Here is a 239,175-nt window from a genome sequence, read left to right as displayed (position 1 = left end):
AAGGCACAAAATGAGACATGACGTGGGCCATGCTGCCAAGAACAATACTTCCCATTGGTGGCTCGGAACGACTTACTTAGCAATGGCATGATGACAACATCAGGAAAATTCACTAGTTTGTGCCTATGCCCCCACACTTTCCCCCATCAGAATCTTATCTTATATAATACAGACGTTACTTAAACAAAGGATGACTAAGTTAAGTTCTACGAAAACCGTTAAGGTAGCAACTGTGTGTTAATTCTACGAAATTTCAATGCCAGAGTAAGATCAGATCACACTTCCTGGCCAGACTGCTTTTTGGAATCGGGAAGATGAATGCGGAACGCCAATGACTGCTCGAATTCTGCACGTAGGCTTACTATAGGAAGCTATGCATTCTGCATTACTAAAACATACATCAAAGGAAGAAAGAAAAAGTTCCCCTTTCAGACCTTGCGATATATAGAGCAGATGATGTTAAGGTCACTTTTTCTTTGGCCAACGGTTAACGAGCAGCGTGTCATGTGGCAAGCACAACGACCAACTAACACTTACTTCTGGACAAAATCACAGCCTTGCGTCTCATGGAAACACAGTAGCTCTGTACATTGACACCAATTTAACATGATACTGACGTGGCTACCAAAGGGCGGACTGTGATACTGATCACAAATTAGAATGCTATTAATATATGTATTAATACTGATTTTTGCCCACGTTGATCCACACGTCACAGGGAAAAAGAAAAACCAAGCCATATAACACCAAGCTCAGCCAATCCTGATCTTCGCAACAAAGTCACAAACGAATTGGAGGAAGCTTTTAAAAACTTCTCAGTAACTGATGTAGATAAAAAGCTAGATGTTTATTCGCGGTGCAATGTACCAAACATCACTAAAAATGCTGCAGAGTTTGTGAACGCAGATGTGTAGGCCTATCTAAGATTGGTCTCTTGTGTTGCAAAAGAAGTTGCAAATAGAAACTATCATATTTCGCGACGTAAAACGATGCATATTGTTGTAACCCTGTCTTGCACCAGTGCTTGAGGTGCGCACTAGTGAACGTAAACAGGAAGACACTAGATAGAGACAATAACAGTACATCAGGGATTGTGAAGAGTCTGAATGTTTGGAAACTAAGTAGCCAGCTTTTGTGCTGCCTGAATTTTTAAGGTTGTAGAAGGGACCTGGAGCGAAGCAGGGAAGGCTGTCGTTGGTCCACATTCGGGTTGCTGTCTAAAGGACTGGTAAATTAGTTGCAAGACTCTAAGGAAGCTGAAGGATGTTATGTGTTTGTCCTAGTGAATAAACACCTGTCTTTATTTCCTGTTAAACTGTGTTGAGTTGTCTGCCTTTACGTTGAGTGCATAGACATAAATAAATAGAGACTGGCCGATAATAGAGTTTTATGAAACGAAAATTTGTGACTTGCGTTTCTGTGTAATTTATTTATGTCTAAGAGTTTTGTTTAATCTCTAAGACTGAAGATCATGCAATTTTTCAAAATTCGGAAATCCGAATACAATAGATATACATGTTTTAAAGTTACATGAAGTTATTTCCTTTTTCCAGTCTATATTTATTTACGTCTATGGTTGAATGCCTACCCTAGAGTTACAACAATATTGTTGTAACCCTATTGGCGGCGCGACAGGGTTAACTATGTACTATCAGCTGACACATGTGAAACATGCTTATATTAAGAAGTTTACCGTGCTATGTCGATGGACAAGGAATAGTACTTGTATGAAATTTGCACGTAAATATGACCCGTGTTATGGTCACGTTGGAGAAGCCTTTGGCGGACCAGAGACAGAGTGTGTAAGGCAGGCAGTTCAGAACAGGACAGCGAGGAAACAAGGACTGTAAGTCGTCCATGAAGTCGGTCGTGGTGGAGCCCTCAAGTGAAACGTACGAGTCCAGGAAGAGATAAGAGTAGAGTTTAGTACATATGTAGTAGCTTATTGTGTTGCCAATTGTGTCAAATTGGCTGTTTTATTTACTCATTATTAAAGTACCAGATTATTTGTAACTCCTGTTGTCAAGTTCTTGATGTGTTGTTTTGAGCAGTGTTTACAGAAGTGCTGATTAGAATAGAGAGAATCGTAACAATATGATACATATGTGCAGTGGCGTAGCAAGGTACCCGTGGGCCCGGGTTCAATAATTTCTTGGTGGGCCCCCCTTCACAAATGAAAGGAATTTGTGGTAGTGTGTGACAAACAATTGAGTAATCAGAAAGTATCGGCACATTTACAAAAAGACATTCCAGTGCAAGTAGTGTACCTTTTTATAAGTAATAATGTCATATCGTTTGATTCCATCAGGACAACAAGTAGGCTCTAATAGTGTCTTAAAAGTCAATGTTTGTACAACGTTTTAACAGAATTAAACGACTTCATTTTTAGCGGCCCCCGAAAGGGAAAAGACGCTATTAGTTTTTTGTGGAATGTCTGTACGTCCGTCCGTCCGTCCCGTTTATATCTCGTAAACTAGAAGAGATAGTCAAAATCCGACATCACAATATTTTAGACCATTCAAAGTTCTGATGCAACGGCTACTTTTTTCTTTTCTGAAGGCGAAAAATCTAATTTTTAAAATCACTTATGCAAGCAGTTGTTTTTTTTTCATAAAAATAGACCATTTTTACAATTATTTACTATTAATAGTAACAAAAATAGGAGGCTCTTTAGTAGGGGAGAAGACTACTTACAATAATTGAAATACATTTATGCAAATAGTTTTAGATTTTTTTGTCAATTTTTTTCTACAAGTGTATTGCTAGGTTAAGTAAGATCTGTCATACTAACTACTACATTTACACAAAAAATGTTTACTTTTTTTTTTTAATAGAAAAAATCTATTTAGTATAGCATGCATATACGTTGAACATAATCTAAAACAACAATTGATGAGTAGTTTTTCATATTATCGCGTGAACTTTAAGTACTTTCAACAGTATAAATGTATATTTTTGTATATTAATAAACTATTACTAATTAAAAGTTATAAGAAATATACACATAAACACAGTGTGAACTATTACTAACTACTTCAGGAGAGAAAACACGGGTCCACAACCAAAAGGGACGATATACAGCCAAACTCTGCAATACCTTGCTTATGCCTATGACATTGCCTTATTGGGTAAAGAAACCTCTGACATTGCTAGAGCCTTCAAACAACTAGAAGAAGCATCTCGACCAGCAGGACTTGAGGACAATGACAGTAAAACCAAGTACATCGTAATGACAAGAGACAATCAAACAGAAGGACAATATATCAAAATCAAACGTCAAAACTTTCAAATATCTAGGAAGTACAATTGATTTCAAAAATGACATACTAACAGAAATAAAGGAAAGAATAGCAAAAGGCAACAGAGCATTTTATAGCACCCATCATTTACTTAAGAGCAAAACAATTTCAAGGAAAACCAAGAAAATAATATACAAAACCTTAATAAGACCAGCAGCAATGTATGCAAGTGAGACTTCGACATTAAGACATCAGACAATTTACTTATTACTTGGAAACGAAAAATTGTTAGGAAAATCTATGGTGCCATACAGGATGAAACAGGGTGGAGGACACGCACTAACCATGAGATAGGCTTATATCATTTCTTCTTATCTTATCTTATATAATACATTTATATGAAGACCCACCAATAGTGACCGAAATAAAAAAAAAAAAAAAAAAAAAAATAAATGGGCTGGATGGATGGATTACTAATTAAAATGATACAACAGCTTCAAACAGGATTCCCGTTCACACTGGTTTGAACTGCTTCAGGTCACAACGGCCTGAAACGGCTTCAAACGGGTTTCAACGGGATTCCTGCTCACACTGGATCCGGTCACAACTGCAACAGCTTACAATTTAACGGCTTCAAACGGGATTCCTGCTCACATACTGGTTCAAACTGCAACAGACCTCCACCCACCCCAGCTCAACTCTTTTTTTTTTCTACTTCATTATTTAAAAATGCATATTTTATATATCTAATGATTTATAGTATTCGCTTATTTTGTGTAAGTCCCACTTTAAAAAAAAAAAACCTAGTATATGGGCAATGTGTGCGGGTATTTGTAAATACTACTTTTTAAAATATATTTATGTGTTTTTCTTAACCTAGTCAAAAATGCGTTTCGTGTGAGTGAGAGCGTTTTTTTTTTTTTTTTTGTACGTCTAACTACCAGGACTTCCCACCACCTAAAGAAACACTCGGTTTAAGTTTATAAATCAAATATCTGCGCCAACCTCACAGAGATCATATTATTATCATATTATTATTTGTGCGAAAAACTTTGGGGAAAAGGCGAAAATATAAAACTTCGTTATCTTTGTTGTTTTTTTAAACAAAAAACTTTAAATAGATTTTAGATCGGAAAAGAAAAACATAGTATGTCTTTGCTATTAAATAATATTTGTATTACTATAATTATAAATTTAAGTTAATCACTTTTCAATTGTTTATGATTTAATACTTGTGAATTATGAGAACTTACAAATAAATAAATATATATATATATATATATATATATATATATATATATATATATATATATATATATATATATATATATATATATATATATATTATATATAAAGCCCACAAAAGAGGCAAGAGGATAATAATTAAAAGAGGCAAAGAAAAGAGGCCTAAGGCCCAAGGATTCCTATGATGATAAAGCTAAAATTGAATAGCGCAAATTCTGAGGTTTCCTAAAAAAAAAAATCCATATGTTTCTCGAAGTTTCTTGTGTGAAGATTATAATAACTTTGGTCTCTTAAAAAAACATTAATGGGTTAGAGATCTACCTTTAAATTTCATTTTCATGGTGTACAACCTAAACTCAGACGAAAGACAAAATGTGGGCATGTTAAAAAATATTAAAAGGAAATTCAGATGGTTTTTGGCCATTTTTGATTTAATTTAAGATAAGGAATACAATATTTTTTTTCAATTTTTGAGACCAAAAGAAAATCTGCTGACGAGGACAGTCGTAGACGGCGAAAAGAAAATCCAAGTCGATCACTGTCGGCATTGGTTATGCCTGTGCTACAGTGCTAGATGTAGCAAATATGTAAGCCGCAGCTGGGGCTGCGTAGCCACGGGAAATAGGCCTACTGCATTCCTCATTAATCTTCGGACTCAAAGACAAACCTTTTTGTTCTTATCACGTAATTTTTCTGCGCACCCAAAACGGTCAGATTTTAACCGGGGTTCTATGTGACGTCAAAATAATCTATTGTGTAGCATACACATAGGCCCTATATCTGAACAGGTTAAGTCGGATTCCCAGCATATTGTTATAACTCTGCAATGCGCACCGCCATCCAGACTAGTGCTAGAAGGTGCGCACTGTGATTGACTAGACCTAAAAGGATGTCAACATTAGAAAGAGAACGATTTCCGCCCAAGTAGAGAGCCAGTATGGAGATTCGAGACTGTGCTAAGAGAAGATGTTGTTTTGTGTAACTGTGATGTCCTGTAAATAAGCATTCCCCCCCCTCCCAGAATTAGTTATTATAATGCTTTATTGAGATCTAAATGATGTAGACCTAGATCCCAGTTGTAGCGACTAGTAAGCTATTATACTTTTCGAAATCACTTATCTATGAAGGATGTGTGTTACTAACATAAATAACAATAAAAAAAAGTATTGATATAAGTTTATTTTTGCCCCCTTTTAGTAAAATCGTCAGAAAAGTGTCTACCTTCAATTTTTTTTTTTAATTTGTGGACTAACTGTATAACGGAAAACCATATTGTAAGGGAGGCAACTCAACGAGACATTAATGTTTATTTACACGGAGACATGACAAACACATAGGACATCTGCCTTGAGCACAGCATCTTCATTTCGGCTCTAGACTTGGGCGGAAATCGTTCCCTTTCTTCCCTAATGTCAACATCCTTCCTAGTCTAATAATAATAATAATAATAATAATCTTTATTATCCGTAAGGAAATTCGTCTTACAATTTGTGCATTACACCAAACAAAAAACATTATAACTATAAGAAATCAAAGTGTACATTCACACCAGACTCACTCATAATTTACATGTGACAAAGTTTATACCAGATTGTTCTTATTTAATGATTTGATTGCCAGGGGAACAAAAGAGTGTTTGTGTCTGTTTGTCTTTGCTATCGGTGTCTTGTATCTCTTGGTAAAATCACAAAATCCTGACACAAAGGGTGATTCTTTATAACAAATTTGTACAAATACTCCTTCTTCCCTAGTGCTATTAGAGCATGGAATATATATGGGTTGCCTGAGCTAGCCAGGAAAACCAGTGACTTGGCAGAATTTAAGTCATTGGTTAATATGCATGACGCGTAGGACGTAATCATCTTCTTTTTTGAAGTAACGTCTGTATTATATAAGATAAGACAAGATAGTGCGCACCTTCTGCACTATCTTTGATGGCGGTGTGCATGGCACATATGACTTCGATATTTTTTTTATTTTTTTTTTTACAAAGCCCTATAGAAAACATTCTAAATTATCAACTCCGACTATTTAGAATTGCACAACGAAATAGAGTGTCATTGAATATACACCAAATAAACAGTCGCTTGTTTAAGGAACATTTAATGTTCAGCAAAAGGTTGCTTAATGGGCTTGAGCGAATTTCAAATCTGCTGACGCATCATAAAATTAATTTAATATTCCCCTTATGATTTCACTTGTACTAAAAGATTCGAATTTTATCTTATGGGGTAAATTGGAAAAATCATTTTACAAAACATGTTTGCGGGCATGTCCTTCTACAGAATGATCTACGCATACCAAGAGTTGCAATGACATGGGGGCCAATATATATGAGGAAAGCGCAAACAGGGACGTCCTCGTATAGCTTAGCGCCACACTTATCTTATATAATACAGACGTTACTTCAAAAAGGAAGATGATTACGTCCTATGCGTCAAGCATCTATTCATGCATGAATGACGTATTCAGCCATGTCACTGGTTTTCCTGGCTGGCTCAGGCAGCCCATTCCATGCTCTAATAGCATAAGGGAAAAAGGAGCATACATTTCATGGAGGACCTCAGAGCAGTGGACACCTGGTGGGAAGAGACCTAAGACATTGCCAGCGACAGATCTTTATGGAGACAGCTTGTCGCCCATTGTGCGCGAGAGGATCTAAGTTAGATCTAGTCGCGGAATCGAAGACATTACCAATATTATTATAGGTATCTGAGGATAGATTTATATGCATCGAAGCAGTAATTTAGAGATACGGTCACGTGATCAAGCCAGATCATGTGACAGAGCCTAGTTAAGTTTGTTGTCATTTTAATTTTAGTAATGTGGGTTTTAAATGTTTTTTGTACAATAAACATGACAAAAAACTTCCTGAAATATAGATCTAACTCTAATGCTGGTAATACTACCTTTATTACTATAACTAGATTATATATCCATTATGATTTTAGGTATTACATCTAAAATCTAGATCATCTTCGTCTATTTATTAACCTAGCCGATTTCGACCTACTTGCTACTAGATCTAGCAGTAGTTGAGTAGTGAGTAGTACTAGTAACTAGGCGCCGCCTAGGCCCTAGACCTAGCAGGACAGTAGGATTCTAGTTACTTAGGTTACTTAGAGTTAGAGTACCAGTTAGATCTAGACTGGTCACTGGTAGATGTAGTACTCAGATCTAGTTACATTTTGTAGGCCTACTATTTTACATTTTTTACTAGAATACTAAAACTAAAGAAAAACTATTGCTAGTATTAGTTACATTAAGTAATGGGTCATTAGTATTAACTATTATTAAAAATTATTCTATTTCTAGATATAGACTTAGATCTAGACGTGTATATTGACAATATAAACTATATTCAGTGGCGTAGCTAGGGTGGGTGGAGGAGTGAAAATCCCACCGGGCCCCCAAATGAGTGTTTTTTACATTAAAAATTAATTATTACGCAAAATGCTGGGGCCCCCAAAGAGGTCAAGCCCCACCGGGCCTCCAAACGATGGAAAATTCCTAGCTACGCCCCTGACTATATTCTAGATCTAGAAAGTTAAAGTAAAACGTTTAATTTAAAAAGTAACAAGATACTTGGATTTGGAATCAAGTTTCTAAAACTAAAGTAATAGTCACATAGTGACTATATATATATATATAGACTATAATTCTAAGAATTGGTATTTAAAAATAAAAGATTTTAAATTGTTTTACATTTACATGTTTCGATGTTCCTTTAATTTTAATAAATAGATATATCACCGAATGCATTTGTCACCATAGCAAAGAACATGAATCATGATAATGGTCAGTGTGGATGCTTAGAGAGACAATCCTTCCTTAATTAAATCTACTTCCCTGCTAAACTTAGACTTTTTTTTTTCATATAGACTTAATATGTAAAAATTATAATTTAATTTATATTATATATCACTGTTACACATAGTGTAGGCACAAAAAGTTAACATTATTAAAATACTGATTACCAGATTAGTTTAGTTAATCCTGTGCACTCCCAGGGCCGCAACCACACCTCTCCACCGAACTTAGTTCTGAGCAGCTTTCTTCATCTGCTCCCATGTCACCAGATAAGTAGTGCCACATAAGAATTTTGATCTTAAAAAAAATATTTAAATATCAAATATTTACCCTATTCCTGTAAAGCGTTAATTTTAAATGTTCAGGACGCACTCTTTCAAAAATATACCAACAAGTAATAGTGCCTTGTAGCAGGAAGAAAGAAAGATAAAAAGAAAAGATGGATGAGTCACATCGAGGAGTGAACCATATCATTAGACCAAACTGTTTCTTTAACTGAACACTTTGTACAATTAGAGAATTTAGCAGAACATTTGGCTTATTTTCTAGGCTGGATTATTTCCTATTTGTATAGTATTATCAACTTTCACTCATGATTTATGAGCATGTTATTTATGAGTTTTTATTTTTAGTTTCAGAAAACATTAAAATAATCTGAAAGAAATTAGAATATTAACTTTTTCAATGTTCTTATAAGTATGCACAATACATAATTTGTTTTAGAATGACTAAATGATGGCCAACAATGTGTCAGAAGAAGCAGACTTAAGAACACCTCTTTTAGGAAGTCGAGTAGGTTCTGTACATTACAATGAAATCCCCTACAGACCTGGAAGGTAAGGTTAGCTCCATAGGCTAGATAATTTGGACATTATTATATATTGACAGTTATTGTTTATATCATGTTTATTTACAAATCCTTTTCCGAAAATATAACTGTTTAATTTTTTTTTTTAGTGCTATTGGTGTTCCCAGCACAGTTGTTGAACCACCCAACGAGTACAGAAGCCGTTGGCGATCCATTCGTGTCATGTACCTCACTATGTTCCTTGGGTCTGTCACTTTTACTATCACAATGTCATCACTCTGGCCCTTCTTGCTAGTGGTATACATTTCAATTTTAATTTGATTGTATTCAAATACTTTTTAATTTGTTTGTATTCAAATACTTTTTAATTTGTTTGTATTCAAATACATTTTAATTTGTTTGCTTTGCATGTTTTGGACGTTCCTTTACAATTGAGGATTATTACATCATAGCCTTTACCTCCTGCTGGAAGGCGGGGGAATGGTGGCAGTGGGGTTCAAACCCACAAATATTCAGATAACAGTTCAGAAAGTATGTTACATGACCAGGCAGCCATGATAGCATTCAAATACATTTTAATTTCATTGCCGTTAATATATGTTTTAATTTGATCGTTTCAAATGCATTTTTATTTAATTGTAATAAAACATTTTAACTTTTCACAAAGTTGTCACTACAAACTTATTCAATCATACGCAAATATTGCAACATTCAATTGGTCTGTCTTATGTTACACTTTAAACTGCATCGAAACCCTTACATGGCATTGGGTTTGCATATTTTCTGGTGAAGATAAAGTAGGCTTGCTGGTTGCGAAGTTTGGCCTTTGCATTGCCAATTAAGAATGTAATCTCGAAACCTTTGAAGTTGTTTCCTAAAGAAAATTTAAACTATGAATTTCTGCAGTGTCTATAAAGTGGGGTGCTAGAGGAAAGGTTTAGAGAAAACTCCAATCTTAATAAAATAGATTTAGAAATCTATCCTAAATGAAATGACGGTGGTGTGTTGTTTGGCTTCTTAGGCTAATATCTGATACTTGTGATGCATAATAATGAAACATTGCCCTACTTGGAATTATATCCTTGAAAATATCATATTATTTTGTCTAAGTATTTAAATTTATAAAAATGATAACTTAAATAGATATATACTAGTTCTTTCCCCTTCCCCCAACAAAAAATATAATTAATGAAAACATAAATAGATATATACTAGTTCTATTCCCTCCCACCCAACAAAAAATATAATTTAAATATTCCTAGAACATGTCCAGATCTCTATATTCCCACATAGAAAGATTTAATGTCACTCATCTGTTCAACTATAGACACTGTTTCAACCCATATGAAAGTGTAAATCTTTTCATTTTTTTAGGGTGTACAAATTAAAAGTTCTGTGATGCTTTTTTATTTCAGCTTAACCCTTCAACGTCGGCAAGTTTCTTAGGATGGGTCGTAGCGTCATACAGCTTAGGTCAGCTTGCGGCCTCACCATTCTTTGGTGGTTGGTCCAATTTTCGCAGCTCAAGCAGAGAACCACTTACTGTCAGCTTGTTGCTGACAACATTTTCAAACATATTCTACATGTACCTCCAGTCATTGCCTTCTCACAATGATTATTACATGATACTTGCGCGGGGACTTATTGGATTTAGTGCAGGTAACTTAAATTCTTCTTCCTCGTTCTCATTATTATGTTGGAGCGTTCAGATGACTAGACCAATATACTAGATGAACTGTTCAGTGGTTTCCTAATCAGAGAGCTCTCCATATAGTTTTCTTTCTATAGGAGTGTTTTGGGGCCAGTGTTTTGTTCAGGATTCTTGATAAAGAATACAGCTTTGAAGCACATGGTAAGCATTGTCTGGTGACACTCCACTTGGACCTATTTCACTAGTTCCAATTTTGAGCTTCAGGAACATATGTTGTCTCATTATGTTCTGTCCAGTTCTGAGTCCAAAGATTAGACGTTGTTCTTGTCAGGATAGCCTATAATAGGCATAGTCTTTCTTGTGATTCAGATAAGAGCTTGTAACTGTTCTTTTTTTCATAGCTGTCATTTCAAATGATTATTTTAAAGCATACAATGAGTGTAACCTAAATATGATGTTTGACCAATAAGAATTAAGGAAAAAGTTCAATAAAAAATTTGTGGTACCTCAATGTTTTATCTAACAAGAGGTAAGGTGAATTAAAGCATAGTAATCATTCAACTGTGTAGCAATAAAATAATAATAATAATCTTTATTATCCATGCGAAAATTTGTCTATTTGTGCATTAAAAATACATAACTATAAAAACAAAATATAGGCCTACATTCACACTAACATGCAACATGTGAAATGTTTATATCAGATAGATCAATTCTATTCAAAGATTTGATTGCCAGGGAAACAATGGAGTTTTTGTGTGTTTGTTTTTGCAATGACAGTTAAATAAAAGAGAATTAGACTGAAGAGCTAAAAGCCCCAAACGTGAATGCTGATTGCCTTCAGTCATAAGAAGACTATGTCTCATCTCATTGAACTTTGGACAAGATGACTGCACTTTGACCTGAAACCCCCCCCCCTCTCCACGCAGCTGTTGGGTCCAAAGGAAAAGCAAATGCCTTTAGTGGATATGCAGACGCTCCTGCTTGCATGTATCTTATGTATAATTGACATATGAATGAGAGATAAGTTTATTGCATTGAACATAGAAGCATTAAAATTGTGACCTTTTGATTAATTTCTTCAAAAACTTATTAGGATACACAGCCAGCCGCATCACTTAACACCTGAATAGAACATAAACAATAATTGTATTTGATCTGTTTATGTAATGCTTATTTCTGCAGGTAATGTTGCTGTAGTGAGATCCTATATATCTGGAGCTACCACTGTTAAAGAAAGAACAAGTACCATGGCCAACTTAAGTATCTTTCAAGCTATGGGCTTCATACTGGGACCTGGTGAGTCACAGATAATTAAAAGGAAAACAAACCTGATCTTTAAACAAATATTTTTTAAAAGATCTTTTTCAAATGTTAAGTTAAAAAAAGTCTTATAAGTTGATTTGGAGATCCATTTATGTCAGTTTATAAAAATTATTTACTATTGCATCAAACTGTTTGGCTAAATTTGCATTACCTTCATAACTGTGAATTAGTCTGATAAGGACTATCAATTGGTTAAAATTAAAATGGGTTTTATTTTATTTTCTTGCTGGTAAAGTTTTTTTAAGTTTGATCATTGTGGTTTGTTTGTTCATTTTTTTTCCATTAAAATCAAGTGAGTATTGACAGAGTTGCGACATTTTTTATGAATCCATATTGTTCATAATTTTTTATTTTTTTTATCTTCCATTACTGCTTTTATAATTTAGAAAAGTAAATGCAATCAAATTTTGGAGGGCAATCCAGTACAGTGCTAGCCGTTCAAATTTCTCTTTTTTGGTTGTAAATGTGTTTCCTGCTGTTTTTGTAAGAGTTCTCCAGCTGTCTCTTTCAGAAGTCGCTTGCTTCTAGGGGGTCTTCTCTATGCCTGTAAGGGCAAGCTGGTTCCATGGGGCATCATCATACTTTTTACTTACCAAAGAAGATCTCCTTTGGCATACCATTTTCCCCTGTATGAGATGGGTGCTCTGCCCAGCACAGTATGCAGTACCTTATAGTATTTTTTATGTAGTGTTATGACCATATGTTTTTAACTGAGTGCAAGCATCTTTGACAAAAATGTTTTAGAAGCCTTAGTTGCTTTTCTAAATATAGCACTCTTCTCAGAGCCACGCAGAAAAGTTGTGAGAACAACTTCTTAGTAGACATGAATTGACAGCAAATTTAATGAGCTATTTGAACATTATTTGTGGCTGTCACTATTGAATGCAATTAGATATCCATGCAATAATAATGAAATCATTCTGCCCTCCTGTGAATTGATTTTGGGTTTAACCATTGTGTTGTGGAAATCATTATATTTTGCAAAAGACGTGGCTTATGAACTAGCTGTCTTTTAACCATTTGTAAAGAACCAATTTCAAACCAGATGTCTGTAAAATAGTTTTCCAGACCACACCTAGTTGTATTTCTTCTTTCATAAAGCTTTTATCAGACTCTGTCTGTCTTGGAGGATTCTTTTACACGTTCTTTCTCCCACTTCCCATTCTCGGATCAAGTTGAAATTTTGCACAATTATTGACAATACATGCAACAATAAAAAAAATAAAAAAATCAACCAATTAGTTAATAAATTAGTGGTAATTAATTAATTTAATATAGAAAGGGCAGAGATAAACTTTGTAGTATTGAGAGATATGGCAATGATTGTAAGGGTATTTCTGTAATATCAGCTTTGTTTTTAAGTATTTATTATTTGTTTTATTTTGCTTGGTTTTAAACTATTATTCATTACCTTCCCTTGTTTCAGTCTTTTCAAAGAAGCAAGCAAGTTTTTGTTTTCTTCACGTTTCTATTTTAGGAGCCAGCCATTAAATGTTTTGTTGCATGTAAAAGATGCTCTATGAAATATTGTTCTTTCAGTAATTCAGTCTGCTCTTGTTCCCGTGGGTTACCCTGGACCAGTGGAGTCAGCCGGCTTTCACTTCAACATGTACACTGCTCCAGCTTTCTTTGCCGTTGTTGTGGCTGTCATCAACCTGCTGCTGCTCATATTTGTCTTCAGGGAGCACAGGGTGTATAATGGGGACATGACTGCCAATATCCAAGGCAGAGAAGGTGATGATGATACCCAGATTTCAAGTAAGTCCTAGAAAAAACAAAGCATAACATGTGCAGTCACTATTTGTGTATGGCTATATGTATGTGAATGTGTTTTTGATTTAAGTTGTTTCTTATTTCATGAAATATTTTATGACTTGCGCAATAAGGGTGGCTGGTTGGTTATGTGGTATGTGCTCTGGACTTGATGGTCCTGGGTTTGAACCCCGCCTACTATCATACCCACTGTTGGGAGGCTTAGGTCAGGATGTAATAATCTTCAATTCAGAAAGCACACCCGAAACATGTAAACAAAACAAATACAATAAATATAAAAACATTAGAACTTAAAAACATTAAAACGCAATTGAAAAAAATAGATAAATGATATACAATAAGCCAAACTTGAATCAATTGGTATTTTAGATAATGTAAATGAGAGTAATTTTTCTGAGGCTTGTGATGATAGTTAAAATATAAAAATATGCAATTTAAACACAAACATTGAAATGAATCTAACTATTAGTGTACTGGTAGTTAAAATTAAAAATAGCACTTTAAACAACTAAAATCCATTTCTCTTTATGTTGTCAGATAAAGCTACACCATTTAACCCCAAAAAATTTTAAAGAAAGATTGTTTGTTTACTTTCTGAATGAAAATGAGATCATCTTTTAACAAAAAAGAGGAACTTATACTCGCTATTTCTAACAGAAATGCTGAAAATGAGCAGTTGAAAAACAGTATTACTTAAAGAGACCTAGTTCTATTGAAATGAACTTATAAAAAGTTTCCTAAAGAAACAATCTAATTTAACCCTATTTATTTTCCTCAATATTGTCATAATCATCATCATTATTATTATTACTTTTCTAGAATTTGTCTCTTATGCTCTTAAAGCATTTTCAATGTGCTCTGGTTCAATCTCTCTTGTGGGCGTATGGGGGAGGGGTATCTGGGAGAAATTTTCTGCGGTGCCTTTAGTCGCTCATCGAGCACAACTCAGCTCAAGTCAAATCTTGATATTAAAAATTCCAGGTCCATTAGGATTCAAACTCAAGCCCCCTTTTATTAGGTACCATTTATTTTATACCACTCAGCCACACATTTAAACCTAGATGCACTTAACAAATCTTTAATAAAAAATATCTGGCACCAGGGCCTTTTTTATTATTATAGCTTTTATATAGCGCTACTTTCATGCTTATAGCATGCTCAGAGCGCTTTTGGTCCAATCTCATTTGTGGACCAGTGGGGGGGGGGGGTATCTAGGAGTTGGTTTTCCGTGCTGCCTTTAGGCGCTCAGTAAACACAACTCTGCCCAAGTCGGGTGTCGAACCTTGAGCCCCCTTCTAGGTAGCCAAGCCAAGTTCAAGCGCACTTGGCCTCTCGACCACGCTTCCCACCGCCTTCAGCCATTTGATGCTCTAGCACCCTGCCTTTATGCTCCATACTGTCATTAACCTTTTTTTTTTGTCAACTTAATGTTGTCTTCATCATGTTTCAGAATCAACAGATTCAGTTCAAACTTTGGACTACAAACCTGATTACATTGCGGTCATCTCAACGATATTTTTGTTTTTCATTGTGCTCTTCATTTTCACAGTTTTTGAAACGTGAGTCATGAGATAAAATTATACATTCACAAACCTTACTCTGTCAAACTTCCCCTTAATGAACTATAGTATTGTCACGGCCGAGATATTAGTATAGGCCTGGACGGTCTTGAATTAGTCTGCCTCTGTGTTTTGTAGATACCTCTTCTGGTACTACTGTAATGTTCTTTGTCCTCTTAACTAAATACTTTCTCACACGCACTAGATTTGCTGGTGCGTAACAACTAGGGGTGCACCGGATAGTCCCTCCGGCTCCGGCTTCTGACGAATATCCGGCATTTTTTACTATCCGGTGCTATTCGGCTCCGGTCGGATATCACTACCGGATAGTAAACCGGATAGTAAAAAGTACATAATTTAATATGCATAAAGTGGACCTAGTTCCATTACTGTCTGTTATAGACTGTATTAATGTTTATATGAAAACAAAATAATGTGCTTAAAAATAGAGCCATTATGAATATGCACCAAACATCGTTTATTATAAAGACAAGGCGTGGTAATAACTTAATATAAATTGAGATGAAACTTTACATCATAAATGCGCTTTACATACAGAGCAGCAATGGCTGGCACTTTTTTCAATTTGTCTTGACCTTTGAGTAAGTTAGTTAACATGTTAAAATGCTACATTCCTTGACTACGTCATGCTGACCAGACGTCTGTCTAGCTGTGCGGGTATATCTCCAGAGGTAGAGATGAACAACTCCCACCCCCTTTTATTTGTTTAGTCCATCACATTGATTTTTTTATGGGTGGGGTAACCACAAGTTAAATACGATGGACGTAGGTTTAATGTCAGCGTATTGACACTCTCTAGTGGTCACACCTTTCGAGGGGACTGAGTTTGTTTACTTAGTAGTTAATCTTTATTAGGGGGGGGGGGGGGGCTGGACTACAAGAGCCACACCTCTAAGGTAACCAGGTATATTTCTAGATGAACAACTCCCTCCCCCTTTTATTTGTTTAGCCCATCACATTGAGTTCATTGATTGACAGGTGACCCCAAGTCAGATACGATGGACGTAAGCACTCTCTAGAGGTCACACGAGGGAACTAGGTTTGTTATTGGGGGGGGGGGGGTTGGAGTAGACTTTACATTATAAATTCGTATTACATACGTAGCAGCGATGTCTGACACATTTTAAAAGATTGTCTTGATCTTTGAGTGGTCTTGTAAACACGTAATATTCCTTAACTATGTCACGCTGGTAATCTGTCTAGATGTGCGAGTATATCTCCAGAGGTAGAGATGAGCAACCCCACCTCCTTTTGTTTGTTTCGTCCATAACATTGAGTTCACGGATAGGCAGCTGACCACATTAAGCCAGATGTCAACGTGTTGACACTTTCTAGAGGTCACATCTTATGAGGGAACTGAGTTTGTTTACTTGGAGTAGAATTTTTATTAGGGGCGGGACTACAAGCCAAATCTCTATAAGGTTAATCTGGTATGAGTTTGTTTATTATGAGATAGGTTGTCAATCAAGGGTCTGGACCACAAACCAAATTGTTAAGACATATTGGCACTGTCTAGAGGTCACTAGATGATGACACTAAGTTTGTTTACTTGAAGAGAAATGTAAATTAGAGCGCTGAACTATTATTATTATTATATTAAATTAGCATTATGTATTCTTTTGTAAATAAATAAATAAATATTACTGTTGAATTACTTTTTCTAACGTGTTAACTTTAAATCTTACTCTTGTGTTATGCGTGTCTTGATTGAATCACAATATTCTTAATAATAATTTAAGAGTGTTAAGTAACTCCTCGTTATTACTGTAATTACTTAAGATATTTACTAAGCCATTATCTGTATTAGATACAAACCAGAAGCGGTTTGTGGCCTTTAAAACACGAGCCTAATGACAAGTTGATGGTGTCAAATACATGAACACAAACATCTACCCACTATACAACTTAGATTGTACTTAAGAAAGATTTACGCTATAAAACCAAGAGTGAACTTTACCTTTGAAAGATTTACATTAGTTACATATATGTTTATATATTCTGCATGAGTTATCCCACATTCTACTTTACAATACATACGCACACACCATCTCATGTTACAAAGATTAGTTTATGATAAGCATATCTGTAAAAAAAAATGCTGTTGATTTTAATTTATCAATCAGTGATAGAGTTTAAAGTAAGAAAGTAAATAACAAAATAATATGAATATAGGTATGTTATATAGAAGATTTGCAAAAACTTCAGTAAAACGAGCTGTTTGAGTCATGTAGGTATCCGGCTTCGGCCGAATATCTAATTTTACTATCCGGTTATATCCGGCTCCGGCCGGATATCAAAAAGTACTATCCGGTGCACCCCTAGTAACAACACTAACATACTGAGCTCTCCGACCACAACATTTAGAATCATTAATATACACTATGGTAGCAGACATGGATTTTATTCACATTAAATAATTCACAAAAATATAGGCGACTTCAGCCATCACAAATTATACGTCCAAAGAAATATATTCTGAATACAAATCAATTATAATAACTTCAATACTTATACATTACTCTACTGTAAAAGATATCCATAACACTCCTCTCTCTACAAGAGTCCAAGATCAACTGTCGTGTTCACCTCGTGGTCAGTCCCCGACCAAGAAAATCTCGTGCTAACTGCACGGAATAGTTAAGTGATTACTAGTCACCAAATGTTGCAGGGGCTCTAAAACTGGTATATTACAATTATCTATACTGTATATTGAACCTATGCACTCATAGTATCTCAAATCAGATCAAAACAACTGTATTGAAAGCCAGCAATACTAATTCAATCTTGCTCTTCATTAATTACAAATTAAATTGGTGCGCTTTGGCTTTAGACCTAAGTGTAAGCTTACATATGTTGGTCTATGTCAATGAGCAGTTAAGAACAAGTTTAATGTTTAATAGTAAGATTGACAGTAGGTTAATATTTTATGATTTAACTGTTGAAATTTGGAAATAGATGAAGGGTGTACTCCCTGATAGTATACTTTTTAAAAATGTATTTTTAATATTATAAAGTGCATTTTTCATGCTTACAGCATGCTCAGTGCCCTATCGTCCAATCTCTTTTGTGGAACAATGGGTATATGGGAGAAGGTATCTGTGCTGCCTCTAGGTGCTCAGCAAACACAACTCTGCATGAGTTGGGAATCGAATTCAAACCGCCTTGTTAGGTAGCCAAGCAGTATTAGCTTCTCAGCCACACATCCCAAACTTTTTATAGTAATAGTCTTTTTTTGATGGAACCTCTTTAAGAAGATAATTTTAGTGCTTAACTCTTTCTCTCCTAACTGACGATACCAGCGTTGATTCCACAAGAATGTGGTAAATAATTACGGAGAGAAAGAGTTAATTAAGATGGTATTTCACTGATTGATGCTAAAGTACATTGAGGCCTGAAGCTTCATGACACTTTATGTGTCTGTACATCTGCTGTTTCAAATAAATATGACAAGTTGAGAATGAGTTGATTGATTTAGATTGACCATGAACATTGACATTATGAAATTTTTCAGGGTCATATGATGTAAAGGTCATCTTTTTAGGTGGCTCACAGTCATGTCAGGTTTCCTTTAGATTCAGTATGCCCTAAAAATCCCGAAATTCAAAATCCCAATCTTCTTTTACCTATCACTTAGTCTGTTGGACCGTTGGGGCACCATGCAAGATTCGTTGACCGTCTTTCTCCATTCATCTGTCTTTTGCCAGTCTTCACCGGGATTCAAACCTGAGATCCTTCAGTTCATAAGCCTAGATCTTTACCACTCAGCCACGGCACCAACTAAGTTTCAGATAATTGAATGAAAAGTCAATGCATGATCACAGAACTCCTCCAAGACTAGAGAAAAACTTTTAAAAAATCAGAACTTTAATAGAATCATACTTAATATACTGAGGTTTGACTGTGTCTATATTTCTAAAGCATTAAGCCCTTCAAAACAATGTACCCTAAACATTAACTTTATTGGCTAAAATATAAATAATATTCAAATTAGCTGGAAGTGTTATAAAAAAAATATTTCCTAAACATTTCAGTTAACAGAATACAAAAATTTAATGCTAAATAAGACTAACCAAACGGACATTTTTTAAATGCTTTTCTCATATTTATTTGATATTCTAAGTTTTCTAATGCATTTTGTACAGGATTGGAACTCCATTAACCATGCACATGTATGCCTGGACAAAGGCGAAGGCAACTCTGTATCAAGGCATTACTCTGGGTGTTGCTGGAGCATTATCTATTGTAGTATTTGTTGTCACTAAAATGGTTGTTCAAAGGTAACTCTACAGCATCAATACAAAAATTATTTATCTAATAAATGTTTGTAAAATGTTTTACATGTTTCGGATGTTCCTTCAGAGTTGAAGATAATTACTTCCTAGTCCAAACCTCCCGCAGGACGGCGGGGGATGGGAGCGGGGAGGGTTTGAGCCCTGGACCATCGATAAATCTGAACGACAGTCCAGCGCGCAAACCGCATGACCTGGCAGCCATCCTAATAAATAAAATATTATCTTCCAGTTTGAAATCTTTAAATATTTGTTTTGATATAAGAGTCAATTAAGATGCTCAATTTTTATACCTTTTTATGACATATTTTGTTTAAATTTCTACTTTTTCATTTGGATATATTTTCATCTATCTGTAATTATTCACAATATTCAAATAATAGCTTCATACCAATTATTTCTTTGTTTTGCAATAAGCAAAATTATTCTTCACTAAGATTTATTTTTTCACAACCATAATTTTTGTTTATATTTAAAAGTTTAAAAATGTTTATCAATCATAGGTTTTTATAACTAAAATTCTGTTTTAACTTATATGAATAAAATCTATCTTGTTACTTTTATTTAAATATTTTTGTAACAGAGTCTCAGAGCGCTATCTGCTGTTCTTTGGATTTTGTTTTTGTCTTGGTGGAATGTTTGTGTTGATTCCTTGGGGACATGTGCTCCCACCTAGAGGACTTGCACGTAATTATGAAATAATTTTTTCTCTTGATGCTCAATTTAATAGAAAAAATTTCTATTCACTTTTTTTAACACGTCTTTATCATAGAATCACTCATTTAAATTATGCTTCACCTTATATGTGAACATTTTTGTTTAATTTTTTTACAGCAATAAATCCTCAAAATAGTTCTGAAACTTACAGTGGAATGTATGCATTGGTAGAGGCTTTGACTGCTACTGACTCGCCAACGATCTATGCTCCCGAAAACTTGAATAGTGAGGTGGGCATACAGACAGATGTAACAATTACCGCTATTCCGTTGGGCAATACAACAACTGTCTACTCACCACAGGGCTGCCCTTGGAATTATGATTGGTGCAATTATGTTCCAGTGATTCACATAGCCCAATATTTTGGGGCAACTGTGTTGATAAGTATTGGCTATCCCATGTGTAACTTACTAAGCTACACAATCTACTCTAAAGTGCTGGGGCCAAAACCACAGGTAATACTTTTAAGCAGTATTATCAAATTCAATTTGTTCTTTCTTTGTCTTTCTCATCAGTCATAGTACAATTTTGTAATTATGTTTTTGTTGATAAAAAAAAAATTAAAGTTACGCATGTTATCTTATAAAATTCAGACGTTACTTCAAAAAAGAAGATAATTACATCCTATGCGTGTTCTAAGGTCAATCTAATCATGCATGCTAGCTGACTCAGGCAACCCTGTGCATGCTCCAATAGCACTAGAGAAGAAGGAGCATTTGTTCAAATTTCTCCTAGCATATGGAACAAGGAATGTGCCTTTATCTTTGTGTCTTTCTGAGTATTTTATAAGTTTTTTTTTTGTATTTGAAGAAAATGGTTCAATATTTTATATATGATTGCTACTTTACTTTTAAGTCTTCTATCATGAAGGGTTTCTAAATTTAGTGATTTTAACTGAAGGTGTTACCTTAATCAAATTTGAATATTTTTTTGTTATGAATCTCACTGCTCTATTTTGTGTTTGTTCCAGTTTCTTAATGTTTTCTTGAGTTGAGGGGGTAGTAGTACCATATCACCTTGCTAATCCTAACATTTCATAATGGGAAAAGAGGACATAATACAAACAATGTAATAAATTATAATCAATTATTATGTCCAAAGATTTAAGACGATTGCAGTATTTCATGTGACTAAGCAGGATCAGTTGCAGCCTGCATATTTTGCCATATCTGATGTGGATAGAGTTGGGATCTATTTAAGAGAAATTAATTTAATAAAATAAATGCTCTTACAATCTTAGGATTAAAGAAGATGGTAAATTTCCAGATGGCTATAAAGACAAAAAAAAAAAAAGAAAAATTTACTTTGCCTCTAGGGATTAGTTGATGTAAGTATGAATCTTTGGGATAGTGGATGTAAAAGTCACATTTTTGTGACCAATAGACCAGTGGTTTTTGAGAATGTTCTGTGGTCAATCATTGACTTAACAATAAAAAATGTTAGTTACTCAATATAACTGTATATAATAACTGTATACAATATACAATATAACTGGAACATACACAAAATAGAGCAGTGAGATTCATAACAAATGAATATTCACATTTTACTAGAGTAACACCCTTAGTAAAATCACTAAATTTAAGACAGAAGACTCAAAAGTAAAGTAGCAATTATACATAAAACACTGAACCATAATCTTCAAAAACAAAATTTAATAAAATACTCTGAAAGACACAAAGATAAAGGCACATTCCTCGTCCCATATGCTAGGACAAATTTGTACAAATACTCCTTCTTCCCTAGTGCTATTACAGAGCATGGAATGGGTTGCCTGAGCTAGCCAGGAAAACCAGTGACTTGGCTGAATTTAAGTCATTGGTTAATATGCATGACTGAATGCATGACGCGTAGGAAGTAATCATCTTTTTTGATGTAACATCTGTTTTATATAAGATAAGAATAGATAATTAGGTCTACATTGATGACTTGGCTCAATTTGACTCTGCCTTGTAGTGTTAACATCAAGAGAAGGAAGCTGCATCAACACTACAGTTGCATGCTCATTGTGCCAGCATTCTTCTTGGTCTTTGTAAACTTACTCCCAAACATAACATTGAACTCTCTTTTTCTTGGGTCAAAAATCTTACAAATAGAGGATGTTTTGTTGAAACATTATTATAGTAGCATTATAAAATTGAGTTCAACAATAAAGCCTTCATTTTTTGTAAGCTTATTGCTATTTTCATTTTATTTCTTTAATTATTATAGGGATTGTGGATGGGCTGGCTGACAGCGTCTGGAAGTTTGGCTCGCACAGTTGGCCCAATTTATGTCTCTCAAGTCTACGACTTGTTTGGCCCTCAGGTAACCTTTGGCAGCTGTTGTGGAATAGTTTTCCTGACACTTTGTTTTTATCTCATCGTCTGCAAACGATTAGTGCCCTTCTCATTCAAAGACACTTCATTGCCACGCTTTGGAGGAAGTGAACAGCACAGAGATGCTTAGTGGGAGCTATCTAAAAAGCACTACTCTACCGTATGTTTGATTAAGCTACTAGAAGTATTAATTTATTACAGTATTCAAAAAGTATATTTGAATACGAAAATTTTGCTAGATACAATGAATACATTCCTAAGTAACAGACACTACTACTCTGTTATGATTAAAGAATATATATCTGATGTTTTTCAATGATATTATGACATTGTTTAAGACTACTGCTGAAATCTAAACCCTGATTGTTTTTAATTACATTTTCTCATGTAGAATAATTATTTTCTCATTTACATAATTATTTTCTCATTTACATAATTATTTTCTTACATAATTATTTTCTCATTTACATAATTATTTTCTCATTTACATAATTATTTTCTCATTTATATAATTATTTTCTCATTTACATAATTATTTTCTCATGCACATATATATTTTCTCATTCACATAATTATTTTCTTGTTTACATATTTTTATCACAACTGCATTCCTAAAAAAAATATATTTCACAATATTGTCCAAAAAATATTTTTTTAATTCTTCAAACTAATCAATCAATAGGTTTAATTTTGCACTTTGCATTGTTTTTTTTTGGTTTTAAACTAATAAAATTATATTTTTTCCTAATGTTAAATTGCATTATTTTTTGAGTACATATTCTTTTTTCAACAATCTAAATTCTTTATACCAAATTTTTAAGTCTGTGTTGTCAATATTATTTGAGACACGCCCCACAGTCATTCCATTTTTTTTTCGTGCTATGTGCATTTTGTACATCCATTTAAAAAAAAATAAAAATAAAAAAATAGTAATAGTAATAAATCTTGTCTTTGAAGTCCAAAGATTAAGTTCAGTATTTCATGTTACTATGCCAATATTCAGAAGAAAAAATGAATCCTTTTTCGTAAGCTACCTAAAGGTTTAGTTTTTATTTGTGCACTCAAAGAGCTTCAACTCATATGACCTTCATTTCATCCATAAACCTAAACAAATTCAAAGAATGTAAACCACATTTGTTTAAAGCCATAATATGTTCACAAATGATCTCTGTCTTTTTTTTTATCATTTGTATTTGATATAGAAAAACTCTAATTTCTAAAAGAAAATTGGTCCAAAGGCTGTAATTAATTATTCTGGATTTCCTGTTGAAGCATCTAACAAAAAAATATATTTACAAAATATTTATCTTAAGGGTCAAATATCAAAATGTTTAAGTTATACAGAAACCTAATATTTGTGTTATATCTTTAATATGCAAAAAAACATAAACAAGCCAGTTCTTCAAAATATAAAGCTATATAGGAACTTCATTTTTCTGTTGTGTTGTTTTTTTTTTATGTCTTGAACCATAATGGCAACCAGCTAAACATTGAGGTTAGTGATATTTTGAAAATGGCATGTTGAATTAGAGGTTTCATTTTATGTCATAACACATTTCTTTTTAAACTTTTGATAATCTATTTCTTTTTCTTTTTTAAATTCAAGCTTATAATGATTATATATCTCATTTGTTTTATTTAATCTAAAGTTGTTTGTTTATCTGTAAATGTATTTAAATTATTGAATGTTTTTTTTAGTATTTAATCTGTAAATGTATTTAAATTATTCAATGTTTTTTGTAGATGTGTAGAGTAAGTAGTTGTTTTGATAGCATAATGTACTAACACAAGTATATTATTATTATTTATGATCCCTAATATTGTGACACCCTGCGCATTAACCATTGGCCAAAGAAACAGATGACCTAAACATCATCTGCCCTACAGACCGCATGGTCGGGAAGGGGAACAAGTTTGGGGATGGGGGGGGGGAGGGGTTTGTCGTTGGCAAATGATGTTTATGTTTGTGTGTTTTTATCTGATTCAGATAAATTGAACTTTTTATGTCTGTCAGTGAACAGCTTTCCTCCACTACATCCATACTTAATGACATCCAGTTGGTCTACTGTATGTGAAGAAGAACTGTATGTTACAAGAAGTCCTTGTATAGAATACCTCAAATAACTTTAGCTGGCATTTAATTTTTATGGATAAATTGTACAGTTTTTAAGTGGTATAGCACTTGTCATCTGAACTGGGAATCCCAGGCTTGAATACTAGTGAAGACTTCGGATGCCTATGAGTCCACCAGCTCTAGTTAGTTTGGAAAAGTAAAGGCGGTTGGTCCTTGTGCTGGCCACATGATACCCTCATGAACCGTGGGCCACAGAAACAGATGGCCTTTACATCATATAGACCGCAAGGTCTGAAAGGGGAACTTTACTTTTTAACCTGTGTAGGCCTACCTTGTAACCGATTCACACTCTACAAACCAGTGCAGTTGACATACAATGAAAGAAACATTATATGAACCTGATGTTGAGGCAAAACTCCATTAGCTAAGAATATTACATTGTCCTATACCAGCAGCTGACTAAATGTTTCCATATATAATCTATTCTAATCTATATGATATAAGATATATATCAGTTTCTGTGGTTTGAAGTTCTGAGTTCATAAGCCTGGCATTCCAAGAGTCCATCAGACCAGTTCTTCATTTTTAGCTCACCACTCAACCAAGGGGAGGCGCGGTGGCTGAGCGGTAAAGCGCTTGGCTTCCGAACCGGGGAACGGGATTCGAATCCTGGTGAAGACTGGGATTTTTAATTTCGGTATCCTCTGAGTCCACCCAGCTCTAATGGGTACCTGACATTAGTTAGGGAAAAGTAAAGGCGGTTGGTCGTTGTGCTGGCCACATGACACCCTTGTTAATCGTAGGCCACAGAAACAGATGACCTTTATATCATCTGCCCTATAGACCACAAGGTCTGAAAGGTGAACTTTACTGTTTTTTTTAACTCAACCAAGGAAGAGTTTCTCTTGCTGTACAAACTGTTGTTATTATATCAGGCTCTAATTTTTATATTTTGTACGTATGTTGTGTATACATGCCATAGACCAGCGGTTCTCAACCTTTTAAGCTCAGCGACCCCTTTTTTACAATCCCCCACTCTGACGCGACCCCCCCCCCCCCCACATACACACACAGCAATAGAAGAGTAGACAAAAACAATCCATTTTTTCAATGGTCTTTGGCGACCCCTGGCAAATTGACAATCGACCCCCAAGGGGGTCGCGACCCACAGGTTGAGAACCCCTTCCATAGACAAAATAAAACAAGGCCTTTAGACTTTAGGCTTAAGAATTGTTTTCCCCGGCACTCTGTTAATCTCACAGTGTATTGAGGTAAAATGGTAAGAAATATAACATGTGAAGAATGTAATTATAAATGCAAAATGGACATACATTATATTAAGTTTGCTTTATATCAAACCTTACCTAGTAATTTAATTGTTTCACACACAAAAAATTAAAAAGTTATTAATTTCTGTTCTGTTCATTGTTGAGTAGTCCTATGTGAAGCCAAATGTATATATGAATATTTAAGTTACTTGGCATTGTCTTTGAATCCTTGACACGAACTTGTGTATATGGTCACTGCAATCTACTCATGCAGAATGAATATACTGAATAAATAATTTATTAAACTTTTATAAAAAAAAAAAATAACTTGCATCTTTATTTGATTATATAGGTTAGAGTGATTTTTTCCCCATATGTTAAATCAATCATAAATGTGTGAGTGTTTATATTTAGCTATGTAATTTATTGAAGCTTCCAATGTCAGCCTACAGACCAACTTGGCTTAAATTGTGTTTAAAACATTTTAACTTGTGAAATATTAGGTCTTTACTTGAACGAAGATGATTACGTCCTACGCCTGTTCTTAGGTCAATCTAGTCATGCATGTTAATCAATGACTTAAATTCTGCCATTTTTTGTGTGAATCATTTATAGTGAAACAATTGTCGGTGAACCGGTTGTTGGTGAACCATTGGTCTGTGAACTAGTCATCGGCGAACGATTTGTCATGTGAATGATTTGTTCTGGAACCCACAAATGGCCACCTCTCTCCATTACTAAATCTATTTGTTTTGTTGCCATTTACAAGGAACTGAAAATATACAAATTTGTCTGTGAACAATTTTAATAGACCCTCATTTTATTAATTATAAGCTGCCTTTATAATATATGCGTGAAGTAATCTCTAAGTAAATGCAGAAAAAAAAAAGATTCCTTGTAACAAAATAAATTCTATTAACATCAATATGAACTGAACTGACCTAGATTCTGACTCTTATTTAAAACAGAGATATAAAAAAAAACAAAAAAAAACATTAAATGATTTCTGGTCAAGTTTTTCTGAAGAGTTCCACAATATTTCAAAACAAGCTGCGCTCGTTAGTTTAATTTTATTTCCTTGTATACTATTAATGCGACATGGAGGCTAATACGAGGAAAGCGCGAACAGGGACGTCCTCGTATAACTTGACGCCACACCTTCACGGAGGACCTCAGAACAGTGGACACCAGGTGGGAGGAGGCTTCGGACATTGCCAGTGACAGATCTTTGTGGAGACAGCTTGCCGCCCAATGCGCCGAACGGCGCGGGAGCACCTTCAGTCTAATTAATGCGAAGCAGGATGTTCTATATTTATATTATGTTGCAACTAAATCAAATTATAGAAACTGGCTTGACGCCACGCTAGATATTATAATTAAGCTTACCAATAGCGTGCTTGATATGCTTTTCAGGGATACAATGCAATTACAGTCATTTTTTTAATCAATATAATATATCATCTACAATTTTTTTTTTAAGTTTTAAAAAGAAGCTTTATTTAGAATATGGATTAAATGCAGCCTTAAAAATAATCAAAATGTTTTGCTAAATTCTCCAAATAAGCGAAGTGTTCCTTTAAGGATAAGAGTTTGGGAAACACTACTTAAAGAGAATGCGTTTGAGCATCTTAAAATGCAAGACAATTTAACGCTTGGCGGCGGAAAAGCTTAGGTCTACAGTGCTCTCAGGGACCCCCTTAGATATGTAGTTTTTTAAAGGCATAATAAAATGAACTTTAGAACATATTTTACATGTCTAAAGCATTTTGCGTCATATGCCCAGCGCCGAAACGGTCACAGCGCCAAAATGTCCCTGCTCCAAGACGAAATTGTCAAGAAAAATGTTTGTAAAATGTTTTACATGTTTCGGATGTTCCTTCAGGGTTGAAGATAGTTTACTTCCTAGCCCAAACCTCCCGCAGGACGACGGGGGATGGGAGCGGGCAAGGTTTGAACCCTCGACCGTCGATAAATCCGAACGACAGTCCAGCGCACAAACCGCACGACCAGGCAGCCATCAATCAACAACTTGCACAGTTGCGAGTGCTAAAAAGCAATTAATAGGCCTAATAATATTAATTTTATTTATAAAGCGCTGTTAACAAACAAAATGTAGGCTCAAGGCGCTGCGATAACATTACAAACACAAACACGAGAGTTAAAATGACAAACTAATCTAAAAAAAGTTTTAAACACGTACGAAGGTCTTAGGTAATGTTCTTCTTGAAAGTAGTGTAGCGGGGAGTGAGTTCCAAAGTTTACAGACTCTATAATCGATCTAGAAACTGTCGTTGGATATAAGCCGACCTACTTGTTATTGTGTTACTCCTTACAAAATTGAAATATGATCCGACTCAACGTGAATAATAGGCCTACTGTATTATATTAGGCTATCAATGTGGCAGTGCAAGCGTTCCAATCAGTAGAATCAAATTGAAAGATGTGAGTGCATGACGTTTCAAACAGTTTTGCCATTGTAGTCTTAATTACTAAATCTCTTCTTAATTTTTAGATATAGGCCTTATACCCTACAGCTAGGCCTACGTTAACACCATGGTTAACACATATCACATATATGATATATATGCCATATGGTTATTATATATTCACAGCACGTAAAAGTTTTTGAAAGGAAAGTTTGTAATTTATAAGATAATAACCTTTTTTTTTTTTAAATGGAGGTATTTCAAAACCAAAAAAAAAAAAGCAAAATGGGTGGTGGGTGAACATGGTTCTCGAAAAAGGCTCTAACGATTTTTCTAGAAAACAATTACTGACTATAACTGATCACACTGGGAAAACTCTGTATCGTATAATATATATAGGCCTATCATAAGAATTTTTATATAGGCTACTCTTGAGTATATTTATATACATTCGCTTTTTTTTTTTTTTTTTTTTTGTAAAAAAGGGGGGGATTATTGGGACGGGTGTAATTTTTGCTGAAATCTATAATTTATTAGTTATTTAAGAGTAAAATATATTCGCTCGTACGAAACATTGACCAGCGTGTCTTCTTTTTTTTTTTTTTTTTACCAGTAAGCCTATATTAGCCTATAGCCTACTTGTTAACAACAATATTAATTAGGTCAGTCGAGTCGCAGACTCGCACTATCCGAATCGAAGTGCTGTGCATTATTATTAGATAAAGATCTAGATCTAGATCCAGTGTTAGACATAAGAAAAATAGAAATTATATTAAATGTAACCTACAAATGATCTAATATATCTTTTCTTATTTTATAAGTCTAAGATCTTTTTCATTCTAGTCTACATAAAGCTCCTCCAGTCTAGCCGGAGCATCCACTTGTAGTTTTACATACGCTTGAACATCGCTGTTTTTTTTTTATTATTAATATATTTTTTAAAATTACTTTTTAGCTGCACCCCCCCCCTTTTTTTTTTTCCATTTAAATAATACGTTTTGAGATCGATAAACGGAATCAACTTTGTAATTTATAAGATAGGATTGTTTTGTGCTTAGGACAATAAATATAACGGTCGACGATAATAAGTGACGTACCTTTTCCAACCTTGCACCTATTCACTTTAACTAATATCTACTTATTTGGCGAAAACGGCGACTGCGAGCCCTTTACAGAGAAGCTTCTTTCATTATTGAAAAGGTATTAGAATTTCAGAAACGCGAATGAACATTTTGATACGCCAATCGTTAACGACGACCTACATTTTTAACGCGGTTTCTATTTGACAACAGAGCATTTGACCACGCCCACTCTTTCTTTTCTTTCTGTTTTTTTTTTTCTTTTTCTTTTAACTATTTTTCATGCACGTTAATAATAAAACATAATAATAAATAACCATAATTTAAAACAATTCAAATTGATTAAAAAAATAGTGAAAACTTAAAAACTTTAAATTTCATTAAAACAAAATACATTTTTAACAAAACGATGTAGGCTAGACCTATATATCCACTGAAAATACTGTTTACTAGTGACACTAGTGTATACTCGTTAATCTTCGGACTCGAAGAAAAACCTTATTTTATTCTTATGTCGAAAAAAGAGAGTTTAAATAGTTTAGCTTATCGAATAACTAGACAAATAGCTATTATACAAATACATGGGCTTATGTTGCCAGATATCTAGAATTTACAATAATCTAGACCTTATAGAGACAGGCTAAACTTTTGGCTTAGTCGTAATAATAATACATTTCAATAAAATAGGCCTACATATAAGGTCTACAGAGATATAGAGTGAAATCGATGTATAAGCTACATAATACATCAAAGTTAAGCTAGATCTTTCAGCATTACTTTTGGAAAAAAAAGGCTTTATATGCATCAAATGACCTAGCCCCCTTCACTTCCACAGCACACCCTGTTCATTTTTATTTTATTATTTTTAATTTGCATTTAAAAGTGAACATTAGATGAAATCTTAGCTAAAGCATATAACTACTTACAAGACTGGAGCGAGACACCAAAATATATAGGCCTAGTCTAAATTATGAAAGCTTAGGGTTAATTTTTATGTGTAGATAATATATATTATAAAGCAATATTATATTATGAGTATAACACTTTTTCTGCTTTCTTTTTGTTTGTGTGCGAGTCTACACAATAACAGGGTTTAGATGATTTTTTTTCAATAGTAGTAACCACATTTTGTGCATAGGCCTAAGGTAGGCCTCAAATAACTACATGTTATACCACATATATCGGAATAGTGTAGTCAGTGTAGAGGCCTATATACGAACCTTGTCGCTGTGTGAAGTATTTTGGTATTCATTGTCTGAGTAATATATTGAAAAAAAAATTATGGCAATGTTATTTGATTAACGGCTGCATAAACAATACTGAAATTAAAAGGAGAATAAAAAAAAATATTAGATACACCTAATTATGGTTTATATTGAACAGGAAGATTTTGCTTGTCGAGTAATAAGTGTTAGCCAAAAACTGTAGACGAATATATTTAGATCTATATGTCAGCATGTATGCAGTACTATTGCACACATTACATTAACATTCAGAATATTAAAAAAAAATAATAACAATATGTTTTATTATTTTTAGTTATAGATTTCTGACTGTAAATCGTGCATATATTTTTTCTATTTGTAGCAACATATTCATATAGTTTGTTTACAAGCTCTTACTTAATAGCACATTTAAAAAATATAATGAGATTAAATATAAATAATTTATCTATTAGATCTAAATCAAAATTTTATGTTTTAAATGCTTTACAAGATCTATGCGTGTCACAAACTTAAAAGTAGATAGACTAGCGTTTTTGATCCTGCCGTAAACATGTTCTAATTCTTGATCATCCTGGCAAGCCGCTTCACTTGTTACTTCTCTTTGATATCTTTATTTAGATCTAACTAGGCTAGGTCTAGCTAGATGTGATGTACCAGTAAATTGTAACAATGGCTCCAAAGCGCCGTAAATTGTCTTTAGAGGATGGTGATGCTAGCATACAGGACGTTAAAAGGTCAGGCTGGTTATAAACTAGATCTATTATAGATCTACTTATAGAATTACTTTGAAATGATTGATGTTCTATTTTTTTTTTGTTCGCCATTGCTTTTTTTTGTGCTTGTCTAGTCTTTGTAGCCTTGTTGATATTCTACGTGTTGTTTAATGGCAATTTATTTGTTACTGTATTACTGCTAATAAATATATATTACATGGTACAACTAAAGTATGTATTATTTGTCTTTAAGAACGTAATCTGCGTAGATTGTTATAAACATATTATATACGCTTAGCAAACTGTGCCAGCAATTAGTAAAATAAAGCAGCCATCTTGATATTTAGAGGTCTAGTATTATAGTAGTATGGAGTTCTAGTAGAAGATCTTGATCAAGAATTATATTATATGTATATTATTAGATATCTTAACTAAATCTAGATTTAGTCTGATATTTAATTGATTGGATGCATATTTAGAAACTTGAACATATTCAATCATTCACACATTATTTTCTATTGACTATTAAACTAAAAAAAAATAATTTTATATAATATAATATTAATTTTATACATAGGAATTTATGATCTTACTTCTAGAGTCTAGAAAGATACCATATTGTAACCATATTAAAGTATTAGATGATAGATCTATAGATCTATATATAATTCTATATCTATATATCTATAATTCTATATTATAAATATAAATAAATTTAGACCTGATTAAATTATACAAATTTCAAATATATGACTGCCTCAAAGTCAAATGGCAAAAAGGTTTTTTAAATTTAATATAATTTGTGTGTGAGTGTGTAATGGTCACTGGTGACCGAGTCACACTGAGTGTCTAGTAGACTATAGAACTAGATAGACTAGATAGGCCTATTACTTCAAAGTTTTAACAGATTCAGATTCGACATCATCTCACTGGATGAATCACAAAGCATATAAAATAACTATATATAGTAAGAAAAAGTCATTGGTTAATATGCATGATGTAGGATGTAATCATCATCTTTTTTGAAGTAACGTCTGTATTATATAAGATAAGAGAAGTAGAACATCATTCCCAATTAATCTTGATAATCGACAATCTTCTACACATTAATGTTGGAATAAAAAAATACATTTGAAAAATATCAAGCACTTCAAAATAACAATAGCCACTAAGGCGACTAAGCTACTTTAAAGCATCTTTTTCTGTTTAAATAGATCAGAGAACACTTCATTGCGGACAGTTGTAAAGCAATCTAGTAATTCTGTAGAAGAACAGAAACCAGCCAATGCCAATGATAAAACATATCTCGCCAAGGTTGAATCATCTTCAGATCTTAAAGCAAAAGAAGAATGCCCAAAGCCATTGAGAATAAGTGAGAGGCTCAGTATCAAACGTAATCGAATAGGTGATTTAGAAGAAATCGAGGGTCATTTGCAAGCTAAATCACAGACAACGCCCAAGAAACAAAATGCAGGTGAGATGTTTTACATCTAAGTGAAGCTAGTAATATTTTTAGTTATGGTCAGGACACATTCAATGTTTTAGTGGTCTATATATATATATTTATATATAATATGTAATATTTATGTCACTTTAGATACCCCACCCCCCCAACATATTGTTACCAAAATGTCAGGGGAAGTAATAACAATAATAGGAGAAATTATTGGAAAAGTACTATCATTGACTACTGATGTTTATAATTTTAAATCTTTTTCACCAGTTGTTGGTAAAGTTTGCTGTCTTTTGACATGGAAGATTGTGGCTGGGGTACAACACTGGGCTGGTTAAGCCCTTTGAGTGGCTGGGGTTTGCAGTGGGTTGTGGCACTGGGCAAATCAAGCCTCAAATGATGTAGGATTAGCTGGCCACAATAATTTTACATTGGTCTTGATAACTGCTCCAGTTGGATAGGTATATTGTGTGACTTTAGTTTTAAGCAAAAATTTATTTAAAGACGTCTGTAACCAGTGGCTTAAGAATATAGATGAAGATACTGTTGAGAACAGGAACTACAACTGCCTAGTCTTAACAGTGGTGAAAGGAAAGTGACAGGAGTCAGTATATGCAGGAGACTTTAAAGACCTAAGAATCGTTTTGTGCACAGTGTGTGAGTTTTTGTTTTCATTTGTGAACTACAGCTCAAATATTTGATAACTTGCCCACTCTTTAACCACATATGCAAAACATTAGTGATGTTTTGTAAAAAATGTTTGTAAAATGTTTTACATGTTTCGGATGTTCCTTCAGAGTTGAAGATAGTTTACTTCCTAGTCCAAACCTCCCGCAGGACGACGGGGGATGGGAGCGGGCAGGGTTTGAACCCTCGACCGTCGATAAATCCGAACGACAGTCCAGCACGCTAACCGCACGACCAGGCAGCCATCCAGCCATGATGGGCTAGAGAACGGAACTTAGATCTAGTTAACAGATGCTGATGGTGTTGTGACAGTGGGGCTAGAGAAAGGAACTTAGATCTAGTAAACAGATGCTGATGGAGTTGTGAAAGTGGATAAGTGACAGTGGGGCTAGAGAAAGGAACTTAGATCTAGTAAACAGATGCTGATGGAGTTGTGACAGTGGGGCTAGAGAAAGGAACTTAGATCTAGTAAACAGATGCTGATGGAGTTGTGACAGTGGGGCTAGAGAAAGGAACTTAGATCTAGTAAACAGATGCTGATGGAGTTGTGAAAGTGGATAAGTGACAGTGGGGCTAGAGGGACCCATGTTAAAATCAATTAGTCACGATGTAAGAAAATACCATCACTTGTATTGGTTTTATATCCTGAAGTGCTGAAATGATAAAAATTCAGTTGGCTTGGAGAGAAAATACTACAAACTCCAACTGTAAAACCAGGCTTTAAATACAAGCTTCTCTCAATGTAGCCTACTGGGGAAATCTAAATCTTTTGCCAAACAATTCCTTTGCTTGTACATTTTCTACACAACTACTTTTGTTCTTGTTACAGCCAAGCAGCCAACTAAGAAAGACAGCAAGAAGAAGCCAGTTACCGCCAAACTACAGAGATCCTGGAATAAACAAAGAAGTCAGTGGGGTGTTCAGGATAAAAAATATTTTTTCATTGGTTTGGGAGAGGTAGGTTGATTGTGATTTCTTCCATTCTGTGAAAAGGAAACTGAACAAAAGCAGGAAATAACCTTAAAGGTTGTGTCCAAATGCTAAATATAAATATATTTTCCTTGGTGTTATGGGGTGTGTATCTGATGTAGATTTTAGTAAGATTGATGCATGACTGTACAAAATAGCAGGAAACTGAAGAGAAAAGAGAAAGGCAATAGAGATTCATGTTTGTTTATTGAATTGTGAAAAAAATAAATTTTAAGTAAGTTGTTAGATATTTTTTAAGCAGTCCATAACTTTTCAATAAGTATTCTTATTTTTGCAGTATGGTAAAAATTTTGAAGCGATTTGTAACAGGATATCCCATGCTGCCAGGTTATGTGGATTTCCTGTGAAAGATAAGATGCAAGTTCGTTATTTCTATTATAGAACTTGGGCTAAAATTTCCAAATTTGTTAATATGAAAGATAGTGGTAAGTGTTTGTGTTTCTTTCCATAAATTCTGTTTAAGTTTAATGTGTTGTTTTTATATGAGAAAAGAGTCCTTGTAATCACATCAAATTTCCATAAGGATCAATAAAGCAGTCTTAGTCTTAGTCTTAGTCTCGAGTGTAAACATTTGCATGTCCCCAGGTGTGAAGATGAAGACACAAGAGCTTTACGGACTCATTAATTATGGGGTGTTGAGGAATTATGTCAAAGGTAAAAAGACTTTTTCTGATAATTCAAAAAATTTATGATAATTTCTTAATATTATATAATCTTTTCATTATTAAAAAGTATATAAATACATATATGTGTTTCTAATTACAGAAAATGATCCCCAGTTTGAAAGATGTTTGAATGAATTAATCTTCTTGGGGTGAGTTCAAAGTTAGTGTATTGATAACGTACTGGAACAGGTTAATGACTAGATTACAAATTCTGTTGTTTGCTAGAATACTAAGCCTATTGTATTGCCTAGATTACAAATTCTGTTGTTTGCTAAAATACTAAGCCTATTGTATTGCCTAGATTACAAATTCTGTTGTTTGCTAGAATACTAAGCCTATTGTATTGCCTAGATTAAAAATTCTGTTGTTTGCTAGAATACTAAGCCTATTGTATTGCCTAGATTACAAATTCTGTTGTTTGCTAGAATACTAAGCCTATTGTATTGCCTAGATTACAAATTCTGTTGTTTGCTAGAATACTAAGCCTATTGTATTGCCTAGATTACAAATTCTGTTGTTTGCTAGAATACTAAGCCTATTGTATTGCCTAGATTACAAATTCTGTTGTTTGCTAGAATACTAAACCTATTGTATTGCCTAGATTACAAATTCTGTTGTTTGCTAGAATACTAAGCCTTAGATTGTATTGCCTAGATTACAAATTCTGTTGTTTGCTAGAATACTAAGCCTATTGTATTGCCTAGATTACAAATTCTGTTGTTTGCTAGAATACTAAGCCTATTGTATTGCCTAGATTACAAATTCTGTTGTTTGCTAGAATACTAAGCCTATTGTATTGCCTAGATTACAAATTCTGTTGTTTGCTAAAATACTAAGCCTATTGTATTGCCTAGATTACAAATTCTGTTGTTTGCTAGAATACTAAGCCTATTGTATTGCCTAGATTACAAATTCTGTTGTTTGCTAGAATACTAAGCCTATTGTATTGCCTAGATTACAAATTCTGTTGTTTGCTAGAATACTAAGCCTATTGTATTGCCTAGATTACAAATTCTGTTGTTTGCTAGAATACTAAGCCTATTGTATTGCCTAGATTACATAGTATGTATAATTACTAAGCTGAAGATGTTTGTAAAAATAGTCACCTTTGACAATGTCTATATCTCCATTCACAGTGAAACAAAATTTATTTCCAGAGGCAAAAAACAAAAGTAAGTAGTTTGCATTTTCTTTATGAAGATTTATAGTTTGGTTTCATCTTTAAAGTTACAGACAAAAATATTTTTATTATGTCCTCTGTGTATTCTTTGTTAGCAAACTTGTGCTTGTTTAATAGAGACTTGTCTACAAAGTCATTGGTTTTCCTGGCTGATTCAAGTTATCCATTCCATGCCTTAATGGCATTGGGGTAGAAATCTAGCATATGGAATAAGAAAAATCTTTTTTTTTGTATCTTTCTGAGCCTTTTATTAGGTTTTGTTTTTTGTATTTGTCAGTTATAGTTTAGTGTTTTATGTATTAGTGCTAGTTTACTTTTTTATTCTTCTGTCTTGGAGTATCTATATTTATGTTTAGTAATTTAAACATGATACTATTCTGTCAAATGTGAATATTCTTTTGGAGATAGTAATTTTCTTGTTTTTTGTTTAAGAAGTAATTTTTGGCAGCTGAATGTTTGGTCTATGATACAGATTTGGATCAGAAGATAATTAGGTTTTAGATTTGATTCTATGCTAACCTTGTCCAGGCACTATCAAAATCTAGATCAACTGAAGAGTAAAATCTTGTTTTAAAGATGTACAACTCAATAATCAATATTTTATTATTAATATTATTATTTTTTTGCAAATGTTGATCTATCTTGTGCAAACAATGCTTAGTCTAAATATTGAAAATACGTCTTAATTAAGAAAATAATTATATAACAATTAGATCTATATTATTGTTGGTCCTCATCTGGTGCAAATTAGGTATAGTTATCTTGATATTAGTAAAAGTGACTTAATTAAATAAAGTAACTTCTGAAAAATAATACTTACATCAAATCAATGAAATGTAATTTAGACCTGATAGGATAATACATCATGATAAAAAAAATAAGGTTATTTTATAAACATTTCAAAATCACTTTATATCTACAGATTTGGTAAAGTTCGCACTCCTATCTGTACCTGCTTGAAAAAGCTAAATAGGATTGAAGGTAAGCATGTATCTTTTTTTTTTTATTTAAAAAAAAAAAAGCTTTAAGAATAATGTATTATTTTTATACTGCCAAGAAACATTAACATAAAATCTATTTTTATCTAAATACTTTGTATTTTATTTGCAGCTTCAACTTCATCCACCACAAATAAATTGCCAAGCCACATAACACTAGAACTTACTCCGAAAAATTCCAAATCGTGGGCAAAAGTTCAAGCCTTGTCACAGAATCCTAGAGTTCGTCTGAAAGTAACATGTAACAGGACTCTTGAATCTGTTTTTAAATACTTTGAGAAGAAGTGGAAACCCCTTAAACTCAGGCTTGTATCCTTTTAGAATACAAACTTAAAATGTTTAGATGTCTAGTATGCTAGACCTTAAACACAGGCTTGTATCCTTTTAGATGTGTAGATCTCTATCATGCTAGACCTTAAAATCAGGCTTGTATCCTTTAAGAATAGAAACTTACATGTGTAGATGTCTAGCATGTCAGACATTTAACAGGAATATATGACTGAGAATCGGTGAAAAAGAAGGTGCTAGGCTATTTGATAAATGTGTTTTTAACAAGAAAACATTAAAAGAAGATTATCTATTTATCAATGTTTTAGTAATGTCTTTAAGTGATAACATTGTAAGTTAGTAGTGAAAATTAATGTCGTCGAAAAAGAAGAAACTAAGCAGATGAACATGTTTTTTTAATAACATAGACATTAATTAAAAGAAATTGATCAATTTAGCTGTGTCTGTTACAGTGATAACATTCTAAGTTAGTAGTGATATTTAATGATATAATGATATATAATCTGCGAAAAAGAAGTAACTAGGCTGATGAACATGTGTTTTAATAACATAGACATTAATAAAAGAAATTGATCAATTTAGCTGTGTCTGTTACAGTGATAACATTCTAAGTTAGTAGTGATATTTAATGATATAATGATATATAATCTGCGAAAAAGAAGTAACTAGGCTGATGAACATGTGTTTTAATAACATAGACATTAATAAAAGAAGTTGATCAATTTAGCTGTGTCTGTTACAGTGATAACATTCTAAGTTAGTGATATTTAATGATATAATGATATATAATCTGCGAAAAAGAAGTAACTAGGCTGATGAACATGTGTTTTAATAACATAGACATTAATAAAAGAAGTTGATTAATTTAGCTGTGTCTGTTACAAGTGATAACATTGTAAGTTAGTAGTGATATTTGTTGTCCTTAAATAAAATAACAGAAAGAAGGTTTGGGAGGCTCGGAAGCTCAAAACGAAGAGCTTGTATTTTTTCTTCATCCAAGTTGCAAATTAAAACCTGTGACATTGATACCTCAAGAACAGCCAAGAATTGATGTGACATTCAGAAATTACAGAGAGAAAATACTTCGTTAGTACTAATATTATGATTTTCAATTTGATTCATTGAGTTAAATTGCATTTTAAAAATTTGTTAAAATAAAAAAATTCAACTTAAAATAAAAAACATTAACTACCAAGCAATAGTATGTTATTTGAACAGTTTAGGTATAAATAATATGTGTATACAATTATTTTCTTTTACCAGAGATACACATTTTTGCTAATCAGTAGATAAGGTATCTCTATTTTTATGTTAAAATTGTAATGAAATTGGTTCAATAATTGATAGAATTGATAAAATTGGATTCATTTAATGGGGTCACTATTAGGGTACAAAAAAATTGCATGCCGGTTGTTTGTAATGAAATCAATTGAAATAAAATACAATTTTGTTCTTTGACAGCTCAACTGTTGATCAAAAAGAAACAGAGAAGTAGTAAAGAGTCAGAGAGATTGCCAGAGGAGAAAGACAAACTTCCTGACAATATCCCCATAGATCCTGGTGGAAGTGTCAAGGCTGAACAGCAGTCCTCCAAGAGTAACTCCGACCCTGCTTTTGACACCAGCAAGGTTAAAAATGAACCTCCAGCATTTTCGTGCTTGCTTTCTCTAGCAACCGCACCTAACAACCCCACTATTACTCACAGCGTTTCTCAAAGTTCTCTGTCAGACACACACAGCAGTACACCAACCCCATCAGCGGTTCTAATGGAGGACGAGAACGCCATGTTTCCAGATGATGCCCCCTTTTCACCACCCCCTGTGCCACTTCCCCACGTTTTAAGCTCTCCTGTGATAATGTCATCCCCACCACCCGCTTCTGTGATATCCCCGACAACACAACTGAAAAAAAAGTCTGGCAAAACATCGAAGAAACACCTGCCGTTTGATGATCACCCGCCGCTCCCTTCTATCTGTGATAATCCTATTGGAAGTGATAATTCCTCCTCTCCAGTCAAAAATGAAGGCGCTTCCTCAGTGTCCGCTCAGGAGCTGAAAGAGGAGAGTGAGAAAGAAATAGTGCGCCTTAAAACTTTAGTAGCAGAAGGCTTTACTCTGAAGAACTCGAACAGTGTTATCCTTCTTCACTTAAGTATTCTGCTCGGCAGAGAGAGTGTCATTAAAATGGAATACGAATGGAAAGAGAAGAATCCTTCCAAACTTCATTTGCCACCTCTGCTGTGTCAAGCAACCAACCAAATGAGCAATGTCTTGAGACGCTTGTGCAATATTGCCACGTTGGAACTATCTGATTACAACACTGTAAGCGTAATATTTTAATGTAAATTTCAGAAAATTTAGCTTCTTATTAAAACTTCATTTCCAAAATTTAAACTTGTAAAACTTAACCGAAATCTTTAAAATAAGCTTAACCAATCTCCTAAGAATTACAATTTATATAAGCATATTAATGTTTGTAATTTACATAAAAGTTTGGCATCTTATTTTAATTCTAAAAAATTGTAATATTACTAAGTGTAATAAGGCTCATTAGGATATTATTGGGTTAACTTACCATTACTGAGTTTAACCTATTAATTAAGGCATATTTACTGAAGTTTATATATATTCACATGCAGACTACAGACCAAAGTAAGCCTATAAGTAAAAGTGTTCCCTGCAGTCATTGTGGATGGGACACATCTTGTAAGTCTCGATTAGGTCGTCGGCAAGTTGCAACCGAAAGGAAAGAGAGAATGCAAGATATTGCTACAATGACAGATCCTGTTGTTAGCACAATGAATCATATTCAAACATATCAAGCTTTACCAGGAATTGTAGCTGGAGCTCGAACTTACGTTGCAGCCCCTCCTTCTGGATCAATTCAAGTAAGCTATTTAATTTGCATTCTCTTACATATTTCAAGGATACCTTTGGATTTTTTTTTTTTTTTTACATTTTGTAGATTGGGCTATACTGTTAATGGATTTTGTATCAGTCTGGTAACATTTCTCTTTGTTCTATGACTTTCTCACTGATGATTGGTAATGTTGAATATCCTGAGTAGTTTAAATTTAATTCCAGTAAAAAAATGTAGTACACTTCACTTAGTCTGTTTTAATGGACATCATTCACCAAAACTAACGGTCACATGATAATATTGATAAAACTACAGAAAAAAAAATTGTTGATTAAAATTAGATAGTAATTTGTATAGAAGAGATAGAGAAGCACCTGACTCAATGTTGTTTGTTTACGATTGGTGAATGAGGTCCATTGTTGGGGCACCATACAAGATCTGTTGACCCTCTTTCCCTCTCTGTCATTAGCCTTGAATAGAATCTCTTTCAATAACAGGCCCATTCATTCCTTTTTTTTTTCTGTCTTCCCATTGCTTTCTCTGTCTGCCTCTTCTTTTTCCTGGTACTGTTCCCTGTTGGAAGGTTTTTGTAAGCTCTGAGGACCTTGTGATATGGCCATAATGTTTTAGTTTTGTGTTTTTTGATACAGCAGGTCATGACAGGGTCAGATTGGTGTTGTGTTTCTGTTTCTAATCTTATTGTGTGTCATTTGGTCTTTATAGGTGATACCTAAGATTCTTCTACAGCATCTTAATTCCATTCCTAGGATCCTATCTATAGTTCGTAGTGTATAATTTACGTACTAGAGTTTGACTGTACTATGCTCTAAGTTGCTAAAACTTGTTTTAAAACAAATATCATATATCCGTTCTTCTAGATTATTGGACCAGATCCAGTTTTTCGTGTTCCATTTGTACCCACTTATAAACCTGTATTGACTAAAGAGCAACAGAAGCAGCTAGAGGAACAGCAAAGAACAGCTAAAGAAATAATGGTGAGTATGTTCTATATCTCTAAAAAAGCTAACAAGATCCTCGAAATAAAGAATCACCCTTTGTGTCAGGATTTTGTGATTTTACCATCACAAAAGAGATTCAAGACACTGATAGCAAAGACAGAAACACTCTTTTGTTCCCCTGGCAATCAAATCATTAAATAGGAACAATCTGATATAAGGTTTGTCACATGTAAATTATGAGTGAGTCTGGTGTGAATGTACACTTTGGTTTCTTATAGTTATAATGTTTTTTATTTGGTGTAATGCACAAATTGTAAGACAAATTTCCATACGGACAATAAAGATTATTATTATTATTATTATGTCAGGAAACCTTTCAACAATTAAGTTTTTAGTTGTTACTTTAAACATGAACATGCCCGCAGCAGCCAGATGTAGTTATCTTGATTTCAAATGCATGTTTTAGTCTGATTTGATCTTTATCATAGTTTACTGTTTGCTTTTTATATTTTTATAGTACTTTATTCTTTGGCATTTTCAAATATGCCAAACAACTATGCCAATCTTTCAACATATAGTTTCAAATAATACTTAACACTGCTGTTGCTTTTCTTGCTGTAGCTACAAGGACCCAATCCTAGAAGATTGCTTAAAAAACGAACTATGTCAAGAAAAACCACTTCATCTGTACAAAGAGCATTGGTACCTAAAATAGATCCAGGAGGAATGAGCCCTTACTTACAGGTACAAATTAGTCTTGAGTTATAGTTTGTATAAAAAGTCAATAGGGCGTTATTTAGTTTTGATTGTTAATTTTTTTTTATCAAAGTATATACATTTAAACATTATTTCAATTTTAACTGTTACTTTCCATGACAGCAGCTTCCTAAATCTGTGGTAGTTAGGATGGGGCCAGAAGAGATGGTGAAATCAGCTCAAGCAGTCAACATCATCTGTTCATCAGCACCTCCTAAAGAACCAGTCACTGAGTTACCCAAAGGTTTGTTCATGAATGAATGTCATTCACTTGCCTGAAGCTTTGCTTATTCTTACTGAATTGCCTGAAGCTTTGCTGATTCTTATTGAGTTGCCTTAAGATTTTTCTATGTAGTTGTTATTGGTTATTTGAAAGTTGGTTTATATGTTCTATTTCTCTTTTGGTTAAGTTTATCAAGTCTTTTTAACTGACCTATGCTTTCATATTAATATCTTTCTTTTTTATTTTCTTGTAGTAGTAACTTTTCAAAAAGATATATTTCTCATTTTTGAATAGAAATTGCTATTTCTTAGGCTGAGGGGTCTTGGGTTCGATATGTTAGGAGAGTAAATGTGTTTGGTCATTATGCAGGCCACATAAGAGCCTTGTTAGCTGCCGACATCACCTACCCCATAGATGGCAAGGTCTGAAAGGGGTATTTTGACATACTTGTAATGAACATTAAAAAAATCATTACTGTAACAAATATTTTTTTTATCAGTGTTTGTCATTCTTTCTGCCTATATAATTTTCTTTTAGAATCCATTAATTACTCCAAGAAAATTCAAATGTATAGATGTATTACTGCTGGGTCACACTTTATTTTCTGATTCAATGGTCCAGTCCTAATTGATTTTCAGAGTTTCAGAACAATGGATGTCAGAATAGAGGCTTTCATATCCTCTCATCACTTGGACATATGTTCTGACATTGCTAGAATTTCAGTTTTTGTTGGGGTACATTGCTAGAATTTTGGTTTTTGTTGGGGTACATTGCTAGAATTTCAGTTTTTGTTGGGGTACATTGCTAGAATTTTGGTTTTTGTTGGGGTACATTGCTAGAATTTCAGTTTTTGTTGGGGTACATTGCTAGAATTTCAGTTTTTGTTGGGGTACATTGCTAGAATTTCAGTTTTTGTTGGGGTACATTGCTAGAATTTCAGTTTTTGTTGGGGTACATTGCTAGAATTTCAGTTTTTGTTGGGGTACATTGCTAGGATACAGTGTTTTTTTGTTTGGCTTTCTAGCAAAGTTTTGTTTTTATATAATAGGATTCATAAAGCTACAGATCTAAAAAAAAAAAAAAAGTCCCTTTATCTCTTCCTAATTTTTTGTTTTACTTTTAAGTAAATTTGGCTAAAGTGTTATATGTCATTGACCAATATTTAAAAAAAAAAGGCAAGGAAGTATGCTATCTTGCAAAATTATAGGATTTATTATGCACATTGGAAATGTCTTTTTTTTTTTGTTAGTTAGTACAAGTTCATATTTGGATTCTTTAATACACATTTCAACAACATAGTAATAGAGACTGCAACATTAGTTACATTGCAACTTCTTAAGTTAGACTGCAACATTAGTTACACTGCAACATTAGTTTCAAGTAGTGTTGGCATAGAAGAGCTTATCTAGTTTCCTAAATTTATTCCAAATCCTGATTACTTTCAGATGTGACAGAGTCGCAAGAAGTTCTTTTGTTATCAACTCTTCCAGCTCCAGATGTAAGTGAATGGTTGCATTTGTCTTGTAGCTTTTGCATTGTTTCAACTGTTTGAAACGTGCTAGGATAAAACCAACAAAAAAAGAGCATAACATTGGCGTTAAAATTCACTATATTGATGAAGTCTTGCAGAAAAAAAATGTTCAACATATTAGTAGCTGATAAAATGACCTAGATGGTTTTGATTTTAAAACAAAATCACATGTGTTCATCAAGTAAAGAGATTAAAATTATGAAATGAAAATAGAATACAAATATTTGACACGAATATTAAGTCACAAAGCCTGCTAACATTTTTGACATAACCTGTTTTTAGTTTAATGCTGATTTATTGATTTTAATTACATTTTAATTAATACCAACACAACGTACAAACAGCCTAGTTTTGAAAAAAATGTCAGTTTTTAAATCATTGGGTTCGGTTAGTTGGTCTTTATTAATTTATGCACATTGTACATCGTCATCATCCTTCCTCTGTTTTCCTCACGGAACAAAGGGCCTCGGTTAAAACATGCCATTCTCCGCTGTCTCTTGCTAGTTTTTTAATGGCTTACCAACTCCTTCCTGTCCTCTCGGCTTCATCTAGTACACTTTGTCACCACATTCTTTCGACTTTCTCTGCGTCTTGTGCCATGGGAGTTCCTCTCTAAGGCCTGTCTAGCTCTGTGGTTGGTATCTTTTCTATGGGTGCTAAATATACAAATATAGCTAAATTGATGCATTCAACTCATGCCAATAAAATATCTCTCTTTGCAGAAACCTCTGGACTGTTCATCTGTGTGTTCAATAAGTATTTCAGACCAAAACCTCACCAGAACCTCATCACCTATCCTGCCAATGTACACTCTCACTGTAGCCACAACTTCTGCCAACCTTTCTGGCACCTCCTCACCGAAAACATTAGCACCTCCTCTGACATCACAGGGCGACGTCAGCATTTCCGACTTTGGAGACATTTCCTTATCATCTGTATCTGACTGTAAGTACATGTTGACATATTAACTTTTTAATGTTTAACTTCTTTCACTACTATTCCAGTGCTTCCAAACATCTTGTGTAAAAAGTTACAAATTGCTGAACAACTGATGCGCTCCCTTGTCATGGCCACATTCTTATATGCTTGAAAATCTTGGACACTGACAACAGAACTAGAGAGGAGGATCCTAGCAATGGAATTGAGATGCTACAGAAAGATCCTAGGTATCACATACAAAGACCGGATTAAAAAAAAGATTAGAAACAGGATCAGTACAGCAATTGGACCTCATTATGACCTGCTAAATACTGTCAAAAAGTGCAAACTAAAACTCTATGGCAAGAGACAGACAGAGAAAGTGATTGAAAGACAACATAAAAGAATTGATGACCCTTTCATTGAAAGGCAAAAGACAGAGAGGAATGGACAAGGATGGTCGACAGAACTTGTCGAGGGCTATGCCTTTGTTTTTCCATATTGTTTTGATTTTTGCAAGTGCCGCTGTGGCCAGTAATTCAGGTTTGGTTCCTTCATCTGAGACAATATCTCCTAGGTACTTGAAACTACTGGCACTTGTCAGCTTTTCACCTCCAATACTGATGTCCCTTTTAAAGCCCTGTTGACAATTGGTCATAATTTGTGGGTTTTTTTTTGGCATTGATTAGAATGCCGTATGCTGCAAAAGTTTTTTTGTCTATGCACGTCACCAAGTCAGCCAACTCTTCTATGTCTGCGAGACCATCTTGGTTGTCCACAAAGTGCAAATTAGTAATTCTTCTTCCTCCAATACTTGCAGTACCTTCATAGTCTGCGAGAGCATTTTCCTTAATCCTTTCAAGGAAGATATTGAAAAGAGTTGGTGAATGTAGGAAGCCTTGTCTCACTCCGTGGTTGTTGTTGAAGTACACAGCACTAGTGGCCTGCTTGTAGAGGTTCTGAATTACTTTTAAGTTTTTATTTTATTGTACAATTAAGTTGTACAATTAATAATTATAGGCAGATGTAAATAATGAAATTAAACTAAAAGTTGTTTGTATACAAACATAAATCTATGTACACACATGAATAATGCTCTAAACCTCTGACACACATTTTCCAGTCTATTGTAAGTCTGATGAATTTAGTGAGTGTAGTTGTTGAATTATGAATTTAGTGAGTTTAGTTGTTGAATTATGAATTTAGTAAGTGTAGTTGTTGAATTATAAATTTAGTGAGTTTAGTTGTTGAATTATAAATTTAGTGAGTTTAGTTGTTGAATTATAAATTTAGTGAGTTTAGTTGTTGAATTACAATCTTTCTATTTGTTCCAGTGGGTCCAGATGCTGGGGATAAATTCCTAGAACTTGTTTTACCTAAATCTGTGCAAGGTTTTTCTGGTAAGTACAATTGAAGCTAGAGTTGAAAGCCATTCTATAATTGAAGTTAAGTTGAATTAAAAAACTGTTATCTTCTCAATACAAATATATTATTTTTTATTAACAGGATTGCTCTGTACTCCTACCAAACTGAAAAGTGATTCAGATGTGCCAGATATGAGTTTTGCCACCCCCGTCCTGCGTACCCCTACACACACTGGAATCTCATTAGCTAGCTTTCTCCAAACACCTATCCTGTTTCCATCTCCGTTAAAACTTGATGCTTCCAATCAGCAGTGGATAACCTCAGAAGTAAGATCTTAATTTAACAATCTCTTTCTGACCATTTGGTTAACCTCAGAAGTAAGACCTTAATATAACCATCTCTTTCTGACCATTTTTTAACCTGAGAAGTAAGATCTTAATTTAACCATCTCTTTCTAACCATTTGTTTAACCTCAGAAGTAAGAGCTTAATTTAACCATCTCTTTCTGACCGTTTGTTTAACCTGAGAAGTAAGATCTTAATTTAACAATTTCTTTCTGACCATTTGGTTAACCTCAGAAGTAAGACCTTAATATAACCATCTCTTTCTGACCATTTTTTAACCTGAGAAGTAAGATCTTAATTTAACCATCTCTTTCTAACCATTTGTTTAACCTCAGAAGTAAGAGCTTAATTTAACAATCTCTTTCTGACCGTTTGTTTAACCTGAGAAGTAAGATCTTAATTTAACAATTTCTTTCTGACCATTTGGTTAACCTCAGAAGTAAGACCTTAATATAACCATCTCTTTCTGACCATTTTTTAACCTGAGAAGTAAGATCTTAATTTAACCATCTCTTTCTAACCATTTGTTTAACCTCAGAAGTAAGAGCTTAATTTAACAATCTCTTTCTGACCGTTTGTTTAACCTGAGAAGTAAGATCTTAATTTAACAATCTCTTTCTGACCATTTGTTTAACCTCAGAAGTAAGTCCTTAATTTAACAATCTCTTTCCATTTTCTGACCATTCTTTAGATTAACATAAATTATGACTAGCCAATGTCATTGTTTTTATTATTTGTGTAAAAAAAAAAAAGCAACAACCAAACAACTTTTATGGTATAGTGCTAAAATAAAAAGGACATGAAAATAAAGAATTGGATATTTGTAAAACAAGCTAAACTTAAGCTAAACAGTGAAACATTTGCTGCCTCCATCTTGGGTCCATGAAAATATATTTCTTCTTGTTTAAAAATCTTTTCATTATTCCAGTTGTAGAATGTGTGGCTTAGTGGTAAAATTATCAAGGAGGGCTCTTATTTGAAAACTGACAAGTTGTGCTGTGTTTGTTGAGCATCTAAAAGCAAGACCTTTACCCCCTTCCCACATGGGTCCACAAAAGAAATTGGCCCATAACACACTGAGCATACTATGAGAATAAAAAAATGTGCTTTGCGAAAGTGATCACAACTATTGTTTAAAACTGTGCACAGCTTAAAGCTAATGACAAAAATACTTAGCAACTTGTTTAATAGCATTACTAGTGTCTTCACATTTATTTTCAGTCTGGAGAGATATCTCTTAGTGCCATCCTGGGGGAGTCCTCTTCCTTTAAGACTCAGTCGGATCCTGTGGCTATTACCAGCTCCAGTGAGACTAAGTCAACTCCCTCTAGTTTAAGCTATGCATTTTTTGAGGACTCTTCGGATGCTTCATTTTCTACTTCTTTGATGTTGAATAAACATTCAGAGGTAAAGTGTTTTTTTTTTCACTATTTTGAGTGTCTTGGTTATGAATTCCAACTTCATTTCTTTGTTATTCTTTCATTCATTTCTATTTGTCACATGATCTATCTGTCAAGGTTGCCACACAAATGTAAACAGGAAGTTTTTTTTTTTTTTTGCATTTTGTCTTTTAGTTTTCACTTTCTACATAGAAGAGAAATAATCTAAGGGGAAATAATTGGTTAATAAACTAGAAAATTAGAGAAATTACAATTTCTGAGTTTGGGAACCTTTAAATAGGGAGACAATCTTGTTTCATAATCTAAAATCAGTTTATTTAGTCAGTAGGGTCATTGACATTGAATTATAAAGTGTATTATTGCTTGATCTAGAGTGTGTGTTCAAATGATTTCTATTTGCTTTAATTCATAAAAAGGAATTTTTTTTAAAAACCTAAACAAGGACATACTTAGGGCTTTGGGTTGTCAGATTGAACTTGTGAAAATACCAAAAATGGATTCACCAACCAATTTTATTGTAACCATATTCATTTCTTGTCTATACTCTTTATCATTTGACCTATTTTTCACTTTGCTTAAATTAAAGCAGTCATTCCCAATATATATATATATATATAATCAGTTTTACAAAAGTAATTAGTTTGCTCATTTTTGGCCCAGGTGAATGACATCTCCTTGAGTTCTCTCTTAGGAGATCCTAGTTTTAAAAAGGAAGACTCTCAACAACGAACATCTCCAACTCTAGCCTCAGGACCTTTGAAGTCCATCAACCTATTCTCTGGAGCCCTGGATGTGGAGAGCAGCTCTCAGCTGTTTGGTGAAGCCTCTCAAGACTCCTTGGTTAAACTTGACGTACGTAACACCTGTAACTGTTGCCTGTTCTGGATAAATGAGTTTTTCTGTTTAGGAATGCAAGAGAAATTTTTTTTTATTACCATTCGTAAATTATCTATTTTTTGTGTGTGACTGTTCAGGAACATAGTTTATAGTTACTTGATAAGTTATAAAAACATTATCTTAACGGGAAATATAAAAAAAATAAATTTTGCATGTGTATTTATGTGTCACAGTTCCAATTGTGACCTTAATCAATTGTTTTAAGAGTGGCCATAATTGTTTATATAATGAAATATTTATTCCATACTTCCATTTTTTAAAAATTATTTCTACCACCCTTTAGTTAGGTCACAATTTGATCTGTGACACATGCATGAAGAAATATCTGACTTTTAGTTCTGTTAGTCCCTCTGCTTTTGTGCTGTTTTATGTTGACACTATTTTAAAGTCCCAGTTTTGGTTTCAAAGGTCACAACCGTGTCAATTGGTTCTTAATGCTTTGTGTCTGATAGGGTTAATTTTGAGTGATAACATACATTTAGCAATTGACATCTGCTAGATCACTTGCTGGTGTTTGTGGTGGTTTCATCAAGTTTTCACAGCTCAGAACATTAAGTTCTATCAGAAGAGGAAGAAAAAATGTTTCCTTGTAAAACCAAAAACTAAGTGGATGTCATGTTTCTGTACTTAATGAAAGCATCATCACATATAAGTTCCCCCAACAAATACCCAGTGTATCTGGCTAGATTAAATGGCATATATTAAAGATTTAAATCTTAGCCTTTCATTGGTATTGAAAGTTCTGAAACCTAGTCCCTGACCATTGTTCACATCACCTTGTTGAGGAAAATGAATCACCTTAATGGCATGCTACATCTCCAGGTTGATGGCTTTGTGAATGATGGCAGTTTAGATTTTGTCAGCAAGTTTGAATCCATGGCAGCACAAATTGCAGAGAAACATCATCAAGGGACAAACATAACTGACAAACCAGACAAATTGTTAATCAATGTGGAACATGGGATGGAGACTTGAAAGCTAACTTGTCTTTACTTGTTTAGATCAGCCTAGAACATGGACTGGTGACTGCTGGAACTGAGAGCTAATTCATTTCTTAACCTTAGTGTAGATCAGTTTAGAACATAAGCAGCTGACTGCTGGAACTGAGAGCCAGCTCATGACTTCATGATACTTTTAGAGCCAAGGGAATTGTGCAAATTAATCCAGAACATACATTTGTGTATATTTGATTGTTTTTTTAAAATGTGCAATGTTAATATTAAACTGTAAATAATAAATATCAAGTATTATTGCAATATCAGCTGTTTGTTGAAATCCTTGAAGAAATAAGACTAATACTTTATATATTTCTACATTTATTTGAATGAACACAAAGCATCATAATCCTTACCAGGAGACACACATACAAAAAAACAACAACTAGTATTTCTATTTGCTAAGAATCATGAGATTATTAATAAAACAAACACTGTATTGAATATAAAGTCCAACCTTAAAATGCTACTTCTTTATGTACATATGCACAAAAGGGCATGAACTATTTACATTAACAAGGGGGAAAAAAAATGCTACAACACTAAGAACATAGGTTTTGAACACAAAATTTCAGTCAAGAGCACTTGCTTAATGAATTCAATTTCTACATTTTTAATGCTTAGCTTTAAAAGTCAATTTTACTTTTTGCGGCTCCCTAGAGCGGTGTTTCCCAAACTGTGTTCTGCGGAACACTTAAGCCTGAATAGGTGTTCCATAAACTTGTGGAATAATGAACTAGTAGGTCAAAAAGTGCTCTGCTACACACTCAGAATGTGTGAAGTAGTCCTTTTAGAAACAAGTTTGGGCAACACTATATATACACACAAATAAATCCATTCTATTTTCTAAACTAGTCATTGTCAAAGCTTATAAGTTTATGAAAATTAAAAAAAATTTTTTTTGGGCTAGACCAGGACTCTCAGGTTGAGGGTAAACTATAAAACTAAATGTTTAATGGGATACCAAGGCACTTAGGGTGTATACAATGTCAACTGAAGACCACAAACTATGTTACATTGTGAAAATTCCTATTTACAGACTCCTAACTTAAAACAGTGAAGCTGATTATAAGGAACACAGGGGGACTCATTTCTACACTACTTAATACACACAACTTTAACTTTGCACATTAAGAATGGATTGATTAACTTGACGCTCAACACACTATGGATTAACCTGACACTAAACATTCTCATACCATATGAGCGTCTAGGCACTGGATTTAGCAGCTAATGGTAAGATAAACAAGATAATAGATTATGCTAGGGCCAAGGCGAACTGTCTAATGTATGAAAAAAATAAAACAACCCAGGAAACATTTCCTTTAAAGAGTGAAGATATTGAACAAAGACAACTAAACATCATCGATATTGAACAAAGACAACTAAACATCATCGATATTGAACAAAGACAACTAAACATCATCGATATTGAACAAAGACAACTAAACATCATCGATATTGAACAAAGACAACTAAACATCATCACCTGCAAGATGATAAAGAGATAAAGTTTATATTTTTTTTATCTGTTATAAATATATAAACAAAATAGAGGTAAGTGCTGTTAATATATTGTAACTAGAGCTAAAGTTTTAGCAATCTTTTAATATCCTGATTTACATTGTCATTCATGACTGACTATTTAAGAATAAAAAAAAAACAGAACCCATTCATAATAAAATAATTTTTTACCCCATTAAAAAGGAGAACTCTGAATGCCCAAAATAAAATTCCAACAACCTAGACAGCCATAAAGAAGTAAATAATTTTAGAAAACCCAATTCTCACTGCTGGGAAAGAAAAATACTTAAATAGATCAACAGCCAAATATGTAAAAACCAAAAAAAAAACAACAACCCAAAATATAAGAATATGAAATAGATTAAAAAGCAAAGGATTCTAAATTCTCAAGGGCTGGGAAGTAAATTATTCATTTTGAAAGAGTGTGGTTTGAAGAAGTCTCACCCTTGGTTAGAGAGTAATGGGTACTTATCATTTTGGGAGTTGTTATATGTAAGACTGTTGGTCATTCTGGTGTCCACATAAAACTTTGACCACAGGTCTCATTAAAAACTTGTTTCTACTATTTGGTATAATTCAGTTAACAAATTGCACAAAACTATTAGCAATGATGACCCAAGGAGGAAAAAGAAAAAATAGACCAGTTTTTTAATTGGAGTGAAAAAAAAAAAAAAAAAAGGAACTCTATTATATAAAGTAGAAAGCTAGGCATATGTATGTATGTTACGAATAGAAATCAAAACTGTTTGACCAATCTTGATAAAACTTGGCAGAAATGTTCCTTGGGTACTAGCTTAGACCGTAGTGTAGCCCTAAAACAAACTTAAGACCCTCAAAAAAAAAAAAAAAGTTGACCAACTCTATGAAAGCATCATAACTTCATCGATCTAGGCTATGTTTACCATATTTACATGAAAAGATTGAAAGGATCTAGATCTAATTTTAGAAACTACACTTTGCGCAGATAGTTTTTTACTTTGACACATGAAAATACAAAATATAGTCTATTGATTTCCTTATTTAATAAAATTAAGCTTCAAATAAAGGTGTGTTTCAAATGCATTTTTACTTAAATTCGTTCCTTATATCTGCGAATTTAGAATTCCTGACGAAAATTCTTTCATTATACATTACGCGAAATGTTCCACATCTCTCTATTCCTAGGTCTAAAACTCTAATTCCACTCTAAGATGATACAGCTTCTCTTCGCAAAGATAGTTTTATAATTAAACACCTGAACATACTAATTATAGTCCATTAATTTCATATTTTAATCAAATTAACATTCAAATTTGTTTTTCTAAAGCATTTTTCATACATTCGTTCGCTAAAGCTGCGAAGCCGTGTTGAGATATGTTCATTCATGAATTGCGTACTAAAAAAGGTCACACATGCGCAGAGCAAAGCCTTCTCACAGCGCAGAATGAACTCTCCCAAGCCAATATTTAGCTCTAGATTAGTCTAGATCTAGATCTGTCTAACTCAAGATCTACTTTATACTTTAACACATGGACATACAAAATTAAGTCTATTCATTTCATATTTTAATCAAATATATGTAGGCCTACAAGCAAATGTTTTTACTTGAAAAAATGGAGTTAGGTCGATTAGCTATTTTGATAGCTTCATTCATACTATTTTTTACATTCACGCATTCACTTTACTTATAACATTATTATTTCGTTTAATTGATTACAAAACACTCTCAGTGACTGTCTGAATTTGCTTATTTGATATATCGACAGTGATACGCTAATTAAGACCCGCGGGCGATATATGTCTAGTATATATTAAATGCTCAATTATTTTCATCAAGGGGTTTCTCTAATTTAAAGAATGAGGGAAACATTTTATCATTACAATTTTATTTTAAGCTGCTAAGACTCGATGTAAAATTGCATCAAAGATCAATAGATTTTGAAATGAGATTGAACTATCTGAAAGGTCACAAAGAAAGCACTGACTACCTCACCCCCCCCCCCTCATGTGCAAACTTCAAAATCATTTTATGTACTACTGTAACATTTTAGCTATCACATCATGATAGAAATGGCTGTTATGTGGAGCACAAAAGACTTGAACTAAACCAAAGCCAATTGAACATGTTATAAAAGGAGTTAAGTGGCCAAATAACACCAACACATTCAAAGAGTATTTATACATTGGTACATTAAAATAACCAGCTACATAGACTGTATTGGTATTAAATGGCTAATCAATAAGTCAGTCTGGGTTTAAACTAACCTACTACTAAACTAGCAAACTACATTAATCTCCAGAGATTGTATTGGTATTAAATGGCAATAAGCCAGTCTGGGTTTAAACTAATCAACTACATTGATCTCCATACATTGTAATATTAATTATAATAAGTCTGTCTACGTTTAACTCATGTGCAAAGTTCTCTTGATATAAAAAAACAACAACACATTAGTGACTAGAAATAAAATAAAATAAACTTGCTTAGTTGCTTCATTTGATTACATAAATGTACATAAAACACATGCATTTATTTATTATAATGGCTTGCAGTTGCTAAAAAACAAAAATGTTTTGGATCAAGGGCGAACACTGTTAGCCTTGTATGTACATATATATTTACATATACATGTGTCTACATATTTATTTATTTAACATAACAGGTGCTTTTAAATTAGTTTAATTTATATATAATGCTATAAATGAACTATATTGATAGGCTAATATTATTTATATATGTATATATATAGGTCTAGTTGTAGGTGAGACAGTTCATTAATGTAATTTTTGGTTGGGTGGTTGATAGTAAGACTGTGTAGGCTTCCTCCTATCATTCTCATATCGTTTGACACCTCCTCTCGTAAATTCCATTGGGGGAACAAATGTTGTCGAGCCCTGGTAGCTGGAAGGATCGTGAAGAGAAGTTTCCACACCAGGCATCAATACTGGGGGGCCCATTTGGTACCCCTGGGAAAACAAACAACAAAAATAATCCATTACTAGGTTAGCCACACTTTCATATTGTTTGACCTATAGCTAATTTAAACTTATTATAATGTAAAGGTCATCTGTTTCAGTGGCCTACGGTTAACTAGGGTGTCATGTGGCCAGCAGAACGACCAACCGCCTTTGCTTTTCCCCAACAAATGTCAGGTACCGATGAAAGCTGGGTGGACTCTGAGGCGCTTGAAGATCCCAAAATTAAAAATCCCAGTCTTCACCAGGATTCGAACCCCGGACCCTGGTTCAGAAGCCAAACGCTTTACCCCTCATCCACTGCACCTCCAATATAAATTAGTAGACAACAATAAACTATTGCAATGAAATGGAAAAAAAAAAAAAGACTATCTTTGTATGAATTAACTGGAGTAAAATTGTATGAATTAACTGGAGTAACTTACCCAACCAGGTGGTTGCTGCAATGGTTGTAGATCTTTAATATAAACCTCTTCCTGGTTGCCAAACTCTAAGTAAGTAACAACTGCAGTTACTCCATTTGAAGAGATGGCATTGATGCTTGCTGGATAGTACTGAAACATTCAAACACAGTGCAGCAAGATTTGTTGATACAATAACTCAAAAATACTGAAACATTAAAATAGTTTAAGGGAAACAAGACTTGTTGAATATACAATAACTAAAGTAAAGACCTTGCGATTTATAGGGCAGATAAAGTAAAGGCAATGTTTATATGGTCAATGGCTAACATAGGTGTCATGTTGTCAGCACAACAACCAATCCCTTTACTTTCCCCAACTAATGTCAGGTACCCATTAAAGTTGGATGGACTCCGAAGCGCCCTAAAATCTTAAAATTAAAAGTATTAGTTTTCAATGTATGACTGTACACTTTTCTGTAAGACATGGCAACGAGCTATTGGTCTAAACTGCCCACAGGTTGTAACGCTGCAGATCAGTGTTGAGGCCTTTTATAAGGAATGGTCTCGGATGTTATTACTATTTCTTAAAACTGCAGTAATGAACTCAATTCAATGCACCCAGGCAATGATAAACAAGTGTATTTCAATGGTAACATGTTATTAGTGCACTAGGTCAGTATTAGCCTTGAGTACCGGTATAGAAAAAAATAAACAAGCGAATAGATGAATTTGCAACATCTTCTGAATCAAAGACAAAGTTATGTACAATAGCTTTACATAAAAGTTCTTGTACTTCTTGATATGTGATTTGATTACGATATTTTAAAACCTCCGACATTAACATGAAAATTAAAGGTATTGGTATATAAAACACTAAATGTGACACAGATGTAAAAGTAAGACATAGCTATGAAATGAGATTCTATAGATTTGTGTGACACAAAATGGTGTACTTACTTCATTATCTTCCCAGTACTTGGCCAGGCAATTATCTCCAACATTAGGCCAGTACCTGTCATTCATTGAGAACTGAAACACAAAAACATATGTGTGTGCACTTGTGTCTTATCAGAAGTTAACTTAGGAATAAGAAATTAGAATTTTGAATACATGTCATTGTGTAGAAGATGTCAGCCTGTTCTAAACAAACAACTCTTCAACCTACACTGCAGAAAAGAAACAGGAATTTGATAAAATAAGTTTCAGATCATTTCTTTTTTGTCTGTTGTGTTTTCATAGCCACTTGAGCCTACATTATGTTTGTTAAAAGCATTATGTAATATAAACTATAAGATAGAAAGTCCATGTTTTATTTTTTACTGGTTTGAATCTCCCCCTTCTCAATGATAGAAAAACCGCTGCTGACCTGGAAACGTAGAGGGATTTAGTTACATAAACGTTTCAAGCACCCCTATGACGCAAGTCAAGGGACAGATGAAATGAACGATAGAAATATTCATTTCAGAAAAACAAAACAATCTGGCGCCAGGAAAGCTTTATCACTTTTCACTTTTTAAAAAAATCCCAGTTCAATACTTAATTTTTTTTGTTTCGGATGTTCCTTTAGAATTGAAGATTATTGCATCCTAGCCCAAACCTCTGCAGGACAGTGGTGATGGCCGCCGGCAGGGTTCTAACTCAACCCTCAAGACGACAAAACAGAATGTAGACAAAATGACTGGCCAGCCATTCAAATGTTTGCAAAATTTCCATTAAAGTTTTATTTCTTAAACTAAACTATCAGAATTGTTTGGTAAAATCAGGAAGTGAAAAAACAAAACAAAAAGGATTGGGTATAATCAATACAAGTAAACTCAAATGAAATTCTAAAGAGTATACTCTAGACATCAACAGTAAATATGATCATGCTCCAAATTATAATTGAAATAACTTGAGTTACCTGTTGATTGTTGTAGCCTTGTTTCCCAGCTACTGGGGCAAACTGGTGCGGATAAGGTGCAGGCATTAACCCAGGCTGGGTTTTATTGAATGCTGGCTTATTATTTGATCCTCCCTTAAAGGGCTTCCCATAGCCCTCTTTGCTATCAGAAGTCTGATTTGCAGAGAAATCACTTTGTGATGAGTTTCTATCATAGCTCGACTGGCTGCTAAAATTATTTGAAGGATAATTGTTCTTGTGGTCACCATAATTATTTCGACCGTAGTCCCCTCCCTGGTTATAGGAACGTTTCTTGTATTCACTATTTCGTTGATCATTGTAACTTTTTTGTTCCCCCTGGGAGTTATTATATTTATTACCCTGTTGATAAGTTGATGACCTATTGTCATTTGAATAACCACGTGATCGACCTCTGTTGCTACTCTCTTGACGGTTCTCTTTATAAGAAGTCCTGCTTTGATTAGAGATAGCACCTGATTTGCTTTCAAAGGATCCATCCTCATAACTCCCAGAACCCTCACTTCTATCCTTTTGGTTGTCTCCTCTGCCCATCTTAGCAAAACGAGGTGCAACTTGCTGCTGGCTGCGACTCTCCTCACTCTGAGCGCCCCTGTTTCCGTAAGAATCTTGACTAGTTTGGCTATTTCCCTGGTACGAAGCCTTGGTGAAGGAATCTTGGTTACTTCCTTTGTATGAAGCTTTTGAACTGGAATCTTGAAACTTTATTTGCTGTCCAGTGTAGGCACCACTGTCTTTGCTGGACTTGGACTCGTTGGCTAGAGTAGAGCTTCCAGAAGAAGAAGTTTTATTTTCTGTAGCTCTTAATGGTTTCTTTCCCTCTGACGAAACGAAAGCAAAAAAGGTTTAAAAAAAACCCCATATTACTACAGGGAAAAATAGAAATACAATATGCTCAACATAAAACACAACAAACTTTAAAGATAAGCAATACTGAAGGTACCTAGAACTAACAGGAACGCCAAGTTTTTCAAGTATATTCTGAAAGTTAACCTTTTATTTTTTATGAATTCTAAAGACCAAAATGTTCAAACTTTGTACAAGCCCTAAAACTTAGCATGCCTAGGCTCAATAAAAGTGTTCAAGAAATGAGTGAACAGTCTAGTTTGCATATTTACTAATTTAAAACATTAAATGCTGTACTGATAATAATACAAATATGCTTCCGCAATATATATGATATATATTTTTTGCTTTATTTCTTTTATATAGCACAACTCTTTAGTGGACCAGTAGGGGCAGAGGGTATCTGGGAGGTTTCCATGCTGCCTGCAGGTGTTCAGCCAACACAACCCAGCAAGAGTTGGGATTTAAACTCGAGTCCCCCTGATAGGTAGCCTAGTGTTTTTTTGCCACTCCGCCACAGATCCACCCTTCTCATAGTATACATTTCAGAAGTAATTTGATATCTGTGATTTGAAGAAGTGCCCAGTGAAGATGAATTGGTTGATGGGCTTGAGCAACCTTTCCATATAAATGCCATTGACGGAACTTAAGTTGTAATAAAGTAAAGTTGTAATAAAGCAAGTGACTTGTGGGGCTTAAGTTGTAGATAATGTTGAGACCAGGTGGTAACGATGAATGATGAGACTTTTGGCGCATGAGCTGAATTAGTCATGCTGTTGGTACAGATGAACAGATTTGTTTTATAGTGTTTGCTATTGACTATAGCCATTTAAAATTTTTTTTTTTGTGTTTTGTGATGGTAAAGCCTTATCTTTAAAAGAGAAAACTAAAGAACTTTACAAATATTTTTTGAGAATCCAAATTAAGGTACCATAGAAGAAAGGTGCAGACAATGAAAAGATAAAAACCTCAGACCACAGCTTCGTCACAGCTGGACTGTGCTTTATCTTTGTCAAAAAGACAATGAAATGCCTAATAGCACTGAAAAGTTAATCTTTATTGCTTCACTATTTAGGTGTTTGATACTAAAGTAACAAATTATCTTGATGATTTAAATGATTTGAAAGAAGTAAACACGCTTAAATAATTATCTCCCCTTTCTTATTCAGCCAATTGATTGTTGCATCATTCAAAATAAAAAAAGATTGGCTATTTCTTAGATTAATTTAAGGTCTTACCTTCCTTAGTAGGAATTTTAGTTTCAAGAAAATCAAACAATGTTGCAGGGCCACTGGGCCGAGTATTTATAGGAACATCTGCATCCTCGTCATAATCTCTCCCTCGACCCCGTCTTCCATCTCCCCTTCCACCACGTCCTGAGATGAAAAAAAAAAAAAAAAGAGGGGCATAATAAATAAATTGTGATAATTTAATCGTAAGCTACCAAGACCAGCATGTTTCTAAAAATAGCTTACCTCCACGCATACCCCCTCTCTGATTTCTTGGTTTTCCAGAAAGTAAAGTATTTAAAGCATCCCCAAAATTTCCATTGGAAGCCCTCAAGGCCGTCGTTGCTTCCTCTGCCGAAAAGCCCATGTCTGCGATTTTAGCAACATCTTTGTCGTTGACCATCTAGTAAATACACAAAATTTGCTTAGAATGCCTATATATTCTAAGGATACAATTTTCCATTTTTTTCAACAAATAACATGAATATTTATACCCTGTTTCCTAAATGATAAAATTACATAGCTTATTTTGATTTAGAGTCCCAGACTAAAAAAATTGTCTATAGTTAAAAATGTGTTGATTATTTTCTACTGTTTATCATGATGATATTGTTTCAAAATTGTACAAGCTTCTCTAATCATCAGGCAATGCCTGATAAAAAAGCTATTAATTATATATACAGTAATTTATATTTAAAACATATTCAGTCTTTCAATAATGCAAGGCAATAAATAACCTTCCACATCGCTATGTCTTCTTGGTTACTCACCACTTTGCCCCCACCAAATGTTTTCACTCCACCGCTGGAAGACTTGGCCTGAAGCGCTTCATTTAATGCTGCCTGGCGCTGCTGCTCAAATTCACTCGTTTCTTCCGAGGTTTTCTTTTCTTTGGTGTTATTCAGTGACTTAAAATTATCTGGTGAACAAAAGGGAAGTGACAAGCGATATGACATGTGGAGTCACTTTTTATTCTTTTTAGTAGACCGCAGAAGAGCAATGACTAGAGTAGAGTTCCACTTGTGAGACGAATGCAATCTATAGGGCAGATAATGTAACGGTCATCTGTTTATGTGGCCCATGGTTAACGAGGGTGTCATGTGGTTAGCACAATGACCAACCTTTACTTTTACCCAACCATAAAAAAATGAAAAACTGTCATGGAATCCCCATATTGAAGAAGCTATCAAAAAATCAAACAAAGCATTAGGGTTTATTAAAAGAAATTTCTATAAATCAAATAAGAACTTAAAACTAAAATGTTATTTAACCTTGGTTAGGGCAATAATAAAGTTTACATTTTTTTTTTGGTCTTAATTTTTAGCTTAAAATGCCTCAAGTTCCATCACCCTCTTAATTTGACTCCAGCTTGGTCTGGGTTTGTAAAATTCCTCTGCACATGGAGAGATAAATTATTATGGATGAACATTAATTCACCTTGCAAGAAAAAATACCATGAACTGATTTGCAGATTTTCCAATTTGAAAGCTAGAGAATACATTTAATTTGTCGGAAAAGCAAATTCTCAGCCAATTTAAGTATTCATCATTAAGATTGCTACACTAAATATTTTGGGTTCACCATGGGCTAAAAAAAAAAAAAAAAAAAAGTCAAATTACACCAGTTTTATAGACTCCTTAGTAATGTCACATGATAAACATTTATTAAGGTCACACTTTTAAGCACAATTTTACAGTTGTTTTATAATTAACAATCAATAAATTTAGATATTTTGATTTTTTAGGCAGAAGCTTTACTTTAAGGACTGGTATCTAAGCAAATGGAATGCCAATGTTAAAAAGTCTTTACCTTTTTTGGAAGGAGGCAATGTGTCGTTCAGTATTTTTTTGCCAAAGGGTACAAAAGGTGGAGGCCCCCCTTCACCTCTAGCACTTGACCTAGTCAAAGACTGCTGAGCTAGAGACTGCAAGAGATGTTGAATGACAATTTTGTTATACACTGAAACACTTAGTTCACCAGTGAAAATTCTACTAATGTAAAAAGTTAAAACCAGTATATTCATATTGTATTGACCGAAAGGGTTAATGTGTGTGCGGCCTACTGATACACATGACTCAGGCCAATCACACAGGTCAATGGGTCAACGGCTGTCTGTAGACAAGGGACAGTACTGCTAATAACCGCAAGTATGACCTGTGTTGTGGTCATGTGATCAAGAGCCTTCACGGTCGAGAGACACAGTGTGTAACAATAGACAGTTGAGTCCAGAACAGCAAAGCAGTAAGGACTGTGTGGTACCTTTGAGTCTTCGAGAATGTAGCTGTACGAGCTAAAGAGACTTGTAATGTTAAGATAGGCAGTTCTATTGTGTTAAAGCATTTGAATTTGATGTAGCCAATTGTGTTGAATGGGCTGTTAATGTAATTGTCATTAAACCGCCACTTTGTTACTTGAAGCTCTTGTTGTCAAGTTCTTGAGTTAAATGTGCTATGTTGTGTAGTTAAGTAGTGTGAGCAGAAGGCCTGATTGAGAAGATCGTAACAATATATTCAGACTACCCTTCAAACTAGAATAGTTTATTCAAAGTGTCTAAATATCTTTCATAACGCTGTTAGACTGCCTATTTCTATGGTAAATAAATGTTCCTCTTACCTGTCCCAACATAGTTACCTACACTTAACGTTGTAGCTTCAACTAGAGATTATGTCTACTGAATTATGAAACACTATTCACCTTTTTCAATTCCCAAGTTGAAGCCAATCCTTCAACTCGACCCCCAAGTAATGTTGTATTTTTGTTGGTTAGCAGTAAAAAATTTGTCTCCACTTCTATTGTCCCTGTTAGCTGAAGTTTGCTGCCTGGAGGTGTCTTTGTTCTGCACAAAATGAAAACAAAAAATACCTTCTTACAAAACAAACATTCAAAATAAACATGTCTCATTGTTGAATTATAGATTGGTCATAATTTTGTGGTTTATTTTGACTTCAAAGCTAACATCTGATTTGATATGGCAGGATTACATTGTCTTAATAAGGCGCTGTTTTCTATTCCGAAGTTTACAGATGAGAACAGTATTTCACTTGACTATGCAGACCCAGTTGCAACGTGTATATTTTGACACATCTGATGACTAATTGGAGGGATAATAATTAGATTATTCTTTATACATGTCTTGATTTATACACCTGGGAAGCAACTTGCTCTTGACTTGTATGGAAACACGCATGTATTATGCTCACCATAGGGTTTTATAAAGGGCTAGAAGAGGATTTCAGTGTCATAAACTATCACTCTAATGGAGTTGATGAGGAATTATAACATATTAAAAGATAAGATTTAAATCTGAAGTTATTGTTTAGTTTTAAGCAACTTAAGCTAACAAACATGTTGCAATAATATCACTAACCCAAGTCCTTTAATTGGTTCCAATGTCACAGCAGAGCAGGTCACATGGCCATCTGTTAGTGAAAGCCTACACAATTTAGGTGCCACCTGCGACTCTTCATTATCTTTAGCTGCTGAGACAACACGCAGCTTTTGAAGTTGTAGAACTAGAGGTCCTTCTACCTACAAGTAGCATGAATGAAAAAAATAATTAATTTGTAATTCTGCTAGGAGGAATTTAAAAAAATCTTAAATGGTTAGTTTTTACTTTTTGAAAAATATAAGTGATCAAACCACAAAAACTACAAATACATGTAGAGTAACAAAAGTTATTATTTTGTTGCAATTAAGTGATTTATTAAGTAACCATCATTAATTATTTTCAAAAGAATAATTTGGTTTATTTCATTGGCAAAAAAAAAAAAGGTTGATATTTACAACCAAGCAGAGTACCGGTATTCAAAATATGCATTTTTGACACTCAGACAATTGTGTTTGTATGTAAAAATATTCAACTATTAGTAAAATGCAAATAAAAGTTTTTAGCATCACTTCTTGTTGAATTCTAATCTTAAAGTCCCATACATTTAGACCCTGGGTTGTTCTCAGATGATTTAAGAATGCTTCAGATTGGCATAAGAATGTTTGTTTTACATGTTATGAATGTTACTTCAGATTTTGAAGATAATTACATTCAAGTCTAAACAGTACGACATGGTATGGGGTGTGGGTGGATTAAACCCAGGACCATTGAGGCTACTGAAAGACAGCAGAGCGCATACCACATGGCCAAGCAGCCATCCAATGTATGAAAAAGTACAAAAAAAAAAACAAAAATAAAGTATATTAGTGAGACCATTGAACAAATGACCCACATAATACATACATAATCTACTCTGCCTCTATTGATTTCTTCATTCAAACACTGCACTCCAATATCTCGCAAGTCAATCTATAAGAGTTGAAAAGAACATAGATTATAAAATACAGTTGGATAAAGTTGTTCACTTTAATGATTATTATAATAATTTTAGCCATCAACAAAAGGTTAAAAATGTCAAATTATCTTACTTTTTTTTTGTGCCTAACACTAATTGGATTGGATTGGGCGAAAAACAATAGAAAGGGGAATTGCCCAGAACAGAATCCGATGGTGAAGTGCTGTTGCAGCCCTATGCTCCACTAGGAGTTAAAAAGATTAAGCACGTCGACACTAATTTTATGCTGACTAAAGCTTCAATCTCTCAATCTACAGATTGATAAAGCAAAGTAAAAGATAGCAGATATTAAAGAGCATATATACAAGAACTGCTGCAATCTGACAAAATTATATTTTATCTCGCAATAACTACAAACTGCCAGCACCCCTTTGCTCTTAAGAAGGTCTATTAACAGAATACTTTCAGCACAATTTCTAAAATGATGAAATTTCAATTTCTGAACCTGCAGCTCCTGAGTGCATGCCAAGTGATTTCAAACAATTATTCATAAAGAACTATACCTAAATACTTACATCAAGAAATTTTTGAACAATGCTATCAACTGATGCCTTGCTGCCATCACACATGGAGGATAATTTCTCTTCATTTATATGCCTTAAAAATATGATCAAATTTATAGAGTAAATCACCATTCAATCAGTTTTATTTATAATAAATGGCGGAAAACAGATTTCCCATTGAAAATGCATTTTTGAAAGTCAATATTCATTATCTCTGAAATTAGGCCACCTGTAGCGTATTTTTTAGATCTGATACGTAGATCTATGTTTGTGTAAGCTTCGTGAGCAACATTTTGTGGAAATTCTAAACAAGATCTAGATAATAAGATATATTGATGCCTATCTAGATCTATAGTCTATACTTAGAATAGAAGATAAATTTCATGTTTGTTTTAGATCTATACAACATTATTCAGCATGATTCTAATTCAAGTATGATGACATGCAGGGTTCAAACCCAGGACCATCAAGACAGCAGTTTGGAGCATTAGGGACCAGGCAGCTATCTGCAGATGATCTATTACAAATCTAGTTGACCTACTTTAAACTTAGCTACTAGTTTGTATTTACTAGATCTAGAATTGTTCATGTATCGATTTCATATTATTACATTTCAAAGGAATTTAGATCTAAAACTAGTAAAACCAAAACTAGATCTAGAATGTCTAGATCATTATATCTTAGAATTAGAATGATACTCAGATCTAGTCTAGTCATAAAATTTTAATAATTTAAATAATTTAATTAATCATACTATCATTATTAATTATTAATCATATAGATAAATAGACTCTAATCAGATTTAATTTTTTGGGGATACCAATGATTTGAATGAATACCATTTTGAATAATGTCATTCATAATAGATAGAATCATAGATCTATTATGATGATTTTCAATTTTCAGATCATGACAATGAAAATAATTCTGAATGATGAATCATTAAATTATCATAATCATATTGAATTTGAATGAATGACAATGATCATTTTTTGGTTTCAATACTGATTACTGACAATACTGAATACATAGTAAAATAATAAAAATACAAGAATACAATAGTAAATACATTATACAAGCATGAAGTGACACTGACAGTCCAGTGACAGAAGTCAGACACAGAAGACAGAACTGAGAAGCAAGCAGCAAGAGTGAGGATGAACCTCAGTTGTGCTTTATCTAAAGATTCTAGAACAAAATAAAATTATCACCCAATTATAAACAATGTTATTGTCTCATGTCGTTTTATTACATAGACTAGAAATATTTAAACTAAAACATGTACTTAAAAACAATAACGTATTTCATACCATCCTCGCCTATTCAACTCTGAAGCAGCCATATTGTTTACGGATGTTTCGTTGCCAGGAACGATAATAACCTGAAGGCCATTTTCTTTCCATTCGCTCTTAGAAGAGCACTCATATAAGTACTTTCACGTACTTATGAGATCTAGATTTAATCTATATATTAATTCAGACATTGTTTTTCGTGTCAAGTAAAAATGATAAAAGATTACAATATTTCTATGTTAGACTTTCCAGCCCAATGAACATTAATTTATATGAATTATGTTGATTGACCGGCTTCATGCGGGTAAAACATAAAAGATGGAAAACATAACCGGTGTGATGTTACTTACATTTCAACTTCAATATTTTAAAAAAATTAATTAAGGCTTACTTATGATGACTTATCATAAAATATAGATCTAGATCAACAGTCTAACTAATACCAAGAAAGCTGTGAATCTTATAAAATAGCGATACCTACTATGACTACACCTTTAAAACTAAAACAATACTTATAGATATAGATTATACATAATAAGTGGTACAAAGGATTAATTTATTTTGATTTCAGATATAGCTATAGGCCAACTAACTCATCTTAAATTTAATCTACCGAAATCCAAAGAGGCCTGCTTTTTTTTTTTTTTTGTTAATCTATGTCTATGATGAATGAGCACACTTAAACCCTTTAATTTAATATATTTTATTTCTTTTATAGAATTAAAATGTCTTAAATTGTGTTTAAACTAATTAATTATCGACATTAAATGAGATAACTTAAAATAGATCTATCTCACTCATAAATGCTATACATGTGCTTATACACCAATATATATATATATCTAGCTAAGTGATGTTTAATGCTCACGCCCATTAATAAATATTACGGATATTTTGATTGGTTCGTTGCGTGACCTCTGACAGCTGCCATGATATGGCGGATGTTGATGACTAAATGGGAAGTAAAGTGCACCTCACCCAATTTTGTAAAAAATCATAGATCAAAGTAATATCTAAAGTATGTAACATACCAAAGATCTAGCTAAAATGGTTTTTACTTACTAATGATTGTGCTCTCGTGTTAAAATTATTTAAATTATTAGCTTTACCATGCATTTTGACAAATCTGAGAAGTATACTGTACACTGTAGTATACAATACATTATAATTCATTTATAGTACTGATCAGTGATTATAATTATAGTCATACACTCTAACTCTAACTCTACTCTATGTCTAACTTAGTCTATACTCTAAGTCTAACTAACCCAATCTTACCTAACTTACTAGTCTTACTCATAGAGATTAGATTCTAGTAATTAATTAAATTAAAATACTATTCATATTCATAGTGATACTGATAGTCTACTTCTACTTATTATTAGTATTAGTAAGTATTACTTGGACTTGGTACTAGGCTCTACTTTATTTAGTTTTTAGTGACTACTAGTCTAATGGCAAATGGGATTCCCGAACTAAATTTATAATGTTCTGTTCTTAAATTAGAAGCAAGCTAACTAGATCTATAATATAATTATATTATACTTCAGACAGAGTCTACTATTACTTAGAATAGAATTGACTGTTGTGTTGCTTGAGTTATTCTCTACTACTGTACTAGATCTAGCTACTTCTAAAGTTTCTAAACTAATGATGACTAATCTCTTTTACTAGTAGTTAGTACTCAGGCTCAGGACTACTGTTGTGTTGTAACAGTTACTAATACTACTAATAGTAGTAACAGTCTCAGTGTTATAATTATACAGTGTAACTGTAATAATCTTTTAGAGTCTAGACTCTAGTACTGTACTCTTCATTGTACAGTAGCACAGTGCTGTATAGACTCCTGTCTAGATACTATAGAATCATAGATCTATATTTTGGTATAGATATATATAACTATAACATAGAGTCTAGTCCTAACTATTTATTTTATTTGACTAGAGTAGACTAGAGCCAGCCAGGAAAGCCAATGACTTGGCAGAATTTAAGTTATTGGTTAACATTCATGACTAGATGTATGATGTGTAGGATGTAATCATCTTCTACTAAATTATTTTCCGCCCTGAATTTAATTCTGAAATCTAATCTTTTAATCTACTTATTCTAGTTCTACTACTACTGGATGACTAGGTCTAATATACTAGATCTATATTACTAGCGATAATCTCAAGATGTTTAGTCTTGTTAAGATTTAAAGTTAAAGATCTAGACTCTAATGACAAGAGTGTAGCAAGTCTGTACCAGAGTAATCTCAGTAACTGGTAAAACTAAAAGTAACTAAGTAGCCCACCATCTGTGATTTAGATTACCTCATCAGTAGAATCTAGATAGAATCTAGTCTTTAGTATCCTGCTTTGTATAAATGACTATAGATTTACTTCAAAAGTAATGCAATTATTTAATTATTGTGTACTTGAGTATATATTTACAATTATTTAAAAAACAAAAAAAAAAGATTTAAAAAAAAAATCTTCAAGTAAAAACTAATCTATAGCCAAAACTAGGCTTATATTAAGATATTTAACACCACTTTGATTTAATTTACTATTGATTTGATTAATCTAGGTATATCTATAGTATAAATTTTGTTATTTTACATATTTTAGTCTTTTTTTGTGTGTATGTTTTCTAGAATATTAGAATTTAGTGTTAAGGTCGATAAGGGTTTCTTGAAACATATTTACGTTTGGCTTATTAGACAATCAACTTTGTTATATCTGTATATGTTAAAGATTACTTAGTAATTAATAGACTACTAAAAATGTTTATTAAAAACTTTTATAAATAAAGGCAGGGTGTATCTATTGTAGTCATTTACATACTAGTTCTTATTTGTTTATATTTTCACTGGAAGCATCAGTTTATTTCTTGATGGTTTGGATATATAATTGGATTTCAAAATCTTTTTCGAAGCCTAGTTTATTTTTTTCTTTCACTTGAAGGATATGGACTGTTCTCTTGTAAAGTTGTGCTAATGGACATTTGATTTCATGATAGGATATCATTCTCTCACATCTTATGTGAGCCATCACAAGGAGCTATCTGAAAACACAGTGAGCTGATATTTTGTTTGAAGATGGAGAAAAAGATAGAAAAAAACAGGAACAGTTTTGTAAGTACACATCTGTCAATTTTTAAAAAGTATTTCTGTTTCATCTTTTTTTTATTTCTTTATTTGAATTAGATTGAAAGTTTTATTTTTCATGAGACTGAAGGAACCCTAGATTTTCTTCTACCTGCACCTTTTTTCAATGTTGGGATAAAATTATTTTCTTGTATTTTAACGTTTATTATTAATTTCTTGTAAAATAGTTAATAGTTAGGCAATCCATCACACCTATTTCTTTACAAAAAAAGCACTGTATATATATATATATATATATATATATATATATATATATAAATATATATATAAATAAAATGTTTTCTATGAATTTTCCTTTAGCAACTTCTCTTTTGGCTAATGAGGCCAATCCTTCATACATATCCTTGGTCACATAGACTTATATGGTGTTTACCATCTATCGCTAATGTATTTATAGAAGGCTGATTAAAAAATTTCAGACTTCCATTATTTATGTACACTTTACAGATTTATTAAATTCATTTTAGGCAAACATTTGCCACAATGTGAAATATTTATAATAACTTGGATATGAAGAAATACCTGTGTGGAAACTTTAATGGCACTTAAAAATACAAAGTATATCACTTTCATATATTTTACATTGTAGCAAATGAAAACGCAATCCTATCACTTTCAAATCTTTTCAAGAGCAAAGTTGTCCTCTTTAATCTTTTAGATTGTTGGTATTTGGAAACAAACTAAATTACTATATATTGCTCAGCAACACTTGAATACTGTATATGGGGAAATTTGAGGATGAAATAGATTTTTAATGTCATTTAATCTACATAGTATATATCATAGTTTAATATTAGAAGAAAGTTCCTACAAAAAAATTTGTAATAATAAATACATTGAAGTTTGAGTAACAGAATGTTTTTTAAAAAAAGGCATATAAACAGAGCTATCTATGCAACAGTGACCATCAAGTATCAAAGCCACATGATTTACTTCCTAAAGAACATGGACATGTGTTTTTAACATTTGATTGATCACTCCAAAAGTCTCTAGCCTATAGATTTGCAAATCTAAATTTATCAATAAGCTATATGTCCTATAGTTTCCTTTTTAAGCCCTCAAACTTTTAATTTAAATAAAGAAAAAGAATGACTTTTTTTTAGACTCAAATAGGAGACACAGGAATATTTTCCTACTAACACAGATAATTATAACAACACATAATTAATCATCATGTAATATTTTTCTTGTGTCAGCAAAGTTCTTTTTTGTCATACACTAGTAATGTTTTATGAAATATATTTGTAAATGTGTATGAGCATGCTATGACTTTGTAATTCCTATCTTGCTGAACAGTCTTTTGTATTACTCTTCAGCTTGACAAACCCTTTTTTAAAGGCAAGAGTAAAAAGCACACTAAAAGCACATCTTCATCTTCCACTAAAGGACAGCAGTATGAAGACCATGGATTTAATGTTGGGGGATCACAGTCGGAGACTCTGGATTTTCAATCCATGGGTCAAAAAGAAGTCAATGAATACTTTGAACAGTGGCTGGTAAGAACTTTAAAAAAAAATGCCTTGCATATATATTTTGTATAAAATGAAAAACTAAAGTTCCCCTTTCAGACTTTGTGATCTATAGAGCAGATGATGTAAAGGTCATCTGTTTCTGTGGCCCAAGGTTAACGAGGATGTCATGTGGCCAGCACAAGGATCAATTGCCTTTACTTTTCCCCAACTAATGTCAGACACCCATTAGACCTGGGTGAACTCAGGTGCCCTAAAGATCCCAAAATGAAATATACCAGGATTCGAGCCCAGGACCCCTGGTTCGGAACCCTAGCGCCTCCACATTTATGCTGTGTATAAATTATTTATTTAATAGTAACAAGAATATTTTTAATGTATAAAAAGAAACGAATAATTTCATCGCAGATTCTTCTCTATGGTGGATAACTTTTATATAAAAAAATAGTTTTGTCTATTTTTTGGTGTTTCTGGAGTACTGAATATAGGAAATGTTTATAAGCTGTTAGTTATTAGTACTGTAGAAACACATTTTTAAAGCTCTTTACTTTGTAGTAAAGAAGTAAAGTTCCCCTTTCAGACCTTGCAATCTATAGGGCAGATGTTGTTAGGGTCATCTGTTTCTTTGGCCAACAGGTAACGAGCAGGGTGTGTCGACATTGTTTATATGAGTATATTGAAGGATTCCCCTTGACTAAGAGAGTGAATGTTTGAATGTTATGTGTCATGTGTGTTACCAAAGTGTGTAAATGAATTCACTCATGAATGTGGCGTTATAGTGATGGCATTGTTTATGGTTTAGTGTAGCTTTTCTATTTCACAGGGTGTCATGTTTCTAGCACAACGAGCAACTGCCTTTATGTTACTTTCCCAAACTTAAGTCAGGTACCCATTAGAGTTAGTGTCCTAAAAATCCCAGCTTTCGCAGAGACCCAGGACCCCAGGTTCAGAAGCCAATTTCTTAACCACTAAGCCACTGCACCCCCCTTTAGTTTGTAGCACAAATTAAATTTAATTATTATATAATTATTTTTAATTATTTAGTTGGCAACAGCGTTTAGTAAGTCTGCTTATTTTTTAAAAATCTCTCAGAATCTCTTGATACAATTTTATATTTGTCACAAGTTTACCTTAATACCCTTTCCCCTTTTTTCCCCTTTACATCACTCTTCTGTGACTCTGTTACTGTATTGCTGAACTGGGTTTTACCCTCCATAGAAGAAACTCTTCTATTTCCATTTCTTCACCCCCAAGTTTTACTTGTGTAGTGAAAAACTTCCATAACACTCCTCGTCATTGAAGAAATGAAAAGAGAAATTTAAAACTTAGCGAAATGGGGTACAAGTTTTTTTTAAGTCTATAAAATGGATTGCGCAGTTCATCTCATATATTGCTCTAGTCGTCTGTACGATCCAACATAAAAATGAGAACCAAGAAGAAGAAGGATTGATTAGTTGGGGAAATGTTGATATTATAAGGTCTTCCTTTAAAACAAGCAGATCTTAAAAGAAGAGGCTATGACTGACTTAGACTTAGATCCTCCTGCGATGTTCAGCACATTGAGTGGCAAGCTGTCTAGATAGATCTGTCACTGGCAATGTCTGAAGCCTCTTCCCACCTGGTGTCCACTACTCTGAGAACCTCCATGAAAGTGTGGCGTCAAGTTATACGAGTACCTCCTGTTTGCGAGTACCTCCTGTTTGCGAGTACCTCCTGTTTGCGAGTACCTCCTGTTTGTGAGTACCTCCTGCTGTTTGCGAGTACCTCCTGCTGTTTGCGAGTACCTCCTGTTTGCGAGTACCTCCTGCTGTTTGCGAGTACCTCCTGTTTACGAGTACCTCCTGTTTGCTAGTACCTCCTGTTTGCTAGTACCTCCTGTTTGCTAGTACCTCCTGTTTGCGAGTACCTCCTGTTTGCTAGTACCTCCTGTTTGCTAGTACCTCCTGTTTGCTAGTACCTCCTGTTTGCGAGTACCTCCTGTTTGCGAGTACCTCCTGTTTGCGAGTACCTCCTGTTTGCGAGTACCTCCTGTTTGCTAGTACCTCCTGTTTGCTAGTACCTCCTGTTTGCTAGTACCTCCTGCTGTTTGCGAGTACCTCCTGCTGTTTGCGAGTACCTCCTGCTGTTTGCGAGTACCTCCTGTTGTTTGCGAGTACCTCCTGTTTGCGAGTACCTCCTGTTTGCGAGTACCTCCTGTTTGCGAGTACCTCCTGTTTGCTAGTACCTCCTGTTTGCTAGTACCTCCTGTTTGCGAGTACCTCCTGCTGTTTGCGAGTACCTCCTGTTTGCGAGTACCTCCTGTTTGCTAGTACCTCCTGTTTGCGAGTACCTCCTGTTTGCGAGTACCTCCTGTTTTCTAGTACCTCCTGCTGTTTGCGAGTACCTCCTGTTTGCGAGTACCTCCTGTTTGCTAGTACCTCCTGTTTGCGAGTACCTCCTGTTTGCTAGTACCTCCTGTTTGCGCTTTCCTCATGATGGCCTCCAAGTCATTGCAACTCTTGGCATGCATATCTCATTCTGCTGGAGGACATGTTCCGCATACCTGATGACACTTGGGGTCACAACCTCATTAAGTGGCCGAGTTCCAGTTGGGCATAAGATTTCTTTGCCTGGGACGTGATCTCTTGACCTGACTTGTAAAATGCGTCTTAGCCGTTTTGTTGTAGAGCCACATTTAGTCTTTTCTCAATTTTGGCAGAGGACTTCCATGTCTCGCTACTGTTGGGGTGGAGATTGTGTGAAGTAAGTGTATTTTTTGTCCAATAGCTTGGCTTGGCCAAATAGAAAAATGCTGGGAATATTAATTTTGGTCTGGCACGTTTTTTTCCCTTTTTACTTACCAGTGATGCTATTGCAGATTTGAGCAAAAAGTGTGTGTGTTGGGGGGGGGGCGAGTGGAAACTGATAATGACATAGAGATAAAGGTATTCATTATAGAAAAAATAAATAAAGTCTCCTTTAAGGTATCTGGGATTGTTATGTGTACGTTTTTTAAAGGCTACACTTCTTTTCTTAATACTTTTTTTTTTCAGTAGTAGATAACTGCACATTACACTACAGAGTTCTCTTCCATGTGATAATACTGACATTGTGCTAGCAGACGTAAAATTACATAGCACACACTTATCTCCCTTTTCAATGCCGCATTTCTATTACATGTACATGCATTAAGAAGCTATTTATAGCCTCCAGCTTTTATCCAATCCTTTCATTGTCTCTTTTTTGCATTTCATTGATTTATTGAAAAATAAAAACAACTGCTTACTGCATAGCTAATCAATAGTTACAGGGTAAGAAACATTAGACCATGAAGTAAACGCATGTCTCTTTAATCATCTAACACATGTATGAATGTTAAGGTTCATACCTAAGATCTCTTGCTAGTATAATTCATGCTGTTTTTTTTTTTAATTTCCGTATGCTAATTTTGACCTGGATACACGTGGTTAATTTATTCACGTACATTCAAAGCAATCGCTGTGTCTGGCAACAGTATTAAGCAGACACCTTGGCTCTCCACGAAGGGCTAACACAACCTACCGTGCGGCATGTGACTGTTAAGATCCCATCATGCTCTGGCAGAAATCCAAACGATAGAAATAGACAAATGGTTTGAGTGCTGGGACAAGTCCCTAAAAAGCCCAGCAGTCAGGAAGCACACAGGGCGTCATGACCGGTCCTCCCGTGATGGAAGCTGATCAGGCTGTTGTGGAATAGTGCAGGGCGGACCACTGTCCAGTTAGCTCATATTTCACACGGCTCAGGCTGAACTTCAAGTCACGGGCCTTCCGTGATGGAAGCTGATCAGGCTGTTGTAGCATAGTGCAGGGCGGACCACTGTCCAGTTAGCTCATATTTCACACGGCTCAGGCTGAACTTCAAGTCACGGTGCTCCCGCTGTGGTGGGTAGGAAGAAGACACGGTGTCTCATTCTTTTCGACTGTCCCAGGCGGAAATTTACTTTGAAAGATCTGGGAATCCACATGTTCTTGACTTCTATGGTCCCTTGTGTGCATGTCATATTCTTTTCGACTGTCCCAGGCAGAAATGTCACTTCGAAAGATCTGGGAATCCACATGTTCTTGACTTCTATGGCGACCTGTCTGCTTGTCACACAACAGCATTCTTTTCGACTGTCTTAGGCAGAATTTCACTTCGAAAGATCTGGGAATCCACATGTTCTTGACTTCTATGGCGACTTGTCTGCATGTCACACAACAGCAGGGTTTTAATCCATGGCTTTTGAGGAGAGAATTTAAGCCTCTCATGCTCTGACTCAAATAGAGTTTGCTGATGATGGTAAGGAAACCCTGGACAGAGACTGGGTAAAGGAGCAGAACAGAACCTTTAAGAATCAAAACATGTTTGAAGACACACAGAGTCTACCTCCCTCGGTTTCTTCAGGCGTAGCCTAGGTTTTAATGCAGATACTACACCAGTGGCGTAGCTAGGTGGGGGGGGGGGCTAATTTGAAAATCCCCCTGTGCCCCCATTTGAGAAGGCCCCTCCAAATGGGTGTCCGAAATTTGTTTTTACATTAAATATTATCTCATGTCATGATGTCGAATGTTAAAGTGAAGGGGCCTCTAAAGAGGTCAAGCCCGCCGGCACCCTGGTCCCTAGCTACGCCTATGTACTACACTGTTTCGGTAATCCCAGCATGCTCTCCACGAGATTGACAACGCACTGATGCAAATGCTATGTTCCCCATGCATAAAAAAATGAAACTGTTATAAAAACGAAACGAATAGTTTGGACATAGTAGTATATATTTGTTTCAACTTATTCTCCCGTTCAGTTATTTAATAGTTATGTAAAACTTTATATATCACCCAGACATGAGAAAACTCTTCTTTCTCCTAACTTCGCATATTCCACGCCAATTTTCCGAGCTCGTCAAAACTGACCATGTCCTCCCCACGAAAGAACGACTACCCTCCCTCCAAGCGTGACCTCTATGTCGAAGGCGCCGCTCCAAGTCCTTGCTTACTATTAGCGTACACTCTTCATGGGGGTTGGGGGGGGGGGGGGGAGTGGAAGGGAAAAGTTGGTGAAATGAAATATGGGAAATCCCGAAACTGACAGCGAAGTTCATTGTGTGTCGCGCTAGTAAAGCGAATGTCATGGGTTTGATCTCCATACTGGCCCATGTTTTTTTTTTTAAATTACTGTCTGATTTTATTTGAACATAAAGTATGAATTGATTTATTTGTTTTATAATTTATACTTATTTTGTCTGAGATTTTCGTAGCCAGTCAGTTTGTTTCCGAGCACACGATAAACTGAACAGAAAATTTTCATCTTTTTTTTTCCCCTATTTTTTTTTTTTTTTAAATTGTGATCATTTCGCCATATAGTTGTTTGACACTTAGATTTAGTCATGAAACCGTTTGGGGGGGGGGGGGGGACCCTGAAAGTGTCCATATATTGACGAATTAGTTACGATAAGAAATCAAAGAAAATGTTTCAGATATATTGAAAGAAAATTTTGCAATGTTATTTAATCTTGGTTCGAGTCTGCATCCTCTGTTTTGGGATCTATCCCTCAAAAAGTAGAACAGACCCAAAATAGAGATCTGAGGTTTATCCTAATGTGTGCGTGTTAGCGGTAAAGCTCAACATCCGGCATTCTGTTGAATGACTAGAACTTGTTTCAAGCAGCATATTACCGACAATTCACGAAATATATAGATTGTAATTATTGATGTCACATTGTATAAAGAGCAGCTACTATCTTTTTTTTTCCTAACAACCTAAAGCTTGCTGTTCGCTTGACTAGATCAAGAATAAGCCGACAAACAGTAGATCTAACATGCAAAGCCATAAATTGCGTGATTTGACCTAATTTCCCCAACTCTAACATCCACTTTTTATAAATTGGCGTGTTTTAGTCGCCTTTGTTTTTAGAAACTAGCATTCCTGTAAAAAGGAATAGGGAAATACGCTAAGCCATAAACTGAAAAATTTGACCTAATTTCCCTTAAACTACGTCATCGACCTTGGTTGTCTGGGAAATACTGATCTCGAATGGCTTCGAGATTGTGAAATTTAATAGTCCCTAAAACTCACATTAAATTGCTTATATCTAAATAATTACAAAAGAATATATGTCTAAAATTTCGTATGTATGTTTTTTTAAGCATTATGAATCTAAAAAAAAGTATAACACCGGTTTCCGCGTCTGACGCCAAAACCTCTTCAGTTGGTCTTTAAAGTCTGTCGGTGTTCATCTGTGTGAGCGATTGATTGAGTGTAGTCACCGGGTTACAGGCGAACCACAGAATATAAGCACGCCGAGAAAGGTTAAAGAAGCGAGTTGTGATTGATATCTGGTCGTCAGGTTCGCATTAATTAGTCTTTATGGGGAAAAAAACAACAACACAGAATGTCACGTCTTTATTCCTGTACCTTGTGTACTTGGCCCTAGCGGGGTGTCTCGTGTTGACACAGTGCTGTGTAATGAGAAAGACTGTTGTTTTGCAATGAGTACATCACATGTGTAGTCTGTAGAAAGTAGGTCAAAGTTGAAGATGAATAAACGAGGTGTTGGTAGACTACTAAACCGCTGTAGGCGTATTATGTCTTAACTCATGGGACTTGAAATAACTTCGTTTGTGAACAAAACTAAATAGAACTTTGATTACAATGTAAACAAATTCAACTTGAGATATAATGAAATCAATGAAGTAGAATTTTACTAACACTATAAAATGGTATACACAGTTGAACTCAACTACAATGGCACGTCTTTTGTAGTCGTCTCCCCTATCTAAGACCGCTGACGACAATACCGTTTATCTTGCATCATGCACAACCAATCGCTAACTTCTTCCTTCCGTCACCATAGAAACACACACACACACACCGTCACCATAGAAACACCCAACCCACTTCGTAGCACCAGGAGAATGTGTACAGTTCATTACTTACATTACAAGCACCCCTGACAACCAGTGTAAATGTCCTGTTCAAACTTAATCCTGGGTAATTACACACGGGTAAATACAATAATGTATAAAAATGATGATTAGGTCAAAAGAATATTACATAGTTAATTTCAAAACCAAACGGTTCGCTTTCAGACTTCCAAAAGTAAATAACACCGATGTTAATGATAATAGTAATTTAATTTGTATAGCGCTGTTAACAAACATAATGTATGCGCTGTGATAACATAACAGACAGAAACTTAAGAGGTAAAAGGACAAACTTATGTAAAAAAAAAAAAAAAAGAAGTTCTTCTTCTTGAATGTGGTGAAGCAAGTTGTTTGTCTCAGATCGATGGGGAGCGAGTTCCAAACCTTTGCATTCGATGTGAAATCAAAATTTCAAAAGCTGTTTTACTTTTTAGATCTATACGTTAAAAAAACAACAACACATGCCGCTAAAATTTTAACATAATAGTAAAATACAACAACTTGGTAATACAATCTACGACAATATTCGATTTGGTTCGAGTTTTAGCGAACGGAAGAACTCAGCAATTCGAATGGGCGCGTTTTCTTTTACCTAACTTGTAGTTTTCTTTCTATCTTTGCTGTGCTTGAGATCAGTTTGTAAGACAATGGAAAACACTTTATGTTAATGTGGCCTGCTCTATCTGTATGCTATTGTGCCCTGCTCTATCTATAGACTGATAGGTACCATTTACCTATGTTCCAAGTGTATTTGTGTGTAACCTGGGACAGAGGGGTGTTATCTATTAGACTTGGTAGTAAAACATTCCCCAGGTATTCGGGTTACATAAGAGCAGGCCAGGGTGATCTGGGTATTTTCATACATTTTAAAACAACCCAACCTCCATCAAACAATACATAAATGAAACAGCATTTCGATAACAATAAAGTAGTCACTTACTAAGTTTACGTATTGTTAACTTAGAGTATTCATATTACATAAGAGCAGGCTAGGGTGATCTTTGTATTTTCATACATTTTAAAACAACCCAACCTCCATCAAACAATACATAAATGAAACAGCATTTCGATAACAATAAAGTAGTCACTTACTAAGTTTGCGTATTGTTAGCTTAAAGTTTTATGGTGTCTATGGCACTGGTGTACACTAGACAGATTGACGACTTGTGAACCTCATGTGTCGGCAAAAACCAACTCCGAAATTGCGAACACCTTTGCTTACTGCTAACTTCCCATTTTAGACCTTTCGATCTACAGGGCAGATAATGTAAAGGTCATCTGTTTCAGTGGCCTACGGTTAACTAGGGTGTCATGTGGCCAGCAGAACGACCAACCGCCTTTGCTTTTCCCCAACAAATGTCAGGTACCGATGAAAGCTGGGTGGACTCAAGAGGCCCCCTAAAGATCCCGAAATTAAAAATCCTAGTCGTCACCAGGATTCCCACCCCGGGGACCCCTCGGTTCGAAAGCCAAGCGCCTTACTACTCAGTCACCGCGCCTCCACATGAAGTTGTCTGCTAACATCGTTTCATCAAGAGTGTCCTCCCTTGTCTGTTTCAATCATTGAGAATCGTTATTGAACGTACTAATGGACATCCTTCACCAATTGTAAACAAACAACATTTAGTCACGTGATCTTATTGATAAAACAACGGAAAAAAAAACTGTCACGTGACAACCATCACGAATTAAACATGAGATCGTAAATTGTATAGAAGAGATAGAGCACCACGTGGTAAATGTTGTTTGTTTACGATTGGTGAAGGAGGTCCATTGTTGATAGCCCTGTCCTGTTGGGTGACTTACAAAGAAATGTTGTTCAGTAAGAGTCTATGTCCTCTGACCTCTCTGACTCCTTGATTTCTCCTCAGGATGACATGAACTTGACTGAAGAAAAGAAAGCCCCCCTGCGGTCTAAAGATGAGCAGTACAAGAAAAACATGTTGCAGATGCAGTTCAAGGGAGCCGCCAAGGTGAGTGCGCGGTTATGCTTTCTAAAAGTCACGTGCTTAGTCTGTCGACAAAGCTTGGTGTTGGTGAACTTCGAATGAACTTACAGCCCCGCAGCAAATAGCTGCGTAGCAGAAGATGAAGTGTCCTTGAAAGGCTGGGGTACATGTAACTAGTTCCACCCCCCCCCCCCTTTTTGTTTTCGCTTGTCCTAAACGAGCGTGTTAAAACTACCTGTGAAGTCACTCATTCAGTGCGCATTCTTGTTAGCGGCTGAACTCTTCGACTTCCAAGAATTTTGACGGTTGCAAGTTTTCTTGAAGTTTTTTTCTGTGTCTCGTTTGATAAAAGATGTCATCTTGATTTAAATAGAACTAAGAAGACTTAATTAAGAGTGAACACCCGAGTCAGCGGCTCTAAATGCACCTTGAAAAAAAAAAAATTAAGGAATTGAGTCTGTTCACATGACGCACGTTGTCCTCGACATCTGGCCTCTTCACCTGGTGGTCTCCAGGCCCAGGTCTCGCTACTCCGTCACACTTGTCCGTCACACTTGTCGCTTCTTGGTGACGAAGCACTATCCCTCACCACCCCCCCCCCCCAAAAAAAAGTTCCTTTTCTTTCCCCTTCTCTCTCTGACAGTGACAGTTTTTTTTATTTTTTTGTAAGACATACTTGAAGATAGACCCACTAAAAGGGTAGCTTCTAGAGGCATGGACATATATTTTAATTAGACAAAAAAAAAAAAAAAAACAACGGATTATGCACATTTTTTTTTCTATATCTTACTACTAACTTTTTTTTTTAAGTTTAACTCTCTCACCCCGCCACCACCATCACCGACTAGCCTGCCACCCCCCCCCCTTTTTTTTAAAAAGTGTTTTTATGTTGTATATCATTTTATGTGATTGTTTGTTTGCTATAGGGAATGAAAATGTTGTGTAACTTTCAGTAACGTTCAATTGATTTTTTTTTTTTTTTTTTAAATGATCTTGGAAGCGGAACAAACTAAACGAAGAGAACGTCTTGTTGACAAGGAAGCTTGAATAAATGTAAATAGTTAGACCAACACTGTCAGACTAGAAGGAAATAGTTAACTAGGATACAGTAGTAGTCACACACACACACTGTGCTGTGTTCTTACCATCAGTGACCAACACATTGATATCACGCAGTGACCTGGTGTGTACTGAGAAGTTGTGTGTGTGTGTGTATGTATTGCAGACTGGTGTAGGTCTGTGCGACAGTAGATGTGGTCCTTCAGCCTTTCTGATTAGTCTAGAGCAGCGGTTCTCAACCTTTTAGGCTCGGCGATCCCTTTTTACAATATACCACTCTGCCGCGACCCCCCTCCCCCAATAGACACACACAGCAATAGAAGAATAGACAATAACAATCCTTATTTTTGATGGTCTTAGGTGACCCGTCAATCGCGACCCACAGGTTGAGAACCCCTGGTCTAGAGTCTAGACAGTTGCTTTTTTAAGTATGTAGTTGTGTCACTGTGTCTTGTGTGTGTGTGTGTGGTTTATGTCAATCCTGATTGTATATATTACAACTTTCCTAAAGAAAAAAAAGATTTGGTCCTACGCATTTCCTTGTTAATTAAGTTAACTAGACATTTCACCTCCACCTAGCCGTTGAACCGTTGGGGAGGCACCACACACGATCTGTTGACCGTCTGTGTCCATTCCTGTCTTTTGCCTTGGTTGAAATTGATTTCAATGACAGATTTGTCCAATCGATTTCTCTTTCTGCTGCTTTTTTTTTTTTTTTTTTTGGTGGCTATTGGTCATAATTTATTTTTTTCGGCATTGATTTGCACGCCATATGCTACGGAAGTCTAGCGCCTCGTCTGATAATTCATCTTCTGACATTCGAAATTTAAACTCTCCTAAATCATTCGTTTTCCTGGCGCCACTTCAGTCAAGTACTATTTCTTTCCCTTGTTTGAGATACCAAATCAAAGTAATTTATTACCAATAGTTAATCGACCTACTGGTTATTTTTGTTTATATTGATTCTTGTGTTGTCAGGTAAAAGAAATAATTGTGCAAAAATTTTTTTGCTTGATCCGAGATTGGGTTTCGGAGAAATAACGTGTCCAAAATTTTTGGCCAGATAGAATGAGCTGATATAAGCTTTGTACAGAGAGGCCGGTCCATCCTTTCAAGTTGTCCAGTCAGCTTTTGTTTTGGACGACCCTTTCTTCGTGCGTCGTGTATTTTTAATGTATGTGTATGACTATGTTTTAAACCAGCGATTCTCAGCCTTTTAAGCTCGGCGACCCTTTTTTACAATCCCCCATTCTGCCGCGACCACCCCACCATACACACACAGCAATAGAAGATTAGACAATAACAATCCATATTTTCGAGGGCCTTAGGCGACCCCTGGCAAATCGTCAATCGACCCCCAAGGGGGTCGCGACCGACATGTTGAGAACCCCTGTTTTAAACCATATCCAGATGGTTAACCTTGACACTGCCGGAAGCACTAAACTAGCGCCAATGGCAAAGATGAGTGCCCCCTGTCGAATTGTGTAAAGCCTAGACGTGCATTCAACTTGATTCCAATCACACAATGACCTCTGTGTGTTGCAACACCAGCGTGGCTACAACGACAGCCATTGACTGCGATTGCTATTTATAGGTCATCTTCGCCTTCGCTCACTGACTGGAGAGATATGTCGCTAGTTTTGTCCTGGTTTCGGGAAAGTTCCTATTTTTTTTTCTTTTAAAACTGACTTTCTTAATTGTTCTTTCCAATAATCAACCGGTGACGTTTCGGGTATTCCCAAAACAAGATCTATGTCAGATTTATCGGGCAGAACAGAAGGTCGTATTCAAAAAGAATAACAGCAGTATTTCAAAACGGCCGTGTACTAAGCAGTTAATTAGATCATGATCATTAAAAAGCTTCTGTCAACTCGTGTCTGTCTGGAACACATTGCGAACAACTTTAATTCTCCCACTTCCCAATTTTGGATCAAGTTTAAAACTTGGCACAACTATTCACTGCTCCTAACAAAAGAAACATGAATCAATTAAAACAAAAATATTAACATATTAGTAAATTAAAAAAAAGTGGTTATTCATTGTGTTTGAGATGTGTGGCTGTAAATGTAGAGTTCTTCCCCTTACACAAACTTTGTTTTTATTTGTAAAAAGTATTTTTATATTTTGCTGACTACTTGTTCCTATCACGATTGCTTCTCCCAGCCTCCACTCCCCCATTCCTTTTTTTTTTTTTTGGTCATTTTGCTTCCGCCAACAGATTGGTTCTCTCAAAAATTTGGGAAGCTCTTTGAAAGTCAACCTTTTTTTTTTTTTTGTTTCCCCTGCTGCCACACTAGCTACAGTTTATTGCACGCATCGTCTGAGAATTTAAATGTGACTTACTTGAATCTTCGTTTTTTAAATAAGGGATTTATTTACTTATCAAGACGTTTATAAGTTCTTGACTTCTCTACTTGCCAACTTTGTCCAAAGTACTTCCATTTCTCTACTTATAAACTTAGTCCATAGTAATTTCTTTTCTCTATTTTTCAACTTAGTCACGTCTCTAGTAAGCTCACAGTACTTCCACTTCTCTACTTGTCAACTTAGTCACGTCTCTAGTAAAGTTCAACTTAGTCACGTCTCTATTAAGTTCACAGTACTTCCACATCTCTACTCGTCAACTTAGTCACGTCTCTATTAAGTTCACAGTACTTCCACATCTCTACTTGTCAACTTAGTCACGTCTCTAGTAAAGTTCAACTTAGTCACGTCTCTAGTAAAGTTCAACTTAGTCACATCTCTAGTAAAGTTCAACTTAGTCACGTCTCTAGTAAAGTTCAACTTAGTCACGTCTCTATTAAGTTCGCAGTACTTCCACATCTCTACTTGTAAACTTAATCACGCCTCTATTAAGTTCACAGTACTTCCACATCTCTACTTGTCAACTTAGTCACGTCTCTATTAAGTTCGCAGTACTTTCACATCTCTACTTTTCAACTTAGTCAAGTCTCTATTAAGTTCGCAGTACTTCCACTTCTCTACTTGTCAACTTAGTCACGTCTCTATTAAGTTCGCAGTACTTCCACTTCTCTACTTGTCAATTTAGTCACGTCTCTATTAAGTTCACAGTACTTCCACATCTCTACTTGTCAACGTAGTCACGTCTCTATTAAGTTCACAGTACTTCCACTTCTCTACTTGTCAACTTAGTCACGTCTCTAGTAAAGTTCAACTTAGTCACGTCTCTAGTAAAGTTCAACTTAGTCACGTCTCTAGTAAAGTTCAACTTAGTCACGTCTCTATTAAGTTCACAGTACTTCCACATCTCTACTTGTCAACTTAGTCACGTCTCTATTAAGTTCACAGTACTTCCACATCTCTACTTGTCAACTTAGTCACGTCTCTATTAAGTTCACAGTACTTCCACATCTCTACTTGTCAACTTAGTCAAGTCTCTATTAAGTTCACAGTACTTCCACATCTCTACTTGTCAACTTAGTCACGTCTCTATTAAGTTCGCAGTACTTCCACTTCTCTACTTGTCAACTTAGTCACGTCTCTATTAAGTTCGCAGTACTTTCACATCTCTACTTTTCAACTTAGTCAAGTCTCTATTAAGTTCACAGTACTTCCACATCTCTACTTGTCAACGTAGTCACGTCTCTATTAAGTTCACAGTACTTCCACTTCTCTACTTGTCAACTTAGTCACGTCTCTAGTAAAGTTCAACTTAGTCACGTCTCTAGTAAAGTTCAACTTAGTCACGTCTCTATTAAGTTCACAGTACTTCCACATCTCTACTTGTCAACTTAGTCACGTCTCTATTAAGTTCACAGTACTTCCACATCTCTACTTGTCAACTTAGTCACGTCTCTATTAAGTTCGCAGTACTTTCACATCTCTACTTTTCAACTTAGTCAAGTCTCTATTAAGTTCGCAGTACTTCCACTTCTCTACTTGTCAACTTAGTCACGTCTCTATTAAGTTCGCAGTACTTCCACTTCTCTACTTGTCAACTTAGTCACGTCTCTATTAAGTTCACAGTACTTCCACATCTCTACTTGTCAACGTAGTCACGTCTCTATTAAGTTCACAGTACTTCCACTTCTCTACTTGTCAACTTAGTCACGTCTCTAGTAAAGTTCAACTTAGTCACGTCTCTAGTAAAGTTCAACTTAGTCACGTCTCTAGTAAAGTTCAACTTAGTCACGTCTCTATTAAGTTCACAGTACTTCCACATCTCTACTTGTCAACTTAGTCACGTCTCTATTAAGGGGAGGTATCCCTAGAGAAAATTAAGTTTTAGGTCTAGAATATCGATTTTTAACTAATAACATAATTAAGTAGATCAATCATTTTTCTTTACATTACAATCATTTTTATTGCTTAAATCTGTGTCTAAAACATGTTTTTTTAATGTTTATGTAAGGGCTATGAGACAAAATCTTAATAAAATTAATAATTTAAACTCATTTTTCTCAAAATGTTAGTTTTTGCACATGTCATTGTGCCTTACTAGGAATTTCTCCTAAACTACTGGATAGATTTTGATGAAATTTGAAACACTTCTTAAGGACATCATTAACTTTACTCGTACAATGAATTTTTTTCAATATTTTATTTACTTTTTTTAAAAAAGTATTTTTAATTAATATTTATCCTGTTTTTTTAGGTCTAAAAAATAATAAAAATTCAAAAATTTGTAAAAAATTTAACATACTTAAATCTTTAATTCTGACGTTGTACCAATTTAGAGGATCCTTTTTTCTTATCTTTTAATTCAATTTCATGTATTTCTGATCAATAGTTTTTACAAAATTCAGAGTTTTAATTTGTATACAATAAACAATATGGCCGCCGTTACCATGGCAACCATCATTCAAAAAAACTTTTTTTTTAGCATTATTTATTTTAGAATATCATTATATGTTACAATAACAAATTTCAAAGGCCTAGCTTTAGAAATAACAAAAATAAGATTTTCAGGGATACCTCCCCTTAAGTTCACAGTACTTCCACTTCTCTACTTGTCAACTTAGTCACGTCTCTAGTAAAGTTCAACTTAGTCACGTCTCTAGTAAAGTTCAACTTAGTCACGTCTCTAGTAAAGTTCAACTTAGTCACGTCTCTAGTAAAGTTCAACTTAGTCACGTCTCTATTAAGTTCACAGTACTTCCACATCTCTACTTGTCAACTTAGTCACGTCTCTATTAAGTTCACAGTACTTCCACTTCTCTACTTGTCAACTTAGTCACGTCTCTAGTAAAGTTCAACTTAGTCACGTCTCTAGTAAAGTTCAACTTAGTCACGTCTCTATTAAGTTCACAGTACTTCCACTTCTCTACTTGTCAACTTAGTCACGCCTCTAGTAAAGTTTAACTTCGTCACGTCTCTATTAAGTTCACAGCACTTCCTCTTCTCTGCTTGTCAACTTAGTCTCTCATCCTGTCACGCTGTACAGTGAGTCTGTGGCATACAACGCAACTAAATAGCTAAGAAAAGACGCAAATCGTCTCATTGATACAAAAAGATCGACACTCTATTCGTGACAATAAAATAATGTATAGAATGTTTCAAGTACACAGTCAAAATAATGCAGTTTCGAAAAATTAAATTTAAAACAGAATTGTACAAAATAATTCACTTTTGCGAAAACAACTTGCCCAGTGCCTATAGAAGTGCTTTGATGTCTTAGTTGGGGGGCTACGCGTACTCTACGGGTCACCAAACTCTCAAACTAGGGAGCTCTAAATGTGATGGTGACAGATTAGACTTGATGTTTTATTGTGGTATTTAGGGCAGTGCGCCCTGACAGGTGAGTTTTGAGTCATACAAGGGCGTTCACGTGACCCGAGCTAATCAACTTCAACTAGACAGCATAGCCAAAACTAATGCGTAGCGTACATAGATTTATTACATTCACATACAAAGTCAATGCGTTGAACGTCTATATTGTATGGTCATATCTATACTGCTCATATTGTTGTCAGCTTCTCCATTGACTGCAGTAGACACTGACGGCTGAAGTATAAGACCGCCTGACATAGTAGTCTGTCTTCCAGTTCTTTAATGGACCTCATTCACCAATCGTCAACAAACATTAAGTCACGTGATCTTATTGATAAAACAACGAAAAAAAAACTGTCACGTGACAACCATCATGAATTAAACATGAGATCGTAAATTATATAGAAGCGATAGAGCACCACGTGGCTAAATCTTGTTTGTTTACGATTGGTGAATGAGGTCCATTACGATCTTATTTTAATACACAGTGGCTATCACGTGACATTTTTTCCCCCGTTGTTTTATCAATATTATCACGTGACTAAATGTTGTTTGTTTACGATTGGGGAATGAGGTCCATTCACTTTCCTTGTGATGATTTTTTGGTTTGTTTTACAGTTCAATCAATGTCCAGCTCTGGCCTGTCACTGGACCGTCTGGACACGTGTTTAGCATAGAACTTTGAAGATGAACTTTCCGAGTGATTCCGCACATTCCACCAAAGCTGTCCGCACACCTGTCACCGAGCGTTCCATCTCCCGTAGCCCTCAACGTGGCGACTCGGTGGAAAAAGTCTAGTAGTGGAACTGGATTGGCGAATAACGGGTCGCGAACTGAGTTGTATTTGTTTTTTTTTTAATCTCTTCCGGGGTTAGGATGAAACAGACCTGACAACGCAGTCCGCCACGCCGTGCCACAAGGGAGCCGTTATTAGAAGAGCAATAAGAGTGGCGGTCAGCGAAATAGTGGCGATTGCAGTAGGGGAATAGGGAGAAATGCCCCGTGGCTAGTGCTGCCTTCGGACTCTTATAGCGAGCGAGACCCGTCTAGGAGCGCTCAATGCATATGATACGACCCCCACCCAGAAATGGTCGTTACTATTGCAGAACCGCCAGACACCTTGAGGCGAAGATATCCCGGTTCACGCCTGGCTGTTGGAGAAAATCCTTTCAAACGATAATGACGCTTATGGATCCCCTACTGAAGCTCATTGAAGGTATACCTGTCAGGTTTGACTTGGTATCAGTTGACCCTTTTAGAGGAGTGATTCCACCCATTGTAAATCTGTATCCGGAGGTGATAGGAGAGGTCATGGCAGCCAATGAGAGTTAAAAAAAAAAAGAGCGCCACTTCGAGTGTGTGCATGTGTGTGTATCAGTTTCTGCACCCATTCATGTTCCTTTGAACGCCCTGTTTGATTTACTAATGATAACAGAGAGACATTCAACGAAGACACGCGCTGATGTCATAGTGCACGTGACTCTGAACTCTTTCTCTTCAGATTCTTACGCCCTGTGTGTCCACTGACAAACAAAATGGCCGCTTGCCTAGTTTACTCCTTAACAGACTTGAAAGAACTCTCACAAAGCTCTATTATATAGATATTTTGCTAGGTTGTAATAGAGACATCTTATGAAGCTTGGAAAGACTTGATCTGAAGACCAATCAATCAGCTCTATGTTCAATGGCCTGTGTCTCGGGTGAAGGCGATTAAAAAACCTGTTGATTTGACGAAAGTAGGCCAATAAATATTTCAATATTCTTTTCCGATTGTAAAATGTTTTACATGTTTCGGATGTTCCTTCAGTGTTGAAGATAGTTTACTTCCTAGTCCAAACCTCCCGCGGGACGACGAGGGATGGGAGATGGTAGGGTTTGAACCCGGGACCATCGATAAATCCAAATGACAGTCCAGCGCGCAAACCGCACGACCAGGCAGCCATCCCTTTAGTTTTAGTCCTCAGTCCAGGAAGGGCGGGTTCCTGGTCGTTTGGTATGCGGGCTGCCTTCATAACGGTTCCGAGTTTGAACTCAGTCCTCTGCCATCCCCTGCCGACCGCCAGAATGTTTGGGGTTGGGCTCATAATATTTATTTCTGAAGAAACATCCGAACAATGTCAAGCGAAACAAAGTGCAGCAGCATATTACAAGTGAAGCAGCAGTGAAGCAGCATATTACAAACGAAACAAAGTGTAGCAGCATATTACAAGCAAAACAAAGTGTAGCAGCATATTACAAGCGAAACAAAGTGTAGCAGCATATTACAAGCGAAACAAAGTGTAGCAGCATATTACAAGCGAAACAAAGTGTAGCAGCATATTACAAGCGAAACAAAGTGTAGCAGCATATTACAAGCGAAACAAAGTGTAGCAGCATATTACAAACGAAACAAACTTTCTACCAGACCAGTTCATTTTTAAATAAAAAGTTATTCATATTACAATTGTTGTGCCTGTCTGATACTTTGTGTAGTTATAAGTTTGTGTTTTGAGAAAAAGAATGTATCGTGGTTCCCTTTCAGTGCTATTGTCAAACCCGACTTGATAAGTGATACGTGGGATGCTGTATTTCATCTACAACACAATGTACAGCTCTATCCCTCCACCATCTTAGTTTCAGTTCACTCTAAATGTTTTGTTCTTATCTCGATCGATCTTGTCTCCCGAACAAACAAAAAACTAAATTCTGTATTGATTAGCTGTCTCTAGGGTTAGGTATTGTCTCTCCTATATGAGTAGCTGTCTCTAGGGTTAGGTATTGTCTCTCCTATATGAGTAGCTGTCTCTAGGGTTAGGTATTGTCTCTCCTATATGAGTAGCTGTCTCTAGGGGTAGGTATTGTCTCTCCTATATGAGTAGCTGTCTCTAGGGGTAGGTATTGTCTCTCCTATATGAGTAGCTGTCTCTAGGGGTAGGTATTGTCTCTCCTATATGAGTAGCTGTCTCTAGGTTTAGGTATTGTCTCTCCTATATGAGGACTCGACGCTTTGGATCAGTGTTTCCATGTGTGGGTCTCTGAAGCTTAGATGTGCGTTGGGCATTGTGTGGCCTACTTGTTAGAGCTCTAGTCGAAGTCATTTGAACATCAAGCAGTCGTCTTGTTGAGTAGACCAGTTAATGAGACTAAGCTAAGCTGTTGACACAGGCCTTCCACGAGATCACCACGGCGGCGTGACTGGGTGGTAGCAAGGGGAGCTGATCTGACTCCTTTGATCCCTGTGTATGTGTTTCACCACACAATGGACTCCCCATGTGGTGGTGGTGTTGTCTAGTGGACCTGTTTGTTCTTCCCATTTACCTGCGATTGGTTACAAATGATTGACAGTTTAAAATAGTACACATAGTGGGCGGAGCTTTTGATCGTAAACAAATCGCTGTACCCCCTCATTTAAAAAAAAAGGGGGGGGGGAGGGAGATGTGTAAATGAATGCCATGTAATGGTAAACTAAGTATATTAATGAACTTGCTACACTTGTAGATGGCTCATTTATTTCGTTAAGTGCAGCATGGCCTCAAAGATTCGTGTAGTTCTCAACAGAGCAAGGGAGGGCACTGATTCAATTCTTTGAACTACGTTTGATAATTTTGTGTAACTCGCAGACTGGATGTAGGGGCGGGGGAAATATTTGAGATGTTTGTCATTAACAGAAGGAATACATAGCTGTAGTCTTTAAATGAACACATTTGAACATTGAGTGATTTGAGAATATAGTTTTGGGGTGTGGAAGTTGGAACTAAGGGAGACAGATGCTCTTGATACGAATTTTTTTTTCTGAATGGGGGTGGCCCTGTGGGTGGTGGGCGTTCAGCTGTTAGGGCGTTATCATTATTATTAAAATACTAGTGATGTTTGACAAGGCCATCTAGATCTGGGTCACGAAGGTCGGATGTTTTGACTCCATTAAACACGAGATCTGTTCACCAAAACTACTAACCGGAAACACATAGTGTTTGAGCCTACTCCAAACTTCACAGGTGGGCTGCCTTAGTCGTCGTCAACCTCTTGGCTTCTGATTTCCTTGTTCTTAACATTAAATTGACCTTCACCTTCGCTACGTTCACTACCGAATTCTTGTAATTCACTTCCTCCAAGCGTTGAACTCGCGAGATTTCAATGAAAACAGTAGACCTTCAACTTTGAACTCATTCCGCCCAGCAGAGCAACAATACGCCACGCAAAACAAATTCACGTCTGCGTCTAACAGCACAGCACTGATCAGTTTACTTTCAACAGAAGCGAAAAAATGAATAAACTTTCAAGTAAAACACGCACACATTTTCCCACACCTAAACTCAAACATAAAAATCAAGTTTCCTCTTTCACTTTTAAATCATAACATTAGTCATAGTACTATTGTTGTCTCTGGATGATACTTTGGGTAGTTATAAGCCTGTTTCCTCTTTCACGCAGAAAACCCTAGCCCTAATTTCATTAATAAAAATGAGGGTTCTTACATCCGCTGTGCCGTTAAGTGTACACGTTGTTTCCCCTCGTGTCATTTTCTTGTAACTAATGCAATCCTAATTGTTTTGTTTTGTTTTCATATCCTTGCAATTTTTTCCAACTTTTTACCTCCTGTTTATAGTCACCTTCACCTTCATGTCAGTGGAAGATCGTTTGGTCAGTTGTTGAAACTAACCCAAATAATTTATGAGTAGCGTCCCTTTGTTTCCTTCATACTATCTTTAGTAAAGCTATGGAGTTAGCCCTTGTCTCCAAAGGAGGCTTTCTTATTTGGAGTCACTGCTTATGTACTGGATTTTAAAAAAATAAAAAATCTCTCCTTGTAGTTCTAGCTTTCTTTTGATTGCCTTGTTTTTTTGTTTTTTTTTTTAAATCATCCGTTTTCATATGCCCAGTTTTTGTCTTATTATCCTCATGTAAAGCTTCAAGTCAACATTCAAATCTAATGGCTCCAGAACACACTAACCTCGCACAGTTATAAACACTATGTTGTGAAACATATATAAACTGATATATATATATATATAACATATACAACATGAGCGTAACCAGGATTTTTTTTTTTGGGTGGGGGTAAATTTTTGCAATTTTTTTTTCTGTATGCACTCATACAATTCAGGGAAGGGGGTAGCCTCCTCTGGATTTGTTTACTGTATTAGGAAATTCAAAAATGCATTTTCTGAGGAGTCTACAGCACAATAGCATGCTATTCTTCTTACAAAAAAAAGTGCCTCTCGAATATCAATCTCCTATTTACTGCACTTTAATGGAGCCCACGACTGGTAGGAAAACCAGATCAATATATGAAACGGGAGTGTTGGACCTGAAATCTTCCTGGCTACACCAAACTTTAGTTTGCCTTAGACTGTTGCTTGAATTCTATTTACTTTATTAATGTAGCCCACCAACTTTTATTGAGAAAAGGAGGGAGGCTTAACCTCAAAACACCACTGGCTATGATTATGGAATTTGATTATTATAGTTTTGCTTTAATTTTTTTGGGGGATTGGGAGGTTTATTTTTCTCCTGGCTTCGCTCATGGAATTTTGTGACCTCAAAAACTTGCCTCAGTCTTCATTCAAGAAATTTGGTAATTGTTTTGCTTTATTTTTATTTTTGTTGTATTATTTTGGGGAGGGAATCTCTATGGAAGTTGTTGACTGTATATGTGCTTTATTTTTTTTTGGAGGTGGGTTTTAACCTCAAAACCACCTTTTACTATGCTCATGAAGTTTGGTGACTGCAGTTTTGATTTAGTTCTTTATTGGAGAGGGGATTGTTTTTCTTATGACATTCAGAGTGTTTTGTGTGTTAAATGCACATTGCTTCTTATAAAATTCACTCAACTGGTATAAAGTTAGATCTGAAGTTGTCAAAGTCATTTTAAAGATAGTTACCAAATAGCTACATATTTTTATGCCAAAATTTTTCTTTCCAGTCTAGAGGCACTGATGATTCCCCACAAGCATTCATTGTCGAGCTCATGAACCCTGACCTCAAGGGAAGTAAACGGACTCAAGTTTTGGAAGCTCTGAGAGTATCTCTGACCAGTAAGCCTGTCAGGTAATGGACTCAAGTCACTTTAGGGTTTATCTCTCCTTAATTTGCTGCCATATCGTGTCAAAGTAATTGTACAACTTGTACTATTTATAGAGATTCCTTTATTTTGTTCTTCTCCATCTTTGTGTTTATCAGTCTTTGGGTGTCTTTGGTTTGAGTCAGCTCCCTTTGGGTTTCACACAGTTTTGGCACTGACATTGGTTTGGAAGATTTACCTGTAATTGAGAAAACTTCATAAAATACAAAGCTTTTGAATATAAATACATTTCATCTTGTCAATTTTAAAATAAAAAGATTTAGTTCTGCAAGGATGGTCAGTTGTATAGAAAATACTATAGACATACATATAGGAAACTGTACTGGACATATGCTTTTTTTTTTCCTGCCTCGATAGCCAGCAACAACATTGGACAGAAAAGTTAATTAAAAGCCTATTTTGTGGTGTTTGCCTTTTTCATTTGTTTTTAGCTGATGAATGCCTCGTGGCCCAAACATACTGCACTTTGGTGCAGCAGGATTTCCTGTAATGTATGTCTAGAGTATCTTTTCAATTTTACATGCTAATATCTATAAACCAATATTATTGACACAAAATAATTAATATATTATAAACAAAACAGCCCTACTCGTTTTGGGTTTTCCTTTAGATTTTAAGATAATTACATCCTAATTCAAAACTCTTGCAGGGGAATGGGGTGGGCAGGGTTCGAACCTGACAAGATCAGGCAGTTGTCCAGCCCAACTAAACTGAGTAATACTATTTAGTGTACTAATGTAATTATTAAATTAAATTTAAATTGTGATATATGCTAGGACAAATTTGTATAAATGCTCCTTCTTCCCTAGTGCTATTAGAGCATGGAATGGGTTGCCTGAGCTAGCCAGGAAAACCAGTGACTTGGCAGAATTTAAGTCATTGGTTAATATGCATGACTAAATGCATGATGCGTAGGACGTAATCATCTTCTTTTTTGAAGTAACGTCTGTATTATATAAGATAAGATATAAGAAAATAGTCAGAGGTTAAGCTTGTTGATTGTTTAGATAAGTTGGTGATTAAGAAGAAGTATCTTACAGTAAGGATTCCACTACTCCTGTGGGGTAGTTTTCTTATTGATTAGACCACTTCCAAATGCCTTTTAGATTAAATAAATAAGGAATTTATTATGTCATTTCTGTTAGATATTTAGGCATACACTACCTGCATTTCTCATTATCATAACTTGTTCAGTGATATTTACTAAATTTGTTAGTCAATGAAATAATTTGTTTCTAATGCTTCAACTTTGTTTTTCTGTTGATCTTTGAATTTCTCTAGAAACTTCAAAGTTTCAGCTCTTACTTTGACTTTACTTCCATTGCTGTCTTTTTATGTGTTGTTAATTATTCTTTTACTAGCTGGGTTACTGAATTTGGTGAAAAAGGACTGAATGCCATCTTGAGGAATCTCACCTACTGCTGTGATAGGTGTGTAGTTTTACTATTAGATTGTAATTACCTTTTTGTGTTGCATATAGTTACATAAACTGACTTGATACATTGTTTCCATGTAAAAAGATAGTGATTAGGCTGATATTGATTGTCATTTTATTTTTGTCAGTTCCTTGGAGAGGAGAAGTACATATGAATGTGTACGATGTTTGAAAGCCTTTATGAACAACAAGGTATGCGTACTAAGGCAGCATGTACATCAGGATCCAAATCTGATAAGTTTAGTTAGCATGCATACTGTAGTTACACAACAAAACTAAAATAATAATGATGTAAAATCTAAATCTTCTAAAAAAAAGAATTAATTGTCACAAGAAAAACCTCTAGGAAATTTTTAATTTGTATGTTGATTCCAAAGTTTGGTTGTTCCCTTTTAGCTATTATAATCAAATTTGTGAACAAAAATGCATGAATGTGTTTTTTAGTAGGAATTATTGATCAATAACAAGGGGAATCCTTCTCTGAGTATTATAACATTGGAATTAGTCAGATTATAGAATAATAAGAGTGTAGCTAGATTTCTATATACTTGTTATTTTTTGTGTGTGTAACTAAAAAAAAAAATCTTTTCATTGGTTGACTTAGTAGATAGAATTTTGTAAAATACCAATGCAATCTTAAAACTGCGTTGTCATTACTTGTTATGTTCATTGATTTTATTTAAATCAGTAAGTTAGTTGAAAACCAAGTGTAGACATTGTTAACATTAAATTTAGTTTCAATGCAATAAAAAAAAAATCTTTTCATTGGTTGATTTAGTAGATAGAATGTTGTAAAATACCAATGCAATCTTAAAACTGCGCTGTCATTACTTGTTATGTTCATTGATTTTATTTAAATCAGTAAGTTAGTTAGTTGAAAACAAAGTGTAGACATTGTTAACATTAAATTTAGTTTCAATGCAAGCATGTTGGTATATGTTTGTACTAACACAGTCATCCCTTGTGATAACAGTTTGGCTTAAAGAATATTTTGGACCATGAAGAAGCGCTGACCATTTTGTCCAGAACAGTAGACCCTGCTGATCCACCCACAATGCTTGAAGCTGTTCGGCTGTTAGCTGCCATCTGTTTGGTCCCACCTAATGGGTATTTGCACCTTTATAGTGAAACATAGTTAATTGGTGTTGCTTATTTAGAAATTTATTTTAAAGTTTTAATGGCTTTAACTCTAGGCGTCAAACTAAAAAAAATTATTAACCCGTTGGATCCCAAACAATACAGATTTTAAAAAGGATTACAAGTCAGATAGTTTAAATTAGTGTTTAGTTAGTTAAATCAGTTTAAATTAATATTAACCAGTTTAAGTTTTTTTGTTTTAAACTCAGTTTTGAATATCATTTTAATATTATCAATTAAAAATGTTAATACTGATTCAGCTGAAAAGCAGTGTGTTTTATATAAATTAAGTGTTGAAGCTGGTAGTATTCATAGAGTTTTAGATCAATTTAGTATTGAAGTTGAAATTATCCATTTAGTATTCAAGTTGATAGCTTTAATATTTGTATAAAACTGAATGAAACTGAAACAAAATATCTGGTATATAAAGTATATATATAGTAAGTTTTATCTTGTGTCTACACATGGTAGTTGAAAGAATACAAAGAAATAGAAAAACATTTGTTGAACTCATCAGAAATGGCTTTCATCTCTATTGTTATAATGTTGAAATGACATATCAAATGTTAGCAGAATATTATACTGTGTTTGTAATATTTTTAGACATGAAAAAGTCTTAGACGGACTCACGATTTCTGGCGAAATTCGAACACGTGAACGATTCAACCCCATTATCAGTGGTTTGGGTATGAGAGATAATCCAGCCATGCAGGTATGTAAGCTTGCAATGAGTTATATTTACATTGGTTCTTTAGTGCATTGTGCATAAAATTAGGTCTTGTGTATATCATATGTAACTTTTTATTGAAAACTATGTTAATTAAATTGTTAGAGAATTGTGACTATAGCAGGCTAACTCGTAAATGGCTCTACAGGTTGCCTGCATTCAACTGGTCAACGCCATAGTTTTCACCCCTGATGATCTTGACTTCAGGATGCATCTGAGAAATGAATTCATGAGAGCTGGTCTCATTGACCTGATAGAAGTAAGTTAAATGCCTCTTAGTATTTGTCCTGTCCAGATGTAAGGCATTGACCTCCACGTCATACATTCAAAGTTTTGCTCTTCTACCTCATAAATCATACACAAAATAGAAGTACAGTGTAGGATGGGAAAGTGTATACACATATTCACACATATTCAATTCATCCATTTTTTTTGTTTAACATTAACATAGTTACTTTGAGACAAGTAAATAATCATATTCTAGTGCATCCATTCATTTGTTCAACTTTTCATCATTCTATAATAAGCATTCACTTTTAGTAATAGGTATCTCTTAGACATGCCTCTATATAAAGTAAATAATACATACAACTTTATTTACCTTCATTTTTATTTTTCATGAATTAAATGGAGGCAGTCTTTTTTTGTTGTTTTTCTTTTTTAAAATCTCATTTTTACCTTGATTTGTTTCATTCTGATTTCATTCTCGTGTGTCTGGTAGTCTTTAGATAAACAAGAAGATGATGAGCTGAAAACACACGTCAAGATTTTCCATGAGCACAAAGAGGAAGATCAGGAAGATTTCTCTCATCGCTTTGAAAACATTAGCATGGAGATGGAATATCCTTGACACCAGACATCTTTGTTTTTAGTCTTTTAAAAATAGTCAGCATTTTCTTTTAGATAAGATAAGATAATTTTTATTGATCCAATCTAATGGATATTGAGTCTGACTACAATTGTGACAAGCTCAGCGAAACTACTGTACAAAAACAATATAGATGAAAAATTTGAACAACATTCACACATATACATTCACAACTAGCGCTTTATGAATATTTTATATGGACATTATCTTTGTTATCAAGTATTAAAGGGAATTAAAATTATATGCGCTGCTCATCTAGCATCCACGTTGGACTATCACCAAGATGGTCAAAATTCAAACCTTGCTGGTGTAGATTTTATAATAGGAAGCATAAATGTTAGTGTGATTATACGTTTATGACTCTACAGCATTGCAATTCTTTTTGAAAACTGCTTCTTTCTTTTCTAAGCTGGAGATTTCCATATTAACTTTTTCTGTCCAGAATTATTTTCTTTGTTTTTACTGAATTATTCACTTGTATCAGAAATTATTATTTGATTTAGAATTAAAGGGAAATGAACGCTCTTTTTATGTAATACAAATTAATTTTTTTTTAGAAACCAAAGTTATTTTAATTTTGGATTGAGATATTAAAACTGATAACTCAACAACAGTGAACACATCACCTAGTTTAGATCTAGAGGCTAGATCTGGGAAATATATTGTGATCCAAATGAAAGAAATAGCCATAGTTCACAAAACTTATATAATACTTTTAAAAATGAAAATCTGGAGATTGTTACCTAATGTCAGTACAATCAGAAAAAGGGGAGAATTTTCAAGCTCATCCTACTATGTAAAAGTATAGTGATAGCAAATAAAATCTGGATATTTAAAATAATTTAAAACATTTATGGGAAGAAAAAAGAGTTTTAATGCATCAAGAATTGGAGCCTTAACGGACAGAAATGGTCTTTCAAAAATTGACCATGATTTTTCACCGAGCTTTCAAGTGCCTAGAAGAAAACTTTAAAATTCCGGTTTTGTAGTTATAAATATAATATATTTGTGCTGCAGTATCATGAATGAATTGTATAAATATTTGAGTTTTTATGCTAACCTGGTTTAATCTGGTTTATTGCAACTATAGCCTATAACCCTATGTGTAGTTCAAAGCTAGTAAATGAGATCATTAACAAGATTATCACCTTAACTCAGCTTACAGACCCTACATCATGTTTTAAACTCATTCTTAGCTCAGTTGCCAACACTTTAGCTGAACCTTACTTCCTGTCCATTTTACAACATCTGCTTTTGATACGGGACGATCTCTTTGCCAGGTAGTTCACTCTCGTCTTGACCATCTTATTAAATAATTAATTTCACTATTATCTGAGGACTTTATGCTTTTTTGTTTTTTTTTAATCTGCCAAGGACTTGAAACATTTGACATTCTTAATGTGTTTGTAATCCAAAACTGCTAAATTGGGATAGTGTAACGAAATAAATTTTAATTCTAAAAACTTACAATGTAAAGTTGAAAACCAAGACCAGTGTGGAATGTGTCTAGAAGTGTCGGTGAGATAAAACTTTTTTTTGTATCTTGTGTGGACTGTGTCTCGAAATGTCTTTGTGCGATGACACTGTCTGTGTATCTTGTCTCAAAAATCAGTATTAAAATAGGCTTCATTGTTTATACAGTTAGTAGATGTGACTGTTAATAAATAAGACAATCCATCTCTAATGTTTTCTGGTGACTTCAGACCACAGTACTACAAACTGATTGAAGAATGTGTGACCCAGATAGTACTTCATCGCAGTGGATGTGATCCAGACTTCAGACTGACAAAAAGATTTGATATAGATGTAGAACCTTTGCTGAGTGAGTGATGATTGATGTATCATGTGTTCATGTATTTTCAGTCACTTTTTGTCACTAGACTTCTTTACATTCTCTGTAAAACAAACAAGTTTTTCAACCCTAGGCTTTTTTTTTTTGCACAACTCTTATATAAGAATTCAAAAATTTTAACAAAAGACATTTTCCATTTTTGTGAATATGAAAATACATTTAGCAGCTTAAAATAATATCATTTGCATATTCAAAGCATAAAGAAACATAATAATAACAATGTCTTTGATTCCAAGGATTAAAAATGAGTGCAGTGTCTCACATGACTATGCAAACCCAGTTGCGACCTGTATATTTCTCCACATCTGATGCTGTCAAAGCCGTTTAATTTATAATTATTTAACAGTGTTCATACCTTACTTAAACATCTAAGATCATCAAAACATCAAAAATATTGTGAAGAAATTTTTTTTTCTGGTAAAAATATTGGTTTGGGGAATGTTTAGTGTAGATTTTAGGATACTGACGCTATCACATTATTTCTGTTAAGGTACCTTGTCAGAGAAATCTAAATTTGAAGATCCTGGAGAAATCAGTTTTGCTGATATGACCGTTAAGCTGGACAGTGCTCTCACAGCTAAACAGGAATCTGAAGCCAAAGCTACCAGCTTGGAAAATAAACTTCAACAGTATGAGCTGGAACTGACACAACTCAAAGAAAAAGTGAGTCAAATAAATTACTTACTAAATAAATTACTTGGTGGCAGGGACTATTTTACATTTTGAGCCCAACGCATGTACTAAAAAGAAGTCTGTGATATTTTATGTCTCAAGAGACCATCTTCTCCGCTTGCAACTTCTGACGAGACTACAGAGGCTTTCCCCAACTAATAAGATAAGAAATGACATACATTCATCTTTTTATTATGTCAGTCTGTTTGGTGATTAATTAATTACCAAAATATTGGGATCTTTTTTAAAATGGAAATCTGGCAAAGGCCATGGCGAATAAATTAATCAAGAAAACAGATGGGATAGTATGCTTTTAAAAAACAAAGCTAGTTGTAAAGGTTTGAATTTCAATAGTTTTGTGCCACATAATGCTCATGATTTTTTAGTTTTAATGAAATGACAACCTTCAGATAGGCTTCAGATCTCAATTTTTTTTTTAATGCTTTTACAGATCAGTCAGGGGATTGGCGCCAACATCAGTGCTGTTTTAACCAAAGGTGAAGGGGGTGGGCCCCCTCCTCCACCTCCACCACCAGGAGGTGGGCCCCCTCCTCCACCACCACCTCCTCCACCTCCTGGTGGTGGGCCCCCACCCCCTCCACCTCCTCCCCCTCCTCCGGGCGGTGGGCCCCCTCCTCCTCCTCCGCCTCCAGGCGGTGGCCCTCCTCCTCCTCCTGGTCCCCCACCACCTCCTGGCATGGGCCCCCCACCTCCACCTGGAATGGGCTCCCCGGCGGCATTCTCTCCACTGTCCAGCCAGCTTCCACACGGCATGGCTCCAAAGAAGAAATATTCCACCAACACTCAGACAAAGAGATTAAACTGGAACAAAGTAAGTGGCCTATAGTTTATTTTTCTTAAACTATTCAAAGAATATAGTCAACATTATGCAAAAAAAAAAGGATAGTCTCATTCTAGCACTTAATGAAAATAATTGAAGACAATATGTCGACCTAGAGATCATTATCTTATAGTCACTCTTACTTTTTGTCTCCAGATCAATCCCAAACAATTAGAGAAGGATTCTATTTGGGTCAATTTGCGTGAGGAACAGTTTGAAAGCCCGGATATCTTAATGAACCTTGAGGAGATGTTTTCTACTAAAGCACCACGTCAGTACACATTACATCAACTATATTAACTGTGTCGTTGTCTTCAGTACTCATTAGTGTTACCAGATTTAATTAAGGCACCTTTTTGTCTATTCCCATGTATGTAGCCCAATTAATGATTACATTTACTATAAAAAGGTAGAAGAATAAATGTAAGATATGAAAGTCCAAATGTACTTGTTTCCCTTTAGCCAAGAAAGTGGAATCTGATAATGTCGACAAGAAACCTGCCAAGAAGGGGAAGGAACTCAAAGTACTCGACATGAAATCTGGTCAAAATTTGTGTACGTTTTAACTTTTTATATGATTTCATGTTACGAACTAAGGCATTTTTTTTTCTCTTTATATCAAAGTTGTTTAAACATTATTATTTCAAAATTTAGAAAAAAAATGTTTTACATTGAAAATGGTTGTTTTTTAAATTCTGATTTCAAATTTCATAAGGCGGAAGAAAAACTCTCAGCAACACCCTTAACCACTCTCCCAGGAAAAGCATTACATAATTTAAAGAGATAATAAAAATATTAAATTGTTGGCCTTCTTTAGTCGTAAAATGACTATGGCTCATCTCATAGTTGTGTTTGCAGGACTAAAACTCCACAAACTCTAGCAGAGCGTATTTAGCAGGCGCATGAAAGATGTGCTGTGTAAAACTTTTGAACAGAAAAGCTTTTATTACTTTAATTACCCCAAGTTTATTTACAATAAATACTAACTGCATAGAATTAAAAAAAAACAACAACCTAGGAACGGAAAAAACAATTAATTGTAAGACCTAACCCTAGTGTGTTATCGTCAGTGGGAAGCATGGTCGAGAGGCCAAGTGCGCTTAAACTTGGCTTGGCTACCTAGAAGGGGGCTCGAGGTTCGACACCCGACTCGGGCAGAGTTGTGTTTACTGAGCGCCTGAAGGCAGCACGGAAAACCAACTCCTAGATACCCCCCCCCCCCCCCCCCCCCGGTCCACAAATGAGATTGGACCAAAAGCGCTCTGAGCATGCTATAAGCATGAAAGTAGCGCTATATAAAAGCTATAATAATAATACTTGCTGTACAGCTAAGTGAAATAAACATCTTGCTTCATATGGCTGTTGTAACTTGATCAAAGCTTATTAGATCAGTGATTCAAGATTGCTTAAAGCTCATATCACCATCTAAATATTTATCTAGCCATCTTGCTGGGCTCTATCAAAATTCCCTATGCTGAAATTCGCCGGCGCATCATGGCTGTGGATGAGGACAACCTTAACACTGCCATGTTGGAACAGCTGATCAAGTACATGCCAGAGCCAGGAGATATGAAGAAACTTGGCGAGCTGAAAGAGTCCTATGAAGAACTGGCTGAGCCTGAGCAGTTTGCTGTCACAGTGCGTCTTTTCTTAATGTAGTCTTTTCTTAATGTAGTCCTTTCTTAATAATATAGTTCTTTCTGAAAATAGTCTTTTCTTAATGTAGTCCTTTCTTAATGTAGTCCTTTCTTAATAATATAGTTCTTTCTGAAAATAGTCTTTGCTGGATGTAGTCCTTTCTTAATGTAGTCCTTTCTTAATAATATAGTTCTTTCTGAAAATAGTCTTTTCTTAATGTAGTCCTTTCTTAATGTAGTCCTTTCTTAATAATATAGTTCTTTCTGAAAATAGTCTTTGCTGGATGTAGTCCTTTCTTAATGTAGTTCTTTCTTAATAATATAGTTCTTTCTGAAAATAGTCTTAATGTAGTCCTTTCTTAATGTAGTCCTTTCTTAATGTAGTCTTTTCTTAATGTAGTCCTTTCTTAATAATATAGTTCTTTCTGAAAATAGTCTTTGCTGGATGTAGTCCTTTCTTAATGTAGTCCTTTCTTAATGTAGTCCTTTCTTAATAATTTAGTTCTTTCTGAAAATAGTCTTTTCTGGATGTAGTTCTTTCTGAATGTAGTCCTTTGTGAATGTAGCTCTTTCTGAATATAGTCATTGAACACATATGTTTATTTAGTGTAGGATTTTTCAGTTAATTTATTTAGAAAGATTTAAAATGTTTTGCATCATGTTTACAGATGTCTTCAATAAAACGCATCGTTCCTCGCTTAAATGCCATGCTTTTCAAAATGAGATTTTCTGAAATAGTTTCAGATATCAAGCCAGTAAGTTATACTTTTAGTTAACTCATATGAGTGTAAAGTAGCTTCATGAAATAGACTTCATACTTAACATTGACTAGATTTTGTTTCTGAATGAAGTGTATGAAAATTTTGTTTCATTAAATGTAGAGATGATGCCTGTTGAGTTAGATCAGAATTGTGTGAATTTTCCTCTCCTTTAGGACTTGGTCTCTGCCACGGAAGCCTGCTATGAAATTAAGAACAGTCGAAAGTTTGCAAGGTTACTTGAGTTACTTCTCTTGATGGGAAATTATTTGAATGCTGGATCCAGAAATGCACAGTCTATAGGTTTTGATATTAGCTTTTTGACTAAAGTAAGTTTAATAATGAAAAAGCATGAGTTCATTTTTATACATACATTCCAGGATATTAACCATTCTTCTAAGCAGACATTGTAATATGCTAACACTGACCATTTTATAATCTACACACTTTTCTGAAATTCTGAGTCTACCCAAAACATAATTTTTGCCTCAGCTCAGTTAAAACTAGGAAAACTATTTGTTATTGATCTGTGCTAATGGTTAACCACATCAATGTTACTACACTAAATGCACCACATGTTTCCTGTAGTTGGAAGGTACCAAGAGTCAAGACAACAACACCACAATGCTCCACTTCCTGGCCCAAGTGCTAGAAGAGAAGTATCCTGACATCATTGGCTTCATGGATGAAACAATTCACATAGAGAAGGCAGCCAGAGGTAAACATTTCTTGCTACACTTCTCATAAGTAGACAAATACACTAAAGTAGACATTGCTTGTCTGACAACACATAAGATACTAAGGTAAATATTTCTTGTCAGACATTTACATAAATGGAGTTTAAAGCTTTTAGTGCTGAAAATAAATTATGTGTGCTACTTGTTTTAAATTGTACAGTTTCAACTGAGACGCTCCAGAAGAACATTTCTGCCATGGGCAAACAAATCAATGAGCTAGAGTTGGACCTGAAAAATTTGGGCAAATCCAATGATCCAGACGACAGATTTGCAGAAGTTATGAAAGTATCCTTAATAAAGTTAGAAGCAAATTAATGAGTGAATTAGGTTCTATGTATGCTGTACATTGACTTTAGATTTGGGACATTGCCATGAGGGCCCTTGTAATGGGCTTATTTGGACTTGCGTGGTCAAGTACATTGAGTTTGTTGTCATCACATGGAATTAGACGTTTGGTTCTTTATCTTTGTATGTGATGCATTGTGTTTTTGTTATATCGTAAAATTCCAATAGTAACAATCCCATATTATAACAGTTATTGAAATGTTCCAAGATGTTTTTAAAAAAGGTTAAATGAATTTTTAAATAAAAAACACATAGATTTTTTAAATTTATATTACTTGAATTACTTTTATTTTTAATTATTATTTTTTGTTTAGTTTTATATTTTTGTAAATTCTCTTTCTGGCAAAGAACATTTACTGTGTATTCAAGAATTTCAGTTTTTTTATTCTATTTTCTAGTTGGGTTTGCTTGTTAAATTTATTATTATCAATAATTGTGTCCACTTTTTTTTTTTCATTTATGTAAAATGGGTCTAAATGTTTGCTTAACTAGCTCTTTTTTTTTTTTTTTTTTTTCAAATTATTAACTTTTTTAAAAATATTATCTAAGTTTAGTTTACCATCTGTGTATAATAAAATAATTTGGTTTCCTAATTGAGTTTACTATATATTAAAACCTTTTTTTACTAGTTGGGTTTATAATATATTTATTGATCTAATTTTTGAAGGCATCTAGAACAATAGATTCCTTAACTAGATTGTAGGATTTCCTGAAAGAGGCTCAACAGCAGCATGATTTACTTAGCACTATGTATAAAAAACTAGAGTCTCTTTTTGAAGCAACAGCCAAATACTTTGCCTTTGACCCCAAGAAATACACCATGGAAGAGTTCTTCAGTGACTTAAAAACATTTAAAGATTCTCTACAAGTAAGTTGTCTTTGATTTGACTTTACTTTCTCAACAATCTCTTGGACTCCCCCCATAGGGGAAGCAATAGTATGTTGCCATCACACTCAGTGCTATCTTATCTTATATAATACAGACGTTACTTCAAAAAAGAAGATGATTATGTCCTACGCGTCATGCATTTAGTCATGCATATTAACCAATGACTTAAATTCTGCCAAGTCACTGGTTTTCCTGGCTAGCTCAGGCAACCCATTCCATGCTCTAATAGCATTAGGGAAGAAGGAGTACTTGTATAAATTTGTCGTAGCATATGGGATGAGGAATGTGCTTTAATCTTCTGTGTCTTTTCTGAGTATTTTATTAAATTTTGTTTTTGTATTTGAAGATTATGGTTCAGTGTTTTATGTATAATTGCTACTTTACTTTTGAGCCTTCTGTCCTGAAGGCTTTCTAAATTTAGTGATTTTACTAAAGGTGTTACTCTAGTCAAATGTGAATATTCGTTTGTTATGAACCTCACTGCTCTATTTTGTGTCTGTTCCAGTTTCTTAATGTTTTCTTGAGTTGAGGGGGTCCCAAATGGAGGATGCATATATATTCTATTATTGGCTGGTTAAATAACATTTTAGTTTTATGTTCTTATTTGATTTATAGAAATTTCTTTTAATAAACCCTAATGCTTTTGTTTGATTTTTTGATAGTTTCATCAATATGGGGATTCCATGACAGTTTTTCATTTATTTATTTTAGTGCTGGGTGATTCCCCTCAGCTGTGTCCATGTCCATCCTGCCATCTTTGCTTCTTGTTTGACTCTTTCATGTTAACTTTGGTCGTCCTGCCTTTCTTTTGCCTTGCTGGTTTCAGTCCAGAGCTTGTTTTGCAATATTTCCTGTTGATTATCTTTGGACAATAGTGTTACGATCTTCTCTATCAGGCCTCCTGTAAACACCGCTAAACACAACAGCACATCTAACACAAGAACTTGACAGCAAGAGTTTCAAGTAACAGTGTGGCGGTTTTTATGACAAATACATCAAAAGCCAATACATCACAATTGGCTACATCAAATTCAAATGCTTTCTGGTACAATAGAACTGCCTACTAAACACTACAAGTCTTTCTCTGTCTACTTCTAGACTCGTACAGCTACAGTTTCAAGGACTCACTTTGTAACACACAGTTCTTACTGCTTGCTGTCCTGGACTCGAATTTCCTTTCTAACACACTGTCTCTCGTCTGTAAAGGCTTTTTGGTCACATGACCATAATATTGGTCATATTGCGTGCATTAGCAGTAATGTCCCTTGTTCAACAGCCCTTGACCTGTGTGATTGGCCTGAATCATGTGTGTCAGTAGGCTGTACACACATTAACCCTTTCAGTCTGAAAACTAGGGTTATAACAATAGCAAAAGGTTTGCCATTCTACTAAAAAGTCAAACCTCTTGTCATTGAGATAATTAGTGTCACCACTCTAGAAGTTTTTATTGTATTCTATTTGACCTTTGATTTATGTCCCAGAGGATCATCTCATTGAACTGTTTGTCTCTGGTCTCGGGGGGGTCATCTCATTGAACTGTTTGTCTCTGGTCTCAGAGGGTCATCTCATTGATCTGTTTGTCTCTGGTCTCAGAGGGTCATCTCATTGAACTGTTTGTCTCTGGACTCAGAGGGTCGTCTCATTGAGCTGTTTGTCTCTGGTCTCAGAGGGTCATCTCATTGAACTGTTTGTCTCTGGACTCAGAGGGTCGTCTCATTGAGCTGTTTGTCTCTGGTCTCAGAGGGTCATCTCATTGAACTGTTTGTCTCTGGTCTCAGAGGGTCATCCTCATTGAGCTGTTTGTCTCTGGTCTCAGAGGGTCGTCTCATTGAACTGTTTGTCTCTGGTCTCAGAGGGTCGTCTCATTGAGCTGTTTGTCTCTGGTCTCAGAGGGTCGTCTCATTGAACTGTTTGTCTCTGGTCTCAGAGGGTCATCCTCATTGAGCTGTTTGTCTCTGGTCTCAGAGGGTCATCCTCATTGAGCTGTTTGTCTCTGGTCTCAGAGGGTCGTCTCATTGAGCTGTTTGTCTCTGGTCTCAGAGGGTCATCTCATTGAGCTGTTTGTCTCTGGTCTCAGAGGGTCATCTCATTGAACTGTTTGTCTCTGGTCTCAGAGGGTCATCTCATTGAACTGTTTGTCTCTGGTCTCAGAGGGTCATCTCATTGAACTGTTTGTCTCTGGTCTCAGAGGGTCATCCTCATTGATCTGTTTGTCTCTGGTCTCAGAGGGTCATCTCATTGATCTGTTTGTCTCTGGTCTCAGAGGGTCGTCTCATTGAGCTGTTTGTCTCTGGTCTCAGAGGGTCATCCTCATTGATCTGTTTGTCTCTGGTCTCAGAGGGTCATCCTTATTGAACTGTTTGTCTCTGGTCTCAGAGGGTCATCTCATTGAGCTGTTTGTCTCACGTTGCAGAAAGCTATCAAGGAGAATGCCAAGATGAGGGAAACGCAAGAGAAGATTAAGAGAGCCAAAGAGGCCAAAGAGAAGACCGAGAGAGAAAAGAAAGAGAAGAAGATGCGCCAGGCAGCAATAGTGGACATGACAACAGGTGAGCTAGGCCTTGTAGCACTCGGTAATGGTTCTCTAAGTAACATGAGTAATAGTTCTTATCATTCATTGGATCAACAAGAGTTGTTTTTATGTGTGTGGGGGAGTTATTCTCATTAGAAACTTATTATCAAAGTTGACATCTGCTTTAAATATTCCTATGAAATATGACAGAAAAACTGTTCATACATTTAAGATATTTTCTCCCAATGAAAGATGACAGAAAAACTGTTCATACATTTAAGATATTTTCTCCCAATGAAAGATGACAGAAAAACTGTTCATACATTTAAGATATTTTCTCCCAATGAAAGATGACAGAAAAACTGTTCATACATTTAAGATATTTTCTCCCAATGAAAGATGACAGAAAAACTGTTCATACATTTAAGATATTTTCTCCCAATGAAAGATGACAGAAAAACTGTTCATACATTTAAGATATTTTCTCCCAATGAAATATGACAGAAAAACTGTTCATACATTTAAGATATTTTCTCCCAATGAAATATGACAGAAAAACTGTTCATACATTTAAGATATTTTCAACATTCTTGTTAAACAAGATTCTCAAACTACATTTACAGTAGCTTTGTCTTATATTCCAAAGCTAGACCTAAACTGAAGGATTTAGTTTTGAAGTCATATTTTTCTGGTGTAGACATTTTTTAGATCTGACTCTTGTATCCTGGAGATAATAAATGTATTGACTCTTTTCTCTCTAGATGACAACCAAGAGGGTGTCATGGATAATTTGTTAGAAGCTTTGAAAACTGGCTCGGCGTTCAATGTCAAGAGGGATGGTAAGCGTCGGACTCCTAGGGCAGCTGGAGGTAAACTTGTGTTTTGTCTCTAGTCAACCAATTTATTTGATTCATGCTTTCTATTACTCAATTTACTTTATACATTAATGTTTTACAGAGTTATGTGCCTTTTCAGTCTTTTAAGTACTCCATATAAAGCTTCATCTTATATATAGTGGAACATTTCGTCAGGTGTTAAACCATTACTATCTTATATGTACTAGATAATTTGATAAAGACATGTAAAATTTGCCACATTGCAGCCACCATGCTTCTTTTTACAGCTTATATTACAAGTTAATTTTTTGAACTGTCTTCAAATTGTATTTGTGTAATCAACATGCACTGAGTTATGACCTAAGAAATTTCTTTCTACAAAGTTTTCATTTAGATTTGTTCAAACAACTATTGGATAGTTTGTACATTTGTTTCAGGGCAGGTCTGACAAAAAATAAGAATAAAATGTTTTCACTTTAAAACAAAAATATTTTTATTTACCTCTAGAACTGTCAATATCAATGCCCTGTTGTTTTATCATTGACAACTTCTTTGATGTAATGGATAGAACTTTAGCCAAGCTCTACTAAGATTGTAACAGGCTAGAACCCTAATCCAGCTAGTTTTAGATAGATTTGAAATTTATTGATTGGCATTACATACAAGAAAAAAAAATGCTTAAACTATCATTTAAAGTTGTTGATATTGTGATTTAATATTTTACTTTTTAATTGGGATGCAAGTTTACCATTGTGCCTTAGACCTTTTGAGGGAACTTTGAAAACAAATTAGTTTTAGGAATCTAAAGTTACATTAGGGAATCCTTTCATTAGTTTAAGGAATCTAAAGTTACGTTACGGAATCCTTTCATTATTTTAAGGAATCTAAAGCTACATTATGGAATCCTTTTATTAGTTTTAGGGATTAAGGGTCAGATATATAGAAGTTTTTAGATCTACAACTTTATTAGGCTTAGATTTAGCCTTTGATGTTAAGAGATAATGCATTATTTTGTATCTTATTTGATTAATTTCAAATGTGTCTTCACCAAATTTAGATTAATAATGTTTTGATATAATACTTAAATTGTCCACTTCTGTAACTTCTTATATAGATACTGTCATAAAAGTTGTACTATTAAATTCTGAGTAAATTCAGTCAAGTTCTATGTAATTTCTACTGTATTTCTATGATAGTGTAGAACTATTGCAAAACAATAAACACAATTTGATAATTATCTTTTGCTTTGCCAATTTCTCTGCACTTGCCCTTATTTGTCTCCAACATCAGATCGTTTTTCTAACCTGAGCCGGTCTCGTGTATGGAAAACAAATGGATTGGAAACTGAGGTGACTTTATGTCCAGAGCATCCTGTGCATTGCATGGTCAATGTAGCACCCTGTAGAATATGTTTGCCTGATTGGTTCTCTGCTGGCTGTGTTGTTGCTTGTCTATTTTCTTAACATTTGTTTCTATTACAGCCTGGCAAGATGAGCTGTCATTTGTATTGGCTTTTGATCTTGTAGTGTCTGCATCTTAAACATGTATTCTCTATGACTGATACCAAGTTTACTACTGTATTTTTGAACTATATGTGATTTCATTCATTACTGGGTTGCCAAGATTAATAGATAAAGCAATTTTTTTCAAAACGGTGATTGAGTGCTTAGCAAATGGCATTGGACATGTCTTAGTCACTATTAAGGTTTCTAGAGACCACTAAAGCATCATCATTTCTTCCTCACTATAGTATAATGGTATAAATATATTAAATGTGACATCTTCTAGAAACAAAAAATGACCTTGGTGACTTTCTTATGGTAGTAATATATCTTCACTATATCCTGCAAAATTTAGTTTGTCTCTAGTGTTCTACTTAATCTTTTGATAGTGGTAATGGTCATTAAAACATATTGTACTCAATTTTTGCACTAGACATTTTGTAAAACATTCAAGTTGAATTTATTTTTTTTATTTAAAAATTTTTTTTTTTAAAAGATTGTTTTTATAGTAAGTAGTCAAGAAACTCAAAGAAGATAAGAACATAGGCAGACATGATTTCCAACTCACTATTAAATTCAAGTTTCAAAATATTCACTCTCTTATATTAGATCTATATATCTATGAATATTGTTATAATTTTATTGTGTTCTTTCAGGGTCCATAGTATGACCTATATTAATGACTAAATGTGATTCACTTGCAACAGTTTTTATGCGCATCATAGCTAAGCTATTTTCAGTTTGTTCTGTTCAAGGATATTCACAAGACCAAGTTTTATACACTAGCTACTAGCTAATATCTTATTCTGTGATCGCAACAGTAGTTCAGGTTTCCTTGGAATACAACAAAATGTTACAATTAATTTACATGATGGAGTATGAAGTGATGTAACATTAGTTTGAGTGAAAAAGTTGTTTGTATTGATAAATATGAAAAAGAGTTCTGTCTTAAGAAAAAAAAAAGAACATTTTGAAGTACAATTTAAAAAAAAACAACATATTTACTGTGAAATAGCCAAAAAATATTTGTTTAATAATTTAGTTTTTTTTCTAGATTATTTAATTGGTAATGCATCCCCAAGGCTTTGACTTTCAAACAGAAAATTGTGAAGTTTTGACCCTTACATCAATACTGCATAAACAAATACTATTGGCTGTATGTTGCCATTACTTTGATTACCAACTAATATCATAGGGCCAATACATCAAGACAGAGACTGTCAGGAATGTAATATTAAAAGTCTGCATTTTGCATCTTTCTTTCTTATGTGCATTAATTCTTGTGACTATTTGTTGTGCATCCCAGTCAGTCAATGTTTATGAAGTGTATTTGTTGTGCAGCCCAGTCAGTCAATGTTTATGAAGTGTATTTGTTGTGCATCCCAGTCAGTCAATGTTTATGAAGTGTATTTGTTGTGCATCCCAGTCAGTCAATGTTTATGAAGTGTATTTGTTGTGCATCCCAGTCAGTCAATGTTTATGAAGTGTATTTGTTGTGCATCCCAGTCAGTCAATGTTTATGAAGTGTATTTGTTGTGCATCCCAGTCAGCCAATGTTTATGAAGTGTATTTGTTGTGCATCCCAGTCAGCCAATGTTTATGAAGTGCATCTGTTGTCCTTTCCTCTTCTATTTATTCATTAGTCATGATGTTTATTTTCCCACATTTGTAACTTCCTGTTCCGTGTAACAGTTGATTAGCTTTTTGTTGCCGTAAAATTGTTGCCCAGTCGCATGTTGCTATTTCTTTGAATACTGTATGAGTGCTACATTGTTTGAGAGCTACATTGTATGAGTGCTACATTGTTTGAGAGCTACATTGTATGTGTGCTACATTGTTTGAGAGCTACATTGTATGTGTGCTACATTGTTTGAGAGCTACATTGTATGTGTGCTACATTGTTTGAGAGCTACATTGTATGTGTGCTACATTGTTTGAGAGCTACATTGTATGAGTGCTACATTGTTTGAGAGCTACATTGTATGTGTGCTACATTGTTTGAGAGCTACATTGTATGTGTGCTACATTGTTTGAGAGCTACATTGTATGTGTGCTACATTGTTTGTGAGCTACATATTGTATGTTTTCTTTCCACTGCAGCCACTGGAGGTATGAAGTCAATGCACTCAGTTTGCTTTCATTAGGATCTTTACTCCTGACACTTAGAACATAACCCAAGTATACGGTCATTAGATCTCACTCACTACTGCTGGCATTATCATGATTTTGTACTCTAGAATCATTCTCATAGTCTCCACCTATTTATACATTGTATACAACAGACTATTTATATAAAAGACTCAGCATACTAACTGGCTAATTTCATCTATGACAGAATGAAAAGTACATTGAATATGCATTACACTAAAATAACCAAGTTTCATCTTGCAAACTTCATGTATGAAACATATCTTGTATTATACATATCTTGTATAATATGTATATTGCATGAGATAGTTAGACATATCTTTTATGAGAATATGAGACTTTATACCTACTTACCTTGTGTAAGAATTAACATATAAAATATCTTTTCAATACTAGATCTATCTAATCGCTTCAGTCAATCTATCTATAGATTAAAAAAAACACAGTCAGGATGGAGGGCTTGGATTTGTTTACTCATATTTTCCAAACTATTTTTGTTAGTCATAAAATATATTAGCACAAGTCATGACCAAAAAAAGTTCCAACATTTCTGCCAATCATTAATAAGAGGGATTTTTTTTTTAAATAGGTAGTTACGTATAAAATTCTTGTGATTGATAAAACTGCATTAGTAGTTAATTATTTGTGAGAACAGACCAACATTTATTTTTTTGATGGTGTTAATTTTATACTTGAAACAAAAAAGTTAAATAAAGATTCATATTTGAATTCACTTATAAAGATGATTGAAATTTACGAAAGTTAAGAAAAATTTATTCCCTTTTTTTTAGTGCATTAACAATTTAAAAAAAAATCTATTTTCTTTTTTCTTTATAGTTTTATAATAAGTCCTATGTAGTCATGTAAAATTATAAGGGTTAAATTCATTAAAATGTCCACGTTTTTTTTAAAGGGTTACGTAATCTATTGTTCATCTTCTAAGATGAACTGGAATTTTAAGTATTGTTGCTTGTAGTTATGAAATTACACAGTAAGCAATATTATTATATGTTAAACATCATCCACGTAAAACTTGTTTGAAGGTGAATTCTATTTGACAATATTCACCTTACCATTGCAAGGGTTTCTTAACTTCACACACATTGAATAATATGAACGAAAGGCATTCTGTGGCATTTTACATCTCGAGAGACGGTCTTTTCCCTTTGCAACTTCTTGTGTGACTAAAGAGGCCAATCCTTGATACACTGACAAGTTTTCTGACTCTATAAAACAAACAGAAACATATTCAAATGTTAATGGATTAGATCTCTATTTGACCTCACTCAAATGGTGTACCTGTTTAGTAACATTGGTATTATAGTTTGTGTGTGATTGAAGCATGTCTCTATAACTTTACCTATGGTGCCTAGTGTACCATCTTGAATATTTTTTCTTGAACCTTAATTTTTTAAAACTCTTACTGTCCATAATTATTTACCACATTCTGTTGGAATCAACGTTGGTATTGTCTGTTAGGTGTGAAAGAGTTAAAAATAATCAAAATTTAGGAAAAGGATAGATGCAAGCTTCATGGGGCAACAGAACTATTGATGCAAAAATAAAGGATGAAACTGAATCTTGACAATAAGACTTACAGTACATTCAATTTATCAATAGCAAGGGAAACTGCATTGTTGCTGTTTAACATTGAAAAGAAACAGTAACTGATGTAGGGTTCAGATAATGCATAAGCTAAATAAAAAAAAGAGTACAATTTAATTATTATTTTGATAGGATTACGCAGTAAAATTATTGTAGTATCATAAAACAACAATACTTTCAATAGAAACTGACTAGATTGATTGCTATCTACTTGTATTTTTTTTTGTTCTTCTCTCGTGCACACTGACAGCTCCAGGAAGTGCAGGAAGATCGTTGCTAGCTAATTACGAGTAAATCTGCTTGACATTATAGTTTGGCTCAGTTTGGGGCTTGACATCTTTTCATTTATGTTTTCACCCTATTAGCATGGCTCAGTTTCAGTGTGTTTGAGAAGGAGATATTGGTTTTCAGTAGAACTCTTCTCTGAATGTCTAGTTTTACTTTTTAAATATCAAACATGAAACACTTTATGTGTGTGTGTTTAACGCAGTACTTTTTATTTTAGTATCATGCTTAAACACACCAAATACCAAGTGACAATGAGTAGGACTATGTCTTTTTTTCTTTATTCTCTGTTGGGCGGTGTGAGATGTGTGTCATTTATTATAATTTGCCATGTTTTTTTTTCTTTAGCTTCTTGGTGCATGCATGATTTATATATATAATATGGGTTTTCAGATTTGGCCTGTTTCCTACAAAATTATACTGGTTCTTGTGTTCAGACATTAGAAAATATGTATAAAACCCTTTTGATTTGTATACTCTTTGGTCAGACTGATGACAATTCTTATTACTTATACTTAGTTTAGTGTTACACTTTTCTTTCAATAACTTTGGTAGTAATGAAGTGTTCTTTTAAGTCATTTGGATTGAAAGAGAATTTATTACAGAAGTTTAATAATATTTTTGTGTAGATGTCAAAATAAAAATTTACTTTAAATTTTAAAAAAACTAAGCACTAACCCTTATTATTTTGAAACCAATTCACATTAAATATTCCTTAGTATCTTGTCATTTTCTTTTCAAAAACTTTCACAGGTTAGGGATAGTTTTTAATTTGTGTTCAAACCATTTTTAAAATGTATTTTATTATTATTTTTTTTTTACAGAATTCAACAATTTTTTTTTAGTCATTATGAGAAAGTATTTTTTTTTTACCTTTATTTACTAATCTTTCCAACATTTTTAGCTTCTATAACTTAAACTAGAGAGATCCTCACTTATTTGTTGATTGAATTTTAGGAAAGTCCACTCTCAGCTTAAACCAATTTTAAAGTTTAAAAATCAGCTCAGTGTTTTTCTATTTAGAATCCTATGTGTCTTCTTTAGTGACCTAGATGAATGTGTAGCGCAGCTTGTTTCAACTTTTTCTGTTGTTTTCCTGACAGCTGAAAGGAGGGCTCAGCTAACAAGAACAAGGTCTAGACAGAATCTCCTAGATGGCTCAGTTGTCAGGGAGATAGATTTTGCTGATTCAAGAGTCAACGATTCAACCATCACGGAAAAAAACAATAGGAACAGTAGGAAAATGAAGGAGGAAGAGTCAGAGGCAGAGAAACTTCTCGAGAGATTAAAAGCTTTGTGAGGCCAGCCGTTAGATTTGTACTCATTTCTGCTTTAGACGTCTTTGAAATAGTGGTGGCGCATTACTGTTAGTACGCCTCATTCATCCTATGAACCTTGCACATTACTGTTAGTACGTCTGGTTCATCCTCTGAACCCTGTGGGAAGGTGCTAGTAATAGATCATTTTAACCTCATCTGCTTTGAAACTTGGCTGGAGCTGTCATGGTAATTGGGCAGTGCTCGAGTCCAACTCAGCCTTCCTTTTTGCTTTGCCATCAGTGCATTCAGCAATCTTTTCATGGCAATACCATTATGCTACAAACACACTCACCCTAATGTTATAATATAAGCCACACACGGTTAGGCATGTTATTGGAAATATTCAAAATAAATTTCTGTACAGTCGATAATATTTATATTATTCTTTTAATAACCTGTTTGTATTACATTTAAAATAATCTGACGATGTGGTGTCACCAATAACGCAAAGTTTGTAAGGTTATTTTTCTTTGTGAATGTTTTTAATACATGTTTTAAATTTTAATACGAATCACACAAATGTACATAGGAACATCTATAAGGAAAAATGGAGGCATAACATTTTTTTTTTATTCATTATCTTAGTCACCATATCTATAATATTAATTCACCTAGAGTGTGCAGTGCACTCCCAGGCAACTGAAAATCTATATAAGCGATCAACATTGAAAAGTTTATTGTCCAGCAGACAACTGACCATAGGGAATAAGCAGGTAATAATAATATGAAGAAATTAGTTTGCTGTGGTAAACATTTTTTAAGGCCAATAACTCTCAATATTTTGTATAGAGTTAATAGCCCCTGCTAAGTTTCAAAAGAAAAAAATAAATTCCCTAGCAGAGAGGGATTAACAATTGTACTGACTCCCACATGATTGCAAGTATTTTTTATTTTTTTTTGTGGACACAAAAATTAAAAGCATAAGAGAACATTGCAGTAGCGATTTTGTCATTATGCCTATCAATAATGTTATGTAGGCTGATATTATACAAAATTGTTTTGTAAACATTTTTAAACAGCAAATGTTAATACTCTAGATTAGTTTTGTTAATCACCCCTGTAACTTGAGAGTTATTAAATAAGATTGTTATCAAGATTGTATGCTTTTTCAATGAAAGTAAAATATCTCTGACAGAGTAATTCAAACCAGCCTAAAGATATTGGGATGTTTTGTTTGTAGTGATGGCTGTTGGTTACTTCTTCTGGCCAGTTTGAGAAGGTCATAACAGGTGCATCAGCTTCGTCTTGCTCTTTAGCATTTGTTCTGTCCTAAAAGAAGTGCTTACAATCTTCTGATCCTGCCATGATCTCTAGAACTCTTTCAAGTTGGAAAGCAGAAAAAGTATTACCTTTGCTTATGGCTAAATGTATTTTGTAGTCTGTTTATAGGACTCTCTATTTAAACGCTGTCGACATCATTGCTAACTATTATTTAATCAAATGGTTAATAGTGATATTAAAAATAAAGTCAGTAAATTAGTTGTTAAACAATGGTCAATACTCTGCCCAACGATAGCATTTCATTTTGTTTTGTTGCTAAACCTTAGTGCCAGTTTGAATGAGGCGACATCAATGTCAATTCTCCGCTCATTATGTACCATTCTGCTGTCTGTGGTAGCATTCGGCTTTTAAATGGTCAGGGTTGAATGATCTAGACATGGTCACACGGTCAATAAGAATTAGAGGAAATGATTTTTTTTTTTTTAAATAAATTTTTGTTTGCATTGTACAGTTAATGTTTTGATATCATGACATAAAACAAAGTATGTGCCAATTTGTTTGATTGCTTCCCTTACTTTTGGTGTCTAACTTATTGTGTGCCTGGACGACCACTTCATCTGCTCAGCTTTCTGTGTTTTTATTCAAGTAATACATTCATTGAAATGGCAATGGCTCTTTAGGTGAGACCTTCATTCTAAAGATGATTTGAGCCACATCAAGCGTATCTTTTTACCTCTGTCCTTTTCCTTGTCTTCCCACTTCTTTTATCAGTCAAGGATATATATATATTGGTACTTTCTCACCTTGACTGGATTAGCTTCATCACAACCACTTATCTCTTATGCTATTGGTGAAACTTATTTGAAGAATTTATTTACTTTATAAAGCAACAATGAAATTGATACTGTAGCCTCTAAAACAGATTTTCTTGTTATCTTGATCTATTTGTTTCTGTCGTCTGCTTAAAGCTGACACAGTTCCATGAGAGTTGTTGCCCTTGTTGTACTTCTACATTCTCATTGTTATTGAACATGTTCTTGTAAACCTCAGTAAACATTGATTTGTAATTTTTTTTTGTTTTCCCTGTAAATATATTTATATTTCTTTGCATATCTCAGACATTGTATGGACTAGATTCTTTTCCCTTTACCATTAAGTTCATTGAAATTATTAGATTATGTTTTGTTTTGTGTGCTGTGTCCAAATATTGACTAGAATTAGATTGTTATACTTTGTTCAAATGTTATTCTCCCAAGACAGTTGAAGTCATATTTTAACAGGCAAGTAAATGCTAAAACTTTGACAGCAGTGACAACAATAAATGAAACAAATATTTAAGTTCAAATATTTAATGGAAAGCTAAAGGATTAGCATTGGTTTTCTGAAATTGGCTTTTGGCATGGAAAATTGTTTCCCATAACTAAGCTACTTGGTTTTAAAGTATCCTAATGTAGAACATTTTATCATCTTGATAATTGTTAGAGAAATACAAGGTCCTTATTCTTTTTACTTGTATACATTTTAGTATATGATTATTATAGATGAGTTATATATGAAAAGCTTAATCATTCTTAAGGAATGTTGCAGCACATAATGTTCTATATGTGACTGGAAGCTTAAATAGGACTTATTGCTTTGCTTTTGCCTTAATTGACACAAAGTTTATACTGCCTGACTTCATCATCTGATCAATGAAACAACACTGGACCATTATCAGTTGTATATGAAATTAGAGAAATGTAGCAACTCAGCAAACAAACATTTCAGATGGCAGGAATAACCAATTTTGACATTTTTCAGTCATGTTATCCAGACTTATAACTAAAGGATAGCACTCAAAACCAACTGAACTCCTTGTCGTGCCAGCACACCACTGTATCAGAGGGGAAAAGCTCAATCTTTTTTGTTTTTGGTCAGGGAAAAGTTTGAAAATGTGTTTAATGATCTCCATGGACAGACACATGCTTTCCAGAGGCGTAGCTGTGGGAGATTTTGGAAATCCCCCGGACCTCCAATTGAGTGGTTTTTTTTATATTTAATATTACACAAAATGCAGGGGCCCCCAAAGAGGTCAAGCATCCCAAATGGTGGCTAATTCCTAGCTTTCATAATGAGACATTTTTCAGGGTGTGAACAGAATCAAGTCTCACAATTCATTTGTCATTCTTTTTAACTTGTAACTTATGAATCTGCTGACAAGTACATCAACTTCTTGGGGAAATGTAAACTTGAACTATTTCAGACACTCTTCTATTTTATGCTTGCTTCAGTAGATTTTATTCAATATATTCCCAATTTAAAGGACTGTATCTACAGTAGTTTAAGCCTTTATTTGCAATACATGTATTTATGTAAATAATGTTTTTAAAGTTTGAAGTGTTTTGTTGGCTTGTCAGTGTAGACTAAGCTTCTTGATTGATATAGTCTTCAGATCATTTGGTAGTCATGTGTAAAGAACACAAATAGAAACTGAAATGAATGGTTTTCCTTGTTGCCTTATTAAATGAAGTTTTACATTATAGATTATGAAGAAATGATATGTTGTTTCTTTAAATAGAAATCTTGATTTGTCCATTTGTGATCTTAACTATGAAAACAATACAGAGGTCACCAAACGCTGGCAATAAGAAAAGTTGTTTCAAGGACCTGGGTTATTTTTAGTTTTGACATTGAATTGATTTCTACTGTCGCATTTGACAAATGTAAAAGTTCATATTTACATGAAGGAGGAAGTGTGATGAATGTAATAGAGTTAGGATCAAGTTGTGTAACTGGTTATTACAAATATCATTGCTGAAGCCTTTATCTCATTCCTATTTTACCCCCAGGACATTTGAGATTTACTCAAGAGAAACTTTAACCATTTTGTTTTATGTTTGCCTGGCTTCTCACTATTTGATTTGATTTTTTCAAACAAAAAAAAAAAGACAACTCTTCAGTTCTCCCTCTCCCTTATATTCTTGTATGGGCTGCGTTCAAGTTATTGCTATGTATGAAATGTTAAGTCTTTTGCTAACTGGATTCATATTGTCAATGTAAATTAAACAAATATCCCAATGAATTATGGGATCGGTAAATGTACAACTTCTCACCATTTTCTGCAGCTGCCCATGTAACCATAGCAACCATCTAAATCATGTTATTAGTATGTCTGTCTTTCATCTCTTTGTTCAAATGAACATTTTTTTTTCCTCATTATTTCTCTACTTTATGTAAGAATTATTGATAATAAAGGTCTATTTTATAAACTTCCATATTTTTGTTTTGTTGAATCTTGCCAAGGATTGTTTTTGACTACTACAATTGCTGTTAATATTTGTTTGTCTTAAGCTAATCAGTGAATGTCTCTGACAGTAGTGGCTAACCTTTACAAATACTTTTCCTATAAGAATAACACTGATTGACATTCACCTAATTCAAAAACTAGGAACGAAAATTTTTTTTTTTTTTTGAAACTTATGTACATATTGAATAATTTAACACATACAACTGATTAAATACCAGATCTACCTACTTATGGAAATATGGTCAATAAAAAAAAGTCTAGCTATTTCCTGACCATATTATTGAAAAACTTCATCTAGAGAACTGCTCTGGAGACAGTTTCTTAAATAATAAACAAACTGATAAGAAAAATGTTCGAAGGACGGCACTAGAAGATAATCTTTACATTAATGAAGCAGACGCCATGATTGTTCAATATTCAGAAGCTTGGACTTGGACAGAAAAGTATGCTTATGTTAATTGCAAAAATTATTAAGTAATGGATTAAAACAGCTTTTTTGTTTTAAAAAAAATCTGATTAATGATTAACATCATATGTACATGACAACAATAGACTCTTAGTAACAAAGTACTTTTTAGTAATGACATTTTATTAAAATACTTCAGTAAATATAACAATTATTTCCCTTGATTCTGTCACCTTTTCTTGTAAAGACATGGATTCAATGTTAAAGGTCCAATGGGTAAGGATTTCTTCATTGTCTTGATTTTTTTAAAGTCCAACTGGTAAAACATTTCATTCACATCTCTCTGTGAAGATAAAATCATATTTTGTTAGTCTGACACAACAGGATCTTTGTTTTTCCAGTTTTTATAAATGGAAAACTAATCAATGACTATGAATTGATAAGCCAGTTTTTCCAAGGCAGTAATAATATCTAGCGGTGCACGTTTTTGTGATGATGTCGCATGCTAAAAACTTCTTTCAACAATTGCAGCCTATATGGGCAAATCAATCAATTCTACTTTTCAATACAACTGTTATCTTGACATGACCAAGGTATAATTTTTTGACTCAGAACCGGACACAACAGAATGAGACAAAATATTTTTCGGAAGCTTAAAGTCGGGACAAGTAAATCCTGCCCCTGTGGAGCATCACCAGAGAATGCTGACCATGTCCTTTAACTCTTTCTCTCCGTAATTATTTACCACATCCTGGTGGAATCAACGTTGGTATCGTTAGTTAGGAGAGAAAGAGTTAAAGCTGCATACTATATCAAGAAGCCCAAACAAGACTCTGTCCCCAAAACCTTCCTATAGAACAAAAACTATACAGAGAACTGCCTGATCTGGAAACCATTGCACAATTCATATCAGATATAGGATTACTAATCTGAACCTTCCGACATGTAAAATGAAAACGAAGAAGACGAGTACTATTATTGTACAATTATTATCTGAACCCTCCGACATGTAAAATGAGAATGAAGAAGAGTACAATTATTGTCCTAAAAGTGACCTATGCATGGGCACTTCCCCCTTTACAAAGTTGTAACTGAATGAGTTTGCAGGACACATCCTTAGACAAGATAGGACATGCTGCCCAAAGACAACAATAATATGGAAGCCTAAAAAAGGACATTGAAACCAACATCGTCCTTGTATAACATGGCATTGTACCTTCATGGACCATTTAAAAACTGTGAATACCAGATATGGTAAAGCGCTATGACCTGTTTAGACATCTTGCCAAACTAGCCATCTTAACGCTCCAACATAATAACGAGGAGGAAGAAGAAGAAGAATGAATTAGTTCATTCACATAACATTTCAAGTTGAGCTTTCAGATGCTTCATGAGAAAAGAGCCCTGAAATATACTGCCAATGACGTTTAAGCTCTAAGGGTGCTCCTGTGTTACTACTAGCTAGGCATGTGCAAGATTGGTGTGTGTGGAATTTGGACCAAGAATAAATGGAAATAAGGGAACACTGACCTTATGTAACAACTGAAAGCCTCGTTTGTAAATGCCGCCTATAAATTCACTCACACCTTTAAATCTGCTCACAACTTCAATAATCTTGAGAAGACCTCTGAAAGGTGAAAAGAAAATATTTGTGGTCATCTGTTGGTTTCTTAAAGCTTAATAATCCTTAATCACAAACCTTGCTACACAGATGAACTTACAAATGTTAGTCACAATTATATGTTTTCCTTGAAAAAAGAAAACCAAGAAAACAAACTATCTCTTTAAAAAATAAATTGTCTAATTTCTTAAACATAAAAGTTAATCTATTTTGCATTTGTCATTTGGCACCTGTATCCACATTGATATGTTGTATTTCCTATTGTGTTGAATTTTTCAAAATTATATTTTAAAACTGCATTAGACACAAATAGAGTTTCACGACTATGAATTTGATCCTGGTGGAAAGACTATTTATAAACTTGTGCGTGGACAGTTAGAATGATAAATAGGTCTAGCGAGTATGTTTTTTTTTAAAACAAAATAAAAGTGGGTTCCTAGATTCCAAAGAATTAAAAAAAATGATGAAACTCACCCATTTTTTAAAACACGATTAGCTTCAAGAATATAGTCACCAATATTAGTTCCCATCAGTGAAAGACAAAATACTGCAATATCAACACTTTCATTTGGTAATGGGGTCTAGAGAGAAAAAGTGATACAAATACAGAAATATTAACACTTTCATTTGGTAATGGTGTTTGCAAGTAAAAAACAAATAACAAAAATAATTATAATTATTGAATATTATCTACAATATCTCGGGCCTCCCTCAGTAGAACTTAGTCTGCAATGAACAGGATATACAGATAATTGTTCAATTTGTGCCATTTAATTAGTTCCTATCTAGTGTTGGCAGAGTATATGGTATACATTAAATGTAACAATCACCTTGAGAACATTTACAAAGATTTGAAGCTCTAATAAAAAACTACATTTATAGTTATAATGTTTTTTGTTTGGTGTAATGCACAAATTGTAAGACAAATTTCCATACGGAAAATAAAGATTATTATTATTATTATTTCAAGAGATATCTAGCTAAATTAGAGGTTACCCTTGTGTCCTTTAAGAAGGAAAACATTTTGTAAACCACTTTGTTATTTTGGTACATTTAAAATTTATTTAAAAACTTATTTCAAATTGTAAAAAGATTATAAAATAAATAAAGACCTTATTTACCTAATTCTTGATAAAGAAAATCTAAAAATAAAAATAAAATTTCATGGATGTCTTAAGTCTATGGAAGACATCATTTACCTTTGACATATCACATGCTGTAATCCTGTCATTCGTTGCCACCAAATCAAAAGAATGAACTTTATGGGGGAGACTCGCCGCCAGTTTGGCATCCCCACAACCAAAGTCTGCTATCACTAAATTTGTGGGCCTGTATTCAGATAAATATTTATATATATCATCAAAAAAAGCACACAGAGACAGCGGTTGACACAGTGAAGATGTCAACATTGAGTTTTTATGACTCATTTTCAGTTTTTATTTTGATAGATAAAATAAACAACAAAAAAAAACAATAACAAATATATCAAAAATGTTCCTTTAAGACCTGGTGGTCCTTAGGGCAAGTGATACTAGGTTCCCTCGTGTTGTTCAACAAGTTTTTGTTTTTCCTTCAGTAGTGATTTTTAGGTCATGGCTCCAATCAGGACAACAGGAGATGGAAGCGGCCAGAATTTCAACTCAGGATCATTGAGATGATAGTCCAGAGCGCATACCATATGACCAAGTAGCTATCCATTTGTGTAAGAACTGTCTGCTTACAACTTGTTATACACTGGTTGTGTTTTATTTTATTCTTATACTTTGAATAAAAAAAACTTAAGCTAGGATATAACCATTCAACTGAAACAATTCTAAGTATAAATTTTAAAAAAATAATGAAAAAAAAAAAAAGGTCAGAGTACTCACTTGCTTTTAATTTGTCGAATTAAAATATCTACAGGATTGACTGGCCATTTAGTAACTTGGTTCTCATAGCCTTCATGATAAACCTGAAAAGCTTCTTTTTCTGAGTGAAACATTTTTAGTGCCTCTGCCCCGGTGCAAGTGTAGAGCTGCTCATTGATGAAACGAAATCGTGCAGATTTCAACTTATCTCTGGCCTGTGACCCAAGCGACGTGCTGCCCCATAGTGAATGCTCTGAGTTAGAAGAGTTCATATCTGCGGAAATTTTGAAGCCATTCTGTTCTAAGTGTTCTTTTTTGACGTTTTCTGATTTTATCTTTTGAACAGAGTCAGTGCTATTCTTTTTAGAAGATTTACCATTCCTTTGTGATTCGTTAGCTTGTAAGCTTTCTGCGTCTGCTTGTAAGCTTTCTATGTCTGCTTGGTTTGATAAACTTTTGCTTTTTTTCTTCTTTTTCTTTTTGTCTTTCTTTTTATCAGATAAATCATCGTTAGCTTGATTTTCATTTTTGTCTTTCTTCTTTTGATAATTAGGTTCCTCCTGAAAGCTATTTTCACTAACATGGATAGTAGTATTTAGGCTACTGTTCTTTAAAGATTTTTTGTTTCTTTTGTGAGAATTTGAGATGTTATTCCCAGATGTGCCATTTTCTAATTCATTCTTTTCTTTTCCAAGAGTTTTATCAGCTTTGAAATCCTTTGATAATTTTTTATTCTTTTTCTCAATGTTTTTAAGACTTTGTTTACCTGAAGTATTATTTAGCACATTGCAATCAGAAATGATTGTGTTGCTTGTATCCGCTTGATAACCATCTGCTTTCACCTCCCTGTTGATCACCGCTAAAGAAGGTTTAATTTTATTTTTTAGTGCCAGGTGTTTTTCTCTGTTTTTTCTGCTTGTGTTTTTTTTCTTCCTGTTTTTTCTCTTAGGCCCTTCACTAGCACTTACTGCCGAGTTGCTTGCTGTGCTAACTGATGGATCTAATTTGAGTTTTTTGGGCGTGGTAAACGATGAGTCTGATTCTTTTGAAAGTGATCTTTTTCTTTTCTTTTTCTCACCAGATTGAAAACTGCCACTATGTAAGTCCTTATCTGGTTCATTTTTGTTTGCCAGTTTGTCATTAGTTTTGATCTTGTGTTTCTTCTTAGATTTAACATTGGCTTCAACTTTGTTTTCCGTTTTATGCTTATTATTATTAATACCAGTATCAATTTTTTGTTTGGTACCAGCATTTCGATGTAGATTTTGTTGAACTTGACCAGACAATGCCTGGGTCTTCTTTAACTTTCGTCTTCTTTCTTTTAACTTTTTCTTTTCCTTCTTAGAAAGTTGTTCATCGTCACTATCAGCACCTTGATTTGTCTGGAATGACCTGCCCTTGGACAAATTTGTTTTGGATTTGTTTTTCTTACCCTTTAAAAAAAAAGAAAGACAAAAATTTTTAAAAAATCAACGATAACACATATACACATGCATGTATGTGTCTATAATATATATATATATATACACACACATATAAAGTAACAAATTAAACGCATTCCACTTATTATTAAAAGTCTCAAATCTCATCTTACCCTTTAAAAAAAAAGAAAGACAAAAATTTAAAAAAAATCAACTATAACACATATACACATGCATGTATGTGTCTAGAATATATATATATATACACACACATATAAAGTAACAAATTAAACGCATTCCACTTATTATTAAAAGTCTCAAATCTCATCTTACCCTTTAAAAAAAAAGAAAGACAAAAATTAAAAAAAAATCAACTATAACACATATACACATGCATGTATGTGTCTAGAATATATATATATATACACACACATATAAAGTAACAAATTAAACGCATTTCACTTATTATTAAAAGTCTCAAATCTCATTTCATATAAATGATAAATATTATTTTGCAATAAGCTGCATCAAAAAAATTCCACTTAAATCAATTGTGAGAGTAGTGTTATTGCTGGAAAGTATTTGTTTTGTATTATTATTAATGAGCTTAGTCAGCTAACTTGATTCACCCAGCTCTTATGTTGGCCTCCTTTAGTCATAGAACTACCGGTACTACTACTATGATTCATCTCTTAGAGCACTTTTTCGTGTGACTGTAGAGCTCTATTTTGGAAAGACATTCTCATCCACATGTAATGTAGATTGAGGTGACATTTGCTTGGCTGGTAGAAGAACCAGACATTTTTTTATTTGACTTGCTTTTCTTTCAGAGCTGAGGTCAAGGTTTTTACTCTGTCCATAGCTTTCTTTGTAAAACGTCTCTCTCCAACTGTAGTGCCGTACCTATATAAGCACAAGACTTGTAGACTTCTATTTTGGTCAATGTAGCGAGCTTCCAATTTTCCCCAAACTTTGGTCTAAGTCTAGCAAAGGTAGATCCAGTCGAGGAAGGTAACAACTTGACACTTACACCAGTATAAGAAAGTAACTCTGTGTTACCAGCTCATGAAGGGAACTTCTGTCTTCTTATCTTATGTATGAACTTTGCTGTTTGAAAAGAGAAACTTGACTTGCAATAACATGAAACATCTATTTAAATTTAATTTAAAAACTTAATTTTTAAACTTCTATGTAACTTTCTGGTCCCACATGAATCTAGTATATAAATCTCACAATACTGAGGCATGTTCCAGGTTGAGATTAAAGCAGACAAAATGGAGAATGATCATTATGACAATGCTAAGTTAATCAGTCTTAATGACATCTTTAAATTTTTATGTAGGCTTGTAATACCTTAGCTCTGGACTTGCCAAACAGTGAATTGTTTAAAGTCTCAGCTGTCTTGTCAACATCCCACTTGGTGTTCAATTCAAACCCAGACATCTAAAAAAAATTATTAGATCTTTATATCTATATTTTTGAAAATTCTAAATAATAATAATAATAATAATCTTTATTACCCATAACTGCAATAAGGACATTTGTCTAACAATTTGTGCATTACACCAAACAAAACATTATAACTATAGTACTATAGATATAGACTATAGAAAACCAAAATATACAGAATATACACATAATTTATTAATTATAAATTATAATACATGTACTATTCACACCAGCCTCACTCTTAACTTACAGGGGAAAAAGTTTTATCAGATAGTTTAATTTTATTTAATGATTTGATTGCCAGTGGAACAAAAGAATTTGTGTGCCTGTTTCCTTTGTCTCTTTTGTGATGGTAAAATCACAATCAATAATGAATCATTCACAATGTGAAAATCCTGACCCATAGTGGGTCAAAGCCAAAGCCCCAAAGGCCAGTGTGATTTATTAATTATTATTACTATTATCATCAATCATTTTAAATGATAGAGTAGTTTGTGATTCGGACACCTATAGGCCAAAATTTCAAAGTTGGACTTTGACAGCGCATTATTTGACAATGGTTATTATTATTATTATAGCTTTTATATAGCGCTACTTTCATGCTTATAGCATGCTCAGAGCGCTTTGGTCCAATCTCGGTTGTGGACCGGGGGGGGCGGGGCGGGGGGGGGGGGGGGAGGAGGGGGTTATCTAGGAGTTGGTTTTCCGTGCTGCCTTTAGGCGCTCAGTAAACGCAACTCTGCTTGAGTCAGGTGTCGAACCTCGAGCCCCCTTCTAGGTAGCCAAGACAAGCCAAGTTCAAGCGCACTTAGCCTATCAACCACATTCGAGATAGAAAAGAAAATGAAGTATCAAAATCTTTTTTAGTTTAAGGAAAATAAGGATGACTACTTATATTTGTACCCCTAGCCTATATTTGTTATTATATTTAAGGTCAAAGAGGTCATGTTTAATTCAGACAAATTTAACCCACATTATTTGATTCCGGACACCATAATTTATTTCAGACAGTCTCTATATTTAGGCATCAATAAACTCAGATTTTAATTCTATATTAACATTAACAACTCTAAATTTTAAGATCCCTAGGCATAGCCCCTCACATGAAATCATTAAGATGTTTCCAAATTATGCATAAATACAAACACAAAAAAAATACAAATATGAACACACTTATAAGTCTTATTCTACCAAAATTAGGTCACTGGGATGGTGACTTCTTCACAGACTTTTAGACTTAAATTTTATGTTTGCATGATTAGATGTGTGTTGAATGTTTGTGTTTTTTGTTTATTAATTTAATACATTTCTAATACAGATGATCTTTTGTAGTATAGTACAGGTAAGAATAGCCTTTCTTGCCTAAATAGCTGAATCATCTATATTGACTATATTCTCTATATAGATATAAATCTAGCAATCTAGACTAGATCTATCTAGTAGGTCTAGATCTAGGCATTTATAAATTGATTTAACTTCATTCAATGTATCAAGCTCACTCCAAACATTTGCCCATTTATTCTCTATAAAAAAGCAACAACAAAAAAACAAATATAATATAAGATCATTAACATTGATGTCCAAAACTGTCTTTTTGAAATAAATTTTGGTAAGAAAATCGTAATTTAATTGAAACACCCTATTAATTTTTTTTTGTATGGAATCAAACAACTTGGCCTATGAATCAAATAAAACAGCTCCAACAACAAAATAAATATTGCTGGGCTCACAAGCATAGACTTAGCCAACCAAAAAGTCATCTGGGTAACAGGAAAAAACAACAACATGGTTACATGACTTACACATTTGAAATTCTTTTTTCTTACATAGACACTAGGACTAAGTGACTAAGACAGCTAACTAGTAACTGGAAGGAAATTGGATCAGAATCATAAGAAAATGGACAAGCACATTATACACTAATACAGCACGCAAGTTTCATGTTAAGTATTACTAGTCTATGGGACATGACAAATTATGCAGGGTGCCAGTACATCTTCTCAGTTATCAGCAGCAGACGCCTTGGCTGGCTTGGCCACATTCATAGAATGCCAGTAGGTCGACTTCCACAGGACATCCTGTATGATCAGTGTATGGCGATCTAATAGAAGGCAGGAAAGCCGCTGGTCGCCCACTTTTACGTTACATGGATGTATGCAAACGCGACATGAAGCTCTTCAAAATCGACACTGGCAACTGGGAAGAGGTGGCACTGGACAGATCCACATGGAGAGAGAAGCAGAAAGAAGGGTGAAAATGCAACGGCGCCTGGTGATTAATATTCAGATTATATATGATGCCCAACCTGCGATCGCAGCTGTGTATCAAGGATTGGCCTCTTTTTTAGTAATTTAGTCACACAAGAAGTTGCAAAGGGAAAAGATCATCTCTCGAGACGTAAAATGCCACAGAATTACTAGTCTAATATCAAATTAAACTTATAAAGATTTAATTTTAATGACCAAAAAAAAACAGCGAGTGTCCGCATTCATGTAATGTCCGGATTAAATAAACTATAGTTACTATTATTATTAATATTAATTAAATAAGTCATAAGTCTTATTAAAACTCTTAAATCTTAACTTATACTTATAAAGTAATAAACTTAAGTTCTTAACTTACGATTGGAACCACAGAATCTTATATGATTAGTTATGATTAGATCTAGTCGCTAGATCTATTAACTTTAGGTATAGAATCTAGATTTTTGTCTATAGTCACTCTATAGACTATAGAATCTAGATCTACAATGACTACAATACTGTGAGTAGTGTGAGTGTGATAAGTTACTGTGTCTAGTGTGTACAAAATTGAAAATATAAACATTGGAACACGCTAGCGTTTCCTTTGCTTCTAAAAACTTCTATAGATATGTATATTGCTCTATTTTCAGTTTCACGTAGATCTACTGCTACGGTTACATAGAATGATAGAGATGATAGATAAATAGGCTTGGAAGATTTGGTTAATGTTTTTGAGAAATAGATAGATATAGATTACCTAATTACAAATTACTTTGTCTTTGTAATTGCGGTTCAATTAATATCTTTCATTTGTTGTTGTTTTTTTAATAAAGCTTTGATCCAATTTGTTGAAATAGTAAGAAGCTACATCTTTGTACTGTCTATTCATTTTTTAGGTCATGGGTCAAGTCACAGACCTATATGTATATGGTCGAGCTTCTGTGGGGTCAAGCTTAGTACTCTTGTGTCTCAGAGATAACTAAAGATAGCAAAACAAAAACAGCTCTGTTTACAGTCACCAGATCTAATCTAGAGTAATCTAGCGTGAGTCAGGAGTCTGGTCTGGATCTAGATCTACTATCTAGACAAAGGCTAATATAGATCTTGATCAACAGTGTGTACGTGATCCAGAGTCTAATCTAGACTACAAGTACAGCATCAATTAAAGTTATTAGATCTAGATCTAATTAAATTATGCACACTCTAGCCAGTCTAGCGGCCTAGCCGAGCCCTAGGCCTAGTGAGGCTAGTGGCTAGTCGGGCCTAGTCACTCACTCACTCACTGAGCCTAGCCTAATCATAATAATAATTTATTTCATAATTGATAATAATTCAAAATAATTTTCCAATAAAAATGGAAATGAATGTAATTATTAAATGTGTGACTGTTTTATTAATAAATCTTATAGTTTTTGTCGCTAGTTCCAGTTCTATTCTAAAGTCAAAAGGTAAGTAAGTAATAACAGTTACAAATTACAATACTAATATTATTATATTTATATTAATATATAGATCTAGATGTGGCCAGATCAGATACCTAGACCGGCTGCCTTAAACTTAAACGCTTATCTTATCTTATAAAATGTTACTTAAAAAAGATGATTATGTCCTATGCCTATGCTGTTCCTAAGTCAATCAAAATCTAGTCATACATGTTAATCAAAGACTAAAATTCTGCCTAGTCATTGGTTTTCCTGGCTGTCTCAGGCAACCCATTTCGTGCTGTAGTAGTAATAGGACTAGGGAAGAAGGAGCATTTGTAATTGTACAAATTTGTTAAAGAGGCGTTTAACACGAGGTATCTGGCTACATACACTTCAGCCAGTGGTCACAATTAGATCTAAAATTGTCTTTAAAGCCAAAAGAGAGACATCAATACTAGTCTAATGAGTCAGTTACTTTGTCAGTCATTTCAATATTATTGTGAAAGTCACGTGATCCCCTTAATTGACCATAGAAACAGACAGCTTTAAATCTTCTGCCCCATGAATAGCTGGATCTGAAAATGAAACTAATCATAATCATAACTATTACTGTAAATTGTAACTGTTAGATCTGCAACAAAGTCAACTAGATAGCATGAAACTTGATATCATCATGATGTATTGAAACCACTCTTTTTGACTAATTCCATCTTCTTTACTTTAATACTTACTGGCAACTCTTGCAGTTTATTAGAACTACTCAATTTGAAATGTATTAGTCTATAACTTACAGCAAGCTATAATATATTTAAAGAATCTTCAAAACGACAAAACATACTTTTTGTTGTTGTTGATGATCTACGTACAAGCCTTGGATGTTATGGAGAACCAGTTATGAAAACATTGAATGTTGACAACTTGGCACAGAAGTCAGTACTCTTTGAGCAAGCTTATGTTCAGGTTGGTTTTTTAGACAAACTTTTTTTTTTTTTTTTTTTTTTTTTTTTTTTTTTTTTGGACAAAACAGCTATGGAATGGCTTGTACAATATCTATATACACATATAAGTTCTTTCTTGAGTGAATGGAAATTAAAAAAGAATTTTTAGTTCCTAAGTAAATCATAAGTTGTTTCCTATTTAATATAAGAAAGGTGAATTACCTCTCATGTCTGCAATGGGTTCTTCATAACATTACTATTGTTATGACGTGGGGTTGAACTAAAGAAAATAACTCACGATTCTCAGATCGCTGGTATCTCTTCGATTGCAGAAGCACAATCCAACTATGATCAATCAATATCCCTGATAAAAAGAAATAATGTCACAATCTCCAAATCAAATTACATATCCCGATTCACTAACACAATAGAAAACAATCCTCAGTCAAGAAATCCAAAAATCATGACTAAAGTTTCTTAACCCATTTACACACTAGTCAAGGTCATTTACGCCCAACAGCATTAACAAAAATCACCCATCTTTGCACGTGGAAAAAACATCGTTAGTCAGGGAAAAACAGGGTTACAACACTATATTATTTTATCAGTTTAATTCTAATCCGTTTGTTTCTTTTTATTTTTAGCAAGCAATATGTGGACCTAGTAGAGTTTCATTCCTAACAAGTCGCAGACCTGACACAACACGCTTATATGATTTCTATTCTTACTGGCGAGTTCATGCTGGTAACTTCACCACACTTCCTCAGCATTTCAAAGAAAATGGTTACGTGACGCAATCAGTAGGAAAAGTTTTTCACCCAGGTACCTCACTTATATCCAATATCCACAACATTCTTTTGATGCATATAGTCTTGACAATATGCCCAGTGGGTTGCAAGTTTTTACAACCGCTTGATACTCTTTGATAATTGTTGAAAAAAAAATTTTCTTCGATAAGTTAAATTACTAGATCATATTTGTTAGGTAGCAATCTCCAATACAAATGAACATTTTTGTAAATACATTTAAATAAATGAAAAGAAAAGGTGGTTGATTATTGTGAAAGTCACGTGATCCCCTTCATTGACCATAGAAACAGACAGCTTTAAATCTTCTGCCCCATGAATAGCTGGATCTGAAAATGAAACTTTACTTTTATTTAAATAAACAAAAAAATTTAATGACCAAAGAAAGTGTAGCCAAATGTTAAGCTTTTTGGCTATAGTCAGGAATTTTGATGTAACTATCATATGTATGTTGGCTGAGTTCGGTTTCTGAAATCATGTCAACCAGGGGTCCCAAGTTCAAATCTTGGTGAAGACTGGGATTTTGAATTCTGAAACCCTAACCCACACCCCTGAGTCTACCCAACTCTAATGAGTACCTGACATTAGTAGAGGTAAGTAAAGGTGATTGGTCATTGTATTGACCACCTGACACCCTTTTTAACCATCTGCTTTCAAAACAAATGATCTTTACTTCATCTGCCCTATAGATCACTAGGTCTGAAAGGGTAACTTATGCTTTACATTTTATTTAAAATTGGGTTTGTTAATGCACACTTTTCATAACAGTGTAATGATTATATATTTAAAACCAGGGCTGCGGATTTAATATTTGCAAAATAATTTGTAATCAGAAAACTATTTTGATCAACTTTCCTCAGGTCTAGCCTCCAATTTTAGTGATGACTCTCCATACAGTTGGACTAATACTCCCTACCACCCATCTACAGAGAAGTACAAGATGGCAAAGGTACTTGCCAAGTCAATTGTATTTTAATATTATTTATTGTTACACATTCCATTATATTTAAGTAACTTTTGTCTTTCTGTTGAAACTACAGGTATGTCCTAATGCTGATGGATCACTAGGTGTAAACATTGTGTGTCCTGTAGATGTTAACAAGATGCCAGAAGGGACTTTACCAGACATACAAATAGCAGATTTTGCGGTCGAGTTTCTTGGCAACATGTCCAAGTCAGAGCAACCTTTTTTCTTAGCAGTTGGCTTCCAGAAACCCCACATCCCTCTGAAATATCCACAAGAGTTTTTAAGTAAGACTTAACTAAGTTTTATAATAAAAGTATTAAATTTAGTAATAGAAACATATTGAAGAACAAAAAACAACATCATATTTCATAACTTGTAGTCTCTAATTTGTTCTACAGTAACATTTCAATTGGCTATAAATTATCTCCATAATCCTCATAGTATTTATATAATAATCTTGTCTTTCAGAGCTCTATCCATTGTCAGAGATTCAACCAGCCAAACACAACACATATCCTGAGAGACTGCCTCTGGTGGCTTGGAACCCATGGACTGACTTAAGAGAAAGAGACGATGTCAAAAAACTAAATGTCAGTTTTCCGTTTGGACCTTTACCTTCTGACTATCAGGTACAGTACACGTTTGGAATAGTTTCTTTTCTCTATACCTTCAGACTATCAGGTATAAATATTGGTTTATTTTACTGTTGAATGACATTGTCTTCGGTTTCAAAGATTAAGGATGAGTGCTGTGTTTCACATGACTACAACAGACTACTGAGCCACTGTAGTATACATTTGGCTGCCTAAAGAGTGGTTTTAGTCTGCGCAATCTACATTCCAATGTAAAAATACCTAGTGCAAGTTGGATGCCTTGCAATGTTTCACAAAATGTAGTCATTTTATTAATACACATTTTGGAAATTCTGTATTCAAATGAAGATTATTACCTCCTAGTCCAATCCTCCTGCAGGGGAGGGCAGCAGGCAGGTTTTGAACTTGAGACCTTCGTAATGAGAGTCCAAAGTGCATACCACATCACCAGGCAGCATGCATTTGTTTGTTTTCCATGATTTGGATGTTCCCTCAACCCAAACCTCCTGTAGGAAGGCGGTGGATGACAGCAGGCAGGCTTTGAGTCTGGGACCATTGAGACCATCAAGAGCCCATATCACACAATCAGGCAGCCAACCCCTGACATTTTTTTTCTATAAGCCTTCTGACCATCACGTCTACATTTGAAAAGTCTCATTTTTATTAAACATTTTTTATTTATCTATCATACACAGTGGTGGCTGAGTGGTAAAGCGCTTGGATTCTGAACTGAGGGGTCTTGGATTCAAATCCTGGTGAAGACTGGGATTTTTAAATTTTAGTATGTTTGGGTGCCTCTGAGTTCACCCAGCTCTAATGGGCACCTGACATTAGTTGAGGAAAAGTAAAGGCGGTGTATCATTGTGATGGCCAAATGATACTCTGAAACGTGGACTATAGAAACAGATGGCCTTTACATCATTTGCCCCATAAATCGCTAGGTCTGAAAGGGGAACTTTACTATCATACACAGCACCAAACATTTTGAATTGTACATATTTCTACTTGACTGATAAAACTATCAGGTATAAATATTTGTTTATTTTACTGTTGAATGGCATTATATCATTTGCCCCATAAATCGCTAGGTCTGAAAGGTACACAGTACCAAACATTTTGAATTGTACATATTTCTACTTGACTGGAAGAAACATAAAACTAAAGGCAAAAAAAAAATCTGTAAATTTGTTTCAAAAGCTTGTACCTCTAATCCTATGCTCATTGTATTGCTTATAGTTAATTATTACATGCTGTGAGTGCTATAGGTGAAATCAGAATGTATCTTAATTATTGTTTCAGCTTCTAGTGCGACAAAGTTACTATGCTGCCACAACTTATGTGGATGTTCAACTTGGTCGAGTTTTGAGTGCTCTAGAAGAAAATGGTTTGGCTGAGAACACTGTCATTACATTTATTGGAGACCATGGTAAGCTAGCTCATAGAAGTTGTTTCTTAGATAACTCACATAGATTGTTTCTTAGCTAACAGAATTTTTTGTTTTTTTAGCTAAATCATATAATTTGTTTCTTAGCTAGCAAACAGAATTTATTTTTTTTAGCTAACTCATAGAATTCGTTTCTAAGCTAGCTCACAGAATTTATTTTTTAGCAAACTCACACAAGTTGTTTCTTAGATAACTCACAGAATTTATTTCTTGTCTAACTAACAGTGATATGTCTAAAAAAAAAACACCTCATGATAAGACATTATGTTCTAATAAATTTCTCTCTAAGAGGTAAACCTTTTTTAAATAAATTATCATTTTGAAATAACATATTTTTCATTATTTTTATTACATCGTGTAGATATGGTCATAGGATTATGTGACAGTTTATTTGGTACTTATCTTAACAGATATTCTGAGCATTATTTAAAATGTCAGGCAAATATTTATAACAAAGCAATGTAGGTATTTGTTTTCTGTCAAGATTTTAACCATAATTGAAATAAGTCTATTGATAGTCCTATTTAATTGAAGTCTCAACTAATACTAATGGTATTTCTAGTAACTCTGTAGACTATGTTCTCATTGCAAAATTATGACATAAGTAAAGGCATGGCTCAGAGTAGGGAGAAAAACAAATCTCAAAGTGGCTGTTTATTTTGTTTGAGTTTGAACTTCAAATCTGCCTAAATCTTTCATTGTATCTACAGTTGTTGTTCTCTTGTGTCAATGTGACATATCCTTAAGAGACTTCAGTGCTAAATATTAAACAAGAACAAATAATGTCATTTTTATTTCACACGTTTTTTCATTTAAATAGAAATAATTTATTTTATATTGCACATATTGTAGGTTTAAGGTGCAATAAGAACTTAACAGTCATTAAAACAAGCAAAATACAAAAAAATACTTAACAAAAAAAACAAACAACCAAGTGTATCAATAAGTTTAGATCAGTCAAGTAATTAAATTTGTAATAGATCTAGACTAACAATTATAAGTCTGTGCAATTAGAAATATTTGTACCCATTGTTTTTGTTTCCTTTAGGTTGGTCTCTTGGTGAGCACCAGGAATGGTCCAAGTACAGTCTTTATGATGTAGCGACTCGTGTCCCTCTCTTAGTGTATATACCTAACGTGACCTACACTCGACTTGATGACAGGGAGAAACTGTTTGATTTCATTGACCCTCTACATGACAATAAGAATCAGGAAATAATGCAAGGACCTGAGAAAGATATTAATGAACTCAGTCTGTTGTTTATGTCCGAGGACAAAGTACAAGCTGAACACTTAAATCTAATTAAAAATTCGACTATACAGAAACATCATTATGAAGAGTCTAGTCGATATCAAAATGGCTACAGGACATCAGCTTTGGTTGAAATGGTGGATCTGTTTCCAACACTAGCAGATATTGCTGGGCTACCGACTGTTCCTCTTTGCCCTCCGCAACCATTTTCTACATTGTTATGCACTGAAGGAGCAAGTTTCTTGCCATTGATAAAAAACATAACAGGATCAGATAATAAACATCTCCAACCAAAAGTTACGAGACAAGATGTTTTGAAATATGATGAAACGACACTTGCAGAACAGTGTGATGAACGTTTCGCGACAGTGACGTCTGAACCTGTTTGGAAGAAGGCCGTCTTCAGCCAGTACCCGAGGCCGTCTGTCTTGCCTCGAGACGACAGTGACAAACCTCATTTGAAAGACATCCGCATCATGGGCTACAGCATGTGGACCCTAGACTTTCATTACACTGAGTGGGTAAGCTTCATCCCTGCCAACTACACCATCCTTTGGGAGGAGCTGTATGGAGTGGAGCTGTACCTTAGGGCTTTAGACCCAGATGAAATCAACAACATGGCACTATTTACTAGGTGTGCTTCTTTAGTTAAGGCTTTGTCTAGACAGTTACATCAGGGATGGAGAAATGCATTACCTAATTAACATTTCACAACTTATAGGCATCTAGTGGAATGATTAGTCAGTAAATTCACATAGCCTCCTAACACGAAATATATACCAAGGAAATTAAAAAAACAACTTTTGTCTTTTAATACCCCAAAAACAGCCATTGAGATTAATCAAAATTATATAAATTATAAAAATTAACTTTTTTATTTTATATTTTTTATATAAAAAATTTGAACAAAATTAAAAGATGATGTTGGTAGAAATAAAATGTATGTGTTCAGACAGTGTCGGGTACTTTTGGATTTTATTATTTCTATGTGCAAAAATATTTATTTCTATTTTGTTGAATATATCTGAAATTTTATTTATTAAATAGTGCCCTACATACATTTTTTTAATATCTTTTAAAAAATATTGACAACTTTTGCGATTGATAAAGTACAAAAAAAACAACAAATAACTTCTTATCCATTCCATTGTTTTATTTTTTATACTCTAGTTGAATCATACTTAGTATGTTAGTGATAACAAGGGTGCCTTCATGTTTATATCTTCTTGTCATAGGCGTTGGGCAAACTGACATTTTTATGAGAAGCTTATTTTTTTACGTTTTGTTCAGTTCAACATGCATTTATTTTTTGTGTTGCTGACAGATGTTCCAAGAGTCTAAACTACTCTATTTACTGTACATAAACTGAAACATTGACACGGAATTTTTTTTTTTTTTTTTTACAATCTACTGTACATATATTTTACGATAGAATTTTATACATTTTATGCTTCAAGTGATCAATGACCAGTATTAATACAATTTATATTCCATATTTTCTCATATCTAAACTGTACCCTTTTTTGCTTTTAAGATTTGCATAATTTTTTCCTCATCTACTACAGCTTCCCCAGTATTCCCGATAAGGAAGACACATTGTGCAATTAAACAACAACATATATATACAACTTTAAGTCGTTAACAACATGTAAAAATATGTTTACAAAGTGACGAGAGTATGTTTTTTTTTTTAGGCAGGTTAGAATACGATTCCCATGTCTTTCCACCACTGCCAGATAGATGTTTTATCAACAATTACATTGGGCTGCGCTTCTTTTGCTATTTTACCCTTTGGCTTCTAGTAGCTTCAAGTTTCTACACAGAAGAGTAAATGATATAAGGGGAGATAATTCAAAATAAAAACTTAGCTTTTAGGTTCCCCTTACTAGAATTTCCAGCTTGAAAAACTTGAAAAAAAAGATTAAATATCAAGATCCATTCAATCAATGCATTTCAAGCTTCATGTTAGGCCTATTTATACAAATGTATTATTGAATCGGAATTATAATGTGTATTATTTTCATGATTTATACCTGAAGGATTACGTTATTCTATTTTGTAAAGAGAAATTCTGTTACTTCCTCTACCATACCACGGATAGTGATATATAATTGGATATTAGATCATCGGATTTCAGTTCTGAAAATAATTAGACATATTTACCACCCTATTCCATTGTAATACTGGGCTTTTTGTCAATCTAATTACTTGATATAAAGAACCCAGCAATGTAGAAATACAGCTATCACAGTACTGACTGGCAAAATAAAGAAACGGGGCAAAGGAGGGAAACATGCCATCAGATTGAATGGCTTTTTTTTTGTTTTCAATCCTGAACAAGAAAAATTATTTAAAAAATGCTTTAAAAAAAAAAACATAGCTTATATTAAATGTAATTGTATCAATGTGTTTGGATCAGTCATGTAATTAAATTTGCAATAGATCTAGACTAGCAATAAGTCTGTGCAATTAGAAATATTTTTACCAATTCTTTTTGTTTAATGTAAGTTCTACGCAATTTCCTATCACTTTCCTGGACAACTTGGGAAGAGGGGATAGCTTGGTGACTGTTACCGTGACTTGAATTTGAACTCAGGGCTCAAGCGTCCTCAAGAGGACTAATTCAACTTATACCACATCTGTCATGTACAATTTCTTTCCCTTGTTGAATAATAAGCAAAATAATTGACAATAGTTAATTAACTAATTGGTTAATTATTTAATTGATTTTTGTTTTGTCAGGTACAAAAAATAATTGTGCAAAATTTCAACTTGATTCGAGATTGGGTGTGGGAGAAATAATGTGTACAAACTTTTTACCAGACAGACAGTGTGAGTTAATATGAGCTTTGTAAAATAGGGTGTGGCTTAGTGTCCTGAAAACATGGTACTACTTTTAATCTTGAGTCTAATTTATTTACTGTAAATACATTGTATACCAGAATCTGCATTTATTTTAACTTTGATGGACAAAGTAATAATTGATTAAATTTTAATGTCCAGTATTATTACAGCTCACCATTGCCATGACTTTATTTATGTATTTAACATTGTAGATTTCCTATTTTTATAGTCTAAACCTTGTACAAAAATTGATTGTAAAAGAAATGTGTCTGTGTTCAAACTGAATTAAATCTTAATTATTTGTAAACAAAGGTTTTGCATGGTTCACTTTTCACCAGTTTATTGCTTTACAAAATAAATCCAACAAACACAGTTAATACACAAATATTTAAGATATTTATATGCTAAGATATTTACACATAAAACTTAGCACATCCTAAAAATTGAGATTAACAAAGTTTACTTTTGTCAAGGGCTGCATGAATTTTAGTTCTTAAGTCTTGAATTATTTCAATCTCAAGAGTGATCTAAACTTACCTAGATTGGCAACTAATCCAACATTTTGGCTAAATGCCTCTGCAAATCTTAAGCTGGAAAGGTCATGAAAATGAGGATTGTCATCATAAATAATATGGAGCGCTAAGCTTTACAATTAAATTGACATACAAGTACAGTAAATTTCAGTAAATTAGAACACAATGGACATTGAAATGTGATCATTTTTGGTCATAACAAACAAATTACACAAACAATTTCTTTGTTGCAAAAATATTTCTGTACATAAGAATTTGGTCCAATTAAGTGTATTTGACAGAATTTTAAACATTAGTAGAACTTTTCTTTACTAGTAACATACAATAATAATAATAATAAGGCTTGTCTTCGAGTCCAAAGCTAAATGAAGAATGCACCATATAATGTTCTACTTAACTAGCATTTTTCTCTCTTATATTTGGATTGCTATCTAAACGTCAGAATTACCTTTAATCAATGATAGTGGAGGAAAAAATGTTATGTGCGTTATAATGTCTGTGCGTTACATTTGATGGAGAGAAAATATATCCCAACACAGTAGCCCAAACAATGCTTAATATAACATTAGTTCTCATGCTAATTTTTAATGTTATTGAATTAGATTAACAAGAAAAATATTTTTAAAATACTTTTTTTTTGTTGCTATTGAATTAGATTAAAAATATAATACCATACTATTTGTTAACCAGTTGGAGTCAGATTTAACTCTACACACATCTTCTCATAGAAACATTTTCTTATTGTGCATGACAAATGAATTCTAACAAAACTAACACAAATTTTCCAACAAAGTCAAGCCTACACAGCAGGCTAATGTCATGTCACAGCTGTACAGCTACAACAAAGTCAAGCCTACACAGCAGGCTAATGTCATGTCACAGCTGTACAGCTACAACAAAGTCAAGCCTACACAGCAGACTAAAGTCATGTCACATCTGTACAACTACAACAAAGTCAAGCCTACACAGCAGGCTAAAGTCTGTAATTATTTTGAAACAATTTTATTTTTCAAATCTTTAATACTGGAGCAGTGGGTCATATGGTCAGAATCTATTTTTAGCCTTGATTGTAGCTATTCTCATTTCTGCTTATAATCAAACAAACTTAAAAGATGCCATTCTGTTTTTTTGGCACATAAAATATGTCATATGCCATAAAATAGCTTCAAAAATATTTTTTTTTTTATTCAGCCTTAAGCCAAATACACAACAACAAAATAATTCACAATTACCATATGGATGATGTTATAATTTATAAATACTGTGCATACAATGGTTGACATAGAATGTAGACAGACATACAATTTAGTGCAATGAAGTTGGTTCTCCGTTTTGTGTGTGTGTGTTAAGACCTAGAGTGTATTTTCTAAATTTCTAACACTGAAATAGCAACATGGTGTGCTCACAGTAAGAAGTTGTGGACTGAAACATTGAAACATAGAATTCTACTTTTTTGTTTGTCTCGCCCCAATGGTTCAAAATATTAAGGGACAGGTGAAGGTGATTATTCAATATCAACTCAATCATTTTTCTAACCAGCCTTGGGACGCCATCGTTTATTTATTCTTCATGTTGACTGTGTATTTGATGTCAATGACAGTGTGTCTATGTCCAGAGCTTTGATGAAGTTAATAGCAGTGTTCAAAACATTGACATTTGCATGGTTTTAAACAGTTTACAAAAACTGTTAATGTCTCAAATGAGTGTGGTTTATTCCTTTGAATCTCTAGAAACTGTTATCACTGATGAAATGAGTCATCATGTTCAGAACCCAGTCTGGTTTGTCAATAGCTGCCCTGTGGCCTGCGTTCCTTACAATAACCTACAAAGAAAATATACTTAGAAAATTAATGTCAGGTTTGAAAAAGGTATTAATGTTTCTGTAAACATTTCCAAAAATATAGTTTTTATATCTGCAGAAGAAGGAAATAACTGGTTTAGTTACTAAAAAGTCAAACTGTAGAACTGGTTTTGTTACTAGAAAGTCAAACAGTAGAACTGTTTTAGTTACTAGAAGGTCAAACTTTAGAACTGGTTTAGTTACTAGAAAGTCAAACTGTAGAACTTGTTACTAGAAAGTCAAACAGTAGAACTGGTTTAGTTACTAAAATGTCAAACTGTAGAACTGGTTTAGTTACTAGAAAGTCAAACTGTAGAACTTAATGTTACTAGAAAGTCATGATATAAAGATGTCCTAATCAACAAGCTATATCAATGCAATAATTAATATAACAAATGCCTATGTAATTGTACATAAAAAGAGTCAGGACGTAGAAATTTGACATTTAGTAAAGCTTTCTCTTAAAGAGCAGACATAAGGAAACACTCTCCACCATTTTCCAACTGAAGGGAAATTTATTAACTAACAACTTAAATTGATTATGGCCACTTGCTTTCTCCTCATGAATAGTGGATGTAAGGTGGAATAGGAAATCCCCTCAAGTTACTTCTTTAAACCACCTCTACCTCAAAATGAAAGGTGGACTTGTAGTGGTGAATATAAACATCCAAGTAGATTTAAACTTTTACTTCCCTATTACCGATGACTCATATTTTAAGATGTTTGGTGTCAGAAGCCAGGGCAAAAGCCGAGCACACCAGGAAACTCCCACGTATTCCTTCTCTGTACCACATCAGCCAGGCAGGAGTCTGCCATAAAAATGGCCTATTGAAAAACAGTGACATGTTTGTTTGGGTTTTCTTTCATCCCCACCAGTGCAATGAATTCAGTTCTAAGGCACCCCAATGGGGATTCTGTTTTGTTTCCCTAATAGTCTCCTTTAAAGACCATTTTTACCCGAGTCTCATGTTGAGCCTGAGAAGCATTGCCCCGATGTGCTATGTTCTTGAAACTATGGAAGTCCATAACCAGTTTTTCTTTTTTTTTTTGTTAGTCTACAGACTATTTTCCCCATAGACTTTTTCACCAAGTAACTTATTCACTAAAGGTCAGATGAACTAAATCTGGAATCACGTAGATAACCAATATTGTATCACTAAAACAATATTTGATTATGAGACATTTATCTGATGATGCATTGAAATTATGATACATTTTCTCTAATATTATAACTAGCTCAGGGGTTCTCAACCTGTGGGTCGCGACCCCCCCTGGGGGTCGATTGATGATTTGCCAGAGTTCACCTAAGACCATCGAAAATATAGATTGTTATTGTCTACTCTTCTATTGCTGTGTGTGTGTGGGGGGAATTGCAGCAGAGTGGGGGATTGTAAAAAGGGGTCGCCGAGCATAAAAGGTTGAGAACCGCTGATCTAGTTTAACTGAAGAATTGTATTATTCACCAGTAAGTTAGGAAAGACAGATTACCCTAGTTAAATTTTTGACTTGAGTCACATAGCCAGCAACATCTCCTTGGTCATCCAACCAGGTCACTTTATCCCCATCTAGATACTCCTCCTTACCAGACCAGTCCAGATCTTGTAGGAATGCTTCAGCCATTGGGACACTGACCACCATGTCCATTTGTCCATTGAAGATTAAAACCTAAGGGGAGATAATTCATGATTAAACTACACACACATTAATGTTTAATCTCAACAGATTTTACATTTTTACTATTTGTAAATGCTATGAAAATATCACCTCTAAAATAAAGTGCCTTAAGAAAACATGAGCAGTTAACTAATTCAGGGTAGATATTCGCAACAGACGTAAATCATGAAACACTATAGAATATAAAATTAGTCATGATTTTCACTTTCCCTTATTCTTAGATTTAAAAAAATTAAGTCATAGAATTTCCATTAAGCAAACCTTGGTCCTAGATTGAATTATTCAGTATTTATTCTGAATTATTCATCTATTTTCCTTTTTCAATAACCAAAACTTGATGAAAATAGATTTTTTGTTTTATAATAGGGAGTGGGGACGAGTATAGTGTAGTTTTTATAAAAGGCCTAAATTAATAAAATGTTGAAATGAACTGAGATTATTCCCTCGATGGATCCAACACATTTATAAGGCGATGGCTGCCTGGTCATGCGGTTTACGCGCTGGACTGTCGTTCGGATTTATCGATGGTCGAGGGTTCAAATCCTGTCCGCTCCCATCCCCTGTTGTCCTGCGGGAGGTTTGGACTAGGAAGTAAACTATCTTCAACTCTGAAGGAACATCCGAAACATGTCAAACATTTTACAAACATAAGAGTCTATTACAGAGTCTCCTATTGTCTGCTACTTCTTACCTTATACAAGTGAAGAATAGTTTCTAGTTCCACAGAGACTCCCGTCAAGAAATCAGCTGCCATAGACTTTATGACATGATCTGTGAACATTGTGTACTCAGTTGGTCTTGCATGGATGGCTTGCTGGACATGTCTTTGGTTTAAATAGTTTTGAAAATGCCATTTGTATTCCTGGACAGAAAGAGTTAATGTTACAAAATAAAACCTCTAAGAATTAATGAATTGAATCTACAGTGAGGATTCTGTTAACAAACAGTTGAATTTTTGATTGAAAGTAACAGTTAACTTATGAGATGAAGCTTAAAAAAAAAAGGATACAATTTAAAACGAAAGAAACAGTAAAACCAGGGAAGAGAAAAATAAAGACAAAAAGAAACACATTACATCCTTAGTTAAAAATTATAAGCTGTGACTAAATATTTGTAAATTAAAAAAAAATGAAAATGGAAATTTTATTTTTATCCAGCTGACCACCATATTTGATCAACAATCACATACGCTTCTCTTGGGATAAGCATGTCTTTCTAGAACACTTACAAAATGTTGGTTTAATTGCCTGTTTGTCCATTTCTATTAAAAAAACAAACTGTTGTAGGTCTCATAGCTCATCAAGAAAACATACAGCAAATACAACAGCACCAGAATCTTTATAAAAATGAATTAATAAAAAAAAAAAAAGAAAATATCCTCCCTTTGTTGTCAGTAAGTTGTCCATTTCTCTGTAGCCTAAAGTTTTTTGCGGCGTGATAAAGACATTTTCAAGGATATCCTGGGGAGGAAACAATAACATTGTGTCAGTTTATCAATTTCCTTATAGAAATCATCTTTAGTTCAATATAATAGAAGATTTTGTTTCAGTTGCCTTATCATGCAAGTTCATGTATACACTTGTATGAACTTATATTTTTTTGTTCGCTATCATTCTAATAGTCTTTTACGTGCAATGCACAAATTGTAAGACAAATTTCCTTCAAGATAATAAAGATATTATTATTATTGTTATTTTAATTAGTTTATTAATATAATCCTGCTTTATATTGAAGACTAAACTTGTGAGTACATATCAAGTCAGTTACTGTAAATTAGAGCCGATGTTATAGCATAACTCACCATAATAGCCTCCAGATGTTTTCCTAAGTGATTGTGTTTATCTTTAGCATATTTGATTTTATCTGTGATATCTTTTCCTTTTTTCGCACTTATCATCCCCATGGCGACAAGAAGTTCCGGAAACAATGGCAGCATCTAAAGATAAGAGAAAAATCAATGATATACAACTTTGCTTTTTACATGGGACTAACGTTACTTCTTTATTTTCAACATAGACAGCTAGTATACAGTGGCAATTATCTAATTTTTTAAATGCTGAACATATCAAGTATTAAGGTACTCTTTTTAGACCTTACAAACTATCAGGGCAGATGAAGTAAAGCTCTTCTTTTTCTATGGCAGACAGTTAGGAAAGGCGACATGTGGCCAGCACAATGACCAACTACTGTTAATTCACCAATGTATGTTAGTTACCTATTAGAGTTGGGTGGATTCAGTCTTCACCTGGATTTGAACTTGAAACCTTTGGTTTAAATGCTGAGTGCTTTACCCCTCAGCGATCATGCCCATTACCAAGTATTAACAGGATCAATAATTATTTTCTTTATTTTTTTAACCCTAAAATATATAGCAATATGAAGGTATAGTTACCTTGGCTGGATCACATAGACTCCCACCTATATAAACCATATAGCAATATGAAAGTATAGTTACCTTGGCTGGATCACATAGACCCCCACCTATATAAATGCCTCGGAGATTGATAGACACAACTGGCTCTGAGGTTGTCATCTCTGTGTGAATCTTGTAAACAAACGCTGGCACATATTTCCCTGCATAGGACTAGAGAAGTCCAATGAAATGTGTTATACTAATATAAATTTATTAAAACAAAAAAAATGTATACATATTTTTAAAATTCAATGTATAGTTTTCAGATTATTGAAATGATCTAGTTTGTCTTGTGGTTGGCTCCATCTGTTGTCATTTTCTTCTTTAAAATAATTTAGGCCTGCTTTTAATCAGTGTTTGATCTTGATTTTTTCTCTGAACTCTTCGTCCAAAGTTTAAGAAATGCCAACTCCAAAAAGATTCCCTCTCCCCTTCCACACCTCTACCATAATGTCAAGTCAAAAGGGAAGGTTTGATCATTATAGTTACATTTTGACTTGACATTATGGTAGAGGTCCGACAGTTGCGCTGGGCAGGGCACATATCCCATATGCCAAAGGCAGTCTTTTTTGGTGAGCTAAATGGTGGTCGACGTAAAAGAGGTGCCCCACGAAAACGCTTCAAAGACCAGCTTAGGCGTCAACTTTCCTTGGCTGACATAGAAGAGTGCACCTGATTGCATGCTGCCTCAGAACGAGACAGCTGGAGGTCACTCACAAAGGCCGCGGGATACACATTTGAGACCATAAGAAAATCTGCTGCCGAGGATAAACGCAGACGGCGAAAAGAAAATCTAAATCGACTGCCTGCGGACAATGGCTATGCTTGAACTGGTTGTGGCAAAATATGTAGGTCACAGCTGGGACTGCGCAGCCATGGGAAATACTGCATTCCTCACTAATATTCGGACTCGAAGACTAGCCTTATTATTATATTTACATTTTATAAGCTAAAACTCAAGCCTTTTAGTCTATATAATTAATTGCATTTTAAATGAAAAGAATATGCATTGCTCACATTTAGGTATTGGGGAAAAAATCAATATATCTATTTTATTAAAGTATTAAAGTATTTGTCACGTACACTGTATCTATATTTAGCCAAGGTTACCAGAACTTCACCCACCTCGGGAATTTTACATCACGCAGCAGAATTATGTTTTGGGATTGAATGTGATTGGTTGGAGGTATGAATTATTGTTCTTTGAGCTGCATTTATTGGTTGGCCATGCAGCGGAGAGACGTTGGTCACGTGGTAACGCCCAAGCTTTGTAAGCCGAGAGATATTACCGCCAGCCTTGTGCGGAATGTGTTAGAGAGAACATGTACTAGAGTTTAGTGTTAGAACTCAAGAAAGAAAACATAATTATATTATTGTGTGAATCATTTATTCTATTCAAGAACATTCAACCATTGTAATTATTTGTGAATAGCTTTTCCAAGTTTTGAATTAAAGTATTTGTTTTAGATGAAGAGAAGTTTCTTCATTGAATATATAATAGTATACTTAGATCAACTTGTCAACTAGTAACTTCTAGATGATCCTCTTATCAACTGGCAACTTCTAGATGATCCTCTTATCAACTAGCAACTTCTAGATGATCATCTTATCAACTGACGATTTCTGAATCCTCGGCAACCACGATCATTGATAGTGTGATATAGATAATCTTCAACGTGACATCTATCATAGTACCATCTTAGATTGTGACATCAGCACTATTGATGATTAGTGACAGTATTAAATGAAAAAAGTCTTTAAAGTATCCAACAGGCCTGGATGCATGGTGGCTGAGAGGTAAAGCAATTGGCTTCAGAATCTGAGGGTCCTGGGTTCAAATCCTGGTGAAGACTGGTATTTTAAACTTGGGGTTCTTTAGGACACCTCTGAGTCCACCAAGCTCTAATGGGTACTTGACATTAGTGGATACAAAGTAAAGGCGGTAGGTCGTTGTGATGGCCACATGAAACCCTCATTAACTAGGGGCCACAGAAATAGATGACTTTTACATCATCTGCCCTATAATCAACAGGCCTACATATAGTCCATCATTTAAAAGTGAATGTGGACTGTTTTTCCACTTTATGAGACTCAAGCATTATACAAGACTGGGGCAACTCTCCAGTGCAAGTAAAAGAAAAAAAGTTAACTGTTGTGTCCTATACTTAAGTTTTCATGTCCATATAGAAACATCACAAGATGGCCAATTTTGATATACAATAGAGAAAGACAAAACTATTTACAAATGTCAACCAATCATAGATGTTTTACATGTCTGCATGTAGGCTATATACCTGACCACCTATGTAGAGATCATTTTGTTGATAGTCGGGGTACAGTTGTAGGAACTGGCTTAGAAAGCTGAAAGATAAAAAAAAGCATAGTGTCATGGGTTTATTTATATAACCAATTATAAACTATATATCTATGTATCCTTATTAGTTTAAAAAGTGAGATAGAAAGAGGGTGTGAGAAACAGTGCAGAAAAGGGAGAGAAGCGGTGATGAAGAAAGAGAAATAAGAGATGAATAAAAATAAATATATAAAAATTTTGTTCAGTGATAATTTAAAAAAATGTGTTCTAATAACATACTAGTTATAAATTGTAACTTTAATATAAGTATATAATTTGAGGATATGGCTCTGGTACAAGAATAGTTATAGTTCATCCTTAAGTTATATTTTGTGTGTACATGTCCACTGTACAGTGGTTAAATAGGTAAATATGGGTTAGGGTGCGTGTATGGGCGATACCAATGGTTAAAGAAGGTTTGAACACTGGCCTGCGATGTCAGAATCGGTAGGCAGTTTAGACCAATAGATCAGTGCCATCTCACAGGTCGTGTTCAGACCTTCAATAACAATTGGTTTTGGTATAGAGGTGAGTTGAGATAGAGCAGAAGTAAGATGCAGTTTTGTTGGAGACTTTTTGCTGGAAATTTGGGTTTTGAGATTAAAATGAACTATTCTAAAAACACTTTTAAAAGTTGTTATATCAATTGTATGTGATGATCTGTATTATTAAAAGGACATCTTACATATAGAGATTATCTGCAACATCTTGATTTGTTTTGGATTCTCCTCCAGGTTGGCAATAACTAAAGCCAACATTGACCTAAAATTAAAAAAAAACAGCTCATTTAATAAAATGAACAAAAAACAACAACAAAATTAAATACTAATTACACTCCCTAAATAATTCAACAAAGATTTGAAAAGATTTACCTACAGGGTTATCAATGAAGACCACAGAAAATGTCTTGGTCCAGTGAACTGGCCGCTCAGTAACTAGGGTCGAAGACAATATTACAAAAACTAAGTTTTCAATTTATACAACTTTAGCAGACTGCTAATAAATAAAGCTATGAAACAGTAATGAACTTTTAAACTATTGTGATGACTAGGGTTTGTGTGTTACATTTTTTTTTCTCATTTCTGGCAAGCTCAAAAGAGTTATCTAAACTTATAATTTCATTGTAGGTGTGTGGTGGCTGAGAGTTAAAGTGCTTGGCTTCCAAAGTGAGGTCTCCAGGGTTTTGAATCTGAGTGAGAATTGGGATTTTGAATTTCAGGATCTTAGGAGTTAGGCCTATGAGTCCACCTAAACTCCATTGGGTACCTGACATTAGCTGGAGAAAGTTAAGGTGGTTGGCCATTGTGTTGGTCATATGACTTACCCTGTTCACCATTAGCCATAGAAACAGATGACCTTAGCATAATCTGCCCTTAAGATCACAAGGTCTAAAAGTGGTATTTTACTTTTTTATAGTTTAATTGTCACTGTGAATATTGTTTAATTTTAGCTACAGGTATAATTATATAAATATACAATAAATATAATTGTGACAGCAAAACATAAATTGTGAATATACCTTACCTTGTCCATCTTCATTAACGAAAAGTGGGCCAACTTCTTCAAACAGACCAATCATTGAAGAGTTTCCTGGACCTCCATTTAAATAAATGAGCAATGGAGAATCTTCTGGTAAAATCTGTTAAATGAAAAATTGTTTTGTATTAAATGTTAAATGGGCCCATTAAAAAGCTAGGAAAATAAAACAGACTAAGTGTATGATGTGTGACAGTCTGAGTGGCAAAACCCCATTTGACTGCATATCAAGAAACCCAGAGTTTCAATATAGACCCGAACTCAGTTGTGTTTGATGATCGCCAACCTAATCAAGAGGGTTACTGTTTTAAAGAAACTCTCTACACCATGTCATTCGGATATATCAGTCTATTTACAATGAGGACATAACAGTAGACTTTTACAAAATCTTCGTGTGCTGACTATTGTGACATAAAAAATGTTAAAAATAACAGTTGACTTTAAAAAAAATCTACGAGTATAACTATTGTAACATAAAAAAAAAAAGTTAAAAATAAATTGATTTGCAATGCTCAAGGGAAATAACCAATATAATTAACTAACCTCAGAAGCGGGAAAAAACCAAAAGAACAGATTGCTATCGTAATGTTGATCGACTGTGATGTAGCCAGAATAACTGACCCGGTCCACGCCTGGAAGGTTCACTTTGCTAGCTAGCAGAACTGGAGAAAACAAAACAATTTTACGTTTTAGTTTAGTAATTTATCAATGGATGAGTAAATCTTTTACAATAAACTTGATTTTTTTTTTTAACGTTGCTTAATACAGTTATTTAAATTGACGATAATGTGCAATTCTGAATTTACTATTGAAATACGCATATTTCGAAAATTGACCAAATAGAAAAATATGCAATGTTTCCAGAGTTTACAAATTTTTGCAGTTCCGCTTTCAGACAGTAGGGCAGATGATGTAAAGGTCATCTGTTTCTGTGGCCCACGGTTAACGAGGCCGTCAAGTGGCCAGTACAACGACTAACCGCCTTACATTTCCTCAACTGATGTCAGCTTAGGTACCCAATAGAGCTGGGTGGACCAAGAGGCAGGCGCCCTAAACATCCAGAAATTAAAATCCCCAGTCTTCATCAGGATTCAAATCCGGGACCCTCTGATTGGGAAACCCGCGCCTCCAATACTTCTTGTAGTACCCACCTATAGACTTCTTTTTTTAATAAATTGAACCCGATTTCAAGCATGGAGCAAAGGTAGGGAATACATTTTTTTAAAAAGTATTAGAGATCAAAAGGGTTGGTATACCATGGTTTTCATTGAAAGGATATGTTAGATTTGTATACATTTAACACTGTTTAATTATCTTATCTTCTTATCTTATATAATACAGACGTTACCTCAAAAAAAGAAGATGATTACGTCCTACGCGTCATGCATTCAGTCATGCATATTAACCAATGACTTAAATTCTGCCAAGTCACTGGTTTTCCTGGCTAGCTCAGGCAACCCATTCCATGCTCTAATAGCACTAGGGAAGAAGGCGCATTTGTACAAATTTGTCCTAGCATATGGGACGAGGAATGTTTTTCTTTTATCTTCAAACACTCTCTAAAATCTCTATACACTTGTACACCTTACCTTTTACCTTTACCTTAGTCTATAGGACCGTTGCGGCACCATGCATGACTCGTCATCCGTCTTTCTCCATTCCTCTCTGTCTTTTGCCTTAGAAAGTTAGAACCTCTTTCAATGGCAGGCCCGTCCATTCTTTTATGTTGTCCCCCCATCGCTTTCTCTGTCTGCCTCTTCTTCTTTTTCCTGGTACTGTTCCCTGAAGGAAGGTCTTTGCGAGCTTGATCTCAATTGGTGTAACCAAGGCTAGATACTTGCATGGCGGCGTCCATCCCTCTCCATGCTTGACCACAGCCGAGTACCTCCTATTAAGTGGTTCGCCTTGGCCCTGAACATGTGGCCCTTGTAGTCCATCCTGGTACTCTTCAGCCCTGGCAGGTGACCTTAGTCTAGAAGGCCTTTCGCCCAGTGCTGCCATGTTATCACCACCCCCTCACATGATTTGTACTTGTACACAATGACCACTATAATCTTTAGCCTCTATAGACTCTATAGACGTTTATATTATGACCACTATAAGCATTTTTGTGTGTGTGTTAAATGTAGCACGTTAAAACAATGTCCTTATTTGAACGATTTTTATTTGCTTTAGTATTTAAAAAAAAAAACGCTCTACCAAATAGACAACAACAAAAAAAATGAAAAAAAAAATAAAATAAATAAAACATCAAAAAGTACAAGTAGGCCTATTTTTTTTTTACCAATCTATTATCCTGGCAATGGAAGTACGATGCTACAGAAAGATCCTGGGTATCACTTACAAAGACCGCATCACCTTCCTCAGGGGTGGACTGGGTGTCAAAATCGGCCAAGGCATGTCTATACATTCCGGCCCATAAATTGTATATCATACGATGGGCCTCCAATTCTAGGCTTACCTGTTCTCAAAATCGTTATGTTAAGTTTAATAATGTATCTATAACTGTACACATACTCTATATCTTTATAAGACATAAAGGCCCCATGTTGCTTTTGTCATCGCTAAGTGTGTAGGTCCTAAAAGGATGAAGCTTACAAGTTGCACTTCTCTACGGATGTAGGCTATTACATTCTTTTGGAAAATGTCTTAAATTAAATTAGTATTAGGACTATTTAGGACCTACAATGTAGAGTCTATAGACGATTTCTTTTTAACACGACGCTCACAGAATGTTATAAAGCCATTAACAATTTAATACGTACCAAAGTGGAATTCATGTGGACCTTTAGGTGACCCTACCGGCCCATTTGGGTACCGGCCCACCGGGTTTGCCCGAATGCCCATATAGCCAGTCTACCCCTGACCTTCCTTCAGGGTACAGTACCAGAAAATAAAAAAAAAGAGGCAAAGAAAGCGACGAGAAGACAACATAAAAGAATGGACGGGGCCTGCCAGTGAATAAAACTCAATCCAAGGCAAAAGACATAGAGGATTGGAGAAAGATAGTGGACCAATCTCACGTGGTGTCTTAACGGTTCAACAGACTAAGTGAGAGTTAAAGGGGATTATCCTTAAACTTCCTGAACGTAGGAAGGGGAGATTAAGGCCCTAAATTATTATTTTTTTAGTCTAAGTCTTTTAACATTCTATTTACCCGGTCGGAAAGGAGGACGGAGAATAAAGAAGATAAAAGCCCTACTATTTCTTTATCTTATCAAAAGTTCATTCAAAAAGAAAAAAAAAAAAGATAATGACTTCCTGCGCATGTTTTAATGATAGGCCTACTCGTGCATGCTAAACACTTCTAAGTGTTAGGTTTCCTCCGGCTTGTTTAGGCAGTTTCTAGTCAAAACGTTATTAGAAGTCAACATGATTATAGGAGGTTACGGCAATTCATGGATTAAAAACAGAATCAAAGTAGTAGAAACGTATATATATATATATGTGTGTGTGTGTGTCACTGGCGGATCCAGAACTTTTGAGTGGGGGGGGGCGATTTTTTTCCAAACCCTAACCCTAATGCCCAGTAAACCCTAACCCTATGCATAAACGTGCGTATATATATATATATATATATATATATATATATATATATATATATTTATATGAGAATTTTTAAAAGCAGCATTTCTCAACCTTTGGTGAAAAACAAAACAACTGGGGCATCGCTATAAGGTTTTCAAGTGGAGTTCGGGGCGAAGCCCCGACGACAAAAGCGTTTTCTTGCTTTTTTCACTGCAGAAAAGTATTCTCCTGACATTTACAGCTCATTATTCATCAGTGGAGTTCGGGGCGAAGCCCCGACGCCAAAAGCGTTTTTTTGCATTCTTCACTGTAGAAACGCATTCTCCTGACATCTACAACTCATTATTCATCAATGGAGTTCGGGGCGAAGCCCCGCCGCAAAAAGCGTTTTGTTGCATTCTTCATTGCAGTAACGCATTCTCCTGACATCTACAGATCATTATTCATCAATGGAGTTCGGGGCGAAGCCCCGCCGCCAAAAGAGTTTTCTTGCATACTTCACAGAAGAAACGTATTCTCCTGACCTAAAACTCATTATTCATACTATTAAAAAAGGACCTTTTGAATAATGTTGTACTGGAAAAATATTCTAATATGAATTTATAGGCCCTTAATTAATACATTGCAAAAAATCCGATTTGTTCCTTGAAAAGATAAGATACCCCACATATTTAGATTTTGGCTTTGAGGATCTCACCCAAAAAAAAATTATTCGATAAATAATATTCAATAAAATCAAAGTATAAATTGTGAGCATATAGACTGGCCGATTAAAGAGTTTTATGAAACGAACATTTGTGACTTGCAATTTTGTGTACTTTATTATACAGCATTTATGAGCAGTATAAAAGTTAAGGATTCATATCTATTTCAGTCATAACCTATATAAGTAGTACAATATGTTCACTGGTGTTTTGTTTAATCTCTAAGAATGAAGATCGTGCAATTTTTCATAATTCGGAAATCCGAATACAATAGATATACATGTTTTCAAGTTACATGAAGTTACTTCCTTCGGCCAGTCTATATTTATATATGTCTATGATTGTGAGTTATAGTCCCAAATTTATTTAACTAGAAAAATATCAGATTGAGTAAAGGTTAGAAAAAGGCGACTATGAAAAAATGATTTGGGCTTAGAATTCATCTCAATCGTGACTCTTATACTGAAAAATTTCGTTTGAATTCTAATTTTTTGAATGCAAAGTCTTTCTTAAAATAGTTATGATAAATTCATGTGAAATTACATAATCTCTGTCTGGAAATGGGAGGGGGGGGTAGAGTGAAAACGATTAATCCTCGCTCCTCGCTGCTAAAGATTGTATTTGGCATTAAAGAATATGGGTGTGGCGACTCGATATAAGAATTTATTTATAGTATATATAAATTATATTAGTGTCAGATGTTTTTGTTTTGTAATTTCCTATCTGTAATACAAAAAGAAAAAGTATTGGTTTGTCCGATGTGGGAAAGGCGATTGCATGAATCGCCCCTCCCACCTGGTACAACCCTTTTTCATTTAAATTTTACTAATGATATAATTTGAGATTAGAGTCTGGTACGACATAATATACAATGAGTTCACATATCAATATATAGTTTATATTATATAGATATTCAACTAATTTTGTTCACAAACTATGATTCTCCATAAAAATAGGACCGCCCCCCCCCCACTCAGAGGGCTAGAGTGGGAAGGGCAGTACATGCAATTTCCCACTCCCCCAACCTCACCGAAACGGCCAAGATACAAGAAGGCGAGCGACATAATATAAATCTATATATTAATTCAACTAATTTTGTTCAAAAACTATGATTTCTCCATTAAAGTAGGACCGCCCCCCCCCCTCAAAAGGTTTAGGTGGGAAGGGCAGTAGAGATAAATTGGCAAACAGGGAACGACATAATACAAAGATCGGTTAAAATATCAATAACAAGTTTTAATCACATAGATATTTAATTGATTCTGTTAGCAAGCTGTGATTTCTACAAAGAAATTGGACCGCCCCCCCCAATCAAAAGTTTATGGTGGGGGGGGGGGCGGGATTGATACCATCGCCCCCTTCCGACCCCACCAAATCGGCCAACATACTAGAGGGGGGGCGAAATAATCTAAAAATAGGTTGAAATATAAATAATTAGTATATATTATTAACATAAGTAATGAATTCGTATACAAATTGTGTGAATTCTATACTAAAATTCGTCCGCCCCCCCGGCCGAGGGGGGGGGGGGCGATCGCCCCTACCGCCCCCCCCTGGATCCGCCAGTGTGTGTGATAAGGGCTCAAGTTACGTTGTAAAATGTCAAAGTAATTGAATAGAGCTGTCTAACCCTGGCCTATATATGTCTTGCTTTAAGACGTGCATATTCTCTTGAGCCTACCTTCTTCCGGCGACCGTCCTTTAAGTAGCATCTGAGACAACAGTAATGGCTGCCAAGCCTTGAGTTCACAGTTCTCTGTCGTCTGCTCACACGCAGACATGTTTAGTTCCTTCAATTCACCTTGTAAAAAAAAAAAAATAGTGAGAGCTATGGTTGCTTTTATTCTTTAACCCTTTAGATGCGTGTGGTAGTTTAGCCTCTTAACACTAGAATTGTAATTTCCATTTTGTATGCACTCATTGTAAAAAAAGCTTAGCACTTTAAGGTTAAAGACCCGCCGAGCAGCACTAACAAGTAAATCAGATTTATGCTTCAGACATCAGTTGATCAAATTCAGAAAACAATAAATAAATAGAATAGATGCCTGCCCTACATGTCATCCTACGGAATGAATCGCGCATCCCAAGAGTAGCAACATGCTGGTCGATACGAGGAGATGCAAACAGGGACGACCTCGTTTAACTTGAAGATGGACATGGAGAATCCCAGGGCAGTGGACCCCAGCTGGGAAGAGGCCGCAGACAATAATGACAGCTAGGCGCCCAATGCGGGAGGATATAAATCTGAGTTACCCAACGGCAGCATAATGCCTTACAATAAGTTATATACTGTTATAACCCCGCCATGCACACCGCCATCCATGCTAGTGCAGAAGGTGCGCACTATTAGTGACTAGACTAGGAAGGATGTTGACATTAGAGAGAGAGAACGATTTGTGTGATGTCTCCGTGTACATGAACATCTATATCTGGTTGAGTTGCCTCCCTTCAGTTATTAGAATACTTTTCAAACGAACAGCACTGACATGGATTTCTAAATATATAGGCTATCAATTTTATATTGCTCTTGAGAGTAAAATTGTCCTAGAGTTTGCGCCTGAAACACCAATGGACCTCATTCACCAATCGTAAACAAACAAAATTTAGCCACGTGATAATATTGATAAAACAATGAAAATTACGTATCACGTGACAGCCTTTATGAATTGCGTAATTTGTATTGAAGATATAGAGAACCACGTGGCAAAATGTTGTTTGTTTACGATTGGTGAATGAGGTCCATTCAGTCCTAATGAAATAATAATCAAATGTACAAATACAACGTAATTAGTTAATTTTCTGACTCGAAGACAAGACATATTATTATTATATAGGTAGTGATGTAGACTATTTTGTGACAACTACTGTATCGAGTTTCATTTGGTCTTTTAAAAAGGCAAAAGAGAAAAAAAAACAAGACCGCCACCAATTATCCATTGTCTGCCTGGTCTTGTAATATGCGCTCTGGACTGTCATTCGATATGGTCCCCTCTGTTCTGCGGGCGGTTTGGGCTAGAATGTAAATCATCTTTTAAATCTGAGGGAACATTCGAAACATTTAATAATTTTTTTAAAAAGCGATCCTTTTTTATTTCGGATTCTTGGGTTTTCGTAAGTCCCACCATTCAATGGTACAACAAGTAACGCCTGGCACACTAGACGACCTTTGTATTCTCATCGATTTGGTCCCCTGAGGTTGTTGAAGGACGCTGGACGTGGTGACACCAACCACTTGACTGGTGGACATAAAGTGAAACATTCAAACACTCTTTACCAATGACTGTTTACAGTTTATACTATTACACTAAGCAGTAGGCCCATATAGTAATGAGCAGACACGTTTTACAAATCTCCCCAATTAACCCATTCACGCCGACTAACAAAAACACTTTTTTTTTTTTTGCCATATGGACAAAAAAAAAAAAAAGCCTAGACTAGAGGATTCTCAATCAATAGGACAAAATAGAAACTTGAAGTCAAATATGTCATTGTTGTTTTTTCCCTGCCTGATTTAGGTCACTTCTAGTCTAAACGTCTTCTGAACTTAAAATATAATAGTTATACTGAATAAGTTACGGAAAAAAACAACTAAAAAAAAATATTTAAAAATTTAAAAAGACCATTTCCCCCTCTATATCTTAGGCCCATTATTTTGCTCTTAATAACTAATGAATGTTAGATTAAAACATTTTTTTACCCCGCCTCACCCCCCTCCCTTTTACTACGAGTAACTTTAAGTTTGAAATTCCATAAATGCAAAACGTTTGGTTTTAGGGTTGTCTTTTAATCCAACGGTCCCTTGGCATGTCTTTACCATAGCTAGCTCTTATTGATTTAGATTACGTCACTGTGAGGCAATCAAGTCTTGTTCAACAGTATGTCAATGAGCGTTACATGGTGGCAGTCACCTCCCATTACTTCAAGATCTAGGAAAATCTTCTGCTGACAATAGATTTTTGTTTGTGCCAGAGCTAGAAATAGCTGTCACTAGCTTACCATCGAAAGTCGATAAATAAGACTAAATATTTAGTTGTCATTTCACCTCGCATGCAAAGGCGCTTCAAAGAACCGGGTTTGTGGTCGGAGGGGGTAGAGTAAAAGTGAAGTTTACAATACTCAGTAGTGACATACATCTAGCATCTTCAAGTGATGTGCGATTTTGATAACTATACAAGGCAGTAGGCCTAGGCTTACATATATGTAATGGAAAGAATGATAAATAAGCTTCAATGTATAGATCTAATTGAATGAAAAGAGAGAGAGAGAGAGAGAGAGAGAGAGAGAGAGAGAAATGAAATAGGTAGGTCATATTAATATATATCTTTTCATGATAAGAGTAGGCTATCTATATGGCATCCTGGTCGTAAGCATGCGCTTCAATATGCATACACGATGGTTCCAAGTTCAAACCCTACTCGCTGCTCTGAACGGTCAAATACGAAAGTTTAACCTGTTATTTCTTTGACCTACTATGTTTCAGCTTTTTTATTTATTTAGGTTTACATCTTCACAGATCTGGATCTAAATCTCATATAGATCCAAATAATTGTCAGAGTGAATGTTAGCGATTATCCTTAGATCTTATCTTATATTTTACAGACGTTAAAAGGGCTGATCCTGGCTGATTCAGGCAACATATTCCATTCTCTAATGACTCTAGGGAAGAAGAAGCACTTGTAAGAATTAGTTCTAGCGTAAGGAATAAGATCAATGTGATTATCTTTTTTTTTTGCCAAGAACACGAAACATTTGTCTGAAAGTCTGTGTATGTGTGATTTCGAAGCCCCAAGTACGTTTAACCAAGCTACAACATTAATCCGAGAGTGGGTACATGACAAGTGGTTGAAATCCTGGCTCCAACAAAGTCCGTGGAGTCTGGCAGCATTTGCGTCGCCCGGACCGCGACGATCCATGGTGGAGGCTAAACAGGTCAAAACAATCAATCATTGGGCAGTGTAGAAGGGGCACTGTCCTGTTGATGCTTACTTTGCCCGGTTCCGGCCAAATTTTGATGCCCGTTGCCGACACTGTGGAGAGTCGGTGGAAACAGAGGCGCATCTCTAGCAAGAGTGTCCGCAGCTCTGAAAGCTGCGGGATAGTTTTTCTGCAGAGTCACTTGACCTGTATGGGAGCTTAAAGGCACTACGCCTAACAGCAGAATTTCTCGCCAAGGCTCTACGGGAGGACTAATCCTTTCAGCCTTGATACCAATTGGAGTTCATCTCAGGTGTATGTGTGAAAAAAATTATGTTCAATAATTGCTATATGTCTTCAATTCCAAAGATTAAGAATGAGTGCAGTGACCATGCAAACCAATTGAGACGCATATTTTTCCACATCGGATGCAGGCAAAACCGTTGTCCAACGGGGGTCTATTTAGGTTTTGTTTCCGTCTTCTGCAAGGGCTCTTCTTTTGGGCCTCAAATGTGTTTATTTGATTGTTCGCAGTAATCTTGTATTTGATTAACCCAGTTGTTCGCAGTAATCTCTTTACTTTTATAGGTCTCACCAGCCACATGAGGAGGCATAAAACCCCAGTGCAAAGCCCTCAGCCCCCCTGGATGACAAAGTGGTCATCATCGAACCACGATGGGCGAACTATATATATACTTTTATTTCGATAGGTTCCAATCATTGACTTATAGACCAGTGGCGGAAGTAGCAATTGTAAATATTCATTTATGACACTAACAGTGACAAACTGCATGAGGTTACCGAGAGATAAATCTAGTACGGTATTCTCAATAAATGAAAGTAAATAACATTTATAAATGGCGCACGTGAAAAGAAGCACTGAAACAAAGTTTTCAATAATTAATTATGACCCATTTATTTTTCACGCCAGACAATTCTAATCTAATCTTTACGGGTTAGACGTGTAACATGTTCTAATGAAGTTAGCTTACCACGATGGCCAGTGCTGCTGTCTAGGGTCGAGTCAAACGAACACATTTGGAAAGCGTACAACCGGCAAGGGTCGAAAGGGAGACAATACCGATTGCTTGACGTTCCCGTCTGCTACCGATCGATAATTGGGGACGGGTGTCTTCCCCTTCCATCAATAATGGCTTTCCTTAACAACAACAATCACAGGCGCGGGAAGATCATCTTGTATTGACTAGAGACGCTAACACAAGTTTACAGAGTAGATGAAATTGGTGGGTACACAGATGACTATCTCCAAGTTTTCCTTCTTTTGGCATTTCCAATAATCAAGACAAACAACGATGACTTTCTTTACATGCATCAAACGACTTTGACGAGTGAAAAAAAAAATGGAGACTTGCCAGTGTAATGTTTTTTTTTTTAGTCTGTCTGCATGTGCAGTATGCGTGCTGTACTGTCGTTTGGTTGTCTTGATGGTCCCGGGCAGGGCCGGTCTTAGGCCACTGCAACCTATGCGGTCACAATGGGCCCCGCCTTTCATAGGCCCCTCGCTAATTCTATGTGTATTTATTAATTGAAAAATATGTACGAAAAATTCCTGGAAATGTCCTGCACTTATTAAAATTTCTTGAATACTCATACAAATCACCTCAAAAAAAAAAGACAAAATTAACATTTGTGGGTGTCATTCATTACGGAAAACACCAATCCTAAGCGCGATAAAAAAAAAAAAAAAAAAAGCCATTGTCAGCTTTCATGTAATAAAATGTGATAATCGGAGGAATTTTCCCCTTAACCGGAAGTTCCAATACCTTAGTTACTTTTATAGTCACTGGCATATAAATATGCCATAGGTTGCAAGATTCGTAAAGTAAAGTTAACTTGATCGCATGAACAAAATGCAAAGCCGAATTTATTTTCTAAAACAAAATCTTAATTTTCACTTATTATCCTTATTCCCACCCAGACTAGGCCCCGCGCGATCAGTTTCGCATAGGGCCCCGCAATTGCTAGGACCGGCCCTGGTCCCGGGTTCACATCCTGCCCGCTTCCATCTCTAGACGTTTGGACTAGGATGTAGATTGTCTTCAACTGTGACTTAGGTCACAACGAGCCGATGTCATCGGTATCTCTCAGATAAGGGTTAATGCGAAAGAGCCAGTGGTTGTACATAAACGTTTTAAGTTTCTTCCTGTGGAAAGTTCAACTGGACAGGACGCAATGTACTCGTGAATCAGCTGGAGAAGCTTGAATTAAATGTTGAAATATTCGTGGACAAGTTTATGATAAATGGTGCGAACATGAAAGGTGTCAATTCTGGAGTTCAAAAACGGCTTTTAAATATTAACAACAGATTCTTAACATGACACTAGTTAGAGCCAGCAGGTTAGGCATAAGGTGTCCACATAGTCAAATGAACACCTGACGCTAATGATGTTAAAATCAATGTTTACGTTTCAATTTAAAGTTATAAACAACTGAACGATAGCATGAGTAGTTTGATAGATGTGGCTGGGTGGCAGAAACCGCTTGGCTACTGTAATGACACATGGCGCGTAGAAGTTGAGTTTAATCGGGTTTTTCCTTAGTGACGTGACGAGTAATTAAAAAGTAGGATTACGAACTAGAGAGAGTAAAGGACAAGACGCCTTAGAGGACGACACGACTGTGCCCCTTTTATTATTCATTCAATTGTTTAAAGTTATCAGCCTGAGTTATCAAATATTTCATTGTTCAATCTGTTGTTGTGTCTTCAACGAACTCTCATGCAACATCAACATCTAGAATCTCAACAAACAGACCATCAACACTACCTAACATGGGGGCCTGAGTTCGAATCTCAACGTAGACATGGAAATTGTCACAGTCTCAGTTGACATTGCTTGATTTAATGTTCACGTCATGTCAAGAAGTTAAAAGACACGTGGAATTCCGGATGTAGAAAGCAGGAAGGAGACTAAATAAAGTTGACTCAGAGTTCAGTCAAGTGGTATCCTTTAGACCGGGCGGTCAAGTAGTATATTTTGGTCCGGGACGGACAGTAGCGACTTAGAAAAGTCGAGTAGTAATTTCAGTTAGATAGTAACTTTTGGGCACTTGATGCCAGTGGTCTTTTTGAGACATGTATTTCTATCAGTTATTCTGTATTATTCTGTACAGTGTTACCCGCTGAGATGCGGACGTGATTTGTAATCTACTCTGGAGAGTTTAACGTATTGGATATTCTTGATACTGCTGTTATGCGGATAGGATTGTTTATTATTTCTTGACTTGTGTAACTAACAAGGAGTGCAGTATTATTATTATTGTTGTCAAATAAACTTTATGTTCTGTCTGCTGAAACGGACGTCAATTTGTAGTATCTATGTTTGTCACGTGTCATGAGTACTCCAGGAAGCACGAACCCAGCATTCTACGCATTCGCGACACACTAGTAGTGACCAGTCCCTCTATAGTCACACTATATCAGCGCCACGTCTCTAAACGTTGCATTTACAGAAATAAAAAATCGGACTCAAGCTGAGTTGTATTTACTGAGCATCCGGCATGAAAAACCTCCTAGACACCTTCCCCTAATATGTACAGAATAGAGATTGAACCACAGCGCAATGAGCACTAAATAGAAATACAAAAGCAATGTATAGAATAAACTCGTCAATAGCTTGGCTTTATTTGAGTTGGTATCCTGGTGAAGGGTGAGATTCTGTGTTAACAGGACTCTATTCAGTCCTCATAGCTCTAAATTGATTCCTGAATATATATACGGGAAACGTAAAGGCAATTCTTTGTTGTGCTGGACACATGAACCCCTCATTACTATTGCCCACAATAACAGGTCAACTTTCATTTTACACTTTATTTTAAGACATTGCATTATTCTAACCAAAACATTTTAGAAATTTGGACAATTAAAAATATATTCTAATAATATTCTGACATTATATATTTTAGGTTTGACACCTTCTTATGGCTGAGAATCTGGATTCAACTTCAAATTTCACATTTAATAAAAAGTTATTTTTAATGCTATCACGCGTCACCTAGTTTCTTTCTTCTGTTGCAAGTGACAGGTCAGAGAATGGAACGGGTTGCCTGAATCAGCCAGGAAAACCAATGACTTAGCAGAGTTAAGGTCGTTGATCAACATGCATGACTTGATTTACACATGAAATGTGTAGGAAGTAATTATATTCTTTTCTGAAGTAATGTCTGTAACCTAAAAGATAAAATAAATTTATCCATCCATGATGCAAGTCTTTTATATTGCAAACAGATATTTTGAATGTCTAGGAGAAGATTTCTATAGTAATACACAAACTAAACAATTGAATTTAAAAATTAATGAAACATTTGTAAGGTAACAGAAGTGTGTCGGAGCGGCATAAACCATTCGGCTATCATGGAGACTTTTAGTTCACATCACAACTTGAGCAGAGTAACTGAGTTGTGTTTGATGAGCACTTAAAGGCAGGGCAGCACAGAAACTGTCTCCCCTCCCCACATGGATCCACAAAAGAGATTGGACCGCAGTGCACTGAACATACTTTATTTAGCATAATAAGATGCACTATACAAACACACACACAAAAGTATTTTTTTTTTTACATTTTCAGGACTGACATAGAAGACATTACAGATAATAAGCAAGTTTTATCTAACAATGATAAAAAAAAATTATTGACTTAGCAAGAACAATTTAATAATTTTAAATGGCAAAATTTTATTTAATTTAAACCTAGTTCACCAATTGCATAAAATGTATACTTTATACAGGCAAGCCAAATAAAAGAATTAAAAACAATCAAACCACTAAAAATCTGGTCAGTTACACCTGCATAAACATATTCTAAAACAAAGTCTTACAATTGATAGATCTCAAATACATGAACACAAATATAGCCCGCACTCACCATACTGTACCACACAATTTCTTGTATACCACACACTCTAAAATGAAAATCTAGTCAAGCAAAACTAAAAAATAATTTCCAGCTGCATGCGTTGTGGTAAACTGAAGCAAAGGTAAAAATAAATGTTCACAAAGTGAAATCGTGTATCAATAAATTCATGTAAGTAGTGTCACAAGGGAGACAAATACAATAAAGACATTGAACAAAACCATATAATGGCAGTTATTTCCATTCTCATACACATATTTGTTTATATTTAATGAATAAAATAAAACAGTAACAAGGGAATAGGTTGTAAGATATATGTGGTAACACCACAACTCAATACAAATTACATCACAAATGTTTACCGTTGACCACTTGATAAGTAAATGACTCTATGCAAGTATCTTGTACAAGACATATCTCAAATCACACTTTTATACATATGCAATGAAAATAATCATTAACAAAATGTAATAAAGAATCACTTTGAATATGTAAGTGGAAGTACCTGGTATACCAATGTTTTTGTAAAACAATTCTTTATGGGTAGGTTACCTTCTTATATATAATTTTGTTTTGATACAATAAACATAGAACAGTTAAGAACTCTTAAAATATGTATATAGGTCATGTTGCTAAGTTCAATATCAGACATGTGGGTGAGAAATCTTAGGTCAAACAATGAGTAATCTAATTAAGTAACCAACAATGTATAAGAGCTTTGTGAGGCCAGCACAATGACAAGCTTTATTTACTGATTTGCTCTAAAAAAAATTATGCATATAAAAAAATAAAGATTTTTTTTTAAATTCAGGTTTGAGAGATGAATGTTATGATTTGTCTACCCACAGTTTCTATAAATGTCAAACTTTAAAATTGTCAAAACTCATTTATTAGTTTTACTGTCAAGTCCTTTATGAAAATAAAAAAATAATACAAAACTTGGTCCTTGCTTGGCTTAGTATGTGTAAATTTTTTTTTTAAAGTTAAGGGATGCTTTCATAATTGGTTTTATCTTTCAAAAGTCAATTAAAAAAAAAACATGCATAAGAAATTGAAGACAAACAAAACACATCACAATCATGGGATATTTGAAGAAACATGACAAACAAAACACATCACAATCATGGGATATTTGAAGAAACATGACAAACAAAACACATCACAATCATGGGATATTTGAAGAAACATGAATAACAAAACACATCACAATCATGGGATATTTGAAGAAACATGACAAAAAAAAACACATCACAATCATGGGATATTTAAAGAAACATGACAAACAAAACACATCACAATCATGGGATATTTGAAGAAAGAAGGTTTCCTAGTCTGGAATCACTGACCAAGTTGTGCACTATTGAGAAACACTGGCATGCAATATGTCACTGTTATTCATTGCATTGATAAAGAGGTTTATCACAAAATCATAACTAACAGCATAACACTGCCACAAACAATAATAATAGGTACAAGGGGATACTATGAGAATGGTGGGAGGGGAATTGAGAGTTGAACAAAAGAAATACAAGTGTAAGCAAGGAGAGAATCTAAACACACTGGCAGCAATAAAAAAAAACAACAACAAAAGAACAAACCAAGGAATGCTGTACCACTGAGAATCATTAACCAAATACAGATTTTCAGATACATTCTCTTAAGTATTATGATAAGGATTATCAGCATGATAGATTTCAGGTTTATTATGTCTCAATTAACTAATCAATAACATTATTAACCATGAAACCAATATTTGTGAATGAAGCTGATATTACTGCATTACTTCTGGTGGTCAAATACAAATGTTCTCTTACTCAATAGTATACCAATCAGAAGATCACTTCACACAATAAACAATGGCGCTCACACTTGAGGACAGCACATCATATAGCCTCTAGCACATGTGTAGGCCTTTTTGCCATGATGAGACATTGAAAGCCCTTTTTTTTTTTAAGCACAAATAGTAAAGTGATAATGATCAAGATATGGAATGTACATAGTACTGCTATTAAAATAGTCTATCTTTCAAGTGAACACAAAATGAAATTCTAAATTACAAATATATCTCTTTGTTAATAAAAAAAAATGTCAATTATATTCTGCACTTAAATTTCAAGTGATACATTTAAATCTGATATTAATCTTAATTGAAAAACAAACAAAAAAACACAAGATTTGAAATCATATGTATGTCAGTTAAAAAAAAATTCAATGAATTATGTCAGAGACTGATATGCAAAATGAAGATTAAAATAAATTTTAAAAAAAAAACGTTATTACATGTCAAAACTGAATATAACATAGTATTTTTTGTGGAGTCAATGTTTTGTTGTTGCTAAAGTGTCATCTCTACCTGGAGAGTGTTTTAATATCGTAAGTGTGGACACAGGCAGTCAGCAATAGCTGAACTGGAATGGCTGTTTGTGTGGTAAGAAATATACAAATAAAACAGTTGGCTTAAAATTCTGACTTTCAGAGCATGTACATTGTATTTCCAAAGAATATAAACGGATATAACTTAAGAGTAAAGTAACGCAATATATCAGGCACTTACAATAGATTATAATACTGTCAGCCATGGCTATGTAAATGCCTATGTCTTTAAAACAAGATTGGTAAGTCATTACAAATAGTCACTTGTTAACTCATTCATTCCTTTGTAAAATAAAAGTAAATTGTAATGCTACCACACAAATGACATTGGCTTATATAGTATAGCAGCTTAAGTGATGAGTTTAAAAACTTTATGCTAATGAGTTAATTTAAAAAAAGGAAAAAAAAAGACATTTTGAAGCCCTGGGGCATGGAGCACATTTAGACATAGTTAAATATGTTCTTTAAATTATTCCTTTGTTCTACTATTTTATTAATTTGATGACTGTCATAGTATTCTAATCAATGTCATTAATACTTTCTTGTCATTGTCTGACAAGAGAAAATGTCTGGAGCCTTCAGCAATATGTTCACATTTTTTCTTCGTTTATAAAATCAGCCCATTAGGAATCTGCCCTGAATATTTCAAACAGCATGGCTTCCTGGTCGTGCGGTTTGCGCGCTGGACTGTTGTTCGGATTTATCGATGGTCGAGGGTTCAAATCCTGCCCGCTCCCACCCCCCGTTGTCCTGCGGGAGGTTTGGACTAGGAAGTAAACTATCTTCAACTCTGAAGGAACATCCGAAACATGTAAAACATTTTACAAACATTTTACAGCAGTAAGATGGACAATTTTTTTTCTTCACAACAAAAAATATTTATATCTAAAATTTACCCTATTAATATACACACACAAATTAAGCGTGCACAGTACAATAGACCTGTTTAGAAGAAACCTTTATTTGTTTCTTAGAGACACAGGGCGTGGCAAATCCATAAGGGCAAAGTAGTGTCGATGTGATTGTGAAGTACAATGGAATTGGGATACCCCCCCCCCCTACAGCAGTAAAGTATCACAAGCGAAATGAAAACCTCAGCTGAAAACAAATCTTCTGAAAATGTAGGATTTATAAATGCATAATAATCTCACAATCTTAGACCAGAAGCAAGTCTTCCACACGAACATTTCTTTTTTCACTGATCACTCATAGGGTGATGAACTTGTTCGATGAAATAGAATCTCTTAATCCCAATTGAGATCTTTTTCACTTTCTTGAGGAACAACCAAAAATAATTTCTGGAAAAAAATGTTTATGAATGCTGTGGAAGTAAAAAAAAAGAACTTCAATGAACAGTAGAATCTTTTTTAATTTAATGTTAAACTTCTACTAGAGTGAAAATACACATCTTTTAAATTCCAATGTTAAAACTTAGTCCTGAGTCTTTGCTCAAATCCAGTAAACTGAAAGAGACCTAAAAGCGATCACTACCAACAATCTTTGACTACGGGTTATACTTACTAATTTTAGACTGTATAGAGGCAGGTTTGTTGGTCCATCGGTTGCCAATGATGTACAGCACTGAGCCAGCCCCGACTAATCCCAGAGCCAACATACTCTCAATAAACTTCTGGTAGAAAGTTAATAAAACCAAAGCAAAACTGACTAAACCAAGGATAGCCGGAAGTGCTATCGGTACCTGTTATAGAAATATTACATAAAAATTAACAAAGTTTAAAAAAAACAACACAAAAAACTTTACTTTTATTCACCAAACTACACAACACAGTAATTACCTTGATGGGCCGGGGTAAATTGGGTTCTTTGTATCTCAGATACACTTGACCCGCAAACACCAGAGTAAGAACTGTTGCAAAGCCGAACCCTTCCATTTCTATCAGGAACCAAATGTCATTGGATGACTGGAAACATAAAACTAAGACAAGCTGTGGAAAATAAAAAAAAAACAAGTCAGAAAAGAAAAACTTGAGGTGGATACACTATATGTAAGCCATTTAAAAATCAAAGTCACTTACTATGATAAAGAGGGACGTGGCGGGTGTTAAAAATTTGTGCTGTATCATTGACATGAACATTGGCATGTGGTTGTTCTTAGCACCGATAAAAAACAACCTGGAGAGATAAATATGTAGTCAATAAAAACACATTGATATCATCTTAAAGCTAATAAACACACGTACTACTAAGTATATGACAAATTTATAGCCACGGGAAATACTGCATTCCTCAAAAATCTTCGGACTCGAAGACAAGCCTTATTATAACGGATATAAGTGAAAATACCATGGTACTTCATATGCATAAATATAATGTATTTTCCAACAGATCTATACATGTACTTTGTCTTTTCATTATATCAGTTAGATGTGGCATAGATTGATCTATAGATTCATGAATTTCGGAACTAGAGTTTGTAAGCTAATTTTATTTTCATTGTTATTTACTTGAACTTCAAAACTATAATTGAGTAAATACAAATCGAGTTAAATAGTGAATTCTACCTTAACGAACAAACAAGGAAATGGTCAGTAAGCTTTAAGTAAATGTGCACATTTAATAGTACAGAACAAAAAGGACAACTGCTGACCTTGACATGGAGAGAGCTGTACCATTCATGGTTCCACAAACTGATATAGCTATAAGTATAGGCATCAACCACTGCATCACACCCATAGTATGTTCAGCAAAAGTCTAGAGAAGACCACAAGAGAGGTTATAGTAAAACAGGCCAAAGTTTGCTTTGAAATAAATACATGGGAAATGTAGAGATAATCCGAGCATGACTTCTGCATACCAACATACATAACAACATATTAACAATGTCTTTGAAATGCAACAATTTTTTTTTGAATTTTACACACATGTATGTTATTTTAAAACTAAAGAAAGAAAACTTAATTTTGAAATTACACTTTCAACTGAAAGTTCTTTGGCCAATTGTTTACTAGGGTATCTAACGGCTAGCAAAAAGAAAATAGTCTTAACTTTACAATAGCTCAAAGGTTACTATGAGTGTACTTAAGTTCAATGAACTTCTGATTTATTTTTATTTGAGATTTGGATGATAAAGTAGTTTCCTTTCAATGTATAAACAGGAGTGTTGCCTAATAGCATAATTACGAAAGTGTTTAATCAAGATGGTGTTGACACCTTGTAGAAAATAAGAAAGATAACTTGAAAGCCATTTAGAAATTAAATTGCTTATTGATCTCACAGCAATTACTTCTAAGAAGTCAAACAATACAACGGAGAGGGACACATACCACAGCAACAGCTGTTGACTGCAACATTTGCGACGGGCTGAGGACAGCCAGGTAAGCAATGTTTGTGACCAGGTACACACAGATGACAGTGATCATGGAGATCATGATAGCCAGAGGCAGATTCCTGCACAGATAACATGCACAGAGCATAATTGATCAAATGTACATAATACACAAAATGAACAGAAGATAGTAACAAATAATAATAAGAAAAAAATAAAAGCATCTTTATGTTCTGTCTCGACACCTGACGTAATACAGAGAAACCACATAATCCCCCATAATTTGAAAAACCTGGATTTTCCCATACGTATATAGCCTTACTAATCTTATCTGCTGAACTTGCGTGGTAGCTGTACAATTTATTAGGTGAGACACAAACATTATTTATGGGTACAGCAACACCAACAGTGCAATTAGCTCAAGCACATGTGGTATGGTACTTTTACATTAGTTATAACTTTTTGACTTGTACTTTTGTCTAGCCCAGAAAGCACAAGACATCTTCAAATAAACAGAAAACTTTCTTCACCAAAATGAAGGCTGTTTTTGTAGTGTCAAATTATTTTTAAGTGTTCTCTTCCTATTTCCATTAAGAACAGTCATTCAGGAGTAGGTAATAATTTTTTTAAAATTCCATTTAAGGCATGTAGGCTATGTCAGGTTAAATTGTGTTCACCCCCTTTGGGTATGATAGTTTATGAGGTCAGCTCTCCATTTTTTATATTGGAGTCAAAAATGCGTTAAACTTTATTATTATTATTTTTTTTTGCACAAAACTAAAATTACATTATGAAGGAAGCACATTTGTAAAATTCATCAACAAACTGACTTTAAATGTAACAGAAATTTAGAAGACAAAAACATCCCATAAAAATTAGCCATCATTTTAGAACATAACAAAGAAACAATTACCTGTTAGGATTAACCAGCTCTTCTGTCAAAAAGTTAAGGTAACTCCTACAAAAAAAGTTTAAATAAAACTCATGAATGTTTTGCAAATAAAAAAATAATTTTGATAAAAGTTTGCATGTAGTAAACAATTCATAGTAAGTCTTTCTTAAAGGTTGGCATAAGAATTAGAGACGGGAGCACTAATAGTTTAATGATTAACTAGTCAACCCAAAGCATACGCCGCTATTTTACAGTGCCGGCCGATGCAGCCGATGCAACCTATGCGACCGCAGTGGGTCCCGCACTTTCATAGGACCAGACTAATTCTAGGTGTAAATTATTAAAGTAAACGATTTTATAACTTATAACAGATTTCCCGCGGCTGCCTGATTTACCAGGAGCTCCTGAAATTGCAAAATATATGAAAAAGTTCTGGAAATCTCCGGAAATTATTAAAATCTTTTGAAAACTCATACAAATCACCTGAAATCTATTGACAAAAATTTTCATTTGGGGTGTCATTCAATATGGAAAAGGCCAATCCTACGCACAATAAAAAAAAAAACGGCATTATGCAATACCCGTAATTGTGTAATCTGGTGAAAGAAGCTTCTCGTGCATCAAACTAATGAAGAATTACTTTAGGTCAACAATTCTCGAAGATAGATTGAAACATTTGGTAGTTCTTGTTACTGAACATGATCTATGTAGGAAATAGTACTTTTCTGATATACTGTCATGACTTCGCTACAAGCAAGGCTCGTAAAGTAATTCTGTACGTAGTAAAGAATGAATAAAATGCAAAGACGAATTTATTTTCTAATACAAACTCTTAATTTTCATTTATTATCCGTAGCTCTACCCAAACTTGGCCCCGCGAAATCCATTTCGCATAGGGCCCACCAACGGTTGAGTCCAGCCCTGCTATTTAGTGACAGGTGAATACAGAGTAGATTACTTGTTCTCTCTCCCCCCCCCTCTTTTTTTTTGCCAATTAAGTTACGTGGGGTAGAAATAAATAAGAGTGATCTTTCCATGACTTCTTGGTCACAATGGTTAAGTCCAGCTCTTCTATTTAGTGACGGGTGAATACTACTTGTCCCCCCACCCCTCTTTTTTCGTGGGGTAACTTTAGTCCGACTTGCAGAAATAAAAGAGTGATCTTTCCTATGCTTCTTGGTATCTAAACTGTTGAGCCACGAAGAGAATTATATATACATATATAGATAGGCATAGGCTACTGCTTTGATTAAGCTAGACATGTGCAAAGGTAAGTCCTGTCTGTCAATGATCATTGAGTTCAGAGAATTTAGAACCCCATTTCACCGCATGACTCAAGTTATAGAACACCCAAATTGAGGATCTCACTCAATACTTGGATATCAATTTTGATTATCACATGACCATCTGAAATCTCTGATCTAATTGTGAAATGGAATCTTCTTTTTCAGATTCCTTAGATTTTGTTCAGCTAAAATTTCATAAAAACATTATACTGAAATGTGCATCTCATATTTTAAAAAAATAAAATTCTTTACATAGATGAACTTGTGCCATTTTTGCACTGAGGTCTTCCATTCAGTTCAAAACTCTTTTTCATTCTTAAGTACGAATATATAAACAATCTAAACAAGTGAATGTCTTGCACCGATAATTCAAATCACCTGTTACAAGTGAGTGTATAGATGACCTCTACACTGAATAACAGATGTCTAGAATCAGTTTCAAAGAAATTAGGTCACCTCTAAGCATAAAGGGCAAGTAGATCCCTAACATTCTCAGCCCTCCCCAATACCGAAGTAAACTATACAAAAACCTTGAGCAGGTAACAATGAGAGAAAATTAGCCCAGTTCCCACTGTCAGATGTCTGCTCAACATTGCAGGTAACGTGGAGTAAGTAGAGACCTCAATACAAGACAGGGTGAAGGACACAGAAGAAATGTATTTTAAAACTTAATTCTTTCACATGAATAGCAAAAGTACTACCTTTTACTGTGCATTAAACCAATATGTTAGTCAAATTAAACAAAGTACTAAGAAGTATGGGCATATAAATCACTAAACAGTTTCAATAAGTAAAACAAAACTTAATAACTAAACAAGACAAAGTGAGCTGTACTTTGTCAAAATTAGGATAAGAAGAACTTTTCACAAAACTTTGGAATAATGTATCAGTTTTTAATAAATAAATCTGTATCTTGGTATGCAGGTAATTATAGCCACATATCTAAAATTCGTTGTGCTTAAAAACAACATTTTACTTACCAACCACTGTAGGCCCAAAAGCCTGAGTAGAAAGAGAGAGCAATAGCACCAGCACTATACTCACTGTCTTCAAATGTATCCTCAAAGCTCTCCCTGTCACCTAATAAAAAAAAAACATTAAAAAAATAATGAAACAAAACAAACAAACAAAAAAAACAACAACAAAGCTTATATGAAGCGTAGTTGTACCAATTAGTTTGGGTCAGCCATGTAATTAAATTTGTTATGGATCTAGACCAACAACAATAAGTCTGTGAGTGTAATTAGAAATATTTTTACCAATTGTTTTTGTTTATCGCTATTTCATACAATCTTTCTCAATTCTCTATAATCCTATCACTTATCTGGTCAAGTTAGGAATTTTTTTTGGGTGGGTGGGGAGGGTGGGGGTGGGATGGGTGTATCTGGGAGAATGTTACAGTCATCGCTTATGAAAATATTTTTTTTTACAAAAGGCGCAACGACCTGAATTCAAATTCATGGCTCAAGCCTCCTCAAGCCAATATGTTAACCACTCTGCTAGTGAGGTTCTATGAAAAAAGAAGATTGTTCAGTTATCTATTGTTTGTTTCAAACTTACTGCATAAACTCAAAATTGACCAAAACACATTCATATATCAGAATGTAGTTAGCATGTGACAATGTATCCTCTGTGCAGCTCTGATACTTCAATTCGACTAGCCTGTATGTGGGTTCAGCAAAACTTGATATTTATTAAAATATTCAATAGGCTCTATTAAATAAGATTTGACTGCACATTTGATAACACTTTAAAGGCTTTGGAAGGAATTGCTTTAGATAGTCTGTAGCAGTGCTACATTCTGAAAGATCCTGCTGATTCCAAGCCTTTTTTTGTGACATTCCTTAGGACCAAACTGCTGTGTGTGGGGGATAAGGTCTAGAGATGTTTAGGCTCTCATCACAACCTTGTCAGAGAATACTTCTACAGAAGTCACAAGAGAAAGTGCTCTACAAGAAGTCATATCAGCTACAGTGTTAGGATTAGTGATTTTGCATGAGGATAGCTGATAATATAAAGAAGATTAGATAAAACTACCCCCCTTCCTCAATCTATGAAACTAAAATATTTACCTTTGCCTAGGTAGACCATGCCTATTACGATAATCAATGCCAGGGCAACCAATTTGGAAGCTGTGATGACCACCTGAACTCGAGTTGCCCATTTGACATTACGACTATTGATGGCTATCAGAAGCCCTGGGGACAGAAACAAACAAACAAATGTAAAACATCCAGTATTGAGAGTAACATAATTTATAAAATAAACACCAATGTTCACATATTGTACATTAAACATAGTGTACCATTTAATGGACATTATAGTCTGTTGGACAGATCTGATGGTTCATTAAACATTGATAATAGACATTTTAGTGTGTTGGACATCGAATGGTTCATTAAACATTTAATATGAAGCACAAAGAAAGGATCCTATTCAAAACTAGATTCACATTGATAACAGCTGCACCAAACAAAACATCACCATCCGACCCAACACCCTCACGTTTTAACAACAAATAGTAATCAGCAGCTGCTGACTTTGTAAAAAAAAATATAAAAAAAATATATAGATAGATCTATATATATATTTATCTTTAGCTTTTAAAACCTAATTTGAGTCAATTTTTGTGTATTCTTAAACTATAGTTATGAAATTTTACATTCGTTATTTGTCTGAACTAATTAGACCTAGACCTGTGTTGATTTGCTTCATATGGTGTGTCACACAGGGGCCTGCAAATCTATTCAATGTTGCGTTGATGAAAAATGTGCAAATGTGTATTCACTTGATTGTATTGTAGAACAAAGCTGTCTACTTTAGAATGCAGAAGTTCAACTAGACTTCGAAGGGAGAGTACACACAAAAATTCAGTGAAATTGAATGGTGCTAGGGAACATAATATAAAATACAAATAAATCGTCCTTAAAAGAATCTTGGCAAACAATCTAGGTTAGTGTTCGAGGTCACCAATGACGTCTGCGCTAAAACAAAACCGCCGAAAATAAATCACACCACCCTCCTAGTGACCTTCAGGCGCACGGCAGTTATCTTCTCTTGGTTATGTTTACAGAAGACAGTTCATGTCTTGGGGAACGACACATGCATTTCTTTAGACCAGCGGTTCTCAACCTTTTAAGCTCGCGACACCTTTTTACAATCCCCTATTCTGACGCGACCCCCCCCCCCCACACACACACCTACAGCAATAGAAGAGTAGACAATAACAATCCATATTTTCGATGGTCTTAGGCGACCCCTGGCAAATCGTCAATTGACCCCCAAGGGGGTCGCGACCCACAGGCTAAGAACCCCTGCTTTAGACTAATTGACGGACGCATCTCAAGTTCAAACTGAACATGAACAGATAGAAGTGCATCGACGATAAATGTTAATGCAATAAGGTCTCTCACGTTCTCTACCCCCCCCCCCTTTGTTAATGCGTTTTAAACTAGTGAGTTAATTTCTAAAAATAAACCAACATTAAAGTACAAGATAAACTAAGTGCAAAGTTTAAAGTGACCCACAGTCGCACCAGAAACCTTTGATTCCAATGTCAATTATTGCTAAGAGTAGACGTAGATTCTAGTATTGAACATGAAAACATCTAACCAAAACCAGAGCTACATAAGACTGAACAGGTTTATTGACACGACTGTGATATTCTGTTAGAGGGGAGGGGGGCGGGGGCTGCTGTCAGACGGCTGGTAATGACAGAAGCAGAACTAAGTGATCTATTGACCCATTTAAATCTACCAAGTAAACACATGTCACATTTATGCAGTACAAATGGGCCCATCTATTACTCTTGGAAAAGACTAAAATAAATACAAAGCGGTTGCTTTACTCGCTCGCGTGAAACTAAATTAGTGTAATGTACTAGTTTAGAGAGTATGTTACTTTTGTTAGACAAATATATTGTGTATAGTTTTAGCGACGGTAAAAGTAGTGACGTAGTAAGACAAGACTAATGACGTAGCAGACTTAGGCGAACAAGAAACCAACATGGCGTAATGTTAGGAAGACTGGACGAATTTCCCAGTGGTTAATAAAGTCTCATTTTATAGAACTGAATGTTGTTATCAAGTATATTTAATTAATAATGTTCCGTGGCTAATGTTACGTAATAATTGATACATAGTCGACGTCAGATTAGATTAGCCCACAACATTAGGTTACAATTTCATTGCACTGATTCGACGCCACGTCTTGTATAAATATCATGATTAAACTTGCAAACGTCCACCAATGAATGAGTCACTGATTGCCGGAACCATCATGTTTTCTAAAGGAGCACCTACAGAGATAGGAAATGTCCTCTGGCAAAGGCAGGTGTACCCAAATGATCAGGGGGTACTGTCTTATAGATTACAGAAGTTACTTCAAAAAAGAAGATATTTATGTCCTAAGACTTTCATGTGTCAATCTAGTCATGCATGTTCACCAGTGCTAAGTTTTCAAGTTTCCATTCTCTTATCTTACACAGACGTTACGTTAAAAAAAAAAAAAAAAAAGTAACTATTTTTTCCCTCTTAGTAACAAATAAATTTTAGATTACAAAAAAAAAAAAAAAAAGGAACATGTTTTATTCCCCCAATACTCCATTCCCGGAAAATCTAATTATTTATTCTGTGTTGTCATGGCAACGCGACAAATGTGAAAACTCAACACAAAAGGGGAGAAGCAAAGCAAACATTCCAGTAGAAGACGTTGTATCGTTTGTTGTTTACACAGCTTATGGATTGATTTATCTTTCAGCACAAAACTTGCACTATCAACCAAAGTCATTGATCTATTAGTGTTAGGACAACACCGGAAGTAAATATTGGAGAGATAAGGGGAGGGAACACCAATGACTACCAGACTGGGAGTAGTATTAAAAAAAATAAGACTTAAAATAATATCGCATAATTTAGTAGCTATTTCGACTCAGAACCGGACAGAATGAGACAACATATGTTCCGGGAGCTTGAAGTCGGGACGACCGAAACCTGCCCTTGTGGAGCATCACCAGAGAATGCTGACCATGTCCTTGAAAGCGGCAGGCTATATCAAGAGGACCGAACAAGACTCTGGCCCCAAAACAATTGTATGGGAGCTTAAACGCACTACGCCTAACAGCAGAGTTTCTCGCCAAGGCTCTACGGGAGGACTGATCCTTCCAGCCTTGCCATCAATTGGAGTTCATCTCAGGCCCCAAAACCTTCGTATAGAACAAAAACTGCCTGACCTGGAAACCACTGCGCAGTTCATTTCCGATATAGGATTACTGATCTGAACCCTCTGACGTGTAAAATGAGAACGAAGAAGAAGAAGAAGTAGCTAACCGAATGGAGACTCAGAGGCGGACTTAAGGAGTGGCGAGCGGGGGCAACGGCTCTAGGCTCCGCGCATGGGGGGGGGGGGGAGAGGCGAAATGATAATAATCCCTTGTCAATTAGTCCCGGTCAGCCCATGGTACAAATATTCGTGGAATTGATATGACACTGGACCAGGGCCCCATGGACTACTAAGTGTCGCTTCTGGCATGCTAGATATTATTCTAAAACACAATCTATCAAAGGATGACCAAGCTGCAACGACTACATGCCCACTGTTGTTCGATCTGAGATACGGCACATCTAACACCTCTGTCTGGGTTCAACCACAGAAATCTTGATTGTGAAAGAAAACAAGAGCCTTAAGTCAAGTCTAAATGAGGTATATCGATTTATGTGTGTGTGTGTGTTTTTTTTTGCAGGTGTATAAAGTACAAAGTTCCCATTCAGACCTTGCTGATCTAAGGGGCAGATGATGTCAAGGTAATCTGTTTTTGTGGCCCACGGTTAACGAGGGTGGCATGTGGCCAGCACAACGACCAACCGCCTTTACTTTCCGCAGCTCATGTCCGACAACCATAAGAGCTGGGTGGACTCAGCGGCGCCCTTAAGATCCCGAAATTCAAAATCCCAATCTTCACCGAGATTCGAACCCAGGAACTCCGGTTCGGAAGCCAAGTACTTTGCCACTCAGCCACCGCGCCTCCAGTGGGTACTCACGCTTACTCAACGTGTACAAAAAATAAGGAAGGGGGGGGGGGACAGGAGACTAGTGAACCTAACAACTACACGATTTTAAAAAATAGAATAAGGGGAGATTATTCTTCCTGAAGGAATGAATTTCAAATGTCAATGTATTAAAAAAGGTCCGCGTTAATGACATAATTTCTCATTGCACTTGATACCAAGTGTTGGAGGTCGATGATTTATGGTGGCTAGAGTCGAGCTTTTTTTATTATTACTATTAAATCAAATTACGCGTACCCCTCAGGCCCAGCTGTAAGCAGGTCAGGTTAAAAGAAAGCTACCGTCTAAAAATATCCCACGTATAGATGTCGACAGGGTTTTGATACAACTAAGAATTGTGAGACAAAGAATGCTGGGAACGGGGAACTGTATTTGTTAGGGAGACAGACCCGTACAACCATTGCCAAAACAAGTGACATAACTTGATGCATATCTCAGCTAGGCACTTGTAGGAAAAGAAGATAAGATAATTTTATTGATCCAATCAAGTGGAAATTCAGTTTGACTACAATTGAGAACCTCAACCTACATTAATTAATTAATTACATTAATTGACATTATTAATACAGTGCACTTGATGTATCTTTTATTGGACCAGGAGATGTACGCCACACGCTGGAAGGATTTAGACACGCAGTCATCAACTTGGCTGTCCCACACACTGGAAGGATTTAGACACGCGGTCATCAACTTGGCTGTCCCACACACTGGAAGGATTTAGACACGCGGTCATCAACTTGGCTGTCCCACACACTGGAAGGATTTAGACACGCAGTCATCAACTTGGCTGTCCCACACACTGGAAGGATTTAGACACGCGGTCATCAACTTGGCTGTCCCACACACTGGAAGGATTTAGACACGCGGTCATCAACTTGGCTGTCCCACACACTGGAAGGATTTAGACACGCAGTCATCAACTTGGCTGTCCCACACACTGGAAAGACTTAGACACGCAGTCATCAACTTGGCTGTCCCAAACATTCTCCCTCCTTTATACTGGACATCGCAAAGAGCGATTGTATTTGCCACTAACACTGTAAAGAAAAATAAGTGTGGCCGAGTGACAATACCCGCTTGGCTAGCCACCACAGGGCTTGAGTTCAAATCCCGAGGCGAGCTGACTTTGCTGAGCACCTAGAGGCAGCACGAAAACTATTTCTCAGATACCCCCCCCCGGTCCACAGAAGAAATTGGACCTTAGCGCAATAGGTGCAATAAGTATGCTATAGCGTGAAAGACGAGCCTAACATAAGCAATCACTAGACTACACTCGTATGAAAACATGTGGTGAACACATTACAAGGTCAGACTAAAACATCGAATAACACTAATGAATTCGTGGACCACAATGTGCGCACATGACTCCATTGACATTGACGGGACCGATGACTATAAATAGACATATTTATTAACTGCTGCGGATTCAAGCAATGCAGGAACAAGATAATGAACCCAAGCCACAAATACAAAAAAAGTGCCCGACTGACCCTTTGAACTGCGTAGTATCTCCCTTTGACATATTTAGTACAAGATAAAGAAGTCTCAAGTCGGAGACAAGGAAAAAACAAAACAATATTGATAACCTTTTTGATTAAAATTAGGGCACAGAAACTGGGTGTTGACAATTGAGAAGGTTTTATTTGATCTCCTGGGTGAAGTGAAAACAACTTGCCAACTCATCGGGATGACTAAAAACAAAATCACCCCCATAAGCGTAGAATATGTCAAGAGACAGAAAGGCCCAACTCACAGATCTCAAGTGAGCTACGAGACATGTATACATTTTCATGTCGCCCGAAGAAATTATAAGAATTGGGGGGGGGGGGGGGGCGGGGGGAGCACAAGAACATTTAATGGCGACTAATACACGCTAAACAATGGACCTCATTCACCAATCGTAAACAAACAACATTTAGCCACGTGGTGCTCTATCTCTTCTATATAATTTACGATCTCATGTTTAATTCATGATGGTTGTCACGTGACAGTTTTTTCCCCCCATAGTTTTATCAATACGATCACGTGACTAAATGTTGTTTGTTTACGATTGGTGAATGAGGTCCATTCTCTAGTCTGTCATGGATGAATGAAGTAGTGCACACCAGTATGAACAGGATTAGATCTAACTGCAGCTTACAAAACCTATATGTAATCAACATTTCCAGAAATGAATGTGTGTACAAAGAACACATTAAACTGAGCACAACACTGACCCGAAGCCATCTTTGGACCGTTTCACGTGATGACATGTTTGGACACACATTTCTTCTCACAGCAAGTACTAAACAGTAACGACCATAGTTCTGGGACAATTAGGTCATGTGATAACAAAGAAGCACAGTATCAAGATAACCCCGAGCCATGAAGGCATAAAATGATATATTGTATCCTCTAATCTCAACAGCATTTGAACTATCAACACACAACATCAATGCAAAAAAAAAAAAAAAAAAAGCCAGTTGGTTTGGTCTTACTTCTACACACTACACATGTATCTATCTGTGTAATGATGACAAAGACTAATGATGACTCTTGAATGAATGAAAAAGAGTGAGAGAGAATAAATGAATGAAAGAGAGTAAGAGAGAATAAATGAATGAAAGAGTGAGAGAAAACAAATGAATGAAAGACAGTGAGAGAGAATAAATGAATGAAAGAGAGTGAGAGAGAATAAATGAATGAAAGAGAGTGAGAGAGAATAAATGAATGAAAGAGAGTGAGAGAGAATAAATGAATGAAAGAGAGTAAGAGAGAATAAATGAATGAAAGAGTGAGAGAAAACAAATGAATGAAAGACAGTGAGAGAGAATAAATGAATGAAAGAGAGTGAGAGAGAATAAATGAATGAAAGACAGTGAGAGAGAATAAATGAATGAAAGAGAGTAAGAGAGAATAAATGAATGAAAGAGTGAGAGAAAAAGAATGAATGAAAGACAGTGAGAGAAAATAAATGAATGAAAGACAGTGATAGAGAATAAATGAATTAAAGACAGTGATATAGAATAAATGAATGAAAGACAGTGATAGAGAATAAATGAATGAAAGACAGTAATAGAGAGTAAATGAATGAAAGACAGTGAGAGAGAATAAATGAATGAAAGACAGTGATAGAGAATAAATGAATGAAAGACAGTGATAGAGAATAAATGAATGAAAGACAGTGATAGAGAATAAATGAATGAAAGACAGTGATAGAGAATAAATGAATGAAAGACAGTGAGAGAGAATAAATGAATGAAAGAGAGTGAGAGAGAATAAATGAATGAAAGAGAGTGAGAGAGAATAAATGAATGAAAGAGAGTGAGAGAGAATAAATGAATGAAAGAGAGTAAGAGAGAATAAATGAATGAAAGAGTGAGAGAAAACAAATGAATGAAAGACAGTGAGAGAGAATAAATGAATGAAAGAGAGTGAGAGAGAATAAATGAATGAAAGACAGTGATAGAGAATAAATGAATGAAAGACAGTGAGAGAGAATAAATGAATGAAAGAGAGTGAGAGAGAATAAATGAATGAAAGAGAGTGAGAGAGAATAAATGAATGAAAGAGAGTGAGAGAGAATAAATGAATGAAAGAGAGTAAGAGAGAATAAATGAATGAAAGAGTGAGAGAAAACAAATGAATGAAAGACAGTGAGAGAGAATAAATGAATGAAAGAGAGTGAGAGAGAATAAATGAATGAAAGACAGTGAGAGAGAATAAATGAATGAAAGAGAGTGAGAGAGAATAAATGAATGAAAGAGAGTAAGAGAGAATAAATGAATGAAAGAGTGAGAGAAAACAAATGAATGAAAGACAGTGAGAGAGAATAAATGAATGAAAGAGAGTGAGAGAGAATAAATGAATGAAAGACAGTGAGAGAGAATAAATGAATGAAAGAGAGTAAGAGAGAATAAATGAATGAAAGAGTGAGAGAAAAAGAATGAATGAAAGACAGTGAGAGAGAATAAATGAATGAAAGACAGTGATAGAGAATAAATGAATTAAAGACAGTGATATAGAATAAATGAATGAAAGACAGTGATAGAGAATAAATGAATGAAAGACAGTAATAGAGAGTAAATGAATGAAAGACAGTGAGAGAGAATAAATGAATGAAAGACAGTGATAGAGAATAAATGAATGAAAGACAGTGATAGAGAATAAATGAATGAAAGACAGTGATAGAGAATAAATGAATGAAAGACAGTGAGAGAGAATAAATGAATGAAAGACAGTGATAGAGAATAAATGAATGAAAGACAGTGATAGAGAATAAATGAATGAAAGACAGTAATAGAGAATAAATGAATGAAAGTGAGAGAGAATAAATGAATGAAAGACAGTGAGAGAGAATAAATGAATGAAAGACAGTAATAGAGAATAAATGAATGAAAGACAGTGAGAGAAAAAATGAATGAAAGACAGTGATAGAGAATAAATGAATGAAAGACAGTGAGAGAGAATAAATGTATGAAAGACAGTGAGAGAGAATAAATGAATGAAAGACAGTAATAGAGAATAAATGTATGAAAGACAGTGAGAGAGAATAAATGTATGAAAGACAGTGAGAGAGAATAAATGAATGAAAGACAGTGAGAGAGAATAAATGAATGAAAGACAGTAATAGAGAATAAATGAATGAAAGACAGTGAGAGAAAAAATGAATGAAAGACAGTGATAGAGAATAAATGAATGAAAGACAGTGAGAGAGAATAAATGAATGAAAGACAGTGAGAGAGAATAAATGAATGAAAGACAGTGAGAGAGAATAAATGTATGAAATAGAGAGACTACCAAGAAAAATACAAAACAAAAAAAAAAAAAACAAAAGGGCAAACAATATTTGAAAAAACAGTTTTACTCATGAATGTCAAGTGGAATCCTAAAATGTAGCTAGAAAGAGAAAAAAAAATGTAGGGGGTCAGTTGTGGTGTCCAAACAGTAGTAAACCACCCATGGCAAGTGAATTGATGAACTGATTCCTTGTTTGGAAAGTTGACATACTGGTATTACGTATGTTATGGTCACCCCTAAAACCATCATGCAAAAATAAATGACCATATTCATAGGAAAAAAAAAGTCTGGTCAATCAATATAATCTGTTCTAATGAGAGTGAGCCTTTCAATCAAGGAAATGGCCCACTGTCTGTATATTCCAACAACTACAGTCTGCTAGACACAGTGTATTCTTTACAGGCAGACTGTGGGGGTAAGTCTTTAAATCTGCTAAAAGAGCAAATTTATTAGTCTGTATTGCTTTGATTAATATGTATAGTTTATATGGTGTACCATGTTATGCTGGAAAAGCATAAGGATGGCTCTTAAAACAATTTACTATGTAATTTTTTTTTATCTTAAAAGAACAAACAAACAAAAATGAGTTCACAGGCACATTTCAGTATAACTTAAAATATTAAGTATAAAAATAGAAAAACTTTTAGAGACTACTTACACACTAAGCAGATAGCAATGAATCTCTCAGCCATGTGTGGAACTGGACAGTCTGGAAATATAGGCTGCAGGATATAGAGGGAAGCAATCAAGCTCAGCGCTGCGATGCCCACTGGACAGATCAGGACAAAGTTGATCCACAAAACTACAAACGATAAGTAATCCCCAAATGCGCGCTGTATGTAGATGTACTCTCCTCCAGACTGGGGCATGGAGGCACCCAGCTCGGCATAACACAGGGCACAGAGTGTGTTAAAAACGCCACAAATGGCCCACATTATCATGGAGAGTCCTATGGACTTAGAGTGCATAAGAATACCAACAGGAGACACAAAGATGCCAGAGCCAATTATAATTCCCACAATAATTGCAACACCCTGGAAAAGTGTAATCTGCTTCTTGAGCTGCACTGCCTCCGACATTTTAACTAGAGAGTTGGCAAACTTCCTTGATAAATTAAGTTATGAAAGTTTTTTTAACTGATCTACACAAACTATTCACTAGTTGAAAATGCAGTACAAGAATCAGAATGCCGCTGTACTCGATAACACAGAACAGGGAAACAAAGAGGCAGGTAACAGATGCATGATGAGTCTGCAAAACAAAACAAAAAAAAACAACATTGAAATGTTACCAAGTTAATAATGGGGGTCTATTATTAAATATAAACAATATATTACAAAAAAAAAAAAAAGGAATATTATTAGTGGGCTCCCTTTCACTGTTAGAGTAAAGAATGCTCTACATTAGGAAATTTTCACAGACTGGTAGACACCTATAATTCTTCACCACATCTAACTAAAGATGTTCTAAAATCTAATTTAACACCATTTAAATAGTAATTAGGTATTTTTATTTGAATTATTAAAAAGAAAAAGGACTATTAAGATCTGTTGTTGTTTTTTTAAAGTCTTTTGACCCTCTATCTCTTTAATACTCTATATAAATATAATTTAGATCCTACAGTTAGAGCCTCTAGAGAGTAGAGTGTATCTATAATAATAATAATCTTTATTTATTATCCATAAGGAAATTTGTCTTACAGTTTGACAATATTATTCAAGTCTGTAATAATAAGGCATGTCTTAAAGTTCCAAGATTCTAGTCTAAATCACACTAAAAGACCAAGTCTATAATTAAAGATATATAAATAATCTCTAGACTCTAGAGTTATATCATTTTCTAATAATTTAAAACTAAGATGTATTGACTCTAATAAATATAATATAATATTTTTTAAGTTTATAACATTGATTTGATCTAGATCTATATCTATCTATAGAGAGTAGATAGTATTAGTATATTTATATATATTAATATATATATAAATATATATATATATTAATATATATATATATATATATATATTAATATATATATATATATTAATATATATATATATATAGATAGATTATATATATATTCTAGACTATATAAATATAGATCTAGTAAAATCTAGTTACTCATTCTAGAAAGACTTGAGACTTATAAATCAAGATTCTATATATAGACTAGCATTTCATGTATCAATCTTAGTCATGCATGTTAATCAATGACCTAATATGCTTAACATATTGGAATTAATTAGATCTAGATTTATAGTAGTATTTGTAGTCGCTGAATGAACTCTTTATGTTGTCTGTTGTATTTATGTGTATTTTTCTGTTGTGTTGTCTTTATATGAGAAATGAGTCCTTGTAATCACAACGAATTTCCGTAAGGATCAATAAAGCAGTCTTGTCTTAGTCTTAATATAATAGATCTAATAATAATAGAAGATATATATATATAATCTCTAGAGATCTAGACCTCTAGATTCTAAACAAACCCTAGACTATCAGACTAGATGTATCTTTATGACTTACGACATAGATTTAGATCTAGAATCTAGACTAGAGAATAGATCTATTTTACTTTATTATAGTTATAGTTATACTAGATCTAGTTATAGTATAGAATAATCTTAATAATCTTATATATATTATATATCTAGATAATAAAGTTTATAAATCCTAGATCTATTTCTAGATTAATCTATAATCAATCTATTCTAGATACTAAGATAGAATGATAGATTTTTACTAATTTTAGATATAATATAAGATATGCATTGAAGCATATAAATAATATAATAATAATAATATATATAGATCTAATATATCAATATCATGATTGACTACACTACTACACTACACTGACTACAGAGACAGTCACTACAGTTAGAGTTAGATCTAGATCTATATAGATCTCTAGATAATCTAGATAGAATCTAGATTGTCTACTCTAGATTCTAGATCTATTAAATCTAGATCTAGACTATTACTATAGATTAGTATAGATAGACTTTTATTTGACTTGTATAATACTAGATCTAGGTCTAATAGAGATAGGTCTAGATCTAGATCTAGTCTAGCTTTCTAGCTAGAGTAGAGTCTAAGACTCTAACTAGATTTACTAGATCTAGCTAGATCTAGATCTAAGTCTTAAGACACTTAACTTGACTTAAGTTAAGTCTAGAACAAATCTAGCCTAAATCTAAATCTAGTTTATTTATCTAGATCTAGGTCTAGGTAACTCTAGATTACTCTAGAATCTAATCTAGATCTAGATTCCACAATTACAAAAGAAACAAAAAGTCTAATTATGTCTCATAAAGATCTCATTAAGTCTCAATATATGATTATCAAATCAATGAGATTCATTGAAATTATAATTGAAATGAATATGAATCACTGATACAGAATAGTCACATAGTAGTGAAAGACCGCATGGGCGCGTGTGTTACTAACTAACTGTGTTGTGTATGACCCGCTATGGCCTCATTCATGATTGTAAATCGACACTAGCGTAGCCTTGTCTTAGGATACATTTTATTCTAGATTACTTACTCCGGTTTTGGTACAAACGTGTGAAGAAACTAAACACAAATAATCCAAATAAACAGAAATATAGATCTAGGTTAATTCCCGCCAAACACACTACTGTTTGCACACCTGGAGCAGCTAAGTGTGTAGTGTCTAGACCTAGTATTGCCAGATTCTACTCTGTATAGTAAATCTTTCTAAAGAAGCCAAAAAAACAAACAAACTCAGAAACAGCTAAAAAGAAGCAAAAGAAGAGTGAAATAAATTAATCAAAGTTACCACAAATTAGATTTCTTTCTTTCTTTTATTCTCAACACCAACTTAAAAAAAAACACACGACAATACAAGATTACTTTAAAAGGAACTTAATAAAAACGATAAGAAGCCAAAAAGGCGCGGACTATGTGCGAGATTGCTATACACCACATCAGAAGGAATTAGGTCAAAGCAAGTGATGATGAAATCACACGCAAGTGGGTTGGGCTTAAAGCTGTAGTGAAGATTTTTATTATTATTATTATTCGCCTCCCCTTAAAATGAAACCAGCCAGATCGAAGAGGCGGAGAATGGGGATTTTTGTAGTGAATAGACTGAAAATTTTAAATATAATTCTAAATATGATTGTTTCTTTCATGGCGTAGCTGGCAGGATGGGGGTTGTGGACCAACCACAACTTGTGGTTCGTTCCCCTCAAAATAAAATATCTTACCTTATTAGCTACAGACTTTATTTTTACAAAGCTTATATCAGCTCTATAGATCACAAGGTCTGGAACGTTAACTTTACTTTTACTATATCAAATCATTCTGTCTGTCTGGTAAAAAGATTTAACATGTTATTTCTCCCACACCCAACCTCGGATCAAGTTGAAACTTTGCACAATAATTCATTGGCGTAGACAAGGCATGAATATAATATAATTAGTCAAATTATACTGGTAATTAATTATTTTGTTTGATACCAACAAGGGATATCGCTAAATTTGTAAGGTTTTGTCCCCTTAAATAATTGTACACGTTATTTCTCCCACTCGCATTCTCCGATCAAGTTGATACTTTAAACAATTATTTATTGTACTTGACAAAATATGAATCAATAAAAAAAAATTAACCAATTAGTTTATTAATTATTGGTAATTAATTATATTGTTTCCTATCGAATAAGGAAATAACTTCTACATTATTGATAGATATAGTTGTAAGGACGGATTTGTTTTCCTTAGATAAGCTTTTTTTTTATTTTATTTTTAAAGTTTTTTTTTTTTTTTGCTTGTTTTTAATAGTTTTTATATAGCGCAATTTTCAGCTCACAACAAGCTCGGTGCGCTATGGTCCCGTGCGGGAGAGGGCGTCTGTGAGGTTTTCCGTGCTGCGTCTATACAACTCTGCTCGAGACAGGTGTCGAACTCGCGTCCCCTTGATAGGTAGACAAGCTGTTTAAGCCTCCCAGCCACAGTCTGCCACAAATCCCACGTACCTTCAAAAGAGAAGACAATGAAGTCCTAGGTATATCCATGTGCTAATGCAGTCGAGCATCGTTAATTAGATACTTCCACTCTGCCAAGTCGTTGGTTGATTTGGCTGATACTCATTACTGGTCGGAGGCGCGGTGGCTGAGCGGTAAAGCGCTTGGCTTTTGAACCTGGGTTCGAATCCCGGTGAAGACTGCGATTTTTATTTCGGAATCCTTGGGCGCTCTGAGTGGGTACCTGACATTAGTTGGGGAAAAGTAAAGGTCCTTGTGCTGGCCACATAACACCCTCGTTAACCGTAGGCCACAGATGACCATTACATCATCTGACCACAAGGTATGAATGCTACTTTTTTACTACATTACTGGTCGCGGGGCTTACTTAAAATAAAAATAAATATACGAAACTTCAAGTAACTAATTGAGAAAAAACTAAGCAAACTACAGCATCAAATTTCATTTTAAACTTTTCTTCTTCTTCGTTCTCAATGTTATGTTGGAGCGTTCATATGACTAGATCAATACAAGAGATGAACTGTTCAGTGGTTTCCATCTCATTTTAAACTTAATTCTTTGAAGATCATTTGCACAACTGCAAATATACTGCAATGTACTGTACTACTGTGGGCATGCCTAGACTTAGTCACTACTAGACTAGACTACTTGTATTAGATCCTAATAAGAAGTAGGATTAGTGGCTTAATGTTAATTTAATGTCATCTTATTCTCCTTCAGTCGCGAGAGATTACGGTTCATCTCATAAACAAGTGATAAAGCCTAGACATTTGATTTTACTGTGCCAAAAAGTGCGGAAAAAAAAACAACTAAAGTTAAACTTTAAAAAGAATGATTAAATTATCAATATTTCCTTTATTCTGTACACCGAATTTGGCTACACAAAAAAAAATATTAGCTGTTAATACACAGACCTTTATATATTATATCTAATGCTTTAAACTAGTATGATATGGTTTGCAACTTGGCGTATGTAAGTACGTACTACACAAAACTGCAGGGTTTCTGTCCATGGCTTTTACAAGGGAGGACTTAAACCTCTCAAGCTCTCACTCAAATGGAGTTGATGATGATGATGATGATGGTGGTGGTGATGATGGAGATGATGTTGATGATGTTCTTGTTGCTTTTGATGATAATATTGTTGTTGATGATGATGATGATGATGATGATGATTTCGACGATGAAGATTATGATGGTGGTGATGATGATGATTTCGACGATGAAGGATATGATGGTGGTGATGATGATGGTGATGATTTCGATGATGAAGGTTATGATGGTGTTGATGATGATGATGATGATGATGATTTCGATGATGAAGGTTATGATGGTGGTGATGATGATGATGATGATTTCGATGATGAAGGTTATGATGGTGGTGATGATGATGGTGATGATTTCGATGATGAAGGTTATGATGTTGTTGATGATGATGATGATGATTTCGATGATGAAGGTTATGATGGTGGTGATGATGATGATGCTGATTTCGATGATGAAGGTTATGATGTTGTTGATGATGATGATGATTTCGATGATGAAGGTTATGATGGTGGTGATGATGATGATTTCGATGATGAAGGTGATGATGGTGGTGATGATGATGGTGATGATTTCGATGATGAAGGTTATGATGTTGTTGTTGATGATGATTTCGATGATGTAGGTTATGATGGTGGTGATGATGATGATTTCGATGATGAAGGTGATGATGGTGGTGATGATGATGATGAGAAATGATGATGTTGACGAATGCTTCAGACATGTTTTGGTTAGAGTCTAGAGACCATAAACGAGAGTAGAATTGTATTTACAACATTGGATGAAAGCAGGTATCTCCATACCCCTCCCCCCCAAAAAAAAACAACAACCTTCTTGAAAACTTTCTTTTTAGAAACGAATAGATCCAAATCAATGTCGGCCTAATGACATAAAGCATTTTAAATGTGTTACATAATTAAAAGTCTAGGTTAATTATCTTTATTAAATGGAAATCGAAATTCAAGTCCAATAACAATTTAAGCTGTGATAAATATAGGACCTATATTTAAAAAAGAAGAAAATTAAAAAAAAAACAAACTTAAAACCAACAACAAAGCTTATATTAAGCGTAATTGTATCAATGAGTTTGGATCAGTCGTGTCATGACATTTGTAATAGATCTAGTCTAGAATAACAATAATAAATCTGTGCCATTAGAAATATTTTTGTTTAGCGCTATTTCATGCTTTTAGCTTTCTTAATACTCTATGGTCTTATCTTATCTTTTCTTATAAAATACAGACGTTACTTCAAAAAAAGTAATCCTATCACTTATCTGGACCAGTCGGAAAGGGGTGAGGGAAGGGGGAAGAAAGAAGGTAGGGGGGATCGCTTTTTAAATGCATCAATAAAATAATAATAATAATAATAATAATAATAAAACAAATAGCTGAATGACCTGAATTAAAACACAACACAAGATACGGATATTTATTACTGTTAAATATTATTTCATTGGGAAATAATAAAGCATGCTATCAAAAGAACAGCAGAAGAGGTAGTTGGATTTAAACAAAAGAACGAGAAAATAGGGTGGTATGATGATGAATGCAGACAAACTATAGAAGAGAAGAATAATGCTCGAATGATAATGCTACAGAGAGAAACCAGGAACACTAGACAGCAATACAATGAAGCAAGAAGAAGGGCCACAAAAGTTGTGAGAAAGAAAAAAACGGGAATGGGAAAAGTCCAAGATGATTCAAATTGAGGAACTAGCAAAGGAGGGAGACATGAGAGGAATGTATATGAAAATAAAAGATGAAAAGAACGGATTTCAAGCTAGATCACACATGTGTGAGAACAAAGATGGTCAGCTTATTACAGAAAACAGCAGGGTCATTGAGAGATGGGCTGAATACTTTGAGGAGATCCTAAATACCACTGAAGATGGAGACAATGGAGAATATGAACTGCCACATGGAGGACCAGATCCCTAAGTGAACCCACCAACACTCATTGAAACATCAGAAATAATTAGGACCATGAAGAATCACAAAGCACCAGGAGAGGACCAAATCACAGCAGAACTAATTAAATATGGAGGGAAAGACTTACATTCCCAAATACACAGACTAATATCAAGAATTTGGGAAGAAGAAGTAATACCAACAGAATGGGAAACGGCTCTTATAACCCCAATACACAAAAAAGGATCCAAGTTAAAGTGCTGTAATTACAGAGGAATCTCTCTACTAAATGTGACTTATAAGATACTGTCTAGGCTTATAACTAAGAAGCTTGGAAAATATTCAGAAGAAATCTTAGGTGACTACCAATGTGGTTTCAGACCCAACAAATCCACAACCGACCACATCTTCACACTAAGATGTATACTAGAAAAATGTCATGAATACGACATACCAATCCACCAACTCTTTATAGACTATAAAATGGCTTTTGACAGTATCAGAAGGAAATACCTATATGACACTCTACAGGATTTTGGAATACCCAACAAACTGACAAGACTTATACATATGACATTAAACAACTCAAAAAGTAAAGTCATAATACAAGGAGAACACTCACGGGAATTTAGGATTAAACGAGGATTAAGACAAGGAGACGCACTTTCCTGCATGCTTTTCAATTTAACACTGGAGAGAGTTATAAGAAATATAAACATACACACGAGGGGAACTATTACTAACTACTTCAGGAGAGAAAACATGGTCCTCCACCATCAGGGACGATATACAGCCAAACTCTGCAATACCTTGCTTATGCCGATGACATTGCCTTATTGGGTAAAGAAACCTCTGACATCGCTAGAGCCTTCACACAACTAGAAGAAGCATCTCGACCAGCAGGACTTGAGGTCAATGACAGTAAAACCAAGTACATCGCAATGACAAGAGACAATCAAACAGAGGGACAACATATCAAAATCAAAGACCACGAATTTGAAAACGTCCAAACTTTCAAATATCTAGGAAGTACTATTAATTTAAAAAATGACCTACTGACAGAAATAAAGGAAAGAATAGCAGGAGGCAACAGAGCATTTTATAGCACCCACCATTTACTTAAGAGCAAAACGATTTCAAGGAAAACCAAGAAAATAATATACAAAACCATAATAAGACCAGCAGCAATGTATGGAAGTGAGACCTGGACAAAGGCTAAGACATCTGAAAATTTACTTAATACTTGGGAAAGAAAAATTCATAGGAAAATCAATGGTGCCATACAGGATGAAACAGGGTGGAGGACACGCACTAACCATGAGATATATCAATTGTATGAAGACCCACCAATAGTGACAGAAATAAAAAAGAACAGACTACGTTGAGCAGGTCACATTGAAAGAATGTCAGATAACAGAGGAGCGAAAATCGTATACAGGCAAAAAGCAAAAGGCAGGCGACCCAAAGGCAGACCCCGAATGCGATGGATTGACGATGTGGAAGCAGATCTGAAGCAGCTTGTGGTTAGGGCGTGTAGACGAAGGAGAGATCTGAATGGAAGGATGTGCTGAAGCAGGCCAGAGCCCTCCATGGGCTGTAGCGCCACTGGGATGGATGGATGGAATTATTATTTCATTGATGATATTCATATGTATTCTATAAAATGATCTTTACCGAGATATGGTTCAATGTGAACCTGGCCTTACTGATGTTATTGAATGATTATCTAAGTAATGGTTTTGTAAACGGTGACTCTCTTATTCAAGTCCTCAAGGAAGAAATTGTTCCTTTTTGTTAAATGTCTAATTTTCTATGGAATATTACCTCTGAAACGCGTTGTCTGATAAACACAATCTCATCTTAACACCAAGACATCGTTGTTATCTGGCACTCAAACATATATATCGTTACTGTATAATAAAAAACACAGAATTATTTAATATAAATATTTTTAGGAACATTATTTTAGAAAAGTACGAAACCGTTTGTATAACTTAAAAAATATACAGAAAAATAACCTCATTTATCGATATAGTTCTTCATAATTCAAAATAGTTTGGCTATTAATACTCATATTAATAGTGAATGATTATAAATGTGGTGTAGGCCTACTTAAAAAAAAAAGCTGCTTGTATAGTTTATTTTAAAAGTTAAACGTTTCGCTTTTAGGAAACAGTAGCCGTTGAACTTTTGAAAAATCTAAAATGTCATGTTATCGGATTTTCAATAGCTCATCTGTTTTTACGATATAAACGAGACGGACGGACAGACAGACAAACCACACAAAACTAATAGGGGCTTTTCCACTTTCGCGGGCCGAGCAAAGGGCATTAACTGATACATAACCGATTGTTTCTATGTACAATATCAATTATCTCTGCTTGTGCAATTGTAATTCTTGATAGATTGCAAAAACGATTAAAATAAAACTCAAGAGTCTGGTTAAGCGAATGTACACATTTGTTTTTGCCGAAAAATAGAAGAGCTGAAACAAAATAAAAGGAGGAACATAAATTCGTCGGTGACCTCTTTTGGTCAGCACTATTCACTCATTGGGCTACACCCAGGGGCGGACTGGCTATATTGGCATTCGGGCAAATGCCCGGTGGGCCGGTACCTAAATGGGCAGGTAGAACCACTGTAATCATCTTTTTTTTTTTTAAATCACGTCTGTTTTATAAGATAAGGGCCGCATGGATGTCACTTCGGCACGTATCACATTGTGGAAGGTTTTCTAGTATTCTCTTACAAAAGAGGCCCTCTGGGTGAAGTATTTATATTCACTGTATGCATGTGTACAGCTATCGATACATTATCAAACTTGACAGAATGATTTTGAAAACATTTTGACCTAGAATTGGATGTCCATCATACAATATACAATTTATGGGTCGTACGAAATAGAGAGGCCCGGGCCGATTTTGACACCCAGTCTGACCCTGGCTACACCAGTGTGTCCCAAAGAGGGGTACGCCTTGGGAAAGACTTTGGAGGGGGGTACGCCTTGCACCTCTTTAACTAAGCTGATATTTTGTAAATACCCATTTAATTATGTTCTGTTAATAAATTAAAATGTGATTGGAGGAGGGGAGGGATACTCAGCATTACAAACAATATCAAAGGGGTACTCAGAGGTCAAAAGCTTGGGAAACACTGACCGTGTAAGCAACCCTGACCTCGATACAGAGGCCCAGAGAGGAGAGGGTGTCCTGCCCCGAGAACTATTCGCAGAGGGGACGCCTAAAGGTCTCCGAGACAAACAAGATTTTTCTGATTAAAAAAAAAGAGTTCTCGAAAGAATATTTTGTACAATTCCTCTATTTAGCTTGCAAATTCATTGGTTCAAAATCCTGGGTGGCTGACCGTGTAAGCAACCCTGACCTCGATACAGAGGCCCAGAGAGGAGAGGGTGTCCTGCCCGGGAACTATTCGCAGAGGGGACGCCTAAAGGTCTCCGAGACAAACAAGATTTTTCTGATTAAAAAAAAAAAGAGTTCTCGAAAGAATGTTTTGTACAATTCCTCTATTTAGCTTGCAAATTCATGGGTTCAAAATCCTGGGTGGCTGACCGTGTAAGCAACCCTGACCTCGATACAGAGGCCCAGAGAGGAGAGGGTATCCTGCCCCGGGAACTATTCGCAGAGGCGACGCCTAAAGGTCTCCGAGACAAACAAGATTTTTCTGATTAAAAAAAAAAAAGAGTTCTCGAAAGAATATTTTGTACAATTCCTCTATTTAGCTTGCAAATTCATTGGTTCAAAATCCTGGGTGGCTGGACGCGGTTCTCGAAAACTTTTTTCCGAGGAATTCGACAGGATGTATACCATTGGGAAGAGAATTACTATCTATTTGGCCACACTGGGAACATTCTTTTTGTAATTTTTCAAAGTATTTAAACAAATTAATTTAAATTTGGCTAGATGAGTAAACAATCTTTATCTTGATAGATTACGCCTTCGGGTATTTCCGCATGTAGGCACTATTCAAGAGTTAAAAAATTCAATTGACGTTCAGGAACATTTTGCGCGCCATCTTCCGAGTCTTGATCTATGGACCCATTATTAGAATTGAATATACTGTTATGAATTTGCCATGCGCACCACCATCCAGGCTAGTGCAGAGATGCGCACTTCTAGTAACCAAACTAGAACAGGATGTTGACATGAAGAGACTAACGATTTCCGCCCAAGGAGAGAGCCAATATGGAGATGCTGTACTCAAGGCAGATGCCCTTTGTGTTTGTCATGTCTCTATGTAAATAAACGTCTATGTCCTCGTTGAGTTGCCTCACTTCAGTTATTACAATACAATGACTTTGAGCAGATTTATACATTTATACACTGGCGCCTATTACGCTGGAGTTGCTTCCAATGTATGTTGAATAATAAATGTTGATAAAATCATCGAATTAATAGTAATAGTTGTTATTGTAAAAAAAAAAATTAGAAGAGGAGCCTCGAATGAAACAATTGAATTGGACCCCGCAATTCGTAAGGAATGTCCTGAGTGTCCGCCATAAGACCGATTCAAAAAGCTATTTTTAAAAAAGACTAAATGCTAAATCTGGATAGATCTAACTGAAGTCTAGCGTTTACTTTCGAACATTAGATAAAATTGTTGAGAGTTACATATCATCTTTGAATTAACGCTTTTACGTCAAGACTAAAGGATGTTCTTCTAAACACGAGGGTGATCTTACGACCAACGAGCCCATTGTAAACGTCCATTCTCTTCTGAATCGACACGACCCACGCATCCCTTTTTTTAAACTTTACTTGACATGAGCTCTTCAGAATAAATGGTGGGTTGTAGGCCAAAGGATAATGAATTTTGGAAACTTAAAATGAAGAAAAATGTTTTTAGTTTTTTGTAAAATATTGTTACGATCTTTCCTAATCAGGCCTTCTGTAAACACTGCTAAACACACAAAACATCAACACAAGAATCTGACTACAAGAGCTCCAAACATTCTGGTCCTTTAATAATGGTCAAATAAATAGATAACAGCCAATACTAGACAATGGACCCCATTCACCAATCGTAAACAAACAACATTTAGTCACGTGATCTTATTGATAAAACAACGAAAAAAAACTGTCACGTGACAACCATCATGAATTAAACATTAGATCGTAAATTATATAGAAGAGATAGAGCACCACGTGCTAAATGTTGTTTGTTTACGGTTGGAGAATGAGGTCCATTGGCAACACATCAACAACTAAAAATGCTACGCTGTACATCACCGTACTAAACTCTACTGTCTCCATCTCTTCCTGGGCTCGTACATTCACTAGAGGACTCCACCAGGACCGACTTCCCGGCCGACTCACAGTCCTGGTCTCCTCGCTGTCCTGTCTTGAACTGCCCTGCCTTACCCACTCTGTTCTGGTCCACACAGGCCTATCATCAGATGACCATAACACGGGTCATATTCACATGCAAAGTTCATACCAGTACTGTCCCTTGCCCATCGACACTAACTGTCTTTCTGGCCTGTGTCACATGTGTACAGTTAGCCCTATCGCGCCGCCAATAGGGTAACAACAATATGTTACATGTTTCAGATGCTCCTTCAGAGTTGAAGATAATCTACTTCCAAGTCCGAATCTCACACAGGACGACGGAGGATGGCAGCGGGCAGGCTTTGAACCCGGGACCATAGAAGACCGAACGACCGAACGACAACCAATCGCGCATACCCCGCGACCAGACTTTGCACCGTCGCTCCGCCCTTTTAACCCCTGGGGAGTTTACAGCACTCCCCACATCCACTAGCTGACTAAGAGGAAGAGCTCGAAAGGATTTATTTAGATTTGGAGATTTACAGTCTGTTAAAATCTGGCTATTCTGTCTTCAAAAGAGCCTGTCCCTCTTCGCCAACGCCTGTAAAAAATTTGGCCTCACCATAAATGTAAAAAAAAAAAAAAAAGACAGAAGTGCTGCACCAACTTCCTCCAGATAGATCTGCCACGGAATCAGACATTCTTATAGATGGCCAGAAACTAGCAAATGTTAATAAGTTTGTCTATCTCGGAAGCATCATATGCCAACCTAGATGATAAGGTAGACTTCCGTGTTGCACGTGCTTTTGGAAAGGCTGCACGGAACTTCCCCCACTCCAACTGATCCACACAATGTATTGGGCCACAACACACTATGATTGATTAAAACAGAGGAAATGAATAGACTAGCCTACTATCGGTTCCTCTTCTCACAATGAAAGATAAGAGTCAACTGAAATAATTCAATGATGAAAGACTATACCCAAGACTGTCTTAATTTCACAAATGACTTTTCCTTCTCCAAAAAACACAGTGACGTACATACATCTGTGGGTTGCAAATGATTTTAAAATTATAAGACTAAAAAGGCGAAATTAAAAAATAGTGTTTTTTTTTTAAAACAACAGTATAAAACGCACCAAAAAGTAGAAAATAAACCAAAAAAAAACAACAAACAAAGAATATCTCCATATCTACAACAATATCTCTTAGTAATATAGAAGTTATGTCCTTTTTTCTATATAAACCAAAACTATTAATTATGAATAATTAATTGACTAATTGGTTGATTAAAAAAATGATTTATATTTTGTTAGGTACAATAAATCCACATATCCAAGTGGCACTACAGCCCATGGCCAGGCCTGGCCTGCTCTAACACATCTCTCCACTCTGTCCGGCGCCTTCGACATACACGGGTCACGGAGGTCACGCTCTGTCCTATCCTGGGCTTGACGTCTCCATGCTCGGACTTAAAGCTTTTGTACATCTGTCTGGACATCCTCAAGGCACCGTGCTCGTGGTAGCTGCGATACAATTTCCACTTGATCCGAGAAATGATGTGGGAGAAGTAACGTTTACAAGTCCACAACAGGCGTAGGACGTAATCATCTTTTTTTTTGAAGTTACGTCTGCATTTCTTAAGATACGATAACATCAACCATTTTAATACACGTCTAAACAATATCTCTAACTTCATACAAGTGAAAGAAACATTGAAAAAGTAAATAAGTAAATAAATAGTAAGGTAATAATAATAATAATATCTTCTTATCTTATATAATACAGACGTTACTTCAAAAAAGAAGATGATTACGTCCTACGCGTCATGCATTTAGTCATGCATATTAACCAATGACTTAAATTCTGCCAAGTCACTGGTTTTCCTGGCTAGCTCAGGCAACCCATTCCATGCTCTAATAGCACTAGGGAAGAATATTATTATAATATTATAAGGTTTAGCTAAAATCTTGTCACAGCCTTATAATTTGTAAGAACTTTTGTTCTATAGTATGCTATTAAAACAAAGTCAGGTGTATGTTGATAGAATGAAACAGCTTACATTATTATTGACTAGAACAAACAATATACTACAAATTAATAGCTACGACTAACACTTTACTGTATAATAGTTTTGAAACGGCCTGAAGTACCTCTTATTAATGTGTCATTAAATCCACTTCAGAGCGGATTGGTCCTGAAAAAAATACTATTGATTCATTTCTTTCTGTAATTTCTTTTTAAATAATAGACCTGACCTATGGGAATGAAAGTCTGTACTTAAGAGAACACACTTTTGTTTTGAGCCAATTAAGTAACAAATTACAATATGTCACAGCGACACTATATATTGTAAAAATTTCTTGTGAATCTATAGTAAGGAGTTAACGCAAGAATCTGAAGGTTTTAAAAAAATTGATTTCAAACACATTAGAATACTTGGCATCAGTGCTAGACAGTAATTATAGACTTTCTAGTATATTTGATATCAATCTAGCGACTTTCATCCATATAGTTCTTTAGCAACGTATATGTTCATGTTGAACATGACAGAATTGTGGTGTTGATATCTTTGCATGTCTTCGCATAGAATTTGTAATAATTAATTTTGAAACAAATCTAATTTATTGCAACGAAATTTGGTTTCCCTTGGCTCATCATGGTGTCTCTAGAAGTGTCGACTGTATTTAGGATGATAGTCAACGCATCAAATTTACAAGCATCTAATAACTTTTCAGGGGACACAATTTCTCTTTCATCAGCACAAGTTTTAGTCAGTAATGAGGTTCTAGGGGAAATAATGTTTGTTATCAAATTTGGATTCTTACTTCCCCTTGCATTTATTGGCATCATTACCAATATACTCAATATTATTGTCTTCTATCTCCAAGGTTTTAAGGAAGGTTCGACAGTTTCCATGACTGCCATCTCTGTTTGGAATCTCTTTAAATCTATCTGCGGGTTTGTAGCCAAGTTCTATATTCCAATAGAATTTGTCAACAAAGCCCTAGGTGTCACGTGGTACAACGTCACGTTTCCAACTATAGATTACACATCTCTATATGCTGGCTACGTGACCTTTGCCCTTGCCGCATTTTTATCGCTGGAGAGACTGTTATGCGTCTGGAAACCTTTCACTGCGAAGTCTTTGCTAACACCTTTAATTAGTCTGTTGTCTGTTATAATAATTTCGATCTTTACCTTCGGCGCTTACATAGTAGTGTATTTCATATATACCATTAAATTTGAATTTAGCCAGACTTTAAATACGAGTGTTGCCAAATTTACTTTAAGTCAGTTCTATATTGAAAAATCTGGCATCGTCATGGTTTATTATCAAAGTATTGGCATACTGATTCCAACTATCAGTTTCATTGTGATGTGTATTTGCTCAGCATTGACTTTAGTTCTACTGAGGAAGTCTTCATCACATCTCCATCAAGATCATACAAGTACTAAAAAAACTTCCAAGCGAGAAAAACAAGTGTCAAGGACATTACTGACCATCATCAGCATCTACATCATCAACCTGTTTCCCAGATTTATTTTTAACATCGGCCAACTGGCGGAACCAGAATTCTACAATCTACGAAAATATAGCAATCTGTTTGTGATGGTGGCTCTGTTGCTCTTCATCATAGACTTTTGCAATTCATCCAGTCACTTTTTTATATTTTTGAAAATGAGTTCAAGCTTCAGAGATCAATTTATGAAATGCATCGATGTCAAAGATGTTCCTTTGAAAAGGAATTTCTTTACCAAGTCAGTTATTAGTTAATATATATATATATATTTTTTTTTTTTGCATAAATTTCTTTTTTAGAATGTGATGAAAACATATTGACGTTTGAACAGATATTAAATCAGATATTGCTGGAGACAGCTTGTAGCCAAATTTGCAGAACATCGCTGGAGGGTCTAAGGTTCAGTACTAAACAAAACGATGCGCATTTGAATTACTTATATATAAAAGTGTTTTTGTTGGAATCTGGAATGAGACTAACTATCTAAACACATTTTATTGAAAATAAAGTCAGTATAGTGGGAACGTAAAAACTTGTTCCTTTTCTTTAAAAAAAAAACGATACAAAACAAAAAAAAAATACAAAAATAAAAAAAAAAGAATTTGATCATAAGATAATAATTCATGTTCTTAGTCCGTACACAACATGCTGATGAAGTAATTAAACTAAAACACGGTAATATGTACACATATGAATTATATTAATACAAATTAACGTTTAATTACTTTACAATAGTTTACAACAACGTAAAAAGTACTGGATACATCTGGATAGCATTTTGTATGTGTGTTTGTGAGAGAGCTGTATATATATATACGCATATCCGTGTCTTAATGCACTTCCAATGACTGCCAATAGACATGGTTACTGTGACAGTACAAGCTTGCATTTGATAACGAAAAACAAATTTCTTGGTATTTGAAGAGAACTTGCTGGTAATCATTGTCACATTCATCGGCATATGTAGGGCCTAATGGTTTGTTGTGATTCTGTAGTTGTGATTATGTAGTTGTGATTATGTAGTTGTGGATCTGTAGTTGTGGATCTGTAATTGTGATTCTGTAGTTGTGATTCTGTAGTTGTGGATCTGTAGTTGTGATTCTGCAGTTGTGGATCTGTAGTTGTGATTCTGTAGTTGTGATTCTGTAGTTGTGATTCTGTAGTTGTGGTTCTGTAGTTGTGGTTCTGTAGTTGTGGTTCTGTATTTGTGGTTCTGTAGTTGTGGATCTGTAGTTGTGATTCTGTAGTTGTGATTATGTAGTTGTGATTCTGTAGTTGTGGATCTGTAGTTGTGATTCTGCAGTTGTGGATCTGTAGTTGTGATTCTGTAGTTGTGGATCTGTAGTTGTGATTCTGCTTGAGAGAGAGAGAGAGAGAGAAAAAAAAAAAGAAAGGGAGAGCGAGAGAAAGAGAGAGAGAGAGAGAAAGAGAGATAGAGAGAAAGAGAGAGAGAGAAAGTGAGTGTGAGAGAGAGAAAGACAGAGAGAGAGAGAAAGACAGAGAGAGAGAAAGAGAGAGAAAAAGAGAGAGAGAGACAAAAGAGAGAGAGAGAGAGTGCTGAACAGGTTATTAGGTTACGTTGTGTATATGCTAGAGAACAAAATGTTTAGGACAGATTTTCAAAAACTATGAATGTCTATAAACTTAGAGTAATTTAGAAATAGAGAAAAGAAAGAAGGTTAACAGTGTTGGAGTTAAGAATAGCAATCATGTCAACAATCCAGAAAATTCTTTGTACAGCCAGTGGCGTAGCTAGCAATGTGCGGGTGGTGCGGGCCGCACGGGGCATCAAGTGGTGAGGGCATCAAACCGAGGCTAAGCTTTCTCAGTAAAACTACACATTGTAATTAGATAAAAAAAACCATTCATTTGTTTTGGTAATTTGCTATGTCCTATATTCTTTATTAAATTAAATTAAATGTAAGCTGTATACCAGCTTGAATCAAATTTTACCACATTTATTTAAATCTCTGAAGGCAACGAACTTGTACACTTTTGAAGCCTTACACCATCTTGCTTCATTATTCAATGCACTGGTTATGGACAAGTTTATAATGGTGTTTTTTTAAACTACTAATTAGTAATTGTCTAATCTCTTTTGTGGACCAGTGACGGAGGGGGTATCTGGGAGATTTCTTTTCGTCAAATGTGTGTCTTGCAGCCTATGTGAGGACTTCCAACTGTCTCTTTCAGATGTCATATGCTACCAACTGCTTTCCTCTAAACAGTGAGGCCGAAATGGCGAAGGAGGTGATCTTTATAGCGCTTCCGGGGACACCTCTGATACGCCGACACCTTCGATATAGAGGTCACGAAGGTCATAGTTACGCCGTCCCCCTTTAAGCTCGCCAAAGAAGATCGCATGTGGTCGTCCCTTGAAGAATAAGTGTCCGACTCGGCGCAAGTGTCGAACGTTGAGCAGTGTTTCTATACTGTTCACACAGAGTATGTTTATATGTAAGGAAGTCTTTTCAGCTCATTACGAAGCGAAGGCAACTTTGATGGAAGCCTTAGATGCCCTCTCTCAAGCACTCAAGTCTCAGATCCATTGAAAAGTGTGGTGAGAACCACTGCTTCATAAACATTGAATTTTTGTTGGTAAGCGAACAGTCCTGTCCCGCTATACTCTCAAAAGGAGGCGAGCAAAGCTAAAATGAAAGAAATGATTGCTACTGAGCTGCTCTATGAGCTCTTGTTATACACACACACACACACACACACACACACACACACACATATACATATACACACACACACACATATATACACACACACACACACATATATACACACACATCGCTACTTCCTCGATTGGTGTATGAACCCTCAAAAGATAATATTAAAAAGATGAAAAGAAAACTTAAAAAAGACCCCTGTGGAAACAGCTTTGTCTGCGCCAGTCTTGGCAAAATATGTAGGTGGCAACTGGGTCTGCATGAAATTCTGCACTTATTCTTAATCCTTGGAATAAAAAACAATGCCTTATTTACTTTTTTTTTTTTACATTTTCAATTAGTAAACGTTTAAATCTACATGAGTAAATTTGTATACTTACATTAGTAAATGATTATACTTACATTCGTAAATGATTATACTTACATTATTATTATTATAGCTTTTATATAGCGCTACTTTCATGGTTATAGCACATCTGTCTGGACATCCTCAAGGCACCGTGCTCGTGGTAGCTGCGATACTATTTCCACTTGATCCGAGAACGGAAGTGGCAGAAGTAACGTTTACAATTATCTAGATGGGCAAACTTCCATATATTTAGCCATATCTTCGAGTACTGAAGAATTTAATTGCCCTTGTCCACATTAAACAAAATTATGAATTACCAGTAATTAATTGACTAATTGGTAAATTTTTAAAAAATCGATACTCGTTTTGTCTTTGCAAATGAATAATTATGCAAAGTTTCAATTTGATTCGAGAATGAGCGTGAGAGAAATAACGTGTTCCAACTTTTTACCAGACAGACAGACAGAGTGAGTTGATGTAAGCTTTGTAAAAAAAAAAAAACAGGTTGGATGTGAATTTCATTTAAACTCATACTAAACTCACCGCGTTTTAGTATAAGCGTTGTTTCCCGTGAAAAAAACAACAAACTATTTAATAACAATAATAATAAAAATAATCTTTATTATCCATATGGAGATTTGTCTTACAATTTGTGCATTACACCATACAGAATATGATAACTATAGAAAACCAAAATATACTTTCACACCAGACTCACTCATAATTTACATGTGACAAAGTTTATACCAGATTGTTCTTATTTAATGATTTGATTGCCAGGGGAACAAAAGAGTGTTTGTGTCTGTTTGTCTTTGCTATCGTTGTCTTGTATCTCTTTTGTGATGGTAAAATCACAAAATCCTGACCCAGAGGGTTATTTTTTTTAAATTTTATTTCATTCTTTAAACTTGACATTAAATGAGGACGCAACACCAAGTCCACTTTCTCTATCACTTCCTGAGTGAAGTAAAAGTTTTGAAATTTCGTTGCCGCCCTGAGGAAAAATACAAAGTGGACCTCCAGAACCTCCTGGACATGTTGCCGCATTATGACTGTAGACACCGGCCTCTTCAGTTGCTCTCTCACCTACAGTTATTTGCTTTTCTTTTCCATGTGGATGTGAAATGTGAACAACCAGCCCAGTGGACAATTCTAGTCCATTTGAAAAAAATCTGAAAAATCCTCGCAAACGATCTTTTACGATATCGACAATGTCTGTAAAATGATCAACAAATTCACGATAGCAAGAGATGTGGATAGATTTGAATTGTTTAATTGCGTTGCACATTTCCTCAGTGTTGCTCGCTCTTTGCAAATATTTTTCAAATTCATCAGAAACCAACAAGTGTAAGATGCTGAAAGGTTCAGGTTTGAATTTTAGGCTCATGTGCTCCACAAAATCTCGTACAAAATGTCCAGTGTCAATCAGGTTTATTTCTAAAATCCTTAATGTCACCAATATGCTTAAAATCAATTCTGGGGTAGTGTCCTGTTTAAGTGTCATGCTATTAATCCAGTTTTGAAAGTGAATGAAGCAAAAGTCATACTGTTCTTGGAAGTCAATCATCTTTAGATTTGGTATGTGAAATATGCCGAAATCGTTGCAAAAATTTATATTAAAAAACTCATTAGCAAATATTGGACTTTTGCTATGGTAATAATCGTCCTTTGAAACATTAACAAATTCTATATCTTTAGAAATAGCAAACTTCGAATTAGGAGAGTGTTCCAAGCTCTCAGCATAAAGATTTTGGTTTGGCCTCTGTAGAAAGCTATATGCTTGGTAGGTGAGTATTTCTAAAGAAACGGGCATGCTAGCCTTAATATTGAACATATGAAAACTGTGAAATATATTAGCTGGATAAACACCGAAGCCTTCGAATTGAAATACAAGTTGTGGTTCTTTGTTTGTTGTGTTCGCCTTGCATAGAGAAACAGACCTACAACTGAGTTCAGCAAGACTCATGTCTTTAAAGCGATGGAGGCTACTATTGATATCCATTTTTTCACCAGAACAGAAATCGACCGTTAGCTTCTTCTGATTGATTTTGGGTCTTGCCATAGTTTCGTTTAATTCGCCAAGTTTTTTATCATCAAGTAAAATCCGTTTAAACTTTTTGCCAGAAAAAAACATAATTAAATTCATGTTGTGATTAAATTCATCATAATAGGAGCACATTAAAAGTTTATTTATGGCATATCTTTTCAAATCCAACAACACACCAAAACAAGAATCTACGTTTTTCTTATTTTGAGTAAAATACGTAGAGTTCAGTCTTTTTAAAAGTTCCCCTGTCCATTTCATTTGTTTGGCTTGTTTGACATACAAGATAAAAAAATCTTTTATCAATTTATTATTTGCTGATAAATCACAAAGATGCGAGCAAGTATCTAAAAATGAAAAGCGATTTCTACTTTCTTGTAACCATTTAGTTAGATGCGTATAAAACCTCCCCATTCTACAAGTGCGTACAAAGGATAGCTTCGACATGGTCTGAAAGCAGATTTGTGCAAGTAATGCAGTGTGAGACTTTGTAGTTGATCTTGGTACTGATGGTATTGATCTCGGTAGCGTGAAAAGATCTTGGAATCTTAGGATAAGCTCTTCATCGGAGGTACAACATAAAACTACTGCATAGTCGCGTTCCCAGTCTGCTTCGATCACCTTAACACCTTTAGCTATTTTAACGCCATGTTCATATACACCTTCATAAAAAAATGTCACTTTGGTTGCTTTTGATTCTGAATCGTCAAATATTACATGGTTGGCTGTACAAATTAAGAAATAGGAAGCTTTTTGAGGCAGGTTGGAGTTAATTACTGTGTCCAAGGAAGCTAACTTTTGTACGAAACCAGTCCCGTAACGTCTTCCTCCATTTGGACCATCATTCTTGTAATTTGGTCGTCCAGAACTAAGATGACTAATTTGTAGCTTGACTGTTCTTTCCCCAATATGTTTAATGAACCTCAACACCGGGTCACCGATAAGAAAGTCAATAAATGCATAAGGAACGAACGCTTTGTGAGCAGGATCTTTATTACATCTGTTACAATCGTGGAGATAGCAAATTTCGTGGGTATTTGAATGGACAGTATTTACACAGTCTGTTTGAGACTCTTGAGATGCCATTGCTAATTTGTTGATAGGATCTCAGTCTGTTTGCGATAACAGTCAATGGATTTCAACGATTGTTCCTGGATGAAGAAACAAACACAAAGTTAAATCTAATTTGTATATAAAAAAATATGTAACATAAAAAAAAATACATTTTACGTCCAAAAAATATAGTAACCTTGAGTCTTACCTTTTAAGGGGGCGGGGGGGGGGGAGGAGATATATACAAAGGGAAAATTACTGATACCCAATAGTAGAAAAATAAAATATAATTGTTAGTTCCCTTCAGTTTTATAGCTAACGAACTGTAAATAACTTGTATTAATTGATTCAATGGTTAATAAAGTGACCTTTCTGAAAATGTAATAAAATGTGTTGTCAAGCGGTAAGACTTAATGTACTCAATTTCAACTCAAGAGAATAATGAAAAGTTAAAATAATGATTGGAGGCGCGCTGGCTGAGTGGTAAAGCGCTTGGCTTTCGAAACGGGGTCCGGTGTTCGAATCCTTGTGTAGACTGGTATTTTAAATTTCGGGATCTTCGGGCGCCTCTGAGTCCACCCAGCTCTGATTAGATCAACATTAGTTGGGGAAAAGTAAAGGCGGTAGGTCGTTGTGCTGGCCTCATGACTCCCTCGTGAACCGTACACCAAAGAAGCAGATAACCTTTACATCATCAGCACTATAGATCATAAGGTCTGAATGGGGAAACTTTTTTTTTTTTAAATAATGATTAGAATTGTGAATTTATTTGCTTCGTCGAAAGTGTGAGTTTATAGTATGAATGAAAAAAAAAAGATTGAACAAAATTAGAAGACAACTATCAATACAAAACAGAAGCTTTAATGCTAGAGGATTCAGAGGGAAAGGAATTTATTACAGAGAATGTAATAATACTAGTAAATAAGTTAATAATTTAACATGGAGCCAATTAATGTGTATATTTACCTCTTAAAGTGTAACATAGCAAGTTTAGTTTGTGTCACTTTATCCCGTTATGTCGTAGACAGTTATTTGTTTTAGATATACATACTACAACCCAGCCGAGCTAAAATGCTATCTCCTTTTAAATGTTTATGTCTAATGGTAAATGATAATGTAGCAACAAGATATCCCACAGTTCGCTCGTTTTACTGACATAAGTGTTAAATATAGGCCAGTGAATACTAGATCATGTATAACTCGAGATAAAATGGTTCTAAAAAAAGGTAATATCATAGACTTATATATTATATCTAGACTGGAAACCGGAAATAAATTCTTATCCGCGATTGATTGATTCACAGACCTATACATGTATAGATTTTTATGTACGTAAACTCTTTTTTCAATCTTTTCTGTCTGAGAAAAGTAATGATCTTTAGTTCTCAAAGTTTAGAAATAATGCAAAATCATTTCTCGGATATGCACGCAAATATATGAAACAAAGCCATTTCCTGTTTGTTTCCATTGAGATAATGTTTCAAAAGTCCTACTTTACAAAACAACGCCTTGATCCAACTTTCTAAAAAAAATTCACGACATTTTTTGTAGTGTTAAAAATCTCCATGTCCAGTCTAGATAGAGTATATAAAAGTATATGGGTAATATCAGGGACGGACTAAGTATCAAAATCGGCCCGGGCATTACCATATAAACCGGCCCACAAATGGCATATCATATCATGGGCGTAGCCAGGATTTTTTCGGTGGAGGGGATTTTTTTTTAACACCCCCCCCCTTGCAATATATATATAATTTTTCTTTGGTCGCGACCAGACCGTCCCATTTGGTACAGACCCACCGGACATTGCCCATGTAGCAAGTCCGCCCCTGGACCGTAATATGCACTTTAGAAGTTAAGAAATGTAATGTTCACTTGACCATGATTGAACCACGCTTGAACACACCGAGGGGACAGAATTCATTTCCACACTGCAAAGTTTCAATGCGTTTTCTTGCATTCTCTGTGGCCATTAGTGTGATGATTTGTGTCCCTTTATTGCTTGATAGTTCTTCTTATATTAATAATGTTTCAAACAGAATCGTCTTGCCGGAGATTTGTATTTAACAACTTGACAACGCACTGAAGAAGCATCCGTGTTCTTATCTAACTTCTTGATTATACTTCTTCAAGCTAAACATATACGTAGACTTTCAAGTCAATACTGACTAGACTTAAATCTCGTGATAATATTAAACTTTTTACTTGTACAACTTCAGCTGATATAACTTATCATTCAAACAACTTAACGATACAACTTTAACTAGTGGACCTGCGACTCATTTCAGCACCAGTTGCTATGCAATGACCCGCTACTATGCAATATGACCCGCTACTATGCAATGACCCGCTACTATGCAATGACCCGCCACTATGCAATGACCCGCTACTATGCAATGACCCGCCACTATGCAATGACCCGCTACTATGCAATGACCCGCTACTATACAATGACCCGCCACTATGCAATGACCCGCTACTATACAATGACCCGCCACTATGCAATGACCCGCTACTATGCAATGACCCGCTACTATGCAATGACCCGCTACTATACAATGACCCGCCACTATGCAATGACCGCTACTATACAATGATCCGCTACTATGCAATGACCCGCCACGCTTCCCACTCAATAATTGCCTAATTGTTCAATCTTGATTAGTTTGAGGCGCGAGAAGCATTTTTCACTACATGCCACAGTTACTGGTATTGTCAAAAAAATATTCTGAGTGCAACAAAGTTGTTTGGTAAAGCAGTTTATCTTTCCTTAGTAGACAGATAGCTAACATTTCTACCGAGGTTTGGCGGTATTTGGTAGAATATGCCTAAATAGTTCCATTTCATTCGCTAATTCTCGCCCACATATATCTGATGACTGGTCTGTTGATGACGTCAGTTCTTTTTTCGTAGCTCGCTGTAAACTTTCATATGTTCAGACGTTGAAGACTCTTGAAGCTTACTCGAAACCCAAATAGATTGTAGTTTGCTTTCAAATAGAAAACCAAAACCAAATAAAATACTGTTACGATTTTGGAGTAGGCTAAAGAAAGTTAACTCACCGATTGTCAGGTCGCCGATATCCTTCTTATTGCAGAAGCAAAATCCAACTATGAGCAGTCAATACTCCAAGTAATAGAAACCATTTCACAGTTCTCCTAATCAAATGTACATATCCCTAGTCACAAAATTCGATTCAATAAAAACAATCTTCCGTCGAAAAATCAGATTGACCTAAGGAACACTCGTAGGATGTAAACATCTTCTTTTCTGAAGTAACGTCTGCATTTCTTAAGATAAGATAACATCAACCATTTTAATACATGTCTAAACAATATCTCTAAATTCATACAAGTAAAAGAAACATTGAAAAAGTAAATAAGTAAAAAAAATAGTCAGGTTTAGCTAAAATCTTGTCACAGCCTTATTATTTGCAAGAACTTTTGTTCTATAGTATGCTATTAAAACAAAGTCAGGTGTATGTTGGTAGAATGAAACAGCTTACTTTTCTATTGACTAGAACAAACAATATACTACAAATTAATAGCTATGACTAACACTTTACTGTATAATAGTTTAGAAACGGCCAGAAATACCTCTTATTAATGTGTCATTAAATCCACTTCAGAGCAACTTGGTCCTGGAAAAAAATACTATTGATTCATTTCTTTTGAAATAATAGACCTAACCTATGGGAATGAAAGTCTGTACTTAAAACACACTTTTGTTTTGAGCTAATTAAGTAACAAATCAAAGTATATCACAGCGTCACTTATCTTTAGAATGTATACACTATATATTGTAAAAGTTTCTTGTGAATCTATAGTAAGGAGTTAACGCAAGAATCTGAAAGTTTTTTTAAAATTGATTTCAAACACATTAGAATACTGAAATAATAGACCTAACCTATGGGAATGAAAGTCCATACTTAAAAGAACACACTTTTGTTTTGAGCTAATTAAGTAACAAATCAAAGTATATCACAGCGTCACTTATCTTTAGAATGTATACACTATATATTGTAAAAGTTTCTTGTGAATCTATAGTAAGGAGTTAACGCAAGAATCTGAAAGTTTTTTTAAAATTGATTTCAAACACATTAGCATACTTGGCATCAGTGCTAGACAGTACTGCAATATATACTGATATATTAGATAGCAAAGTTAGTACTTCAATCTATATAGTTCTTTAGCAACGTAAAAGTATATGTTCTGTTGAACATGACAGAACTACTCTTTGCATATCTTTGCATGTCTTCGCATAGAATTTGTAATAATTAATTTTGAAACAAATCTAATTTATTGCAACGGATGGTTTACCTTTGCTCATCATGGTGTCTCTAGAAGTGTCGACTGTATTTAGGATGATAGTCAACGCATCAAATTCAAAAGTATCTAATAACTTTTCAGCACAAGTTTTAGTCAGTAATGAGGTATTAGGGGAAATAATGTTTGTTATCAAATTTGGATTCTTACTTCCCCTTGCATTTATTGGCGTCGTTACAAATTCACTCAATATCGTTGTGTTCTATCGTCAGGGTTTTAAGGAAGGTTCGACAGTTTCCATGACTGCCATCTCTGTTTGGAATCTCTTTAAATCTATCTGCGGATTTGTAGCCAAGTTCTATATTCCAATAGAATTTGTCAACAAAGCCCTAGGTGTCACGTGGTACAACGTCACGTTTCCAACTATAGATTACACATCTCTATATGCTGGCTACGTGACCTTTGCCCTTGCTGCATTTTTATCGCTGGAGAGACTGTTATGCGTCTGGAAACCTTTCACTGCGAAGTCTTTGCTAACACCTTTAATTAGTCTGTTGTCTGTTATAATAATTTCGGTCTTTACCTTCGGCGCTTACATAGTAGTGTATTTCATATATACCATTAAATTTGAATTTAGCCAGACTTTGAACACGAGTGTTGCCAAATTTACTTTAAGTCAGTTCTATATTGAAAAATCTGGCATCGTCATGGTTTATTATCAAAGTATTGGCATACTGATTCCAACTATCAGTTTCATTGTGATGTGTATTTGCTCAGCACTGACCGTAGTTCTGCTGAGGAAGTCTTCATCACATCTCCATCAAGATTATACAAGTAATAAAACAACTTCCAAACGAGAAAAACAAGTGTCAAGGACATTACTGACCATCATCAGCATCTACATCATCAACCTGTTTCCCAGATTTATTTTTTACATAGGCCAACTTGCGGAACCAGAATTCTACAATCTACGAAAATATAACAATGTATTTGTGACTATTGCTCTGTTGCTCTTCGTCATAGACTTTTGCAATTCATCCTGTCACTTTTTTATATTTTTGAAAATGAGCTCAAGCTTCAGATATCAATTTATGAAATGTATCAATGTCAAAGATGTTTCTTTGAAAAGGAATTTCTTTACCAAGTCAGTAATTGGTTAAAATAATTTTGGGGGGTAAATTTCTTTAAAGTCTTAGAATGTGATGAGTAACGGATGCATGTGTAGTCATATGTAGCTGAAGTATTTCTAAAGATGATTATGTAGACTTAGTGCGTGCGTACCTTTTATGATGTATTTTCAATCTGAGAGTTCTTCATGCACACCGTCACAAATATAGATAAGGTACTAACAGGAACACAGACTCAAGGACCAAGTTGACTCAAGGTGAACTTCAAACAAACGTTTATTACAGAATGGGCCACAGTCTAGTCTGTCACTATAAAACGATGTTATCCCCTCAAGAGTCTAGCGGTAACTGATTCCTAAAGTAATCTTAACCTCTAACCCCAAAGCCTATGTCGTCATTCTAAACTATCCGTTCACTGTCGCTCTAACAAAGTGCGCAACCCAACTAACTAAACTAGCTCTCTAACAGATGACAACATATTAATGTTTGAACAGCTATTAAATCAGACATTGCTAGAGAAAGAATTTTACGGAAACAGCATTTAACCAAATGCGCAGAATCTAAGGCTAAGTTTAATAGTACTAAAACCATACGATGCGCATGTGATTGACATATATCATATACAGTCCCAGCTACGATGGACTGGACACATCTGCAGAATGGAAGACCGCCGCATCCCTAAACGACTCTTATATGGCCAACTAAGCGAAGGAAAGCGCTCGCAAGGAGGTCAAAGAAAACGCTTCAGGGACACCCTCAAAGCTTCTCTGAAGGCGTTCAGCATATACCCAGCCACCTGGGAGACAGAGGCACATGACAGAGCATCATGGGGTCGCGCTGTGAAAACTGGCGCAAAGGTGGCTGAGGAAAAGAGAACAACGCTGGCAGAAGAAACACGCCAAAGAAGAAAAGCAAGGCCGATGACACTAGCTCCAGCTGGAATAATCTGCCCAGTGTGCAGCCGAACATTCCGGGCTCACATAGGTCTCACCAGCCACATGAGGAGGCACTTGAGGAAGCACAAAACTCCAGTACAAGGCCCTATATACACACATTTAAAAAAAAATCTTGAATGACAGATTGTCTACCTAAACACGTTTCATTGAAATGAGTCAGTATAGTGGGAACGTAATAAAACAGCAACAAAATAATTCGTGCTATATGTAGTCATACTTCATACTGTGTTTTAAAGCTGTACTATACGGACATGGATTTCGATGTTCGACTCTATTGTGTTATTCCTGTTCATACCAATGTAATACACGGAACGACTACACATTACACATCCCTAACAGTTCATGAACACATTCTTACGGACGAGTTGCAGGCATATGTAAACATAAGAACGACAACCAATACAGTATATAATTCTCATAACATTGGCATTTTGTTAATGGCGGTTCTGTAATTGTGGATCTGTAATTGTCATTCTTTAATTGTAATTATGTAAATGTAATTCTGTAATTGTGGTTCTGTAATTGTAATTATGTAACTGTAAATATGTAATTGTGGCTCTGTAATTGCATTCCTGTAATGGACCTCATTCACCAATCGTAAACAAACAACATTTAGCCACAAGATTCTCTACATCATCTATACTAATGACGTAATACACAAAGACTATCACGGGATACGTTTTTTTCTCTCGTTATTTTATCAATATTATCACGTGGCTAAATGAAACAGCTTTGTCGGCACCAGACTTGGCAAAATATGCAGGTGGCAACTGGGTCTGCATGAAATTCTGCACTTATTCTTAATCCTTGGAATAAAAAACAATGCCTTATTTACTTTTTTTTTTACATTTTCAATTAGTAAACGTTTAAATCTACATGAGTAAATTTGTATACTTACATTAGTAAATGATTATACTTACATTAGTAAATGTTTATACTTACATTAGTAAATATTTATACTTACATTAGTAAATGTTTATACTTACATTAGCAAATGTTTATACTCACAATGTCACAAACCTGAATGTTGTATTTCTAAATGTGACTTTCGTTCAATTCTAAAATGTTCCTCGACTTAGAAACACGACTTTCCACAATCCCCAGGGTTAAATAATCTCTGATTTTGTGTACTGTAGATTTGGCCTATGTCTACATCAGCTTAGAACATATGATGCAAGTTATGTTTGAATTGCATAATCCCTGTCTAAACATTTTGTGACTTCATATTGTATGACGTCATGCTCGTTCCATTCGCTCAACCTTTGAACTTGTACGATGATTTCTTGTGGAGGATCCTAAGATATTTGTAAGCTGTTGTGTTCTTAATCTCTGTCTAACTGTTTAACTCCGAACTCCGTTTTAAGCCCCCAGACAAAAACTAATTAAGTTATCTATAATGTGAAGTTTTGTTAATTGGATGACGAGTAGAATGCCAGTAGGTCGACTTCCACAGGACATCCTGTATGACGATCTAATAGAAGGCAGGAGAGCCGCTGGTCGCCCACTTTTACGTTATACGGACGTATGCAAACGCGACATGAAGCTCTTCAAAATCGACACTGGCAACTGGGAAGAGGTGGCACTGGACAGATCCACGTGGGGAGAGAGCATAAAGGAAGGGTCACAGATTGCAGATGTCATACAAAACAGAAACAGAAAGAAGGGTGAAAATGCAACATATGATTACATATGCCTAACCTGCGACCTCAGCTGTGTATCAAGGATTGGCCTCTTTAGTCACACAAGAAGTTGCAAAGGGAAAAGATTATCTCTCGAGACGTAAAATGCCACAGAGTTAATTAGATGATTAAGAAAGTTCCTTCTTGAATGTTGGCGATGAACCGGAAGGTAAGAATTTAAAGCAAGAAAGAGAGGTTTTTTTTTCCTTTCTTTTTCTTTTAGTCCTTTCCTTCAAGATCTTGTAGGCGTAGGCGTGAAGTGGGTCAACTTGTCTGTTTCTTCAAGATCTTGTTGGTGTAGGCGTGAAGTGGGTCAACTTGTCTGTTTCTTCAAGATCTTGTTGGAGTAGGCGTGAGGTGGGTCAACTTGTCTGTTTCCTTCAAGGTCTTGTAGGCGTAGGCGTGAAGTGGGTCAACTTGTCTGTTTCCTTCAAGGTCTTGTTGGCGTAGGAGTGAAGTGGGTCAACTTGTCTGTTTCCTTCAAGATCTTGTAGGCGTAGGCGTGAGGTGGGTCAAAACGTCTGTTACAGAGATCTTCGTGTTTATACTCCAAGGCATTTTTTCTTTCATAGCTGGGATTGTGACTTGTGGTAAAGCGCTTAGCTTCCGAACCGGCGGATCCCGGGTTCCAATCCTGGTGAAGACAGGGATTCTTAATTTTGGGATCTTTAGGGCGCCTCTGAGTCCAACCAGTTCTAATGTGCACCTGCCAGTAGTAAGGGGAAAGTAAAGGCGGTTGGTTGTGGTTCTGGTCACATGACACCCTCGTTAACCGCGGGCTACAGAAAGAGATGACCTGTTTTATTAAACTGAGTTTGAAAGCGTTGAACTGAAGAAAAAAAAATATATTCAGCGCTGTGTTTCTCCAGAGTATCAATGGACCCCCTTCACCAATCGTAAACAAACAACAATTAGCCACGCGGTGCTCTGTCTCTTCTATATAATTTACGATCTCATGTTTAATTCATGATGGTTGTCACGTGACAGTTTTTTTCCCCGTTGTTTTATCAATAAGATCACGTGACTAAATGTTGTTTGTTTACGATTGGTGAATGAGGTCCATTAGTGAGTCGGAATAGATTTATAGGCACCTCCGAATCCACCCATGTCACATGGATGGGGGGACAATACCACGCATCTCTAAAGATGCAACCATGTATTAATGAGATAGATCTAGAATCTTTTTTTTTTGTTTCGAGACAGAGAGATGGAGAGAGAGAGAGATGGAGAGAGAGAGAGATGGAGAGAGAGAGAGATGGAGAGACAGAGAGAGAGATGGAGAGAGAGAGAGATGGAGAGAGAGAGATGGAGAGAGAGAGAGATGGAGAGAGAGATGGAGAGAGAGAGAGATGGAGAGAGAGAGAGAGAGATGGAGAGACAGAGAGAGATGGAGAGAGAGAGAGATGGAGAGAGAGAGATGGAGACAGAGAGATGGAAAGAGAGAGAGATGGAGAGAGAGATGGAGAGAGAGAGAGAGAGATGGAGAGACAGAGAGAGAGATGGAGAGAGAGATGGAGAGAGAGAGAGAGAGATGGAGAGAGAGAGAGAGATGGAGAAAGAGAGAGAGATGGAGAGAGAGAGAGATGGAGAGACAGAGAGAGAGAGATGGAGAGAGAGAGAGATGGAGAGAGATGGAGAGACAGAGAGAGATGGAGAGACAGAGAGAGAGATGGAGAGAGAGAGATGGAGAGAGAGAGATAGAGAGAGAGATGGAGAGAGAGAGATGGAGAGAGAGAGATAGAGAGAGAGATGGAGAGAGAGAGATGGAGAGAGAGAGAGAGAGATGGAGAGAGAGAGAGATGGAGAGAGAGAGAGATGGAGAGAGAGAGAGCACAAGTAACAGTACGTTGTATCACTGTCAACTATATCTAATATCGTTGAAAAGTTATTTTTTTGTCATTTCGCAACATTCAAAATTGATCATTACAATAAATAAAACCAAATTGATATTTCTTTTTATTTAGAGAACAAAAATGGGAACGAGAATGTGTACGAAGAACTAACTTTTTTTTTTTGTAAGCGAGGGGAGGGGAGAGTGAGGTGGAGGGAGTATAAGTGCTACTCAAATTCAGGGGCCCAAAACATGAGAGCGTGTATGTGTCAGGGGCGCATTAAGAAGCGGGTCTTTCCAAATCAAGTCAAAAGTCTATGTGGGAGAAATTAACGATGCGCAAGGAAAAAAAAAGAGAATTCCAGAGAGAGAAAGAGAGAGCGGGCCGTGAAATATCATTGTAACAGTTACACTAATTCAATGGAGTTAAAAAAAAATTATAAATCCTGAGAGTATATCAACAGGAGTAGCCGTTCTGTGCTTATCTTATATAATGCAGACGTTACTTCAAAAAAAAAGATGATTACGTCCTACGCGTCATGCAATTAGTCATGCATATTAAACAATGCCTTAAATTCTGCCAAGTCACTGATTTTCCTGGCTAGCTCAGGCAACCCATTCCTTGCCCTAATAGCGCTACGGAAGAAGGAGCATTTGTACAAATTTGTCCTAGCATATGGAGCGAAGAATGTGCCTTTATCCTTGTGTCTTTCTGAAAGAATTTGTCCAACGTGTTTATGTTTTGTTTCGGAGGTATTGATCATAATCCACATTTTGAATTATGTACTATATTTCCTAATAGCGCTACGGAAGAAGGAGCATTTGTACAAATTTGTCCTAGCATATGGGACGAGGAAAGTGCTTTATCTTTGTGTACTGCTGGTACAAATATAAATGAACTACTAGAGACGAAATGTATGGGATATACAAGACTAATACAGAATTAATTGAAGCTTTAAAAGATGTACGTTAATTGGAGACGTTACTTAATAAGATTATAATTGTCTCAACCATCATTAGATAATTGTATAAAATTAGTAAAAGTTTCAAACATGGTGTTTCTAGTATTGTAATTTTAATCACGGGAAATTGTAGCTGAACGGCTGCGGGAAATGTCGTGACCTTGGTAAAAAAAAAATATCCTCCACCCCATGATAATGACAGGTGATTGTCTGCAGTCGTATGAGTCGTGCCACTAGTGACTATTTTTACTAATACACAGAATTTTTCGCTATTAAATTCTATCGAGCACAAAAGCGAGACAATCCATGACAGAAAGTTATTGATTGACTTAATAGGGTAACCTCCTCTTTATTTTATAATGCATCCTTCAACTATAGCTAGACCCTATTTTGGGTAAATATAGATCACTAATTGATACATTCAGGAGAAATTATATTTAAAGATATTGAGACAAAGTTCATAATGTTGAGAGAAATCTAATTATTGTCTCTTTTAAATACTGTATTTTAAAAAACCATTAATCACGATGAATCCTCAGAGGGCGTTCATCATTTTTGTTTCATCAATTATATCATATAATGTATAGAGTTGATTAAGTTGTAGCTGTATATAGTGTAGTCTCTGTTTAACCTTCAAATTAAATATTCTCTATTTACCGTAATGACACTTTAAATCACCTTTTTACATTTTAAAGTAGAAACAATAATATACAAGTCATTCACCGTTTATAAAACAAAAAGTTATTCGATATCTTTCTGAAAGACAATTGCAAATAGTAGCATGCTGCAACAGAACACGACTGTTAAATTAACTGTTTGATGTTTCGTAGCTTAAAAACGCATCAATTTGTTCCCCCTGCGTTATCATGGTATCTCTAGAAGTTTCGACTGAGTTTAGAATGATAGTCAATGCATCAAGAGTGTCTAAAAACTTTTCTGGTGACACAGCTCTCCCTTCACCGGCGCAACTGAACGTTATAGTCAGTAATGAGTTACTAGGGGAAATAATGTTTGTTATCAAATTTGGATTCTTACTTCCCCTTTCATTTATTGGTGTCATTACCAATACCCTGAATATCGTTGTGTTCTACCAGCAAGGTTTTAAAGAAGGTTCGACAATTTCCATGACTGCCATCTCTGCTTGGAATCTCCTCAAATCCATTTGCGGCATTGTGGTCAAATTATATTATCCAATCGGATTTGCAAACCAGGTTCTTAGTGTAAATTGGTATAACATTACCATCCCATATATAGACTATACCTCTATATACGCTGGCTACGTGACCTTTGCCCTTGCCGCATTTTTATCGCTGGAGAGACTGTTATGCGTCTGGAAACCTTTCACTGCGAAGTCTTTGCTAACACCTTTAATAACTCTGTTATCTGTTATAACCATTTCTATTTTTACTTTCGGTGCCTACATCGTAGTCTACTTCATATATACCATTAAATTTGAATTTAGCCAGACTTTGAATACGAGTGTTGCCAAATTTACTTTAAGTCAGTTCTATTTTGAAAAATCTGGCATCGTCATGGTTTATTATCAAAGTATTGGCATACTGATTCCAACTGTCAGTTTCATTGTGATGTGTATTTGCTCAGTACTGACCGTAGTTCTGCTGAGGAAGTCTTCATCACATCTCCATCAAGATCATACAAGTAATAAAACAACTTCCAAACGAGAAAAGCAAGTGTCAAGGACATTACTGACCATCGTCAGCATCTACATCATCAACCTGTTTCCCAGATTTATTTTTTACATAGCCCAACTGGCGGAACCAGAATTTTACAATCTACGAAAATACAGCAATCTGTTTGTGATGGTGGCTCTGTTGCTCTTCGTCATAGACTTTTGCAATTCATCCAGTCACTTTTTTATATTTTTGAAAATGAGTTCAAGCTTCAGAGATCAATTTATGAAATGCATCGATGTTACAAATGTTCCATTGAAAAGACATTTTGTGTTAGACTAAACGGTTAGGGAAATGAGTTATTATAAAAGAAATTTAAAATAATGATTACAAAATATAAATTCTTTTTTTATATATATATATAGAAAGTATTTGGTCACATTAAATTTTAAAATCAATATTTATCTATTTTGAGCTTGTTTTGTTTACTTTGTAGAGTTTATATTTTTAATTGATACCCAGAGATCACGTGGTAAGGATGAAGTCAAAATTGTCGAGTGAAATTCTGAGGTGTGTTTCCCAGGATTCTTTCTTTCAGATCGAGTTAAGCCTTTCTTATTTATTGAGTGCTATCTAAAAAAAAAGCTGAGCTAAAAAATGCCGAAGTTATAATAGGGTAGTATCAGAATCAAGAATATCCTCTCTTTTGAAGTAACGTCTGTAATCTATAAGATAAGATAAGAGAAAGACACAAAAAGATATTTTTTGTTTCAAAGACCAGGAGAAAGGGTTATCTGTTGTGCTACTATAACTCTGGTGGTCCAAAGGGCGCTAAAGAGAGGGCGACTGTTGTGTCACCACATCTCTAGTGGTCCACAGGGCGCAGGAGAATGGGCGTCAATTGTGTTATTACATCAATACAGCTCTAGTGGTCCACAGGGCGCAGGAGAATGGGCGTCAATTGTGTTATTACATCAATACAGCTCTAGTTGTTCACAGGGCGCAGGATAATGGGCGTCAATTGTGTTATTACATCAATACAGCTCTAGTGGTCCACAGGGACCAGGAGAATGGGCGTCAACTGTGTTATTACATCAATACATCTCTAGTGGTCCACAGGGCGCAGGAGAATAGGCGTCAATTGTGTTATTACATCAATACAGCTCTAGTGGTCCACAATCCGCAAGAGAATAGGGATCAGGGAATAGGACTGCACATCGAAATAAAAGCAACTAATTTTTTTTAAAGAATAAAAACTTGTGGATTGAGAATAGTGGTATGTGTGTCCCAGTGGCTGAGAGATAAGCTGATTGTTTCCCTATCAAGAAGGCTCGAGTTCGAAATTCAAGCAGAATTGTAATAGATGAGCGCTAAAAGGCAGCACTGAAACCTTCTCCCGGACATCCCCCCCGCCCCTCCATTGGTCCACAAAAGAGATGGGACCAGGCGTACTGAGCACGCATAAAGATGCGCAATACAAAAGTAAAGTTTCTCTTTCAGACCATAAGGTCTATAGGGACAGATGATATTAAGGTCATCGGTTTCTGTGGCCAACGGTTAAAGAGCAGGGTGTCATGTGGCCAGCACAACGACCAACCGCTTTTCCTTTCTCCAACTACAGGGCAGATGATGTTAAGTCAATCTGCTTCTGTCTCCAACGATCAAAGTTCAAAATTCCAGGCTTCGCCGAGATTCGAATCCAGGACACCAGGTTTCGGATCCCAAGCGCTTAACCACTCCACCTCACCTCCCCTCCCCCCAATACAAAAGTAATTCAAAATAAAAATTAGACTTCTGTATAACAAAAAAAAAAGTTAAATTTACTTTGCATTATTGTGAGCTCAACATTAGAAGTTTAACTACTTTCCAACGTGGCATACATACTTGAGTTCAAAGATGACTACCTCCTAGTTTATAACCATAGACATAAATAAATATAGACTGGCCGTAGGAAATAACTTCATGTAACTTGAAAACATGTATATCTATTGTATTCGGATTTCCGAATTATGAAAAATTGCATGATCTTCATTCTTAGAGATTAAACAAAACACTAGTGAAAACATTTTAATACTTATATAGGTTATGGCTGAAATAGATATGAATACTTAACTTGTATACTGCTCATAAATGCTGTATAATAAAGTACACAAAATTGCAAGTCACCAATTTTCGTTTCATAAAACTCTTTAATCGGCCAGTCTATATTTATTTATGTCTATGGGTATAACACAAGTTATAGTAAAACCAAACGCAGAGATGACTGCGTAGAAGAGAGTACTAACAACTTTACCGTGTCTCAAAGCAGGTCATACAGAAACACAGGGCAGAGTAATTAGGGCAAAAAAAATAATTCCCAGAGGCATATCCTAGAACTCAATGTTGTTGACAAACGCTGAAAGCGCGGAAATCCGGATGAGTCAACACATAATGGCCAGGATGTTCCGCTTTATCAGAATCTGTCTACTTAGGTTGACATAGCCAAGTTGCAAAGCTAATACACCAACACCTGGCTTTGATACACAATTGGATAATTAAGGACACACAAATACTCGCCACAAGAAATTCACTTATTATATTATTATTATAGCTTTTATATAGCGCTACTTTCATGCTTATAGCATGCTCGGAGCGCTTTGGTCCAATCTCATTTTTTGACCAGTGGGGGGAGGGGGTATATAGGAGTTGGTTTTCCATGCCGAATTTAGGCGCTCAGTAAACGCAACTCTGCCCGAGTCGGGTGTCGAACCTCGAGCCCCCTTCTAGGTAGCCAAGACAAGCCAAGTTCAAGCGCACTTAGCCTCTCGACTACGATAGGCCTATTTTGATTGATAAAACGGTGGGTTTTAATCGCCCAGATCTGTTGTTTATTGACAAAAAAAAAAAAACCGCTACCACCTTTGACATCGCACTACCTCTATCACATAATATAAGGAAAACTGAAATGGAAATATATAGAAAATATGGGAACCTAAGCTTGGAGATTTAGCGGTTATGGAAGTTATCTAAGATTACAATATACCCGATTGTTATATCAACTGAGGGGGTAATGACAATTGACCTTACAGTTAAATTCAAGGCCCTAAACATTCCTAAGAAGATTCTTGTTGCCTGTCAAAGAACGGTACTTCTGCAGACCTGCCACACCACCAGAAAATTTCTCAGTGGACACCGTTTCTCAATTGGTTTAAAGGTTCTGATTTCTTTTCGGGACATACATACATACATACATACTCCTTACATTGTGCTTTACATATCAGATAATAATAATGAAAAGAATACTACAAGATTCTCAGATTAAAGAAAGCTGAACTGTAGAAACGTGTATCAAATTCAAGCACTATTTTTCATTGCGGATTGTCACATTTACAGCAAACCTTTTTGTTTACACTTGATTTTTTGTTTTGAAAGTTTCCGTTTCCATTCTCCAAGCAATAAAATGCAATAAGAGAGAAAAAGAAGAGAAAGCGATACGAAGCAATACAATGTAATGGAGCCTAAAAAATGTTTAGAAACACAAACGAGGAGGATTGGAGAGATTTTAAAATTGACTATAAACAACAATGTCAAGGACGCTTTATTTAAAGATCACTGCTGCCACAGCTCTATAAAGAATAGCTATGTGCACGAAAAAACGTTTTGTTTCATTATTTATTTCGACTGTACTCTGTACATCAGATACGCAAACAAGTAAAATGAAATATACAAATCCTTTAAAATAATGTTATAATTATGTCTATATATACAGATGTAAGGATAAGATCATTTGACTGCTGATTATATAGACAGGGCAAATATCCGTAAAGGGGGATAACCTTCGATGAAGTCCAGTAGGGAATCGGCGCCCTAGGCGCCATTATCCCGTTGATGGTTAGAAAGGCTTTTATCCAACCACCAGGCCTGGACATGGGGCTCTTCACCCCTGTCCTGTCTGAGGGCACCCAACGGTAGGCGGCCATATCGGCTGACTGGGCCAGACCGGGCCGTGCCGTGTACACAGCGCACCGTCCCCGCTCTCCTACCACTCGCTATAAGTGGTCGAGAACAGTGCTAACTGCGGGGAGCTTGTCTCATATTCCTATACTGTAACCGCCACAGTTCCGTGCGAAGGTCGCCACTCCAGGCTCCTGGTACTGATGACGACCCCCTTGTGGAACGGCGTGACGGACTCTTTGGACTGGGTTGCAGGTTACTTGTTCCATCCCCACCCCGAGTGAGATAAAAAAAAAAAAAAAGCTCACCCAGGGAGACCTGCTAGGTGGCCTGGTTCGCTACTCGTTCTTTGCCTATCCAGTTCCACCCCTGGACGTTTCCACCGGAGGGCCACGCTGAGGCGACGGGTAGCTGGAATTTCCTCCGGATAACCATATGCCAAGGGCAATGCTTATTGGTGAGCTGAAAGGTGGTCGCGCCACAACGTTGTCCACCGGAAACGCTTTAAAGACCTGCTTAGGCGCCAGATTGATTTAACTGACATAGTAGTGAGCACCTGGCAGCAGGCGTCTTAGTTACGAGACAGCTGGAGATTTATTTCGAAGGCCTCTGGATACGCCTTTAAGAACGAAAGGAAATATACAGCCGGAGACGGTGAAAGGAGCACCTAAGCCGACTACTGTCGCCTTCAGACAACGGTTATGTCAATGATAGATGTAGCAAAATGTGTAGGACTGTCAATCCGCATGAAATACTGTATTCGGATCAAGTTGAAACTTTAAACAATTATTTATTGTACCAAACAAAACATGAGTCAATTAACCATTGGTAATTAGTAATTTTGTTTAAAGGAAATAACTTCTACATTATTGAGATATATAGTTGTGGGTGTGGTATCTGGTTGGCATTGGTCTCGCTTTTAAATTTTTTAAAAATTTATTTATTTATTTATTTTTATTTTGCTTGTTTGGTAATGTAAAGATGAATAAAACACAATTTCTTGTTGTAAGGACGAATCAAGAGCTTTTGGGCAGGGCTGGGGCTATCACCCTCAAGACACTAACAGAGAAAAGGCTTTAATCTTTGAAACTAAACTAACACATAAAGTATGGCATATATTGTAAGTAAACTAAGGGTTGAACGGTTGAAATACAAGTGTTTTTTAATAAATCTTATCAAATTTAATGTTAAAATGTAAAAATAAAACCTGCAGCTCTGAGTAACTCATCAGATTTTACTTTGAGAACAAACATTGAGAATGTGACAAAAATCTCAAAAGCCTAGCATGACCCTTCAGCTCACAGATCAAATCAGTTTTTAGATTGACCATAAACTTCTATAACTAGACTTATAAATTATGTACTTGCTCTCTGACCAGATAAAATACAAAGACACAAACATAAAAACACCTTTATTATCATCTGCAGACTGGGATAATGTATCATAGGTACCCAATCATCCTTAGTGTCTTTAAAGGGAAACTCCGATGGTTTTTCAAATTTGAGTTATTGACATATTTAAATTCTAAGTAAAAACAAACATTTATATTTAATAAATTAGTCAGTAAATTCTTGACATCTTAAACAAAAAAAAAAAAACGGGGTTCTTTGAGATTTTGTTTTTAGATTAGGCATACGTCACTTCCCTCAACAATACTGAAAGGTCAAACTAGATTTGACCAATCGTATCGCTTCATTCTTAAAGTAACTGTTAGGCTGTTATAGGCTTAGTGACGGCCTAGTCATGCGCGATGGTACACTTATATATAGATAGATTTAAAGGCATTAGGATAACCAACTCGAGAAAAAACATTTTCATCTAAGCCCCTCCCTGTCCCAAGAAGTAAAAAGATTGCAGGTCTGATTGATTTGAACAAACTGGTCAGTGTAAGGCTAGTCTAGACTACGTGTAGTCGGTCATGACAAGACAACCAAGCGATAGTGTTTGTTGTGTGTTGACTGGTCAGGCGAGAAGATACACTCTGCCGTGGTTAGTCAAGCATGTAAATCTCCTTTAACACGCATTTTTTTCTTTGCTTACAAGATCTAGATCTAACTGCTTAGACCAGCGGTTCTCAACATTTTATACTCGGCGACCCCTTTTTACAATCTCCCACTCTGCCGCAACCCCCCCCCCCCGCACACACACACACCTATAGAACAATAGACAATAACAATCCACTTTTTCGATGGTCTTTGGCGACCCCTGGCAAATCATCAATCGACCCGATCCACAGGTTGAGAACCCCTGGCTTAGACGAAGATATATTTGTTTTACGAGAATGTAAACGTTACTGTAATGGTTTTCCGTTATACGGTAAGTCAATAGATTAAATTAATAGGCATGCGTGACGTCACATAGAAACCCGATGAAAGTCTGACCGTTTTGGATGCGCAGGGACATTACGTCAGAAAAATATCAAGTTATTATTGCAAATAAAAACAAAATAATAATAGATTCATTATCTGTAGATCAAAACAATTATATCAAAAATTGTCAAAACCATCGGAGTTTCCCTTTAAAGAATGAAATGAATGAAACGGGTTAATTAAATCAGGCTGGAAAACTAATGACTGAGCAGAGTTTAAGTCTCCGATTAACATTCACGACTACCTGAACACAGGGACACGCGTAGGGCGTAATTATCTTCTCTTTTGAAGGAACGTCTGTAATTTATAAGATAAGGTATCCTAACGGTTCTTGCATGAGATAGATTTGATACATTTATTCTTGCATGAGATTAATTTGTTAAATTTATCTTGCATGTGAAATATTTGATATATTTATCTAGCATGAGATAGGTTTGATAAATGTATCCTTTCATGAGATACATTTGATAAATTTATCTTGCATGAGATATATTTGATAAATGTATCCTTGGATGGGATAAATTTATCTTGCATGTGATAGGTTTGATAAATGTATTCTTGCATGAGAAAGATTTGATGAATGTATCCTTGCACGAGCTACATTTGATAGATTTATCAACTCCATGAGTTGACTGAACTGGTATACATATTGTTGGTTAGGCACTTTCTTATCTTAGCGACGCAGAATAGTTGACGGACTTTTAACGCAACATTTAGCAACGCCGCAATAGTGTGGGGTTTTTAGTTTTTTCATTCTATTCAGTTGGCATTAGGACTTGAAGGTAACAACATGGATTGTTGATAGAGACACCTTGATTTACTAATGTCTTCATCTGTTTTGGTGATGGTTTTGTCTTTGCTAGGAACTTGCATTAGTAGGCCCTAATTAGTAATTGTCTAAGTCAGATATACATTTACAGCATCAAGGCAACCATTACAATATATAGAAAGTTGGTCGCGTCACTGCTGTCTACCTTAATGTAAAAAAAATGCAATTACTGGATGAAAAATATATATCATAAGTATATAGTATTAGAAATAATTTGTCTTATTTATCTTGACAGTATCCATTAGAGAATGAGTTAGTGCTTCTTTGTTCTTTTCTGAATCCATTAACCTTCTCTTCAAGTCGCTGTTTGAGTTCAGTTAAAATTAACAGAACTCGCTGTTTAACGCTACAGGTATCACGATTCAACGTGGGGCACTTGTATAATTATTCGCAGCTTCAGTAGTATTCAAAAAGTAATTGCTCTGACTATAGTTTAAATCTATATTTAGCTTGGTCACGTGAATGAAACGGCAGACGTTATTATTCCAAGTCTAATGCCAGAGCACTGAGATTCCAAAATGAACAACTGAACTCTCGCGAAATTACAGACCACCAGCAGCATCTAAAACGCCAAGTCACGTGACTTCATTGATTGATGCTAATAGATATGGTTCATCTGTATCATTAATGCGAAATCATCAAATTAAAAAAAAAATTCTATCAATCGATATAAAGATTAATTTACACGTATATAGTTCCAACATTTGTTGAATATTAATGTCCTTGTACTGAACATTTTGGTGCATTGATTAAACGACCTTGACATACATGTCTCAGCCAGTGACAGCCATGTCGTCTGCTTCTCTTTATTCAACAGAAGATGTGGGAGTTAACTACTCCATGACATCGAAACTGCCGAAGACTGTGATCGTCGAGGACCTCCTTGTTCAGATAAGCTTCTACGTTAAATTTGGAGTTCTGCTACCTCTCTCTCTTCTAGGGCTAGTCACCAATGTTCTCAACCTTGTGGTATTCTTTAGCAGGGGATTCAAGGAAGGGCCAACAATTTCTATGACTGTCATCTCCTTTTGGAATCTGTTCAAGTGCGTTTGTGGCATTGTCGCAAGGATGTCTTACCCAATCGGATTGCTAGACAAGGCTCTCGGGGTCACGTGGGAGAACGTCACATTGCCTTATATGGAGTACTCCACCATTTTTGCCAGCTACGTGACCTTTGCGCTGGCCGCTTTTGTGTCTATCGAGAGATTTATATGCGTGTGGAAACCCCTGGCAGCCAAATCTGTTTTAACTCCAACAATAGACTTACTATCTGTCCTCCTTATTTCGGCGTTAACGTATGGAGCGTACTGTGTCATGTATTTTATATACGCCATTAGATTTGAGTATAGCCAGACTTTTAACACGATTGTGGCCAAAGTTATTTTCAGTGACCTTTATTACCAACACTCTGGCGTAGTTATGGTCTATTATCAAAGTGTAGCAATAGCTCTCCCCCTTATAAGTTTTATTATCCTGTGCATTTTTTCCCTCGGCACCGCCATCTTTCTAAAGAAATCTTCAGAATTTCTGCAAAAAGATTTTTCAAATAGCTCTTACATTTTGAAAGTTAGCAGACGAGAAAAGCAGGTGTCGAAAACATTGTTAAGTATTATCCTGATTTACATAATTAACCTATTTCCTAGATTTGTGTTTTACATTGTCCAGTTGGTCGAGCCTGAGTTTTACTTATTAAGAAAGTATAACAATTTGTTTAAGGCGATTGCTTTGTGCATTTTTATCTTAGATTACTTTAACTCGTCAATACATTTCTTCGTGTATTTGAGAGTAAGTTCATCTTTCAGGGAATATTTTATGTAGCGGTTAATTGTTTTGATATAGAGCTGAGTGTTAACTGTTGTCATTCAAAGAGGTAGCACGACCCTAAGACAAGAAGAGATATCAGACTATCTCATTCATCATCAATAGTAACAACTTCAGCGGCAAGAACTATATGTCCTCCTTATTTCGGTGTTGACATATGGAGCGTACTGTGTCATGTATTTTATGTACGCCATTAAATTTGAGTATAGCCAGACTTTTAACACGATTGTGGCCAAATTTATTTTTAGTGACCTTTATTACCAACACTCTGGCGTAGTTATCAGCAACATCGACAACAACAGCATCAACAAAAGTATTTAACGACAAAACAACAACAACATAAGCATAATTAGCAACAATAATAATGTCGTGTAACAGAGTTATTTTCTATGTGTGTCAGCAAGTTATGTCCCTTGTACATCTATTATTATATGCAAAACGAATGAATATTCAGTCTCTGTCACTGCCAGGGTCGAGCTTCATTAGAGAGAAACAAAATTCATTGTAGTCTCCCTTTAAAAGAGTTCACTGAGAAATTTTCTGGTGGTATGGCAGCTCTGAAGCAGTGCCGCCCTCTGACAGGCAACGAGAATCTTCTTAGGGACGTCAAGAGCCTTGAAAGTGTCTGTGAGGTCAGGTGTTAAAATCCCCTCAGTCGATATAACAACAGGATATATTGTTATTTTAGACAACTTCCTTAAAAGCTTCATCTCTAAGCTTAGGTTCTCATATTTTCTATATATTTCCATTTCAGTTTTCCTTATATTATGGGATAGAGGTAGTGCGATGTCAAAGATGTTAGCGGTTTTTTCTTTTTTTTTTTTAATCAATAAACAGCAGATCAGGGTGATTAAAATCTACAGTTTTATCAGTCAAAATAGGCTTATACCGGTAGTATTATTATAATACTTCAAGAATCAGTCATGTCTATGTGTTCTTTTGCCGTGATCTTGTTAAATAAAGCCAAGAGGTCATGCTTGTAGTATTATTTTACAACAAACAAGGAATTAACAAAAAAAAACTAAAAAATAACAAGAAAATAACAATAACAACAACGTCAGCAATAACTTCAATCTACAACATTAACCATAACCACAGCTTTATTGTTAGGGAGTGTTTGTGTGTGTTTCTATTGTTAGTTTAGCGATTGGTTGTGAATGATGCAACGTAGGTGGCATTGTCGTCATTGGGTCTTAGCTAGGGGAGACGACTCCAGAACCTGAGATAAAAAGGTTGTGTTATTGTAGTGAGTTTGATTTTGTTAAAAAATATTATTACTAAAGTCTAGTACATTTATTTTATCTCATTTCAACTTGATTTTGTTTATATTCTAATAAAAATGTCTATTTAGTTTTATAATAATAATAATAATAATCTTTACTGTCCGTATGGAAATTTGTCTTACAATGTGTGCATTACACCAAACAAAAAACATTATAACTATAAGAAACCAAAGTGTACATTCACACCAGACTCGCCCATAATTTACATGTGACAAAATTTATACCAGATTTTGTTCACAAATGGAAGTTATTGAAGTTATTTCAAGTTGTATTAGTTTAGGTATTTTACGCCCACAGCGGTTTAGTTGTCTACCAGCAGTTTGGTGCTACAAGTCAACGGCCGTCAGCAGCATTAATCACCATGCAAACTAACAACAATAACATCAGCAATAATGTCAACAACAAGATGAGCAGCATTAGCCAAAACAAAGACTTAAGAAAATAAATATAACATCAGCTTATTCAATAACGAAGAAAGAAAAAAAACATTAACAATATATCAATATCAACATAACAAACTTTATTCATCAACAATGATCAACAACAAAAATATCAACAACAACGAAATATAATAAAACAGCAACAAATGCTTATTATTTCCGATATCACCCAGTTATTTTTATATTTATCTTATTTCTGGATACAATTGGATGTACTTATTCAAGTTTATCTCAACGTTATTATGTTCTTCCTCTATTTTTAGATTGTTTATTGGCTGTTTTATATTCCAATCAAAATAGACTATTCGAATTATAAGAAAATCTCAAATTAAATGACTCGTTCAAGCATTTAGAGTGTGTAAAATTGATCCAGTCGGCTAAAAATATATCATGACAAAATTGGCAATGAGTGTTTATGGTCACATTAAATCAGTCAGTTTACATTTTAGAAACCTCCGTGTTCAGCGTGATTCTATTAATAGAAATGACGTAGACGACAAAACTTCTGCCCCTTCAGAACGAGGTTGACATTTCAATAATAAAGTATATCATAGCCTTAATGTGAGCGTGTGCAAATATATTGCACGCCTTTCTAACCCAAATTAACACATTTGGTCAGATTTTCGATTGGCAGTGTAATGTTATAATTCAATTAACACAAAACAATTCATTCTATAAACAATATTTTGCTGAAGTGTTATTTGGAATTGTTCCTTTAATTCCGCTCAAGGTATAATCTAAAAATGTTATAGTTTTTGTCTAACTAATAAATTTGCCTGTTTGAAAGTCTACATTTTAAAGTAAGCTCCCCTTATAAGCACTGTGTTGGCCCCAACTGTTAGAACTCCCCGTTAAAGTCCCAGCAGACGACACGAATAAACCAGAGCTACTGCTGACTTCAATACAATGCTTATTTAGTGAGCACTCTACTTTATGGTAGTCAGTGCTGGTAAACTTATATGTATTAAGAGCATAGATTAAACAGTTTTCACTTGAGATCTCCAGGAGGAATCGTGTCTCAAATCAAGAAGTTTTGACATTGGTTACTACGCTCTTTGGACAGCGAGAAGACTACGTCGGCTACACAAACAAAGCTTATTGATCGTGGGTTCGAATATCGTCATATGCACTTCACTAGGTTCCTCTTTTTAAGTTTTCGAATGTTGCAACTATAAGATTTACGACAGAAAAGCAAACCATGCGCTTAAGCGCTTTCTTATAAAGTATTACTGTGCGGTATAGAAATATCTAGAGCTGGCTTGGGCTGACATTCTGTGTAGATTGGAAATATCTATTTTTGGATTTTAAATTCTTTTACCTAATTAACATCTAGTAGTAATGTCTAAAAATTTATTTTACATACATTTTATATTTATTTAAAAAAAAATATTGAAAATTCTTCTCGACCAAAAACAAAACAACAAATCTGGAAGATCTTTATATCTAATTATATGTATACTAACCAAATATTATTCACGGCCTGCGAGCCTTAGTTGGGGTATTAGTGATATAGTGGATTGTATTTAGGCCTATGTCTAAAATAGCGAATGCTCCCATCGTATTGTTATTTTGCCTTGAATATAAAAGTAGAGTATGAAAATAGGTTTAGCCGTTTAGCCCACATATTCATACGATCAAATATAAATACTCTGAAAACGGGTTTACCCCATTTGTTAAAAAGTTTCTTTAATAGAGATAAATTTAGGTATTTTCTTTTATTTTTAGGGCCTTTATCGTGGGGGGCAGGGGCATTAAAACATACCCTACGGTCTCCGCTATGATCTAAGGAACATGTTGAGTTTGATCAAGATTGGTCTAACAGTTTTTATATTATATATTCATACATACGCCTTACATTGTACTTTATAGTATAGATATATACACTAATGTCTGAGATTCAACAACAGCATGCAGGGATTATTATATCACGTTAGTTCCTTTATCTCATTGCTGGATTCATCTTCATCTTCATTTAAATAGTCATCTTCTTCATCAGAACTGAAAGTGTCTGTAGACAGAGCAGGGACAGCGTTGCCTGCAGGTGGAACACTGCTCTCGTTGTCTGTAGGCAGAGCACCGGAAGCACTGTCACGATTAATCAAGCGTGACTCTTCCTCCAAGGCGACGCTCACGTTCCAATCCCCATCGCTGTCGTCTGACGAGCTTTCACCTCCATAGCTGTTGTGAAATTCAAGAAACTGTATATCTTTACTCAAAAATTCAGAACGGAACTGTCTGGCGCCAACTTGTTTTTTTGTAAGCTCATAACAAAAGAGACTGCTGTCGTCTTCATTGCCATCCTCGTCCAGACTTTCTTCTGCTGCCACTTTTTTAAACAGAAGATATTCTTGTAAAATAGGAGGCAGACGTAAGTGTTTCACTTTGTCTGCTCTGTCTGGACCAGAACCGACGGAAGCGGAAACACGGACGAAGCTTAAAAACTCCAGTCTCGGGGGTTGTGATGAGTGTTCCTTTAAAAATTCATTAATTCTAAAATCTAGATGGTCTAGAATAGTTTTATTCCGAGATAAGATTGCAAGGTCTGACTGAGTTAGGTACCAGTTCTCAATCAAATATTTGGCTAACTGGAGTTGATCTGTCATTAAACAAACACTCAAAGGGGAAATAGTTTTTACTGGCCATTCCATTAGATTTCTTCGTAAAATAATGTCCGTTGGTCCAAGCCCTGAAGCAATAAGTTGTTGGACCAACTGGACATTACCCATTGCAATAATACGATGTAGAACCTCAGGCAAAACAAGCTTTGCATTGGCTCCATGTTTTAATAATTCTGACGCCAAATGTTGACTCCCCCAATCAGGATACCATTTGTTTAGTAATATAGACAAGGCTGTCTTTGGGTGTTGTTGCTTGGTGTTGATGATATTGACATCAGCGTTAGCTTTCAGCAACGAGGACATCTCGAAATTGAGGTTGTCCGCCGCCAGCATCAGCGCAGTCATGCCATCGTGGTTGGTGTGGTTGACATCAGAGCCGGCCTCTATTAGCGAGTCTACACAGACTTGTAGACAGGTCTTGACATTTTTTACTGCGTGTAACAGAGCGGTGTTCCCCTTTGAGTCTTCTAAGTTAACATTTGCCTTATGCTTTATTAAAATCTTGAGGGTCTCAATGTTGTGAATAGATTCGTGCAATGGCGAGAGACCTTCCTTGTTTTGTAAGTTAATATTAGCTCCATGGCTAAGAAGAATCGTTAGTTTTTCTTGATCATTAAATATAACTGCAGTATACAGAGCAGATTCACCTTTGGAATTACGCTGATTGATATTTGATCCTTCTTTAAGTAAAAATATCATAACATCCTTAGGACATGATTTATTTACCGAGGCTATTAAAGCTGTGTTCCCCTTATCGTCTGAAGCATCCAAATGAGCGCCATGTTTTAAAAACAGGCGAATAATCTGTTTTAATTTATCTACTACTTGATCCTCTGTTGGCTGCTCCTGAAACGCACAGTAGTTGATATCAAAAATATACTTTCCAGAACACACATTGATAATAGATGTTGTGTTTGATTTCATATTTACATCGGCGCCATTTTTCAACAAATACCGCATCACGTCTAGATGCACCGCGTTCATTAACGGTGTTTTATTTTTATGTACCATGTTGACGTCTGCTCCAGCCTCCAGCAACAAACTTAAGACCCTAATGTCTCCAGTCCTTATAGCTTTAAAAAACAGATCCGGTTCATTTTGTATGTATGCTTCTACCTTCTCTTTACACCCTTCCAATAGAAACTCTAAAGTTCTGCAGTTGCAAGTCTCAACTGCTTGTTCCAAAGCGAGGCTCTCATCTAGCTCAGCTCCGTGGTATAACAAAACCATTGCGCTTCCAATTTTGGCTTGCTTTAATGCAACATCCAGCGCTGAGCCTGGGTACTGAATGTAACCGTTGGGAAGTATTTGGTTAATATAGGCTCCATGGACTGCGAATAGTGGTATCAAATGAGCAGCGTCTTTCACCACTAGATTGACGACTGTGTTGTGAGACATGTCTGCTCCGTTCTTACACAGAATCTCAGCCAGGTCATGATTTTTTATGTCAACTGCTATGTCCAGGGGGGACTTGCCACAGTCTGAACATTGGTTCACACTTACACCTGAACGACAAAGTCGTCTGACAAACTCAAGCAAGTCAGGCGTGACACGGTTATTTTGTTGGCCCTTGATACAATTTAAAACAACGCACAGAATGTTAGGTCTAATATTTATAATTTCTGTATCCTCATAAAGATTGTAACGCAAGAGGGCATTGCAAGACTCATAATCTCCAGTTATTGATTGGTTGATGAGAGGGTGCCTTTCCAACACAAAGGAATGATACAACAATTCCAAAATGGGGCCTATTCCTAAACGGTTGGCAACTTGAAGAGCGTTTTCACCGGAAGTGTTAACCACCGTTTTGGGGCAAGCCCCGGAAGTGATCAGCAAACTGGATTTGACTAGATTGAAAGACTGAATAGCGGCCATTAAAGCTGTGTCTCCATTCTTGTCCTGACGATCTAAATTAATGCCATGGTGAGAAAGTAAAATTTTAATCACTTCTTTTGACTCGGCTAGGATGATTGCAGTGTCGCCATTGTTGTTAGCAGCATTGACGTCTGCTCCCTGTTTCAACAAAAAGTTGATCGCGCCTGGAATATTTTTGGTTGAGCAAATTAAAAGGGGCGTGTTTCCGTTGTCGTCCCGGACTTCTAGCCTGGCGCCATCTTGGAGCAGGTACTGAATCAAAAGTTCATGACCCAGACGACAAGCTTGTAAGACGCTCCAGTTAAGGGCGTGGTTAGAAAATGACGTCAGCTTGTATTCGGTTAACATAAAAATCTGGTGTATGTCCTCATTAGATTTGGAGGTGATCGCACTAAACAGTAAACTGTCATTGACACCTAGGACTAGTCTTTCATCCGACATGTTGTCTTTCACACCAGTAATAGGTCTTCACGCCAGTAAAAGGTCTTCACGCCAGTAATAGGTCTTCACGCCAGTAAAAGGTCTTCACGCCAGTAATAGGTCTTCACGCCAGTATTGGTCTTTCACACCTGTAATAAGTATTTCCCCTGACATGCTTTTACATCAGTGACAGGTATTTCACCTGCTACATCAGTGACAGGCATTTCACCTCGCCTGTGACAGGTCTTTCATACCTGTAGTAGGTCTTTTATGTGACAGGCCTTTCACACCTGTAGTAGGTCTTTTAAAAGTGACAGGCCTTTCACAACTTGTCGACTTCAAATCTTTCAATCGGCATGCTCTAATTTACACCGCTGAGAGGTCTCCCCATCCGAAAGGCTGTCATCAGTAGTATCCAACAGGGAAATGCCAGCATCACCATCTTCTTGCATACCTGCACATAAATAGAAATCAAACAAATGAGATGACGTGCTTCAGCATTGCTGCTTGAACTAGATGTAAAGTGACTATAGAGCTACATCTCTCAACTAGAAAGTCGACACGTCTTCACAATGTACTCCTATGAAAATGTGGGACGAAGAAACTTTGTTTCGTTTGTGTAGTAACGTAGAGTACACTTTTTAAGTACACTTGATAAAAAGTAAAGTTCCCCTTTCAGACCTTGTGGTCTATAGGGCAGATGATGTAAAGGTCATCTAATTGTGGCCTACGGATAACGAGGGTGTCATGTGGCCAGCACAACGTCCAACCGCCTTTACGTTTCCCCAACTAATGTCAGGTACCCATTAGAGCTAGGTGGACTCAGAGGCGCCCAAATAGATTCCGAAATTTAAAAATCCCAGTCTTCACCAGGATTCGAACCCCGGTCTCCGGTTTGGAAGCCAAGCGCTTTACTGCTCAGCCATCGCGCCTTGATATCTATAGGAAAAAAGGTCATCTGTTTCTACGACCGTCGGTTATCGATGATGTCATGTGGGCCAGCATAACGACCAACCGCATTTACTAACTAATGTTAGGTACCCTTCAGAGCTGGGTAGACTCAGGGGCGTCCTAAAAATCCCGAAATTCAAAATCCCAGTCTTCACCGAGATTCGAACCCAAGACCCCTTCAATTTTGGAAGCCAAGCTCTTCTCAATCATCCAACAGGACATTGTGTAGAATCTTATGAAATTATTATTATAATTATTTTATTTAAATCTTTTTTTTTTTAAATACTAAATACACGGAGTACATTGCACTGAGATCTCTTTATCCAGATATCTCTTCCATTAATTTTAATGTAGATCATCGAGTTGGAATCGTTGTTTCCCGGTGGGTATATTTCTATTCAGTGTCAGAAACAAACATTGTCTCAATAGCACCTGGCACTTTCACGCTTGAATGGTTATGTATGCGTGTTTCACAAGTTGTTGGCGGTAATGTTGGTGTTGTTGATGATAGTAATGTTGTATATCCCGTTGATGCTGTTGTTTGAAATAGTTTAATAATGTTGGTGGTATTGGTATTGTTGATAGTTTTGATGCTGTTTTAATGTTGTTGTTGGTGTTGATGTTTTTGATAGTTTTGGTGTTTTGTTTTATGGTGTAGATGTCGTTGAAAGTTTTGATGTTGTTGATAGTATTGATGTTGATACTATTATTGGTGTGGTTGTTTTTTACTTTTTATGGTGTTGATATCTAGTTTTGATGTTGTTTATGAAGTTGATGTTGTTTATGATGTTGATGTTGTTGAAAGATGTTGTTGATAAAGTAGCTGTGTAGGTGCAGCTGTAGAGGTAGCTGTGTGGATGCAGCTGTGGAAGTAGCTGTGTGGGTGCAGCTGTGGAGGTAGCTGTGTAGGTGCAGCTGTGGAGGTAGCTGTGTGGGTGCAGCTGAGGAGGTAGCTGTGTAAGTGCAACTGTGGAGGTAGCTGTGTAAGTGCAACTGTGGAGGTAGCTGTGGAGGTGCAGCTGTGGAGGTAGCTGTGTGGGTGCAGCTGTGGAGGTAGCTGTGTGGGTGCAGCTGTGTGGGTAGCTGTGTGGGTGCAGCTGTGGAGGTAGCTGTGGAGGTGCAGCTGTGGAGGTAGCTGTGTAGGTGCAGATGTGGAGGTAGCTGTGTGGGTGCAGCTGTGGAGGTAGCTGTGTGGGTGCAGAATATTTGTTTTTAATGAATATACCGGCTAGCTAGACATGTCGCTGGAAAGAGGAAAGGGAGCAAATGACTTTAGCTGCCAGGGGCATCAGACATACTTAAACCGGCCTCGTGTATTATTTCTGTGTAAGATGTTAACGAAATAGATGCCCCTCATTAATTTAAATGTCAAGTAGCTAAAGTAAACATTTGCATTAAATTCGTCATCTTTAAAAAAAAAATAGAACCGCACTGACCTATATAAACACAAAAACCACACATGTAGCCATAGTGTGGTCGATCCTCTATATCTTCCTATATCATAAAGTACAGACGTTACTTCGAAAAGGAATATGATTACCTCCTACGCATCCTGCACCTAGTCATGCACGTTAACCAATGACTTCAATTCTGCCAAGTCATTGGTTAGTTTAAATGACCCTCCGCCCCTCTATTCTTCGCTTTTTTTTTGATAACTGCCAGGAAGCTTATCTTGATTTCCTTGACTCCTACTTTTTCATTCACCGTTCTAGTCAATGAATCCAATCAATGTGTACAGGCTTTCAGTTATGTACGTTTCAGGGACGGACTGTGTGTCAAAATCGGCCTTGGCATTACATAATGTTCCGGCCTCATATATTGCTGTGTTAACACGCTTCTTCTTAAATCCATGTTGGTGTTGAGGGCTAATCTAATCTGACTTCGACTATGTATCAATTATTACTTAACATTAGCCACAGAACATTACAAAATAGATATACTTGATAACAACATTCAGTTCTATAAAATGAGACTTTATTAACCACTGGGAAATCCGTCCAGTCTTCCTAAAACGTCGCTATATCTAACTATTCAACTACTATTCAAAACACAACCTGCTTCTAACATAACGCCATGTTGGTCTCCGTGTTCGCCTAAGTCTACTACGTCATTAGTCTGTCTTACTACGTCATTACTTTTACCGTCGCTAAAACTATACACAATATATTTAACTAACAAAACTAACCTACTCTCTAAACTAGTACATTACAATATATTTATCTAACAAAACTAACCTACTCTCTAAACTAGTACATTACAATATATTTATCTAACAAAACTAACCTACTCTCTAAACTAGTACATTACATTGGGTATCATATTGCGTCGAACTTGACCAACTGAACTTGTTACGTGTCAATTTTGGTAATAGAGGATTTATTCCGATTTATAGACTACTGTAGACTATACTAGCTCATAATATCGAGAAATGTATAAGCTCGGGGTCTCATTAGAGATTTAGCCTCGTATGTTCACGTCAAGACTTCTGTATAGCTACATAAAAAAGCCATTTGCTGTACGTTAATGTCTGAGTGTGTATCAAGTATTTCAACTCACCAGAAAGACGGGAATGTAAGCATTTAAAACAAGAGAGATTTTGTTTCTTTCTTTTTTCCTTCCCTTTAAGATCTTATTGGCGTAGGCGTAGGCCTGAAGTGGGTCAAGTTGTCTGTTACCGAGATCTTCATGATTATACCCCAAGGCATTTTTTTTCTTCCTTACCAGGAATTTTAATTGTGGTAAAGTGCTGGCTTCCGAACCAGTGAATCCCGGGTTCGAATCCTGGTACAGACTGGGGTTTTTAAATTTCGGGGTCTTTAGAGCGCCTCTGAGTCCATCCAGTTCTAATGTGTGCCTGTCATTAGTTGGGGAAAAGTAAAGGCGGTTGGTCGTTGTTCTGGCCACATGACACCCTCGTTAACTGTAGGCCACAGAAACAGATGACCTTATAGAACACAACGGCTGAAAGGAAAACTTGAACTTTAGAAAGACGGTACAAGGCGCTAAAGACGACTCAATTATTACGTAAAATGCGGCTAGTATTTGACAGTCAAGTCTGAAAAAAATCTTTTCGGAAAGGTACAGCGAGTGCCAGGCACATTATGGTTCATTCAACGTAGTCCATGGGGGGGGGGGGGGGGGTCACACCGGCCCATTTAGATACCGGTGTGACCAAATAGCCAATCCGCCCCTGATAGATTTACAGTTAGATCCAGGGCTAAATTTGTGATACCTCCGTCCAGGGCGCCTCCGCATTAAATAAAAAAAAAAAGATTATTTTTTTTAACAATATATGCATATTCGATTTAAACAAAATAAAAGAAATAATATTTAATACATAAGCAGTCTAGATCTTTCTTCACAAATGACAGGCCTTTGTTTAGAATTATTAATATTATTTATTGATTGCATTTATAGTGAAGCTTGAAAAGGGTAGAGACCTTCGCAGAAATCCTGACCATGGCACCCCCTCCCAATATTATAATACGGCGCTGGTTAGATCAAGTATCTTTTTTTGTTTTAAAAAATATTTCTCTTGGTATACTACATGTGATCACGAGTCTGTAGTACTGAAACATTAGTGTACCACGGAGGTAGAGAGAGATAAGATTGGTCATGGGTGTTGAAATCAGTGAACACCTCTTTTTTTGTTTTCCATGTCTACATTCAGGTCTCTAGCCCACTACTCGCTGTATACAAGTGTTGTTGAAGTTTCACATACTTTGGAAAAATGTATCTGTGACTATAGAAGCACTTACAAAAAAGCTGCGAATTAGGCAATACTAGTCACGTGATAGGTTAGCAAACAAACATTTACTAGACCTAGTTAGATTTAAACAGAACACTCAACTTGTTAGATTTACACTGAACACTCTACTTGTTAGATTTACACAGAACACTGAACTTGTTAGATTTAAACAGAACACTCAACTTGTTAGATTTAAACAGAACACTCTACTTGTTAGATTTACACAGAACACTCAACATGTTAGATTTAAACAGAACACTCAACTTGTTAGATTTAAACAGGACACTCAACTTGTTAGATTCAAACAGAACACTTTACGTGTTAGATTTACACATTACACTTACTTGTTAGAGGATTTCAACACATTCAACTAGTTAGAATATGTCACTATGATGTGTGACTGTCCTATACTTTGCACCATTTCTCCGATAGATTTTACTCGCTAGCAGTACTCGTATCAATGTCCCACACTAACATGGAACGATCCAATGGTGTAACTTGACCTAGTTAAACCTGTGCGCAAAACAAATGACTACACAGGCTAACACAGCACAGGACTAGACAACGTGGCCTAATTATGGAAGGTTATGCCTTCTTCACAGTCAGCAAGATTCAGCTAGATATTGTATACTGTGTTGGTGAGTGTAAAATGTGATTACACACTTCTTACCGATTTCTAGATCTATTTCCGCAGTAGAGACCATAATTTTGTCTATTATGTTACGTGGTTTCTATTTTTAGACCTTTGTTCTTTGTTTTCTAAGAAAACGGACATTTCCGGGGAAAGCCCCGCTTGTTCTGCAGATGAAGATGTGTTAATCTACCTTAGGCGTCTGTAAATGTTAGGCCAGTGTTTCTCAAACTTTTACCTGTGATGCCCCCATTGTTTTATTGCATTCCGAGCTGCAGAAATGCACTTTACTGGTGACAAGAGAGCACTATTCATTCTAGTAAAAAAAATAATAAAATCGTCGGTCAAATTGACTGTTGTAGTTAGTGCGTTGGTTTATAGCTCCAAACAGACAGTACAACTCAACTGACGTAGGCGTATTTACTTCTTCACAATTTTATGGAGAACTTAAACATGAACTAAGTCCTTGATGAAATAAAACTTAATGCAACTTTAGTTCATAACTATCTTATCTTATCTTATATAATACAGACGTTACTTCAAACAAGAAGATTACGTCCTACGCGTCATGCATTTAGTCATGCAGATTAACCAACGACCTAAATTCTGCCAAGTCACTGGTTTTCCTGGCTAGCTCAGGCAACCCATTCCATGCTCTAATAGCACTAGGGAAGAAGGAGTATTTGTACAAATTTGTCCTAGCATATGGGATGAGGAATGTGCCTTTATCTTTGTATCTTTCTGAGTATTGTATTAAATTTTGTTTTTGTATTTGAAGATTATAGTTCAGTGTTTTATGTATAATTGCTACTTTACTTTTGAGTCTTCTTTCCTGAAGGCTTTCTAAATTTAGTGATTTTACTAAAGGTGTTACTCTAGTCAAATGTGAATATTCGTTTGTTATGAATCTCACTGCTCTATTTTGTGTCTGTTCCAGTTTCTTAATGTTTTCTTGAGTTGAGGGGTCCCAAACGGAGGATGCATATTCTATTATTGGCCTAACCAAGGTTAAATAACATTTTAGTTTTATGTTCTTATTTGATTTATAGAAATTTCTTTTAATAAACCCTAATGCTTTGTTTGATTTTTTTTTTATAGTTTCATCAATATGACGTATATGACCCGCGGGCCTTAGATTTGGTATTACTTATCTAAAGGTTTGAATTTAGATCTATGTTAAACATAAAATAAAAGTAGTGTGTGAAAACGGGTTTACCCGATTTGTTAATACATTTAGTTTTTTTTTTTTAAAGAGATACAGTTAGGTACTTTTGTCTATTTTTAAGGCCCTCCCGTAGTGGTAGCGACATTAAACATAAACTACGGTGTCCGCCATGATCTAAGGAGCATTTATGCCAAGTTTTATCAAGATTGGTCAAACGGTTTGGATTTCTATGCGGGACATACATAGGCCTACATACGCCCTACTTTCTGCTTTATATATTTAATAGACTAGCTTTAATTTGACCCGGCTTTGCTCGGGTTTTTCTTTCTACAAATAGCATGCATTTATTCCGTTTGAATAATCAATAATGACGTGAACAAAAAAAAAAAGATAATTTTTAAAATAAATAAATTCATCTAGCATTTTATAATCAAATCGAACGCGTGAATGTAATTGTTTATATAACATTGTTAGTTTAATTTTATGTAGCTCTAGATTTAGAATCTAAACAATATCATTCTGCTGTCCAAATCTACCAGACATACTGTTTTGAACTTACCAGAAGACATATCAGAAAGCATTGAACACATTAATGCAGTAAAAAAGATTCTTCTTTAATGTTGATACAGATTACTTTATTCATCTAATATTATCGACATATTTAAAGTAAGCTGTTGATACAGATTACTTTATACATCTAACATTGTCAACATACTTAAAGTAAACGGTTTACAGATTACTTTATACATCTAACCTTGTCGACATATTTAAAGTAAGCTGTTGATACAGATTACTTCATACATCTAACATTGTCAACATACTTAAAGTAAACGGTTTACAGATTACTTTATACATCTAACCTTGTCGACATATTTAAAGTAAGCTGTTGATACAGATTACTTTATACATCTAACCTTGTCGATATATTTAAAGTAAGCTGTTGATACAGATTACTTCATACATCTAACATTGTTGACATATTTAAAGTAAGCTGTTGATACAGATTACTTCATACATCTAACATTGTTGACATATTTAAAAGCTGTTGATACAAATTACTTTATACATCTAACATTGTTGACATATTTAAAGTAAGCTGTTGATACAGATTACTTTATACATCTAACATTGTTGACATATTTAAAGTAAGCTGTTGATACAGATTACTTTATACATCTAACATTGTCAACATATTTAAAAGCTGTTGATACAGATTACTTTATACATCTAACATTGTCAACATATTTAAAGTAAGCTGTTGATACAGATTACTTTATACTTCTAACATTACATTAATTCGATATTGATAAATGCATTGACCAAATGCAGAAAGCTTAACCATAAATTCTATTTAGAAGTACAAGGTAATTTTTTTTTATCATGGCTATAGTAACATGGTTACTCAGTATAATAACCTATTGTAACATGTTAAGTATTGTAA

At 35.2% G+C, this 239,175-nt stretch overlaps 12 protein-coding genes across 24 annotated transcripts; 6 read left to right on the top strand and 6 right to left on the bottom strand.

The window, feature by feature from the left end:
* The first annotated feature begins 7,039 nt into the window (after positions 1-7,039).
* LOC106059983 (major facilitator superfamily domain-containing protein 8-like) lies at positions 7,040-26,244 on the top strand. 2 transcript variants are annotated; one of them, XM_056038964.1, is made up of 11 exons: positions 7,040-7,192; positions 9,018-9,130; positions 9,252-9,399; positions 10,518-10,761; positions 11,939-12,052; positions 13,619-13,837; positions 15,303-15,411; positions 19,575-19,709; positions 20,305-20,408; positions 20,556-20,893; positions 22,650-26,244. In XM_056038964.1, exons 2-11 carry the CDS (start codon positions 9,027-9,029, stop codon positions 22,884-22,886), a joined length of 1,752 nt encoding a protein of 583 aa, XP_055894939.1. In that variant the 5' UTR covers positions 7,040-7,192; positions 9,018-9,026; the 3' UTR covers positions 22,887-26,244. The 2 variants fall into 2 exon arrangements, with proteins under 2 accessions (XP_055894939.1, XP_013073158.2); XM_013217704.2 differs by lacking the exon at positions 7,040-7,192 and adding an exon at positions 7,236-7,383.
* Positions 26,245-31,409: 5,165 nt separating this feature from the next.
* On the top strand, positions 31,410-50,875 carry LOC106059985 (protein cramped-like). Of its 3 annotated transcripts, none has more exons than XM_056037901.1 (22): positions 31,410-31,563; positions 32,757-33,016; positions 34,512-34,639; positions 34,950-35,097; positions 35,258-35,326; positions 35,438-35,486; positions 36,474-36,509; positions 37,440-37,498; positions 37,628-37,824; positions 38,742-38,889; positions 39,265-40,124; positions 40,442-40,690; positions 41,541-41,657; positions 42,243-42,365; positions 42,504-42,621; positions 44,046-44,098; positions 44,854-45,076; positions 46,384-46,449; positions 46,556-46,740; positions 47,980-48,165; positions 48,819-49,010; positions 49,878-50,875. In XM_056037901.1, the coding sequence occupies exons 1-22, from the start codon at positions 31,499-31,501 to the stop codon at positions 50,028-50,030; spliced, it is 3,684 nt and encodes a 1,227-aa protein (XP_055893876.1). In that variant the 5' UTR covers positions 31,410-31,498; the 3' UTR covers positions 50,031-50,875. The 3 variants fall into 3 exon arrangements, with proteins under 3 accessions (XP_055893876.1, XP_055893875.1, XP_055893877.1); XM_056037900.1 differs by having other exon boundaries at positions 42,501-42,621; XM_056037902.1 differs by lacking the exon at positions 31,410-31,563 and adding an exon at positions 31,645-31,773 and having other exon boundaries at positions 42,501-42,621.
* Positions 50,876-52,234: 1,359 nt separating this feature from the next.
* Positions 52,235-65,240, bottom strand: LOC106059984 (tudor domain-containing protein 3-like). Its single transcript, XM_056037903.1, has 13 exons — positions 65,082-65,240; positions 63,784-63,865; positions 63,157-63,222; positions 62,293-62,453; positions 61,620-61,761; positions 60,735-60,849; positions 59,696-59,844; positions 59,172-59,328; positions 58,935-59,072; positions 56,833-57,671; positions 55,890-55,961; positions 54,955-55,083; positions 52,235-54,520 (listed from the first exon to the last, which is right to left on the bottom strand). The coding sequence occupies exons 1-13, from the start codon at positions 65,111-65,113 to the stop codon at positions 54,329-54,331; spliced, it is 2,274 nt and encodes a 757-aa protein (XP_055893878.1). The 5' UTR covers positions 65,114-65,240; the 3' UTR covers positions 52,235-54,328.
* Positions 65,241-65,937: 697 nt separating this feature from the next.
* LOC106063886 (protein diaphanous homolog 2-like) lies at positions 65,938-117,974 on the top strand. Of its 6 annotated transcripts, none has more exons than XM_056039433.1 (27): positions 65,938-66,081; positions 68,009-68,178; positions 69,528-69,707; positions 78,469-78,570; positions 91,238-91,362; positions 92,758-92,826; positions 92,960-93,023; positions 93,805-93,938; positions 94,572-94,680; positions 94,844-94,954; positions 95,417-95,536; positions 96,728-96,843; positions 97,267-97,385; positions 97,906-98,078; positions 98,539-98,919; positions 99,085-99,199; positions 99,391-99,483; positions 100,370-100,566; positions 101,234-101,320; positions 101,500-101,652; positions 101,912-102,041; positions 102,221-102,345; positions 103,109-103,273; positions 105,708-105,843; positions 106,568-106,675; positions 107,933-107,991; positions 113,286-113,455. In XM_056039433.1, the coding sequence occupies exons 2-27, from the start codon at positions 68,143-68,145 to the stop codon at positions 113,304-113,306; spliced, it is 3,228 nt and encodes a 1,075-aa protein (XP_055895408.1). In that variant the 5' UTR covers positions 65,938-66,081; positions 68,009-68,142; the 3' UTR covers positions 113,307-113,455. The 6 variants fall into 6 exon arrangements, with proteins under 6 accessions (XP_055895408.1, XP_055895410.1, XP_055895409.1 ...); XM_056039435.1 differs by lacking the exon at positions 107,933-107,991 and adding an exon at positions 110,245-110,322 and having other exon boundaries at positions 113,286-113,425; XM_056039434.1 differs by lacking the exon at positions 107,933-107,991 and adding an exon at positions 112,148-112,187 and having other exon boundaries at positions 113,286-113,423.
* Positions 117,975-118,576: 602 nt separating this feature from the next.
* LOC106063887 (ribosomal RNA-processing protein 8-like) lies at positions 118,577-127,594 on the bottom strand. The gene is made up of 7 exons (XM_056039436.1): positions 127,375-127,594; positions 124,657-124,746; positions 121,904-123,315; positions 121,235-121,364; positions 120,510-120,616; positions 119,945-120,041; positions 118,577-118,757 (listed from the first exon to the last, which is right to left on the bottom strand). The coding sequence occupies exons 2-7, from the start codon at positions 124,744-124,746 to the stop codon at positions 118,644-118,646; spliced, it is 1,950 nt and encodes a 649-aa protein (XP_055895411.1). The 5' UTR covers positions 127,375-127,594; the 3' UTR covers positions 118,577-118,643.
* Positions 127,595-127,960: 366 nt separating this feature from the next.
* Positions 127,961-137,574, top strand: LOC106063888 (iduronate 2-sulfatase-like). Its single transcript, XM_056039437.1, has 8 exons — positions 127,961-128,443; positions 129,234-129,379; positions 130,002-130,179; positions 131,024-131,112; positions 131,204-131,414; positions 131,599-131,759; positions 133,023-133,149; positions 134,216-137,574. The coding sequence occupies exons 1-8, from the start codon at positions 128,350-128,352 to the stop codon at positions 135,121-135,123; spliced, it is 1,914 nt and encodes a 637-aa protein (XP_055895412.1). The 5' UTR covers positions 127,961-128,349; the 3' UTR covers positions 135,124-137,574.
* A 12-nt stretch (positions 137,575-137,586) lies between these two features.
* LOC106063904 (probable serine carboxypeptidase CPVL) lies at positions 137,587-158,448 on the bottom strand. Of its 2 annotated transcripts, none has more exons than XM_056039440.1 (13): positions 157,751-158,448; positions 153,526-153,645; positions 148,156-148,274; positions 147,601-147,715; positions 146,953-147,011; positions 146,762-146,838; positions 146,018-146,075; positions 143,766-143,894; positions 143,112-143,246; positions 142,695-142,770; positions 142,002-142,174; positions 141,125-141,301; positions 137,587-139,618 (listed from the first exon to the last, which is right to left on the bottom strand). In XM_056039440.1, the coding sequence occupies exons 1-13, from the start codon at positions 157,794-157,796 to the stop codon at positions 139,523-139,525; spliced, it is 1,380 nt and encodes a 459-aa protein (XP_055895415.1). In that variant the 5' UTR covers positions 157,797-158,448; the 3' UTR covers positions 137,587-139,522. The 2 variants fall into 2 exon arrangements, with proteins under 2 accessions (XP_055895415.1, XP_055895414.1); XM_056039439.1 differs by having other exon boundaries at positions 146,018-146,084; positions 157,751-158,446.
* Positions 158,449-161,426: 2,978 nt separating this feature from the next.
* On the bottom strand, positions 161,427-185,326 carry LOC106063889 (large neutral amino acids transporter small subunit 1-like). Of its 3 annotated transcripts, none has more exons than XM_056038237.1 (11): positions 185,308-185,326; positions 180,969-181,561; positions 171,539-171,664; positions 170,447-170,546; positions 168,202-168,246; positions 167,287-167,410; positions 166,611-166,714; positions 166,039-166,135; positions 165,799-165,948; positions 165,524-165,701; positions 161,427-165,323 (listed from the first exon to the last, which is right to left on the bottom strand). In XM_056038237.1, the coding sequence occupies exons 2-11, from the start codon at positions 181,387-181,389 to the stop codon at positions 165,247-165,249; spliced, it is 1,422 nt and encodes a 473-aa protein (XP_055894212.1). In that variant the 5' UTR covers positions 181,390-181,561; positions 185,308-185,326; the 3' UTR covers positions 161,427-165,246. The 3 variants fall into 3 exon arrangements, with proteins under 3 accessions (XP_055894212.1, XP_055894211.1, XP_055894210.1); XM_056038236.1 differs by lacking the exon at positions 185,308-185,326 and adding an exon at positions 184,111-184,254; XM_056038235.1 differs by lacking the exon at positions 185,308-185,326 and adding an exon at positions 183,856-184,086.
* Positions 181,478-197,333, top strand: LOC106063898 (protein PFC0760c-like). The gene is made up of 3 exons (XM_056039394.1): positions 181,478-181,541; positions 186,419-186,874; positions 196,951-197,333. Exons 1-3 carry the CDS (start codon positions 181,478-181,480, stop codon positions 197,331-197,333), a joined length of 903 nt encoding a protein of 300 aa, XP_055895369.1.
* Positions 197,334-200,692: 3,359 nt separating this feature from the next.
* Positions 200,693-206,841, bottom strand: LOC106076177 (uncharacterized). 2 transcript variants are annotated; one of them, XM_056039533.1, is made up of 3 exons: positions 206,797-206,841; positions 206,263-206,490; positions 200,693-203,298 (listed from the first exon to the last, which is right to left on the bottom strand). In XM_056039533.1, exon 3 carries the CDS (start codon positions 203,231-203,233, stop codon positions 200,999-201,001), a length of 2,235 nt encoding a protein of 744 aa, XP_055895508.1. In that variant the 5' UTR covers positions 203,234-203,298; positions 206,263-206,490; positions 206,797-206,841; the 3' UTR covers positions 200,693-200,998. The 2 variants fall into 2 exon arrangements, with proteins under 2 accessions (XP_055895508.1, XP_055895507.1); XM_056039532.1 differs by lacking the exons at positions 206,263-206,490; positions 206,797-206,841 and adding an exon at positions 204,167-204,361.
* An 8,045-nt stretch (positions 206,842-214,886) lies between these two features.
* Positions 214,887-215,993, top strand: LOC129927851 (uncharacterized). The gene has a single exon (XM_056039393.1). The coding sequence runs from the start codon at positions 214,887-214,889 to the stop codon at positions 215,991-215,993; it is 1,107 nt and encodes a 368-aa protein (XP_055895368.1).
* Positions 215,994-228,251: 12,258 nt separating this feature from the next.
* Positions 228,252-231,260, bottom strand: LOC106063890 (poly [ADP-ribose] polymerase tankyrase-1-like). The gene has a single exon (XM_056039391.1). The coding sequence runs from the start codon at positions 231,258-231,260 to the stop codon at positions 228,252-228,254; it is 3,009 nt and encodes a 1,002-aa protein (XP_055895366.1).
* Between the last annotated feature and the right edge of the window lie 7,915 nt (positions 231,261-239,175).

Source organism: Biomphalaria glabrata, chromosome 8, assembly GCF_947242115.1.
Source record: "Biomphalaria glabrata chromosome 8, xgBioGlab47.1, whole genome shotgun sequence".
Lineage (NCBI taxonomy): Eukaryota > Metazoa > Mollusca > Gastropoda > Planorbidae > Biomphalaria > Biomphalaria glabrata.
The sequence above is the reverse complement of the archived record's forward strand: the minus strand, read 5'-3'. Positions and strand labels throughout refer to the sequence as shown.

Bases quoted from the DNA above. Each gene is read 5' to 3' on its own strand.
- LOC106059983 (XM_056038964.1), top strand. From the start codon at position 9,027: ATGATGGCCAACAATGTGTCAGAAGAAGCAGACTTAAGAACACCTCTT. The intron at 15,412-19,574 runs GTGAGTCATGAG...CATTTTGTACAG, and splicing joins ATTTTCACAGTTTTTGAAAC to GATTGGAACTCCATTAACCA. The intron at 20,894-22,649 runs GTAATACTTTTA...TAATTATTATAG, and splicing joins TGCTGGGGCCAAAACCACAG to GGATTGTGGATGGGCTGGCT.
- LOC106059985 (XM_056037900.1), top strand. From the start codon at position 31,499: ATGGCTCCAAAGCGCCGTAAATTGTCTTTAGAGGATGGTGATGCTAGC. The intron at 33,017-34,511 runs GTGAGATGTTTT...TTCTTGTTACAG, and splicing joins GCCCAAGAAACAAAATGCAG to CCAAGCAGCCAACTAAGAAA. The intron at 42,366-42,500 runs GTACAAATTAGT...TTTCCATGACAG, and splicing joins GAATGAGCCCTTACTTACAG to CAGCTTCCTAAATCTGTGGT.
- LOC106059984 (XM_056037903.1), bottom strand. From the start codon at position 65,113: ATGGCTGCTTCAGAGTTGAATAGGCGAGGATG. The intron at 55,962-56,832 runs GTAACTCAAGTT...TTTGTGTTTCAG, and splicing joins AAGGCTACAACAATCAACAG to TTCTCAATGAATGACAGGTA. The intron at 54,521-54,954 runs GTAAGTTACTCC...TTGTTTTCCCAG, and splicing joins TGCAGCAACCACCTGGTTGG to GGGTACCAAATGGGCCCCCC.
- LOC106063886 (XM_056039430.1), top strand. From the start codon at position 68,143: ATGGAGAAAAAGATAGAAAAAAACAGGAACAGTTTT. The intron at 69,708-78,468 runs GTAAGAACTTTA...ATTTCTCCTCAG, and splicing joins AATACTTTGAACAGTGGCTG to GATGACATGAACTTGACTGA. The intron at 78,571-91,237 runs GTGAGTGCGCGG...TTTTCTTTCCAG, and splicing joins AGTTCAAGGGAGCCGCCAAG to TCTAGAGGCACTGATGATTC.
- LOC106063887 (XM_056039436.1), bottom strand. From the start codon at position 124,746: ATGTCTGGGTTTGAATTGAACACCAAGTGGGATGTTGACAAGACAGCT. The intron at 123,316-124,656 runs GTATTACAAGCC...TTTTTTTTAAAG, and splicing joins TTGGCAAGTCCAGAGCTAAG to GGTAAGAAAAACAAATCCAA. The intron at 120,617-121,234 runs GTAAATGATGTC...TTTTCTCTCTAG, and splicing joins CAGCATGTGATATGTCAAAG to ACCCCATTACCAAATGAAAG.
- LOC106063888 (XM_056039437.1), top strand. From the start codon at position 128,350: ATGGAAATGAATGTAATTATTAAATGTGTGACTGTTTTATTAATAAAT. The intron at 129,380-130,001 runs GTTGGTTTTTTA...TTTTATTTTTAG, and splicing joins TTGAGCAAGCTTATGTTCAG to CAAGCAATATGTGGACCTAG. The intron at 130,180-131,023 runs GTACCTCACTTA...AACTTTCCTCAG, and splicing joins AGGAAAAGTTTTTCACCCAG to GTCTAGCCTCCAATTTTAGT.
- LOC106063904 (XM_056039439.1), bottom strand. From the start codon at position 157,796: ATGTGTTCGTTTGACTCGACCCTAGACAGCAGCACTGGCCATCGTG. The intron at 143,247-143,765 runs GTAACTATACTT...TCTTATCTTTAG, and splicing joins GTCTATGTGATCCAGCCAAG to ATGCTGCCATTGTTTCCGGA. The intron at 142,771-143,111 runs GTGAGTTATGCT...TTTCCTCCCCAG, and splicing joins AACATCTGGAGGCTATTATG to GATATCCTTGAAAATGTCTT.
- LOC106063889 (XM_056038237.1), bottom strand. From the start codon at position 181,389: ATGTCGGAGGCAGTGCAGCTCAAGAAGCAGATTACACTTTTCCAGGGT. The intron at 171,665-180,968 runs GTAAGTAGTCTC...TTCTGTCCCCAG, and splicing joins CATTGCTATCTGCTTAGTGT to GGCTTCTGATAGCCATCAAT. The intron at 166,136-166,610 runs GTCAGCAGTTGT...TTATCTCTCCAG, and splicing joins ACAGCTCTCTCCATGTCAAG to GTTGTTTTTTATCGGTGCTA.
- LOC106063898 (XM_056039394.1), top strand. From the start codon at position 181,478: ATGCAGTACAAGAATCAGAATGCCGCTGTACTCGATAACACAGAACAG. The intron at 181,542-186,418 runs GTAACAGATGCA...GTGATGATGGAG, and splicing joins ACAGGGAAACAAAGAGGCAG to ATGATGTTGATGATGTTCTT. The intron at 186,875-196,950 runs GTGATGATGATG...GTATTTGCTCAG, and splicing joins TGATGAAGGTTATGATGGTG to CATTGACTTTAGTTCTACTG.
- LOC106076177 (XM_056039533.1), bottom strand. From the start codon at position 203,233: ATGGCATCTCAAGAGTCTCAAACAGACTGTGTAAATACTGTCCATTCA.
- LOC129927851 (XM_056039393.1), top strand. From the start codon at position 214,887: ATGGTATCTCTAGAAGTTTCGACTGAGTTTAGAATGATAGTCAATGCA.
- LOC106063890 (XM_056039391.1), bottom strand. From the start codon at position 231,260: ATGTCGGATGAAAGACTAGTCCTAGGTGTCAATGACAGTTTACTGTTT.